The sequence below is a fragment of the Biomphalaria glabrata genome, chromosome 17 (assembly GCF_947242115.1).
Source record: "Biomphalaria glabrata chromosome 17, xgBioGlab47.1, whole genome shotgun sequence".
Lineage (NCBI taxonomy): Eukaryota > Metazoa > Mollusca > Gastropoda > Planorbidae > Biomphalaria > Biomphalaria glabrata.
The window spans coordinates 6255490-6502851 of NC_074727.1; the positions used below are offsets into that span (position 1 = coordinate 6255490).

The 247362-nt window shown below is 37.9% G+C and overlaps 11 protein-coding genes and 1 non-coding gene across 17 annotated transcripts; 10 read left to right on the plus strand and 2 right to left on the minus strand.

Annotated features, from left to right (window-relative positions):
• Positions 1-38490: 38490 nt before the first annotated feature.
• Positions 38491-79026, plus strand: LOC106080222 (G-protein coupled receptor GRL101-like). The gene is made up of 28 exons (XM_056016198.1): positions 38491-38515; positions 40380-40538; positions 42389-42496; positions 45397-45513; positions 47203-47325; positions 48482-48589; positions 48858-48971; positions 49083-49238; positions 50752-50883; positions 51402-51518; positions 52628-52747; positions 53523-53648; positions 54751-54870; positions 55735-55852; positions 57681-57755; positions 58111-58182; positions 58506-58577; positions 60147-60218; positions 60392-60463; positions 61415-61486; positions 62408-62479; positions 64210-64408; positions 64533-64707; positions 65506-65678; positions 66663-66838; positions 67770-67902; positions 71573-71741; positions 73379-79026. Exons 1-28 carry the CDS (start codon positions 38491-38493, stop codon positions 73486-73488), a joined length of 3285 nt encoding a protein of 1094 aa, XP_055872173.1. The 3' UTR covers positions 73489-79026.
• A 4358-nt stretch (positions 79027-83384) lies between these two features.
• LOC106067460 (uncharacterized) lies at positions 83385-96364 on the plus strand. The gene is made up of 7 exons (XM_056016288.1): positions 83385-83508; positions 86673-86745; positions 88554-88639; positions 89501-89684; positions 92057-92129; positions 94192-94392; positions 95823-96364. The coding sequence occupies exons 2-7, from the start codon at positions 86695-86697 to the stop codon at positions 96305-96307; spliced, it is 1080 nt and encodes a 359-aa protein (XP_055872263.1). The 5' UTR covers positions 83385-83508; positions 86673-86694; the 3' UTR covers positions 96308-96364.
• A 3883-nt stretch (positions 96365-100247) lies between these two features.
• LOC106067461 (uncharacterized) lies at positions 100248-111481 on the plus strand. The gene is made up of 6 exons (XM_056014908.1): positions 100248-100418; positions 102157-102242; positions 103988-104171; positions 105748-105817; positions 107588-107788; positions 110520-111481. Exons 1-6 carry the CDS (start codon positions 100368-100370, stop codon positions 111152-111154), a joined length of 1227 nt encoding a protein of 408 aa, XP_055870883.1. The 5' UTR covers positions 100248-100367; the 3' UTR covers positions 111155-111481.
• A 2230-nt stretch (positions 111482-113711) lies between these two features.
• LOC106069056 (uncharacterized) lies at positions 113712-174367 on the plus strand. Of its 2 annotated transcripts, none has more exons than XM_056015127.1 (3): positions 113712-113840; positions 169408-169636; positions 170636-174367. In XM_056015127.1, exons 2-3 carry the CDS (start codon positions 169485-169487, stop codon positions 172860-172862), a joined length of 2379 nt encoding a protein of 792 aa, XP_055871102.1. In that variant the 5' UTR covers positions 113712-113840; positions 169408-169484; the 3' UTR covers positions 172863-174367. The 2 variants fall into 2 exon arrangements, with proteins under 2 accessions (XP_055871102.1, XP_013084083.2); XM_013228629.2 differs by lacking the exon at positions 113712-113840 and adding an exon at positions 157901-158195.
• LOC106069059 (uncharacterized) lies at positions 119322-147246 on the plus strand. Of its 4 annotated transcripts, XM_056015130.1 has the most exons (4): positions 119322-119450; positions 121928-122253; positions 139811-140058; positions 141098-147246. In XM_056015130.1, the coding sequence occupies exons 3-4, from the start codon at positions 139916-139918 to the stop codon at positions 143148-143150; spliced, it is 2196 nt and encodes a 731-aa protein (XP_055871105.1). In that variant the 5' UTR covers positions 119322-119450; positions 121928-122253; positions 139811-139915; the 3' UTR covers positions 143151-147246. The 4 variants fall into 4 exon arrangements, with proteins under 4 accessions (XP_055871105.1, XP_055871106.1, XP_055871103.1 ...); XM_056015131.1 differs by lacking the exons at positions 119322-119450; positions 121928-122253 and adding an exon at positions 132918-133056; XM_056015128.1 differs by lacking the exons at positions 119322-119450; positions 121928-122253 and adding an exon at positions 132919-133186.
• Positions 122215-134166, plus strand: LOC129923730 (high mobility group nucleosome-binding domain-containing protein 5-like). The gene is made up of 3 exons (XM_056016199.1): positions 122215-122253; positions 127795-128550; positions 134146-134166. Exons 1-3 carry the CDS (start codon positions 122215-122217, stop codon positions 134164-134166), a joined length of 816 nt encoding a protein of 271 aa, XP_055872174.1.
• An 11459-nt stretch (positions 174368-185826) lies between the features above and the next one.
• LOC106076064 (uncharacterized) lies at positions 185827-198471 on the plus strand. 2 transcript variants are annotated; one of them, XM_056015773.1, is made up of 3 exons: positions 185827-186227; positions 191371-191765; positions 192997-198471. In XM_056015773.1, exons 2-3 carry the CDS (start codon positions 191623-191625, stop codon positions 194939-194941), a joined length of 2088 nt encoding a protein of 695 aa, XP_055871748.1. In that variant the 5' UTR covers positions 185827-186227; positions 191371-191622; the 3' UTR covers positions 194942-198471. The 2 variants fall into 2 exon arrangements, with proteins under 2 accessions (XP_055871748.1, XP_055871749.1); XM_056015774.1 differs by having other exon boundaries at positions 185827-186011.
• Positions 198472-206411: 7940 nt separating this feature from the next.
• Positions 206412-212347, plus strand: LOC129923592 (uncharacterized). Its single transcript, XM_056015211.1, has 2 exons — positions 206412-206762; positions 210476-212347. The coding sequence occupies exon 2, from the start codon at positions 210591-210593 to the stop codon at positions 211797-211799; it is 1209 nt and encodes a 402-aa protein (XP_055871186.1). The 5' UTR covers positions 206412-206762; positions 210476-210590; the 3' UTR covers positions 211800-212347.
• Positions 212348-217174: 4827 nt separating this feature from the next.
• Positions 217175-220718, plus strand: LOC129923732 (leucine-rich repeat-containing protein let-4-like). Its single transcript, XM_056016201.1, has 2 exons — positions 217175-218396; positions 220660-220718. The coding sequence occupies exons 1-2, from the start codon at positions 217175-217177 to the stop codon at positions 220716-220718; spliced, it is 1281 nt and encodes a 426-aa protein (XP_055872176.1).
• Positions 220719-221132: 414 nt separating this feature from the next.
• LOC106076843 (slit homolog 2 protein-like) lies at positions 221133-226457 on the plus strand. The gene is made up of 3 exons (XM_056015210.1): positions 221133-221253; positions 222105-224725; positions 225273-226457. The coding sequence occupies exons 2-3, from the start codon at positions 222145-222147 to the stop codon at positions 225584-225586; spliced, it is 2895 nt and encodes a 964-aa protein (XP_055871185.1). The 5' UTR covers positions 221133-221253; positions 222105-222144; the 3' UTR covers positions 225587-226457.
• Positions 226458-229058: 2601 nt separating this feature from the next.
• Positions 229059-233100, minus strand: LOC106076842 (uncharacterized). Its single transcript, XM_056015212.1, has 2 exons — positions 233092-233100; positions 229059-231455 (listed from the first exon to the last, which is right to left on the minus strand). The coding sequence occupies exon 2, from the start codon at positions 231428-231430 to the stop codon at positions 230891-230893; it is 540 nt and encodes a 179-aa protein (XP_055871187.1). The 5' UTR covers positions 231431-231455; positions 233092-233100; the 3' UTR covers positions 229059-230890.
• Positions 233101-234873: 1773 nt separating this feature from the next.
• Trnag-gcc (transfer RNA glycine (anticodon GCC)) lies at positions 234874-234944 on the minus strand. The gene has a single exon. It is a non-coding gene; the product is annotated as a tRNA-Gly (tRNA).
• Positions 234945-247362: the final 12418 nt, after the last annotated feature.

A 247362-nucleotide genomic window follows, 5' to 3' on the forward strand; every position in this document is an offset into this window, starting at 1 on the left:
GGGGTGAAGAACCCCATGTCCAGGCCTGGTGGTTGGATAAAAGCCTTTCTAACCATCAACGGGATAATGGCGCCTCCGGCGCCGATTCCCTACTGGACTTCATCGTAGGTGACCTACTTTGTCTGATGTCCATGTGTTTATTTAAAAAAACAATCTCAGTTTTAAAGTTGGTGTCTAGTGTTTTGAATGATATTAGCAACGCATATAAAATCGAATGTTCAATACACTTATTTAGGGTTCTATCTAACTAGATGTTTACTGTTTTCTATTTTAGTTTCCAATAACAAAACAAATAGGTTCCCTCTAAATTTTCTTTTAATCTTTGAATAAATGTTCTCATACAGGAATTTACAGTGTGGCTGATGAAGATAATTTTCAAAAAAAAAAAATTATCGTGAAAGAAAAAACTTTTACTAATTTACATTTATTTTTAAATAAAAAAAACATTCAATAAATAATAGACTCCTTCTTTCTAAAAAGAATGGATGCGCCCTTGACTCAGTAGTGTTGATATCTTCCTCTTGATTCGGACAAGAATATGTTAAGACCAAACAGGTCGATTCTGAAATGGCCGACTTCTCCTCACTTCCGGTATGTAAATGTTTCAGTCTTATGGCTTTCTGATAAGGAAGAGATTTCTCTTTTTTTTTTTTTTTTATCTGTCCAAGGTCGTCTTAACCTTTTACTTTGTGCCTGGTCATGCCAGCACGCACAGTCTGTCTCCATGCTATCCAATCTTTCACAACATCCGTCTCAGGTACATCTTCATTTATTTTCTGCTTTTTGTCTACGTACAAGTAACTAAATCTAGGTCCCAAAATGGCTTTAGGAAAGCAAGGAAATGGACACTCAACTGATTGGCCTAATTGATGACTTTTCAAAGGAAATACAGAGAAAATGGATAACATTTTATCAAACTTTTCTAAAAAGCTTAACACCGTAGCTTGCTTTAAAAATTAAATCTTTTGGCGTCCCTGTTCTGTTGGGTGGGAAAGTGGTTAAGCGCTTGGTTTTTAACTTGGGGTCCTGGGTTCGAATCTCGGTGAAGACTGGGATTTATAATTTCGGGACTTTTAGTACTAACTTTTGTTGGGGAAAGCAGTTGTGGTTGGTCGTTATGCTGGACACATGACGCCATGCTCGTAAACTGCAAAACCAACGACTTAGAAGATTCTATGCCTCTAATTAACATGCACAACTTTATTGATACGCGTAGGACGTAATTACTTCTCATTTGAAGAAACGTCTGTAATTTATAAGATACAATGTCTCTTTAGTTGTAATCCATGGAAATAAGATAAACTTCTAAGTATACATTTTACTATACATACTACTAATACTAGCAGGGGCGTAGCTAGGAATTTCGCATCGTTTGGGGATCGGGGGGGGGGGGCTTGATCTCTTTGGATGCCCCTGCATTTTGAATAGCATTAACTTTTTTGGTAAAATAACTCATTTGAGGTTGAGCTTAAATAAGGACACGAGGGGGGGTGGATTTTAAAATTCTCCCTCCTTCTCCCTCCACCCTAGATACGCCACTGAATACCAGAGTCATATACTTCAACACTGACCGTACATTAATCAACTTAAGCAAACGAAACAAAACAAAAAAACAAGCAATGGAAAAGAGTACTTTTTATCTAAGAGGAAATAACAGCTTATTACTGCTGTTTATTACAAAGTTTAACTTATTTTCTGCTGTATAAAACACAATTAATTAATAAGCACTAAATGATTAACTAATTGGTTAATTTTTTGATTGATTCGTGTATTGCTATCGACTATGAAGAATTATGCCAAAATTTCAACTTGATCCGAGAATGGGAAGTAAAAAGTGTGAAAACGTAATAAAGGGTCTAAATCCATAAATATATATATATAGGGCCTATATCCACTCCTCTCACCAAGTAGCATTTATTCCCCTTATTTTGAAATCAAACATAGTAATTAATCATTAACAATTAATTAACTGTTTATTTGTTCTATTGATTTATGTCTTGTCAGGCTGAATAAATAATTGTACAAAGTTTAAACTTGATCGTAGAATGGGAAATGGGAGAAAAAAACATGTTCCAACTTTTTACCAGACAGACAGACAGAGTGAGTTGATAAAAGCTTTGGGAAAAGAATGCTTTAATCATCAGTTAATGACAGAGGTAAAACGCATTGTTGCTCTCTGTGCAAAGACCGCATCACAAATGAGGAAACTCGAAAGAGGGTCACAACGGCTTTTTGGGCCTTAGGATGACCACTTTGTAAAAACGCAAACTAAAGCTTTATGGCCATATCACAAGGTCCACAAGGCTCGCAAAGACCTTCCTTCAGGGGAACAGTTCCTGGGGGGGGGGGGGGGGGGGGGGAAAAAGCAGAGAAAGCGATAGCAAGTCAACAAAAAAGAATAGACGGGTCTGCAATTAAAAAAGATGGTAGCCAAAGCAGAAGACGATGAGGAATGAAGGAAAACTGTCAACAGATCATCTGTGGCGCCCCAAATATCCCACAGACTAACGGATGGGTGAAGGTGAAGGAGTTTTATGTCTGTCATGTGTCTAAGTTTCATGATGTTAGTGTGTGTGTGTGTTGTGTGTGCGTGTGTGTGCGCGCGCTAGGTGACATTTAACTTCACTGTGTGTTTATTTTTTCTTTGTCTTTCTCTTGAATAAAAAGAAATCGGAGGGGCACTTTTTTTTTTATTTCCAGTAATCTTTCTGTAATCTCTCTAGACGCATTTCATATTTCTTTTTATTATCAGTTTTTAAAGCTCTAATTTCAGAACCAGCCAGAGATGCTTTTGTAATCCAGGTAGAATATTGTTGTCAAGGCAGCGTAATGTACAGGATAATAATTTTTTTACAAAGCTCATATCAACTCATTCTGTTTGTCTGTCTGCCTGTCTGTCTGGTAAAAAGTTTGTACACGTTATTTCTCACACACCCATTCTTTAATTAAGTTGAAACTTTGCACAATTTATTTAATTGGCGTAGACCAGTTTTGTTTCACAAAATCTACATACAGTAGTTCAAGAAACACCTATTCAGGCTTCGCCTGTTCCTTGCAACAGTTATGGAAACACTGGCGCGTAAGACAGTAAAGGAATCAATAAAAATTGTAACAAATTAATGAATTAATTAATGGTTATTAATTATTTTGTTTGATACCAACATAGGAAATTAATCCTTCAGTAATCACAGATACCACAAAATAAGTGGCGTTTCTTCCGTTAAATAATTGTAAACGCTATTTCTCCCACACCCATTCTTCGATCAAGTTAAAACTTTAAACAATAATTTATTCTACCTAACAAAATAGGTATCAATTAAAAAATTATTCAATCAGACAATTATTTATTGGTAATTAATTATTTTGTTTGTTATCGAGAAAGGGAAATAACTTCTACGTAATTGACATATATGGAGACGAGGTGGCTGAGCTTGGCTTCCGAACCGGGGACCGGGGTTCGAATCCTGGTGAAGACTGGGATTTTTAATTTCGGGATCTTCGGGCGCCTCTGAGTCCACCCAGCTCTTCTGGGTACCTGACATTAGTTAGGGAAAAGTAAAGGCGGTTGGTCGTTGTGCTGGCCACATGACACTCTTGTTAACCGTAGGTCACAGAAACAGATGACCTTTATATCATCTGCCTTATAGACCACAAGGTCTGAAAGGGCAACTTTACTTTACTTTATATTTTATATAGTTGTATGTCATGAGTTTTGACTCTTAGATAAGTTTTTATTTTAAAAAAAAAGGATTTTATATATATATATATATGTATGTGTATGTATGTATGTGTATGTATGTATGTGTATGTATGTATGTATGTATGTATGTGTATGTATGTATGTATGTATGTATGTGTATGTATGTATGTATGTGTATGTATGTATGTATGTAAAGTTTATATTAATTTCCTCCTCCTGTCGTGCAGGATTCTTTAACACATATCTCTAGTCTTGGTCTTTGTTGAACATTGTCTGTGAGCCATGGCTAGCACTGAGACTAGAACTGCTACCCGAGGAACTGGACTGGTTGAACAACTTGTACTTTTAAACTGACCTTCCGGTCTTTCAGACGGATTATTTTTCATTCCACTACCAAAGATCGTTTCTTTGTTGCAGTTGGGTTGTTGTATTTGTTGGTTGTTTGGGTCATGTTTGTGTGTTGTTTTTTTTATATTTAGCATTATGTATAGCAGAAATGTTTGTTTGTTTTTCTTTTTATACACGAGTATTACTTCATTAAAGGTACAGAGAGTCATCACGAGATTCATCGCACTTTTTCTTTTTTTTTAATCTAGAACATGTTAGTGGTAGTTTTACGAAATGTCCTCGACCCACTATGATAACAGATTCTCCCTTTCTTATTTATCGTTCTCTCTCTATCTCTCTTTCTCTCTCTCTCTCTTGCTTCTTTCCCTTCTTTCTGTCTCTTCTTTTTTTCTCTATTTTCCTTTCTCTCTCTCTCTCTCTCTTCTTTCTCTCTCTCTCTTCTTTTTCTCAATTCTTTTTCTCTTTCTCTTTCTTTTTCTCTCTCTCTCTTCTTTCTCTCTCTTTCTTTTTCTCTTATTTCTCTTAGTTCTTTCTCTCATCTTTTCTCTCTTTTCTTTCTCTCTTTTCTTTCTCTCTCTCTCTCTCTCGTCTTTCTCTCTTTTTTTTCTCTCTTTTTTTCTCTTTCTCTTCTTTCTCTCTCTTATTTTTATCTCTTCTTTTTCTCTCTTTTCTCTATCTTCTTCCCCCCCCCCCCTCTCTCAGTTACGCACAAAATTAAGGTGTATTGTCAAAATGTCTTAGGGTTAAGTTGTTTATCTGTGTGTTGTGTAGGACCAGGTCTAACGTACAGTAATAACATAATATTTTTATCAGCAAATAACTTCTGCTGAAGGAATTAAACTAGAACTTAAACTCGTGGTTCTCGGTAAGCTTTCAAACTCTCTAACCTCTTAGCCACACATTCTAAATTTAACAATAATTTTATCCTTCTTATCCGGCTACCTGGCAGCGTAGTTTACGCTTTGGACTGCTTTCACGATGGTCCCCAGTTCAAATCCTGCCCATTGTCATCCCCCTGTCGCTCTGCAGGACTTTAGCGCCGCAACGAAATACTCTTCCGGTCCAGATGGCACGTCAATACCTTCAAAGTCTCATTGTCCTCAAGTGCAGCCCATGAGTCCAGCTCAAGTGAGGTCACCGTTAGAGACCGCACACATGGATGCATGGATATTAGATATGGAGAACTCGAAAACAAAAAAAAAGGCGTACGTGTTTACGTGTTTTGTAAATAACGTTGGCCAAGTGTGGACAAGTGTTTTTATAAACAATTTCTGTTCAGTTAACACATTTATCGCGCCGTCAGCTTCCCGCTTCTGGTGCGTATTGTTGGGCTTTAGAGGAGTAAGTTTTTTTTTCCCCCCACTAGCTGGCCAAAGTCCCTTCAGACGTTTTGGCTGGCTGAGTGGTTAGGAGGGATCTAATTACCATATAGATTGTGGCCTGTTTCTCCTTTCTTTTCTCTCTCTCTCTCTATCTGTATCTCTCTCTCTCTCTCTCTATCTGTTTCTCTTATTTTCTCTCTGCACTCTTTTACATTTCATATCTTTGTTTTTCTTTTACTTGCTTTGTTCTCTCTCTCTCTCTCTTTCTCTCTGTCTCTCTCTGTGTATGTCTGTCTCTCTTTCCGACCTCACTCTCTCTCTATATATGTCTGTCTGTCTTTCTTTTCCTCTCTTTCGCTCTCTCTCTCTCTCTTTCTCTCTGTCTCTTTCTGTATATGTCTGTCTCTCTTTCCGACCTCACTCTCTCTCTATATATGTCTGTCTTTCTTTTCCTCTCTTTCTCTCTCTCTCTCTCTCTCTCTCAGTCTATAGATAACACACTCCCTCATATACTTCGTATATTTTATTGCATAGCCAGTTTTTCATAAGACTCCAGGGTCAAGAAAGATAACTCTGTTGTCTTGACTTTCTCTAAACACAGGAATATGTTAGAGAGTTACTTCCCTTGGAGACGTAAGCTTTGTATTATGCAAATGGGAACGAAAAAGAATGATGCGGATAAGACCTTTTTTTCTCTCTGAAAAAAAAAGCGTAATAGTAATTATCTATGATAGATAGTCTAAGTGGGTTCCTCATTAGTTTTAAAGGTTGGAATACTATCCCACAAGCACAAATGTGTAGCCCCAAGGACTAGGTTGAACGCTATATCAGACAATGTCAACATCTTTGTTTTATGAGCTTTGTTCTGGAGGCGAATACCGGCAGGGCTCGGCGATATAGACTACTCACTTTGAATTACGACCCCAATTTGTCATTGTGGACATGGCAATTATAATTTCGTACCTGTAAACAAAACAAAAAATTGGAAATAACATGCATATCAAGTCCAATGAGAGAGCAAGTCGTGCTAACTTTGGTTGAGGTTAAGGTCACCCGACTGCAGACGTGCATAAGTCACCGCAGTTCATGCTATGCCCTCTGGCAGATGCATGAATGTCTCTAGAACAGTGATGCCCAAACTTCGGCCCGCGGGCCATATCCGGCCCGCGACATGTTTCCATCCGGCCCGCCGAAAAATCGGAACAAAGTGTAGAAAAAAGGTAAGGTTGACATTTTTTTTCCCAACATTAGGATTGGAACTTTGATTTCATTCCACTCTAATGTTTTCTAATATTCATATATGATTTTTTTCTCTAAAGAACACACAGTTTAGTTTTGTTTTGGCGACAAAAGTTGGCAGTGATTTTTGGTTCTTCGACAATGTCGCTGCTGGCCGTATCCTAGAAACCTTGTGTGTGCAACACAGGGCATCATTACTGCATCCTTTTGGTTCGCGTTCTTTTTGGTATCACTGCGAGTGGTACCATTTGATATTTGTGCGTTAATAATAATAATAATAATGGGAAGAATGGGAAGAAAAAACACTCCACGGAAAATTTCCGGCTTCATTACATGGGGACAACATCGACAAGGCTGCTCCCTTAACATGGCTCAAAGCAGGTCATCTCTATCCTGAAACAGAAGGCTTTGTTACAGCCATACAGGACAGAGTAATCAGAACAAAAAATTACGAGAAGCATATCCTGAAACTCAATGTTGTCGACAAATGCCGAAAATGTGGAAATGTGGGCGAGTCGATTGAACACATTATGGCAGGATGTCCAGCCCTATCAGAATCAGCCTACCTAGGTCGCCATAACCAAGTTGCAAAGTTAATACACCAACACTTGGCTTTGACGTACAAATTGATCGGTAAGGAAACTCCCCCTTATTATAAATACTCTCCGCAAGAGGTTCTCGAGTCTACTGAACATCTGCTGTACTGGGATAGGCCTATTCTGACCGACAAAACGGTAGATTTCAATCGCCCGGATCTGCTGTTGATCGATAAAAAAGAAAAAAACCGCTACCATTATCGATATCGCCGTACCACTGTCTCATAATTTAAGAAAAACTGAGATAGAAAAACAAAGAAAATATGGGAACCTGGGCTTGGAGATTAAGCGTCTATGGAAATTGTCCAAAATAACAATATACACCATTGTTGTATCAACCGAGGGGATAATAACAGCTGACCTCACAGACACTTTCAAGGCCCTTAACATTCCTAGGAACATCTTCGTTGCCCGTCAGAGGGCGGTGCTGCTGCAGACTTGCCACATCACCAGAAAATTCCTCAGTGGAAACTGTTAAAGGGACTACGATGAATTTTGTTTCTCTTTAGCGAAACTCGACCCTGGCAGCGCCAGAGAATGACTACTCGTTCATTTCTAACATAATAATAATCTTTATTGTCCGTACGGAAATTTGTCTTACAATTTGTGCATTACACCAAACAAAAAACATTATAACTATAAGAAACCAAAGTGTACATTCACACCAGACTCACTCATAATTTACATGTGACAAAGTTTATACCAGATTGTTCTTATTTAATGATTTGATTGCCAGGGGAACAAAAGAGTGTTTGTGCTTGTTTGTCTTTGCTATCGGTGTCTTGTATCTCTTTTGTGATGGTAAAATCACAAAATCCTGACACAAAGGGTGATTCTTTATTTCGAGGATCTTGTTAGCTTTTTTATAGATGTTTGTCTCAAACAACTGCCCAAATAATGAAATGGGAGCAAACATGGGTTTAAGGATAATAAGAAAAAATTTAAAGCACTTCATTGAGTAGGTGCACATATACTTTTTCAATGATAAAAAAAAAGTTATGGTTAGGGTTACGTAACCGCTTTAAGGGTGTAAGCAGAGCCATGTGTTTGTAATAAACTATTTAAACTGGTTTATTCTCAGTTTTATATTTTCTTCTTTTTATTGTTGTGGCCCGCGACACGATTGTTGGAAATTAAAATGGCCCGCAGACCGAATAAGGTTGGACATCAATGCTCTAGAATGAAGATCAAACCTGACCGTACGAACAACAGAGGACGATCTCCCAAATTGAGCCCGCATACCTCTAAATTGAGATGTACAAGTTTAGAGACGGTTATAATGGAAGTGGATGGTAAATAGCGCACAACTTTTTCAGAAGTTAAATTTGATGACGCAATATATATATAAACAGAAAAAGGACGGAATGAAATGAGAAAGTAATCAGTTAGGCCCCGATCATCTCTTTCCAATTCTCTCCCTTGGCTCTAGTCATTTGTGAAACGCAAAGCTTTTTTTTTTTTTTTTTTCTTTATCAAGTTTTTCTGGATTATTTCCCCTACTGAGTTCAGGCCGGGTCGGTTATCCCGGGGAATGGTGGGATTTGTTCATCAAAATCGGATGTATTAAGCAAAGAGGCCAGGGCAATGATTAGTGTGGCCGGTTCTAGGACTAGTCTTCATAACGTTCTCAGGAAAACATTGGAAGACTTATGAACCTGAAGTCACATGACTTGTGGGTATAGCAAACCTATTGGGAGCCATGAAACGGTGTTTATGTTGGTCTACTGAAGGGGGCAAGAAATACAGAAAAATGGAATTTAAATTAATAAAGAAATATTATAAGCTTTAAAGGTAATAGCAAGACTACGATTTGGGGGGGGGGGGGGAAAGAAGGCACCAATCGTTGCAATGTGTCACTAAGTATTTAGTGAAATGATAAAAACGCTAACATATTAAATGCTTTCTTTATTCCAGAACTCAATAATGTTTCCCCACACTGCGTTCCGCGGAGCCCTAGTGTTCCACGAGGTCTGAGGGGGTGTTCCACGAGGCCTGAGTAGGTGTTCCACGAGACCTCAGGGGGTGTTCCACGAGGCCTGAGTGGGTGTTCCACGAGGCCTGAGTGGGCGTTCCACGAGACCTCAGGGGGTGTTCCACGAGGTCTGAGGGGGTGTTCCATGAGGCCTGAGTGGGCGTTCCACGAGACCTCAGGGGGTGTTCCACGAGGTCTGAGGGGGTGTTCCACGAGGCCTGAGTGGGCGTTCCACGAGACCTCAGGGGGTGTTCCACGAGGCCTGAGTGGGTGTTCCATGAGGCCTGAGTGGGTGTTCCACGAGGCCTGAGTGGGTGTTCCACGAGGCCTGAGTGGGTGTTCCACGAGGCCTGAGTGGGTGTTCCACGAGGCCTGAGTGGGCGTTCCACGAGACCTCAGGGGGTGTTCCACGAGGCCTGAGTGGGTGTTCCACGAGGCCTGAGTGGGCGTTCCACGAGACCTCAGGGGGTGTTCCACGAGGCCTGAGTGGGCGTTCCACGAGACCTCAGGGGGTGTTCCACGAGGCCTGAGTGGGTGTTCTATGAGGCCTGAGTGGGTGTTCCACGAGGCCTGAGTGGGTGTTCCACGAGGTCTGAGTGGGTGTTCCACGAGGTCTGAGTGGGTGTTCCACGAACTACTGGACTAATTAAATAGTAGGCCACCACGGGAATTATCCTCTCTAAAAAATAAGCAAAGTGTTCCGCTAAATACTCCGTTTGTGCGAAGTGTTCCGTTAAAGAAAAAAGTTTGAGAAACCCTGACATAATTAATCCAAGTCTTTGTTGTTTTATCATGATATTAATGCCGCCATTTTTAGATAAGATAAGATAAGATAAGATAATTTTTAATGGTCCAATCAAATGGAAATTCAGTTTGACTACAATTGACCAGCTACTGTAACAATAACAATATAGATGCAAATACGAAGAGCATTCACACACGAAACACATACACACTCACGCTTTATGAATTAGACTTTTATGAACTTCTCGATGACGACAGATGACCTTATAACACTCTGACCGAAAGAGGGATGAAGGAGTTTTTTAAAATATTTAGATCTAGAACCTAACACGAAATAAACAAAACAAATACATTTTATTTTGTAGGCGACAAATTTCTCTTCGTAAACTAGAGTAGCGTAACAATGGCCCTCATTCACCAATCGTAAACAAACAACATTTAGTCACGTGATCATATTGATAAAACAACGAAAAAAAAACTGTCACGTGACAGCCATCGTGTATTAAAAATTAGATCATAAATTATATAGAAGAGCTAGAGCACCACGTGGCTAAATGTTGTTTGTTTACGATTGGTGAATGAGGGCCATTTCTAATGAAAGTAATATGCCGAGATGTTTGCTATGCGTTGACTGGCGTTACGATGGTCTCTGAACTCTGACCTGTAACTTCGATACCTGTGGGCAGTGGAGACCGATAGCTCGTTGCCACGTCACAAGTCTGTACGACGTGACAACGAGCTATTGGTGTAAACTGCCCACAGGTTGCGACGTTTCAGGTCAGTGTTCAGGCCTTCTATGACAGTTGGTCTTGGCCTTGCCCAGTGTCCGCCTCTCCAGGAGGAAGGGTTAAGTATGTCATAAGTCATAATCTGGTGAAACGTTTGAAACAAAACGCACGATTTGTTGACATACTTCCGGTCAGCTTTGATAAAGGTTAGTTCACACAGAGACGTCAACCTTCTACCAAGTCTGTCTTGAATATAAAATCCATGCCCCCCCCCCCCAAAGTTATGACGAATGGAATAAAAAGAGATGAATATCTCATCTGGTAGGGTTTAAGGATTTAGGTACCAGGAAAATGGGAACTGGTAGATTTGACCTGGGAGCTTTGACTCGGGGGATATCTTATAACTATCTTGAAGTATCTTCAGACCGTGTAATAACAATGGCAGAAGAAGACTTAGTTCACAAAAGCAGCAGACGATTTATTGTACGCATACATTGAACTCATTGGGCTATCTATTTTGCTTGCATTACTAGAATACGAAACTCTTTGGCTGCCTGGTCGTGCGGTTTGCGCGCTGGACTGTCGTTCGGATTTATCGACGGTCGATTGTTCAGACCCTGCCCGCTCCCTTCCCCCGTCGTCCTGCGGGAGGTTTGGACTAGGAAGTAAACTATCTTCAACTCTGAAGGAACATCCGAACTATGTAAAACATTTTACAAACAAGTTTGCGAACAAACCTCGTCATCTAAAAGTTTCTTTTCCATGTAACATAAGAACAGAACTATTTAACGTCTGGGTCAAGACACTAATTCTACAGTATTAAGACAACAAAGGCAATTTCTCAGACTTTTGTTATCGATTAGTAGTACTATTACTGTTGGTTTCTACTTTTAATAGGATAATTGATTTTTATTTCATTGTGTTTTATTAACATTGTCCACAATTTGAAGACTTCCTTGGAAAGGGGAGAAGATAGTAAGAGGATAATTAGAAGGTTTCCGGTGTATGATAATAGTTTAACTCCTATCCAATTATTTTTACTATATTTATTTATCTAACTTATTTTTTCGGATATCATAAATATTTATTGTTTCTAGAGGCTTTAAGCATAAATGTAACTTGTCAGCCTTAGACCAAAGACTAGGGGGCGCGGTGGTCGAATGATTAAGCGCTTGGCTTCCGAACCTGAGGTCCTGGGTTCGAATTCCGGTGAAGACTGGGATTTTGAATTTCGGGATTTTTAGGGCGCCCCTGAGTCCACCCAACTCTAAAGTAAAGGCGGTTTGTCGTTGTGCTGGCCACATAACACCCTGCTCGTTAACCGTTGGCCAAAGAAACTGATGACCATCATCATCAGCCCCATAGATCGCAAGGTCTGAAGGGGACACTTTACTATTAAGACCAAAGACTGTTTAGATTATATGAAATAATTAAAGATTAAAAGGAAATCACAAACGCATGTACAGTGACATTCCCATTTATTGTATTGTGGAGACAAGTTGTGACGGGCCTGATAGACCCGCATCGCGGGACGGATATGGCCCGCGGGCCGTATCTTGGGCATCAAAAACTAATGCTCCCTTTCTCCAATATGACCCGTGAAACACAAACACACCAGAACAATAAGTGTAAAAAGTGATCATTGAAACCAAATGTAACTCACTCTTAAAAAAAGATACGTTTTTCTTTCACTTTTCTCTTTTGCTTTTTTCCCCTTTTTTTTTTTTCAACTGTCACCTTACTATTTATATCCATAACTACGACAGACTTCTTCGTGGTTACATACGATTCCACTCAGCTCATACAAACCAAATCATCTATCCGCCTTGTGTTACCCATGGTACATCAGAACACCCACACACACACAGTCCATAACAAGTTAACACGCTCACACACACACACACACAAAATGAAAGCAAAGTTACCCCACTATCAAAACATCTATGTTCAATGCTGAAATGATAAAGAATTAATCATAGATCGCGTTTTTTAGTTTCCTAAGAACTTCTTTATTTTAAAAAAATCACGACATTAACTACAAACAAAAATACAATCTTATAGATGAGTCTGGCCATCCCACTTTCCCAGTACCCAGAACGCGAACAAGGCAAAGAGAATGCACCATAAAGTACTCGCTTCGGTTTCCTAATTTCTATGGATGTTGATTCCACGACAAAAGACGATATTAAAACATTTTGTGGGGGAAATCGATTCTTTGAGTTGCTTTTACCACCAAGTACTCTAGAAGTAATGGGAGTCTGGGGGGGGGGGGGGGGGAGAAGAAGATTGGGGCAACAAGATCGAAAGAATGAGTTTTTCTTGTTGAATGTAGTCCCTTACCCGTGCATTGTGTCCTCGGGGGAATGGGGAGAAATCTTCTTAAACTTGCAACCTGTGCTTTTGTGCGCTTTGGGCTGCTGTTTGTTTTTTTTCGCTGGTAAAGTTGATACAAGAGAGAATTAAAAGTGGATTGAGTGGTAGGCCCCGGCTTGACATGATGCATTTAGATTTTAGACGAATACTTTTTGTCTTAGTTTTAAAGTCGAAACCTGAGGTGATTGTTGTTCTATTTGTATGTGTTGTTGTAGTCTGAGATGTTTTTGTAGTCTGAGATGTTGTTGTAGTCCGATGTGCTTTTGTAGTCTGAAATGTTGTCGCAGTCTGAGATGTTGTTGTAGTCTGATGTGTTTTTGCAGTCTAAGACGCTCTCGTTGTCTGATAAGTAGTCTGACATCTCTAGTCTTAGATAAATGATAAACATCTGTAGGAAGATTTTTATTCAGAATTGTTTCCCCTATTTGGTTTCCCAAGAATGACGTCACAGCCTCAATGTGGGGGAAACAATATCCGAAATAGGCGAATAATGGATTGGAAGAGCTACATGAGATGCTTTTGTGTTATTACAATTGTGTGTGTTGACAAAGTCGGAAACCATTAAGTAAGTGAACCAGTGGGAAGGGGACAGAGATTAATTTTTTTAAGACGGTAACCCTCAACAGTCTAAATAACTTTGTTAACACCTGCTGGAAAGATATGCATATAGCTCCTCCTTCGTGATCGAAGATGAGCATATTTCTCATATCCTATTTACTCGATGATGACTGTAAAGCCGGCCGCATACGTGGCATGGGTAGGCTTGGTCAGTTGCAGATAAGCCTGCTTCTTCTCTCAGCTTTTTTGTTGGTTTGGCGCTCTTTCACCCTGGACAGTCTTCTGGCTTCAAATCTCGAGACTCCGAGACTCACAGCTTCAAGCAATGCTGTGCAATCGAGAGCTAGTGCATCCTAGCCGTGAATGTCGATATCGCATTCCTTGAAGCAGCTCCTAAAAGTGTCTTTATAGCGCTTGTATTGACCTTCCTGGGAGCGATTTCCTGCACACAACTCCCCGTACAGAAATCGTTTGGGAAGTCGATTGTCTGGCATGCGGACTACACGTCCCGCCCATCGAAGTTGGGACCTTTGCACTGTCGCATTGATACTGTTCATGTTGGACAGCTTTAAGATTTCTGTGTCTGGTATGTGGTCGGACCAACGCTGGAAAGATAATACATTAGTGACACAAAGACATCGACTAAATAGACTAATTTTAAAAAAGCATCCTTTATCACTTGAACGCGGCTACCATCTCTTGTATTTTTTAAAATGATAAATGCCTTTCCAAAACACACACAATTCTTATACACCGCCTTCACCTATTGGACCACAGTTAAACCAGGCCTGGACGAATGGGAAGTCTCATCTCCATTAAGGCTAGAACAGAAAGATTGTAAAACTCCTTTATTTTACTTTCAGTCAGAGTGTTGCCATGTCTCATCACAGAGAAATGCACAGAAGCCCAATTCATCAGGCGGGTGGAGTGCGCGTTTTTTGTTTGTTTGTTGCTTACGTGTGTGTGTGTTTGTATTGTTTATTCTTGCAACTACATTGTTCTACTTGTAATGCTTAGTAGCTGAGATGGACAATGGAAGTCAAACTGAATGTCCATTGGTTATGACCAATAAAATAAGCATATCTTATCTTCTACTGTATATAAAAAAGGCGGTTGGTAGAGGCGTAGTAAGCAAAAAGTGCGTCTAGGGCAAAATTCTTTATTGGCGCCATTATAACTTGTACATAATAACAGGACTTTCGCGATTTTTTTATTTTCCAGGGCCTCATTGAAATCTCCTAAAATTACATAAAATATACGAAAAAGTCATGGAAATCTCCTGAAATTATTAAAATTTCTTGAAAGTTCAAAAAAATCTCCGAAAAATAGACAAAATTTTGCCAATCGTACTCGCGATTTTTTTTAAAAAAGGCATTGTCAGCTTTCATTTAATAAAAATTGATTGCAAATACAAATGTTTTTTCTAATACAAAATCTTAATGTTGACTTTATGCTTATCCCTACCCAGACTGGGCCCCGCGCAATTCCTTACGCATAGGGCCCCGCAATGGTTAGGGCCGGCCGGCCCTGGTGGCGCCCCCCTGAAAGTGGCGCCCGGGCAATCGTGCCCCCCTTCTTGCCCCCTTCTCGCTACGCCTCTGGGAGTGGGGTAATCATAGATTGAGAGTAAGAAAATATACGTACTATTATCTCCCTTCCCTCCCCCTCCAAAAAAAAATGGTCTCAACAAGAATTAAAAAGAAATGTTCGTTGTTGTATTTTTTAAAAGCTAATACAAAAAGTCAGTGACCAGTGAGTCGATCACCTCTTCAGTTTATTCTCCCACCAATTATTTCTTTACTCGTCTGTTGCGGTCAAACGAGTTAGGCTACATTTGGTGAATCCCTTGGCAGTCTGGCCCTTTTATTTATGCGAGTTAATTTATCTTTCATCACCAACTGCAATGGATGATGCCCCAGGACTTGAAACACAGTGATACTCACTAGCTGTACAGCAGGAAAACAGAAGTAAAAGGTAGACAACTGGAGGATTGCATGTTCACTGCTCTTGGCTCGGTTGCAAGAGTTTCTGAGAGATAACGAAATGGTCACTCGTCTTTCCACTTTCTTAATTTTAGTAAGATAGTATTGATCTTCATCTGTTCATCAACATGTAGAATATACAGAAAGATTCGATGAATAGAACCTGATCACTCTATTCATGTACTGGTAGCCTTTCTAAAAATCTTGAATCCAAGAGAACTCATTGTGGCAGTGCGATTTTAACTTGGGCATGTACCGAGACTGTTTTTGTGTGGTTGCGTAATACAGGGTTTTGATCGCACGACAAAACAAAAACAAAAATACGGATGAGTTTTTCACGTCTCGTTTGCAGACGTCAAAACAAAGGGAACTCATCGTGGCCGTGCGATTTTAACTGGGGCATCTACTGAGACTGTTTTTTGTGTGTGTGTGATTGCGTAATACAGGGTTTTGATCGCACGACAAAACAAAAACAAAATACGGATGAGTTTTTCACGTCTCGTTTGCAGACGACAAACCAAAGGAAAAAAAAGACAGAAGACGTTTGATGTAGAAAGCTATTAACATTTGTTTGTGTTTTAAAGAAATTAAACTTTTTTTGTGTTTAATCACACTTCTACCAGGGATGTTTATAAAAGACAAGTGAGACCTTATTGTCAGACGAACCTTTAGGACCATAGTTTGACAGACACTTTCCCTAAGAAAGCTAAAAAAAATTTAAGAGATCAAAAACACCATCTGGGTCGGGATTTTCTGATTTTACCGCCATACAAATGATACAGACACAGAAACTAACTAAAAACTAATTTGTTTCCATAGAGATCAAATCGTTAAATACAAATATGATACATTTAACTCTCTGACTGAATCTCGTGTAAATGTATAATGTTAGTTATAATGTATTTTTGGTATCATGCACAAACTGTAAGACGAAATTCCTTATGAATAACTATTATTATTATTATCATGATTATAAATGCAACATTTATGAAAAATTACAGAATATATAAAAGAAAACATGTACATTTGTATAACCAATTTACTAACAAAAATCCAAATTTAATAATACATGTTTAATTAGTTTCTTTAGTCATATTACTACCAGATTGTTTATTAACAATCAATGATATTGCTTCCTTTGAAAGTATAATCCGAATAAACCACAACGACTAAAGATAAAAAGTATCTAATTTATATCCTTGAAAAAATGAAAGCAAAGAAAATACGTCCGCTCATCATTCTATGGGTTAATGAATACATGACACTGAGACCTCAGAGTGTTATGGTTAACAGCACATGAGCTAACTCAGTAATGCTTACACAGGAGCACCCCAAGGGGCCATGACATCGCCATTGTGGTACATTCTAGATACCAATGATCTTCCAGCAGGTAGTCCTTTTTGTTCCTTAACAAAGTTTAAAGATGACGTGTCTGAATCTAGGAAAATACTGTTATGACAATTTTCTAATACTGAATGTACAAAAAAAATAAAAAATTATGTCTTCCTTTGGTTTTAATTTCACCGGCATAATAATACAAACTTAATAAGTATTTATTTTACCCAATGATGTAAAATGCTTGTTGTTTTTTTCAGTTGTTGTTTTTTTAACCGTACTTTGTGTTTGGCCAATAGTCTTGTCGGTCAGGTCTTGACCACATTCTATTTTTAACTCTTTGTCTGATGGAACTGTGTCACTACTCTGTTGTTAACCCTTTGTTCAGCCTGACAGAGTGGTGGCAGCGGAGAAATGAATAGAATGCCATAATGAGGCATAATGGAGAGAAGAAAACAAACTCATCCATGGATTGCAAAACAAAAGTACGTCTAGGGCCGGGGTCGGCAACCTGCGGCTCGCGAGCCACATGCGGCTCTTTGGATGTGAAGCTGCGGCTCTTTAGTTAGATAAGCAAATATTATTTTTTTTATAGAAACATTTTTAAAAATATTTCTGAATCGTTTAATGAAGATTAGGTACCTATTAGATCTCTCAGCCACTTGTACTCGCTGTTCACCACACCCCTCCGCCATTACACTCGTCGTCACTGTTGTCAGCCCGTCGGAAGCTCTCGGCGGAAGCTCTCGAATAACGCCGTGGTCGAATGTTTCTATGTAGGTTTTAATTCTCTTTGACGCAAAACGAATTGGCATCTTTACCACGTGCTTTGACTATGACGTAGGCCTATAGATTGTTGTTTCAAGTCAATGAGTTAGAAGCTACAAGTAACGCTAATCTGGCACGGTTTGCGGCACCACTAGAAATTGCACAAAAAGGCAAACCAATTTAGAGATGGTGAGTATGTCAAAGACTGCTTCCTACGTGCATCCGAAGAACTGTTTCGTGATTTCAAAAACATACCAGAAATCTTTAAAAAATAAATAAAAGATTTGCCACTGTCCGCTTAAACAGTACAATACAGAATAGCTAAAATGTCTTCAAATGTAACATATTTGGAAGATATTCTACTTTCTTCTGTCTTATCACTTGCTATAGATGAGTCTTGCGACATAAAGACATGGCACAAGTTGACAATTTGGTCAGGTATATGTCTTCCGAAGGTCCAAAAGAAGATTTTCTTGGATTGTTACCGCTCTCGGGACAAACTAGAAGGGAAGATAGAGCAAATGCCGTGCAAAAATACCTTGAAGAAATTAAGATGGATTTAAATAAAATCGTTTAAATAGCAACTGATGGAGCCAGAAGTATGACAGGAAAAAATAAAAGGGCAACTTGGATTTGTCGGAGCGAAATAAACCACGAAATTCTTACGTTCTCTCTGACTACTACACCAAGAAGCGCTTTGTGTCCAAACATTTCCTGCCAAAATAGTTGAGGTCATGAATTTGGTAATCAAGATTGTTAACAGCATTTTGTTAAAAGCACTTTGCCATCGTGAGTTTAAAGAATTCGTAAAAATAATGGAGACTCAGTATTCCGACCTCCTTCTTCCCAATAAAAAGCTATGACTTTCCAAAGGTCAGGCGATTAACGTTTTGCTTTGTGCTTGAAGGAAATAAATACATTCCTAAATGAAAAAGCCATTAATCACCCTGAATTAAAGAACGACAAATAGTTGCAAAAATGTTACTTTATGGTTGATATAACAGAGAAATTAAGTGAGCTGAATTTAAAACTGCAAGGAAAGGAAAACTCATTCTCTGTTTTTGTAGAAGAATTGGTTTGTTTCGAAGAAAAATTAATTATTTTTGCAGAGAAATTCAGAGCGGTACGTTACTTCATTTTCAATGTCTAAATCAGTATCGCCATAAAATCAGTTCAACGTTTGACAAGAATTTCTTCAGCAGTTATAAAAAAAAACAGATGAATTTGTTGACAGATTTGAGCAGTTCAAAACCAACAAAACCATTCTAGCATTTATAGTAAATCTAACACACATAATACCGAAATCCAAATTGAGACATTAGGAATTGATTCTAGATCTCTAGAAATGCAAATGATCGATTTAAAAAGTAAAGCTTCGTAAGGTGGAAAATTTCCAGAGTTAAGTTGGAAGTGTTGGAGGTCCAGAAATGTAAGTACGTAACACAAGAAAAGTGGACAGTTTTAAAAAGCAATGCCGCGAGTTGATTCGGCGCAAGAAATAATCTTCCAGATTGTTACAGTGAGGTGAAGAAGTTGACATTTGGAGTGCTGACTTTCTTTGGATCGGCATATTCGTAAGAGCAATTGTTCTCTTGCATGAATATAATTAAAAGTCAAGTAAGAAGCCAACTAACAAATGAAAATGTAGAATCGTGCTTGAAACTAAAAATAAGTTACGAGCCAAATGTATCCAAACTTTCTAAAACCATGGAAGTTAGTTACCGAAATAAAAAAAAATAATTATATACTAATGCCATAAATATATTATCTAATTTTCTGTGAAAAACACTACTTATATAGGAATTTGTTTTTTTTTTTCATTAAAAAAAATTAATTGTGTGAGTACTATATATAATTGGCAAGAAAAAACTTTGTGGCTCTTTAACAACTTTGAAATTTTGTAAATTGTTATTTTTGGCTCTTCAGACTCAAAAGGTTGCCGACCCCTGGTCTAGGGTGAACCTAATTATTTTAACAGTTCTTCTTATCAGCTTACAAACTCTTAAAGGGTGGGTGGAAATGGTTGTCAAAAAAACGGCTCTAACGATTTATTTTTAGAAATTAGAGAGTTTACGTATATGTTAAGGAAATAAAAAGTGCTAGCTGATTGGCCACACATTGAAAACTCTGGTTTGACAGTTATACTTTTTTTTTTAATATTATCTTCTTAAAATGACCACGATCCGGATTCCTCCAGGCGTCTCAGTACTCAGTCTTTCCAACTGTCTTGCCCACTTCCAAATCTTGCCTAACTTGACAAACGAATGAAAAAGTTTAAGTTTTGGCATAGTCTCATCTCTTTATGCCTGTGGATACGTTTTGGGGCCTGGACCACGAACCAGCTTCCTCCAGGCGTCTCTGTTCTGAGAGAGTCTCACCTACTGTCTTACCCAGTGACGTAGCATCCATGGCGCGAAGGGGTTCAATGAACCCGGGATCACGACCTTTAGGAATCCACAGCCTGAGGCGAACCAACCATGGCGCTAAGGGGTTCATTGAGCATGGGCCCTTGCAAAATATTAATTGCTGCTTTGTAAAAGCCGATTTAAACAATTGAATCTAAAAGAGGTACACACTATTTGCATCGGAAGTCTTTTGGTAAATATACCTATACCTGAGCTGTATGCCATGTGCCAGACTTCTCGATTGATTTAAATGTCTTATTGGAGAAAGGGAGGGACACCAAGATATTCTTGAACCCGGGCCCACGGAAACCTTGCCAAGCCACTGGTCTTGCCATTTGCTTCCAAATCTTAGTGACACTTGAATCTATTGTCTCCAACATTCTTTTCCTCTCTTCCAACTTCTTGGTAGTGTGGATTTAAACATGCTTGCGCTTGTAATGAACATATATCATTCAATCGCATCTTAATAATAGTTTTCAAGGAACGTCTGTAATTTATAAGATAATATATTTATGAATTCTGACATGGCCGTCATCTAATAATGATTCAATGAAAAACAAAGTGCAACGCCCTTGGTAAGGGAGAGAAGAGGGCAATGATCCAGTTATCAAGACGTACTTTGAAAGGAATTAGAAAACAAATGAACTTTAAAATTATAACTTGTTTCGTTTCACAACTTAATTATAAGGCAAACATTTTAAACAATCCCAAAGTTATTGCGGCTTCCCACCGAGGCATTGAAGAAATGACTGGAACTTGTCTGATTCAATATTCTCGAGGCATTGAAGAAATGACTGGAACGTATCTGATTCAATATTCTCGTTGCTTTTTGTTTTTATTTAGATGTTTCATTGTTACAGCCACGACGTACTTTTATTTATCAAACTCATTCTGTGGGTCACAAAACACAGCCAGCTTGTCTTTATTGGGTTAAAAATTTTTTTTATTGAATTGTTTGTTTTGTTATCTGTAAGAAGATTTCCTCCACAGTATGTCTTCGGTGTAAGTGTGAGTAGAGGGGTGGTTGTTATGGAGGTGAAGCCCAAGTAATGCATCATCAACAACAGTGTGTACCTTTTTTAAAAAAAAACAACTGTAATTCAAATTAATTTTCTGGTGAGGTAAATATATTTAAGTAAATATTAAAATAAATATTTAATGCTGTCTGAATGCTTATAAGAATAGAAGGGTTCAGTAGATGCAAGAGGTTCAGAGTTGATGTAAGAGGTTCACTGTCGATGTAAGAGGCTCAATGTGAATGTAAGAGGCTTAGTGTAGACAGGGGCGTAGCTAGGAATTCGCCATCATTTGGGGGTCCGGGGGGGGGGGCTTGACCTTTTTGGGCCCCTGCATTTTGAGTAATATTTAATATTTAAAGTAAAAACCACTAATTTGCCCCCCCCCCTCATGTGGGGATCCCCTCCTCCCCCCACCCTAGCTACGCCACTGACTGTAGATGTAAGAGGGTAGCCTAGACCCCTAGCCAAATACCAGCGTTCAAGATATAGGTAGCCTAGACCCCAAGCCAAATTTAAATTAACTTTGTTATTATACCATTGAAAGTTCTGATGCAACGGCTACTTTTTTTCTTTTCTGAAAGCGAAAAATCTAATTTTTAAAATCAATTATGCAAGTAAACTTCTCATAAAAATATACCATTTTTACCACTATTCACTATTAATAGTAACTAACACGGGAGTCTTTTTAGTAAGGGATGAAAACATATTTACCATATTTCTAACACATTTATGCAAACGGTTTAAGATTTTTTGTTCCCACAGAAGATCTGTTAACCTTATATATCCATCGTCTCTGTCATTTGCCTTTGATAGAATTTCATTCTGATATTTTTTTCTAAAAATATTGAAACCTGCCTTTTTACCTGGCTGGGTGGACCACTTCGGGGGCCGATTTTGAGTTTGTATTTCCACACCAACTGTCTTTGTAACCTTGTTTATTGTACGTTTTTGCTACTGCCATAAATTTATTACCTATTAATAGATATTTCCGCCAATGCTAACATTGAGTGCAACAATGTCAAATCAAGTTCTACATTTATACATAAAGTGCTAATAATCCAGCGACTTTTTGTTGAAGAAAAAAATTAGGGTTAAAGAAGGAAGCGAATGTCTTAGCTTGTCATAGTGCTGAGAACAGTTGGACATCCCCAAATGTCCACTCTCTATACACTGAAGCCATCAGCGAACCTAAAGAGGAGAGTGTATTTACTTTAGACCGACTATTAATTCAGACTGCAAACTTTTTTTTCCCCCTCCGAGATTTGAACGCTGTTCTGTCCTCGTGAAAAAACAAAATAAAAAGATGAAAAAAAAATGTGAAAGAGAGAAAGTTCTAGACGTGGCTGGGAGGGAAGGTCTGAGAGTTGAGGATAAATAAAGAGGTTGGTCAATTAGTGATTCGCTTCAAATGTTACTCACCTAAACGGATTATTGAGATGGAAAGAAAACAATGGAGTAGAAATTAAGATGGAGAGAGAAGGGGGAGAGAGAGGATGAGAAAAAGAGGAAGAGAAAGAAAAATTAAACATTTTCTTTAATGATGTGACCTGAAAACTAGGAATTTTGTTCATATTTATTTTTAAATTATCTTATCTTATATAATACAGACGTTACTTCAAAAAAGATGATGATTACGCCCACGCGTCATGCATCTAGTTATTCATGTTAACCAATTACCTAAATTCTGCCAAGTCACTGGTTTTCCTGGCTGGCTCATGCAAGCCATTCCATGCTCTAATAGCACTAGGGAAGAAGGAGCATTTGTACACATTTGTCCTAGCATATGGAACGAGAGATGTGCCCTTATCTTTGTGTCTTTCTGAGTATTCCATAAAATGTAATTTTGTATTTGAAGATTATGGTACAGTATTTTTTGTATAATAGCTACTTTACTTTTGAGTCTTGTTTTCATAAGGCTTACTAAATTTAGTGAATTTACTAAAGGTGTTACTCTAGTTAAATGTGAATATTCGTTTGTTATTAATCTCACTGCTCTATTTTTTGTCTGCTCAAGTTTCTTAATGTTTTCTTGAGTTGAGCGGTTCCAAACAGAAGATGCATATAATAATCTATTATTATATTCTATTTATTATATATTGTTGCTATTTGCCCACTTCAGAAGGACTAAGGTTCATCTCTTGGAGCCCTTTCTCCAGTGACTGTAGAACCCTATTGGAGAGAGACATTCCGGTCCAGATACAGTGCAGGTAAAGGTGGCAGTGGAAATAGCACTGCTTTACTTAGGCATTGACTCGGGTCTCTCTCAAACAGAACTGTGTTCTCACAGGTTGTTTTTCTATTTTTACTGTTTGGCGTCCAAACAGTTTTTTTTTTCAAACTTAGAGCTCGAAGAGCCTTCGGCTCAGCTCTTGGACGATCAACAAGGTAAAGGTGGCATTTGCTTTGGTGGTAAATGAACCTCGCTATTGCCTTTTCCTCGCCCATAGCTTTCTTATCATCTGTCTCTACATAATGCAGTCTGGAGCTACGTCTTTCCAGCAGCCAGCATTGACGTCCACTGCTTTGAGGTCCCGTATGATCACATTCACATGCTGGTGGAGACTTTTAACGTTTCTTGTGCCCATTATAATCATCCATAAAGGATGACTTTTGGGATAGACTCATCCTCCATCCTGCGGACCAATAAACGGTTAAATACAGCGGCTTTTTTTTTAGTGTGCAGAACTATCTGATGCAAACTGCTCAAATGGTGTCCGACTCTTGGTTTTTTCTTTCAGTTTGCATGGACATACTCTGCGCTCGCGAACACTGGCACGCTTGCCGGAATTTTTAACATTTAGGTTCACACACACACAAAAATAAACGCGCCCACGCACAAGTCGACAATCTGCAAGCTAAAGCTTCTTTTATTTTCTCATTCTCAAACATTTGCTGACCAGGACATGTCCGGCACCAGGGCGGGCGAATGAATCGGTAAAATATAAACTTGACCGGAAGTGGACAGGTCAACAGATCGAATGAGTTGACAGTGGAACAGCGAAGACATCTCGCTTGGCAAAGAAACGTGGACTGGACATTTGAACACACAGAGAGAAGGGAGAGAGAGAGAGAGAGAGTTCAACAGTGAGATGGAGAGATCAGGAGAAATGAGGAGAAAGTGAGAGTCATTATGAGAGATGGAGAGAAAGAGACCGATATATATGAAAAGAACGTGGACGAAATGCAGTAAAAGAAGTGGAGAGAAAGAGAGCGAGAGACTCTAAGAATGATGGAAGGAGAGTGAGAGATCCTAGGAGTGATGGAAAGAGAGAGACCCTAAGAGTGATGGAATGAGAGTGAGAGCGAGAAAGAGCGTATCGAGATAGAAAGAGAGAAAAGAGTAGGAAACATACAGTAAATGACCAAGAGTGTATGTGAAGAAAGAACGGCAAAGGCAGGTCGAGAGAGTTAAACTAATTGGGCAGAAAGAAAAAGGAAAGAAAAAAGAGATAGAAAAAAAAGAGAGCGATTTAGAGAGATAAAAAGAGAGAAACAGAGAAAGTGAGGAAGAAATAAGAGAAAGCAAGAGACATGAATTTCAAACAAAATATAATTAAAATCTCTCTTCTGCTTTGAACGAAGTCTCAGCCTCGGCCTCGGCCTATGACAAGTTAATAGAATCACTCGCTCTTTTGTATATCCCCTTCAGATGAGGCGCTGCTCTGGCCGGAAGATATATATACTTCTCTGTAAAGTGTCTGTCCGGGGAAGCTCCTCGCCCCGTGGCGCCAGGAGTTTACTTATGCTGGGGTGGGGTGGGGAGGGGAAATGGGAGGGGGATAGTGGAATCTTGGGGGCTGAGAAAGAGATCGATTTTATTGGTCCAATTTAAAACCGGAGATGGCGAAGATATTTTTTTTTTCATTTCGCCCCTTCCCTTTTCTCTGGCAGTTTCCAGTTATGGTAGTCTTGACCATTCTGACGGGCACATATGGGGGCTGATTGGTGGGGAGGGGAGGGAGGACAATTCTCTAGGTCAAAGGAGATGAAATTCTGTTTCCTCCCTTGAGGTTTGGAGTTACGTCACATTTGAAGGCATGAAATTGCGTCTCTGTGCCTGTCTATATGCCTGTCAACTGACTCTTAGTTCAACGTATACGCAAATAGAAAAAAAAAAAGGGGGGGGAGGTCATTAACTTTGCTTCAGTCTCTTTTAAAGTTTTGATCTTTATTATTTGTATTATAATATTAAAACTGAAAGCTTACAGCAGTGTACTTATATTGTAACATCAAGTTACACAGGACCTGTTCCATAGCCTTAAACCTGACCTGCAACAGCGCTTCACACAAGACCTGTTCCATAGCGTCAAACTTGACTTGCTACATCGCCAAACACAGGACCTGTCGCATAGCCTCCAACCTGACTTGCTACATCACCAAACACAGGACCTGTCGCATAGCCTCCAACCTGACTTGCTACATCACCAAACACAGGACCTGTTGCATAAAAAAATGACTTGTTACAGTGCTTCACACAGGACCTTTTGCATAGCCTTAAAACCTAACTTTCTATGCTGCCTCACATTGGATACCATAGCCCCAGAACCAACCTTCTGAGTTGTTCAAGCCGTTTGATTTGTCAAAAGAGCTGAGCCGAAGGCTCTTCGAGCTCTAGGCATGTAAGCCTGCGTGAACAACTGTTCTGTCTGGAAGTCATCCAAGTCAATGCCTATGTAAAGCATTGCTATTTCCGATGTATCTGGCACTCCAGGCGCATGGACTAGAATGCATGGCCAAAGGCCGAGTACACCCGGAACCTCCGCCATTTTCCTATGTTGTACCAAGCTAACCGTGCAGGACTCGCCATTAGTTTAACATTCCCTTGAGGAACGGCGCATGGATTTATCGACAGGGACGTGGAAGCTCTCTTTCAACTCCGCACCGTGTAATGGGAAAACTCTCGCATTCCCTTGGACAATCCCACGCCAGTTTTGTTTTGCTATTCATTTAGCCTAATCCCTTCCTTAAATGATCGTTTCCACCCTAGTGCCACGTTGAGGCATAATAGCGTACCCGGGGGTTGTTCAAGCCTGACTTGTCCATGGTTTTAACCAGCTCCATTTAACTTTCGATTGCCCAACATAATACTATCATCGTCTCTCTGGGACAGTTCTGACTTCCCGCCATAAACAAGTCAAGGCCTTTTCGTTTCTTATGCACAATCAACGTGAATGAAAACATGCCTCCATTTTTCTATTCCTGCTAGAAGATCGCACTTTCGTCTGAGAAAACAACAACAATTAAAAAACGCAAAGCTTTAATTATTTTATTTTGACAAAGGAATTTCATAAGAATCTTTCTATTCATTATTTAGTTAACGTTACATAAATTTTTTTTTGTACATCTAACACCATAGTTTAATTACTTAATTTTTTGCCTATATTTAATTTTCTCTATATCTCTAACTATAAAGCAAAAGATGCATACAATATTATTAATTATACACACCTTATTAATAATAAGGCACACCAATCATTCACAAAAAAAATAGCAGTAGGGATCATCTCGGTGCACGTTGAAGGCAATAAATAAATGTGCAAAGTTTCAACTTGATCCGAAAATGGGAGAAATAACATGTACAAAATGTGTACCAGACAGACGGAGTGAGTTGATATAAGCTCTGTTAAGAAAAAAAAAAAGGGTGTTTATACACACTAGAGACATCCATCTTTGTCGAAGATTATCCTTTAGAATAACATCCAGGGATCGCGCAGACAAGGTCGCCAGAAGCAAAAATCCTGTTGACAACTTGAAGGAGCGGACAGGCCGTGATCTCGATACTCTACAGCTGGTGGTTCAATTGAGATAACGCAAACACACTCACACATACACACACAGACACACACACACACACAAATGTTTGTTTGGCTATCTGTCTCAATATGTATCCTGGCGATGTTTGTTTCCGAATTGTCTTTTTAAACTCTCAAATAATCAACTTTGAAGGACAACTAACAGTTAGAAGATAATTTTCTTTTCCAAAATTAGGAGATAATAAGAAATAAAAAAAAAAGTGTTTGTTGCTAATTATTTAAAGTTCAATAGTCTAGATTCACTTTAGTATTATATTCTAGGGTGTGGCTGGCCCTGGGGGGGGGGGGGGGGGGGGGAAGCCAGAAGAGGTTATAATTGAATGTTGTGTATCTGACGCTTTCACTGACAACATGGAAACGTCATCACAACCAGCCGTATCTAATGAGTTTTTAATATAATTTGAAAAACATTATCCCCCCCCCCCAAAAAAAAAAAAATTCTGAATTCCCCAACGATTAAAAAAAAATTAACTTCTTAGACAAAAAACTATAGAAAAAGGTTTATTGATGCTAAAAAAAATGTATACCAAAGGGAGACAAGAAGTCAATCACTCTACCTACTTTTATATTAAACTAATTAATTATTTCCCTTTTCGAGGTCGTCAGAGTAAACAGCTGTCAATCAAACCAAGGCGGAGTTAATGCCTCGAAATAAACTCTCTGAACGTAGCTTAAAATGGAAATAAGATTTTAGGGGAAAAGGGAGGTAGTAGCTAAAGCAAAACTATGAACTGTCAATATTAATTTATCTTCTCCTTGGCTAAGTTGTTAGATTGTCTGAATACTGAAAACTTTACACAACCCAGTCTTGACTTTGTAAAATATTGACATTAACCAAAGAAGTCATTTTTGATAGCTCTAAGGCGATTAATTTGTAATGTGAAATAGAGAGTATACTGTTGTATACATATGGAGAACTCGCGATGGGCAAAAGAATAATAACCGATCGACCTCACCTCTGAATGCCTCTGATACGTGTATGTAACTAGGGCCGGCCTTAGATAATTGGAGACCCAATGCGACATGAATCTGGTGGCCTATATATATCTAGCTTGCTTAATTCCCAACGATTCAGAAAAAAAGACTTCTGTGACTGTAAACTTTAGAAAAATGTTTATCGGTGCTAAAAAAAAAAATACAACAAGGGGAGACAATAAATCAATCAGTTTCACTACTTTTATATTAAAGTTTATTAAACCCATTAATACAATATAATCAGCAGGGGCGAACTGGCTATATGAGTTGGGGTGCAGAAGTAAAAGTGTCGCTTGGAAAGACACGGTTCATGCAAGAGGATACGCTTTAAAGATATCTTGAAGAGCAGCTTTCTTTGGCTTTCTCTTGTCAAAGCCCACCACAGTGCCTTTGTTCTCTTGCTGTCCGAACTAGGTCAATTTTCTTCCAAACACTCACAGTGATTACTGTAGTCCTGAGTTCACGGTTTCAGACATTCCTGCAAGTGAGCTCTCAGCATAACTAGGCTGTCTTACACAAGCGTTGTAGACTAATTATAGTTCTGATTGCCGTGGTCGCTTTGACATTTTTTTTTTCAGACTCGCTTAACTCCTTCTCTCCTGACTGACGATACCAGCGTTGATTCCACCAGAATGTGGTAAATAATTACGGAGAGAAAGAGTTAAAGAGGTTTTGGCATGACTGAAAAAGCTTAGAGAGTTTTGATGTGGATCATGTACTCCACCTTCCGTCTTCTTCATGCTCTGGCTATAATTCAAAAAGCAGAAATGGAAAAGTGGTTTGAGTGCTGGGACAAGTCCCAAAAAGCTCGTGGAATCTGGGAGCGCATGAAGCGCCCTGACCGCACTTTCCAGTGGATGCTGCTGTCCAGGCCTGAGCAAGTTGTTATAACACTGTGCAGTACAGGCCACTATCCTGTAGGTTCATATTTCTCACGGCTAGGGCCAAATTCTGACTCATGGTACCCCCGCTGCGGAGAAGAGGAAACCGTGTCTCATATTCTTTTTTAAATAAATTTGACTGCCCTAGACTTGCTGATCTCGGTCTCGACAGGTCTGGGAAAACCAAAAATTCTCGACCTGTATGGTGACCAGTGGCGTAGCAAGGCATTCGTGGGCCTGGGTTCAAGAACATCTTGGTGGGCACCCTTCTCCCATAATAAGACGAATGTAGTTTGTGATAAAACATTTGAGTAATCTGAATGTATTGGCACATTTACCAAAAGACCTTTCAATACAAGCAGTTCATACATATTGAATATACATGAAAAGCAGCACCAGGGATCAAGTTTTTAAGTGAGAGAAAGTAATGAATTAAACGCGACGAAGATAAGAGACTGCGCCGACCGGGGTCCGAACCAGTGACCCAGGAAACGACAACCCCGCCTGCCCAAATCACACTGCAAAGCGAACGTAACCTCTAGACCAGGTGTTCTCAACCTGTGGACCGCGACCCCTTGGGGGTCGAAGGACTAATTGTCAGGGGTCGCCTAAGACCCCAGGATCGGGGGATGAAATGACCAGGGGATGAAGTGACCGGGGATGAAGTGACCGGGGAGGAAATGACCAGGGGATGAAATGACCGGGGATGAAGTGACCGGGGATGAAATGACCGGTCACCGGAAAAAACACCAACTGAAGCCACATTGCTCTGTATCATAGACATTTTAAAATAATTTTTGATCAATCGAAATTTGGAAAATGACCGCTATCAGGAACAAACTGATAGAGAGAGTGAGAAATGACAAGTATGCTGTGAAAATGTTTAGAAAATCTGATAAAATGTAGTTGTCTATGGGAAAAAATCCCATGTAGTTGTCTAAAAAAAAATAAACAGCGACATTTCGTACTGAACACAGACTTGAAATGTCGTTATGAAAGACTTATTTTAAGGATTGCATCTCTGAACAATATCCTATAGAAATATCATCTGGTTCAGGTGAAACTAGAATCATGTTCACATCACCCAACTCTTTGCCGCTTGCACTTGAAATGATAACTACGAAACTGGGCTCCAACAACTAAAACAATTTGACAATGTTTTTATGACCATGAAATATGTCGTGTAATTGAGAAACAATGTCATCCATAGTTCGGTAAAGTACGTTGAGTTGAAAAGTCTTCTCTTGAAGTTTCACTTCTTAGTAGGCTCAAGGAATTGCCTTTTAACTTTCCGAAATCGTGTAGAGCGAACACAAAACACACACAAAAACTGTATTTAGACCCAGCAGCCTCTATTTGTACACTCCATAATTAAGAGTCATTCTCCAATGATTTACCTCATTCTAGATCTTCAGTTGACTTTCAGCTTGATGTAGATCTTGCTGCTCACTTTCCAACAGTTTTGACACAAAGTTGATCGCGCTTACACTTTAGTACTGGACAATAAGCAGAACAATATTACCGAATGTTTCTTAGCGTTTCTGTAAGTGCTGCAGCTCGTTAATTAATAACCATAACAAAAGAGTCAGTTCAATCCTTAATTTTTTTTATTTTTTTTTATTCTACAGCAATGTGTACGGTATTTCATTTTTTTTTTCAGTTGAAGATTACATTGCCAAAAACACATAAGGCAACAACAATTGAGGTTAGCATTGTTCAGAGATAGTTGTTTTTTTTTTTTCAAATGATACTTTCAATTACCATAAGGTATAGTACAGACGCGTTGACACATCCACGTTGACAAGTTAAGGTTATTGAGAAGTTGAGCTGTATATGGTTTATGATTATTTTGAATATGCCATCCAATTAAAATGACTTTATTAAAATTTTATTTTAAAGACAGAAAAAAAAAAAACAAATTGAGCTTTGACAAAAATGAATAATTAGCAGCTGTGTCAAAATTTTTATTCGCGACCATCAGGACTATCATTATCGATTAATGTTTTAAAACGAGTATAAAGTTTAGGACATTTCGAGGTAGCTTATTAGATTCTATGTTTTTAATAGGCTCTTACACAAGTGTTATTATTCTGTTCTGTTCACTTCGGTGTCCTATATCACTGTGGGCACCAACTGGTCATGAGTAATGGGCCCAAGCGAAATGAACTCCGTTGCGCCATTGATGCTACGCTAAAGGCTGTGGGCCTCCTAATGGTCGTGGGCCCGGTTCATTGAACCCCTTCGCGCCATGGTGTGACAGGTGGGGAAATGTGACGTGTGTTTGGCACGTTTTATGTCTAGGGGATGATTATTTTTGAAAGCAATCACACCCCCACGTATCAGCATATGAATCGGGAGCAGACACGCAACGAGACAAAGCAATGAAAGATAGATACAAAAGTTAAAATAAAGGAAATTTATTTACATAAATATACATATAATAATAAAAAGGGGGAGGGTTTGCATCTATCTCTAGTATATTCTATGTTTAATCATCACTCTTGCACATAATAAGAGAGTATGTCACTTTGTCCTCTGACTTAGCTGGTTGTCCTGTTGATGTCGCAGCTGGCTGGGTCCTGGCTTGAGGTTCTGCAGCTGGAGGTGGCGCTCTAGCGGATAGAGGGACGCCGGCGATATAGCTCTTGTGGAGTCTCAGTCCCAAGTTCTAGTATCTGTAGTGGGCACAGTATGGCGGGTGGCCGGATACCGTGGGCACAAGGTTACTGCGGGCAGAGCTGATCTGCCGTGGGCAGTGTGAGTAACAGGATATGTCCAGTGAGTTGCAGAGGGTTGGCGTAGCTATGACGTCTCGCACAGATCTGACTCTATAGGGACGTCGCGCCTAATAGCTTGACAGGTGGGCTGTCGAATAGGCGGGCAATGCCGATAGCGCCAAGTAGTAGAGTTGGGTAGATCTCAGTAGGCAAATGCAGCGCTGAATAGCACCAAGCACAAATGCAGTAGTTGAGTGGCGTCGAGTAGACACTGAACAGCAAATAGCAAATAAATAGGCAGTGGGTGATTCTCGATAGCAACCACAGTGCTGAATAGCACTAAGCACCTAAATAGGCAGGTAAGTGATCCGATAAATAAATAGGCAGGTCAGTGAGCGAGTGCAGTGCTGAATAGCACTAAGCACAAAGATAGTAGGTGATCCTTGATATCAAACAAATAGGCAGGTAAATAGGCAGACACCTGAGGGAGGCACCAGGTATTCCTCTAGGAGGGAGAATAAATGATATAGTCCAGACTCGATCGACAGCGATAGAGGAGTGAAAGGGTCTGGCTTGATTTGAATCTACTTATATATGCCTGGGAAATGTGGGCGGACACAGGAAACGTCCTAGGCTAAGAATTAGCTTACACGTGGGTGAAGTCCGACAAGCGTCACACCTTGGAGTATCACGCGGTATGTTGACCCGGGTAATCTCTTAGATCAAAGAGAGACGTGAGAGAAGGGGGGGGGGAAGGATTAGCTTGCATTCAAACCAAGGCGGTGTCAACCGCGACCGTCAGTCAGACATCCGGCGGATAAGACAAAGGAGATAGTGTGATTATCTTTCCCCGATCAAGGGCAGATAAATGAAAGGACGCGCCTTAGCTATCTCCAATGTGGTCAACTAAGTCTAGCCTGGAGAGGAAAAGGTGGTGCGGGTGAATGATTCAGGGGTAGGATGGAGAAATAATTAAAATAAAATAAATAAATAATGAAAAATAATAATTAATGCTGTGATAATTTAGAGTGACTCTGACAGCGAGTTTTTGACTTGTCACACATGGATGCTGTGTCACTGATGGTGATATGCATGCACTATGCAAAACAGCAGGGTTTCTGTCCAGGGCTTTTGCAAGAGAGGATTTGAGCCTCTCAGGCCCTCACTCAAATGGAGTTTGATGATGATTGTGATCTTCCAGGGGAGTTAAACGCGATGACAATTACAGCCGAAAAGAAGATGCCGAAGAGGGTCTTTGTTTTATCCCGCTTTTGAGGAAGAATGGCTTAGAGGTAGAATCGTCGTACTGTGACTTGCATAACTTCATGGACAGCTGTCACTAGTTTCCGTAGCTGATTTGGACTACCCATTTTCTCTAGTTGGGCAAACAAGGTGAAAAACCTTAGTCCAGGGGTTCTCAACCAATGGGTCGATTGACGATTTGATAGGGGTCGCCAAAGACTATTGAAAAAATGGATTGTTTTTGTCTATTCTTCTATTTCTGTGTGTTTATGCGGGGGGAGGGTGGGGGGGGGGGTAGCGGCAGAGTGGGGGATTGTAAAAAGGGGTCGCCGAGCATAAAAGGTTGAGAACCGCTGCCTTAGTCTAATCGATGAAAGCTAGGAAGGGGGAGGCTGTTTATGCTCTTTGCTCCTCTCCTGTAGCTATCGCAAAGAGAACATCATATCTGTTTTAGATCTGCCTCCCTAAAAGAGACAAAGACACTCAGAATTAATTCGTTGTGACAAGATGTGTAGCCGTTTTAGTAGTGCTTAAAAAACTTCAAAAAATTCCTGAAAAAAATACAAATATATTGTTACGATTCTCTCTCCTATTCATCAGGCCTTCTGTAAACACTGCTAAACACAACACAACACATCAACACATCAAGAACTTGACAACAAGGCTCCGAATAATCTGGTACTTTAATAATGAGTGAATAAGTAGATAACAGCCAATACTAGACAATTGGCATCAAACACATCAACACATTGAAAAAATGGATTGTTTTTGTCTATTCTTCTATTGCTGTGTGTGTATGCTGGTGGGGGGGGGGGGGGTCGCGGCAGAGTGGGGGATTGTAAAAAGGGGTCGCCGAGCATAAAAGGTTGAGAACCGCACCGTACAAAACTCTACTGTCTCTCTTTCTGGACTTGTACATCAACACATGAGGACTCAACCAGGACCGACTTCATGGCCGACTAACAGTCCCGGTCTCGACGCTCTCCGGTCTTGAACTGCCGCTTTCCTACACACTGTCCCACTTGTACACGCAGGCTTTCCATCACATGACCATAACATTGGTCATATTTGCGTGTAATCGTGTATTCGTAGTACTGTCCCTTGTCCATGGCCCCGCTGACCTGAGTGATTCACGTGTGTGTCAGCTGGGCCTATAGTCAAGCCTTTTGCGCCGCCAATAGGGTCATAACAATATTATTATTTTATTATTAAAATACTTCGCCAATCAATGTTCCCGTACTATGTATACTGGATAAACTATAAGGCTTGCTATTTCCTCCATGTGTTCAAATATCCAATAGGGATTGCCCACGCCAAGTCTAGCTTTGTTTAAATAGACGTATGTCCAATGATTGAGACTCGGTGTTCAATCCGATTGTCCTCCGTGTCAAGTGTGGCTCCCTGGTCTAACGAGTAGAAGTCTTGCCACTAGCGCCTTACACTTAAAGAGGATTAGGTAGAACAAGTGAAGAAAGAGAGAGATGGAAAGTGATTTCAACAGCGACTTCTGACACCTTTTGTTAAGAAGATTTCTAAGCAGATTTCAAGCTTGCGTGATGAAAAAAAGTCTGGCGCCCCAGTAAGATTGCGTGAATTTTTAAAAAGTCAAGGACACCTTTAATCAATATATTTTAAAGACAAAGAATGTAGGGATGCAAATGTCTTTGCAGATAAAACTCTTTTAACCGATTTTTTTTACAAAGCTTATATTATTTATTGAACATTGCAAAACATTGAAGTAGCAAACAATGTCATTAAATGTCTGTCAATACAATAACACACAATAAGTTTTCTGCATTTTACAAAACCAATTATATAATTCGCGAATCAATTTCGCAAAATTCAAAGGAAAATATTTTTATCACGATAACCATTGTAAAATTGTTTGCCCTCAATATCAAGGAACACAACCAGGAATATTTCGTTATGTAACACAGTGAACTCCCTTGCCATTTAAAGGTTAGAGAATAAATAAACCGCACGTTTTCAAATAAAATTTTGCAACCTGCGACCCGCGGGCCTCATGTGGTTTTTTTAAAATTCATTCGTGAAGAAATAATTGGGTCTGGGGATGTGCAGTCAACATCTATAAAACTCAGGTTATCTTTGTTTTTAATTGAGTCTTTTAAAAATCTCAGAATGTTTCTTTACAGAAAAAAAAAAAAATAAACAAAACAAAATAAAAACACACGAAAAAATATTGTGTATTAATTTCCTAAAATCAATTAGTACATAATAACATATTAAATAACAATTGTAACGATATTTATATTTAAGTGCTACATGTAACGATGCCTTAATGTTACGATGAGATTGTGCTGATCAGACAATGCGTTTCTGATGTTCTAATTTAGTGTAGATTTCTTCTTTTTAAACAATTACAGAACACTCAAGCAATATTGTGATGCCGAGGATTCAAATGTAAACTACAAATTCAAAACAACTGAGCTCTTTAACAATAAATACCCTTTACCTTTACCTATCCCTTAGTCTGTTGGACCGTTTGGGCACCAGGCAAGACTTGTCGACCGTCTTTCTCCATTCCTCTCTTTTTTTTGCCTTGTTTAGAACCTCTCTCAATGGCAGGCCTGTCCATTCTTTAATGTTGTCCTCCCATCGCTTTTTCTGTCTGCCTCTTCTTCTTTTCCTGACACTGTTCCCTGAAGTAAGGTCTTTGCGAGCCCCGTAGATCTTGTAATGTGGCCAAAGGTTTTAAGCTTTCGTCTTTTCACAATAGTTAGCAGGTCGTCATGGGCTCCGATCGCTACAGTAACCCTGTCTCTGATTTCTTGGTTTGTGATGCGGTCTTTGAATGTGATGCCTAGGATCCTTCTGTAAATACTAAGCTTTAGTTCTGGAACTACCAATGACTCTAATACTGTACACACTGAACAATACAGTTTAATGAGACAAATGTACTGTCGTCGTTCCAGCTCCCAACTGAATATCTCCGTCCTCTCAATACTTGTTACCATCTACGTCTTTCTATATTTGAAAACAATCAATCTCGAGCCTTTTATGGTCTGGAATTAACTTGCCGCCGTGATGCAAATGGACTTGCACGCTTCTGTTCCGTGAAACTAGTCAACAACATAATCATCACCTTGCGCTGCAGACGCTGCAGAAATCTAAAAATAAATATATTTCAACAGCTGCTTTATGCTACGTGACAACAATTGTGACAAGAGGGACAATAAGGGTAGCTACTTTTTTTTCAATAAGAGTTAGTCCCCATTAGTACTTGATTTAAGTCCCTGTTAACTGTTTACAGTAGCCACTCTCTCTTGAGTCCTTGAGCTGACCAGTGTAATTTGAACCAAGTCTCCACAATGTTCAACTAATACTTGTGTAGTTGTGCTCTAACTGTATTACTCAAGAAGAGTGTGCCACTGTTATGGGAAGAGTGTTTCGATAATGAGCTAAGTAGACTTTATTTATTTGTTATTAATAAGTTGGTTTTTGTAATAGTATAGTCTACTTAGTCTCTTATCCTCCCCTAGATATATTTTTGTAAAAGACATCTTTTGTTTTGATACGAGACAGTAGTGTTTCTCATGAATGATGTCATTTAATTGTCATGACATGTATTATATTATTGTAAACCATCGTTTTGGGTTTTTGAGATGAGACACTCTTGTGCCTCTGTGATGCTGGTTCTTTGAACTGAACCTGTCCTACTATTTTGATTTGTTTCATTATTTCATTTTCTTTTGATAGCCTTTATTTCCGTTTTTATTTTACATGATCTATTTCCTTTTGTTTCTAAATAAACTCTTTTTTTGTTGTTGCAACTGAAGTCTTAGTATTATTTACTTATCTGTCTCAGTAATGATGTATATCTAGTGGCTATAGTTAATAGCCCAGATAATATATTTTGGGACCACAGAGTACCACTGGACTAACTTGCCAGTACAGCAGAGGTCTCACTCTATTTCTTTTTTAATGTTCAACAACATCACACTGGGCTCTGTTAGAGATTTTCTTAATAAAGTTTATTCTTCCCTTATCTTATCTTATAAATTACAGACGTTACTTAAAAGAAATTACGTCCCACTCGTATTCACATCTCCTTACTCTTTATTTACAGTTTCATTTTAAATTTGATTCTACATTTCTAACAAACAAATATACAAAAATCCTTTAAAAAAAAAAAAAAACTATATCTATAAATAATGTACACGTTTTTTCCTTTATTCGATATCAAACAAAATAATTAATTACCAATAATAAATGACTAATTGAGTATTTTTGTTTATTATGTTTCATGTTTTGTTAGGTACAATAAATAATTATTATAAATATTGTTATAACCCTGCCATGCCCACCGAATGTTATAACCCTGCCATGCCCACCGAATGTTATAACCCTGCCATGCGCACCGCCATCCATGCTTGTGCAGAAGGTGCGCACTGTTTTAGAGACTAGACTGAAAGGGATGTCAACATTAGGAAGAAAAGAACAAGTTCCGCCCAAGTCAGCAGCCGATATGAAGAGACTGTGCTAAAGGCAGATGTTGTTTTATGTACTTGTGATGTCCTGTAAATAAACATGGTTGCCTCGTTGAGTTGCCTCCCTTAAGTTATTACAATATCAACTTGATCTAGAATGCGTGAGATAGATATAGCGTAAAAATATTTTAAGAGGTCTAAACTCAACCAATTTAGCCATATCTGTGAATACTTAACTATTAGTTTCCCTTGTTGGTACCAAACTAATAGTTAATTACCAGTAATTCTGTTTTTTTTTTAAATTGATTCATGTTTTGTGTATGTCAATGAATAATTGTGCGAAGTTTGAACTTAATTTTTTTCAAAATCCACTAATGGTGCAATGTTATTGTAATTCTATTATTATAATTATAACTGCCATGCACACAGCCATCTAGGCTAGTGCATAAAGTGCGCACTTCTAGAAACCAGACTAGGAAGGATGTTTACATTAGGAAGAAAAACTATTTCCGCCCAAATCTAGAGCCGAAGTGAAGAGACTATGCTAAAGGAAGATGTTGTTATTATGTATTTGTGATGTCCTGTGAATAAACATCCTTGTCTTGTTGAGTCGTCTCACTTAAGTTATTACAATATATAGATATGGCATACCAAACCTTTTAGAATTGAAACTATAATGTTGGCCCTAAAAAGGGCCGTTAAAAAAACAAAAAAATAAATATATCAGCAAAAAAAAAAGGCGAAGGGTGCTTTAAAAAAAACACGATGCGCCCCTGAATTTATGTGGAGGCAGTTTCCTTATTTTTTGCGACGACTCTTCGCTTCTTTCCCTTTATTGGACTGTCTTGATCTTCTGCTGCCTTCTTCTTCTTTGGCCGCTCGGCCTCGTTTTTTCGGCTCGGGGTTTCGGCGTTTCTCTCCAGGTAGTATGAAGCGAAGCCCTTGTTTGGCGCGTACAATTTGGTCGTCATTGATGGCCTTCTGCATGGCCAGTTTGACCTCTTTCTCCAGAACTTTGGCGTCCATGTCCTCGTACATGGGATCGGCCCCCAGGTAATTTTTGACCATGCTGAAGGTGACTCCTTGGGGTTCTCGAAGGTCCCGAATGGCTCTGAGAACGTCCTTCACGGTGATCCTTACGCGATCATCCGCCCCCGACTTGCACTGCGCGCAGTCGCACGCGTCGGTTTCATAATCGTCTGCTGCAGTGGAGCGAGAGTTGGAGTCTTTCGGGTCATAGTCGCTTTCAGCTTCAGTGTCCGACATGATCCTGTTGCGTCGTCAAACATAGGACGGCCTTGACCTTTGATGTTAAGCAGGTCGAAATGTATCAGCGTGTCTTGATCGAAGGTTTACTAATGCGAGAACCTCCGAGAAAGCAGCTTACGACTCTCAGTCGATTTAGAATAACACATTTAATAATAACGCCAATGCGTTTGACAAATAAGGTTAAAGTTCAATATTTAATGGTGGATGCTCATGTGGTGACCTACATATTTTACCAAATATCACTCAGACAAAGTCTTTGACCACCAGGGGTCTTAAGTTTTGATTTCATCTTAATCGTCTGCGCCTTTCTTCGGCGATAACTTTTCTCGTTCCATATGCTAGGACAAATTTTTACAAATGCTCCTTATTCCCTAGTGCTATTATAGCATGGAATGGGTTGCCTGAGGCAGCCAGGAAAACCAATGACTTGGAAGAATTTAAGTCATTGTTTTCTTTCTAAGTAACATCTGTATTTTATAAGATAAGTCACATGTGTGTCCCACTCTTTGCAAGAGTTCTCCTACTGTTCTGACCAACCAGTTAGTGAGAGTTGTCTCCAACAATATCAATTGATTTATTTAAATGCAATTAGCGATTGATTTAAACAGTGCAAGTAAAGTAGCCTTTTCAGATTTTCCTATCTATAGGCCAGATGATGTAAAGACGATCTGGCCCACAGTAAACGAGGGTGTCATGAGGCCAGCACAACAACCAACTGCTTTAGTTTCCCCAACTAATGTCAGGTACCCATTAGAGTTGGGTAGACTCAGATCGACCTTACAACCCCTTCGGTTCGGAAGCCAAGCGCTTTACCAATGAGACCATAATGAAAAAAAAAAGATGGATAGGATTTTTGTTTTTCAATTATTTTTTTTAACGTGTTCAACAAAACTGTGTGTGTGTGTGTTGGGGGATGGGGCGGGGCTAACCATCATCATCCATTCCAGTGGCGCTACAGCCCATGGAGGCCCCTAGGCTGCACCTCTCTCCTTTCTAATCTATCCTGTGCTTTACGTGCCCTTGCCCAGCTGTTGTAGATCCATTTCCAGGCCAGGTATAGGTCGTTTTCCGTTGTGATCAGGTCTGTCCACTATATTTTTTTTAGCTTTCGTAACAATTATCTTTTATATGACTGCTTGTTAGCCCTGCGCATAACCGTCTGGGGTGGGGGGGGGGGGGCTAACCAGCTGATATTTTAATTAGATAACACTTATGTGAGGAAGAGAGTTTCGAATGTTTACCAAAAATTGATTTTAATATAGTTGTTCTAGTCATGTGTGCTACTCTCGGTACTCGTATGATTAGGACTAGACTGAGTTACTTTTAATGTATTTGAAACATGTGTCTTTTTAAGAATAACTTGTGAAGATTCTCGTTTTGTATCCATGATGTAAGTGTTGCTTCACATTGCAAGATGATGGTAGGATTTTATAGCTAGACGTTGAAGTCCCTGCTCTGTCATTCAAGCTCCATGTTGTGTTTGATAGTTCCTTTCAGAATTGAAGAGATTTTTACAGCCAAGCCCAAAACCACTGGCATGGTTTTAACTCGGAACCATCGTAATAAAAATCTGGAACACATACTTCACGACCAGACAGACATCCATAGTTCGCAATATACTTTCGCGAAATAGTTAAATATATTTTTGTTCGGGGGGGGGGAGGTATTGTCCTATTGTATAGTAGGCCTATAGTGAACAAACTATCACCAAAACTTCTAGCACCAAAATGGTACACACACAAAAAAAAGCTATCGCCAAAACGTCGGGTTTTCGTGTAGCTCAACGAAATCTGTCCGAGCGAAATCTATGATTCAAATTTCCTTTTCTTATTTAATGCCAGGTCGTCTCAATCAAGTGACTAAGCGGTTTATGTTCGTCATTGTACTTAAGACTTTTGTAAGTGAAAACAGCAAGTCATTTCTTGATATCTTTTTTTGTCTCCAGGTGCCCAGGTGGAAGAGACGACCACACGAATCACTGCCTGCGATCATCCAAGCGTGTTCCACTGCGATGAGCACAATATTCAGTGTATACCATTGCCTCTCAAGTGTGACGGTTTTATAGACTGCAACAGCAAACTGGATGAGGCTGTGGTGACCTGTGGTAAGATTCACTTTGTCTCCTTGTACGTTCATTGCACGCGACACTGTAATGGACTGTGCTCTGAACGGATACTTCATTCTCCTTACAAGGTTCTTTGATTTATGTTTAGGTTTGTAGTCTTGTGGATGTATAGGTCTCATTATGGTTAATTATTATAGCAGACCTTTGATAAAGCCGAAGACGCCCATATCCCATTGATCATTAGAAAGGCTTTTATTCAACGAACAGGGCTTGGATCGTTAGCTCTTCACCACAAGTCCTGTCTGAGGGGCCGAGGGCTCACAGTTGTAACTGCCATGGACCTAGTATGGGAGCCGTACAGCGTATACAGCGCAACGCGCCTGACACGTTCCGTACAGGGACCGCCACTTCAGCCTCGGGTTTCTGATGTCGGCCCCCTTTGTGGAACGGTGTGGCGGACTTTTTGAACTGGGTTGCTGGCTTTTGTTCCACCCCCACCCCGAGTGAGATTTAAAAAAAAAAAACTCAACCAGGGTATCCTGCCGGGCCTTGTTCGGTTCCCACTCTTAGCCTATCTAGTTCCACTACTAGACGTTTCCACGGAGGCGCCACGCTGAGGCGACTGGGGGCTGAGACCTCCGTTATAACCCACCAGAAATGGCAGAGCGATACAAAGCTTAGATACGCTGGAGAAAAACCAGCATTCAAGTCTTCAAGGTGTCCGGCTATTTCGAGAAGCTACCTGAGATCTTTGGGAGAAGTTTGACCACACAACTCCCTCAACCATCGAGACTGAATGGACCTCATTCATTACGAACATGATAACCATTGATAAAACTGTCACATGATAACCATTGTTAATGGAAATTAGATCGAGAAGCACGTGGTGCAATATTTGTTTGTTTCCAATTGGTGAATGAGGTCTATTAGTTATACGTGTGCCACACCTGACGCATAGACCTCTAGTTGTTCCTTCTCATTCACATCGCTCTTCAAGATTCTTTTATTATTATTATTATTATTATTTATTTATTTGCTTTTTACCTTGCGAGTTGAACGAGATTTATTTCATCATTTACCTTTTTTTACATATGTTTATAACAATTGAATATACTGGATGACGTAACACAATGCACTGACATGTTGTGAACCCATTGTCACGGGCGAGCAGGGGCGTAGCTAGGATATTTCCATCATTTGGGGGCCCCTGCATTTTGCATAATATTTAATTTTTAATGTAAAAAAACACACATATTTAATTCCCCCCCCCCCCTTCTACCAACACCCTAGCTACGCCACTGTGGACTAGTTATTAATTTGTAAATTAAGTTTTGATTTAATGTTATTCATGCCATTGTCACAAATTTGTCACATTTGTGTGGTAATAATATAGTATTTGTGTAGTTATACTAAAGCATTTGTGTGGTTATACTATTGTATTTATGTGGTTATTCTTTAATATTTGTGTGGTTATTGTATAGTATTTGTGTGGTTATACTATAATGCAAATGTGTGTCCCTCTGCCATCGTGAGAGCTCTCCAGCTGTGCTTTTTACATGCCATCTGCTGCCACCCACTTTCTTTAATACCATTGAGGGCAAAATGGCGCCTGGCCGAAAGAAAAGCGCTTGTAGAAGACAGCTGCAGAAGACTAAAGAAAACTATAAAAAAAATTAACAAAAAAAACAACAACAAAGGAACACGTCTTTTTATGTACTTTCCTACCCATTCATCTGCGCCATGTTCTTTTTGGTCTTCCTCTAAGTTTTGTTCCCTAGGGGAGTTCTAAATTGGGACTTGTCTAGCTCTATTGTTGGCATCTTTTCTCAGGCTGTACCAAAAGGTGTTTTTTTAAATATAAATATCTTTTTTTCTTGTACTGTATGAAGGTTGCGCAGCCAGCCAGTTTCAATGTAACTCCACCACCTGCATCTCTAAATCTTTAAGATGTGACAGGAAAAATGATTGTGATAACGGCTCGGATGAAGAGAATTGCAGTAAGTAGACTTATTCTGTATACCTATACTATAGAGAGAGGGACTTATACTGTATACATATACTATAGAGAGAAGGCTAGCGGCCTTGGATAAATATGGATAAATGGATAACAGGGGAAGGGGGTGGCAGGGCATTCTAAACCTTGAGGCAATTTAGAAGTGGTTCTCAAAAAGATAAAGAAATATGTGTGTAGGGGGATAAAAACAAGAAGAAATAATATGTCAATAAACAAGTCCTTTTAACTGCCTTTTATTGTGAAGCATTCAAACATAACATATTTACAAGGCTAACATTACCTACAGATAACCAACTCCACTAGATGACTTCCTTCTGCATATCTACAACACACTCGTCACTTCCCTTAAGTCCCCTAACTCTCCGATACCCAACACTTGACCGTGTGTCACGGCTGACCACACACAGTAACCGTGTCACAACATACTACTATTTAAGATTTTTAATATTTCCTAAATATTGCCAGACTGAGGGCCAAAACTATAATCAGATCCACCCTCCTAAGAGATATGCTATTCGCGGATTATGCAGCGGTAGATGCACACTCACAAGAGGAACTTCAGTCACTAATGTCCCGCTTCTCTCAGGCCTATAAAGAATATGGCTTGACTATTAGCACGAAGAAAACAAATGTTATGGGAACACCTGCTACAGCACCACCCTCCATCCTCATAGACAACAAGCTGGATGCCGTAAATGAATTCTACTATCTGGGATCTACAACTCAAGATGACCTGTCTCTAGAAGAGGAGATAAAGAAAAAAACGCATTGGGAAGGCTGCCTCGACCTTCGCTAGACTCAGGTCAAGAGTTTGGGAAAACCAGAAGCTCACTACAGTGACCAAAATGGAAGTCTACAAGGCATGCGTTATGAGTACGCTACTGTGTGGCAGTGAATCATGGACCACCTACGCAAAGCAAGAAAGAAAACTAAACTCATTCCATTTGCGATGTCTCCGTAGAATCTTGAAAATCACATGGAAAGAAAGAGTGTGCAATACTGTGATCCTTGCGCGAACAGATATTCCCAGCATCTTTACAGTCCTAAGACAACGCCGCTTACGCTGGCTTGGACATGTTCACCGTATGAAGGACAATCGCATACCAAAAGACATACTCTACGGACAACTCGCGACTGGCTCAAGAAAAACTGGTCGCCCCTACCTCCGTTACATGGATGTAATAAAAAGGGACCTCAAATCTGTGAACATCAATACTGACCCTTGGGAAGACATAGCTCTAGACCGCACCAGATGGAGAGAGACAGTGACCAAGAAATCTATAAACAGCGAAAGAACATGGGCCTCAGCTCTGGAAGACAAACGTACAATGCGAAAAATGGCCAGCTCCTCTACCACCGAAGCGAAAGCCACCTTAACCTGCGATATTTGTGGACGGGAGTGTCTCTACAAAATAGGGCTCCACAGCCAAATGAAAAAGTGTGTGAGATAAACCATAGTCGTGTACGACTGAAGGAGGCCAACCAATATATATATATATAAAGAGAGAGATAGAGACAGACAGACAGAGAAACAGACAGACAGACAGATAGATAGATAGATAGATAGATAGATAGATAGATAGATAGATAGATAGATAGATAGATAGAACGCGGTATTTCTACCAGAGTTCAATTTTAGAGTTTTGGCATAAAGATGCGATTCTACCTTTTCACGCAAGGCTTCGAATCAATTTAGCCACTACCAAACATATTTAATTATTACACAAATCGGTTGTAATTATCATTATTAAGCCAATACACATCCCACTGTGATATCATGGCTGTGAAGTCTTATGTTACATTCCTGTTTTACGGGATTGGAAAAGATTACAACTTAAAACTGGTCAATAAAATTTCATGGGATATTTCATTCTCCTTTAAGATATGCCTAAAACTATTAGACCACTTACTATTTTAATACCAAAGTAGAATAAAAAAAAAAAAAAAAAACCAAGGGAGGTAAATAAAAAAATAATTAGACCTATATTCCTTCCTATTCTTATTACCCCCCTTCCTGTAAAAAAAAAAGTTGTATGTGGTGAACTTAAGCACGCGGGTCTCGCTAAAACATTTTATTCTGTTTATGTTTGTTAGCATTTTCTGTTGCAAATAAATACCTTTATTTTATCTCTTTCTTCCTTTCTCTCTTTCTCTTTCTCTCTTTTTTCTCTCTCTTTCTCTCTTTTTTCTCTCTCTTTCTCTCTCTTTTTCTTTGCCTGTCCCCCTCTTTCTCTTAAGAGTAAAAAATAAATAGAGTATGAGATTATGTCAGAAAGAAAGGCAGAAATTTTATGAAAAACACAAATTAAGAAAGAGAGAGAGAGAGAGAGAGAGAAAGAAAGAAAGAATTAGTCAATGAGCGTATAAAAGGCTTATAAAAGATAGATTCGGCTGAAGTCTCCTGACCACGATACAGATTTACAAAAAATTTTCCTCAACAGAACATTCCGAGTATTTAGCGGAAAACTTTGGTTATTTTTTTAGAAAAGTAAACTCACGTAGTGGCCTACTAGTTAATTATTTCAGTACTTTGTGGAACACCTATTTGAGCCTGGCGAACACAGTTTGGGAAACACTGCCATAATGCATAATGAAAAAAATGACGCATAAAAAATTCATTAGGTTAAAGGTTGAAAATGACGTCATAGATCCTCTATTTCTTTAATTGTTTGACATACTTACAGAACAGAAATACTGTTATAACAATATAAATATCAAATCTATCTTTATAAAATTAAAACAGGTGCAACTCTGTGGTAGTCCTTTAATACAAAGCTTATATCAACTCACTCTGTCTGGTTAAAAAAGTTTTAACACGATATTTCTCCGCTTTGTTTTTTATTATAATAATTTTTAAGTTTTTTCTTGTGTTCCCCTCTTCAGAGGCCTACGTGTGTCCGATGAGTCATATCAAGTGTAACAACCATTTCTGTTACCCTCGAGACAAGCAGTGTGACTTCATCGATGACTGCGGGGACAACTCGGATGAACTCAACTGCAGTAAGTATCTCCTGATTACCAATGTTTACGTTTTTCACAGATTTTCTTCTGCTCGAATCGCAAAGGAACAAATAATAAAAGCTAGAAGAACCAAGCAGTCCTTGTGATGATAAACGTGCCTGAATAAGAACCCTCTCCACAAAAGGAAAGCTGGATAGTTCCCCTTTTCATACCTTGCGATCTATAGGGCAGATGATGTTAAGCTCATCTGAGATGAACTCCAATTGGTGACAAGGCAGGGAGACCTAGGTCTCCCGTAGTTCTCTACACGGCGTAGTGCCTCATAGCTTCCATACAAATTAAGTGTACCACTGGATACGTCTCGCGAAGCTGCAGACACTCTTGCAAGACGTGCACCACCGTCTCTTCTGATTCCCCGCAGTGTCAGCAACGACCATCAAAGTTTGGTTGGATCTGTTTCTTTGGCCAACGGTTAACGAGCAGGGTGTCATATGGCCAGCACAACGACCAACCGCCTTTACTCTCCCCAAATTAAGTCAGGTACCCATTAAGAGTTGGGTGCACTCAGGGGCGCCCTAAAAATCCCGAAATTCAAAATCCCAGTCTTCACAGAGATTCGAACCCAGGACCTTAGGTTCGGAAGCCAAGCGCTTAAACACAAAGCTGGATAAATCTATTGATAAGTTACACACTAAAAGTTAATCAAAGTGTTCTGTTCTTTGTTTACACTTTGATTTCTAAGATTAGTTAATGTTATTTAGAAAAAAAAAATTCAATAAGAGAGAAAAAATGTGATATTAAGAAATGTGGTGGTGATGTAATGGAAGCTTAAGAAAACCTAAGAAAATGTAAAGAGAAAGATAGGTGGAGATTTGGAAATAAATCTATTAAATATACAATAAAAAGTACGTCGTATTGAAAGGTGTTACTTACTTACTTAGGCCTACTTAATTATTTACTTTCTTAGATCCTTCCGCGCCGTTTGGCGTATTGGGCGGCAAGCTGTCTCCACAAAGATCTGTCACTGGCAATGTCTGAAACCTCTTTCCACATGATGTCCATTGCTCTCGGGTTCTCTATTAAAGTGTGGCGCCAAGTTAAACGAGGACGTCCCTGTTTGCGTTCTACTCGTAATGGCCGTCATGTTATAACATTGTTCAAGCTTGTTTTACCTTTACCTATCCATTAGTCTGTTGGACCGTTGGGGCACCAGGCAAGACTTGTCGACCGTCTTTCTCCATTCCTCCTTTTTTTTTGCCTTGTTTAGAACCTCTCTCAATGGCAGGCCCGTCCATTCTTTATTGTTGTCCTCCCATCGCTTTTTCTGTCTGCTTCTTCTTCTTTTCCTGGCACTGTTCCCTGAAGGAAGGTTTTTGCGAGCCATGTAGATCTTGTAATGTGGCCAAAGGTTTTAAGCTTTCGTCTTTTTACAATAGTTAGCAGGTCCGAGCGCTGCAGTAATCCTGTCTTTGATTTCTTGGTTTGTGATGCGGTCTTTGAATGTGATACCTAGGATCCTTCTGTAGCATCTCAATTCCATTGCTAGGATCTTCCTCTCTAGCTCAGGCTTGTTAGCATATTTTTTTAGAATCCATTTTCATGTAGAATATGATGTTAATCTTATTAGATTTGTACGAAAAATCGCGAAATATTCTTTCAGTTTAGTATCAGACTGACTCAAGGGAGAGTTTTCACAGACCTAACACATTTTCTTTTCTCTCTTCTCAGACAGAATTGAATGTAATCCAACACAGTTCACCTGCAACAACTCCCAGTGTGTAGAGACCGCCAATATCTGCGATGGTGTTTTTGACTGTGTTGACCACAGTGATGAGAGTGAACATCTCTGCAGTAAGTACTTGTAGAATTACATGGTAGGATAGATGCCGAATTTTCAAACTATAGGCAGCCGCGTAGGTACATGTTTTTAAACTAAGAATGTTATTCGCTTTATGACATTAAAAAAGGGGAAGGGGAGGGGGCAAGGTCGTACAAAAAGTGGGTTGTGTGGATGTGTGGATTAATGGCAGAGGCTGCCTGGCTACCTATCAGGGGCGGACTGGCTATATTGGCATTCGGGCAAACGCCCGGTGGGCCGGTACCTAAATGGGCCGGTAGAACCACAATAATCATCTTCTTTTTTTAAAATCACGTCTGTTTTATAAGATAAGGGCCGCATAGATGTCACTGCGGCACGTATTAAATTGTGGAAGGTTTTCTAGTATTCTCTAACAAAAGAGGCCCTCTGGGTGAAGTATTTATAGTCACTGTATGCATGTGTACAGCTATCGATACATTATCAAAGTTGACAGAATGATTTTGAGGACATTTTGACCTAGAATTGGATGTCTATCACATAATACACAATTTATGGGCCGGACGAAATAGAGATGCCCGGGCCGATTTTGACACCCAGTCCGATCCTGCTACCTATTAAGGAAGAGGTGCTATCTAAGTTGTAGTTGCCCAAAAGACAAACCGGAAACCTACTTCCCCTTTCCCCTCCCCTGACATGTATTGGTCCAACATGTATTGGTCCAACAAAGTTGCAGCAGACACTGCATGACATTAAATTGAACAAATAACATTGAACAAAAGAGTGTCGATGTCGCAATGCATTGTTCTCATCTCTACATCGATTACTGTTGCCATAATATTGTTCGTTCGGTTCGTTGGTTCTATTGTTTATTGTGTTCGTTAGTTGGTTCTATTGTTTATTCGGTACGTTGGTTCTATTGTTTGTTATGCCGTTGTTTCTATTGTTCATTGTGTTCGTTAGTACTAAAAATTCTATTGTTATTTCTGTTGATTTTTCTATTGTTTTTGGGGGGGGGGGGCAAATGAGTGTCGGGGGAGGGAATTTATTAAAAATAAATATTACGCAAAATGCAGGGGCCCCCAAAGAGGACCAACCTCCGGGCCCCCAAACGATGGAAAATTCCTAGGTACGCCCCTTTTGTTATTTCTGTTGGTTGTTTCTATTGTTTATTTGTCTGTATTGTTTCAGCACCAGACAAATACTACAAATGCAGCACAGGGTTCTACACCAAGAAGGAGTATGTCTGTGATGGTCAGTTTGAGGACTGTCGTCTTACCCATGACGACGAGATCAATTGTAAGTTTGTTTTGTTTCGTGGTTATTAGATTCTAAAAAATGTAAAAAAAAACAAAAACAAAACATTAAATTAAATGTAATTTGCCATCCTCCTTTTTTTTTCTTTAAGTTGAATTACTTTGTCTTAGACTTAGAATTAGTCTTAGCCTTATAATTAGTCTTAGCCTTAGACTCATTAGACTTACGCCCTACCTAAACAAAATTTTTACTTGCATTGCAAATAGTACATTATGATGTATCTGCATATATATATGTATTACTCATGCAGGTGGAGGATGTGGCAGTGATCAGTTTCAGTGCCCTAATAACAGATGTATCAAGAAGAGCAATGTCTGTGATGGCCATTGCGATTGTCTGGACTGTGCCGACGAGGACAACTGTGGTGAGTTAATCGGCTATGACTGTCACTTGATTCACGAGAACGGTAACATGTCAGTATCATTGTAATATCAGGGCAATATCATAATCACTTATCTTGTGCTTATCCCATCAGAACCGAACACTTTCGGCTGCCCTAGAGATACCAGGTTCATATGTCTCAACGCCGCCATGAGTCCAGTTGGCATCCGGTGTATCAGCAGAGAATATCTTTGTGACTTGAAGAACGACTGCTTAGATTCGCCAAGTGGACAGGATGAAAAATTTTGCAGTGAGTAGGCCTTCAGTTGTTATGCCAGATCTCTAAATTTGGCTTTATACAAACCCCTCTTTCATTTTCAGAATAATTTAGCTTTAGGAAAACCTCATTGATTTTCTAAATAAAAGCTGTGTCAAATTGTCAATGTTCTAACAACCATATTTCAAAATATTTGTTTGCAATTCAAATTTAAGCGTATAGGCCGTTTGGCTAATCCAAATAGTGTAACATTTATATCTAGAACCTATTGGTTGAACAAATAATGTGAAGAATCAGTCAATGTAAAAGTTGTTTTAGAAGCAACAATAACAAGCTATAGAAAAAAGAATGCTTTTTAAAAATAACGCATATATAAGGGAAAGAACCACTAATTGCTGCCATTTATTATCTGAAAATTAGGCCTACAGAGTTTAGCTTCCTTTCTGCTATATCAAACAAAGTTAGTACTCAATGATTAACTAATTGGTTATTTTTGTATTGATTCGCATATTGCCATCAACTATGAATAATTATGCAAAATTTCAACTTCATCCGAGAATGGGAAGTGGGAGAAAAAACGTGTCAAAATGTAGTAAGGGGATTAAATTCATGTATACATCCAGTAACATTGATTCCCCTTATTTTCATATCAAACGAAATAATTAATCACCAACAATCAATTAACTAATTTTGGTTGACTTTTAAAATCGATTCATAATACGTCTTATCAGAGTTAATGAAAAATTGCGCAACGTTTTAACTTGATTCCAGAATGGGAATCGGGAGAAAAAACATGTTTAAACTTTTTTTTACCAGACAAACAAAGTGAGTTGATATATGCTTTTTATAAAAAAAAAAATGACCACCAAAAATTGTTTAGGACTTCTCATTGCTGAGTACAGCATCCTTTTCCTTATTTTATATATAACATCGGCATTCCATAACAACATAATTAGTCCTAGGAGTATTATTATGTTAACGTAGTCCTACATTCTTTTTCTTTGTTTTCATGTTGGATGTTCGGATCAGTAGCCTAATCCTATATCTGAGATGAACTGCCAAGTGGTTTTCAGATCCGCTAGTTCTTGTACACTTGTAGGCCTACATGTCATACAAGATAATTATAAACTGATAAGTCAATTGTTCTTTTTTTTATTTTATTTCTTACTGGCTGATTCAGGCAACCTTTTCCATCCTCTCAGTTTACTAGGAAGGAAAGAAAAATATATAGAACAACTCATATTCTTTTGTGAGACTGCAGGTGTAAAATGTCACTCATTTACTTTCATTCAATGACTTCCTTTATTACTTTCCAGGATCATATAAAGACTTAGCCTAATAAGGCTCCATATAAGCCCTAATCTATTTGAGATTTGGCGCCCCTTGTAAACAACATAAGACAATTTTTGTTTTGCTCTTTATCATCAAAATGATTTAGAATATCACTGGAATCATTTTTGAGCTTATGTTGCCTGCATATAAATCCAGCACTTTATTTCCATGTATTATATGCGTTGGCTTAACAACAACGCCAATCAATTCGCAGATAATGGCTCCAGCATTTGTCCCAAAACACACCCACTCTACTGCTCACGAAAGATGCGCTGTCTGGAGGAGTCCAAAAGGTGCAACCACTACCCAGACTGTTATGATGGAGAAGACGAGCTAAATTGTCCTGGTAAGAGCATTTTTTAAATATTTGTTTGTTGTTGTTGAATAACATTCATGTTTTCGCAAAAATCTTGACTTATTTTGTACGAAGTATTGAGATTATTCACAGATAAACGTTTTATTGTTGTTGTTTTTTTTGTCTCAACTTTTTTTTTGTCTCCAGTGGTTAACCCACCACCCCCTTTGCCTCACTGCTAACTGTAGTTTGCTGTGTTACACATCTCTTTGTAATGTGCAGTCTGCAGATAAGCCTAGATCTATACAACAGATCGTCCATCGAATTAGACCTAGATCTAGATCTATTATCTTGATCTGCCAATGTGCCCGAATTTTTTCCTCATAATGTTTTTTTTTTTTATATTCTTTTCGTTCGTATCCTTCAATTTCAATGCTGTTTATGTGATCTTCTTTCGTAAACTTTTATGACACTGAATTAAGATTTGTATAAATATAGGCTATAGGCCCCATTTCTATAAAAGTAAGATAAAAGAAATCAATTATTGTTTTTTTTTTGTGGGTCTTCAGCACCGACTGGTTGCAAGGAAGGGATGTTTATGTGTGAAGATGGCGGATGTATTCCTCAATCCAAGAGATGTAATGCGGTCCACGATTGTGTTGACTGGTCTGATGAACTAAACTGTGGTAAGTATAGACTACACTAAGACTGCATGGTAACATCTTTGCACGGGTGGCCTTAGCAGTATGCTGGGCCATGAAAGAATGCAGGCCTAGATCTAGACTCAAGCTTTTATCAATCACTCTAAGACAACCACACGTTCTTCAAATTCAGTGTTTCAAATTAGTTCAATGTTGCCTGGTAGTTAAGTGTGGCATGCTCAATTCTCAGGGTTTGAATCCCTACCTGCTGGGCTGGCCTTAGGAGGCCTTAGGTGAAGTGAATTTGGTGGAACAACTTTAAAAAAATTATGCAATTTATTTAAAACCTAGTTACCAGTGTACTCCAGCAATAACATTGGGCACCAGTTTTCTTCTCCAACCTGTCTCTAGGTGGGCTGTTGGTGACAAAAGAATCTCCATTTCACTGGACCCACTAAGGTGCCTGGGTCTTCAGTAGTAGCCCCTGTTTACCACTGCAAAGGCTGCATATGATCTTTGTTATACAGGTCAAGGCAGATATGATAGTTGAATATTTCTGCAGCTTAATCATGGGCTGGGTGGGTAGGAGCTATTATAGGGTCCAATAAAAATGTAGTGTGCTCCACACAATCTTTTAGGTTTTAAATTAGTCTGGGCACACTATAAAGATTCAACAACATTACTCCATGAAAAAAAAAAGTTCTCATATTGCTTTTGTATTTCTGATAGATCATTTGTTATGGCTGAGAGTGAGTAGTTTAATAGAGCTGGCTTCTAAACTGAGAGGTATTAAATTTGAAATCTTATGAAGTCAGGGATTTTCAATTCAGGTTTATATAGAACACCGCTGAGTCTATCCAGCTGACTTGAAAGGATGGCTGTCTGGTTGTGGTCTGTCATTCAGTCATCTTGATGGTCCTGGGCTACCATCTCGTTGTCCTGCAGGTGATTTGGACTAGGATGTAAATTTTTTTCAACCCTGAAGTAACATGTAAAACATAAATTTTACAGACATTCTACAAGGCACTTGATCAATCGCTGGTCACATGGCTCTCACTTTAGCTTAAGTCACAGATATCCCATGAATAAGAAGCTCTTGAATGTAAAAGTTACTTTTTTTTACTCAACTGATTCTAAGTTTTGTTTATTCACAGAACACTTCTCCTGCCCTCCTGGCAAGCGTAGCTGCTCTGCTGGACATTGTGTACCTGAAAACTTCTGGTGTGACTTTTATAGAGATTGTCCAGATGGCAGTGATGAAAAGAGTTGTCCCGGTTGGTTATGAATTTTTGTTTTCCTAAACCTATTTTGTATCAACATAAAAAATTATTTAAACTGCAGTATAGAGAAACACAAATTATTGTATTCTGCTTTGAAGGCTAATAAATAATTATGTTTTACTCCTGGTTTTAAATTCTGCTTTAATAATCTCAAATAATGATTGTGATGGTAAGCTTGCTGCCATTTAGATTAGTGGTCACTAAAATTCAGAAAGTCGGGTACGGGGTACTAGTAACAAGTACCTGAATTCTCTGAAGAAATGTTACTAAGCTTAAGCCATTCTCTATTAAAGATACATACAAACATTAAAGATATATACAAACCTTAAAGATGCATAAAAACATTAAAGATACATACAAACACTAGTAAAACAATTTTAAAAAAAATAATCTTAATATTCTAGTGGAAATTTGATTTAGAAATTTATATTTTACATAACAAAATATTTTAACAATTCATATGTAGTGTAGGCTCTATATTTATACAATGTCACTCATATGTTTAGCATCCTACATATGGAGTTTGCATCAGTCAGATTGCCTTTATACTTTATTCAATAATTTAGTTCCCAAACAGGGAAAAAAAATATTCATTTCTGTATTTGCGAAGGGTAAACTTTTTAAACAAGAGAAAAGATTTTATGATTTATTCCGCATGTTTAGGATGTAAAATTAATATGAACATTGAGCACTCATATTAATATAGAGAAATATTTTTTCTTGAGTTTTTTTTTCTTAATTAATATCAGCACTTTTTTCTCCTCTTTAGCCCCAAGGCCATGCAAGGAGTATGAGTTTCAGTGTAAAAGTGGTCAATGTATTAACTCCACTTACATCTGCTATAGAAGCTCTAACAGACATGGATGTGCTGATAACTCTCATCTTATCAACTGCTGTAAGGAATATGATTTTGGGCTTTGGCCAGTATTTCATTGTCATTTTAGAAGTCAGATTTTTTTTTTTTAATTTTAAACTTTATGATTAGATATTTATTTCATAGTGAAATAAAGTTTATCTAGCGGAATTTTTCTTAGAAGATGAGAAAATTAATTGTCCTGTACTCATTTTATATAATTATTATTATGTTACATTATTATATATTATTTATTAATTGGAACCAGTGAAATCTGCCCATGTGGAGTATCACCAGAGAATGCCAACCACGTCCTCCAAAACTGCTCTCTTTACCAAGAGGCTCGTATAAGACATTGGCCCCAAATCACCCCAATAGAAAGAAAACTTTATGGAGAGCTCCCTGATTTGGAAACCACTGCGCAGTTCATCTCATGTATTGGTCTAGTCATCTGAACACTCCAACATAACAATGAGAATGAAGAAGAAGAAGAAATATATTATTTATTAATATCTTAAGACCAAATCACTCTCAAAGTCCCTGCAAATCAACTTTGGTGTTTGCAGTTTGAGTCAGAGCTACTGGTTAAGGTTTGGAGAGGCAATAGAGGCAGTCTCTATAGAGACTGACTAATGATACTTTTACCACAGTTACAAGGTGGTCACATTTTAATGTGTTAGTACCAGACACGAGGCAAGATACAAAAAAATTTATATCAACAGATTCAGATCTAATACCGAAATCTTATATCATTTTAGTTTTACTTCATAAAAAATTTATATCAACAGGTTCTAATCTAATATCAAAATCCTGCATCATTTTAGTTTTACTTCATAAAAAATTCAATTCATATCAACAGGTTGTGATCTAATATCGAAATCTTGCATCATTTTAGTTTTACCCTTAAAAAATGTTTATCAACAGATTTTGATCTAATACTGAAATTTTGCATCTGTTTGGTTTTACTCACAAAGGCTTACATTAAGGGGACTCCTTTTACACAATGCTACTACTTTCTCAAGCTTTGGTGTTGATGTATTTACTTAGTAAATAGTGAAGATCTCTTTTAATTTACATACAGTTTCTCAATACATATATATATAATGATTTATATCTTCAAATATTGTCCATTTTTTTATTTTAGCTAACTACACCTGCTCAGATGACAAATTCAAGTGTCGTAGCAGCTACTGTATCAATCAGAGTCAAGTCTGTGACAACAAGGTAGACTGCATACACACAGCATGGGATGAAAAGCATTGCTGTAAGTTCTGTCTCACTTTTCTCTTGAGGCAGTTATAGATTATCATTGTGTTGTTCAATGTTCCTTTTTGGCCATCATTGTGTGGTTCAATGTTCCTTTTTGGCCATCATTGTGTGGTTCAATGTTCCTTTTTGGCCATCATTGTGTGGTTCAATGTTCCTTGAGTAGTTGGCCATCATTAAGATGATAATAGATTATCCAAAATACATCTACCATACACATTCAGGGCCATTACTTCATTAAGAGATGATCACTAATACTTTACCCCATCATACATCTTGTAATATCCTGTCTACCATAATTAACATATCTATCCCGACCGGCAGCCTGTATCTATTTCTATAAATATTAACTATATCTTATAACCTCACAAGATCTATGTGACAGTTCCTTTCAATGTTCCTTGAGAGGCCAGGATTGTGTGTTTCAACATATTCCTATTCATGGTCCTCATTGTTTGGTTTATGTTCCTCAAATTATTGAACATTTGGAGATTAAAGGTATCTGGGAGGTTTCTGTGCTAGGCTTTTGGCAAACACAACTCATCACAAATCAGGATGGGAAATGTAGACCCCTTGATTGATAGCATTTTTGAAGAATAGCCAAATATCTTACATTTTCATTGTTTATCCAATGTTTGGTCCATTGCTTGCTCTTGTGTAGTCTAATGTATATTTTAGATATCTATGGTCTATAATGGTTCTATTTTTTTAAGACACTCAACCAAATATCCCACATTATTGTTTTATTTCATTGTTTATCAGTGTTTGGTCCTTTCTTTGCCTTTGTGTGGTCTTATGTACATCTTATATATCTATTTTCTTTAATGTTTCTAGTTATTATTTTCTACTATTAATATTTCAGATTACTCTTGTCCATTTTCGTCCAAACTTTGTATCTGCCATGGAAACAGCATGTTCTGTAATGAGAGCGGCTTGACTGATGTTCCTTCGTTGCTGATCACTGAGGACCTGACCAAGTTGTATGTGAATGTAGGCCTTTGTTGCCATGCCTGAATCTTTGTTGCGTCTGTAGAATGATGAGCTTTGTTTCGTTGTGTTGTTTTATATATTTATCAAGTTCCTTCAGAAATGAAGACTATTAAGTGGTAGGCTAGTCCAAACCTCTGCAGGGGTTGGCTGAGGGCAAGACTTGAGCTCAGAACCTTCAAGATGACAGTTTGAAGTGAATACCATATAACTATGCAGATGAAAAAAAAATGTTTGCTGTGACAGCATTCACTGCAACATTGTAAGGTGGGCGGGGAGATCAGGCATGAGCTTTTTTTAGAAAACAAAAAAAAATTTAGACGGAAGAATAGTTGCCAACACAGACCTTTACAGAAACTTATTTGCATATTCCTCAATGGTAGCATACAGGTGACCTGATAGGCTGAAGACAAAACTAGAATATCCTATTAAATTGAACTTTTATGTGTGCATACATTTTGTTTTGTGTTACTAAGTTTTGTATGCACCTTCAGAAATGAAGTTTATTAAGTCCTGGGTCAAAACCTGCTGCGGGATGGCAGCGGGTATGGTTTGAACTATGGACCATGGTAACAACAGTCAAAATGCATACCATATGACCATCTTTCCATTTAAACAAGAGTCTACCTCATCATAACACTATTGGTCATCTCAAGACTACACTATCACTCTAAAATATCATTTATTTCAAGTCTTCATAGAGACCCTACTCTGACACAATAGTTTTAAAGTAATGTGGTTTTTTTTTTTCATTATTTATTATTGTTTTATATTTTAAAAGTGACAAAAAAAGTCAAAAGTATTTATTGCATTATTTCGTAACACAAAATATCAGCATTACTTTTATATTAAGACAAAGCTATGACCATCGTAGTCCTACTGAATTTCCATTTGATTGGATCAATAAAATTGTCTTATCTTATAATGTTGAAAGAGGAAATGTGTCTCATATTCTTTTACACAAGCCTATATTTACTGATTCCCATCTCTTATAAGTCTGGGAAGTCACAAGTTCTTATCTTATCTTATATAATACAGACATTACTTCAAAAAAGAAGATGATTATGTCCTACGCGTCATGCATTTAGTCATGCATATTAACCAATGACTTAAATTCTGCCAAGTCACTGGTTTTCCTGGCTAGCTCAGGCAACCCATTCCATGCTCTAATAGCACTAGGGAAGAAGGAGTATTTGTACAAATTTGTCCTAGCATATGGGACGAGGAATGTGCCTTTATCTTTGTGTCTTTCAGAGTATTTTATTAAATTTTGTTTTTGTATTTGAAGATTATGGTTCAGTGTTTTATGTATAATTGCTACTTTACTTTTGAGTCTTCTGTCCTGAAGGCTTTCTAAATTTAGTGATTTTACTAAAGGTGTTACTCTAGTCAAATGTGAATATTCGATTGTTATGAATCTCACTGCTCTATTTTGTGTCTGTTTCAGTTTCTTAATGTTTTCTTGAGTTGAGGGGTCCCAAACGGAGGATGCATATTCTATTATTGGTCTAACCAAGGTTAAATAACATTTTAGTTTTATGTTCTTATTTGATTTATAGAAAATTCTTTTAATAAATCCTTGACAAGTTCTTGACATGTATTACGCTTAACAGATGGGTTTCTGTCCAGCTCTTTTGCAAGAGAGGATTTGAGCCTCTCAAGCCCTCACTCAGAGTTTTATGATGAACTATCTGCAATTTATTTGCTTAAACTTCCTTAATCAACAGAAAAATTGTTATATATATATATATGTATGTGTGTGTTTTTTTTTTTAACAAATCAAGACTTTGTTGTTTTTATACATTTGTTTTCTATTTTCAGAAATTTCTCCATTAATCATATCAACTTAACCAATGCAACATTCTCACCTGTGTATTTTGACAGAGTGACCTCTTTGTAAGTCTATTAGATTTTTACAAAAAAAGATTAATAGAATTGTAACAAAACTTAAATATTTCAAACAAACAATTTTACAAAATAGAATTCTTTAAACCAGTGTTTCTCAATTGGAACAGAACACTTCGCACATTCTGAGTATTTAGCTCAACACTTTCCTTATATATTTAGAGAGATTCATTCACATGGTAGCCTACTCATTAATTATTCGAGTAGTTTATAGAACAACTCACAAACCCCACACAATTTGGGAAATACTGCTTGAAACTGAAACTTGTGTTCGTTATTTTAGTCCCACCATTAATTGCACCATTTTTTTTGTTTTACGATACTGTGTTCATTTCTTATCCTTTAGAGATCTAAGCTTCAATTCCATCAGTGAGATACCTGACAAGTGTTTTCAAACAATGTGGAGACTGACTTATTTGTAAGATCATTTTATTTCATAAATAAATGAAAAAGTAAATATATTACAATGTATTTTATTCACCACTATAATTATGTAATCAGTGTGTAAAGAGGTACATAAGTAAGAAATAAATCTGAATCTATTCATGAGTAGATTAACTCATTTTATAAACCAAATTGTCAATGATGGGATTTTAATTTGTGGGGCCCAACTCTTTTTAGGGGAAATAAAATATCTTGTATCATTTTAGACTTCCATGAAATCTTTTTTTTTTTTGTTTAGTAAGTAGAAAAAACAGACTGTATAGTTTGTAACTTTGTTTTCTTTATTGTTTCTTTTAGAAACCTTGCGGGTAATAATTTGACGGAACTGAGGAATGGAAGTCTTTTTGGTCTAACTGAACTTGTACAGCTGTAAGTCTTGAAACATAAATACTTGAAGTTGTTGACTGTAAATCCAAATCTTTCTTTAAAAATTCCTTGTCAGTCAGTGACCAAGTGCAGTAATGTAATGTACTATAAAGTACTAATTTAATAATCTAAGCAAAACAGGGAGAAAGTAAAAATAAATTAGAGCAACACTAAGATTTACTTGTAAATTATTTACTATGTTAAAACACTATAGTTTAAACTTTCAACAAAAAAATATAACTTACAAAGCTTAGATAGTATTTGAAGTATTTTTACAAATTATAAAAAAGACTCACCTTCTTTTTGATATATAGCTTCTACCTATACAAGCAACAGTCAATATTGGTAATCATTAAAAATCTATAATGGAACTTGAAGATGATTTTACATAATAGGGATAAGTGGTGTGAATAATTTTGCATCACAAAGGGATTCAAATCTTGATGAGGATTAGGAATTTCTAGTTAAAGATTTATATTTGCCAAGTGCCTATAGGAAGCATAAAACTCTTCTTCTAGATACTTTCTCTGTCAAGTCTTCACAAAAATTTTGATAATAATGCATTGAGCATGCTAAAGTTGTATGGAGACCAAAACCCATTGAGTATGATAAAGTGGCATAGAGAAGCGCTTTACTAAAAATAAAAAATATTAGTAGGCCTATATGTAAAATATAAAGTTCTTGCAGACCATGATGTCTATAGGGGAGATGATATAAGGTCATCTGTTTCTGTAGCCCACAGTTAACGAGGGTGTCATGGGACAAGCACCTTTACCTCCTTTACTTTTCCCCAACTAATGTCAGGTACCCATTAGAGCTGAGTGGACTCAGAGCGCCCTTAAGATCCCAAAATTATAAAAGGCCATTCTTCACCTAGATTCAAGCCTGGAAGCCTCGGTTCGGAAGTCAAGGGCTTTACCACTCAGCCACCACGCCTCCTACTATTAATATACTCTTCTTGTTAAAGTAACTTATGTTTTAGGTATTTATCTACTTAGGGACAAACACAAAAGGGAAAGTCAGACAAATAAGATAAGATAAGATAATTTTATTGATCCAATCAAATGGAAATTCAGTTTGACTACAATTGAAAACCTCTGCGTAACTACTGTACAATAACAATATAGATGCAAATGCGAACAACATTCACACACGAAACACATACACACTTAAAAACTAGCGCTTTATGAATTAGACTTCTATGTACTTCTTGAAGACGGCAGATGCCCTAGTAACACTCACCAAAAGTGGGATGAAGGAGTTTTTAAATCTTTCTGTTTTAGTCCTAATGGAAAGGAGATGACCACTTTGTTCAGATCTTATGTAACAGTGGTTTATTGGGTCTATTTGGTACAGGAAAATAAGTAAATTACTTTAAAATAGTTATAAATAGTATAACAACAGATAGACTATGATTGATACCATAAAAATATACTATACATTTTGGGAAAGTAAATGTATATAAATATATGCATATAATCCTTAAAAGATGATAAGATAATAAGGTGATACATTATTTTTTTGTTCTTATATTGTTGATGATATGATCACCACTGTTTTTGTTTGTTCTAGACATTTGAATGGAAATAAAATTGAGCACATTGATGATGATGCCTTTATTGGACAGACCAGACTGAAGACTTTGTAAGTCCTCCTAAGCTCAGTCTATTTTGTTATTTCAAGTTGAAGCTAAAAGAAGAAAATGTATTGATGCGATTAAATATTTAGCGTGCACAAAATGTGTTTAAAGCTCTCTTTCAAATCTTTCAAAGCAATCCAATTTATTTTTTTTAATGCTCTACAAATTGTTCTTACAGAGACTTGGGAAGTCAAAGGCTGACTCATCTGTACAAGAATATGTTCAAAGGCCTAAGAGAGGTTACAGTCCTGTGAGTCTCATTAAGATGTTTATCTTTTGGTTAATTTTGACAAACTCTTTAATTTAAAACAAATGCTAGCGACAGAATCAGCAAAAGTATTTTCCAATAAAAGCCTAAACTTATTTCTGTGTTGAAAATATGTAACTGTACCTCTTATTTTTTATTATACTATTATAAAATTATTTTTTTTATAACTTTATAATGAAGATTTTAATATGTTTGAAAGCCTATTAAAAATTGTTAGCAACACAAAATGTAATGACCAGCGTGACCAAAAACACTTTGAGAAATCAATATCTTATTGAACTATATTTTTTAAAAAGCTTAAAAAATTAAAATCTTATTCTATAATCAAATTAAATTCTTAATACTGATTCCTCTATAAATGTTTTTTTTTTTGGAAAACTAATATGATTAAGGTGTGATTCTTGTGAAAAAAACATATTTGATTAGTTTTAAATGCATATTTTTGTTTTCAAAATTGTGCTAGTGACTTTGAAACTCTTTTATTTGCATAGTCTCATAGATCTTTATAAAATGATATATTAGTTATTAGGTAGGTACCTTCTTTAATCCTAGAAAATCGTAGTGTAGTTTCCACCAAAGAAATCATTGTAAAAAATACACTTAACACTTAAGTGTCTAATTTCTGTACAACTTTGAAAGATTTAATCACATAGTATGTTAATGTCTTAGTTTGCAAAGAAAATCCGGGAATTAATATATTAATAATGTTCATTAACAACTTGTTTTAAAAAGTTAATTGTAGATTCTAACTCTCTAACAATACCTATATAGGTAGTGTAATGACAAAAGTGGATATTATTTATGTTAAATATAATTTTTTTTTAAACAGAACCAGAAGTATTCTCTTGTATTTTCCATAATCTTATAAATGTATATATATATATATATATATATATCTGTTTAAATGTGTATATAAATCTGTTTTACATTTAGCAATCTAACCAGAAATAGAATCAGATCTATTGAGAATGGCGCTTTCAATTCTCTGATGAACATTCATACAATGTAAGTAGTTTCATGTCAACTGGCTTAAACTATATTTTGTTATATACATTTTCCTTTCCAATGTATTCATCCCTAAAATGATCTACTTTTCCTGCAAGTAACTTTTACTCACCAAACCATTTTTTTTCCCCCATAGATTTGTGGGATGCTATGTGTGTCCTTTATAACACCTCCTTTCATCCACATTTCTTTGTCTGTGTTTTTATCTGGCCATGGTTGGACCTCTTCAATTCTTCAATACATGTGTAACATCCCCCCCCCTTTTTTTTGTTATTTTTTAAAGCAAAAAATCCTTATGACAATCCTTAACAAAGCCAAATAAAACTTCACAAATGAGTGGCCCAACCTAGGAGGAAGTTGTCAGTGGTTCTCAAAACCTTTTGATCGGGTCACCCATGGTGAAGAACATATATATATATATATCTGCCCCTTGTACTTTCTTCTCTAATGGATACAGCTAAACATCTACTTCTTTGCCTTACGTTGAAGCAGCATTATGGGAATGCAAAACTCCTCTTGGAAAAAAATGAACTTTTTGTTGAAGTTATAAATGATCACAATGATTTGATGTATTTCCTTCATGCTTATAGCATGCTCAGTGTGCTATGGTCTAATCTCTCTTTTGTAGACAAGTATTTGAGTTGAGTGGGGCATGTATCTGGAAGAAGATTTCCATGCTGCCTTTAGGCACTCAGCAAACATAATTCTAAGTCTGGATTTGAACTCAATCCCCCATGTTAGGTGGCCAAGCCTTAGCCAAGCGGTTTTGGCCTCTAAGCTACATGTCATTCATAGGAGCTTATATAGTGAGAAAAAATATTATTGTTTTATATTTGGTCTCTTAAGTATGATACAAATTTTTATGAAGCTCTTAAATGCAAATCAAATTTCACTTTTTTTGTCTAATTCCTTTTTCCCCAGTGACCTGACACATAACATGATCCGTGATATTGGAGAGAAAGTCTTTATGGGACTACCCACTCTTGCAAAAATGTATGTAACTCTAAAGTAAATAAGATATGATAAGAGAGATAAGATAATTTTATTGATCCAATCAAATGGTAATTCAGTTTGACTACAATTGACAACCTCAGCGTAACTGCTTTACAAAAATAATATGGATGAAAAATTGGAATAACATTCACTCACAAAACACATACACATTCACAACCAGCACTTTATGAGTTTGACTTCCATGTACTTCTCGATGACGACAGCTGATCTTGTAACACTCTGATTGAAAATAGGATAAAGGAGGTTTTAAATCTTTCTGTTTTAGTCCTAATGGAAAGGAGATGACCACTTTGTTCAGATCTTATGTAACAGTGGTTTAATGTTGATTAGACTGCTGATAGTTGCTGTGTAGAAAAGTTTGATTATTGTTTTGCCTATGTTAAATTTTCTTAGCTTTCTGAGATGTTGAATTTTCTTGTATATGTTTTGACAGCGTTCATTCCATTTTAGTTTGTTGTTGATAGTTGTAAATCAATAAATATATTGTTTTATTAGGATTCACAGCTCTAAAAATGTCCTTTTTTAAAATAACTATTGAAATTTAAAATATTCAGTCAGGATAATTGCTGTTCATGTTGTATGTGCTTTGGACTTGGACTGTCATCTTAATGGTCCTGGGTTCGAACCCTGCCCATTGTCATTCTCCACTGTCCTGCAGGCGTCTGGGTTGGGATGTAATAATCCTCAATTCTGAAGGAACTTCTGAAACATTGAAGAAAAAAGAAATAGAAACTTGTTTGTAAATCTTCATACATTTCAATCTGTACATTTCATCATCAAACTCCTTTTGAAGTGAGGGTGTGAGAGGCTCAATTCTTCTCTTGCAAAAGCCCTGCTGTTTTGCATACTACATACATGCCACCATCTGTACATTTAAAAGTCTTCATATTGACTATTTTCATTATCAGAGTTTTTGTTTATTTGTCAAAATTACTCTGCTGTGGAGTTATAATCCATCAACCGCTAACCATTTGGAAGAGCTGTAGCTGAGTGGTAATGCGCTTGGCATCTGAGCCGGGAGTCCTGGGTTTAAATCCTGGAATTTTTAATTTTGGGATCTTTAGGTGCCTTTGAGTCCACCCATCTCTAATGGGTGCATGACATTAGTTGGAGAAAGGTAAAGGGCATTGGTCATTGTGCTGGCTACATGACACCCTCTGTAACCGTAGGCCACAGAAAAAGATGACCTTTACAATATCTGCCATATAGACCACAAGTACTGAAAAAGTAACTTTACTTACTAACCATTTGAATCTTTTCAGAATTAATTTTAAAATTTCAAGATATTTACTATTTTGCAAGCAATAGCTTTTATGAGTTTCTAACAAAACATTTGGTGTAAAATAAATGCATTTTCTTAATATTGGACATAGTAATCTTCAAAATTAAGGAAATGTTCACCATTTCACATAGTTTCACAGATCAAGTGAAATTAATCTTAGCTTTTAAAATACTTTGCCATGGCTGGAGAACTTGCTTATTTGACATGATTAATATTGAAATGCATTCTTAACCAGGCTTTAAAAAAAATAATTTTTTTTGCTTCCTGTATACGCCATATTTTTAAAGGCATAAACATAAACTTTTTTTACAAATTGGTAGAAAAAGATTTTTTGAATGAATTCTTTTACTTACCCTAAGTTAAAAAATATAGATTATGTTTTCACATTGGATTAAAGTTTTGTTTTGTTGATTTTTTTTGTGTCTAGAGAAACTGACAGTTTCACCTTCTGTTGTATAGCCCCAGAGGGCGTGGACTGTTCCCCCAAACAGGATGAGTTCTCCTCATGTGAGGACTTGATGTCTAATCATGTTCTGAGAATAAGCATTTGGGTGCTGGGTTCCGTTGCTATTATTGGAAACTTCGTAGTTATCATTTGGAGAATGCGGGATTTTAGGGGCGGAAAGGTAAGTCATTAAAAGTGCATGTTTTTTTAAATATCACTTTTCATTTGAAATTATTTCATCTCTTAAGTTTTCATTCATTAAGTAAGATTTTTTTTATTATTAATAATTATTATTTTATTTCCAGGTTCATTCCTTCCTTATCACCAACCTGGCCATTGGAGACTTCCTCATGGGGCTTTACATGCTAATTATAGCTGTGGCTGATACCCTGTACAGAGGGGTCTATGTGACGTATGCAGATGTCTGGAAACAAAGTGGTTTCTGTCAGTTTGCCGGCTTTGTTTCCACTTTCTCTAGTGGTGAGTTTCAAACTCTTGACAGTGTTACTGGTTGTGTAAGTGTCTCAGCATGATGTAGATCCAGAGTTTACAATAGGCATGGGTTTCTTGTTTTTAGAAGAGAAAGTAAATGGTCTTGGTCTGTATTTGGAGAGGACATTGTGCAAACTTTTAAACACCTTGGCACTGTCGTAGATGATACATGAAATTTTACATCAAAGATGTCAATAATGTGAATAAAAGTCAATGAACTTTTTCTATCTTTTCTGGATTTCAAAAATAAACAAAAACTTACAATTGATATGGAATACTTAGCAACTTTCATTAGTTTATGATGTGCATTTAGTAAAACTGACATCTTTACCTATAGCTCTTGGAACCCATGACATGGCAATGGAAAGAATCAACTGACCAGTTTTCGGTTGAAACTTAATTTGATACACACACATACACACACACAAAATTGAAAATAAAAATGATGTACCACCTATGTTAAGATTTCTATTTTAGCTTGGTGCTAGTAATAGTGAAATGTGTTTTATGTATTTTAAATGTCCACTCAAACTTCTCTTCTAAACATCTTGGCATTTATTGAAAGTCAATAATAAATTATAGCACTTCAAACAAATTTATAGTCATGATTATTTTTTTAAAATCAAACTCCTGCCTAGAGAAGATCTAGAACATTTAAATTGGGCAAGGGATATTTAAAAAAAAAAACTATTTGTGAATGAATCACTTCTACCCCTTCATTCCCCCCCATACACCAATAGATGCGGAAATACGTTCTGACAATGTTTTGTTTATTTTCTTACCCAGAGTTATCAGTACTGACACTGACCACTATAACACTAGATCGTCTAGTCTGTATTCTGTTCCCTTTGCGGAGAGCCAGACTTGGTCTGAAGCAGGCAAGCGTTGTGATGAGCTTTATGTGGTTCCTGGTCTTTGTGTTGGCTGCTCTCCCACTGCTAGGGTTTGGCTACTTCGAGGTAAGGAGCAAATCAGATCGTTTTTAAAAAAGGAATCAGAATGACGATTATTTTTTCATTTAGTCTTCTGCTTCTCTATAAATTACTGATGTGCTATTAAAGAGTCATAATCAATTGTTCATTGTTTTGTTAGTAGTTTTTTTTTTTATGTTTATTCAATATTATTTAATGTAAATCTATTTGTAATGTAATTGTGGAATTTGTGGCCAAGAAGTTCAACGAGGTTTGACACCCGACTTGTTTACTGAGCACATAAAGGCAACACAGAAAAGTTTCTCCCAGATACCCCTCCCCCCATTGGTCCACAAATAAGGTTGGAGCATGCTATTAGCATGAAAGTTGTGCTATATAAAAGCTATTTAAAAAATATATATATATATATTGTTATAACCTTGCCATGCACGTGCTATCCAAGATAGTGCAGAAGGTGCTCACTATTAGACACTAGGCTAGGAAAGATGTTGACATTAGGGAAGAAAGGAACGATTTCTGCCCAAGTCTAGAGCCGAGATGAAGATGCTGTGCTCAAGGCAGATGTCCTATGTGTTTTTCATGTCTCGGTGTAAATAAACACCATATACCTTGTTGAGTTGTCTCCCTTAAGTTATTACAATATATATTTACAAATGTACATGCTATAACCCACCATTTGTTCTTCTTTTGTTTGATTCTAATATCTTCTTCTTACTGTATGCTCAGTTGTGGGCTGATTCTTCCTAATAGATTAGAGAATAATTATAAAAATGGAAACTACAGATATATCAGCCAACTTCAAAAAGATGAGAGGTTTAATAAATGAGACTCACATTGAAAGACCATCTGAGATAATCTCTTAGTCCATATTCCTGCTAAACAATCACATGATCTACTCACTCAATACAAAGGAGCCATTAATTATCCTTATGGGTGAAGTTCATTTTAAAAATAAGATTTAATTTATAAAGAAAACATTTCAGTTGCATGTTTTTTTTTATTTCTTTTCAGAATTTCTACGGCCGCTCTGGGGTGTGCCTGGCTCTCCATGTAACACCAGACAAGCGCTCAGGGTGGGAGTATTCTGTTGGTGTTTTCATTGTCTTAAATTTTGTATCATTCCTTCTGATTGCCTCCTCATATCTCTGGATGTTCTCTGTAGCCAAGAAAACTCGCAGTGCAGTTAGGTAGGTGACTTTTACTAGTCTTATAGCTAATAAGAAAATGGAATTTTTTTTTCATTATACTAGTTATGTAGGATGCAATAAGCTTAAGCTTTTTTTTTTTTTTTTTTTTTTTTTTTTTATATATTTTACTGAATCTTAAAGGTCTAAGTAACAGTGTTGTAAGATTTGGATTTCATAAATTAATAAATGAGTACTTGCTGTTAACCCTTAAAGTGCTGAGCTGTTTTACAATGAATGGAATTACAAATCTGATGTTTAGAGGCTTAACTATCACACTCATTTTAAGGGTTAAGCCAAAAAATCTTAGAAGCAATTTTTACAATGAATGGAATTACAATTCTGATGTTTAGAGGCTAAACTATCACACGCGTTTAAGGGTTAAGCCAAAAAATCTTAGAGGCAATCCTTTGTGGAGACCAGATTTTTAGTTGAGGAGTCAGATATTTAGTAGCCCCATTTAGGTGTTTATGATAGCAGTGCAGTTGTATATAGAGCTTTCCATATAACATTCAATAATTCTGTTGGACATAGAAACCAGAAAACTAAACTTAAGCTGATCTAAATACCTTGATGTTTTGGAATAAAATGAATCTTGTTTTGATTATTACTGATGTGTCTGGATTTCTTTGTGGCTCTCACTTATTTCTTTACCATGTAAAGTTTTTGTCCAAGTCAGGTATCACGGTATGTTATTGCACAATTTGCCAGATTTGTCTTTTATAAAAGTAGTTATTGCTTTTTCATGACCAGCGAATCCAAAGAGTCATTCATTTTGAAAGTATTATTATGTTGAATCCCAGATGAACTAACAATAAACATGCTTGTTATAATCAGTACGTATATATGTATAACTTCTGGTAGTGCAGTGATATTAAATCCTATCTTTTACTGTTTATACTTTAATTCATTTCATTTTTATTTCTGTCTCCAGATGTGCTGAAAGTAAAACAGACTCTGCCATGGCCAAACGTATGACACTGATTGTCATGACTGACTTCTGCTGTTGGGTGCCCATCATTGTCTTGGGGTTTATTTCCTTGGCTGGCACTAGAGCAGATGACCAGGTGATGATCCCTTTATTCAGAGCCAATTAGAAAAGCTACTTTTAGGTCCAGTTTCTGTGAAACACATTTGTATCTCAGCTTACTCCTAGTGGAAACATTGTCTTCTTGACACCTTCAAGTGGTCCTATTCAGCTCATAAGTTAGTGCTGGGTTTTCTTGTGTGCACTCTTTTATGTCCCTTTCTTTCACTTTCTAGACAATTGGGGAAGGAAATAAGCAATAGAAAAAAAGAATACTTTTAAAACCAAAGCTTATCTAAAGGAAAGAACTGCTAATTACTGCCATTTACAATCAATTAATTAGTAATAATAATAATAATAATTTTATTTATAAAGCGCTGTTAACAAACAAAATGTAGGCTCAAGGCGCTGTAACAACATTACAAACATAAACACAATTGCTAGAATAACAGTTAATCTAAAAAAGTTTTAAACAAGTAGGTCTTAATGTTCTTCTTAAAAGTGGTATAGCATGTTGTCTGTCTGAGATCAATGGGGAGTGAGTTCCAAACCTTTGGTCCGTGAACTGAAAAAGCACGCAGACCGTAGCTTTTGAGGGAGAAACGTGGCACTACTAAAAGCGTTGAGTCCATTGAGCGCAGGGTTCTCTGGGGGACATATGGAGTAATCAGTTCGCTAAGGTACAAGGGCATCTCATTGTTATATATACACTGATGACAAAGTGTGGCGACCTTGTAATCGATTCTCGCTTTCACGGGAAGCCAATGGAGCATGCGCAAGAGCGTAGTAGCAGAATCTTGTCTAGTTTTTTTAATGACTATTCGAGCGGCGTTGTTCTGTATACGTTGCAGCTTGGCTATTTTGTCATCAGGTATACCTGCTAGCACGGCGTTGCAGTAGTCAAGGCGGGAGAGTATGAATGCCACAGCTAGCGTTTTTGTTGACTCCGTTGTTAAATATGGTCGGATCTGGCCTAATCTGCGCAGCTGCAGATAAAGACCTTTGCAGAGCTGATTTATGTGTGGGTCGAAAGATAGTGTTGAGTCGAAGAAAACTCCAAGATTCCGCACTACATGGACAAAAGGAACATGGCAGTTCGTGATAAAGAGAGAATCTGTGCTTTCAACTTTTGAGACATTGTTCCTAGTGCCAATCTTAATTATTTCTGTCTTGTCTTCGTTCATCTTGAGTTTATTTTCAACCATCCAATCGCTCACCCTTGCAACGGTACTACTGATTTTCTCTGCCAGATGCGACACCTCTGAGGGTACTGATGAATCGTATAACTGTGAGTCATCGGCAAAGAAATGGTATAAGATGTCGGTTGGCCGTATGACACCGCTGAGTGGATATGTGTACATAGTGAACAGTACTGGGCCTAGAACTGATCCTTGGGGTACTCCGTACTTCAAAAGTAAGCTTGTTGATTCCGTCCCGCTAACAACGACACTTTGGGTGCGTTCCGTCAGGTAGGATCCAAGCCACTTTAGGACGACTCCTGCTAAACCAAAAGTTGCAGAGAATCTGGTCATCATAATTTCATGGTCTAGCGTATCAAAGGCTGCGGACAAGTCCAGCATAGAAAGAATTGATATGTGGCCTTTGTCGGAATAGTGAAGTAAGTCGTTTAGTACCCTGACCACTGCTGTCTCTGTGCTACGGCACTTCCTATATGCAGATTGAAATTCTTCCAAGAGACAGTACTGTTCAAGATGAGAAAGAATTTGCACTAACACGATGCGCTCCAGAAGCTTTGACAGGAAGGGAAGATTTGAAACCGGGCGATAGTTTTTTAGACATTCCGGGTCAAGACTGGATTTCTTTAATAAGGGCCTGACAAGTGCATGCTTAAATTGCTGTGGTACAATGCCTGAAGTCAGTGAAGAGTTCACAATGTTGGTAATTGTAGGTACAAGCTCATCTAAACATTCAAGGAGCAAGGAGGTTGGAATGGGATCAAGGTCACATGACTTATTTGGCATCTTCAAAATAGTACTTTTGACATAATCTTCAGATACACGCTGAAACTCGCAAAAAGGAGTATTTTGAAAAATTGGAGAGTGGTCAAGCTGTGATGAGAGGGATGGCATGTCATTTCTAATCTGCTCAATCTTCCCAATGAAGAATCTATTGAAGGAATCAGGAAGTTCAGATAATGGGATAGATGACGGCAAACGTTCGTTATTTGATCCCCCTAACATTTCAGCGGTGATCCTGAATAGCTCCTTTGAAGAATCAGAATTTTCGATTTTTTGTCGAATATGACTAGCTTTTGCGTCTCTAATCATACGGTTAACCTTGTTTTTTTCTCGTATGTATATTTGTCGATGTATCGTCAGACCTGTCTTAGTACTTAATGATTAACTAAGTGGTAAATTTTTGGATTGATCTGTGTATTGTTTTCAACTATGAATAATTATGCAAAATTTCAACTTGATCCGAGAATGGGAAGTTGGAGAAAATACATGTCAAGACATAACAGTGATCCATATATACATACACATCTCGCATTAAATAGCATTTATTTCCCTTATTTTGATATTATCCAAATAATTAATCACTAATAATTAATAAACTAATTGGTTAATTTTTTTATGATTTGTCAGGCTAATGAATATTTTTGCAAAGTTTTAACTTGATCTGAGAATGTGAAATTGGAGAAAAATCATGTTCAAACTTTTTACTAGAGATAGACAGACAGAGTTATATATAAGCTTTGTAAAAAGGTTGGGGGTGATAAGCTGCTAGGAAAGGGGAGAGGACCAGTGGTTTGAATAGAATAAAGGATGAAGTAGGAGCTATGAGAGTGTAATGTAAAAGCGCTAATGATGTTAGACAGAAAAAGGGTAGATGAAATCAATGGCTGGACTTTTTTAGGGACTTCTTTCTGTTTGGCTCACCACATGAGAATAAAAGGTCTCTCTACTTTGTGTTGTTGATATTCTCATTAAACTGGGTCACTCCAGCCATGTCTGTCAATCCAAAACATGAATATAAAATCTATAATTCTTTTATCTCCACTCAGCGTCACTTGGCGAGCAAGCCCCATGTTATGTATAGAATGCCAACATAACAGCCTAGGTTTTTTAAGATACTTACTTACTTACTTAATCCTGTGTACTCCCAGGGTAGTATAGGGCTGCAACTACACCTCTCCGCTGAAATCGGTTCTGATCAGCTTTCTTCATCTGTCTCCCATGTCATTCCAGTACCCTCAGCTTCACTGATGACTGACCTCTTTCAGGTTTGCTTGGGTCTGCTCACTTTCCTCTTTCCTTGTGGGCTCCAGTCAAGTGCCTGCCTTGCAACATTGGTAGCTGGATTTTGCAGGGTGTGTCCTACCCAGCTCCATTTTCGTTTTGTGATGTCTTGGGCTATGGGCTTTTGTCTAGTTCTCTCCCACAAATCGATAGTAGTTATCTTTTCTGGCCACCTAATTCCTGATATCCGGTGTAGGCATCTGTTAACAAAAGTCTGGAGCTTTTCCATATTTGTTTTAGTGACTTTCCAAGTTTCTGAACCGTATAGAAGGACAGACTAAACGTTTGTATTATAGATTCGTATTTTGTTATGTAGAGATAGTGCCTTTTTAAGATAACAAATATTAAAATTACTCAAGCATTACTTTTACAATCATTTAAACTCTTTTAATTTGGAATATATCTTGTATTTTAATCACATGTATTTTAATCACCTAATGTGTTTGGCAGGTCTACGCCTGGATTGCAGTATTTGTACTTCCTCTGAACTCTGCCATGAATCCAGTTATCTACACCTTGTCCACAGCGCCCTTCCTGGGCAACCTGAGGAAACGTGCCAATAGATTTCGGAAGTCTTTCATCCACTCCTTCACAACAGATACCAAACACAGTTATGTAGGTTAGTCATTCTAAGCCTGTCAAAGTAAGAAATCTATGTTAGTCATTCTAAGTCTGTCAATATCAGCAATCTGTAGGTTAGTCATTCTAAGCCTGTCAAAGTAAGCAATCTATATGTTAGTCATTCTAAGCCTGTCAACAGAAGCAATTTGTAGGTTTTCATTGAAAGTAAGTCTGTAGGTTAGTCATTCTAAGCCTGTCAAAGTAAGAAATCTATGTTAGTCATTCTAAGCCTGTCAAAGTAAGAAATCTATGTTAGTCATTCTAAGCCTGTCAAAGTAAGAAATCTATGTTAGTCATTCTAAGCCTGTCAAAGTAAGAAATCTATGTTAGTCATTCTAAGCCTGTCAAAGTAAGAAATCTATGTTAGTCATTCTAAGCCTGTCAAAGTAAGCAATTTGTAGGTTAGTCATTCTAAGCCTGTCAAAGTAAGCAATCTATATGTTAGTCATTCTAAGCCTGTCAAAGTAAGCAATCTATATGTTAGTCATTCTAAGCCTGTCAAAGTAAGCAATCTGTAGGTTAATCATTCTAAGCCTGTCAAAGTAAGCAATCTGTAGGTTAGTCATTCTAAGCCTGTCAAAGTAAGAAATCTATGTTAGTCATTCTAAGCCTGTCAAAGTAAGCAATTTGTAGGTTAGTCATTCTAAGCCTGTCAAAGTAAGCAATCTATATGTTAGTCATTCTAAGCCTGTCAACAGAAGCAATCTGTAGGTTAGTCATTCTAAGCCAATCAAAGTAAGTAGAGCAACGTGTTAGTTAGCCATTCAAAGCATAGTTTTAAAAACAGTTAATTTTTTCCATACTCAATGTTCTAATGTCTATTCTATTTTACAATCATCTCTGTGTTGTGCTCATAGTAGGTACAAATAAATGCTAATGAAATAGGCTATAGGCATATTATATGCAAACACATAAACCAATTATTTTTTTCAATGATTAAAAGGGACTTAATGCATAGTGTTAGTGTACTACCATCCAATAATACACATACTCTGGTCTGTCATCTCTATAGTCACAGGTTCAAACAGTGCACACTAACATCCTCCGCTATCCTGTGGGAAGTTTGAACTAGGATATAATCAATTTTAATTTTGAGACATTCAAAACACAACACAATTTGATGTCTATGATTTTTATTATGTTTAAATAAAATATTTTCATAGGTAAAAGAGCTAGTTAAAGGATTCCTAAATCATGTCCTAGTTATTACAATCAAACAGTGCATACTGTATACACTTACTATTAGAATGCATTTGAAAAACAAGCTGGAAAATCCAACAGCTACATGAACTCTAGGAAATCCACAACTACTAAAGATTAGAAAAGAAGTTGTCAAAGATCCAATTTACCCTCATATACCAATTTACCCTCATATAAAAAAAGTATTTTAATTACAATGATAATCTCATTTTGATTAATGCTAAGTAACTGAAGTCAATGTGCTTTAAATTAAGAGCTTGTAATGTTTTGATGTTAGAGTCTGACTGACCCAGAGCTGTACAAGAGTAAACTACTTTCATACCAGTTGGCTTTCTTTTACTTGTTTGTTTTGTTTTTATCTTCGTTCAATAGTTTTTAGTATTTAATAAAAATTAATCTGCTTAATTTGTCATTATTTTGAATTTTTCATAACAGATGATGGCACGACTCACTCATATTGTGAGAAAAAATCATCCTATCGACAGTTAGAGCTCAAACGTCTGCGGAGCTTGAACAATTCACCGCCAATGTACTATGATTCCTGAATGCAGGCCCCTGAATGAGCATAGAAAATGTAAAAAAAAAAAAATAATTGAAGTGACCTCTAGAATGGAGGCTCAGCATTAAAAACCAAACGTGTACGCCAAGATGAACTGAATTTAGCTGTGCTGAACTTTGTTGTCACATTTTCAACTTTATTTTTTCCCTTTCTTGAAGGAAATATAATTTGAATTGGAATGTTTGAGACTTCCACTTAATTGCTTTTTGGAATCCATGCCATTGATTTTCCTTCATGTTGTGGGTATAGTAATAGACCAATATTGGTTAATATGAATGGGCAATACATGTAGGCCTTGAGATGAGGACTAAGCTAATATATCTGGAGCTAGACGATTGGTAATATATGTATGCCCTTAGGTAATTAATTTATGTCTTTAGGTAAAACATGTAGGACTTAGATATCTATAAAACATCTACAAATATTGTTATCAACTGGGCTGGTAGCCACCAATCTTTAATTCCACAGTTTTGGTGACCTCCATTTTGTTTACAATTAGATTTGTACACCAATATATTTGTAACTCTAATTTGTTTGAAGAGCCAAATCTAAATTGATTTTTTTTTTCTAAATAACAATTTTCTAATTTGTGACTTGATTTTGGACTATTTTTTGTATAAATTACATAGTTTAAGATTTTTTTATTATATTTTTTTTTACATTTTCTAGTTTACTCTTTTTTTTTTCCTTTTTGTATCTTTTGTTAAGAAAGTAAAATTTTAAAACAAATTAATTGGTAACAGTTGTTTAAACTTGTCTAAATCAAAATATCAACTTTACATAATGGATATACATAGGCAATACACTTTATTCTTTTTTAATTGCTTTTTGTACAGTGCTTCTTTCATTCAACAGAATGCTATGGTCCAATCTCTTTGTGAACGTGTGGGGCTGGGGTATTTGGGAGAAAGTTTTGATGCTGCTTTTAGACTTCAAGGTAACACAACTCAGTTTGAATCAGGATTCAAACTCCTTAATTTTCTTGCTACTTAGCCTCACATCCCAATTCATCAACTTGTGAGTTCATTAGATATTTAATCGGGTCTAGGCCCACATTCTTTGTACTGCAGTACTATTATTTGTTTGTACTGAACCTCAAACAGTTTGTCCTTGTCGACAATTAGTTGATCCACAAAGGGATGTAAGGAGAATGTATAATGTATTGAGCTGACACATTTTTTAATATAGATCAAATACGCATCAAACCAAGATGTTGAGATGGGAACAGTTTTGTTGTTGTTGATTAATTGTGCTTTGGTTTATCATTCAGTCGCAAACTGCTCAACGGACTGTCTTCAATGTATGTACTTTTTGTGTACTGACTAGCATTCTGCTGCCCTGATGAATCCTCTGTTTCTTCTTTCCATCTCCTTATCTTTCTCTCTGTCATTCACTTCTCTCTCTCTTTCCTTGGTTATCCATTCTAGAATAATTACTGAGTTGTAAACCACAAAATTGTTTCAGAAAACTGACATAATTACTAGAATTAAATAATCCTCTTAGTGTTTGAATAGCGAAACTTTACTTGACACAGCGGACTTTCTCATTAATTCTTATCAGAGTAAAGTTACCCTGCATCTGTGATGTGTAAGGCAATAAATACTCTCTAGCCCCCAATTTTCTCAATATGTTTTACTTTCTCAATAAACAAGTTTACCCCTAACCTACAAAGTCATTCAACAAAAATACACTGCAGGTCGCCTTTAGATATGTATTACTTACTTAGGGCCTCCCTCACCATTCAGCGCATTGGGCGGAAAGCTGTCTTCAGATATATATTAGTTAACATCTTAAACTTTAGTATTTTGCTGACATAATCTTTGCTGCTCTAGATAGTGTTTTATAAAGTCATAAAAAGCTAATCTCCAACATAAGGGAAGGTTGAATGATTCTCATCACATTCTTTGGCTCTTAATGCTGCAGAACCAATTGCTCAGTTATCCCACCGCTTTGTGGGGTACATACTAAACCAAAATTTTGTGATATTATACCTACCAGAGTTTCCATGGTGTTCATTGTATATACTATATACAACTGACGATCATAACAAGTAAGAATGCTTTTAAATATGTTTTTGAAATATATGAATGTGTGTTTTGAAAGAACGGAAATATTTGTTAGTAAAAATTTCCTGATTTTTTTGTTCATTCTGTTGTATTTTTTTACCAAATGTTGAATTCTATCCATTTCATGAGTGGCATGTTCAGCTGTGGTTTAAGATTCTGAACAAAGTAGCTCTACCTTCCTTTATCAAATAGTAAAATTGATTTTTGTCATAATATTCAGTGACCTGGAAGTCTCAGAAGTAATCTGATTTGTTGTTTTGTCTAGATGATAAATAGTTTATGAATTTTACAGCATCTGCCTTATAGGTGGCAAGGTCTGAAAGGGGAACTTTACTTTTTTTACTTATAATAATATAATTCTTGAAAACATGACTATTTGACTCTTTTTAACTTCCTTGGTATAGATTATATTATATTATATTATCTTTCAATTACCTTTATCTTATGTACATTAAAACCTATATCTTATGTACATTGGCTTCAACATTTGTATTCTTATTGCTTATGTATAGCAGGTCTTCCTTGCTCCTCCAGCATGCTCTGTGAGTTTTGGTCCAATCTTTTTTCTAGATATGTGGGTAGAGAGCTATCTTGGAGGAGGTTTCCATGCTGCCTTTAGTTCATCAAACACAGCTCGAGTCAAATTCAAAATTACTAGTGTAGTTCTGGATTCTAACTTAGCCCCTCTCAGTGAGAAAGCCAAACAAATTCTGCCACACATCCCACACAGTGGCGTAGCAAGGGATTTAGGGTCCAGGGGGTTTGGTCTCTTTAGGGGGCCCCTGCATTTTGACATTTGACATCATGACATGTGATAATGTATTTAATAAATGTATGTCTAATGTGTGGAATACATGCAACATTGTCACTAATTTACATAACAACTTAAACAGTATTGGCACTGGGTTAATATTTAAGGTAAAAAAAAAATGTTGACACTCCTATGGGGTTCTGGGGGGATCTTCAAATTTGGAACACCCCCACCCTAGCCACGCCACTGATCCCACACTTTGGTTTACTCGAACAAACTTCAGAGCACCAGCCATCAGTATAATGTTTCATAATGTATTTGTCCCCTGTTCCAAGTCTTCAATTTGGTATGTAGATCTAAAACAAGGCCCATGTTTGTATTTGATTTTTAAGAATGAAACGGAACTGATGTAAGCTGATTACTTCTTACTTGTTATGTAAATATATTTATACTGATATATGCCTTTAGGATTCTACTGTATTACCCTGTGTGCGGATGTCATTTTTCAATGTCTGAATGAAAATTTATTTAAGAAGAACACATATGTCAATAAATGAATCCATTATGTATTTTTTTGCATATTCACATGTGTACTATACTTGTTGATATGAACCATGTCATTGAATTTCTTACATCAAGTCTCCTGTAACATGTTAATGTGGTTTACTGTCTCTTTGAATTAATTTTTTTCTAATATCCTTCGAAGATTTCAACTTTCACACAGCAGTTAACTTTGTTAGAAATTCTACCATTGTGTTCACATCCTCTGTAAACATGAGCTCATTGTACACCTGAAATTGACTTTCTGATATGTTTGTTTAAGGTCATTATAGAGATGTACAACTAGCAAGAAAAAAACAAACAAAAAAAAAACACTAATCTAAGAGGGAAAACTCTGCTCTTACAACTATATCATTCAAAAATGTAGAATTTATTTCCCTTTGTTGTTATCAAATTAAAATAATAAATTACAGATAATTACTTGACTAATTGTTTTATACTTTAATTCAAAAATGTTTCGTTAAGTACAAGAAATAACTCTGTAAGATTTCATTATGATCCGTGAATGAGTGCGGGAAAAAGTGTATTCAATTGTATAAGGAACAAAATATTTAACCACACCTGTAAATACTGAAGGATTAGTTTCCCTTTGTTGGTATCAAACAAAATAATTAATTACCAGTAATTAATTGACTGGTTGGTTAAATGTTTAAATTGATTTAAATATTGTCTATGCCAATCAATAATTGTGCAGTTTCGATTTATTCAGAAAATGGGTGAAATAATATGTTGAAACCTTTTAACAGACAGAGTGAGTTGACTTTAGCTTTGTAAAAGCTAGAACTTATTTGTGTCAATGTTTCATGGGGCACCCTCTCACTAATATCAGATAATAGACCTTCTATAAAGTAGTAGTTCTACTGTTAAAAGCAGAGATACGTCTGACCTATGATCCAATGAAGTGTAACTATTCCTTGGTGTTCCAACTCTGCCCTGTGTCTAAATCAGTTACTGGAACAAAACGAAGCAAAGTGAACGATTTTGTAATTATGAAAATATCTGATTGTGTGATGTATGATGCTATGATTGTGTGATGTATAGTGTAATGTATTGTGTGATGTATGATGCTATGATTGTGTGATGTATAGTGTAATGTATTGTGTGACGTATGATGCTATGATTGTGTGATGTATAGTGCAATGTATTGTGTGATGTATGATGCTATGATTGTGTGATGTATAGTGTAATGTATTGTGTGATGGATGCTATGATTGTGTGATGTATAGTGTAATGTATAGTGTGATGTGTGCTATGATTGTGTGATGTATTGCGTAATGTATTGTGTGATGTGTGCTATGATTATGTGATGTATAGTGCAATGTATTGTGTGATAGTGTGATGTATGCTATGATTGTGTGATGTATAATGTAATGTATTGTGTAATAGTGTGATGTATGCTATGACTGTGTGATGTATAATGTAATGTATTGTGTGTTGTGTGCTATTTTTGTGTGATGTGTGCTATGATTGTATGATGTATTGTGTAATGTATTGTGTGATAGTGTGATGTATGTTATGATTGTGTGATGTATTGGGTGACAGTGCTATTGTTCATGTATCACATGACTGTTTGATTATGAAATGCTGTAATAGTTTCATAATGTAATACCCACATATCTGGGTGTTGTTGGCTTTTTTTTTTAATATATTTTTTTTTATTTTCAATGTTTTATTAATAAAATTGATAAAATACATTTTGTATTTAAATTCCAGCTTTGTTTAAATTAATCCCTAGTCTCTTCTTACCTTTTGTCCCACCTTCTTTAGTTAAAAAAAATGATTTAGCTGATGATAGAAAGAAAGAAATACTCAAGACAAATTACAAATATCTTAAAGGTAAATTTTACTGCCTGCGGACAAGAGTCTCACCACGCAAACACCGTCAAACATCTATAAGGATATGCGATTCCCTAAAAGTTCTCAATCTTGTCCACCTAGCCTAACTTATTAAGCCTAATCAGTGGTCAGGTTACAGTCATGGCCACTAGTTAATTTTTTAGAATGATATGTTTATATTCCATCATATAAAAACTCAGTTTCAGAAATGTATGCCACAGGTTCCAATCGTGCCAATTTGTTTTGTTTTTAAATAAATTTACTGCATGATTTCATCTCATGTCATAAAAATAAAAGTCTCCAGCTTTCAGGATTGATTTCAGGATTGATTGTATACCTTGACATGATTGTGTGCTTGCATCGCCGTCTTTGTCTGTTTAGCTTGTCATGTTTGATGGCATACCCTGTCACTATAATGTCTTCATGCTTTGCCATGATTGATTGTGTATATGTCATTATTGATTGCATACCATATCAGCTAAATACTCCTTGCTTGTAATGACTATCTAAACCCTACTCTGACTTCTTAACGAAGGTAAGTTATCACAGGTACACGCAAGTGGGCCAGTGTAACGCCCGTCTTGTTAGGGTTAAACTCCGATCAGATAGAATACTTGAAAACCTGACTCTATAAATCATAACCCTCGTTCTTCTTCTTTCTTATGCTAATATACCCAACTTAATATAAAATATGTCTTATCTTATATAATACAGACGTTACTTCAAAAAAGAAGATGATTACATCCTACGCGTCATGGATTTGGGTCACAGCTAGGGCTGCGTAGCCATAGGAAATACTGCATTCCTCATTAGTCTTCGATGTCGAAGGCAATCCTTATTATTATTACTTAAGGAAGGCAACTCAACGAGACAGGTCTTTTTTTACAGGTCATTAAAAACACAGATCATTGACTTAGGCAGAACTCCCTTGTTCCTACCATGTCAACATCCTTCTAAGTCTAGTCTCTAACAGTGCACAGGTTAGAGCGCACCGAATGCACTAATTTGGATGGCGGTGTGCAATTCAGGGTTATAATAACACGCTTCTAACATCAAGAGATAGGCGTCAAGGAGACATGATGATAACAAATAGTATTGCTTAGGAGGTGAGACGGACATAAGAAGCTCTTGTCTCGAGGGCTCGTACACTAAATAATTCCATAAAGGATAATCTCCCTCCCCCCGCCCCAGTTTGTTGAACTATAAGAACAGTGCAGGGAGACAAGAAGTTCTTCCCGATGGGCCAGTGAAGCGATGCAGTCATGACATCTTCAACATCGTCTGCTTCCACGTGATTTGCAATAAGCGACCTGGTAGATTGAAAAGCTTTAGAACAAGTCAAATGTTTATTTTCAAAAAAAATATATGACTGATGACTTGAAATTTATCAAGAAAAGTATTTAAAATTAATTAAACAAGAAAATATACTTTTTAAAAATACTTAAAAAAAAAAAACAAGCTTATATTATAATTACATTTATGATAGATCTAGACTAGCAATAAAAAAAAGAATTTTTATAATTAAAAAAATTAAAAAGGGGTAACGAGCTTAATTCGATCCTATGTCTCAAGCCTTCTCTAACTTCTCATGCCAACACGTTAACCACTCTGCTAATGGACAGCTTATGACCATTTAAGATTGTATAGTTCTCTATTGTTTCTACAGTCTCGTCCTATTTTTCAGGTTTGTGTTCACTAAGACTCTGACGACGACCTATAAATTCAGCCTCTACCAAGTCAGTTAATTATAACTTCTTTCCCTTGTTGGTGATACCAAACACAATAATATATTACCGATGGAAATTAACTAATTGGCACGCTAATTGGTTATTCTTTTTATTGATTCTTATGTTGTCAGATAAAAGAAATAATTGTGCTAAATCTCAGTTTGGTCTGAGATTGGGTGTGGGAGAAATAACGTGTACAAACTTTTTACCAGACAGACAGATTGAGTTGATATAAAAAAAAAAAAAAAAAAAAACTTTTGCGCTATCCAATAAAAGAAACTTACAAACTGGCTCTATTTAGGGATTGCATCGGAAGGTAGTGCTGGTTAATGTCTTAGAGGTTGAATCACTGATATCTCGGTTCTGGAATCCAAACCCTAGTTCCATCTTTGCCAACAAGACGAAATGAACCTATTTGTAAAATAGGTGTTGAAGTTGATGTTTGTTATAACAAAAGTTTTGGTGTGATCGCTTATTAGTCATGTTGGGACTGTGCCAGCCTAATTCTCTATCATAGTATTATCTCCCCTTAGCTACCAGTGCCGCTGTATTAACAGAATGAATTAATCGAATCGATTGATTCAGCTGCAAAGTTTCAACTTGATCCGAGACTAGGAAGTGGAAGAAATGACGTGAACAAGATTTCTACCAGACCGACAAAGTTGATAGAAGCTTTGTTATAATGACAAGCGTAGGTAATAGTAGGTATCATTGTATTGACAAGGAGTCTTCTTCTTCTTATATAATACAGACGTTACTTCAAAAAAGAAGATGATTATACGTCCTACGCGTCATGCATTAAGTCATGCATGTTAACCAGTGACAAAAATTCTGCCAAGTAACTGGTGTCGTGAATCTACACTTCTGAATTTCGCTACTTACAAACTTTTCATACTTTGAAATCAATTTTTTTTTTCTGAACTAGGCCTACTACTTTTTGGTAGCTGATACATTGAATCTTGTCGAGTTATTTCTGGGCAATATTGTCATCCATAAAGTCTCCTGACATTGGTCATGTTTCTCTTTGCTATCAACCTTTTACTGTCATCAAACTAGATCAGAAATAAACAATGATGCTAAATATCAAATTGAAATTCGCTTGTTATTCTTACTGTTTCCTATCGACAAGAATAGCATTGTTTGAGAATGTATTTTTTACAAATATATACAGCTTTAATGATTCTATCAGAAACACACATATTCACTCCACGGTAGTTATCGACCGCTCTTGCTGGATTGTCCGAATAAGATTTTTTAAAAATTCAAAAATCTTTGGGTCGGTAGCCTCACGCATACATACTGTATAGATTCACATGACACGTTGAAATGGAATGTTCACTAGGGATAGGCTTTTTTAAAAATGTTATATTGTTTCGGGCGTGGTGGCTGATATATAGCGCTTGGCTTCCCAAAACGAGGGGTCTCGGTTCGAATCCCGGTGAAGACTGGATTTTAAATTTCTGGATTTTTAAAACATCCTAGAGTCCACTCAACTCTAAAAGGAGCTAAAAGTAGTTGGGAAAAGGGCGGTTGGTCGTTGTGTTAACCACATGACAGTGTGACACCCATGATAACCGTCGGAGATACACATGCCCCCCCCATGGATCGCAAGGCTGGAATGGAGTCACTATTTCTTGAGCTCAGCATCACCAAAAAACGCTTTTCCTCATTTTAGTTTAGTTTTCCACTTGTAACAGGATGAAACAGGGTGGAGGACACGCACTAACCATGAGTTATATCAATTATATGAAGACCCACCAATAGTGAACGAAATAAAAAAGAACAGACTACGTTGGGCAGGTCACCTTGAAAGAATGTCAGACAACAGAGGGGCGAAAATCGTATACAGGCAAAAACCAAAAGGCAGGCGACCCAAAGGCAGACCCCGAATGCGATGGATAGATGACGTGGAAGCAGAAGCTTGGGGTTAGGGTGTGGAGACGAAAGGCCCAGGAGAGATCTGAATGGAAGGATGTGTTAAAGCAGGCCAGAGCCCTCCATGGGCTGTAGCGCCACTGGGATGGATGGATGGATTTTCACTTGTAACAGCTTAAAGAGCTTGCAAAAAAAAGTTAAAGAAAAACAAAATCAAGACACATACTTTTTGACTTGAAACTAATGTTTAAAAATGTAACAAAAATGTCCTCAAGTTTTAAATCTTGTTTGACCTGAAGTTGATATTCGAAGCCCCAAAATTTATGAGCTTGATTTGAAGAAGTAAATGTCAACTCGGACTTAGGATCCTTTCATTGCACGTCAGCGACATCTCCGAAAACAAAGACATTGATTCAGTCGTTCTGATCAAACGCTATTAGTCCAACGCTACATAGACATTAGTGTAATCAAAGGCGAACGTTTAGGCATTGATTAATAATATAGCGCTACCGAGGCAGGGGCGTTTCGAATCATAAGAGTAACGATTGCAAAACACTGTGGCCACTTTTGGCTAGCAAAATCCTAAGCTGTTTATCTTATCTTATTTTTTTTTTAAAGAGGAGGTAATTAGTTTCTACATTTATCCATGTGCTAATCTAGTCTTGTGTGTTAATTAGAGACTTCTTCTTCTTCTTCTTCTAGCCAGCTTTATTGCTGCTGAGCTGTGAGCTCTTTTGCAGACTGTGCCAAGGAAAAAAAAAGTGTGGTAGGGGCACATCAGCCTAAATAACGCAACCCATCTAGGAGAAGGAAAACTCTTGACTCCAAACCTCCACTTTGTGGCGATACTCCCCCGTGTGGGTATCGGGGCTTGGAAATGACCAAGAGAAATAAATAACCCCACTGCCTTTCCTTTTGCATTTCACTAAGTGAATAATAGTGGACCTCCCCCCCCCCCCCTCCTTCTAGGTGCTTTTTGACGGAGGTCTGGATTGCACTACACCAGACGGAGGTCCTTGTCTCACTACACTCTAATACTAATTAGAGACTTAAAATCTAAGTCGAACCCTAACCTAAACAAGAGACCACGCCTTTGACGTTAAAGTTCGTGCTATTCCCTTATAAAGCATAGTCGTTCGTTCTATAACTGAGCATCTTTGGACCTGGTCTGTTCGCTTCAGCTTGTAAGGGTGAGTTGTTTGTTTGTCTCCCTTGATTTATTTTTAGGTTGTTCTTATCCACTAGATGGTAAATACTTTAGTCTCATCCTAGACTTCTTAAGTTAAGAGCTGCTAGGACGTAATCATCTTCTTTTTTGAATTAACGTCTGTATTATATAAGATAAGATAAGATAATCTGTACATCACTTCTAATCTGTACATCACTTCTAACCTGTACATCACTTCTAACCTGTACATCACTTCTAACCTGTACATCACTTCTAACCTGTACATCACTTCTAATCTGTACATCACTTCTTATCTGTACATCACTTCTAACCTGTACATCACTTCTAACCTGTACATCACTTCTAATCTGTACATAACTTCTAACCTGTACATCACTTCTAACCTGTACATCACTTCTAACCTGTACATCACTTCTAACCTGTACATCACTTCTAACCTGTACATCACTTCTAACCTGTACATCACTTCTAATCTGTACATCACTTCTTATCTGTACATCACTTCTAACCTGTACATCACTTCTAACCTGTACATCACTTCTAATCTGTACATAACTTCTAACCTGTACATCACTTCTAACCTGTACATCACTTCTAACCTGTACATCACTTCTAACCTGTACAAAGGTTAGTATGTTCTATGTCATGACGTCCCTTGTTACTGTCGAAAGTGTTTCTTTTAGCGAGCTCCGTGTCTGGCACACATTTTGCACACGTCCTTTCTCCCACTTCCTCATCTCCAATCAAGTGGAAACTTTGCACAATTGTATTCATTGTTGATAACAACACACGAATCAGCCCCAAACAAATGTAACAACTATTGGATCAATAAGTCGTAAGAAACTAATTTTGTTTTATATAGAAACCATGCCAGCTAAGCGTTGTGCAGAGAAATGGCTGAAAAATTAGAAACTAACAAAAGATAATCATAAAACCTTCGATTTGTGTAAGTCTTTATAGACCTTGAGGCTCGAGATCTCGAGTTGAAATTCAGAGTCTGTAACTTTTTTTTTTTTTTTTTTTACAATTTATTGTTTTTGACAAGACAGCACGGTAACCTTCTCCCTTATACCCACTCGCCCCCCCCCCGCACATACCCCAGGCCAATAGCCAACTGAGTATGCTATAGGCATGAAAGTTTGACTAAAGAAAAACAATTATGACCATCTATGGCGGAGTGCGAGCCCGTGACAAAAATTACAAAAGGAATGAAATCATAGCGCACTAAAAGCATGAAAGTTGTGCTAAACTTTACAAAAATATTTTCAACTCATTCATTTTTAGTCTATATCTGTTAAAAATTAATTACACGATTGTTTCAAAATAATCGAGACAATTTCACTAAATATAAGACTTGTTTCGTTTTTATTATCATTCAATTTTACTTTTCTTTTCTTTCCTTTGTTTAAATTCCACACGCATGCGCACCATTCCACATTCACACCACGCTTCATACTTATGTCACCGACAAGCTTTCAACAGTTGACCAAGTTGTACGCTCATAGAACAAAGCGTAAATCTAAAAGTAGGACTCGGAAAACAAAATAATTAAAATTTAATCTATTATTTTTAACCATGAACCATAGCAGACTCAATGTTTTTACCGATATATTTTGTCCAAAAAGTTGTAATAAATCGAAATATTTTTATATTCCTATAAATAAAATACAGAACATTTTGCGTTTCCTCTCCACATTTAGAATTACTTTGCAATACAAATATAAAAATATAAATTGCATACAAAGTAAATAATTTATTTTTTTTTGGTCGTGAGGTATGCGCTCTGGACTGTCATTCGGACATCGCGATGGTCCCTGGTTAATACCCTGCTGCTGCAATCCCCTGTCGTCCTTTGAGAGGTTTGGACTAGGAAGTAAATTATCTTCAACTCTGAACAAACATCGAAATATTTTTTAAAATTTAGAAATGCTTAATTTTCTTTAGGTTTTATTTTTAACATAATGTAAAAATATGAAACAAAATTCAATATATTTGAAGATTAAGTTTTCAACTTTGTTTAATATCGTTTAAAAAATTAATTAAAGTGAACATAATCAAACAAAAGGCAGCGAAAAAACAACAATGACACAATAATTGAAGAAGTCACCACGGAACGCTTTGATGACTGATCTACGCAATTGAATCTGTCACAGGTCAAAAACTTGCTGACACAGCCACTCAAGTTTATCACATCATTAATTATTATTTATTTATTTTATCTCAATTATTGCGTACTTATAGGCCCGATTTCACCACTAAACCCCACCTTTTCCTCGTCTCGCTAAACTGAGTCCACCACCTTGGCGACAATAAGGCCAAGACTTGTCGCTTATCTCCCCTTTGACCCGGGGAAAGATAAACAATCCTAACACGGGCGATGGTCATTAACGCCTGCTCCTCTTAGCGTCCACGGACGGCTCGTGCAGACGCTCGAGGGCACCGTGAGAGCTGCATGTGGGGCGGTGGTTCGACTCTCTGGCAATCCCGAAAGTGTGGAGCTGAGTGGACCCTGAGCTGGAAGCAATGCTCGTAACATTGAAGCGGAAAGAGTCGGAAATGGATCCACGGCCCCAGCGGACGAGGTCATTTTCACCGATTCGATCTCTGCCCTCGATGCCCTTGAAGGGCAGCATGCAGGCGTCGTGAAGGTAGAAGCGTTCCTCGCGGTGGTGGCCGGTACCCAAATGGGCTGGTAGGGCCATCGAAATCTAAATTGGACTTAAGACATTATAAATGAGTGGTAATTAATAAATAGTAATTAGTATCGAAAAGGGGAAATAAATGTTATAGTATTGAGATATAGGGTTGTAAATATAGAGTTCTTCCCTTTAGATTAGCTCTTTTTAAAGAAGAATTTTTTCATATTTGCTTGTTTTACTATACTTGTTTAAAATACATTTTTTTTCACGTTACTGTACATTACATTTATGATAATTTATATATTTATATTGCGTATATATTTATGTTGTGTATATATTTATATTGTGTATATATTTATGTTGTGTATATATTGATGACATAATTTATTAAAATGAGGGAAAGCATCTTTTTGAATTATCTTTATAAACTTTTCTGTGAAAATGAGTGGTTGATGCTAGCATCTGTTCTGGCCAGGTGCTAGGGCTGGCTGCCTTTAATAAAAGTTCACCTTTGACCTCTTTTCAGACTTCACGCAGCTTGAACAATTATGTCCCTAAAACGCCTCCTCCTGTCGCTAGTGGCGGTCATTATTATTTCGGTAAGTATATTATACGATACTCACAAATATACCTTGATATTTTTATACAAGTTGTTTTGTTTTTAAAACACGATCAGAAGCGGCCTTGACCGTGTTTATACTAAAGAAGTAAAACAAAGTCATTATGCAGGGGCGTAGCTAGCAATTTTCCATCGTTTGGGGGCCCGGGGGGGCTTGACTACTTGGGGGCCCCTGCATTTTGCGTAATATTTCATTTTTAATGTAAAAAGCACTCATTTAGGGGGCCCGGGGGGATTTTCAAATTCTCCCCCATCCTCCCCCCACCCTAGCTTCGCCACTGTCTTTATGGGTTCCTTCAGTCCAGAAGCGACTATGGGTCATCTCATGGAGATGAAATAAATGCCTGGGCATTAGTTGTGGTCGGAACGATGTCGCCCACTCATGAAGCGGAGAGGCAAGTGCCAATACAGTTTGGGGTCAGCGGCGTCGCAGGCTCTAAGTGCTGTAAACTGCCTTATCGTCACAGGCTGCTGATTTTTTCTCAAGGTTGACTCCTGAAGTCTTTCCCGAGATTGGTATAACTGCAAGGCAGCAGAGGTTTGAATTCAGAGTTTTCCTTCTCCTAGTTGGGTAGCCAAGGGCTAATGAGTCCCTCCTGCCCCAAACTTAATAGTTTGGGCGCCAGTTACTCGCCTTCGCCCCTTCTCCTGTTAGTGAAAACAGTTCCGCCGGACTCAATATCTGAGCCACACGTGATGGCCAGCAGTTGCCATGACAAATGAAGTAAAAAATAACATGTTTAAAATGTAAGGCCAATGTTGATAATGGCGAGGGTACAAACAGTTCCTGCGTCCCCTGCAACGCTATAAGAAATATTAATACGGTGTGGATGTGTATACACAGCATGCAGACTCCATACGCTTGCCTTTCTTTATTATAATTAAATTGTCAATAAATAATCAGACAACTAAAGTATGAAATGGCCCGAAATATATATTCCATTTAGCTGCGCTGAAACTTTCCAACTAAACAGATTATACTAATTTTTTGGTGTAATTTTATGGGTAGACAATATATATATTAAAATCCATTTGATGTTTGCATGTATTGTAAATCTTAAATTAAGACACAAGCAGGCTCCATTGAGGACTCGAACCTGTACTTCTGTTAGACAGTGTTGCCAATGCGGAGGTTGTGGTTGCTGTTGAGTCCTCTGAGGACGTTAGACTATGTTGCACCACATTTTCTTCACCACCTTCTCTCGATAACAGATGTAATGTAGCCACAGCGATTACAAGCCACATGTTATTCTTATTAGTAAACTTATATCAAATCACTCTGTCTGTCTCTCTTTCTGTCAGGGACAGTTTTTGGTACCCGTTATATCTACTCGGGTCTAGTTGAAACTTAACACAATTGTTTGTGGTAGCTAGCAAAAACATGAATCAATTTTTAAAACATTAATCGGTTAGTTAATTAATTATTGGTAAAATATTTTTTTTGGTTTGGTATCAAAAAGGGAAATAGATGCTACTAATTGATAGATGCGGCTGTAAATGTGGAATTATTCCCCATTTTCACGTTTTGTACACGTTTCCTCCCACTTCCCATTCTCAGATCAAGTTGAAGCTTACATAATTATTCATAGTCGATAGCGGTACATGAATCGATTTAAAAAAAAACAAAAAAACAATTGGTGATAGTTAATGATCTTTGCAGTATTGAGATTTGTGGGAAGTAATTTTTAAATCCTTTAGATCAGCTTCGTTTTTTTTTAAAGATTTTTTTTTTCTTTATTTTGGCTTGCTTATCAATTCAAATATTGTATTAATGGATGACTACTCAAGGTGTCAGAAGTGTCCGCAAATTGTCCAAACGGACGATGTGGAAGTCAAGGCACAATCTGCCCCACTGACAACTCACTGTTTTGCTCGTAAGTTTACTATCTTTAATATTTGATGTATTAAAAAATGTATAATTTAAAGATACATTCTGTAAACATCTTGTATTTCAGTATGTGTAGTGAGAATACACTTATATGAAATGTGTGTACATATTTCGGAATACACGTTTATTTTGTTTAAAAACAGGATTTCGAGCTACGCTTAAAATTTTGATATTTTATTTGACCATTTGAGATTATCTTATCTAAGATTTTATCTTATAACTTACAGACGTTACTTCGAAAGAGAAGATAATTACGTCCTACGCGTATCCATGTTTCAATCTAGTCATGCTTGTTAATCAGTGACTTGAAATCTGCCAAGTCGTTGGTTTCTTGGCTGATTCAGGCTGCCCATTCCATTCTCTAGTAGCATTAGGGAGTACGAACCTCTTCTAGCATATGGAATAAGAAATGTGTCTTAATCTCTGTGTCTCTCTGAATATTTTTATTAGATTATACATAGGCGTAGATGTGAAAAAGAATTAGGGTTAGGTCTCAGGAGTTACGTCTTCAACTTACAAAAAAAAAAAAAAACAACATTGTACCATAAGGAAAATATGTGAATGCTCAGATGTTTATAAAAACTGTGATACTGTTTGCCTCTTCATTTCTTTTACTTTAGACCTGAGCTTCTCAAACTTTGGAACTCTAAGAGAACTCATTGTTGTTTTTTGGTTGAATAACATTTTTAAGGAATGTGCTTCCGGTTGGTTAGAATGGAGAAAATGTATGTCTACCTGCTTGGCCTTGTCGAACTATCTACTCTATGTCGTTCTTGGGATGAAAGTGTGAGACTCGCAGAAGTGGATTTGATTTTATTATGTCATTCACCATTTTGACTTTTGTCAGACTCTGTAGCGACCCACGTCTGTGCACCTTCAGTGAAGAGCGTGCCCGCATTGATCTGTTAGGGAACTTCCTGTTCAGTCAGTTCTTTTACCAGGTTCAAAACTCACCCCTGAAGGGAGCCAACGTCACTGTAGTTGCTGAGACTTCTAGGAGAAATGGGCGAATATTTGTCTCCGGTCTTCAGGTTTGTATTCAGTGAGGGACAAAAGTCGTTAGTTTATAGCAAATAGTTGGTTAGCTTATTTGATAGCTACTAATAGTATAGTATCTTGTATCTGAATTGTATTGACTGTATATATATATATCTATTGTTTCGATTTTGAGTTTAAAAAGAGTTCAAAAATTATATATACATAGCGTTATTTTATTGCAATTTAGTAGTGTTGAACTATGGCACCTCCGGATCTGCATGTCAAATGATTTGGAAAAGATAGAACACAAGTCTGTCTTTTCATACAACATCGTGACATTACATGTTAAATGTTTTCAATTGTGTTTACATCTATATTCTCTGTTCAATATTAATTGTGTTATGTACTGTAAATGTTATGTTTGACGAGTATTAATATTACACACAGGACAGGTCACTTAGCTGTAGAAACGTGTGTCGCGAATGCCGTAGAATGCTGGGTTCGTGTGTCCACTTAGCACATGACAGACATGAGTAATATATATAAAAAAATTGAGTCTATCTTCAACAGACAAATATGATGTTTATTTAATAATTATTTAATAATAATGTACTGCAACTTCTTAGTCGTTCCATCAAGATATTAAATATGAAACATATTTACATCCACATAACAGCGGTATAAACCATAAAAGTCAATTAGAATAAAACTTCACTACTAAAGTACGTCCGCACCACAGCGGTTGACAATTAACTTCAATAGCTTGTATCCAACTCTAAGTGTAGAAAAATAACTATTAGCCATACGTGTACAGTCACTACGGACTTTTAAGTTACTACTTTCAACTCTACTCAAGTTACTACCGTCTCCAACGGACTAAAAATCACAACTGTCCTCGACTGACCAATAAGATACTACTGAACTAAAAGTACTACTGAACTAAAAGTTAATTTAGTCATTCTTGCTTCCACCTTCTACATCAGATGATGGACGTGTCTTTCACCCTCATGACCCGAGGTGAACATAAAACAGGCAATGTCAACCGAGATTGAGACATGTACATTCTATGTCATTCCAGTTTATTTATTTATTTACCTGGTGTTTATGTAACTTGTATTTATATACATGGTGTGTATGTAATTTGTATTTATATGCCTGGTGTCTATGTAACTTGTATTTATATGCCTGGTGTCTATGTAACTTGTATTTATATGCCTGGTGTCTATGTAACTTGTATTTATATACATGGTGTGTATGTAATTTGTATTTATATGCCTGGTGTCTATGTAACTTGTATTTATATACATGGTGTGTATGTAATTTGTATTTATATGCCTGGTGTTTATGTAACTTGTATTTATATACATGGTGTGTATGTAATTTGTATTTATATGCCTGGTGTCTATGTAACTTGTATTTATATGCCTGGTGTCTATGTAACTTGTATTTATATGCCTGGTGATTATGTAACTTGTATTTATATGCCTGGTGTCTATGTAACTTGTATTTATATACCTGGTGTCTATGTAGCTTGTATTTATATGCCTGGTGTCTATGTAACTTGTATTTATATGCCTGGTGTCTATGTAACTTGTATTTATATGCCTGGTGTCTATGTAACTTGTATTTATATACCTGGTGTCTATGTAACTTGTATTTATATGCCTGGTGTCTATGTAACTTGTATTTATATGCCTGGTGTCTATGTAACTTGTATTTATATGCCTGGTGTCTATGTAACTTGTATTTATATACCTGGTGTCTATGTAACTTCTATTTATATAGCTGGTGTCTATGTAATTTCTATTTATATACCTTGTGTCTATGTAACTTGTATTTTCATAACTTGTGTCTCTATACCTTGTGACTAAGTAACTTTTGACTAAGTAACTTGTGACTAAGTAACTAGTGCCTAAGTAACTTGTGACTAAGTAACTTGTGCCTAAGTAACTTGTGCCTAAGTAAATTGTGCCTAAGTAACTTGTGACTAAGTAACTTGTGCCTAAGTAAATTGTGACTAAGTAACTTGTGCCTAAGTAACTTGTGCCTAAGAAACTTGTGCCTAAGTAACTTGTGCCTAAGTAACTTGTGCCTAAGTAACTTGTGCCTAAGTAACTTGTGCCTAAGTAAATTGTGCCGAAGTAACTTGTGCCTAAGTAAATTGTGACTAAGTAACTTGTGACTAAGTAACTTGTGCCTAAGAAACTTGTGCCTAAGTAACTTGTGACTAAGTACCTTGTGCCTAAGTACCTTGTGCCTAAGTAACTTGTGCCTAAATACCTTGTGCCTAATAAACTTGTTACTAAATACCTTGTGCCTAAGTTACTTGTGACTAAGGAACTTGTGACTAAGTACCTTGTGCCTAGGTAACTTGTGCCTAAGTAACTTGTGCCTAAGTAACTTGTGTCTTTCTAACCTGTTTCAGCTTCGTATCATCCTCTACTGTGAGAATGAATTTTCCTACGTTTTCCTGAATCTGGCAACACAAGTCATTGATGGTAGGTAGCTTTTTGTGTCGTAGTGAAGTATAATCTGGCGACACGTCATTGATGGTAGGTAGCTTTTTGTGTCTAAGTGAAGTATAATCTAGCGACACGTCATTGATGGTAGGTTGCTTTTTGTGTCTAAGTGTAGTTTAATCTGGCGACACAAGTTATTGATGGTAGATAGCTTTGTGTGTCTTAGTGAAGCATAATCTGGCGACACAAGTCATTGATGGTAGGTAGCTTTTTGTGTTGTAGTGATACATAATCTGGCGACACAAGTCATTGATGGTAGGTAGCTTTTTGTGTCGTAGTGAAACATAATCTGGCGACAAAAGTCATTGATGGTAGGTAGCTTTTTGTGTCGTAGTGAAACATAATCTGGCGACAAAAGTCATTGATGGTAGGTAGCTTTTTGTGTCGTAGTGAAGCATAATCTGGCGACAAAAGTCATTGATGGTAGGTAGCTTTTTGTGTCGTAGTGAAGCATAATCTGGCGACAAAAGTCATTGATGGTAGGTAGCTTTTTGTGTCGTAGTGAAGCATAATCTGGCGACAAAAGTCATTGATGGTAGGTAGCTTTTTGTGTCGTAGTGAAACATAATCTGGCGACACAAGTCATTGATGGTAGGTAGCTTTTTGTGTCATAGTGAAGTATAATCTGGCGACAAAAGTAATTGATGGTAGGCAGCTTTTTGTATCGTAGTGAAGCATAATCTGGCGACAAAAGTCATTGATGGTAGGTAGCTTTTTGTGTCGCAGTGAAGTATAATATGGCGACACAATTCATTGATGGTAGGTAGCTTTTTGTGTCGTAGTGAAGTATAATCTGGCGACACAAGTCATTGATGGTAGGTAGCTTTTTGTGTCGTAGTGAAGTATAATCTGGCGACACAAGTCATTGATGGTAGGTAGCTTTTTGTGTCGTAGTGAAGTATAATCTGGCGACACAAGTCATTGATGGTAGGTAGCTTTTTGTGTCGTAGTGAAGTATAATCTGGCGACACAAGTCATTGATGGTAGGTAGCTTTTTGTGTCGTAGTGAAGTATAATCTGGCGACACAAGTCATTGATGGTAGGTAGCTTTTTGTGTCGTAGTGAAGTATAATCTGGCGACACAAGTCATTGATGGTAGGTAGCTTTTTGTGTCATAGTGAAGCATTATCTAGCGACACAAGTCATTGATGGTAGGTAGCTTTTTGTGTCGTAGTGAAGCATAATCTGCTCATTGTTTACACTTAGTTTTGTGAGACCTCGTCTACTATAGAAATCAAAGGAAGTGAGATAGAAAAAGAAGAGAAAGCGATATAATGAAATATGATAGCGGTATAATTAAACCGTTTAAAAAAACTTGATAAAATTAACAAGAAAGATTGGTAGAAATTTAGAAAAAAAAAGATGCAAAAAAAGAAAAAACAATATCAGGACGCCATATTGTCAGATTTCGCTACTGGAGAGGAGCTTTAACAATGTGTTTCTACGTACAGATTAGCAAAAGCAAATTATTGAAATTGTTTCGCTTATCATTGCTACCGTGTTCTGTACACAGAATACACCACAAAACTTGTTTTTTAATGTTTTTATTTTTTTATTTTATTTCTGGGTTTAGCTCCGTGAACGAAAATTTCACTGTGTCATAACTGTATTTCTATGTATTATGTATAGGAGATTTTTATACAAAATGTTATCCACGGTTACCTCCTCTTTGCATTTTTATAATTATTTGACGCAACAGGACTAAATCTAAAAGCACATACACAAATTAAACATGTATTTATCAAGACTTTCGTCTTCTGTACACAGGATACAACGAATGATCCAAAGCTTGTCGATCTATGAGAAAACCTCCAGAATTGTCTTATTATTTCAGAGACATATTTAAGATTATATATCAGTCTAGAAAAATCTTTGTCTTTTGTCCGTCAGATTTACATTGATTAGTTTGGTTCATTATTTTTATAATTATATTTACAATAATTTGTTTTCAAATGATTTAGTTTAAAAAATATCTGCGAGAATAACGCAAAGTGGGTACTCTGAATAAAAGGATCCACTCGTTTGTCTTTCTTTTCTCCAGGTCAAGTTGTGCTATCTGTCAGTGACCTGCTCGGACAGACGTCTGACTTCATCTATAACAACACTCCCATAGTTCTTAAGAAGCTGGCCAGCTGTTGTATCCTGAGCCTGGTCACCACCCCTGACTATTTCTACGTTATTAACATTGAGTGTTTTGACATAAAGATAGGCATCAGGCCTGTTGAGTCTGGCTTGGCTCCATGTGAGTTGGCTTGTTATACGATGCACTAATATGTGGGCAATGATATAAAACTCCTGGATTCCTGAGAGGGTCTGATAATATTTACCGGTACTGATTTTATTTGAGGCTATCATAAAAAGTCTTCTATACCTCCTCTCATCCCCCCCCCCTCCCAATCCTAGGTTCAAAACAAAAATAGATCCAGACTGATCTAAGGCTGATAACTTGCATGGGGTAGTAGTAGAGAAAGAATAATAGGTTGTTTTTTGTTTTGTTTGTTTGGGGGGGGGGGGCGAGGGGCTTTGGAAAAAAAAAAAAGGGGGGGGGGAGTGAGGAGCTAATAGCCTTGGGCATTTTGAAGGTGAAGAAGTTCCATACATCACCAATGATATAAGATCTGCATTCCAATTGTCTCGAGTTCAAATCTCGACTCGAACTGACTAAACAAGAATCAATTAAAAACAAAAATAAAACAAACTAAATAGTCAATTAACTATTAGTACTACGTATTTGTGTTTGGTATTGAACAAGGGAAAGTAACCGCGCTTGACAAATGTGGTGGTATAAGCTGAATTAGTCCCCCTGACGAGGCTTAATCCATGCGTTATAGAAAGCCTGAACACTCACCTGCAAACGTCACAAGCTGTGGGCAGTTTAGACCAAAAGCTCTTTGCCACGTCACAGGGGCAAACTGCCCACAGGTCAGTGTTCGGACCTTCTCGCTTGAGACCTTGAATTTCTTTATTTATGCATTTAAAAAACGATTACGGTAACATGTACAAGGATATCATTTCCTTTTCTAACTGGTCCAAACAAGTGATAGGATCGTGCGAATTTAGAAAGCAAAAAGCATGTGATTGTGCAAAACCAAAACAATTGGTAACAATATTTCTAGTCGCATAGGTTTATAATCGTTAGTCTTTATCTCGCTTGAGCATGAAGGAAGGGTCCCAGAATTTCAGATGCCACACACAACAGTAGTAGAAAGAAGAGTGAAAGTACAACGGCGCCTGGTGATTACAGATGCCCCTAACTGTGACTGCAGCTGTGTATCAAGGATTGGCCTCCTTAGTCACACAAGAAGTTACAAAGGGAAAAAGATAGTCTCTAGAGACGCAATAATGTCACAGTCTAGATCAGCGGTTTAAGCTCGGCGACCCCTTTTTACAATCCCCACTCTGCGGGCGACCCCCACCCACAAAGCAATAGAAGAATAGACAAAAACAATCCATATTTTCGATTGTCTTAGGCGACCCCTGGCAAATCGTCAATCGACCCCTAAAGGGGTCTCTACCCACAGGTTGAGAACCCCTGCTAGATCCATTACAACTTTAATTACATGACAGACTGATCCAAACTATTTGATACCACTACATTTTAATATAAACTTTTAAAATATTTGTTTTTCTTGAATATATTTCCGATTAGACATGTTTGTTATCTTCTTGCAGGTATTTTTGTTGAAGTTGGTAATCCCTCATTAGTTCAGTTTCCTCCTTTCAATGACTGGCCCTCGCAGCTCTGCCTGACCAACGAGTTCGGCATCGCCGACTTGACACAGTCCTGCAAACTGGAATCCCACACAGATGCTCTAAACTTCCTGGCCTTGACCGGGGTGACCGATCTCAACGCCAACATCACGCACCAGCCACAAAACGTGGTACAGCTTGGAGAGCTGGTGAACGAATGTCCCATAGAGTCGCTGGAAACGTTCCTGGGTTACCTCGCTTTCGTCCAGGACCACAACCTGGTCAACTGCATCTCTGGGGAGGGCAACGAAGAGGCACTGATAAACCTGGCTATCGCTATCGCCGAGATCTTCTGCAACGGAGACCAGGACAAGTGCTCCGTCGTTAACGGCATCCTGGAAAATGATTGCAGCTCCGTTAGTGACACCATTTTGCACACCTTCTATAGTGAGCAGTGTAGCTTTTAATTGAAAGATCATAGGCCTGCGACCTGTATTAGAATAAAGCAAATCTTTAAATTCAAACATGTTATTTTCTTTATTGTGTGTGTGCTATTGCTAGTTTTAATATTTATTTTAGCTTGACATGGGTAAAAAAAAGGCAAGAAGGTTCCACACTCCACACGGTTGTTATTACCGGAAGTGGTAATGGATAAAACTCTCCACTACCTTTAAAAATGATTCCAATATGCCATGCGTCACAAAAAGGCTGTGTCAGCCAGTCCAGCCCCTGGTCTTTACGTCTGGCTCAGATATTAAGTCACTGAAAGGAGAAAGGAGCGTAAATGTGGACTAAACCTGTTACCATAGGGCAGGAGTGGCTCGTTAGCCTTGGCTGGCTACTCTCATTGGGGAAAGAAAAAAAAAAGAATCTCAACTCCCGCTGCATTGCGGTGATACCCAAATATGGGAAAGGCTTCGGGTGTTGACTATCAGGTAATACCAGGAGCTACTGTACAGTCAATTAGGTCAGGCTCACTCTGAACCATATCTTCAGAACAAAAAGCCCATCGAATACTTCAATGTTAATGAAAAAAACTAATAGTAACAACGCCAGCCCGGCTTACAACTACAACACAAACACGCCGGGAACACTTTTGTCCCGAACACATCTAGTTTTGTGATTGGTAATGTAAAAATGGGAAGGGATAAGTATTTGAAATAGTTGCCTAAAAGCAGGTGTCTAGTAAGTTGTTAAAACAAAATGAATGACTGGCATAGTTCACTACCTAATAGGATTTTTCTTTCATTCCAATGTTTAATCGCATAAAATCATGTTTTAATTTGTCCGTGTTTCAACAAACTACAGTAGTACACTATATTTCAGTGGCCTCTGGAAAGGGAAAAGATGATATTAGTTTTGTTTGGTCTCTCCATCTGTCGGTCCCGTTTAGATCACAAAAATATTTCAGATATTGCAAATCCGATATCATGATATTTCAGATATTGCAATGACGGTGCAACGACTAATTTTCTGTTTTCTGAAAGCGAACCGTTTTATTCTTAAAATTAATTATGCAATCAGTTTTTTTCATTTAAAAAAAAATATACTTTAAAAAAAAAAAACTTCACTTAAGGCAAGTCTAAATAATAGTTCACAGACTTCTCCATTGGCAATTCTGGCTTCATAAATAGATTCGGGACCAGATTTCAGGGAGGGCAGGAGGGGCTTCAGCCCCGGGGACCTCCACAAGAAAGGAGCCTCCACAAAAGAGATAAAAATATTTCTGAATTTCGACGGGTCAGAAGCTTTTACTTTTTTTTTTCTAACTTTTCCTTTCGCATTTTTCACAGCTGTTGTGAGTAAGAATTATTCGCGTCTAGCATCCTTGGATTAAGTAAATCCAGCTCCGGATTTATGGCAGTGCGTCTACCCAGGGCCTTACCCTCCAAAAAACTAAAAAATATACCCTCTCCTAAACTAAAATATGCATATTAAAAAAAAATTTAAAAGGAAAGTGAGATTAAATAAAAAAGATCTCGATTGCTATCTTCTAAAATGCGTTTAGATATAAGTGGATCTATATTATAGAGTTTCAAAAAACTCTACATTTTACATGTAGATGCACGTTTGGAGACGTGGCGTTGATATTGTGTGACGTGTATTACTATTACACACATGAGGGACTGGTCACTCCTACTGTGTCGCGAATGGGTATAATGCTGGGTTCGTGCTTCCTGGAGTACTCTTGACACGTCACAAACATAGATACTACAGATTGAGTTAAGTCCGTTTCAGCAGACAAAATATAAAGTTTATTTGCTAACAATAATAATAATACTGCACTCCTTGTTACTTACACAAGTCTATAATAAACAATCCTATCCGCATGACAGCTGTATCAAATATATCCAATACGTTAAACTCTCCAGAGCAGATTACAAATAACGTCCGCATCTCAGCGGGTAACACTGTACAGAATAACTACTAGAAATACATGTCTCAAAAGGACCACTGGCATCAACTGCCCAAATGTTACCACCTAACTGAAACTACTAATCGACTTTCTAAGTCGCTGCTGTCCGTCCCGGACCAAAAATACTACTTGACTGCCCGGTCCAAAGGATACCAATTGACTGACTTGACTGAACTCAAAGTCAACTTTGTTCATTCTACTTCCTGTTTTCTACCTCAGGAATTCCACGTGTCTTTTAACCTCTTAACATGACGTGAACATCAGGCAATGTCAACTGAGACTGTGAAAGTACATAGGTTAGGGTTGAAAAAAAACAAAACAACTCACTTCCTTTAACTACTTTACAAAACAACGCCTTGATCCAACTTTCTAAAACATTTTCAATTCATTTTTTGTAGTGTTAAAAAATCTCTATGTCCATTCTAGAGTAGTATATAAAAGAAAAAAAAAAGTTTAAATACGCCACTATTCTCTTGCGCACGCTCCATTGTCTTCCTGTTAAAGCGAGAATCAACTACAAGAGTTGGCCACACTTCTATATAAGTATATATAATAAAGAAATGCCCTTGTACCTTAGCGAACTGATCACTCCATGTGTTTTTCAGAGAGCCCTGCGCTCAATGGACGCTTCTTGTGGTGGCACGTTTCTCCCTCAAAAGCTACGGTCTGCGGGCTTTTTCCGTGCACGGATCAAAGGTTTGGAACTCACTCCCCATTGACCTCAGACAGACAACATGCTGCACTACATTCAAGAAGAACATTAAGACCTACCTGTTGAAAACGTTTTAGATTAGTTTGTCATTTTAGTTCTCGTGTTTATGTTTGTAATGTTATCACATCGCCTTCAGACTCCATTTTGTTTGTTAATAAAATTATTATTATTATTATTACGTCTAGAGATTAGAGGATGTCAGGGTTTTTCTATTAGCATTTCTTTTACTTGGCTCATTATTATTATTATTATTATAGCTTTTATATAGCGCTACTTTCATGCTTATAGCATGCTCAGAGCGCTTTTGGTCCAATCTCATTTGTGGACCAGTGGGGGGGGAGGGGGTATCTAGGAGTTGGTTTTCCGTGCTGCTTTTAGGCGCTCAGTAAACACAACTCTGCCCGAGTCGAACCTCGAGCCCCCTTCTAGGTAGCCAAGCCAAGCCAAGTTCAAACGCACTTGGCCTCTCGACCACGCTTCCCACCATTACACATTACGCTCGTAGGGGTTTACACAATTACTCAATTCCAATTAATTAATACTTGCTACTTGCTACTCTCTCTCTCTCTCTCACTCTCTCTCTCTCTCTCTCTCTCTCTCTCCCCTTGGGTCACAGTGGAGACCGTAGTGTATGTTAAATATCCCACCCACATCCGATAGGCTGTGGACGCTACAAATAAAAACATAAAGTTATCTGTATTAAAGTACGACACTTTGTAACAAATCGAATAAACCTATTTTCACTGCATTTTATATTAGCTTTGTAATGGAACATGGCGCTAGATCAGTGATACACAAACTATGGCCCGCGGGCCACGGGTCAAATCCGGCTAGTATAATATATATTATAAATATTCCTATACCTTATGACATGTTAAATAATAGACTTGAAGTAGGCTTGATATCTTGTTGCAAAGATTTTTTTTATGACCGAATAAGTCGATAGCACAAAGAAAGTGACATCAGTTAAATTCAATGTAACAGCGATGTACTTGCACAGGAATCAATACACAGAAAATAGTCACAGGGGCGTTTTTTGTAAAGAAATCCAAGGGTTAAATTTTCGATTCTTTTGAATCTAGCTGTATTAATATATTTAATATTACCATAGCTTCTTAACTTATAACAAGTTTATTCGAGCCTTCATACTTTCTTTAACATTCACTGCGCTAAAAGAATGTTTACCGTAGATATTAACTATTGTTTTAAAAAGAAACGCCCCTGTTTTATTACAATCCATATGCTGTAAAACTTCTTATTATTAGAAGTCAACATGAACACTGTCTCTCTCTTTGCTTCCTGTGCCGCAATATACAGCTTAATAAAAACATCTATAATTTTGTTTTATAGATTTTAAATTCATGTAATAATATTTTGAAAAAGAAATATCTAAAGAACAATGGATTTACTGTTGACCTCTGTTGCCATGGTATTGCTCGTTTTTATACAGGTAAGTGGACGTTTTAATATTCATTCTACAGCTATACCTTCTTACCTCCCTTCAGCTTTTCTATATTTGTTTTAAAACAAAGTCATTTTCTGACTGCCAGGATGCGGGGGGCGCGGTGGATGAGTGGTTAAGTGCTAGGCTTCTGAACCTGGGGTCCTGGGCTCGAATCTCGGTGAAGACTGGGATTTTGAATTTTTTGAGTTTTTAGGGTGCCCCTGAGTTGACCAAACTCTGATGGGTACCTGACTTAAGTTAGGGAAAAGTAAAAGCGGTTGGTCTGAGAGGTCAGTTGTTATTATCCCCTCGGTTGATATAACAATGGAGTATATTGTTGTTTTAGATAATTTCCAAAAACGCTTAATCTCTAAGCCAAGGTTCCCATATTTTCGTTATTTATATTATTATATTATTTATTATTATTATTATTATTTTCAAAGTGTTTGTACGGCGGACAACTGCTTTGCCTGCATCACAAGTGGCAAAATCTGAATGTCACATCTGGGTCTGTGTGGTCATGTGAAATACTGCACTCATCATATAGCTTCGAGATCGAAATTAATGACTTAAATGTATTTCTACAATTCCTCTTGTCAGCTTACTAATTCATGGGTGGACGGACACTGTCCAGAAACGGATCTCGAAATCGGCTCTAACGATTTTCCTAGAAATTAATCAATTTATCTTTTGGGAAAAATTACTATGTAAATGGTGACACAGAAAAAACTCTGATACTAAGAACCCCGACCACCGAGGCGACAGTTCAGAGTGAAATACCACCCAGCCATCAAAGATGCTAAAGACATAAATGATGAATTATTATGTTTAACTTTTTCTCGTTTATCTGTTTTATTATTAACTTCTATTTCTTTGAGATCTATCTTTCTTGTCTCAATAAAAAAAAAGGCGTAGCCAGTATTGCAATTTGTAGCCAGTAATTCACAGTGTAGTAATGTGTAATCAGCAATTAAAATGTAGCCAGTATTTCAAAACGTAGCCAGTATTTCGATGTGCAGCCAGTAATTCAGAATGTAGCCAGTATTTTTAATGTGTAGCCAGTATTTCCAAATGTAGCCAGTATTTCACAGTGTAGTAATGTGTAATCAGTAATTAAAATGTAGCCAGTATTTCAAAACGTAGCCAGTATTTCGATGTGCAGCCAGTAATTCAAAATGTAGCCAGTATTTTTTAATGTGTAGCCAGTATTTCCAAATGTAGCCAGTATTTCACAGTGTAGTAATGTGTAATCAGTAATTAAAATGTAGCCAGTATTTCAAAACGTAGCCAGTATTTCGATGTGTAGCCAGTATTTCCAAATGTAGCCAGTAATTTTTAATGTGTAGCCAGTATTTCCAAATGTAGCCAGTAATTCACAGTGTAGTAATGTGTAATCAGCAATTAAAATGTAGCCAGTATTTCAAAACGTAGCCAGTATTTCGATGTGCAGCCAGTAATTCAGAATGTAGCCAGTATTTTTAATGTGTAGCCAGTATTTCCAAATGTAGCCAGTATTTCACAGTGTAGTAATGTGTAATCAGCAATTAAAATGTAGCCAGTATTTCAAAACGTAGCCAGTATTTCGATGTGCAGCCAGTAATTCAAAATGTAGCCAGTATTTTTAATAATAGCCAGTATTTCCAAATGTAGCCAGTATTTCCATGTGTAGCCAGTATTTCGATGTGTAGCCAATACTTCAGTGCAGCCTCATAACATTGTGTCCACTTGTTCCTACATTCCACAGCTACCACAAGTCACTGCCAGATGCTCTAATGGAAGATGTGGCAGCCCAGACACTTTCTGTCCCACTGACAGTTCTTCCTACTGCTCGTAAGCCTGGATAACTTTAAGACAGGACCGACGAATCATATACAAATGAGAGAGAGAGAGAGAGAGAGGGAGAGAGAAATAATGGCTGTAGATTCTAGCAGTTGAAACTGTTAAGTTGGTTTAAAATGTTTAAGGCTTAGGGGGAAAAAATCTGGGGAGAGAAACAAAAGTTGAGAAATATTAATTAGAAAATAATGAATATCTCTTTGTACTTTGTAATCATGTGAAGCGTCAATCACGAGCTACCTATTTATTCAAATTTCAAAAACATATTTTGGTTTACATAATATACCTATAAAATATATGAAAATAACGGTAATGAGGTGGTATAATGAACATCGTTACAGTGGGAAGCGTGGTCGAGAGGCCAAGTGCGCTTCAACTTGGCTTGGCTTGGCTACCTATAATTAGATACGTTACTTCCAAGATATGATAATTATTTCCTAAGCAATCATACATCTATAAACATTAATCAGTGACTTAAACTCAGCTAATTAAATTCACAAGTACTCTCTCTCTCTCTCTCTCTCTCTCTCTCTCTCTCTCTCTCTCTCTCTCTCTGTCTCTCTCTCTTCACAGATAACGATTTGTTAATATTAATAAGTACCCTTATACTAAATCTTAAGCAGAGCAGAGAACTCCACGCACTAAAATTAGAAACCGGCTCTTCATTACTAAGCTCAACCCCTTTACAAATAAAGCCCAGAGAGTCATGAGACTTGCAATTATACTTTTAAACGTAGTTATCGGTCTTTGACCACCTGCAGTTCTCCATGTCTCGATGTAGAGTACAGACAACCTTCCTCCGCAAAGCGTTTATTTTATCGACCAGGCATAATACATAGATTCAGCTTGAGAAGAGATCTAGATCTAGTAATGATAAAATGAAATGATCTCTAAACAAAATCTAACTTCATACAAAAAATACACGACTCTCGCCTTGTCCCCTTTGCAACGTTTACCCACGTGACTTATATTAATATGAGAGACCAGCTCGTGGTTTCATCATCAGAAACATCCATTCTACTTTTCTTCAGGGTTACCTTAGAAACACACACACACATTCACTCCTAGGAAGACGAACTGCAACATTTGCTGTAGAATTTATTTTTCAAATGATTGTACGGTGTGTACCAGAAACCAATTTAAAGTTTCCGCTCTATTTCAGTTTCTTATCTTATAAATTACAGACGTTACTATCACATATAAAATGGTCTCGTCATGTGCGTGTCCCTGCGTTTATTTAGTCATACTGCCATGGATGTTAACCAGAGACTTTAACTTTTCTAAGCTGTTGGCTACGTTGTTCACTCCAGAGTCGGCTTCCTTAGTCACAGCAGATTCTGACACGTGCAAAGAGAAACAAGACTGTTTGCCGTAATGCCGAGCAAAAAATAATAATCTCTTAAACGCAGTGTTTCCCAAGTGGGTACGCGTACCCCGCATTGTTTTTTTTTTTAAATACCCATTTATTATGTTCTGTTAATAAATTAAAGTGCGGCGGGGCGGGGGGGGGGCGAGGGTACTCAGCATTACAAAAATTATAAAAGGGGTACACATAGGTCGAAAATCCTACAGAAATTGCAACTGCAAAGATCAATGAAGTTATCTTATTTGAACGTATCGTAATAGTTGTTGTGTTTTAAGATACAAAATATACTACTGATAACTATCTGTTTCTCCAACCCAGCGGCTTAACTAAATTTAATAATATACATATTACATATTGTTTTTGGCTTCTGTAGACTTTGCAGCGACCCAAGGCTGTGCACCTTCAGTGAAGAAAAGAGTCACGTGGATCTGCTCGGGACCTTCACCTTCAGTCACTTCCTGTATGAAGATCAAAGTTCGCCCTCCAAGAACACAACAGTCGTTGTCGTAGCCCAGACTGCCAGGAAGAACGGACGCATTTTCATTTCTGGACTACAGGTAGCGACGAATTGTCTCTTAACCCTTAAAGTGCTGAGCTTTTTTTGACAAGAGTGCATACAGAATGGAATTACAATTCTAGTGTTTAGAGGCTAAACTACCATACGCTTCTAAAGGGTTAATGGGGAGGGAAGCGCTTAGGTCCTGAACTGGATGTGAACTTGTTGATTTTTCTTTTGAGAAATAGTTGTAAGATCATCTAATACATTGTTTCTCAAACTAGAGTCCGCGCATCCCCAGGCGTCAGGAAGATGAAAATTGTATAATATTAAAATCAAAAGAAGTTCCCGTTTTAATGCTTGGTAGAACGTGGAGATGAAATGAATCTCATCACAAATACAAGAAACCGACTCAAAATTTGTACTTAAAAAATCTCATGAACCTTATCCAGGTCAAATTTTTGTTTAAATTTTATTTTAAACAAAGTTTAAATCTCAATAAACACTCCTACAACCAGATGTTAGTTTTAAATATATTTTTTTTTTTGCTTATGTAATATTTAGCTTTTTTATTAAGGGGGTGCCTGGGCAAGTTTTGACCATATAAAGGGGTCAGAACGATGTCGTCCACGAAATAGTGTCCACACTGTCCACTCAGCAGACGTGATGAACGGAACGTCTGTAATCAAGAGGCGTCGCAGGTTTTAGGGAGGTATGGAAGGATTTGAAGAGACCTACGAAATCGGATGAAAGGTGGCAGAGAGATAGAAAAGAACAGGTTACGATTGCTAGGTTCAGAAAAGGGCACTGTCCAGTTGGAGCATACTTTGCCAAGTTTAAGGCGAACTTCGACTCGCGTTGTCGACACTGCCAGCTGGACGAAGAAACCATTAACCGAGACTACACCCTAAAAATGACCCTTTGAGTGATAAGCATGGTGATTTGGCTTTGTACGGAGACAGGGCAACTCTACAAAGAACTGCCGCCTTCCTTGTTCGGGTTGTCAGAGAATAGTGTTCTCAACTAGGTGCCTCGGGACAATGAGACTTACACGGTTTTGCCAGAGCGTACCAGTGAGTGCTGCAAGCTGGCTATGAGTTACCTTTTCCTGATTCTTTCTGAGGGGTTGATTCCCGAAGTCTTTCCCTAGTTTGAGCATAGCCGTAAGGAAGCGGAGGTTTGGGTTCTTCACTTTCTTTCTCCTAGGTGAGTTAGGGGTACGTTGACGGGCCCCTCCTACGCGAGCAAGTGAATAAAAAACAGTTTTAGGTCATAATTTTTGTATTGTAATGCGCAGTGTGTTAACGTTTTTATTGCCGAATTCGCAATGACTGTATAAAACACAAACCTCCTGCAGGACGACTGGGGATGGCAGCGTGAAGTAACCTTCGTGACCACCCAGTGACAGTCCAGCGGGCATACCACATGACCAGGCAGCAATTGTATGGAGAGAGGTGAACTTCTGTGTGGGCGACAACGCATCAATACCCAGACTATCGCTTAGAAGGCGGTCAATGTATATTTGAGTCTATTGATACTTAATATATATATTGAAAAACATCTAAGTTTCCATTGATGAATAGAATTGTATGATTTCGGCTAACATTTTTCTGTATTCATTTATTTCTATTTGACAGTTGAAAATTGCAATGAATTGTGATATATCCCTAAATATTAACCTCAAACTGGAGTCCAGTTCAAAGAGAGGTAAGTCAGAGATGAATGGTCTCAAGTCTATCCCTCTGGGAAACCAAGTAAATGCTTTAAGATCGACTAACACAACACTGTAACTCCAAGCGTTGCATTTCTGGAAGTAGACATTACATTGGTCAAATTATTTCAAGGAAGAATCTTGTAAAATAGATGTTGTGCGGTTATAAATTTGTGCAACATTTAATTGTATTGAGAACTCCCCACTTAATCCAATTATTGGATGTTAGTTGAGGAATAGCCTGATTTCCAAATAAACTCTTTGTGCTATTAAAAAAAAAAAGCGATCCGATTATTCCTATAAATACATTTTACCCACAGCATAAATGTGCTGGGTCGAACATCTATCCCGCATGTGGGACTACCGCATGAAAACTTAATAGACCCCACCGAACAACGGCTTTGTCTGCAATAGGTGTCGGTAAATATGTAGGTCGCAGCTTGGTTTGCGTGTTAATGTGAAATCTTGTATTTTTTTTTTACTTCGGAATGGAAGACAATTTTTTTTTATTCTTTCATTCATGCGTTTATGTCGCTTATTTTTCTTCTTTTTTTTTTAAATCCTTAGGAGTCTTTCGCTACGAATTTAGAAATTCTATATATCTTTTAAGTTCTGTTTATTTGTGTGCATTTAAATGGTCTTCTTAATTATTGTGGATATTTTTTTTTATGATTCTTTGCTTTTTTTTTTTGTTAACATGTACTTTAAAAGTTTATGTAAATACTACCGATGGGATTAAGGACAAAATCCAAACATCTCGTAATGAGAGGGCAGCGACATAATAATCAACACCCATACCCCTGAAATAATTTACACACGACTCTAACAGAACTCTGTACATTTGTGATACAGAGAAAGTGTCGTGAAATAGTTTACCTCAAAATGACTCTAAGAGACTCAAGGGCCACCTTGATGATGCTGGAGTAGCCCTCTTGCATCCTAAGGAGACCTTTGAAAGAGCTCCCGTAAGAGGAATGACCTGTTCTCTCATCAACCTAGTTTTAAATTATTTTTTTTTTGATACATGAAACACACAGGATAGCTGTATCAAACCCTCTATTGACTTGCCTTGCCTAGTAACTAATTAGTGTATAGTATATTCCAGGTATTTCGAAGTCAATTTCCTGTAAGATTGTTCAAGTCACTGTGTAACCTTTGTGAACTCGCTTACGCTGAAGATTATTGCTGTTTAAGCACTAATACTGAGTCTACTTATCATGCACTTCATATATAGGATTTGGTTCTATTGTGTAAAATTAAATAGTATTATATGTATAAAATATTAATTGACGAGACAGAATGGAGGCTTAGGAATAAATCAGAGACTTTCTCTTCTTACTACCACCATCATGTTCCATTATGTCCCTTTAGCTATAAATTTAATATGTCAGTTGCCGATTACCTAAAAAGAGACATAAACTAATTGATACAATTACACTTTATAATTAATCTTTTTTTATGAATGTATCTGCAAGCGATTTGATAAGAAATGTAATTTCTTGACCATTGTTTCGAAAATGTCTACAGATTATTAGATATAAAATGACTGGAAATTTCTTGAAAAAAAAATACTTTGCTTCTAATACTATTTAGTACAATGTTTATAAATGTACTACGTCAGTTTCGTATATATTGTGCGATTATCAATACATAGACATTATGATGATTTTGTCTAAATGGAAATGTTGTGTCTGTTATTATGAATATAGAAACTAAAAAATGCAATTAATTAATTTGTGTTTTTCTTCTTTTTTTTGTGATTTCAGGGCTAGAGATGTTAGCTAATTTCAGCAATAATGTTTTATATTTCAACAATACTAATAGTCAAGAGAGAGTACTCCTGCAACCAATTGAAAGTTGTTGTAACATCAGCTTGATCGTCTCCCCTGAGAGTTACTTCATTATCGACATTGAATGTTTTCAAATACAAATCGGTTTACGACCAGTTGAAACCGGCCTGGCCCCATGTAAGTTGGTGGGTGTGTGTGACGTCAATGTTTAGACAGGATATTCATTGTGTTACAGTGATGTCCAAACTACACCCCGCTGCCCATACACGACCCAAAACGCATTGCTGCCCGATTCCTCGACACATTTCCCCCATTTTACATTATAAAACACCAGAGGATCGGCTTTATTAGAATCAACAATTATTCGAGGCGATGCGATTAAAGTGTTGTTTCTCGGTCGATGGTTTGTAGCTCCAGACATCCATTACAACCACACCAATGAAGGCGTTCTTCATTTATAAAATAGAATTTTATATAAACTTGAACAAACTTCTTTATAAACAAACTTAAATTTTACTTTCTTTTATAAATATCTATTTATATAACTTATAAGTATTTATAGAGAAACAAGTCAAATGTTAATTAAAACATGAACAAAAAATGCTTTATTAAAAAAAAAAAAGACAATAACTTCTTTATACAGATTTTTGAGCGATTTATTTTTTTTAATAACTAATGAATGTTAAATTTAAAAAACAAACAAAAAAAAATACACTAGTCCAAAACTCAAAACCACATTTACTGTCCAATTTGTAGGAAAATTGTTAGAACCGTTATCGAGATCCGTGTCCAGATTTTACCCAGAAGTTTCTCGAAGGTACAAGTTGAAAACAGGTTTTTCAATAATAGCAAGGTATAACTCATTACAAAATAAAACGTTCTTTCTGTCTCATGTCCCCCAATAGAAAGAAAACTATATGGAGAGCTCCCTGATTTGGAACCAATGCGCAGTTCATCTCATGTATTGGTTTAGTCATATGAACGCTCCAACATAACAATGAGAACGGAGAAGAAGAAGAAGAATGTCTCATGTCTCTCGAAAAACTTCCATCTCAACTCTTCCCCCCCCCCCCGCCCTCACGTGACTTGTATTAACATCACGTATGACAGACCAAGCTCGTGGATTCATTGGAAACTCAAAAACAAAACAAAAAACACCCGCTCTCCTTTCCTCTTCCTTACCATGGAATCACGCACATATACCGTGACACTGGTTTTGGAAATGTACACACCCCTATTGTTCCCGTTCGTTGACTTATAGCGCCAAACCGCTGATAGACAACTAAACCATTGTAGGCGTAATATATCTTAACTAATAAAACTTCAAATAACTTGAATAACTCCCTATGTGAACAAACTAAATATAACATTTTAAAATATAATATAGACAGAATCAACATGTGATCAAATGAAATAAATGCAGTAGACTTAAGTCATTATTAATAATTTCTTTTAACAAAATCGAACTCACTATAATAACACAACCTTTCAGTCTCACGTTCTGGGGTCGTCTCTTAACAACTAACACCAAAGGACGACAACGCCACCTATGTTGCATCATTCACAATCAATCGCTAACATCTTCCCACCGTCACCATAGAAACACACACACACACGCACACACTCCATCAAGCCCAATGACTGAAATCTAAGGTTGACTATCGCTGCTTTAAGACATAATCTACTTTAGTTGGACACACAGCCTGACTTAAACAAGAAAACAGCTTTCAAATTGGTCATTTTCATAGTAAAAGTTAAAAATTTAGATGTCAGAAGGTCACGATTACGTTCTGTACGCAATGAAATTTAGTAAGATAGAAAAAGAAGAGCAAACAATATGAAGAAATTCGGTTGCGATGTAATGAAACCAAAATACAAATGAAAGAAAAAAAAAGATAGAAAAAGAAGAGCAAACAATATGAAGAAATTCGGTTGCGATGTAATGAAACCAAAATACAAAAGAAAGAAAGAAAAAAAAAGATAGAAAAAGAAGAGCAAACAATATGAAGAAATTCGGTTGCGATGTAATGAAACCAAAATACAAAAGAAAGAAAGAAAAAAAAAGATAGAAAAAGAAGAGCAAACAATATGAAGAAATTCGGTTGTGATGTAATGAAACCAAAACACAAAAGTAAGGAAAAAAAAGGCGGCGAGATGTTTGAATAGAATTGGACAAAATAAACATTGTCAATGACGCCATATTGGAAGATTTAAATGTGCAGCTTAATTATAAACAAAAAATGTATGAGCTACAAAAGAAAAATCTTAGAAATTAGATTCTACACGTACCGAGCAATGCTTAACTAATTATATAGTTAAATAAAATACTAATTAATAAAATCTTATTGTGTACAGCAAATACACCTAACATGCAAAATATAACAATACTTTAAAAAAAAAAGAATATTTCAACATTTGTAACGAAATCTCTCCGTAATGTAGAAGTTATTTCCCTTCTTCGATCTCAAACAAAATAATCTATTCTCAATAATTAGTTATTATATGATTAATTATTTAATTTATTCATGCTTTGTTAGTTATCTAAACGGACGAGACCCCCACATATTTAGCCACATTTGTGAATACTGAAGGTGTTAATTTTCCTTGTTCATATCAAACAAAATAATTACCAGCCATTAATTGACTACTTGCTTAATTTTTTGATTGATTTATGTATTGTTTTCGTCAATGAATAATTTTGCGAAAGTTTTAACTTGATACGAGTATGGGTCTGGAAGAAATAACGTGTTCCGAATGTTTAACATACAGACAGAGTGAATTGATATAGGCTTTGTTTAAAAAAAACTAACTTTCTATTTATGGATTCGTGTCCATGTATAAAATGTTATAATATCACTGTATCACTAGATAAATATCAAACTATTTACCTATGTATTTAATTGTTCAGGTATCTATGTGGAAGTCAGAGACCCATCTGGTTTGAGTTTTCCGACATGGGAAGAGCTCCCTTCTCAACTCTGTCTGACTCCAGGTTTCAGCATCACTGAGCTGAGAAACTTGACAGGCATCAACTCATCAACGTACGCGCTTAACTTCTTAGCTCTGAGCGGACAGCTGCCCTCAGGTGTGACACTCAAGCCCTTGAACTTCGACCAGCTGGGTCTGTTGGTGAAGGAATGTCCGGACGAGTTTCGAGAAGCGAACATGCGATATCTCTCTGTCTTACGTGACCACCTCCTGGTCAGCTGCTTGTCTGGAAATGACGATGAAGAAGGATTGGTCAGTTTGGCTAGCACACTTACTGAGATCGTTTGCAAAGGGAATCAAAGCGAGTGTCCTGTCGTTAAGGGCATCCTCGATAATAAATGCGGTTCTGTCCGGACGTCCGTTTTGCACGACTTCTATACAAAGTTTTGTTCGAACATAAGCTTCAATGTCACGAGCGCGACTCAAGCTGTTTTAGCTCAGGCAGCTTTAGCTCAGGCAGCTGTAGACCAAACAGCTGCGACTCAAGCAGCCATAGCCGGGGAAATTTTAGCACACGTAGCTGTATCCCAGGCATTAGTATCTGAAGCTGTGTAAGACGCTACATTTCAATTACACTCAGAAAAATAAACAGAACCTTTCAAGACCAGCATTTCAAACTATATCAGTTTTAATGGCGGTAATGAAAATATTTTGACCTTTTATCTGTTATGTTTAATATATCTACAAAATACTGAAATTCTATTTAGAGGTCCTGATGAAATGTGTGTACATGTTGCGTAAGGTATCACTCTCTATACGTGAAATATCTTATACATCTATGATTATATAAACACTAATGGCAGGTCTTTTCTTCTAGGCGCCTTGGTATTCTTTAAATTTTAAGTTTATTTAAAATTTAAAACAATAAACACTAATATGTTAATTAACACACATTCATATAGTTCAATCATTTTAACATGACTGTATGTAGTTTGCATCAAGGTTTCAGAACTAAATAACTGATGTTTTTTAAACAGAAATCTTGACATATTTTTCCTCGAATAATTTTTTAAACAAAATTGCACTGAATATTATGAGTCTATAATCTATAATAATAACTTTAGTCTCCTAACTAATCTAGTCGACCTTTGTGCTCTTAGGAACCTTAAGAAGGGGGAGCCAATCAATATATAAAGAAAACAGAAAACAAGGGTCCGATATCGGAGTTACCACAGAGTATTAACAAAGTACGGTATAATTTGAACTATTTATGTAAACATCATCAAAGATGATGAATACAGATCTAATTTATCCTTAAAAATATATATTACAAAATAAGTATTTATGTCGATACATAAAAACTTCTAAAGATTCTTTGTAAGTATGAACTCTCTTAACTCCCTCTCTTCCTTTCTCTCTCTTCTCTCTTGCTCTCCCTCTCTCTATCTCTCTCTCTTAGCTTAAATGCACTTATTGAGGTGTATATATTCCAGTCAGAAGGTCCACCACCTTGCGAATAAGTACAGGCCTGGCCTTAGATAATTAGAGACCCTAGGCCCTAGGGGAAGTAAATTTCTTGCCCTCCCCCCCCCCCCCCCAAATAAAAAAATTGAAAAGAGAAAAAAAAAATAATCAGCGAACAAATGAAATATATTTAAAACCTAGTGTACTCTAACAGTGTATACAGCTCAATAATTGCACTAAGCTGGCGAGAGAGTGTAAGAGAGAAAATGGCGGGGGTCCAGGTGTATGACCAACATAACATTTCGTCCCAGAACCGGACACAACAGAATGAGACAACATATCTTACTGAAGCTAAAAATAGCGGCTAGTGAAATCGGCCCTTGTGGAGCATCACCAATGAATGCCGACCATGTCTTTCAAAGCTGAATTCGCTATTGAGCGGTCCAAACAAGACACTGGCCCCAAAACCAACTATAGAACAAAAAACTATATGGAGAGCTGCCAGATCGGGAAATCATTGCGCTGTGCATTGCAGGTATAGAACTATTTGCCTGAGCCCCTCCAACATAAATAAATAAGTAAAACAAAAAAAAATTAAGATTTTCACAAAGCTTATATCAACTCTGTCTGTCTGGCCAAAAGTTTGTGCACGTTATTACTCCAACACATAATCTCGGATCAAGCTGAAATTTTGCACAATTGTTTCTTTTGCCTGACAACACACCAATGAATTTTTAAAAAACCCAGTTAGTTAATTAAATATTGGTAATTAATTATTTTGTTTGGTGCCCAACAAGGGAAAGAAATTGTACTTGACTTGAGGTATAAGTTGAATTAGTCCCCTTTATTGGTCGCCGCTTTAAAGCTTGAAACTTAACTCTTTCCCTCCGTAATTTTTTTCCACGTTCCGATGAAATTATTCATTTTGTTCATTTGAGTTTCACTCCCCAGTTATGATTTAACTTCAATAACTTTTTTGTTTGTAATCAGGATATGTTATAGTAGGTCTATAATTATAGAAGAATGCCTGCTCTTTTTATGTAACAGACATTAAAGTTTATAAAAAACAAAAATTAATTTAATTTCTTGGGGTCAAAACAACGTTTTGTATTGTCAGTTAGAAGTGAAAGAGTTAGGATAGATACCGGTAACTATAAAATCTTCTATTTTCATAAGCACCTCAATAGCACAGTGGTTAGTGTGTCGGCTTTAGGAGGCGTATTAAGAAAGCTAAAAGCATGAAAAAGCACTCAATAAAAACAATTGTAAAAATATTTCTAATCACAGAGATCTATTATTGGTAGTCTAAATCTTTTTAAAAATTTTAATTAATATGACTGATCAGAAAGAATTGATACAGCTACGCTTAGTATAAGCTTTGTTTTTAAAATAGTCTTTTTTAAAATAATTTTCTTGTTCTATGTTGTCACTATTAAGGTTAACATTCAATATCAATTATTTCTCATAAATTTACTGATTAGAAACGGATTTTTTTTTTCGAGAAAACGGCCATCGGGTCTGTTTCAGTCGTAGAACGACTGTGGTTCATCTCGAACATGCGAGATAAAAGCCTGGGCATTGCTTATGGTCGGAACGATGTCGCCCGCCCACACAGCAGTTCCCCCCTCTCCAAGCAGCTGATGTGACCAAAGTACGGAATTAGACCAGCCAGAAGAGGAAGGGAAAAACGATCTCCCATAAGTCAGTGGGGCCATTCCGGACTCATGAGTCGCGTGCCGCAACATAGCATCGAATCTAATGGAAGAAACGAGGTTTTGTGATTTCATTATGTACTTTTAGCAGACGTTTCCAGAGGTAGAATAGCACAACGTGACGGGTAGGTATAATCTACTGCTTCATAATTTCTGACATAAGTAGTCTGTCAAGTAGTGTCAAGTTTATGTTTTTAATTCAGAAAGAGTTTCACCTATTTTGAATATTAGATTTGATTTTCCATTAGTCTCATTTTTGTAAACCAAGCAACAGCGAGTCTGCACACGCGTAGTTATAGATTCTAAAGATTAAGCATGAGTGCACTCATCGAGTCTCATTCAGTCGTAGAACGACTATGGTTCATCTCGAACATGCGAGATAAAAAGCCTGGGCATTGCTTATGGTCGGAACGATGTCGCCCACACAGCAATTCCCCCCTCTCCACGTAGCTGATGGGACCAAACGAACGGAATATCCGATACAGTTTGGGATCAGTAGCGCCGCAGGATCTGCCAGGCTGCTGCACAGTGTGCCACAATCTGCCTAAGGGTCACCAGCTCCTGATTTCTCCTCAGGGTTGTCTCCCGAAGCCCTTCCAGTGTTTGGGTATAGCCGCAAAGTAGAGGAGATTTGGATTCAGAGTTTTCCTTCTCCTAGGTGGGTAGCCAACCAAGGCTAACGGCTCCCCCCCCTCTGCCCGAAGCTTACTGTTTTAGGCGCCAGTAGCTCGCCTTTGCCCCTTCCCCTGACGGTGGTCACAGTTACCACTGGGTGCACCATACTTTCCATATCTAGCAATTGTTGTTGTGGGAACGGTATGGAAATTATTTTTAAAATCCTAAATTAACACATCTATCCTATCTTATATAAAACAGACGTTACTTCAAAAAAGAAGATGATTACGTCCTACGCGTCATGCATTCAGTCATGCATATTAACCAATGGCTTAAATTCTGCCAAGTCACTGGTTTTCCTGGCTAGCTCAGACCAGGAATAATAATAGCATCTGTGTTATTGTTTTTTTCCCCACAATAGTTAATTAAGTAGATAATCTCTTATAAGCTTAACTAGAGTTATCCTACTTGATGTCATGGAACACGGCCAGAACCAAGGGGGGATAACCTACAATGGTAAAAATAAGGGGGAAAAACTGTGACGCTATTTGCTGGAATTACCTCTTGTGAATAGAAACAACGGACAATTCCTTTCTAGGTCTACCTAATAGGCTGATAAGTTTCGCGTTGACTCTATAAGAAGCTGCCAAGTTGAAATGGCTTGTTTAAATAATATGAGCTGGTTGGATGAAGGAATATAATTTTGTAACTTTTTTTTACTGCATATGTGAAGTTATTCTTATTGAATGTATGCACTGAGGTGTTCTCAATTTCTATGACTGGATATGTCGTGCTTCATTCATGTGAAAGTCAAGTTAAATAAAACGAGGACACAGAGACGGTTGGATTTATTACATGAGAGATATTGCATGGAAGTCAAATAGACCACTTGACATCGGAACTCTTTTACAATTGGAAAGCAAAGTTGTTTATTTACCGTAGTCAACAAACCAATTAAATGAGAATCAACGTTTCAAAGCACCATAGTCGTAATAACAAAGTAATTAGTATTTAAATCAGTGTTTCTCAAACTGTGGGGTACACAGTCTTCTTTTTTTTAAGGACAAAAAAAAATAATATTTTATTTGCCTTGTGTAGTAACAAAGTGCCCCATTCAGATCTTGCGATCCAGGAGGCAATTGATGTAGAGGTCATCGGGCTCTGTGGCCGATTGTTAACGAGGGTGCCATGAGGCCAGTACAACGACCAGACGGCTTTAGTTTGTCCAAACGAATGTCAGGCACCCATTACAGCTGGGTGGACTCAGGGGCGTCCTGTGGGCAGTTTAGACCAATAGCGCAATGCCACGTCACAGGCCGTGACGTCAGACCCGTGACGTGGCAAACGAAAATGGCAAACATTGGAGACCAACAGCTCGTTGCCACGTCATACAGAACTGTGACGTGGCAACGAGCTATTGGTGGCCACTGCCAACAAGTTGTGACGTTGCAGGTCAGCGCTCAGTCCCCCTATAAAGATGTGTCTGTCTTTAGCCTGCAGCTTGGTGCCTAGCTGATCTTACGGTGATCAAAGGGACATGCTCTACTGCCTTCCCTACCTGTTACAAGCCCGCCAAACTGCTTCTTATTATTACGCGTGACGCGTAGGACGTAATCATTTTATTTTTTGAAGTAACGTCTGTATTATATAAGATAAGATAAGAAAACTTTGACCGGCACTCTTCAAATCAGAACTGGTGCAGTGTAGAGGAAGAATTAATGTCTGAACGTCGGAATACAAAACAAACTCTTGACTGTTGCGGGCGGGGAGAGAGGGGGGAACATAAAGGAAAATTTGGTGATCTATATATATATATATATATATTAAAGCTATGATACAAAGTACAATGTAATCAATAAAAGCAACAAAGTCTTTCGCTGTAGGGGGAAGTAAACTACCAAAGTTCAAAGGTAATCCTGTGGCTAAAAATACTTTGGAATGAGATTTCAAAAACAGCAAGGGAAAAAAGTGTACTAATCGACATTGTTCCGGATTTGCTTAATTAAACATAAGTGGGTGTGTACGTTGTTGCTTTTTAATCTCTCTACTTCCACTCGCCTATATAATCAAAGTTGAACTTTGCTGTGCTGGCTTGAGCTTACAGCCTCGTTTTAAGTTGTCTAGAATATGATTTTCAAAATCTCGCTGTACTCTCTAAATAAAATCGCCAACAACTGATCCCCCCCCCCTTACACATTTTGTATCCTGCAGTGCCATTGGGTAGATACGGATGGAAGAGGGGAGGGGGTGGTGGACACGCACGGTGCACCAAACATGGTCAGTAAGGTCTGTGGGCATGTGCCCAGTAAAGGAAGAGGCATTACAATAATTATGGAAACATGGACGATGGGAAACAAGATGGCGTCTCTCCTAGATCAGGTACTCTGCTGTAGAGAGTAACGTTTTGTTTCGTTAGAATAACGCAAAACTTTTCATTTAGTTTGCTTTCATTCTATGCTGTGCTGTGCTGAGATTTTTAAGAAAAAAGAGGGGGAAATCTATTAGATAGAAAATAAAATAGTCAAGAATTCCAGCACGATCGAAACGCACACCCATACAAGAATCGTGCTACATCTACACACACACTCAGAACACTATATTTATAAATGCTTACTCCCAGGGCTGTATTTGGGGAGGAGCCGACACAACAGACATTTTTTTTTAAAATCCAATTTTGATTTTATTCCTGGATTGAGATTTCAGCCAATCATCAACGTGCTTACGTCAAACAAATCTCGTGAAGTTCTATTCGTGTTTACGTCAAACAAATCTCGTGAAGTTCTATTCGTGTTTACGTCAAACAAATCTCGTGAAGTTCTATTCGTGTTTACGTCAAACAAATCTCGTGAAGTTCTATTCGTGTTTACGTCAAACAAATCTCGTGAAGTTCTATTCGTGTTTACGTCAAACAAATCTGGTGAAGTTCCATTCGTGTTTACGTCAAACAAATCTCGTGAAGTTCTATTCGTGTTTACGTCAAACAAATCTCGTGAAGTTCCATTCGTGTTTACGTCAAACAAATCTCGTGAAGTTCTATTCGTGTTTACGTCAAACAAATCTCGTGAAGTTCTATTCGTGTTTACGTCAAACAAATCTGGTCAAGTTCTATTCGTGTTTACGTCAAACAAATCTCGTGAAGTTCTATTCGTGTTTACGTCAAACAAATTTCGTGAAGTTCTATTCGTGTTCATGCGGTGATCGAGTTTTAGTCAATTTTATTTGACTTTAACAAATTGTTGAGATAATTTTATTTGACTTTAACAAATTGTTGAGATAATTTTATTTGTTGGCAATAGACTTTTGAAAGACGGAGACAATTGTTTGAAATCGGATAATAATCGGGGGGCTTCCATTCCCTCTTTGCACCAGGGCCTCTATTCCTCTAAATCCGGCCCTACTTTCTTGTAAACACTGATGCATGATATACCAAATTTATACATCGCAGTTATAATATATGACTCAAAAAAAAAAAGATTTACTGCTGCAGGGGTAAACGACTGTATAGAAAATACGAAAAGAAATGCCTCGATAAAGAACAACATCGGATAGATGTTAAGACTATTTTGTGTTAATTGTTTTTTTTTGTTTTTGTAGCTGATGAAGGCCTCGTGGCCCAAACATCCTTTGTTTTACTTGGTCCGGCAGGGCTACATATATGCATGTTTTTCGTATATTTATAATATAAGCACACATAAATACTGTTACGAATCTCACTATCCAGGCTCTCTGCAAACTGCACCATACACCACCAACTTAAAGAACTTGACAAGTCATGGCTCCAAAATAACGTAAAGGTTTAATGTCCATAAATAACAGCCAATACTGTACAATTGGCAGCACGTAGAACAGTACAAATAGCTCTGCGATAACAAATATCTCTCCGATAACACCGTTCCGCCGTATCAAGTCTTGCACTGGCCTCTCCGTCTCGTTCCGGGCTTGCACTGGGTTCAACAGTTCGGGACTGACTTCACGCACTTGGGCTCGTTGTGTCGGACTCGATCACAGACCAAGATCAAGACGCCGTTCGTCTCAACTGTACTTGACAGTACTCCGCACTGAACCGTCGTAATGCTCCGTACAGAACCACACCGTTGAACTGTGCTGTAGTCGACCGTGTTCTGAACTCCTGTCGTGAACCCGCTTTCTCAACCGTCTTGACTGCGTCGCCTCCGCTCTTATATAGGGTCCCTACTGGCCTTCTCGAACCGGACAGAACGCCGCTCGACGTTTCTAGGTGGTCAGATGACTACAACTCTCGTGACGCTCCTGAGCTCTTGTTCACGACGGCGATCTTTCCCGAACTGTCCTGTTGACACTCGACTCGGCTGACCGTCGTAGCTCGTCACGGTTGACCGCTCGTCTAGCGCTGGCCTGGGGCGATTTGCGTCGGCTGACTACACACACACCACTACCCCTCTCTGTGCCACCACCAGGTTTATAACAATACGTTCTTAGAAACACATAGAGACAGTCATACATATAGCCAAACATATACTTAAACACTACGCATACATACACACATACATAAATACATATATAAATAGTATACATACCTACATACATACACACATACATACATGCATACAAAGTAAAAGTGTGTCAGCTGATTGACAAACCCTGGTCCACGGCCTGTCTACTTTAAACGTCTTCCGGCGAGGCCACGTTTCCCGTGTAGAAAGACCAGGTATCCTAGCCTACAGCGTTTGACGGTCGGAAAAGGAAGAGGGAGGGGAGGGGGGGGGAAGTTGTGCAGGTAGTCCCCCGTGTCAACATGTCCAGTTTCTGTTTTAAGTTTCGGTGTGGCAAATGGGTACGTATCCCTCAAGTCATCACTAGCCTCTTTCCTGTCTCCTCCTTCGTATACCCTGACACGTCGAATTTTAAAGGTGTATCGATGGGGTAACCCCGTTGCTATTTATAGCAGCCTCTTTTAAATGTATGTGGGTAGGTTGTTTTTTTTTCCCCCGCTCTTCCAAGGTCCATGTAATAAGGGGGGAAAACTCCGAATGATAAGACTCGTCTTTAAGAACTATTTTTTCTTGATAGTTGATGAAAGGGGGATAACTATTGTAAAGTTATACTCTCCCGACACTTGTGTTCAAAGTAAATAAATTATGGTATGTTTTTATTTTTCGTATCACTAAGCATATGGCTATGTGTTAGTGTATTTGATAAACGTATGATACGGTGTATGCAATTATTGTATTGTAATAGATTTTGTAGTACGCTACTGGTCAAATCGCTACTTTATGTATTACTTAAATGTAGTGGATATGGCTTTCTTATTTTTTTTAAACTAACATAAGAGGGCAATTTAATCTTCGTCCCACGCGTTCTATTTATGATAAACTACTAACGAATCGGACTTAAGGCTTACCATTTTATTTTGATTGTTAAACTTCCGTAGTCTTTCTAAGACAGCGGTTCTCAACCTTTTATGCTCGGCGACCCCTTTTTACAATACCCAACTTAGCCGCGACCCCCCCCCCCTCCCCTCCCGCACACGCACAGCAATTGAAGAATAGACAATAACAATCCATTTTTTTCAATGGTCTTTGGCGAATCCTGGCAAATCGTCAATCGACCCCCAAGGGGGTCGCGATCCACAGGTTGAGAACCCCTGTTCTAAGATTTCTTTTTCCCTTATTGGTACTTATAAAGTTTTCAATGATCTGGATTGCATTCTATACATGCTATTATTATATTGCAATAGATTCGTTGTTCTCGGCGCAGCGATAGGGCTACTACTAATTAGTACGGAAGATGATATAAAAACATTCAATTATATTCTAATTGTTGAATTTGTGTAGCCCTCTCATTAGAAAGTGCATACATCTTAGAAAGTTTATGGCGGGACTAGTTTCAATACTTTGTGTACTATGTTCTGATCTCTCCTAGTGGTGTGTTGCTGTTATGAGGGGATGTTTTGGAGGTCCGAGGTTCGTGCCCTGGTGAAGGGGGGGGGGGTCATGACTTTCCTTTATCTCACTATACTTGATTCACTATTTTGGCTGCCCGAGTCGTGTGGTATGCGCTTTAGACTGTCGTCTCGATCGAGACCATCGGTTATAGAAGGCCTGAACACTGACCTGCAACGTCACAACTTGTGGGCAGTTTAGACCAAATAGCTCGTTGTCACGTCGTACAGACCTGTGACCAGGGGCGGGCTGGCTATAAGGGCATTCGGGTAGGCCGGTACCCAAATGGGCTGATAGAGTCAACGAAACTACCGCATGGATGCCACTATGAGACTGTAGGTTGAATCCTTTTAGGGCCGAAACACTAAGCGATTAAAAAGCAACATTAGGCCTATGTTTCATTTTAAGATATAGAGTTCACTGTATGCATGTGTACAGTTATAGATACATTATCAAACTTAACATAATGATTTTGAGGTTAGTTTGGTATAATTAGATGCCCATCGTATGATATACAATTTATGGGCTGGGTTTACAGAAATGGCAGGGCCGATATTGAGACCCAGATCGCCCCCGCCTGAGACGTGGCAGCAAGCTATTGGTCTAAACTGCCCCATAGGTTGTGACGTTGCATGTCAGTGTACAGGCCTTCTATAACAATTGGTCTCGCCTCGATAGTCCTGGGTTCGAACTCCCGCCCGCGACCATCCTCTACCTTACATCAGGAGGTTTATAGGCCAAGAAGTAACAATATTCATATCAGGAGTAACTTATGGTTCAAAGATCAAATCCATTTTCTCTCCTTACAAGTACTGTACCTTTAGGCGCTAATATGACCCTTTCATTCATTTTTTCATCACTTAGCTTCACGCTTATATCTATCTCACTATATCGATCACTATCTCACTATATCGATTAGAGTCAAGGTTCACACTTATATCTATCTCACTATATCGATCACTATATCGATTAGAGTCAAGCTTCCAGAACGGTTTGAGAAGGGGCACATGATAATCTTCTTTTCTGAACGCACAATATATTGCTAAGATCTAATAACTACTTCTTTCAAAGACCGTCTGCTTTTACCAGGTCGTTAGCTTCTGGTTACATATTGCTGATCGACAACTAAGCCGTTGTATGCGTAATATATCTGAACTAAAAAAACTTTTAAAAACTTGAATAACTTCTTTGTGAGCAATACTAAATATAACTTTATTTTTTTATATTGAAAAGAATCAAGTTAATATGAGATCAAATAAATGTAGTAGACCTTAGTAATAATATTTCTTAGCAAAGTCTAACTACAATAACACAACCTTTCAGTCTCACGTTCTGGAGTCGTCTCCTATAAGTAAGACCAAATGACGAAAATGCCACCTATGTTGCTTCATTCACAACCAGCCGCTAACCTCTTCCCACCGTTACCATAGAAACACACACACTCCGTAACACCGTCACAGATTGTTTATGGAAGAACACAGATGCATTCGAAGTGGGGCTACTTGATAGTTTCCGCTGTTGACACCGACACACCGAAACACGAAAGAGCGAGAGAAAAAAAAAGGTCAAAGCACGTGATCAAGCAGAAGAGGAACTCGCAGTTTGTGCGCGTGTGTGTGTGTACCTTTGCAATGCTAATATATGTTGTAGTTTGTTTGTTTTTTGTATGCACGTAGTAGGTACGAGTGTGTAGCTCCAACGTACAAGATTGTGTAGGCCTAGCTTGTTAACATTGTTAGGCCAGCATGGAAGACTCTGTCTGGCCTAGCCTACCCTCTGTCTGGCCTAGCTTAATGAACTCTGTTGGCCCAGCATGCAAGACTCTGTGTGGCCTAGCTTAATGAACTCTGTTGGCCCAGCATTACATATTTCTGATACTTAAGCGTAACGGAGTGTGTTAAGGATTTAATTGTGTTGGATTTCTTTGGAAACTTTTATCTACAAATGTGTGATTCTAGAAGGAATGTACGAAGACAGCAAAGCCAAGGCCCATCACTCCGAGGTAAGGTGATACTCTTGAATAATTTCTAGTTTTCTGTTGTTTTTTTCTGTTAATAAAATTTGTAAAAATACAATTTTAAATGTAAGTCTATGTCTATATGTAAAGGCTATAGGTCTAGTAGTTCTATATCTTCTTATCGTATAGAATACAGACGTTACTTCAAAAAAGAAGATGATTACGTCCTACGCGTCATGCATTTAGTCATGCATATTAACCAATGACTTAAATGTTTCTTAAAAATTATATTATTAAATTATCGTTCGTCTAGATCGCTGCCTGGTCGTTTGGTTTGCACTTCCGTGTGTGTTATTACTTACACGAGTTTGAATCCTGCCTGCTATCATCTCCTGCAGTCCTGCAAAGGGGAAAAAGGGGGGGGGGGGGACAGTTTGTGCTAGGATGTAATATTTATTTCCGGAGAAGGGAGAATCGTCTGCAAGGTGTAAAAATAGAATAGAAGCAGATCTAGATCTATATTATTACTACATATCTATACAATATGTCAAAGTCTACATTAAGTGCAGTTGTGGGGTAACGTATATTGGGATTTGGGGGAAGCAGGACGCATTATAAATAGTATAAATACCAAGATACTTCTACCGTCGGCTTAACAAAATGAGTGTAAATGATGATTTACTAATGTAGAGTTGCTGTTAATTATTTACTAATATAGATTTGCTGTTAGTGATTTACTAATGTAAATTAGCTGTCGATGATTTACTAATATAGATTTGCTGTTATTGATCTACCAATATAGATTTGCTGTTATTGATCTACTAATATAGATTTGCTGTCAATGATTTACTAATGTAAATTTGCATGTTTTTAAATTTAAATTCCTCCTGATGATGTCTCACTCCCCCCCCCCCCCAACTATTTTGTTCTCCCCAATCATAATTTTTTTTACAAATGTTAATTAGTTGGAAGGACACTACAGGTTTTAACGCTTCATCTCAATCGCCATTGGGCTTTGAACCAGATTTGTAGTTTTAATCAGGGCCGGATCTACGACAATGCATGCCTGTGCAGACACCTCTGGACCTTATCTTATCTTATATAATACAGACGTTACTTCAAAAAAAGAAGATGATTACGTCATACGCGTCATGCATTTAGTCATGCATATTAACCAATGACTTAAATTCTGCCAAGTCACTGGTTTTCCTGGCTAGCTCAGGCAACCCATTCCATGCTCTAATAGAGCTAGGGAAGAAGGAGTATTTGTACAAATTTGTCCTAGCATATGGGACGAGGAATGTGCCTTTATCTTTGTGTCTTTCAGAGTATTTTATTAGATTTTGTTTTTGTATTTGAAGATTATGGTTCAGTGTTTTATGTATAATTGCTACTTTACTTTTGAGTCTTCTGTCCTGAAGGCTTTCTAAATTTAGAGATTTACTCAAGTCAAATGTATATATTCGTTTGTTATGAATCTCACTGCTCTATTTTGTGTCTGTTCCAGTTTCTTAATGTTTTCTGGAGTTGATGGGTCCCAAACAGAGGATTCATGTTCTATTATTGGCCTAATCAAGTTTAAATAACATTTTAGTTTAGTTTAATCCTTAGGTGAAGGCGGACAAAAATATATAATTCATAAGAAACTATACATATTAATAAGAAGATAAGGAAATGAGAGGGAATTTAGTATTTTTACAAGTACTTGCAAAGGCCAATAGCGCTTTTGGTGGCCTCAAACTGAGAGTATGGGATAGAAAGTAAGTAAAAAAAAAAATCAATGTTTCTAAAGCAGTGGTTCTCACCTCTCTGAGACCCGGGTTCTGTGTCGAAGTTTTGATTTATATTGTAGAGCGGATAATGTGAAGTCCACCTGCCATTTTCTCCCCGATAAATTGGTTACATTATCATTGTTATAATCAACACTGAGGAAAACAGAGTTAAAGATTACCGAGTTGATAAGTTTTTGTTTTTTTTAATTCTACGTAATTGTTCTGACCAACTAGAGATTTTTCAATTATTAACACCAAAACGTTCGAAATCAAATAGAAATATATAAAAATATTCAAGACTCATAACAGGTTCTACTGTATGTGTATAAGTGGTGCATTTACCGAATTAATTGAATATTATAAATCTAGAGTTGTTATTGTTGTTTTTTTTAAAATTGTTTTATTACTATTTTAAACAACTGTTAGTGATGTCTTCAAGAAGTGTGACCATTATAACAAATGTTGTTTGGTGTTTCCGTAGCTATTGGTTGTTGTTTTTTTACATGGTAGTGTTGCTGGCCCTCACGAGATGTCATTACGATACGTTCTTGACGTACTCAACTCAACAAGACGCCGAGGTCCTGTTCACGGAACATCAGAATGTTTTGTCACGGTGAACCCATTTTACAAATCTTCCTCGCCCTGATGTCCTACTCGCCCAGGGCCCCTCGCATCGTTAATAAGGTTCTATTCACATTGGGAATTCTGATATTGAGAATTTACGTAAAGCAGTGATGCCCAAAATACGGCCCGCGGGCTAGATCCGGCCCGCGACGTGGTTCCATCCGGCCCGCCGAAATGTCGGCACTAAGTGTAGAAGATTCCGCCCCCCCCCCCCCAACCAACGTCTTTTTTTCCAAAAAAAAAAAAAAAAAAAAGTTGAAAAATGTATCCTAACCGTTATGGTCTCTGAATGTAGAATCTACCAGGAGAAGGGAAGGTATCGTTAATTTTGTGGAACTTGATAACAAGCCAACATATATGTTTTAGAAAGTGTGGCTATTTAAAAAAAACAAAAACAATAACATACAAACGAATTCTAAAACAAATATGGCGGCATTCTCGGTTTGAGCCGCGAATAAAAGATTGTTAAACTACGCCTAGAGATTGAAAGACTGATAGGAATATTTACACACACACAAAAAGAAGACAAGAAAATGAGTCAATTGTAACTACAATGTTGCTCATATGATATACTAGCCTGACATTACCCGTGGCCTGCGGATGTTTACTAATCTAGTGGATTGGATTTAGATGTATGTTAAAGTTAGCTAATGATCCTTTCAAGTTTTTTCTCTTTCGCTACGAAAATAAAATTAGGTTTGCGAAAATGGGTTTACCCGAAGCCGATACATTCATATCTATTAAAAACGAAAAGAGCGATAGCTTTGTTAAATGAATGGGATTATAAAGTGAACAATTAAACGAAACAATTTTTAGTACGCGATTCATGAATGAATATAGATCTAGGCCTATCTCAACTCGGCTTCGCAGCTTTCGTAAACGAATGTAGTCTCCTAAAAATGCTTTAGAAAACCAAATTTGAATGTTTATTTGATCAAAATATGAAATGAATGGACTATAATTAGTATGTTCATGTGTTAAAGTATAAAACTATCTGTGCGAAGAGAAGTTTTATCATCTTAGAGTTGAATTTAAGTTTTATATCTAGGGATGGGATTATAAAGTAAACAATTAAACGAATTAATTTTTAGTACGCGATTCATTACGGTATTGTCTTAAAATTAGATCTAGGTCTAAATCCTTTCGATCTTTTCTCATGTCAACATTGTAGACATGGCCTAGATCCATAAAATACTATAGTTGTAATAGAGTCGGACAACTTTATTTTTTTTGAGGGTCTTAAGTTTGTTTTAGGGCTACAATACATACACTACGGTCTAAGTTAGTACCCAAGGAACATTCGTGCCTAGTTTTATCAAGATTGGTCAAGCGGTTTTGATGTCTATAAGTAACATACATACATACATACATACATACACCTCACATTCTACTTTATAATATAGATTAAGTAGAGAAATGTAGCCATTATCTGACGTGTAAAAAAAAAAAAAGATAAATTTAAAATATCTCATTAATTAATGAAATAATGGATCCACGGGTTTCTAATTCAAATAGTTTCGTGTCAATTTTATTTCGTCTTTGTACCTCTTCGTTCATGCTGCCCGCAGGTCAATTTAGGTTGGGCATCACTGACGTAAAGCAGTATTCTTTACACACTAGTAAATGTAAACTCAATCAAAACAAGAACGGAGCGGTACAAAAACGCATTCGTGGGACCCAATCGCAACAGTAATCCTGTTTCTAATCCGCTATAAAAAAGAGAAAAAGTTTTCCCTTTCAGACCCTGCGATTAGTAGTGCTGATGTACTTTCCCCAACTAATGTCAGGTACTCATGGGTGGGCTTAAAGGCGCCCAAAGATCCCGAAATTAAAAATCCCAGTATTCACCAGGGTTCGAACCGGGAGCCCGGTTCGGAAGCCAAGCACTTTACCGCTCGGCCACCGCGCCTCTCTAATCCACTATAAGCGCACACAATGTAATTGCTCTTGGCGAGACCATTCGCTACAGAAGCTACCTGTGTCGTCGTAACCTGGGGGCTGTGGAGTTCAATAGCTCGTCGCTTCGTCGTACAGGCCTTTGACGTGGAAACACGCTATTTGGTCTAAAGTGCCCACAGGTTGTGACCTTGCAGGTCAGTGTTCAGGCATATAACGAATGGTCTAGCTCTAGGTATAGGCTCCACACGTCATACTGTATGGTCCTATCAAGTCTGATTTACATCCTTTTAAAAGTGACAAGATTCTCTCGTAAACAAAAAAGTTGGCTACAGATGTTGGACAACTTGGTATCAGAGATTACTTATTTTACATATATGAGGGTTATCCCTCTATGGCAGACTGTCTAAAAATGTCTGGAACAGACGTGGTATCACCACAAACACAAAGCTAGGGGTCTATAGAGCCGTCATCCTCCCTACATTGCTCTATGCCTCAGAAACATGGACAGTGTACAGTAAACATGCAAAGAAACTGAACCACTTCCACATGACATGTCTGAGAAAAATACTAAATGTCAAATGGCGGGACAAAATACCAGATACTGAAGTCCTTCGAAGAGCGTGTCTGCAAAGCATCCACACAATTCTGATGCAGTCCCAGCTGCGATGGGCAGGACACGTATGCAGAATGGAAGACCACTGCATCCCTAAACGACTCTTGTATGGCCATCTAAGCGAAGGAAAGCGCTCGCAAGGTGGTCAAAGAAAGCGCTTCAGGGACACCCTTAAAGCTTCTCTGAAGGCGTTCATAAAACCCCAGTGCAAAGCCCTCAGCCCCCTGGATGACAAAGTGGTCATCATCGAACCTCGATGGACGAACTATACCAGAAGAGCTGGAAATTCGTCTATAACTTGAATAAATAATTCAATCATTATTGAATGTGTTGATACTACAACCATTATTGAATGTGTTGATACTACAACCATTATTGAATCTGTTGATACTACAATCATTATTGAATCGGTTCATACTACCATCATTATTGAATCTGTTGATACTACCATCATTATTGAATCTGTTGATACTACAATCAATTTGGAAATATTAAGAGCGTTATTAAAACTTTCATACTGTTCAATTTTTAGAATCGCATTCCAGTTCAAAGTTCTCAGTAGCTTTTTTGATAAATCATTAGTCATGCCGCGGTCATAAAAATAATAACGTAGTTGTTGTTTTTCTCTAATTATTGCACGCTACATATACGGAGTGCGTTTTCACTTTTACAAGTCAGTACTTTGCCTGGCAAAAAGGAGGAACTCTTCAGTACTGTAAAGCAGCTTATAGTTCAAATGGATCATCCAAAGGCGGTACAGTGGAGGGAACGCGAAGAAAGGCTCACCCAGAGGAGGACAAAAAAAAGGCTCACCCAGAGGAGGACAAAAAAAAGGCTCACCCAGAGGAGGACAAAAAAAAGGCTCACCCAGAGGAGGACAAAAAAAAGGCTCACCCAGAGGAGGACAAAAAAAAGGCTCACCCAGAGGAGGACAAAAAAAAGGCTCACCCAGAGGAGGACAAAAAAAAGGCTCACCCAGAGGAAGACACAAAAAAAGGCTCACCCAGAGGAGGACAAAAAAAAGGCTCACCCAGAGGAAGACACAAAAAAAGGCTCACCCAGAGGAGGACAAAAAAAAGGCTCACCCAGAGGAAGACACAAAAAAAGGCTCACCCAGATGAGGACAAAAAAAAGGCTCACCCAGAGGAGGACAAAAAAAAGGCTCACCCAGAGGAGGACAAAAAAAAGGCTCACCCAGAGGAGGACAAAAAAAAGGCTCACCCAGAGGAGGACAAAAAAAAGGCTCACCCAGAGGAGGACAAAAAAAAGGCTCACCCAGAGGAAAACACAAAAAAAGGCTCACCCAGAGGAGGACAAAAAAAAGGCTCACCCAGAGGAGGACAAAAAAAAGGCTCACCCAGAGGAAAACACAAAAAAAAGGCTCACCCAGAGGAGGACAAAAAAAAGGCTCACCCAGAGGAGGACAAAAAAAAGGCTCACCCAGAGGAGGACACAAAAAAAAAAGGAGACAAAGCCTGACAAAGGAGGACAATAGAAAGAAAAGACAAATTTATACACTTCTGCTTTTTAGCGAGTCCTTGAACAGTCTTTCCCCCCCCCCCCCTATGCCTACCTTGCATTGATCAGCCATTACGATTGGTCAACTTACCATTATGCACCGGGATACAATCAAAAGTAACAGTTCATGTGGAGTTCTGAGCAAAGTTGTTTTTTCTTTGTTCCGTCTTCCTTGTCACGAGTCGAGTCTGTGACCTATTTCGACCAGTTTCTAGAAGCTCGAGGTCAAGCCAGTGCTGTCTAGCGTAAACAAGTTAATTTTAGGTATCCAATCAAAGAAAGGGGTTAAGGAAAAAAAAATAGCACACGTCAGCTTCTAGAAGGTCAAAGTTACTAAAATAATTATCTGAGAAGTTTCCATGATTCTAGAACATCCGATTTAAAAAAGTATAAATTAGGGGAAAGTCAGTTAGACGGGATCCTCGCATAGCAGTGGTTCTTGTAAAGCGATGGTCCTCGCTTAGTCCTCGTTTAGTAATGGTTTGATAGAGTTATACGTTTTGTGATATTAGCGGGTCCATCAATTAAAGTTTTATTAGTTGAAGTAATATTATTAGTTGAAGTTGAATGTTATAGGCCTACTACTAAGTGAAGTTTCATGTATCTTCAAGTTTTATTTATGAAGTATCAAGTCAAGTTGTTATTGAATTGAAAAATTAATTTGATGTGAAAGTTGAAGAAGTTTTATTGAAGAAGTTTGAAAGAAAATACAGAGAGATGTTTCTTTCTTCATTTCATATGAATTTATCAACTTATTAATACAATCCTCGGCCTGTTCGTCACATTCCTAAATCTCCTTCTTCCCTAGCGCTATTAGGGCATGGGATGGGTTGCCTGAGCTAGCCAGGAAAACCAGTGACTTGGCAGAGTTTAGGTCATTGCTTAATATGCATGACTGAATGCATGACGCGTAGGACGAAATCATCTTCTTGTTAGAAGTAACGTCTGTATCATATAAGATAAGATAAGACTTAAACACACCTGTAAAAACAATCGCTTTCTTCAAAAACTTGTCCTCTCTCCGCTTGCTATTTATAACCACGTCTGCTTGTTTGAAGCAGAAGATACAAAAACTTAAATTCGATTAATACAGGGCCGGATTTTTAGTAATTGGAGGCCCCCGAGGCAGAATTTTTGTTTACAAAAAAATAAAAATATTCAATCTGCATATTTTAGTAACAATAAATGTAAATTTTTTAGTGTTTACGCAGTGTATTAAATCCGGAGTATATTAGGAGAATACGAGCACACTAGAAGCGGACACTTTACAACCACGGCAGTGTTGCCAACTGTAAGATTTCATGGGATGTAGTTGAACAAACGAACAAGAACGTTTTTTGAAAAACCGGTCAAGTTGCTGACTTGTCGAAATATCGATTTTAGCGGCCCCCGAAAGGAGAATAGACGCTGTTAGTTTTGTTTGGTCTGTCTGTCCGTCCGTCCCGTTTAGAAAAAATATTGAAAATTTGACATCATTATATTTTAGACCTTTAAAAGTTCTGATGCAACGGCTACTTTTTTTTCTTTTCTGAAAGCGAAAAGTTTAATTTTTTAAATCAACTATGCATCAAGCATTTTTTGGATAAAAATACACCATTTTGACAACTATTCACTAATAATAGTAACAAACACGGGAGACTATTTAGTAAGGGAGATAACTATTTACCATATATTTTTTACACATTTATGGAAATGGTTTTAGATTTTGTGTCAAAAAATATTTTATTTTTACAAAATTGTGTTACGAAGTTATGTAATCTAAGTGCTACTAACTACCAATATTTACAAAAAAAAAAAATTCTAGGTGTATATTATTAAATTAAGCCATTTTAACTTATTATTAAAGGGTTCCTTGAATTCTCCTAAAAATAAAAAAATATAAGAAAAAGTCATGAAAATCTGAAATTGTTAAAATTCACAGAAAACTGATGCAAATCTCCTTAAAACAGACGAAATCGTCATTTAGGGGTGTCATTCAATATGGAAACGCCAATCCTACTCGCTATTTTAAAAAAACGGCATTGTCAGCTTTTATTTAATAAAAATGTAATAATAGGCCGAATTCTAACCAAAACAAGAATTTCAAATACTTAATTTACTTTAATAGTCACTGGCATACAAAATATAGATCTAAATCTATCTCGACCTCTTAGAAAAAAATAATAAAAGCGATATTTTGCTTGTCGATTTTTAATCTTATAGGCGAATCTGAATGTTTATCGGCTTTTTGTTGGAAAACCTCTATCTACTGTAGATGTCTCGTAAAGTTAATTGTTGACAGTGGTTTTGTACTTAGTAAACTATAAATAAAATGCAAAGACGAATTTATTTTCTAATACAAAATCTTAATTTTCACTTATTATCCTTATCACAACCCAAATTAGGCCCCGCGCAATCCGTGTCGAATAGGGCCCCGCAATTTGTAGGACCGGCCCTGCCCGGGTTCATACCCTGCCTGCCCCCCCCCCCCTTTTCCCGTCATACTGCTGGAAGGTTGAGTTAGGATGTAGAATGTCTTCAACTCTTGTAAGAAACATTCGAAACATTTAAAACATTTTACAAACAAACATTCTGACATGGTCGAAATTAACAAGTACAACATATAAGAGTCAAACAGAGCTGTGGCAACGTCCCTTGAAAACCACATCGCCAGAGTCATGATCTTCGACATAGTGATGCAAGAGCTCTTTTCAATACTGACACAACTGTCGAAAGCCAGTTTAGAACTTTTTTTTTTGCGCCCATTCACCAAGCAGTTGTTAATGGATTTAAAGTGTAGCACCACCACCACCCATGCACCCCAAATTCTATCCATGCCACCTTTAACGAAATGTAATAAGAATCCTCCTCCTCATTTCTTCGCCTCCCCCCCCCCCCCCAGCCCATGCACGCACTATCTTACTATGTTTTTTTTTCTATCATTGAAAAAAAAAAGTAGACCAGACACCCGACAAAAACTGAAATATCAAAATACCGGTTATGGCTCATCCATTTATGACGTCTACACGACTTTTGTTGATTTCCTCCTTGCAGTCCCCTTACCCCCCCCCCCCTTTTCCCCGTTTGTCTAAGTGCGGCGGCTTGATGCTTTCTGTTCTCTCCCCTTCCCGTGAACAGCTACAGTTCTCTCTCTCTCTCTCTCTCTCTCTCTTTATTTTATCTCTCTCTTTATTTCTCTCTTTCTATCTCGCTCTCTCTCTTTATCTTATCTCTCTCTCTTTATTTTATATCTCTCTTTATTTTATCTCTCTTTATTTTATCTCTCTCTTTATTTCTCTCTTTTTATCTCGCTCTCTCTCTTTATCATCTCTCTCTCTCTCTTTATTTTATCTCTCTCTTATTTCTCTCTTTTTCTCTCTCACATACACTCTTTATTTTAAAAAATTCAATAAAGCGGCTTTATGCTTTCTGTTCTCTCCCCTTCCTGTTAACAACTACAGTTCTCTCTCTCTCTCTCTCTTTCTCTCTCTTTCTCTCTCTCTTACACACTCTTTTCTTAAAAAATCGATTGCTCAAAAAAAAAAACAACAACACAAAATATTAGTAGTTGATTTATTTCTGCTCCTGTTGTCAGTGATACAGTTCTTTTCTTTTTCTTTCCATCTCAGCTTTATGTAGATATTAATCTAAGCGTTTAAAGTCGAATCTAGGTCAGTGCTTAGTACTTGCTTTTTCAAGTACAAAAAAAATAAATAATTACACTGTTCTCTCGACCATCAAGGATTCGTGAGACAGAAACAGGGACACAACATTTACTTCTTCAGATCTGACCTCTTGGAAAACCTTTTCTCTGAAGCCATATCACTTCACAGCACCTAGTGCTAGAAACATCCAAACCTTATCGGACTTCATCTTAGTACAAAGACATTTGTTGATGATTTTACTTTAAGTTTTTTTTTTATATGTTTATTTAAAGTGTTACTCTCTTTAAAAAATCATAACCACACTGAGACTTTAAAATGTCTATTCAATAGCTAGTAAAGAATTCATATTCTTCTATCGATAAAAAGCTTATAAGGAGGTTCTTGGTTAATCTGATATCGACCGAGAGTCATTATGTTTCCACCCCTTTGTCTAATAGAAAAAAAAAAGTTAAAGTTTACCTGTGAAAATATTTACCTATAAAACTGTACACAATGCCATCTCTACTATTAAGTAAACTTACGGATCTATCCACACAGACGACAGCAAGCATAAGGGGGAAAAAAAACTAACGCGTATCGTGTGGACGTAATAAGTGGATGATCCCATACGAAACGGAAAGTCAGTTGTGCCCCCTTTAAAATTTATGAATGAAACCGAAACTGGCTATTGGCGGGCACGCTCGGTTTACACATTCTTGGCTATTCTCACGCCGAGTTAGATCTATGTGTGTATCCTTGGTGTACTTTTGCCTCTGGTGTGTAGACAGTGTAGTTAAAGGTTGGTAATAGATGTACCTGAATTCATGAAATATGTAAACAAATTCATGCGCGCACTTTCCTGTTTGAGATTATGATCCTACATCTTACTGCAGACGACATCACCTACTCGGCATGAGAAGCTAATCTAGGTTAGTGATCGAATTTTATGTAAAAATATTCGCGCACTATTAGACTGTATTGTCTTAATTGTGTTTCCAAATTAAAAAGCTGTGTTCCCGTACCGGGACACACACAGTCTAGAAGACAAAGTCTCTTAAGGTATTTATTTTTAAGAATGATAAGACACAATATACAATTTTATTCTTATTTATCGCCTTTAGAAAACCAAAGTATCATGTTTCTTTTCTTTTGTAAAATGTAAATTTTGCCTTTCAGACCTTTATGTCTAGATCTATGTTGCAGACGATATAAAGCTCACATATGGTCCACGTTAACTAGGGTGTCTTGTGGCCAGCACGACGACCAACCGCCCTTTTTCCCCAGCGATTGTCTTATTAGAGAAAGGAATCGAATAGTCTCTTGGACGTCCTTAAAAAATCCCGAAGCTCAATATCCTAGTCTTCATAGAGATTTGAACTCTTAAACCCTCGGTCTAGATTAAAAACAAGTAGATCTAATATGGAGGGAAAAAAAAGAAACAAAATAATGCATTCCTACTTTTTGAAGCGGGGGATGTTCTAGGATTTGTCTTCCTATTCGTTTCATGTACTGCTTCTTAAACGCGCAATCATGCATCTATAATCTAGATCTAGTCTAGTATTTTACATTTGTATATTTTAAACAAGGTTACGAAGACAGTTTGTGTGGGAACACAAAGCTTCAAAACCCCAAAGTTGTCCACCCAGGCAGGTAAAAGGGTAGGTTTCAATATTTTCAGAAAGAATATAAGCATGAAATTCTATCAAATGACAGAGAAGAATGGAGAAAGAAGGTTGACAGATCTTGTGTGTTGCCCCAACAGACCAAGGGATAGGTGAAAATGAAGAAGTGCGATGTGAACCTGGTCTAACCGATCTCATATAATAATTATCTACTTGATCTAATTGTTATGTAAGGGTCAATTTTTTATTCAATGTCTCTTATTCAGTGCCTCAAGAACAAACTGTAATAATAAATGGCTCCAAATCAACACCGATAACAGTAAACTCAGGTGTACCTCAAGGAACAGTCTTAGGTCCACTACTATTTTTAATTTAGATTTACCAAATTGCATTACTTCAGAAACAAAAGTCAGATTATTTGCAGACGATTGCATAATATATAGAACAATAAAAACAACACAAGACAGAAATTCTACAAAGAGAATTAGATGAATTACACAAATAGGAATCAAATTGGAGCATGTCTTTCCACACAGAAAAAATGTCACTTATTAAGAGTAACAAAAAAACTAAAACAAATTAATTCCACTTATCTTATTCATGGTAAACCAGTAACACACACTAAAAACGCAAAATACCTAGGTGTTATAATAAATGAAAAACTGTCATTGAATCCACATATTGATGAAACTATTTTAAAAAACAAACAAAGCATTAGGATTTATTAAAAGAAATTTCTATAAATCAATTAAGAACATGAAACTAAAATGTTATTTAAACTTGGTTAGGCAATTATAGAATATGCATCCTCTGTTTGGGAACCCTCAACTCAAGAAAACATTTAAAAAATGGAACAGACACAAAATAGAGCAGTGAGATTCATAACAAACGAATATTCACATTTGACTAGAGTAACACCTTTAGTAAATTCACTAAATTTAAAAAGCCTTCAGGATAGAAGACTTAAAAGTAAGGTAGCAATTATAAATAAAACACTGAACCATAATCTTCAAATACAAAAACAAAATTTAATAAAATACTCTGAAAGACACAAAGATAAAGGCACATTCCCCGTTCCATATGCTAGGACAAATTTGTACAAAAGCTCCTTCTTCCCTAGCGCTATTAGAGCATGGAATGGGTTGCCTGAGCTAGCCAGGGAAACCAGTGACTTAGCGGAGTTTAGGTCATTGGTTAAGATGCATGACGCGTAGGACGTAATCACCTTTCTTTTTGAAGTAACGTCTGTATCATATAAGATAAGATAAGTGGTCCCCAAATCAGGGAGCTCTCCGTGTATTTTTCTTTCTCTGGGAGTGTTTTGGGGCCAGTGTCTTGTACGGGCCTCTTGGTAAAGAGAGCAGTTTTGGAGGACATGGTCGGCATTCTCTGATGACTCTCCACATGGGCAGATTTCACGGTTCCGATTTCGAGCTTCCGGCGCATATGTTGTCACATTCTGTTGTGTCCGGTCCAGAGCCGAAATCCTTATGCTCGGTCTACGAATAATATATTTTTTTGGCAAATTTCGAAACATTTTCATTTGTAACAAGAAAAACTAAAAAAAACCTTTTTACTTTATACAACTTTTAGAGCGATTGTATAGAACATAACCACAAATGGATGTTCAATTAAAAAACACATTTGGGTTAGGGTTTTGTAGCCAAATTTAAATTTTCCTTTTTTTTGTTTTACTTTGAAAAATTATAACCGCCAAACTATTATTTTTCCTGTGTGACCAACGAGCTTGTAATTCTATTCCCAACGATATACAGCAACTATCGAATTTCTAGAAAAATCGTTAGAGCCGTTTTTCGAGATCCGTTTCCGAGATTTTCCCACCCAGAAGATTCCAGGTTTCGTGAAGGTATAAGTTATTGAAAAGAACATAAGTCAAATTTAATTTAAGATGATTAAATAATTGCGTCAAATTTAATTTTTAAATGATTAAATAATTGCGTCAAATTTTTATGATCAAATCAAAGTTTTACTATGTGGCCAATGAGCCAATATTTAAAGATAGATAGGCCTATAATTGTACATACATATGTGTTTTGTTTTAGTTGTTATTTTTAATAGTTTCCACATATACTAATGGAGAATAAATTATTCACATTTTTCTGCTTATTTATCTGACATTTATGTGTTTTACAACTGGTAGAACTATTTTCCTTATATCTGTTAATTGAGTAGAAATATAAAAGGTTAAACATAGAAGTAAAACCTACAAAAATAATGCATATGTGCTTGTTATCGGGGATTTCATACTTTACTGTAAAACTAACATAATAATCATTAGGGTTAGGGTGTACCAAACAGAACGTGATAATAAGCTATGCATAGACTTGTATATACTATATCTAGACTGGACATAGATATTTTTTAACACTACTAAAATGTCGTGAAACTTTTTTAGAAAGTTGGATCAAGGCGTTGTTTTGTAAAGTAGTTCAAAGAAGTAGAGTTTTTTTTTTCAATCCTAACCTATGTAACATAATTTAATTTTTAGATCTGGATCTAGTAATTGAATATCAAAAATAAGAGTACTCTAGTCTCATAATTATTATTTTGCAATTTTTAGATAAATAATCTAGAAAGATCAAGGTAATCAATCTATTTAAATGTACATAAGATGATTTAAATCAACATGAATTATTTCCATCTAGGGTTTTTTGAAACATTATCTCAATGGAAATAAACAGGAAATGGCTTTGTTTCATATATTTGCGTGAATATCCGAGAAATGATTTTGCATTATTTCTAAACTTTGAAAACTAAAGATCATTACTTTTTTAAGACAGAAAAGATTGATTGGGGTGACTCCCCTTAGAGCCTGAAAAAGAGTTTACGTACATAAAAATGTATATAGGTCTATGAATCGATCAATCGCGAATAAGAATGTATTTCCGGTTTCCATTCTAGATATAATATATAAGTCTATGAGGCTATGTTTTTAAAATAGCGCAACAGAATCAAATTTTTTAAGCTGTCCGTTTATGGCAAAAAAAAAATAATAATAATAATTTCAGTATGTTTATAGCAATAGAATTTATTCTATGACTTAAAACTTATTTATAAACAAATGGGCAACTAATTAGTGAACATAAAGAAAGCCCTAGAGGAGATTCAGTGAAAATAATAAATTTGCCATGCATGGAGATATTGTTGAAATTAAAGCTCAATAATTTGTTTTCTTAAAGTAAAGTTTAATTTAGCGCCTTTAACTATAGTTTAGTTTAGGGGAAAACCTCCAGTAGAGCAACTGTAGACTGTGTATACACCATACAAGGTTATAGCGTATGAGGTTATAGCGTATGAGGTTATAGCTTATGTGTGTCTTAACCTCTGCTGTCAGGCTATAATTGTGTTAACCGAAAACATAACCCATTCCCATCAAGCATTGACATTCCTCTTTGATTCGTAACATTCCCCTCACCCCCCCCCCCCCCAAAAAAAAAAAAAAAATTGCAAAAGGTTTGTATAGTCTTTTTTTTTAACACTCGGTGCAGGACTAGACAGTGATTTTATGACGCATTGAAAATGTTCTTCGTTCCAATAGTACCTATTGTTGTCTCATGATTTGGGGTGTGTGTGTGTGTGCGCGCGTGTGTGTGTTTGTCCCGTTCTAAGTATTTAACATTTTAACATTATGTTTTTATGTCTATTGCTCAAATCGACTAGTTGCAAGATGGCTGTCTGGTGATGTGCATTGCAGGAAGGCTGTCTGGTGATGTGCATTGCAGGATGGCTGTCTGGTGGATGTGGATTGCAGGATGGCTGTCTGGTGATGTGCATTGCAGGATGGCTGTCTGGTGATGTGCATTGCAGGATGGCTGTCTGGTGATGTGCTGTGCAAGATGGCTGTCTGGTGATGTGCATTATAGGATGGCTGTCTGGTGATGTGCATTGCAGGATGGCTGTCTGGTGATGTGCATTGCAGGATGGCTGTCTGGTGATGTGCTGTGCAAGATGGCTGTCTGGTGATGTGCATTATAGGATGGCTGTCTGGTGATGTGCATTGCAGGATGGCTGTCTGGTGATGTGCATTGCAGGATGGCTGTCTGGTGATGTGCATTGCAGGATGGCTGTCTGGTGATGTGCATTGCAAGATGGCTGTCTGGTGATGTGCATTATAGGATGGCTGTCTGGTGATGTGCATTGCAGGATGGCTGTCTGGTGATGTGCATTGCAGGATGGCTGTCTGGTGATGTGCATTGCAGGATGGCTGTCTGGTGATGTGCATTACAGGAAGGCTGTCTGGTGATGCACAGTGCCCTCTGAATTTTAAATAACAAGTTTTTCGTTTATTCAAGTTCTCTAGACCGTCGTTGGTTCCGGATTCGAACCATGCCCGATGCGATCACTCGCCGTTCTGCATGAGGCTTGACTTACAATGAAATGATCTAAAACTCTGAAGGAGTACCCCTTCAGTTGTAGTCGTCTTGTCTACCTGCATTATAATACCTCCATCCAAACACAGTTTTTAATGAGACACCCATTCCCCAACAATACACTTTTTGACTCTTGAATATTCAGTGGAACAAACAGCATTACAACAATACCTCTATTCGCAACTTTGTCCATTCTTTACATATTTTTTTTTATTTATTTTCTTATTTTTTTTTAATTAATAAATTTATTTATTTATTTGTAATGCAAACAAAGCTGTTTAATGCGCCTTAAGCTTTGATTAACTCTCTGGTGGAACCTTTTTGTGACGTCTTTGAAATCATCTCACTGCCACCTGGTTGGAAGAATGTAAGAGAGGGGACAAGAACGGGAGGGAGGGGCGTCAGCCATGTTTCCCGGCTTAGAGACATTAAATATTTGTTTCGTAGTCAAAAAAAGTTAAAGAAAACAAAGCCAAAAAAATAAAGGTAAACTGCATTAGATCTGTTAGTTTCCTGCAGTAAAAACCTCCAGCTAATTTCGACAACTCATGTTCATCAACCGTTTTGGAACAAAAATGAATTGCCGTTCCTGTCTTCAGAACAAAAATAATGGATAGTGAGCGCAATGCTTCCTCTTATATTTTCTGTTAAGGATTGAGGGGGTCGGGGGAAATGAGTTAGTTTAATTCTAACTCGGAATTTGAAGTTCGAGGTTACACCGCAAAACAGTATTTTTTTAAAGGTCTTAGAGGGGAAGTGGGGGTTGTTGGTTTTTTTTTTTTTAAACATAGAAAAAAAATGAAATGGTTTCGACTAGTCACAGCTACTGAAGATCAATCTAGATCTAGACTTTTTTCTTAGAAAACAAAGTAAAAAAAGAGGTGTAGGCGTGCGGATGTATGTACTGTGCTAATATTCTTCTTCCTCTAACCAGCTTGTTAGTGCTGAGCTCTAAGCTTAAAGTGATGTGTACTTCAATGAATACTTAAAAAATGTGTGGTTATAACGTCATCTAGTTACTTCTCTTTGGATTGGATTCATTGATCGCTTAATATAGTAGCTTCGTTTCACATATATTGGTTTCTTTTTTTTTTTCTTTTATTTCAGCTCATTTTATATTTCCTTTTGGAGTTTCAGCAATGTCTTAGTGTTTAGCTGTTGCTTTAATATTATTTACTTGTGTTGCATTGTTATCTCTGAATTGTTTGGGTTTCTTTTTTTAGGAAAAGTATTATTTTCTATTAATAATCTGTTAGAATCGATAAAAATTCGTGTTTTGGAGCATTGTATTTTATATTCAGTCATAACTTATAGATGTATTCCCGAAATGATGTAGAAAGATTTTAACTTCAATAAGGTGGGCCTAGAATGGTGTGCGCTTTCATTAATGTACAAAAGATGTGTACAGGGATTGGCGCTTTAATTAATGTACAAAGATGTGTTCATTAATTGATGTAAAAAGATGTTGTTTTTAATTAATGTTTATCTCATTTATTTTTTTCAAGAATAACTTTTTGTTTTTGTTCTGTTTCTTCCCTAGAGAACGTCTTATCTCTCATGGCAGGCGAGAGTCACGTGTCATGAAAGCGTCTTCAGCGGTTGTCTTGGCAACGAAACATGGCACAACTAGGCCCTTGTGCTAAATATGGAAACATGCGTTGACCTACTGCTGCTCATCTTAGGTTGCTTTCTTATGCCGTTGTGTCGGTGTGACCACATTCCATTTTGTCCAGTCGTTTTAGAGGGCCAGCCATTCTCATGGTCTTGCAATGTACCCAGTGATACCAAGTAAGTTTTTTAAAACAAGAAAAACGTAATAGATGTTATTGTTTTTTTTTTAAAAAAAAAGCTTATGCAAAGTGTATTTGTATTTACTAGCTTGGATCAGTCATGTCATTAAATTTGTAATAAATCTAGACCAACAACAATAAATCTGTGCGATTAATAATATTTTTTACTAATTGTTTTTGTTTAGCACTTGTTCGTGCTTTTCGCTTTCTCGCTACGCTATGATCCTAGCACTGAAAATTTGTGGCCAGTCCGCCCCTGGGGGGCTACACATACAATTATGTTGTTGTTGTTTTTTTTTAAGTTCTTTTGTTATGTGAAGGGAGATTTCTGGGTGGATTTTACCGTCATAGTTTTTTAAAAAAGCATCACACACACACACACGCAAAGGCGGAAAACGACAGGGAATTTGAATCCGTGGCTCACGTCTTCTCGGGCCGACGTGCTAACCACTTTGCCAGTGAGGTACTTATGACTTGAAAAATATTGTTTTTTTTTTTTTAAATTTGGAACTGCGACCTACAAAGAGGACTAATTCAGCTTATACCACCACTTCAGTCAAGTACATTTTCTTTCCCTTGTTCGAGATACCAAACAAAATAATTTTGTATCAATAGTTAATTAACTAATTGTTTTTTTTTTTCTTGTGTTGTCATATGAAAGAAATGACTGTGGCAAATTTCAACTTGATCTGAGATTGATTGTTGGAGAAATAACGTGTACAAACTTTTTAACAGACAGAATGAGATGATATAAGCTTTGTTTATTCAGTTTGTGAAACACAACTTATTAGTCCACGCCATTTTCCTCTACTTACAAGCGATTCCTCCATATTCCTACAATGTACCGCCACTAATCGTGCAAGGGTCGCCACATCAACGTGCGAAACATGTGAGGAACAGTGTGGCGGATTAAACGAGTTAATGAGCTTTTTTTTTTTTTTTACATCTTATGTCTTTCCTCTAGAAAGTGCTATGAAATCCCACTGGGGATTATGTTTCTACTCTCTTTCATTCGTTTATTCTTCTTTCTTCTTCAGGTTCGTCATCTGGAATCTAAATTCTTCAGGCCAAGTGAAAGCGATCAGCCGATGTAGTGTGGTCGCGAACAGAGATTGTGAGACAGATCTGTACGGATGGGCGATACAAAATCAATTCCACGACGGGTCCTATACCAGCACCATCTCCCTTAACCGAACCACTCTGGATCATCGAGACAGCCAGCTTACCTGCAGTTCCTGGGACGCCTCCAGCGATCGAACTTCGCTACTAGAAAGCTGCAAGATGGCCGTGCACATAAAGGGCGATACCGAAAATTGTACCGTCTCTCTCCGACCGGATGATGGCATCGATCTCAGCTGCATCAGCACCAATGTCTACCCGGGAGTAGTGTGTCAGTACATTGAACGCGTCAACTCCAGTTTTAACAGATTAGGCCTGATGACGAGGAAAACCAGAAAGATTGTCGACCTCTCCAGGCATCTCTACGAAGACGTATGCAGCCTTGTGGTATACCATACGAGACCAGGTGTCTATTTGTATGACTTTGCTTTTCAACCGGATTTCCCCACTTGTATCAATTGTGTTTACAAGGTTCACAGCACAAGTGGTCCGTTCTCCGTACAGCTTAAACCTGTCGTCACTGTCAACCAGTCCAAGGCTACTCTGTGCCACAGTAAGTCTCAGGTGAAATTCACGTGTCAGGTCACCTGGATGGAGACAGCCCCTAAATTTAGTCTGTTTCTAAACAATGAAGAACTTAAGGGGTTGACTTTGGAGAAGGTTAAATACGGGAATGACTCCAATTCGTATTCAACCTTCTCGGCAAGCGTCAGTTTTGAAGTCACCAAAGAGCTCCACAGGTCTCTCATGCTCTGTAATGTGTCTTACCTGAACCAGAATGACACTGTGCCGGTTGAAAAAAGGAATGTGTCTCTCTCCGACACCAAGTACCTTGTTCTGACTTGGCCCCCGCCTACGCCACCGAGTTTCTCTCGGGGGGATTTCAAGCTAAGCAAGAGTTTAGACATTAAAAAGGGCGACAACGCCACGATTGTTTGCTCCGCACAAGGCGGGGAGCCCCTTGTGGAGTCCATTAGTGTTGTCTGTAAGCACGGGGAAGTCATCTTCCTCACTAATACTACCAGCCCCAATAAGGTCTCGGTGACAATCTACGGAAATAGCACCTTCAATAACAGCAAGTGCATATGCACTGCACACCACCAGCTGCAGCACTGCTATAGCTCCGTCACTGAAATTCAAATAACAGTTATTCCCCTTGGCATCAGGACTATTGATTTAAAGGGGAAACTTGAAGACAAGATATATTATATTGTCGCCAGCATAGTGTTTTTGGTTATGCTTCCAATAGTCATTTTCTTTATCTGTAAAGTTTGCAGACTTAAAGACTCTGAATACTATGGTAATTTTTACAGCAATTCTTTTCGAGACAGGTTTCGTGCTTCCTTACGGCGTAGGGCTCCGCCCGCACCACCGCTCCCTCCGCCCCGAATCCCTCCCAGGCCGGATCTGATACTTTCTTCTCCCCCGGTGGCTGACAGCTCCACCGTACACAACTCTAGTTCGAGTTCTGAAGTCTGGGTAAATGACCCAAGTCTTGAGGTGGCTGAAGATGGGCGCGTGTTGTTCAAGAATGTTCGCAAGTCAAAAAAGACACCAAAGACTCATTCTAATTCGGCAGACGATTCTGGCTACATACCTATGTATCCTAGTAAAAACCCTAAGGCAGATCGAAATGTTGAAACTTCGTCCACGTCCGGAGCGACATCCTGTTCGACATCTTCGTCAAACTCCGGAACGAACGATACAGAATCTCGACTGCTTCTTCCAGGAGCGCGCAAACAGTCCTCATCTAAACCTACGCTGAATAGGGCGCCCTCAAGTGAGGACAGCCCCAACTTGGTCTCGCTTGGGTTTCATCCTCCTACACCTCGCCCGTGTACGGCCAAGCGGCTTAAGCGAAACCACTACGTGGAGTGTCCCGCTGAATGGGCTGACAAGAGGTTGACCGGTCTGTTTGAATACACCAGCTCATCCTCGGAGGACGGAAGTACTGACGTCACAGACGTATAACAGGAAATGAGGTTTTCTGCTAAAAACTTGCTCCTTCAATTCTCATACGAAATTTAAAAAAAATGGAAGAGAACTTTGTGCAGAAGTCGTACTATTTATAGCTGGCTATAACACGTGACTGTGCACATTTGGACGCCTATGTCATAATCCTTAGATGCATTTAGTATGTAATACATAAATAATCTGTAAAATATTTTTTTTTCTTATGCATACAATCAGCTTTATGCACGGCTCGTTTTGAATATGAGGTTAGAGTGCCTCGTTTTAAACTTGAGGCTAGAGTGCCTCGTTTTGAACATGAGGTTACAGTGCCTCGTTTTGAACATCAGGCTAGAGTGCCTTGTTTTGAACATGAGGCTAGAGTGCCTCGTTTTGAACATGGGATCACAGTGCGCTACACATATATGAGTATAAAATCTAGTCGCTTGCTTTTTACGATAAAACAACTTTCAGAAATTTGACTATTTCCTTCTTCTGCAAGAAATGAAAAGCATTTCTTCCCGTTGACAAGGCAAAATTTTGTTTAACGCTTATCAAGTTAGGATGTTAGCTAACATGTTATGTACGAATGAATTCCTTGTTCCATATGCTAGGACAAATTTGTACTAACACTCCTTCTTCCCCAATGCTTAACGAGCATGGAACGGGTTGCCTGAGTCAGCTAGGAATATCAATGACTTGGCAGAGTTTAAGTCATTGATTAACATGCATGACTAGATTGACCTAGGAACACGCGTAGGACGTTATCAACGTCTGTATTTTATAAGATAAGATAATACAGTAGTGCCAGTGGGCTTCCATGGGCTAAATACGGTCCTAGCTTTATTTGTTACAGCTATTTCAAGGATCCCCACAATTTTGTTTACCTGCCCACTGGAAAAAGGTTTTATAAACCACATATTCATTAGTTCTGCTTCATTTTGTTTAAAGTAAGAAAGTTTAAAGTAAGAATGTCCTGCACAAAACAATTAGGTTAAGATGTAATAATAATAGTAATAGCTTTTATATTGTGCTATTTTCATGCTTATAGCATGCCCAGAACGCAATGGTCTAATCTCATTTGTGGACCAGTGGGGCGAGGGGGTATCTGGGAGAAGGTGCTGCCTTTGGTGTCGAGTGTCGGTCCTCGAGCCCCCTTCATAGGTAGCCAAGCCAAGCGTGTTTAGCCCCTCTGCCACGTTTCCCACTGATACATTGAACATTTTCATACCCAGAATCAAATTCATGAATAACAAGCTTTTTGGTGCTTACGGTGTACAAAGTAAAAGCATTTTTCATAAGCCATGATAACTTGTGTGCACTTATGAGCACTACAGAATCAAGTTTTCTGAGCACTTCCTGTTGTACTTTAATTTTAGTTCTCAGCATTGAAGTTGAATCTAGCGTCCTTGACATTGTTAGGTTTATCATGAACATCTCTCCATTTAATGTAGTAGATAATCTCGAAACCAAATAGATTTGAATAGCAGAAACTTGTGACGTGATAGGAAGTGACGTAAACAGTTGTCCGTAAAGAAGACATAAATTTGGCGCTAAATGCATGGCGTATTGCCCCTTCTGAGAAAGTTGTTTGATACAAGAGCCCTTTACTACATATTAGAAGTAGATGATTAAATTCAAAGTTAAACGCATTGATACTAAATCATCATACAACTACTAGTATTTGTTTATGCTTCCTTTATTTGTTATCAAATGCAAGACATTTTTGTTTATTGCTTCTTTCAGTTATGTTACTGATTTTTTTATTCATATTTATGAAATCGATTTGAGATCTATATCTAAAAGTATTTATTGACCACTAAACATAACATCTATATTTCCACATTAGCTACATCGTAATTAAAGAAATATTTACTATAACTCTTAATGCTGATGCTATGTAGGATGCAGAGCAGAAAATAAGCTTAAGCAGATACTACTGTGACCAAGTCGATGGTTTTAGTGTATATTTTAAGGGGTGGTCAGGAATGAGGTCATTTGGCGTCTCATAAGCATGCTACAATGGTTCAAATAATAGAGATGCCTTGAAATGCTCGAGTTCGGGGCTTCCGCATAATTAATTCATGATTAATGTATACACAATTATTAATAGATTCTCTGAAACTTTTTTTTTTTTTGGGGTACATTAATTGTCGTAGAACAAAAAATGTTGAGACAATAGATAAAATCTTCTGTGCCTTTCGGCGCCTGGGGCGTCAAGTTGTCACCACAGTACAGTACACAGAGATTGGTCATCAGCCCGCCTTCAGACTTTCCCCATCGAGTGTCCATTATTTGATTAGGATCTTCAATGAAGATGTTGTGCGGGGGGGGGGGGCGGCCATGTTTTCGTCTCCCTCGTTTTGGGCTTCCAAGTTTCTGCTGTCTTTTGGGAAATATGTCTCATCGCGTGTTAGGACGCGTCCTGAAGGACATGCAGGACGTTGCTGTAATGCATAAGAGAGCCTAAATAACTTGTCCTAGTGTTAAGACGTTTTACTGCTGATCTTTTACTAAGAACCTTTTTTTTAGAAATATGTAATGTCGCGAAATATGTTGACACTATTGTACTATCTATAATCTATTTGTAAGATGTTGATTCTCTTGCAGTTTGTATACAAATAAACTACTTGATGTTGAGAAAGACAGTAAAATGATAGATATAATTTTTTTTTTATTGACCAACTTTCCCTCAATTTTCTAGTTCCACTCGGTCGTTGGACGTGACTCCAGTCGTTGGACGTGACTCAGTCGTTGGACGTGACTCAGGCTTTGGACGTGACTCAGTCGTTGGACGTGACTCAGGCATTGGACGTGACTCAGGCGTTGGACGTGACTCAGTCGTTGGACGTGACTCAGGCATTGGACGTGACTTAGGCGTTGGACGTGGCTCAGTCGTTGGACGTGTCTCAGGCGTTGGACGTGACTCAGGCGTTGGACGTGACTCAGTCGTTGGACGTGACTCAGGCGTTGGACGTGACTCAGGCTTTGGACGTGACTCAGTCGTTGGACGTGACTCAGGCATTGGACGTGACTCAGGCGTTGGACGTGGCTCAGTCGTTGGACGTGACTCAGGCGTTGGACGTGACTCAGTCGTTGGACGTGACTCAGGCGTTGGACGTGACTCGGTCGTTGGACGTGACACAGTCATTGGACGTGACTCAGTCGATGCCTTTTAAATTCTGATAAATATCAGCTTTCACTATAGCTGGCCTCGCATAAGAGGCTCTTTGCTCAGGAGAAATCTACAGTGTTTATTGTTATGATTGCTTCGTGGTACACTGCTAAACCATAGAAGCGCCAGTTACAGTACTTCAACATTATCATCCCCAAAATCTTTCCAGCGCCTTTACTTTAAGAATGAAATGCAAAACTGATGATAACTATTGTCCCATTGTTTCATAAGTGCAGGTGTATGTTTTGTATTGCGATTGTTATAATTCTAGTTCGCTCTTTCAATTAGTCCTAAATAATTGTCATAATTTTTCATGTGCTGTGTATAGAATTCTATCATGCTCTGTGTCACTGACACAGCAAGGACAAAGGGGCTTAATCTACCTCTTAGCTAATGACATCATAGGGGGAGGGGAGTTATGTATTCATGTGGTTTAGAATAAATTTGTGTAAATAGAACTAAGAGTTGATTAAGTCCCTTTGTTCTGTTTTTACTCTTGTATATTGTCTTGGATGGACCTAAATGAATAATATCGGGCTGGTTCCTGATGTTCACTTACCCTCTCCGCTTACCTCCCCTCCCTTAAAGTCCTGATTTTTTTGGCGCAAGGTTGACTACAAAACGGGGACACAGAGCTTTGTGTTAATACTTCAACATCACTGTATTGAGAACTAATTTAACAACAGAGCCGGACTTAAGTAATAGGAGGCCCTATGCAAAGAGAATATGGAGGCCCTAGGCGAAAGGAATAGGGTGGCCCAAAATGAAAGGAAGAAAAAAAAAATTCTTCTAGCTAAGATCTAAACATTCGTAAATAAACATTGAATCATGGTAGAGAGTTAGATCTACACTAGTAGATCCATAGAGTTTTGCTATGTTTGGGATTTGATCCATGTTTCACTCTTTCTTCTCTAAAAAAAAAAAAAACATTGTTTTTGAGTCCTGTGCGAGGCCCCCACCAATCGGAGGCCCTAGGCAGCTGCCCAGTTTGCCTATACCTAAGGCCGGCCCTGTTAACGATAAGAGAGATATGTCATTATTTCCCCCCCCCCCTTTATTTAAACAAGTCGCCTTCTTTAATGCATTATATATCCTACACATTTCCTTTCCCCAAATCAATCTGTGGGAGTTGTGGTTGGCGCTCTGGTTTCTCTATCTCATATACTAAAGGCACGTACGCTATTTTGATTTCTTTTTCAATTTGATTGCTATGTAAGATGTGTAATTAGACTGTGATCGTATCATTGTGTAATAAGAACCCAATGTGTAATTATGTAATAAGACTTGGCTATGTTGAATTGCATTGTTTTGATGTCTTGAACTATATAAATATAAATCTTGTAATATATAGATATGAAAAATATAAAGTTGACATTTAACAAAGAACACAAACAATGATTTTATTTGTTTTGTAACCCAAGCCTGCATTAATTTTTTATACGTACGTGGATCTGTTTCTCAGCCTGTATCACTAGCTCGGTGGCTGAGCGGTAAAGAGCGGGACCGGGGTTCGAATCCTGGTGAAGACTGGGATTTTTAATTTCGGGCGCCTCTGAGTCCACCCAGCTCTAATGGGTGCCTGACATTAGTTATGGAAAAGTGAAGGTGGTTGGTCGTTGTGCTGGCCACATGACACCCTAACACTAGCTCTGAGCCTGTATCACTAGTTCTCAGCCTGTATCACTAGTTCTCAGCCTGTATATCTAGTTCTCAGCCTGTATCACTAGTTCTCAGCCTGTATCACTAGTTCTCAGCCTGTATCACTAGTTCTTAGCCTGTATCACTATCTCTCAGCCTGTATCACTAGCTCTCAGCCTGTATCACTAGTTCTCTGCCTGTATCACTAGTTCTCAGCCTGTATCACTAGTTCTCAGCCTGTATCACTAGCTCTCAGCCTGTATCACTACTTCTCAGCCTGTATCACTAGCTCTCTGCCTGTATCACTAGCTCTCATCCTGTATCACTAGTTCTCTGCCTGTATCACTAGTTCTCTGCCTGTATCACTAGCTCTCATCCTGTATCACTAGCTCTCTGCCTGTATCACTACTTCTCAGCCTGTATCACTAGTTCTCTGCCTGTATCACTACTTCTCAGCCTGTATCACTAGTTCTCTGCCTGTATCACTACTTCTCAGCCTGTATCACTAGTTCTCTGCCTCTCATCCTGTATCACTAGTTATCTGCCTGTATCACTACTTCTCTGCCTGTATCACTAGTTCTCAGCCTGTATCATTATTTCTCTGCCTGTATCACTAGTTCTCAGCCTGTATCACTAGCTCTAAGCCTGTATCACTAGCTCTCAGCCTGTATCACTAGCTCTCAGCCTGTATCACTAGTTCTCTGCCTGTATCACTAGCTCTCAGCCTGTATCACTAGTTCTCTGCCTGTATCACTAGCTCTCTGCCTGTATCACTAGCTCTCATCCTGTATCACTAGTTCTCTGCCTGTATCACTACTTCTCAGCCTGTATCACTAGTTCTCTGCATGTATCACTAGCTCTCTGCCTGTATCACTAGCTCTCAGCCTGTATCACTAGTTCTCTGCCTGTATCACTAGTTCTCAGCCTGTATCACTAGCTCTCAGCCTGTATCACTAGTTCTCTGCCTGTATCACTACTTCTCATCCTGTATCACTAGTTCTCTGCCTGTATCACTAGTTCTCTGCCTGTATCACTAGCTCTCTGCCTGTATCACTAGTTCTCGGCCTGTATCACTACTTCTCAGCCTGTATCACTAGCTCTCTGCCTGTATCACTAGCTCTCAGCCTGTATCACTAGCTCTCAGCCTGTATCACTAGCTCTCAGCCTGTATCACTAGCTCTCAACCTGTATCACTAGCTCTCTGCCTGTATCACTAGCTCTCTGCCTGTATCACTAGCTCTCAGCCTGTATCACTAGCTCTCAGCCTGTATCACTAGCTCTCAGCCTGTATCACTAGCTCTCAGCCTGTATCACTAGCTTCAGGCACGACATGGCCTAAATTGTGCCGATGTGCCTCAAATCAACAAATCAATCGTATCACTAGCTCTCTGCCTGTATCACTAGCTCTGAGCCTGTATCACTAGCTCTCGGCCTGTATCACTAGCTCTCAACCTGTACCACTAGCTCTCAACCTGTATCACTAGCTCTCAGCCTGTATCACTAGCTCTCTGCCTGTATCACTAGTTCTCAGCCTGTATCACTAGCTCTCAGCCTGTATCACTACTTCTCAGCCTCTATCACTATCTCTCAGCCTGTATCACTAGCTCTCAGCCTGTATCACTAGCTCTCTGCCTGTATCACTAGCTCTCAGCCTGTATCACTAGCTCTCAGCCTGTATCACTAGCTCTTGGACTGTATCACTAGCTCTCAGCCTGTATCACTAGCTCTCAGCCTGTATCACTAGCTCTCAACCTGTACCACTAGTGATTGACTCACTCTTCTCAGTAATAATTAGGTGCACTCATCGGAACGCTGGCTCTTTACCAATCTCTCTCTTTTTGTCTCTCTCTCTCTCTCTCTCTCCCTTTTCTCACTCTCATCTTCCTGCCCCATCATCCTCTTTCGAGACTACTTTCTTTCTCTTTCTCCATATATGTCTCTGTATGGGGGGGGGGGGCTATGAAGCATTACGCCAGACGGCCCAGTTTCTTGCCAGAGCACAATTCTCTCAAGTGCTAGGATACTGACACTATCAAAGCACTACACACCAGCCAATCAACCAACCACAGCTAACCAACCAACAATCATCCAACAAAACAACCAGCCTACCAACCATCCATTCAACCACAACCAACCAAACACATCTAACCAGCCAAACATTTAACAAAACAATTATCCATCTAGCCAACCCACATACCAACCAACCACAACCACCCAAACATCACCAACCATCCGTCAATCCAAACAACCACAACCACCCTATCAAACAACCACAACCAACATATCAGCCAACCACCCACCCATACAGCCAACCAACAAGAACCAGCTAACCACCCAACCACAACCAATCATAAAAAATATCCATCTAGCCAACCAACCACAACCAACATATCAACCAACCAGCCAACCACCCATTCATAAAGCCAACCAACAAGAACCAACTATCCATCCAACCACAACCAATCATAAAAAAAAATATCCATCTAGCCAACCAACCACAACCAACATAGAATAGCCAACCATCACATCCATCCAACCTACCAACCACAACTAACCAGCCAACCATTTAACAAAACAATTATCCATCTAGCCAACCAACATATCAGCCAACCCTCACCATCCATCAAACCAAATAAAGCAAACATAACAACCAACCATTCAGACAACCACTACCAACATATTAAGCAACCTACCAACCATCACCAACAAGCTAACCATTACCAACTATCAATGTATCCAGTCAATCAACAACCAACCAACCACAACTACACAGCCATCACCAATCATCCATCCAACCATTCACAACCAACCTACCAAACAACCACAACCAACATATCAACCAACCAGCCAACCACCCATCCATACAGCTAACCACAACCAACCTACCAACAATCACAACCATCCAACCCAACTAACCACAGCCATCCATCATACCAACCAGCCAGCCAACCTCATGCAACCATCAAATAAGTTAAAGAACCAACTAACCATCCATCCCATATCAAGATTTTAGTAATAGTTTCTAGTAATAGTAATAGTTTCTATAGTTAACTATATCATTTTGTTTAGCACATATGCAGTTGCTTTTTGTAAGCAAAATGTGACCAAAAAAAATCTTAAAATACTAAAAGTTGGCAACACCATTGTAAATCACAAAAAACAAAACAAAATGGCAGAGCAGAGCACAGATCATATTGAAGTCGCTAAGGTACTTATTGATGTATAGTCAAAATATAAAGGTTACTTTTTACAACCAAATTGATTAAAAACACTATTTACATCTATTAAATAAATTACATTTTATTTTCGCTAATTATCGGCATTTTGTGAGCTCGGAACGCTAATCTACAGGATTACTTTTTTTTGTAGAAAAAATAGTTGCCGGTACTCAGTGATGGATTGCCTAACTTTTAACTACTAATATATCTATATTATAAAGTAGAATGTGAGGTGTATGTATGTATGTATGTTACTTATAGACATCAAAACCGCTTGACCAATCTTGATAAAACTAGGCAGGAATGTTCCTTTGGTACTAACTTAGACCGTAGTGTATGTATTGTAGCCCTAAAACAAACTTAAGACCCTCAAAAAAAAAAAAAAAAAGTTGTCCGACTCTATTACAGCTATAGTATTTTATGGATCTAGGCCATGATTAACAATGTTGACATGAGAAAAGATCGAAAGGATTTAGACCTAGATCTAATTTTAAGAAATAGAGATAGTTTTTTACTTTGACACATGAAAATACAAAAGAAGATCCATTGACTTCATTATATAATAAAATTAACCTTCAATTTTGTGTTTCAAAAGCATTTTTTACATAAATTAGTTCCTGATATCTGTGACTACAGATTTCCTGGCGAACATTCTTTCATTTGACATTACCAAATGGTTACACATTAACACATCTCTCTACTGAGTCTATTCCTAGGCCTAGGTCTAAAACTCTTATTGAACTCTAAGATGATAAAACTTCTTCTCGCAAAGATAGTTTTATGCTTTAACACATAAACATACTAATTATTGTCCATTCATTTGATATTTTAATCAAATTAACATTCAAGTTTGTTTTTCTAAAGCATTTTTAATACATTCGTTCGCTGTTCGCTAAAGCTGCGTAGCCGTGTTGAGATAGGCCTATATTCATTCATGAAAAAAGGTCACGCATGCGCAGCACAGAATGAACTCTATAAAAGCCAATTTTTAACTCTAGATTAGTGTAGATTTAGATCTATGTCTACCTCAAGATCTACTTTATACTTTAACACATGAACATACGAAATTAAGTCTATTCATCTCAAATTTTAATCAAATATATGTAGGCCTACAAGCAAATGTTTTAATTTGGAAAAATGGATTTAAGCCTATTAGCTATTTTTATTTGATAGCGAAAAGGCCTTGGCTATGTTTTATCACGCTCACATCTGCAATATTTTAAGTTTCAATATCACTGCCTGGTATGGCAATCTGAGCATTAAAAATAAAAATAAACTTACTAGAATCCTAAATGCTGCTGGCAAAATCATTGGCAAAAAACAAACCCCATTTTGGCAGTTGTTTGAGACAAACATCTATAAAAAAGCTAACAAGATCCTCGAAATAAAGAATCACCCTTTGTGTCAGGATTTTGTGATTTTACCATCACAAAAGAGATACAAGACACCGATAGCAAAGACAAACAGACACAAATACTCTTTTGTTCCCCTGGCAATCAAATCATTAAATAAGAACTGGTCTGGTGAGAATGTACACTTTGGTTTCTTATAGTTATAATGTTTTTTGTTTGATGTAATGCACAAATTGTAAGACAAATTTCCTTACGGATAATAAAGATTATTATTATTATTATTATTATTATTATTATTATTATTATTATTATTCACACTATTTTTACATTGACACATTCGCTTTATTCATTACATTATTATTTCGTTTAATTGTGACTATATCGACAGTAATGCGCAAATATATGCCCGCGGGTCGCGGGTAACATATGTCTAGTTAATAATAAACGTTAAAATACAAGAAAAGTAATATTTTTTACCAACATTGAAAAGGTGCCGGTACGCTGTACCGGTGCGTACCATCACAAAAAAAAAAGCCCGCGTCTAAAAGCATGCTATATTTAAGAAAACAGAAATGGAGCTATCGCCAATTTAATCACACTTTCCTGTGAAAAAAGAAATTGTAAGCATTTTTTAGTTTTAATATTTTTGAGTTCGTGGAGAGTAAGGCCCTTGGTAGACGCACTGTCGTAAGCCTTGAGCTGTATTTACTTATTCCGAACATGCTACAAGAACATGCTACAAGAACATGCTACAAGAACGTGCTACAAGAACGTGCTACAAGAACATGCTACAAGAACGTGCTACAAGAACGTGCTACAAGAACATTCTACAAGAACATGTCACAAGAACATGCTACAAGAACGTGCTACAAGAACATGCTACAAGAACGTGCTACAAGAACATGCTACAAGAACATGCTACAAGAACGTGCTACAAGAACGTGCTACAAGAACGTGCTACAAGAACGTGCTACAAGAACATGCTACAAGAACATGCTACAAGAACGTGCTACAAGAACGTGCTACAAGAACATGCTACAAGAACATGCTACAAGAACGTGCTACAAGAACATGCTACAAGAACGTGCTACAAGAACGTGCTACAAGAACATGCTACAAGAGTACACTTTTTAGTTTTTCACTGAGAGCATTCCAATGTTAAATAAAACAACAAAGTTTCTGACTCTTCAAACAAAAAAAAACTGATACATTTTTCTTTCTTTTATTTGTGAAAGCCAAATTTTGTTGGGGTATAAGGTATAATTGATGAACTTTATATGTGTATGGTAGTGTCTTTTTTTAAAAAGGGCAAAGTCTTTTTTTTTTGGAAAGCATTGCGCAATATTAGAATCATTAGATCTGCTCAGAAATATATTACTCTGACTTCTGAATAGTAGATCTTCTCTTTTTAACACGCTCTCAAATGAGGTACATGTCTATATAACACTCTGTCAACAATTTGTGTCTAAACAGTTCGCTTTTCCAACAGAAGAACACCTCGCCATCTATCGGGCAAAGTCATCTGTTTCTTTGGTCCCGGAGGAAATTCCAGCTACCCGTCGCCTCAGCGTGGCCCTCCGGTGGAAACGTCCAGGGGTGGAACAGGATAGGTAAAGAACGAGTAGCGAACCAGGCCTTCTAGCAGGTCTCCCTGGGTGAGCTTTTGTTTTTTTTTTTTATCTCACTCGGGGTGGGGATGGAACAAGTGACCCTCGCACGGAACAGTGGCGGTTAAATTATAGGAATATGAGACAAGCTCCCCGCAGTTAGCACTGTCCTTGATCACTTATAGCGGGTGAGGAAGCTCGGAGACGGTGCGCTGTGTATGGGGCACGGCCCGGTCTGGCCCAGTCAATCGATATGGCCGTCTACCGCTGGGTGCCCTCAGACAGGACATGGGATGAAGAATCCCAATGTCCAGGCCTGGTGGTTGGATAAAAGCCTTTCTAACTACCAACGGGATGAACGGCGCCTATCGGCGCCAATTCCCTACTGGACTTCATTGAAGGTTTCATTGGTCAACGGTCAAAGAGCAGGGTGTCATGTGACCAGCACAATGAAAATTACGATTTAAAGAGAGAGTGTGTTATACTGAAATGCTTTCTCGAATGGGTCTTCCCAGCATCTATGCAAGCCATAGACAACGCAGCCAGCGCTGGCTTGGTCATGTCCGCCGGATGGAGGACGAAAGCATCCCAAACGTCCTCTTTTTTGAGGACAATTCATGATGGGCACAAGAAAAACTGGCCAACTCGTTCTCCGATATCTCTTTAAATTTTTATTTTTTAAAATTTTGCTTGTTTTATTTATTTATTTATGCAATCCTCAATGCAGTAATTTTGAGTAATAACCTATGTATGGCCGGTCACGCATTAAAAAAAATAATAAAAATTGTGATGTAGATCCTATTTTATTTTTTTGGTTAGCCTTTTATGGATCTCAAACCTGTCTCAAAACCTTCAGAGTATGAGATTCATCTTAAAGTAGATAATTAAGCTATTTATAAGGGTGTGTACTCACGCGGAAGTTGAGGTGATTAATACACACTGTGAGTCATGACCTTGGCCGAGATTGTCCTTCCGACATGTCGTATACCGAGGACGCTGGAAAGTTTGCCAATTTAAAAAAAAACTTGGATAGAAAATTTTATTTGGTGAAAAGTCTAACCGCCTGATACGCATGATACGCATGATACGCTCATGCGGATGGCGTATTATCGAGAAAAAGAAAATGCTAGTCTAGCGAAGAGATGAGCGACCTGCGGGCCATATCGAGGCCAGTCATAATAGTAGGTCAAGTGGCGTAGCTATGATGGGAGATGGGGAAAGAATTAGAAAATTCCAACAGGGCCCTCGCTTGAAGAGGATCCCCAAATGAATGTTTGAATTAATTTTTTTTTTTACATTTAATATTAAATATTATCTCGTGTCATGGTGTAGAATGTCAAAATGTAGGAGCCACTAAAGAGGCCAAGCCCGCCGGGCCCCCAGATGCCTTGCTACGCCACTAAATAGGTCTCAACACTGATTACTACGACGTTGCAGCCTGTGCACAGTTAAGACCAATAGCTGGTTGCCACGTCACAGGTCTGATGTCACGTCACAGGTCTGACGTCACGTCACAGGTCTGACGTCAGGTCGCAGGTCTGATGTCACGTCACAGGTCTGACGTCACGTCACAGGTCTGACGTCAGGTCGCAGGTCTGACGTCACGTCACAGGTCTGACGTCAGGTCGCTGGTCTGACGTCACGTCGCAGGTCAGTGTGGAGACCATAACGATTGGTTTCGGCCATATCTCCGTCGCGTGACGTTGCGCTGTCCGCTCCATCGATGACCACATGGACATAATAAATACACACAAGTTCGGTTCCAATAGACTCGACCTTTTTCTTTTTTTTGTTGTGACGCGACCTCTGACACGTTTGACGAAAACTTCTTTGACCCCGGGTCAGAAATGGCAAGGCATCACTGGTCTATCGTATGCTCACATCACCCTGATCTGCATGACTAAGGATCAATAAGGATCAGTGCTGGATCTTCATATAGGCAACATAAGTTATAGCTTAGAGCCCCCACCTGTTTGCCCCCCCCCCCCCAATAAAAAATAGTTCCAGAGATACTTTCATTCATTTTGAAGAAAGAGCAAAGAAAAAAATTGTATTGTGCTGATGACAAGGGGCCCCATATCTCAAATAGCTTAGGGCCACGTCAAGTCAAAATCCAGTCCTAATAAGAATAATACACGCAAAAACTCACACATTTATACGCGCTAAACATATGAACACGATATCTCTAAGACTATAATAGAAGTGCACTACTCGGATTCTTTAAAATAACAAATGGGTTATACAAGAAAAAGAAGCACATTTCTATAGAATTTTAAAACATTGCTTAAAATTTATTTTTTTTTGATACAGAGAGATAATTGTCAGTGTACCAAAACACTTGGGCGCTATTTCTTATATTCCTTTGAAGTTTACTGGTAACTTATGTACGATTTAGCAGGCGAGACCTATCTCCTTGTCGCGATGGTCCTGCTTAACCCCCAGCTTTGAGTAAAGGGGGTTAGGGAAGAATCGGAAGCCCTCCTGGCCTTAACGGAAAGGGAGGGGGGGGGAAGAACTAACGAACAGGACAGAGTTGTAGTCATAAATGTCCACTCGGCAAACTGACTGCGTCGGCCGGGGCTGAATTCATGCAGGCCGCATCACCTTGTCCGGCCAAAGGATCGGTAGTTGTTGTGAGTGGGTGGCCCTCGGCCTAGAGTGTCCCAAAGCACATTGGAGGATGTGGAACCTTTGAGAAGAGGACGTTGTTTTTTTGAAAAGTTTTACCCATCTTGTATAAGTAATTAGTTGTTAATTTAAACGGAACTCTAAAATCCAGCATACGTGGGAATCCTAGTACAGTGAATGAATTCTAGAAATCATTTTGAACTAAAAAAAAAGGAGAGGGGGCATTTATTTGAATAACCCTCCACCTATTTATCCGTATTCTCCGATGATAACAATGGTTATTGGATAAAATATTTAATGCATAAAAAAGACACAAGGATGTACCATCTTTAACCCTTAAAGTGCTGAGGTGTTTTTCACTGAGTGCATCCAAAATGTATTTATAACTCTGATGTTTAGATGATATATCGTTATTGATTATTATATAATTATAATATTTTTGGGGTGTATATGTACATGAATATTTAAGTATGACGTGAACAAATTAAAATAATAAATTTGCATTCATTTGACTTGAATGACTCTATCAAGTCGAGATGAAACACAAAACAGTATTTAAACAAATGCTTCATACCCCCCCCCTTTTTTTTTCTCACTGTATGTGTACTAATAATTATTCATACACTTATTTATAAATCCTTAAATCATTTCTGGATCTGCCAGTGGACTCTTATTTCTACAATTAAATAGTCATGATCTGTTCAAGATTTTACGGAAAAACTATTAATATTTCGCCTTCGGGTAGGTTAAAACTGAATTTCTTTGTTCCATAATTCAATATTTCAATTACAATAGTCATGATTTAAAATTTTACGGTAAGACTTTTAAATATTTCACTTTCGGGTAGGTTGGAACTGAATTTCTTTGTCCCATAATTCAATATTTCAATTACAATAGTCATGATTTAAAAATTTTACGGTAAGACTTTTAAATATCTCGCTTTCGGGTAAGTTGGAACTGAATTTCCTCTTCCCATAAATCAATTCTGCGCCTTTTTTCGTGCTTTAGTCAAAGTTCAAGGGTTTCCTTTTCTCTATAAATAGATATAAACAGGGATTCCCCGAGATTTCGTCACACAGCGAAACAAGGGCTGCAAACTTTGACACGGCCGGGTGATATTAAAAAAAAAAAAATGTAGGTCAACTCCCTGCCTATTAGTGCCTATCTCTTCAACAAAATAGTGTGTACGCGTTACACAGCATTTAAAAAAAAAAACCACTGGAAATGACACACAATGGACCGTTTCTAAGAAAAAGAGTTAGAGCAGTGTGTACACGTTAGTTCTAAGAGCCCATTAGTCGGCTTCAATGTGCGATTAAATCAATAACATAATTCACAAATATTGTTTAATTAGCATGTAGTCTATGCCCATTAAAGATTTGTAAATAATACAAATCTAGAAAGATCTAGTTTCTAAATAGACACTGCCATTAAGAATCAGAATCAGAGTAAGTACATCTTATTTTTTTTCTATGTATTTCGTAGATCTACATTGCATCCATCAAGCGTAGTGGTAGTGTATAATTTTAGCTTTGCAAAGTGTATAAATATAACAATGGTAGATCTATAGTTTTATGTGTGTGTAATTTTAGCTTTTCAAAATGTATACGTTGTTACCTGTGTGTTAATTCAGCCGAGATGCAGGTAAATATGATACGTTTACAGCTGGGATTCGGGTAGATATGATAGGCTTACAGCTGAGATGCTTGTAATTTTGATATGTTTACAGCTGGGATTCGGGTAGATATGGTAGGCTTACAGCTGAGATGCTTGTAATTTTGATACGTTTACAGCTGGGATTCGGGTAGATATGGTAGGCTTACAGCTGAGATGCTTGTAATTTTGATACGTTTACAGCTGGGATTCGGGTAGATATGGTAGGCTTACAGCTGAGATGCTTGTAATTTTGATACGTTTACAGCTGGGATTCGGGTAGATATGATAGGCTTACAGCTGAGATGCTTGTAATTTTGATACGTTTATAGCTGGGATTCGGGTAGATATGGTAGGCTTACAGCTGAGATGCTTGTAATTTTGATACGTTTACAGCTGGGATTCGGGTAGATGTGGTAGGCTTACAGCTGAGATGCTTGTAATTTTGATACGTTTACAGCTGGGATTCGGGTAGATATGGTAGGCTTACAGCTGAGATGCTTGTAATTTTGATACGCTTACAGCTGGGATGCGGATAGGTACCAGGTATAATACATTTACAGTTGAGGTTTGTGTAAATATGATACATTTGTGTACATATTAAATATGATACATGTGTGTAAATATGATACATGTGTGTAAATATGATACTTATGTAGTTATATTATGAGAATATAGAGTCTATAACTTTTTCTTGTTGGTGTTGCTACGAGAATGTGTATGAATGCAGCACTTAACAAGATTACATGGGTTACAAAGGCGGCCCCCCATCGAATTTACCAATGGACCATATATTTTCAAGCCACAGTTTTTTTTGTGTTTTTTTTTTTTATCTTTGAAAGCAGTGTTACCAAAGTGGGGTACGCGTACCCTCAGGGGTACCTGAAGAGTTTGAAGAGATACGCGTTGCACATGGTTAACCATGCTGATTTTTTTTTAATACCCGTTTAGTTTATTAATTAGAATTTTTAAATTTTAAAGTTTTAAATCCTTTTTATTATTTGTTTCTAGTTTTTACAAACTCAAATACGTCGCTATTGTACATCTTAAACAAATTTCTACAAAGATCAGGAAATGGATATGGATGTTACAACTTCCGTCGACACGCCCACTTTTTCAATGTAAAACCATAGACTTGTATATTATATTATAATTACATCTTGATAGGAGACCTGACACAAATTCCAATCCACAATTGATCGATTCACAGACCTATATATAAAGATTTTTATGTACGTAACTCTTTTTACAAGCTCTAATGGAAGTCGCCCCAATCAATCTTATCTGTCTTTAGTTTTCAATTGCTAAACCATTTCTCGGATTTCCTTTAGGATGGGCCATTAATCACATAACTATACATTCACGCTAATATATGAAACAAAGCCATTTCCTGTTAGTTTTCATTAAGATAACGTTTAAAAAATCCTAGATCAAAATAATTAATGTCTGTTGATTTTAATCATTTTATGTACATTTAAATAGATTGGTTATCTAGATCTTTCTATGTATCTAAAAATTGCAAAATAATAATTATTGAGATGAGAGTACTCTTACTTTTGATGTTCATTATTATATGTAACATAGGTTAGGGTTGAAAAAACAACAACTTTACATCTTATAACTACTTTACAAAACAACGCCTTGTTTCAACTTATGAAAATATTTTCACATTTTTTGTAGTGTTAAAAAATCTCCATGTCCAGTCTAAACATAGTATATATAAGTCTATAGTTAGAGTACAAACTATGTTTCATTTTTTTTAGAGTGTATTCCATGTGTTTCTGAAGCGTGCAAAAACATTGAAAAACTAAAATTCACTCGGTGTTACAAAAATTCTAGAAGTGGTACGCATAAGTCAAAAGCTTGTCAAACCCTGGTTTAAACTAATAACATTTTAAAACTGATTGGGCACTGAAATAATTTTTTTTTCCGCTTAAAAATGTAAGATATCACAGCCTTTATAAACTATAAGAGTAAGATTATCCATTTTGGCGGGGAAAGGTGATTGTCGGTGGGGGCGGGGGGGTGGGGCTGATAACTTAAAAGCGTTTAAGTTACATATATTTCTTTAGTTCTTTCCACACTCGCCCAACCCCAAGCACAACTTTTTTTTTTTACAAAATAAAAAAAAAAACAAAAAAACTTTGATATAAAAGGTAGTGGCAAAGATCGAACTAGAAGGTATGAGAGGTGAGGGGGGTGAGAGGTTTACCCTCAGAGGCAGAATTAGTAGGGATGGGGGGGGGGGAAGTTCACCCTCAGAGGCAGAAGTAGAAATAGAACCATTGAAAGAAAGAGAAAAAAACAGATGTTATGTTGTTATAAAAGTAAAGAGAAAAAAAAATTCTGAAGTGAACGTCTTTGATTATAAAAGACGTATATATCTTGTCACCTATTATTTGCTGTAATGGACAACATATTGCTGACTAGCAGTACTAAAGCCCTAGTCTACCGGACCTGTGTGTTGAGCACCTTGCTGTACGGAAGTGAAACATGGTCAACCTACTCATGGCAGGAAAAAAAAGCTGAATGTCTTCCACCTCCGATGCCTAAGGCGGATCTTTAAAATAAGGTGGTAAGATAAGATAACCAATGAGGAAGTGCTACAAAGAGCAGGGTGCCAGGACATCCGCTCTGTTATCAGCAGCAGACGCCTTGGCTGGCTTGGCCACGTTCGTAGAATGCCAGTAGGTCGACTTCCACAGGACATCCTGTATGGCAATCTAATAGAAGGCAGGAGAGCCGCTGGTCGCCCACTTTTACGTTATACGGATGTATGCAAACGCGACATGAAGCTCTTCAAAATCGACACTGGCAACTGGAAAGAGGTGGCAGTGGACAGATCCACATGGAGAGAGAGTATAAAGGAAGGGTCACGAATTGCAGATGTCATACACAACAGAAGCAGAAAGAAGGGTGAAAATGCAACGGCGCCTGGTGATTATATATGCCCAACCTGCGATCGCAGCTGTGTATCAAGGATTGGACTCTTTAGTCACGCAAGAAGTTGCAAAGGGAAAAGATCGTCTCTCGAGACGTACGTAAAATGCCACAGATTTGCTGTAAATGTTTTAATATTAAATCACGTAAGTGTGTGTGTGTGTTAGCAAAAAACATTTTGCTTTCAAAACGTAATATCATCAAATCTACTATCTCTATCTAGACCTTGTATTCCTTTCAATATTTTGTAGTGGCTTAGGCCCTGAAGTTTTATCATACAACGGAATTAGATTCCCTCGATTGGAAATGGATTCTTTTAACCCAAGTGCTATGGCTCATTGCTTGCTAGTCCTTCAGTTTGGTTGTTGTGATGCAAGTGTGTGTGTGTGTTGGGGGTGTAAAAATGAGATGATACTGTCAAAATGTCCACCTTCACATAGACAATATCTTTTTTTGGCACTGTCTAAATGTTCTCAATGACATGGACATTATCTCTTTGACAATGTCTAAATCTAGTCCTTGTGTTAAATCTCCTCATGACACTACGTCAAACATTTTTTTTTAACTAATTTCTTAAAACAAGCATAAAATTTATTTGACCAATTATTTTAGAAGTAATTCGTTGCTCAACCTTGCTTCACAAATACTTAATTGGCCTTTGATATTTTTTACAAAGAATTTTGAATGGTTGCGATAAAAAAATGATCTAGACCTTATTATGATCTTGTAATAGATCTAGATTTATAGGTTAGTAAGCAGAAACCTTTAATTTGGTAGTCTAGTTCTTAGTGCCCAAAGGAAGTTTCTGTGGTGTTACGCATGTTCTATTTTGAGTCAGGATGTTTTGTTTTTTGTTTGACATGTTTCGGATGTTCCTTCAGAGTTGAAGATAGTTTACTTCCTAGTCCAAACCTCCCACAGGACGACGGGGGATGGGAGCGGGCAGGATTTGAACCCTCGACCATCGATAAATCTGACAGTCCAGCGCGCAAACCGCACGACCAGGCAGACATCCAGGAACTATAGATTATTGAACAAATGGGACTAAACCTGAGAATTGTTTTAATGGTCGTGTTGAAACATGATACAAATTTAGCAAGAGGTAGAAAGTCATTAAAGAGAATATCATGACTTCGTCCAAAACCAGGAAGTCACTAGCAGGTAGTAGTGATAACATGATTATAATATATGGCGGAAATTCGTCCGGGGGATAAACTTTACCTAATAAACCCTCCTTTTTTCAGGACAATGGTTTTGCTTGCGTCAGGATCATTCAGATGTGGTCAAATATGCAGGACGCAACTGAATTGGCGTGGTCATTGTGTTCATCTGCTGTTTAGGAGACATTGTCGTTATATCGCTCTGTTAAAAGCACTACTACCTCTAACAGTCGTAGTGCATTCTCTGGAACCTAGCTCTACCCAGCATTCTAAAGACCAAATAGCCTAAACGTGCTCGTGGTTAATCTATATGTTCAATGTTAAAAGCTTACTACCTTTGATAGCCTTGTTGCATTCTCTGGGTTTTAAGTCTTACCCAGCATAATGGGATCTTCCCATTCAGATTCATTTGAATGTAACTTTGTTTAATCTAAAAAGAATAAATCCATTTTATGCCCAGACTGCACTATGAACTCTTTATCAAGGGGAAATAAGCATTGTATTCTTTGGCAATTTATGCTATGAAATTCCTTCATCTGAAATTAAATATCTTATTCAATCTTTTGAATCTTTTATTCACAGTCCTGGCGATTGCGTGTTTGTTTTTAACTCTTGTTATTTTTTGATAGTTGGATATTTAAAAAAAAAAATATTTAAAAATTTTAATGGCCGTAAATTCTCCTGAGAGATACCTGTTGCAGAAAATTTACAACCACCTAAATTTGAAAAGGGTGTTTGATGCATCGATACACACACACACACCGAGGGATAACGAAACAAATACATTGAGCTTTTACACACGCACACACACACACACCAAAGAGCCTTTACCTGTCAGGAATCAGGATCCTGCAATAAATATGAAGGATGAAGTGAAGAGAATTGACATTATAGATTGGAACTAACAAGCTACTATGAAAAGAAAACAGAATAACAAACAAAAAAATGTACACACACACAGACCTCCCCACACTTTTGATCAACATACACGCACACATGCACACTTTTTATTTTCTGGCTCTACTCGCTTCTCGTATTAGTTGACCAAAAACTAAACAGTGCATTGGACGTCTCAGGACGTAATGAAAGTACTAATAATGACGTCTCAGGACGTAATGAAAGTACTAATAATGACGTCTCAGGACGTAATGAAAGTACTAATAATGACGTCTCAGGACGTAATGAAAGTACTAATAATGACGCCTCAGGACGTAATGAAAGTACTAATAATGACGTCTCAGGACACAATAAAGTACTTATCATGACGTCTCATGACGCAATGAAAGTACTAATCATGATGTCTCAGACACAATAAAGTACTTATCATGACGTCTCAGGGCGCAATGAAAGTACTAATCATGACGTCTCAGACACAATAAAGTACTTATCATGACGTCTCAGGGCGCAATGAAAGTACTAATCATGACGTCTCAGGACACAATAAAGTACTTATCATGACGTCTCATGACGCAATGAAAGTACTAATCATGACGTCTCAGGACACAATAAAGTACTTATCATGACGTCTCAGGGCGCAATGAAAGTACTAATCATGACTTCTCAGGGCGCAATGAAAGTACTAATCATGACGTCTCAGGACGCAATTGAAAAATATTGATCATGACGTCTCAGGACGCAATGAACGTACTAATCATGACTCCTCGGTATGCAATGAAAGAACTAATCGTGACGTCTCAGTACTATAAAGGACATAATAAAAGTACTTATCATGACTCCTCATGACTAGTGAATGTATTATCATGACTTCTCAAGACTTAAACAAAAAAAACAAACTACTAATCATGACGTCCTATGACTTAACGAGAGTACTAATCAGGGCGTAATGAAAGTACTAATTATGACGCCTCGGGACTTGGTGAATATATTAATCATGATGTCTCAGGACGTACTGATGACGTCCCAGGACGTAGAGAAAGTGTTGATTATGACTTCTTTGGACGTAGTGAAAGTACTAATCACGATTAATCATGACGAAACAGCGTGGTAATGCTTTTTGAAGAAAAAAAAAACATTAAAAAAAAAACAACAAAGAAGCTAAATATTACAATTTGGAAAATAAGTATCTACATTTTTTTTTATTTCATCTTCTTTATGTCCAGGATTTATTTTTTTTATTTGGATCGGAAATGAGAAATTGTTTCAGTTATACGAATACCCAACTCTGTCTTAGTCGTATTGGTAAATTTAAAGGCACATTCCTCATCCCATATGCTAGGACAAATCTGTACAAATACTCCTTCTTCCCTAGCGCTATTAGAGCATGCAATGGGTTGCCTGAGCTAGCCAGGAAAACCAGTGACTTGGCAGAATTTAAGTCAATGGTTAACATACATGATTAGATGCATGACGGGTAGGACTTAATCATCTTTTTTTTTTGAAGTAACGTCTGTAGTATATAAGATAAGATAAGATAAGATAAGATAAGAAGAATAAGTACAATTCCCATGTTCCAGTAATAAAAAAAAAATCTTAAACTTTGACGGCTCTATATTTGCTACACGGCATACAATGTGTCTAGAAAAGAGTCCAAAAATTAGGTTATAGGGAAAATCAAATGTCTAAAACAAAAAAATCATCCTCGTGTCTCAATGACTAAGTATGTAATACAAAGTATCAACTTCCATTGAAGTGTGTTTCTAATCTCAGGAAGTCACATGGGGAAATCTATTGTCTCTTTGTATTTGTCATCTTTGTCTCTTTGTATTAGTCATCTGTGTGTCTTTTCTGTAAGCCGTTTTAGCCTTGTGTTGTCTAACTTTACAAATCACCGCAACTAATCGTCGGAAGAGGGGCCTCGCAAGTATCCAATAAATGGGTGCCCCCGCAATTAGTATGGCCGGCCTTGCTGTTGTGATTTAGATGAACAGTGCTTCATAGAGCGAGGTTGATTTCATCTTGATATCATTACGTGTTATCACTAACTCAGTGTCTTGGAAGTGCTCACATCCGCATTGGCTCATGGCTCACTTACCCCCAAAGAAAGAACGAAATAAAGAACCTTGTCCTGTTACGAAGCTAATTTCAACATCTTCGGTCCAATCTGATAACTTGAGAAGTTTTGAACAGGCTGCCGTATTGTCCACGGCCGTTGAACTACCGTATTTTTTGCGCATATATCCCGCATAGGTGTATACCCCGTACACGCGTATACCCCGCACAAATTACGAAATAAGTATTTAAAAATCGTACAACCCGCACTCTTATATACCCCGCATGTACAAAGCATGACTCGCTCTAAACTTGTCACAATTGATTACTGGTATGATAAAGATTCTCTGACGCATCGGTATTATTTTTTTAAAGGTTTATAATCAGATATTCATAAAACTTTCCAACGTACACAACCACACAGCCAAAAGGTATCAAGAGATTCAAGACCCTCCAATCTACCCATCATTTACGTTATTCTTTCTTTATGAGTAAAATTAATTTAGTAAACCCGATCCTTTGTATACCCCGCACAGATGCCATCCGCCGAGGGGAAACTTGTATAACCCGCGGGTTATATGCCTTGCAATACGGTGTTTGAGAATTGAGAATGGCGTTATAGTACATGCCCGATTAATTTCGCACCATGAAATGATGCTGTCATGGTGCGTACAGTATTAAATTTAACAGGATTACATCTGCATATCAATGGTGATGGTCAACATTCCAGCGTCCGACAACGGCCACAGCGCCGGACAACACATTCTTTGGGGCAAACACCGGTCCAGCTAGTGGCGTAGCAACCGAAGCACGAATGGGTTCGATGCACCTGGGCCAGGACCAATAAGGGCCCACAAACTGTAAGAAATTGAATGAATTGCATACTTACATAACTTAAAAACCATTGTAGATTTTTTTACTATTAAATTATTTTTCTGGTACGTTCTTTTATAAAGGGAAATAACCAAATAAACGTTTTCACTATGATCAGACAGCTATTAAAGAAAAGTAACTCTGAAAATGTCCTTTAAGCATTTAAGCACTTTCATACACCCAGCGCTGATTCTAGGTGTAAATTATTAAATTAAAACCATTATTTTTAACAGGGTTCCCGCGGCCTCCTGATTTCCAAGGAGCTTCTGAAAATCTCCTGAAAATGCAAAATATGCGAAAAAAATCATGAAGATCTCCGGAAATTATTAAAATCTCCTGAAACCCCCCCCCCCCCCCCCCCGTGATTTTGAACGTGATTTTGTGCTTAGTAAAGAATGAATAAAATGCAAAGACGAATTGATTTTCTAATACAAAATCCTTATTTTCAATAATTATCCATATCCCTACACAGATTGGACCCGCGCAATCCATTTCATTTGGAATAATTAACTATTAGGCCACCACATGAATTAATCTCTCTCTGAAAAAAAAAAACTGATCCGCTAAATATTCAGAATGTAAGAGAAGTGTGCCCTTAAGGACACAGGTTTGGGAATCCCTGGTTAATGCCCATGAGGGAGAAACGGCGCTTGATTTGATCTTTATAGCGCTTCTGAAGTTCTTTTACGGCGCCTGTCTTTAAGCTTGCCGAAAAAGATTCGCCTTTTGCTCGTGGTCATCCCCCATACATGATAAGTGTCCGAACCAGCGAAACGGTCGAATAGTAAGATTCGCGTATTCGCCTGCAAAACAAAATTAGCACATTACGTAAACCGTTTGCAATTTTCGGCTCTTGGAGCTGTTCTGTCTGGCATTTCAAAAAACGACTGGCCTCAGAGGTTCGGTTCCAAGAAATCGATTATTATTTTTTCGGTGATGCCGCCCCTGACATGGCCTTTGACAATGCCAGTGACAAGGCCGAAAAAATAGTTGTGCATTACTAAAGTAGCAATAGCAACAACACTCAAGATAATTGGCAGAAGAGTACAATACGAACTTTTTATTAAGAAGTTAACCTCGAAACCAAATACTTGCGTATACCACAGAAACTGATGACGCGATAGCACACGGAAGTGACGTGAGGGTTGCTATTAGATTGTCTTGGGCGCTAGATTGACGACGACGAAACTTTTGTCTCCTTTGAACGTTTATTATTATTTTATTTTATTTATTTATTTTTGGACAGAGACGTCTTGTAGATTCTTTAACGTACATTAAATAAGTATCTTTTACTGCTCTGGCCTCTACGGCATTAACGATGGCGCACCTCAAATGTACCCCCCACGCCATTCCAAATGTCACCCCTCCCCATTTCATTCTGTCAATGGAGATGGTAAAGATACTTCATCGTCGTCTGGCTAGCAGGAGAAGTAATTGGGTACGCGACGTTTTGGCGCAGAAATTTCCGATAATAGTTTATTAAAAACATTTTTTTATAATAAACATTATATTTTTCACTATTCTATTTTATAGCATGTTCATTTTCCCTCCCCCCTCAAAAAAAAAAAGTAATAAAAATCATTTTGACTGTCATAAATGCATATTTCGAACTATAGATGGCTGCCAGGTCACGTGTTATGTGCTCGGTACATGTCTCAATAGTCCCGGTTCGAACTCTGCCCACCACAATACCACAAAACCCACACACACACATACTGTACTACTAGTGACAGAGCAATAATTATAGAAAAAACCTTAAAATCTCTGATGTAATGAACACACAATTAAAAACAATTTTTCTTTACATAAAGCATGTTTCAACACACCGTCTGTCTGTCCGTCCGTCCCGTTTAGATCTCAGAAACTAGAAGAGAAATTGAAAATTGGACAGCAAGATATTTTAGATCATAGACACACCAACAGTATGCAGCATGGTAGGTAAACGTCAAAGCGCTTGGCTTCGGAACCGAGAGGGTTTGAGTCCCGGTGAAGACTGGGATTTCAAACTTTTTTTTTGGACCCACCCCTGAGTCTGACCAACTCTCATGGGTTCAAGACATACGTTGGAAACGTAAAGGCGTTGGATGGGTCGTTGTGCTGGCCACATGACACCCTCGTAAACCATCGACCACACAAACAGATGAGCTTTACTTGTGGTATAGATCGGAAGGTATACTTTAACCTTGTTATTATTACCTAAACAGTTTTATTTGTCAAAATTTTCACTTTAAATTCATTATTCTTTGCTATGATCTGTTTTAATTTTACATCGTCCAAAAAAAAAAACCTTGGTGGCCGAGTGATAATGTGTTTAGCTTCCGAAACTAGGGGGTCATGAATTAGATTCTTGACGAAGATGGGAACTTTTTGGAGTTTTAAAACGCCCCTGTGTCCACCTAACTTTTTTTTATGACTTGAGGGAAAAGGCTGTGGGTCGTTTTACTGGCCACTTGATATGCTCATTAACCATCGGTCAAAGAAAACGAAAGGGAACCATAACATTTAACTAAAGTTTATATTCACTCACTCCGTCTGTCTGTCTGTCTGGGTAGATTCGTCTACACATTTTTTTCGCCCACTTCCCATTCTCGGATCAAGCTTAAATTTTGCACAATTGAACATTTATTATCGATGACAATCACATAAATCAATTTAAAAAAAAACTAATCAATCAGGAGTTTTTTATTATATAGAAAAGAGTAGATAAATCTTGCAATATCGAGATATATTGCAGCGATTGAACGGTGATCTCCCGTAACTTAATATAAGTTGTTAATTAATAAATTTTTTTTAACTTGTTTGTTCACTTTAATGGACCTCATTCACCAAATCGTAAACAAACAACATTTAGCCACGTGATTCTCTATATCTTAAGGCTGTCACGTGATACTTTTTTTTTTCATTGTTTTATCAATATTATCACGTGGCTAAATGTTGTTTTGTTTACGATTTGGTGAATGAGGTCCATTCTGAAAATGAAGGACAGATACAATTCTAAGTCCTAATTTGTTATTATATTTGCTTGTTATGTTTCTGTCTGTTCCAGTCTGTTGATGACTTAAAGAACTATCTTTTAACTTCACAGCCTCTTACAAGACACTTGAATGGGGTTCAAGATACCGTTCACGTAGACTGGAGGTGGTCTGAAAGGCAAGGGAAGCAATGTTATGTCCAATCGCTATCGTCTGCAGTGTCTTGCTGTTGTCTCTCGATCATGTCCGGAGTGAGGAATTATGCCCCCCGGCCTTGGAAGGTTCACAATATAACCTGTCCTGTACCGGGTCGGCGCTGGGATATAGACTTAATGCACATAGGTAACTATAGCTTTCTAACTAGCAATATTTAAAAATTAATATAAAAAACAAAAGCTTATGCAAGGGGAAAAATTACTGACACATCCCTTTATACTGCAATGTTTAACTCCTTTTTTTCAATATAAAACAAAATTAATCAATTGCCACTAATAAATGAACTAATTGGTTATTTTTTTTTTTTATGTATTCGTGTATTGTCTTTGAGAATAAATAATTATACAAAGTTTCAACTAGATCCGAGAATAAATAGTGGGAGAAATAATGTGTACAAGATTTGAACCAGACACACAGAGTAAGTTGGAAAAAGCTTTGTACCTAGATGTCTTCTGTCGTGTCTCAGTTTCATGGCTTCTACGATCTTCCTCTCTAGTTCGGCAGTTCATGGTTCGCACTCGAGCAAGAATGTCGCCATGAGCAAGGCACACATCAGTTCGAGATTTATGCTGAGAGCTATATTTTTTGTCTTTCAAATCGTTCTTGAAATTCGCAAGCACTGCTTTAGACTGTGCAATTAAGGTCAGTCATAGGTATGCATAAAATCTTGAGGCTCCTTACCCTCGGTGCCCTGGCTGGTCACCCACTTTCCATACATCTAAACCCAAGCATGGTGGCTTAGTAGCTGAGAGGTAAACGCTTGGAATATGAACGGGGAGTCCCGAGTTTGCATCTTGATGATGACTGAGATTTTGAATTTCGGGATTTATTTTTAGAACGCCCCTGACCCCAACCAGCTCTAATGGGTACCTGAATTTAGTTAGGGAAAGTAAAGGCAGTTGGTCGTTGTGCGAGCCCCATGACAAACTCCTAATCAGCCCGCCATGAAACAGATGATCTTTGCATCATCTGCCCTAAAGGTCTGAGAAAGGTACATTACCTATTAAACCCACTCCCGTTTGTATTTGTTGTATTTCTGGTGTTATCTCGTGTTATATTTCCTGGCAATAAAAAACATTTTTATTGGGAGCATATAACATTTTCTTTTATTTATTTTCGTTTCAGTTTTATTTATTGGATTGAAAAAAACTCTTCAGGCGGAGGAGATAGAGAAATCACGTTGTGCTCATTGAGAGAGGCATGTGATAACAATTACAGAAGCGAGTTCTCTGTTACCAACAGGATTTCGGGACAGTCGTTCACCAGTCTGCTCACGTTCCACAAAGTCACAGACAAACATCGCAACAAGACCCTGGTCTGCAAACTGTTTACCTCTAACACAACTGTTCGGTCTTGCAAGATGGCGGTGTTTCAACCTGGGACTAATACCGGTTGCACCGCAAATTTGAACAACGACGGGAAAATTAATTTGCGTTGTTTCAGCCACGATGTGTACCCTGGCATTTCCTGCCAGTACTCTGAATATATTAACTCTTTGCCTTCCAGGCTCAACCAAACAATGTCCAAAAGCAGTCAAAAAATGAACGGTAAGAACCTGTATTTCAGTGAATGTGAGACGAGCTTGTTCCCTTTGGTAAAGGGAAACTATGAATACCGCTTCCTCGTTGTGCCTGATTATCAGATACAAGGACTATGGAATTTTACCAGCAAGAATTCTGTAAAAGTCGCAAAGTCTCCGAAAGTCGACATTGATCAAGTTGAGACGTCCCTCTGTCCCGGCGTTTCTTCTGTTCGTGTCGTTTGCTCTGTAGACGATTGGTTCGGCACCAAACCATTATTCCGATTTAGCCTTCTCGGCAAAACCCTAAACAGCGAAGAGACGTCTCAAAATGGTTACAAATACAAAATGACCTACGATGTTCCAATCAAGGAAGGTAATTTCAAAGCTCTGATGAACTGCACCGTAGGCTATAACGACAGCGGCGGTGCGTTCCGATGGATCTGGGACACGAAACATTTGAATTTTTATTACCCTCCCAAGCCACCGGTCTTCACCAATACCGCACTGCCCACATTAAGCCAAATTCTGGACATTACTCAAGGTCAGAATATGACGATTGAGTGCCAGGCTTTGGATGGCTTTCCGAAAGTCTCGTTCATAAATGTCACCTGCATGAGCAAAGGGAGAGTAATCTACACGAATGTCACAAACTCTAATCGTCTGCCCGTCGTCGTTTACGGAAACGACACTTACAACGGCGCCTTTTGCGTATGCCAAGCGAAGCACAAAACGGATTGCTACAACGGAACAGGGGGGATAATCTTTCGTGTTCGCCAGCTTGGGCAGAAGCGTGACGGACACAGCAGCGACACCTGGAATAAAATGACGCCAGTCTACTACATCATCATCGCCGTCCTGATTTTGATCTTCCTTCCCATCATCCTAGGGACCTGTGTATTCATCCGCAAACATGGCGCTAAGCTGTACGATTACTACTACGGGCTGTACAGACGTCACACGCCTGTCAACGGTAACAGAGGCTCCACGAGGCTGACACCGCGAGCTGCTCCTCCGCTCCCCCCACCTCGTGTCCCTCCACGACCCAGCGGGTATTTGTTACCCAATAATGACGAAGCTGGGAGTCATCCAGTTGACGTACGGAGTCGGACGCCTTCGAATGAGGAAGGGTGGATGAAGGATAACGACCCCGTCTACTTACAAAGCCCCGAGGTGCCGCCCAGGGCGCAACAGAAGAGATTGAAAAGGCGAAAGAGAAGGAGAAAAGTCCACGCCACACCGTCAGATACTTCCGCTGACTATCTAATTCCATTTCCTCGTCGTTTGGAAGCTACAGTAAGTGATCCGACTGAGGCTGACAAATCTTTAACACAAGCCAACAACAGTGATTATTTATCTATGAATTGTATGAATGAAAATTTCGGTGAAGCCTCGTTGGGATTTGCTCCGTTGGCGCCTCTGCCCATGAATAACACAAAGAGGCACCCAAGCGAGAATACGGAAATTGAAAACACTGGTACCAACAGTGTGACGTGTGAAGCAGGGTATATTAAGCTGGATGGGAAAGGCAAGAAACGCAGGAAGACTGGACAGGAAGCGTCTGCCGGGGCGGCTGGTGGCGTCTGCGAAGACCTCGGCCAACAGGCGTCAGAGTCAGTGTGGGTAGACACAAGTATGAGCGATGTAGAGTTGGATTTCAACGGTGAGTCAGATGGCAGTGACCAATCGGGTTCCAGGAAAGATTTCCTTCTGCCTCAAGATGGTGGGTACGTTTCTTCCGAGCCAAACAATAACAGGGTTTTAGGGCCGTCGTCTCTTATGCTCAGAGCTGTCAGAGAACAAAATGTTTATGTAGAAAGCTCCATTTATTAACTATTTATTCCATATTAAGATTCAGAACTCACCCATTTCTAAAAGCCATACTTTTGTGTCGCTTATTTCAGCGGGTATAAGGCTATCTATAGCCATATGCAAACCATAGCGGAATAGCACTCGACTAATATAAATTATTTCATGAAAACGATTTTTTTGTTCAATCCTTAGTCTAAATACTAGCTTCGGTTTGATTGATTAGGAATGGTAAATGCTAAAAGCCCAGCAACCATGGACCTTACAAACCAAGTTTGTATGTGAGAGTATCTGCTGAAATGAAATTCAAACCACGGTTTTAGTCCACTCGAAAATCAAGCTGTAACCACGATGAACAAGAAGGAATCCTCAAAAATCGGAATATTTGAAATTTTATTGTGACATTTTGTTTTAGAACATCAATTGCATCCCGCACAAACACTTAGTTGTAATGATCGACATCTTGATGCAATGTGACATACTATTCATATTCTGTTGTACCATGAATAAGTTGAATTGTTATTGCTATGTAAGACAGGCTTGCTCAGGAGTTGATACCTCTATAATTTATTGGTATATTTCTATATGTTCTTATGAAAGTAGTGGATACTTAGCGGGCGATGACAGTGGATGCGCAAGGAGTTATCAGTATTGTAGTGTGATTCGTTTTGTCGTTGGGGGTGTTTTTGGGGAGATTTTAATACTAACAAATGTTGGCCTCGTTCAGCCATAGAACGTTCAGCCATAGAACGTTCAGCCATAGAACGACTACCGGCTCGTAGAGCAAGGAGATGAATGCCTGGGCAGTAGCTATGTTCGGAACGATGTCACCCACACATTTCAGGACGGCTGCCTGGTCGTGCTGTTTGCGCGCTGGACCGTCGTTCAGATGTATCGATGGTCCCGGGTTCAAACCCTGCCCGCTCCCATCCCCCGTCGTCCTGTGGGAGGTTTGGACTAGGCAGCAATTATCTTCAACTCTGGAGGAACATCCGAAACATGTAAGGCATTTTACAAACATTAGTCCCCCCCCCCCCCAATGTTTCCAAAGGAAAGACAGGTACCCGATACAATTTGGGATCTGGGATCGATAGCGTCGCAGGTTCTGCCAGGGTGTAGCGCTGTGTGCTTCAAGCTGCCTGGCAGGGGATCACGCGCTCATGATTTTTTTTTCTTCAGGGTTGACTTCCGCTAAAAGTGTATCACAGTAATCTTCTCTTTGTTTACACTCTAATTTGTAAGAGAAAAAGTAATGAAAAAAAAAGGTGTCCTTAAAAATCCAAACATTCAAAATCACATTCAGCATCGAAATTCAAACCCGAGACCTATTGGCACTGAGGCCAAGCGCCTTGCCACGCAGCCACCACTCCCCATAGATTGAGCCACATGTATGAAAATCTCCAATTTGTTTCGTTTTTTGTTTCCGATGATGTTTCCGATGATGTTTCCGGTGATGTTTCCGGTGATGTTTCCGGTCATGTGATATCTTTTATTTTTTGAACTAATTTATATTAAATTTTTCAAATGAATTCCTCTTTGGTTTTGTTGTTGTTTTTACAGCACTTTGTTGTACATGTTTTTTCTCCCATTCTGAAATCAAGTTGAAAGTTTGCACAATTATTCTTAGTTCCTGAAAAATTTTTAAAAAAATTGACCAAGTAGTCAATTAATTAGTGATATTTAATTATTTTTTATACCGAAAAGGGGAATAAATCTTACAGTATTGAGATATATGTATGTAATTGTGTAGTTCTTCTCCTTAGATAAAGCTTCGGTTTCACCTTCACATATACTTTAGTTTGATCTGTGGACCGTCTTTCTCCATTCCTCTCTGTCTTTTGCCTGGTCTAGAATCCCTTTGAGCGTCAGACCCGTCCATTATTTGATGCTGTTTTCGCATCGCTTTCTCTCCCAGCCTCTTCTTCTTTGTCTCGGTGACCTGAAGGATGATCTTTACGAGCCCTACATTTTTAGCATGTTTTTTGACAGCGCTTAGGAGGTCAAGTAAGGTATCTTGAAATGGGAGGGTAATGTACATTTCCAGCCCTTGTGTCACGGGCCTAGTTACCTCAGACAAAAAAATTGTTAAGTTAAAGGAAATAGACACTCCCCCCCCCCCCCCGAGAAGTTTCGAGGGGGCGGATATGGCCGTAGGTTTGGCCTTGGCTTTCTAACTAGCTTTTTCCATACAAATTATCCTTGGTATGGATTGTGTGAAATACTCTTGTTTATGATCTATATTCCTTTGAACACGAGTTCGACATTTTCAATATACATCTCACCACACACACACGCACCATACCAAATACGTCATTGCAGTCACTTTTAGTTGGCTTATCGTTGTTCTCATTATCCAATTCATCTTTTGTCCTTTTTATCATTCCACAATCCTCATAAGAATCAAACCTCAGACCCAAGGTTGTGAAGTCTTTGGAACCCCACACATACTACCAGTAGTCGTACTATACGATTTCCTTACTGAGATTTATCCCTACACTGTCTTCCCCCTACACTGCAGGCCTCGTTATCTTTAGTATTTTTAACGTTACAGAGTCAATCAGTTGTTCGGAGATGGCAAACACAATGATAAACCAAATGGACTTGTTCTTCCTTGGTAGATCGATCAGTCGTATTACTTGACAAGTTATAACTTCTATCGTCACAATGAACTTCCAAGTTCGATGCTCGCGCTGTAAAAATAGATCCTGAATACTTTTTCTCTAGTTGCCATACCTCACAATATTGGCATAGATTTAATATAAAATACACACTATCATTAATATTTTCACATTTATTTATAGTGTGGCCAGAAAACAAATGCAGTATTTGGAAGCCTTGTTGAAATGCTAGCAAGTAAAAATGAGACTGTACACCGACAGATAATCTGGATGGGGGAGGGGAAAGAAATGCTATTGGACGAAGATCGTAGACTTTCTCGACGCTTCCTCCGTAGAGGCGGAACATGCTAAGTAATTATTGTTCCAATTAAAACGACAAGGGCATTAACCTAAACATTTTAAACGATTTTTTAAATACCGGTATTAATCTCATGCATACATAGAAAAACACTAAAGATTCTATTTTAAACAAGGTTATAAAGAGAGTTTGTGTGGAAACACAAACTCCAAATCGGCCCCCGAAGTGGTCCACCCAGGCAGGTAGAAAGGCAGGTTTCAATATCTAGGAAAATCGTTAGAGCCATTTTCGAGGTCCAAGTTCAACCCACCCAGAAGATTTTAGGTCCCACGAAATTACGAGTGGAATAAAGGCATTGTAAATAAAAGCATGATTTCTAGAGTTTCTTTTCCAATCAATCCTAAGTGGCGAAAAGGAATGACTTTTAAAGTTTGGTTAGGATAAAATGGAAAATGCAAGATTTTTTAAAAGACCCAAAGATTTTCAGCCATTAGTTTTCTCTAGTGTTTATGTGTTTTCCCTCGTGATTACTTATTGGTTGTTTTTTTGTATGTTTCCTCTTGTGTCATTTTGATGAGCTTATTGAAACGAGCTTATTGTTTTTGTCAGCAAACAATTTAGTTTTGAGATTATACTCTCTTCTTTGTAATCCATTGTAGCCTTTGACCTTTATTATAATACAGCCTTGACCCCCCCCCTTTCCTTTACTTAAAACAGATAGCTCACTCCACTAACAGGGACAATATTCTCGTGAGGGTGTAGTAAAAATGACACAGCTGTCTCATAGTCACGGACTAAGTAAATGTTTAGTGACTATTTCCTTACAAGGGATTCCTTTGATCTGTATTTTTTACTACTTTCCTGGGCTCCTCATTTTAGGACAAACATGAAGTGTAGCCTCCCTTAGCCAGCTGGGTTCTGGAGGAGCGCTGCGGTCTCCAGAAATGTGTTCTGAGAGAGATAGAAAAATGTAATGAAAAACCTCATAAATATAATTATAGCGCATATTTACGAGACTATTTTTTACTTCACATTTACGTTTACATTATGATTAAGTTCCAGCAGGTTCCCTGGTCAACCAGAAAGGGGTCTGGGGGACCTCTAACGGATTTTCTGTGTTCTGAATATCAAGAAATTTGTTCTCCTGACCATGGGCGTAGCCAGGATTTTTTTTCGGGGGGGGTTTGGGGGGGTGAATTTTTTTCCCCTCCCCCCCGCGAAAAAAAAATTATATGTATTTATGTGTGTGTGTGTGTGTGTGTGTACATAATCTTTATTACATTCTGACCCTTCATTCTTTCGGAAGACGTTTATTGTGCCCTAGAATAGGTTCTTCCATGAGTTAGTGAAAAAATTGTAGATTCCCCTACATTACTGGCAAAGGGGTATGGGGGGGCGCTAGGAGCTCACCCAGCGCGGGGCGAAGCCCCGCCGCCAAGCACTATTTCTGATATTGAAAACCAACAAAATGCATATTCTGAGGTATCTACAGTGCATTTTCCTGCTATTAAAAAGTTCTATTTCAAAAACCTAATGTGCTATTCTTACTGACTTAGACCCTCCCTCGTCGTTCGGCGCATTTGCCATCAAGCTGTTTCCATAAAATTGTGGACTCCCCGCCATTACTAGCAAGGGGGTCTGGGGGAGTGCCAGGAGCTCCCCAGCGCGGGGCGAAGCCCCGCCGCCAAGCACTATTTCTGGTATTGAAAGCCAACAAAATGCATATTCTGAGGTATCTACAGTCCATTTTCCTGCTATTAAAAAAGTTTTATTTCAAAAACCTAATGTGCTATTCGTACTGACTTAGACCCTCCCACGCCGTTCGGAGCATTTGACGTCAAGCAGTTTCCATAAAAATTTGTCACTGGTAATGTCTGAAGCCTCTTCCCACTTACGATGAGGACCTCTATGAATGAGTGGCGTCAAGTTGTACTAGGATATCATTGCAACTCTTCTTATGCGTAATTCATTTTGTCGGAGAACATGTCCCGCAAACCTCATGCGTCGTTCTCTCACAATCTTACTAAGGGGTCGACTCCCAGTTCGGTATAGGATTTCCTTGATTTAGATCCGATCTCTATAACTGACTCCTAAAATCTGTCTTAGCCATCTTTGTAGAGCTATATTTAGTGTTTTTCGATTTCGGTAGATGACTATTCACTGCAGTTTATTAATGGAGCCCTGCCACTGGTAAAAATGTGTAACCTCTCTTGAATACGCTCTTGGAATTAAGTGACTGTAGTTTGCTTTAGATTTTATATCGAAAAGAGAAGTTTTATCGTCAAAATCTTCTGTTGGGGGTTTTCCACCTCAAAATGCTCTGTAGGTGGATCTTAGACTCAAAACCATCTGGAGGGGTTTTAAACTTTAAAAAAAAAAGCCATCTGTAGAAGAAACTCAAAACCCCCGATTGGCTTGGCTACGCTCAAATAATTTTAGTGTGTAATTTGCTTTTTTTTTTATATTGAAGATGTATTTTTAGCACCAAACCCCTCTGAATGGGAGTTTAAACTCAAAACCCCATAAACTACACTCATAACATTTTTAGTGTATAATTTGCTTTTTTTTTTATTATTAAAGAGGTATTTTTTACCTTCAAACCCCACTGAAGTAGGGTTTAAACTCAAAACTGAGTCAAAACCCATTTAGCTACGCTCATAACATTTTGAGTGCGTAATTAGATTTTTTTATATTAAAGAGGGGGTTTATCGTAAATTTTAGACGGGGTTTTAAAATCAAAATTTTCCTTAACTGTGCTCTTGGAATTAGGGGATTTTCGTTTGCATTTTTTTTGTTTTGTTTTATAGAAGAGGGGGAGTTAACTGCAAAAACCCCAGGTAGGGGGTTTAAAACTCAAAACCCCTGGTAGGGGGTTTTAAACTCAAAAGCCCTAGTAGGGGTTTTTAAACTCGAACCGCTCTGGTAGGGGTTTTAAACTCGAACCCCCCTGGTAGGGGTTTTTAAACTCGAACCCCCCTGGTAGGGGGTTTTAAGCTCAAAACCCCTTTGGTTGTGCTGGGGCAAGTGATGGTTTAGCATTAAAATCTCACCTAAAATAAACAAAATCTAAGCAAAAAATCAGTCACTAAATTCCGACTCCCCCCCCCCAAGGGGGGATTTCATTTCGGGGGGGGTTTGAACCCCAAGAACCCCCCCCTGGCTACGCCCATGCTCCTGACGTATACAGCGTCTGTCTTTTCTAGTAATATATATATATATATATATGGCTCCTTCTGTCTTGGAAGACAATGGATGGATGCGCACAAATGAGTCACTGGCTTAGGTTTCGTCTTGTGACGGTATGCAAAATGTTTATGTACGAATCTGTTTATTGAACTCGTTTAACTCTCTCTCTACTAATTGACGAAACCGACGTTGATTCGCATTACATTAATTTTTGGTTTCATAAACTTCAATTAAATTTGTGTACAAACAGTATACAATCCTATTTAATTCTAAACCAAATATAACATTTTCTAATGACAACCCCAAAAGTTATTAAAGTTGAATCATAACAGGAAAGTGAAATACCAATGAGCACAATGAATCATTTCATTGGAACGTGGAAAATAATTGCGGAGAGAAAGAGTTAAGAAATAGCTCAGTCGAGTGCGGGGAATCTCCGATGAGCCGTCTCAAGACGTAACTCAAACTTAATGTTAAGATGATTATAGTTTGAAAAAAAAAATGTTTACGGTCAAACCTTAGTTTTCAACGTGTGGCTAATCGGTAGTAATTTTTTCCCCCAAATCTATACATAAAATCTCAAAGTTCTAGGAAAATCGTTAAAGCCGTTTTCGAAATATCCGTCCGTCCAATGTCCAGATTCCACCCATTTTCTGAACCCATAAAAAGTTTGCAGCTAAAGGATACAGTCCCGCGTTTGGGTATTCTATTTTTAGAATGCCATCAGTAGCCTGAGTTTTGTCTTGAGCTCGCTAGTACTGGCGATGGTGAAATTAAAATGTGTAAATCTCTTGTAGTTTTTGAGATCTAAACGCGAGAAATGGACGGAAGAACAGCTCAAAAGGAATAGTATCTTTTCCCTGTTGGGACACTACCAACACTCAGTGACACAGAAAAGATGTCGGAGCGTCTTAGAGAATGTTAAGTATCTCAACGATTGAATGTGAGACTTTGCCCTTGGCATGACAAATAGATGATCGAGTTGTCTTCCCATTACATATGATCTAATATGCAATGTCACCATATGTCTAAAGTCATCAATTTGTACTGTGTGTTTCTTTTCATTTTATAGTATGTTTGAAAGACGGAAGCTAGTTCTACAAATTGATTGGATGTTAATATGGTTTTCAAAAAATACATATAAATATAGAGATAGATCTATTTATATATCCTATTCGTATCCGTATGACTATTAAAAGAGTTGAGCCGAAGGCTCTTCGAACTCTAGGAGTGTAAGCCTGCTTGAACATAACCGTTCTGTCTGGAAGAGGTCCAAGCCAGTGTCTATGTAAAACATTGCTATTTCCGATATACATCCGGTACTCCGGTCGCATGGACTAGAATGCATGGTCGAAGGCCGAGCACACCGGGAACCCCCGCCATTTTCCTACGCTGTAGCAAGCTAACAGTGCAGGACTCGCCATTCGTGTAACGGTCCCTTGAAGAACGGCGCATGTATTATCGATATTGATAATCACTGCCTAGATTAAGGTGATGTTCTATAACAGCCAGGTCTGCAAGCTAGATTCTGAGAATCACTGCCTAGTTTAAGATGATGCTCTATACTCTATAACAGGGGTGGGCAACCTTTTTGTATCGAGGGCCGCATTAACAAAATTTTGGGAATGGGGGGCCGCATATATGTATATACATATATATATATATATCTTATCTTATCTTATATAATACAGACGTTACTTCAAAAAAGAAGATGATTACGTCCTACGCGTCATGCATTTAGTCAGGCATATTAACCAATGACTTAAATTCTGCCAAGTCACTGGTTTTCCTGGCTAGCTCAGGCAACCCATTCCATGCTCTAATAGCACTAGGAAAGAAGGAGTATTTGTACAAATTTGTCCTAGCATATGGGACGAGGAATGTGCCTTTATCTTTGTGTCTTTCAGAGTATTTTATTAAATTTTGTTTTTGTATTTGAAGATTATGGTTCAGTGTTTTATGTATTATTGCTACTTTACTTTTGAGCCTTCTGTCCTGAAGGCTTTCTAAATTTAGTGATTTTACTAAAGGTGTTACTCTAGTCAAATGTGAATATTCGTTTGTTATGAATCGCACTGCTCTATTTTGTGTCTGTTCTAGTTTCTTAATGTTTTCTTGAGTTGAGGGGTCCCAAACAGAGGATGCATATTCTATTATTGGCCTAACCAAGGTTAAATAACATTTTAGTTTTATGTTCTTATTTGATTTATAGAAATTTCTTTTAATAAATCCTAATGCTTTGTTTGATTTTTTTGTAGTTTCATCAATATGTGGATTCCATGACAGTTTTTCATTTATTATATATATATATATATGTGTTTATTATTTATTATATATATATATATATGTGTGTGTGTGTGTGTGTGTGTGTGTGTGTGTGTATGTATACTTACAACTTAGAAAAATACGCCAGTTAACTGTATAATGTCTTTTAATTCATATTTATACTGTATCATACATTCACTTTTCCTTTTTTTCACATTCCCAATTGAGGAATTACTAGAGTTAGCAATTTCTGAAACCAATTTAACAATTTTTTTTTAATTTGCTATTGTCTTTTCATATTACATTTCACCACAAATGTACAGTTGTACTTAATGTGAGGAATTTAACTATTTACACTCGTGCGTAATGTTCCTGAATTGTGGAACTAGCTTTCTAGTTTTTATACTTGTGACTGCTGTCAAATTATAGTCATTCACCATCGACCTGTGATTACACTTGTTTATTTTCCACAAGAAAAATACTTGTTCACATATGTATGTGTACCAAAAGAATGTAAAAAAAATAGCTGCAAAATTTTTTTAAAGTGTGGAAATACAGCTTCTTGCACCCATTAAGCTACCGTGGAGGTACTGACTTAAACTTCTCTCACAGGTTATAATTTGCATGGCGTTATGTTCTCTGGAGCTGAATCAGCTTCTGCACTAAATGGTGAGCTGATGGTATTGAAAACTGGTTCTTGACGTCTTAAAATTTGCCTTCATAAATTTCATAATCCAAATAAGTCTGGTAATGTTAACCATTTCACTAGAAATATTTTCACCTTTCAACAAAGGAAAATGACAAAATCTATTTTCCCCTGCTGGCCTGGAGAAATTGGAAAGCCTTGTTTGAAAAATTTAACATGCATTACATAAGCAAGCAGCCCATTGCAATAGCTACCATGAAAAACATAAAATATCTTCCACTCTTCATTAGAAATATAAGTTTCAAAGTCACAGTCAATATCTTTCTAAGAATATGGACATTTCTACTTTGAGAATTTATATTCTTCTCATTACCTTGCCCATGCTAAGCCAGCGGATGCATCGGAATATTTAGTTCATATATCTACAAGTACTTTTCTATACTGCCTGTGGTTATGACCGTAAGCCTGATGTTTTTATTAAATTCTTTCTTTCGCATAATGTGATGAGAATTCATGCAGCTTTGTGCAAACTTTTCTGTTTAGAGTTTATGGTTGGGATATTCTTTAAAAAAAAAAGTTTTTCTCAGTCATAGATCGAGCTCCATCAGTTGTTACACTTGCCATCTTGTTCCCATCATACCCAACATTCAACACAGTTCTTCAAAGCATTGAAGAAATACTGGCCTGAGATTGTGTCTTTGACTTTATATAATGAGAGAGTTTCGATAATGTGTAGGGAAATTTAGAATTATTTTTAATAGATTAGCATTTTTATATGTATATACTGTGGGTACACATGATTTCTGTATGTATTCGCGGGCCTCATAAAACACTTCAGCGGGTCGCATGTGGCCCGCGTGTCGTAATTTGCCCACCCCTGCTCTATAACAACCAGGTCTGCTAGCCAGATATTAAGAATCACTGCCTAGTTTAAGATGATGCTCTATAACAACCAGGTCTGCTAGCCAGATATTGAGAATCACTGCTTAGTTTAAGATGATGCTCTATAACAACCAGGTCTGCGAGCCAGATATTGAGAATCACTGCTTAGTTTAAGATGATGCTCTATAACAACCAGGTCTGCTAGCCAGATATTGAGAATCACTGCTATGTAAACATTATAATCCATTCGGTAAGAGGTGAGACATGTTTCGACCCACATTCACTTGGCCCAGTCAAATCTAACTGTCATCATCATCTCCTAATTGTGATACTTCAATTGATAATAAAAAAAAAGTGTCTTGATATCTAAAGTGATTCACCACATTCACAACACAGATATTTCATACATTAGCCGAACACTGTGTAGTGCTAGCGAGGATGCAGTGGTCGTAGATACACATGTTCTTAGAGCAGTTATGCCCGAAATACGGCCCGCGGACCAGATCTGGACTTCGACGTGGTTCGCCGCATATCCCATTAGTTAATGCAAGCACCAGATCCACAGGTTTCTAAACAAAATTGTTTCAGGTCCATTTCACGTCGCTTCTGGCCAAGTGGCCGCGAGACGAGTGTCGGAAATTAAAATGGCCCGCAGGTCGAATCACGTTGTGCACCCTAAACAAAAAGGTTGTCACACTCTTCAAGTTGAGGTTTGCAAGAAGAGATTTCTAATCAGAACCACTCTTACTATCAATTCTCTTTCCTTTTTTCTAAGTAAATCTAACACAACGGTTTAAAGTCCGCTGTAAATGTGCCAGTTTTTTTTTTTCTTTACTGCTAAATTGATATACTAGAAAAAGAAATGTAACGAAAAGAGAAAGGATTAGAGAAAAGAACTTGAAGAAGGAAGAATTACATAGAACAAGAAAAGAGGAAAGAGAGAGATAGAGGGAAATAAAAGAAGAATAAGAGAAACATGATACAAAAAAAAGAGAGAGAATACGACAATAAGAGAGAGAGGGAGAAAAAAGAGTTGGGAGAGAAAGAGAAGAGTAAGAAAGAAATGAGCGAGAGAAAGAGAGATGGTGATGTTGTAGGAACAACAAAAAAAAACCCAGATAAGACAGAGGGGCTCGAGGGGGCCTTCCTTCAGGGAACAGTACCAGGAAAGAAGAAGGAGACAGGGAAAAGGAGGGGGGAAGATAAGAGAAAAGAATGGACGGGAATGCCTTTGAAAAGCGTTCTAACTTCTATCCAAGGCAAAAGACAGAGAGAGGAGTCGAGAAAGACGTACGACAAATCTTGTGTGGTGCCCCAGCAGACTAAGGGATAGAGGAAGGTGAAGATAGGAGAACGGGTGTAGAGAAAGAGTGTAGAGAAAGAGTGTGGAGAAAGAGTATGGAGAAAGAGTGTGGAGAAAGAGTATGGAGAAAGAGTGTGGAGAAAGAGTATGGAGAAAGAGTGTGGAGAAAGAGTGTGGAGAAAGAGTATGGAGAAAGAGTGTGGAGAAAGAGTGTGGAGAAAGAGTGTGGAGAAAGAGTATGGAGAAAGAGTATGGAGAAAGAGTATGGAGAAAGAGTGTGGAGAAAGAGTGTGGAGAAAGAGTGTGGAGAAAGAGTATGGAGAAAGAGTGTGGAGAAAGAGTGTGGAGAAAGAGTATGGAGAAAGAGTGTGGAGAAAGAGTGTGGAGAAAGAGTATGGAGAAAGAGTATGGAGAAAGAGTATGGAGAAAGAGTGTGGAGAAAGAGTATGGAGAAAGAGTATGGAGAAAGAGTGTGGAGAAAGAGTATGGAGAAAGAGTGTGGAGAAAGAGTGTGGAGAAAGAGTATGGAGAAAGAGTGTGGAGAAAGAGTGTAGAGAAAGAGTATGGAGAAAGAGTGTGGAGAAAGAGTGTGGAGAAAGAGTGTGGAGAAAGAGTGTGGAGAAAGAGTATGGAGAAAGAGTGTGGAGAAAGAGTGTGGAGAAAGAGTGTAGAGAAAGAGTGTGGAGAAAGAGTGTGGAGAAAGAGTGTGGAGAAAGAGTGTGGAGAAAGAGTGTGGAGAAAGAGTGAAGAGAAAGAGTGTGGAGAAAGAGTGTGGAGAAAGATTGTGGAGAAAGAGTGTGGAGAAAGAGTGTGGAGAAAGAGTGTAGAGAAAGAGTGTGGAGAAAGAGTGTAGAGAAAGAGTGTGGAGAAAGAGTGTAGAGAAAGAGTGTGGAGAAAGAGTGTGGAGAAAGAGTGGGGAGAAAGAGTGTGGAGAAAGAGTGTAGAGAAAGAGTGTGGAGAAACAGTGTAGAGAAAGAGTCTAGAGAAAGTGTGGAGAAAGTGTGGAGAAAGTGTGGAGAAAAAGTGTAGAGAAAGAGTGTGGAGAAAAATTGTGGAGAAAAAGTGTAGAGAAAGTGTGGAGAAAGAGTGTGGAGAAAGAGTGTGGAGAAAGAGTGTAGAGAAAGAGTGTGGAGAAAAAGTGTAGAGAAAGAGTGTAGAGAAAGAATGTGGAGAAAAAGTGTAGAGAAAGAGTGTAGAGAAAGAGTGTGGAGAAAAAGTGTAGAGAAAGAGTGTGGAGAAAAAGTGTGGAGAAAAAGTGTAGAGAAAGAGTGTGGAGAAAAATTGTGGAGAAAAAGTGTAGAGAAAGTGTGGAGAAAGAGTGTGGAGAAAGAGTGTGGAGAAAGAGTGTGGAGAAAGAGTGTGGAGAAAGAGTGTAGAGAAAGTGTGGAGAAAGAGTGTGGAGAAAGAGTGTGGAGAAAGAGTGTGGAGAAAGAGTGTGGAGAAAGAGTGTGGAGAAAAAGTGTAGAGAAAGTGTGGAGAAAGAGTGTGGAGAAAGAGTGTGGAGAAAGAGTGTGGAGAAAGAGTGTGGAGAAAAAGTGTAGAGAAAGTGTGGAGAAAGAGTGTGGAGAAAGAGTGTGGAAAAAGAGTGTGGAGAAAGAGTCTACAGAAAGTGTGGAGAAGCAGTGTGGAGAAAGAGTGTGGAGAAAGTGTGATGATGTTGACAAGTAAGAAGAGGACAGAAAATGAACAGTTCAAGTCTTTCAATATCTCATGTACTCCTTAGTTCTAGCCATCAAGCCAGAGGGAAAAAAAAACAACAACTTAAAACTAGGTCAAAGAACCTAGCCATGAGTAATCCCTGTCGTCCTTCATAGAAGCAAGTTATATTTTATTTTCCTGGTAAAACGTAATTATTGAAAAAAAACGTTTTCGTGGAGTTTCAATGTGCTCTGAATGCTAAACAAAATGGCCTCGATGTGTAGGGATAGCAGGAGATAGACAAACGACACAATGGGATAAATCTAGAATCTAGTGGGTGGGTGTTTATTTTTTTGGTGTGTGTGTTTTTTTGGTACTTTTGTGACGTCGAGAACTTTTATTTGTGGTAAATGTAAATTGTGAAGTGATATCAACGAATGTATTCAATGGTGTTGATAAAAAGGACATCATTTATTCGTTCATTTAGTAGGACTGTCGGATAAGATTTGTTTACAGTATCTATGGTTACTAGGCAGAGATTGTATACATTGAAGTAAGTCTGTGATCTTTTTTTTTAAAGTTTACATTTACATATTTAAATAAACATACTCATATGATGCGAATTGCAAACGCGCATTCACAATAAATAGTCTTTTAAAGATCGAGCCACATACAAACATGTAAACAAACACACATAGAAAAAAACACAAACACGCTTGCATGTAAATATATCTCTCTCACACACACGAACACATACACACACAGGAATAAGTCTTTCAGTGACATGGTAATGAACGCAACCAAAATTAGACCATATACGAATGGACCACATGGCGCGTTACATTGTAAATAGTTTTAATGATGCAATCATAATTGGTCCTAGGTTGGCCTTTTGTACATTTAAAAAAAAAAAAAAACTGAACAGTGAAATCAGAACATGTACGAGGGACTGATGGTGTGGACGTAGAGTATACAACAGCTTGGGGTTCGGGCGTGGAGAGGAAATGCCCATGAGAAATCTGACTAGAGGGATGTGTTGAAGCAGGCCAGAGCCGTCTATGGGCTGTAGCCAGTGGCGTGCCTAGGAATTAGCCATCATTTTGGGGGCTCCGGGGACTTGACTTCTTTGTGGGCCTCTGCATTTTGCGTAATATTTAATGTAAAAAAACCACTCATTTGGGCCCCCCCCCTCAAGTAGGGCCCTGGGGGGGATTTTATAATTCTCCCCCTCCCTCCACCCTAGCTTCGCCTCTGGCTGTGGCGCCACTAGGATGGATAGATAGCAGTGTAATAGTCCTGTCAGCCCAACGCTTATTTCCGAAATATTGCAATAGCCTTAACAGAAGACCAGGCTTCAATTCTTTCGACACACTATTCGATTAAGAAACAACACAAGGCAGATATTTCTTATGAACATATAGATTTCTCGGCAGTGTGAACACATTTGGTTGAATTATTTATGAAGAGTAACTTATCGTATGTTATACTAAAGTTATAGGCTAGTATCGCATACAGTATTGTAGTAGAGTTTCTCTTATTTACATTACGCTATTTTGAAGGCAGGTACTAATGGATGCTCATCATAGGACACGGATTCTATATTCTATGGCAGTGCTTCCCAAACTGTGTTACGCGGAACTCTAGTGTTCCGTGAGGCCTGAACAGGTGTTCCACGAACTTCTGGAATAATGAACTAGTAGGCCACCACGTGAATTAGTCTTTCAAAAAATAAAATAAGCAAAGTGTTCCGCTAAATACTCATAATGTGCGAAGTGTTCCGTTTCGAAAAAGTTTGGGAAACACTGTTCTATGGTACGGTCAGGACCAATTTTGACACCCATTCTGCCTCTGGCCAGAAGTATGTCTTGCTGTTTGCAAGATAACCAATCGCCTTTAGTCTTTGCTACAAAAACTGTATTACTAACCACGTAACCATGTAAGTACCAACATACAAACTCTAGTATTTAAAAATATATTGGATCTTCCTCTCTGGCAAACACAAACATCATTGGCTCACTTCTCCTATTGAACGAGTTTCATTATAAACATATAACCTTTCAGTACATATTGAACATTGGCTTTAGTAAACAGATGTTATATTGAGAATTGGTTCTATTGAAAAGAGAAAGGATTGGTCAATATTTCACATATTTCACTAACACTATCTGATTACGACTATCTTTGACACTACGACTATCTATGTTTAGTTCGTCCATCGAGCTTCGACGATGACCACTTTTGTCATCCGGGGGGGGGGGGGGGGGGGGAGGGCTTTGCACTGGGGTTTTGTGCTCCCTCGTGAGACCTATGTGAGCCCGGAATGTTGGGTTGCACACTGGGCAGGTTATTCCAGATGCTTTTTTCTTTCTCTGACGCTTTTATTCTGCCAGAGCTATCTATGAAATTACAGCAATCTATCAAAACTATGACTATCTATTGCACAATGACTATCTATGAGACAACGAAGATCTGTCAGACTACAACTCTCAAACTACGACTATCTTTCAGACTCAGTTACTAGTTTATCAGTTTTTCTCCTATTATTTTTTTTTTAGTTTAGTCATGTACGAGGCCACCACCAAGTGGGGGCCCTAGCGGTTGCCTAATTTGCCTATGTTTAAGGCCGGCCCTACTGTATTTAACCAATACATGACTGTAGGTCCGAAACATATAACTATATTATGTATATATTTAATGTTTAAGATCCGAAACTGCACATCGGAGTTTTCCGTCGTCTCATGAAACAGAAACTAAGACTTGGATATTTGTCGTGCATTGAAGCAAATAGATCACTGGTTCTCAACTGGTTTCAGAAACAAAAGGTAGCTGTGATGGTGTCAGAGACACCTGATTGGATTTTATGATAAAAATCAATATCGTAAATGTATAATTATCACCAAAATTCAAACAGCTATGTACTTTCTGAACAACCAAATTGGAGAAAGTTTTAGGACATCCATAGGAGTGCGGAAAGGATGCATTTTACTCTTCAGCTTTTTTAAAACGTATTTCTGAAGCATATTATGATGACAACTCTGCAAATGAGCGGCATACTTCCGCTCCCAAATTCGCAGATGATATGGGAAAAATTGCAGACCAGATACAAGATCCTATTTTAAACTTGGAAATCAGTGCGGGAAAAAGCAAACTACTAGCTTGTGATGGAGATAGTACAAGATGCTGCATACAGTTGAATGGCCAAACATTAGAAGAAGTTGACTCATTTAAATATCTAAGGTCAAGCATAACAAAAGACGGAGGATCAATCAAAGAGATAAGAACCTGCTTGAGCTTGGCATCCGCTGCCATGTGCAAACAATGGGAAATTTGGAAGAGCAACATCAGCTTTCAAGTAAAATTAATATTCGCTAGTGGTCTCTGTGCTCCCATACGGCTGTGAAAGTTGGTCACTGAACGCTGAGGCTGAAAAAAGAATTCAAGCCTTTGAGAGCAAATGCTACAGTCAAATGCTGGGTATCAAATTCGACGACAACAAGACAAATGACTTAGTACTGATACACGTGAATATTCCGGCTGAAACTTCTCAATACTGTGAAGAGACGAAAGCTGTACAAATGTTTGTAAAATGTTTGACATGTTTCGGATGTTCCTTCAGAGTTGAAGATAATTAACTTCCTAATCCAAACCTTCCGCAGGACGACGGGGGGTGGGAGCGGGCAGGGTTTGAACCTGGGACCATCGATAAATCTGAACGACAGTCCACCGCGCAAACCGCACGACCAGGCAAAGTTGAGCTGGCTTGGTCTCATTGTAAGACGTGACTCACTATCAAAAGTTATCCTTCAAGGAGCATGCATGACTAGATTGACACATGAAATGTGTAGGACGCAATTATCTTCTTATTTGGAGAAATGTCCGTAGTATAAGATAAGATAATATAATTTTATTGATCCAATCAAATTCAGTTTGACTACAATTGACAACATCAGCGTAACTACTGTACAATAACAGTATAGATGAAAATTTCGAACAACATTCACACACGAAACACATACACATTCACAACCAGCGCTTTATGAATTGGACTTCTATGTACTTCTCGATGACGACAGCTGATCTTGTAACACTCTGACCGAAAGTGGGATAAAGAAGTTTTTTAAATCTTTCTGTTTTAGTCCTAATGGAAAGGAGACGACCACTTCGTTCAGATCTTATGTGACTGTGGTTTAATGGGTGAAGGTTGTCTTTAAGAATCGAGAGTGTTTTGGAAAGGCATCTTTCATGAAAAAGCTCTTCAAGAGATGGTAGCTGTATTCGAGTGATATACGATGCTTTATTAATTAGTCTATTTAGTCTAAGTCTTTTGTGCCAGTGAAGTATTACCATACCAGCAGGTGACAGCAAAGTTAATATATAAGATAAGATAAAATAAGATAAGATAAGATAAGATAAAACCAGAGATGAATTTGAGAACCCTCTGATGATGAAACGGAAACCAAACTTCGTGACCTGTATGAAACTTGACGTGTGGGGTACGTGCGTGTGAGGGAGTGTGGGGGTGTGAGGGGTGTTCACTACCGATAAAAGAGGGGCGTGGGTACAATAAAGACATAATAGGAGGGAAATACAAAGAGCTGGTTCCAGACGTGATAGAGTATTTCTATTTCTAAATGCGGATGTAGATATCTCTTTTAGAGAGACAGTCTCGCCCGCTGACGTCACTTGCGAAAGTAGCGCCTGACTGATTCTTAGAGTAGCCAGCTTTTATTTACCACTATTATATCGCGTCACTCCTTCTGTTTGTCTGGTCAGAATCTTGTACACGTTATTTCTCCCACTTCCCATTCTCGGATCAGGTTTGCAGAATTATTCATTGTCGAACAAGAGAAGATATAAAAAAAAAAACAATTACTTAATCAATTAGTCGTAGTTAATTTACTTTGTTTTATATATAAAATACACCAAGCTAAGGGCAGATAAGCTTTGTGTAGAGAATTAAGTTGTTAGCTAACAATTTTTAAATAACAATAACACCTTCTAATTTTATAAGTACTTGAATAGCTCAGTGGCTAACTAGTAGGCATTCCATCCGGGAGCTAGAGTTCGAATTCAGAATTGAGATTTTTTTTTTAAATCGCGTTTGAAACGGCAGCACGGAAACCTGGTCCACAAAAGTGTTTTGACCATAAAACGCTGAGCATGCTATTAGCGTGAAAGTTGCGCTTAACATTTTTTTATTGTTACTCTAGATTCTAGATCTAGATCTATTAACATTATAAAACGTTGTTCTTTTTTTTTTATTTTACTTGTTTATTTAAAAAAAAAAAATTTTTTACAAAGCTTATAACAGGCTACATCTCACTCTGTCTGTCTGTCTGTCTGTCTGTCTGTCCGGTGTTGAACCTCGAGCCCTCTTCATAGATAAACATGCCAAACTAAAATCAAGAGCACTTAGCTTCTCGACCACGCTTCCCAGACTACACAAGAATCAATCAGAAAATTGACCTATTAGTATAATAATTTAATTTTTTTTTATTTAGAAAAAAGGGGAAATAGACCTTGCAATATTGAAAGATATGGCACCAATTTACTCAATTTAAACTTTGTGGGGTTTTTTTTTTTTTAGTTTTTTGTTTTTTTTTGCTTTTGCTTGTTTTAGTGTTTTTCAGATCTTTGTATTATCTGGTCGTTCCTGATTACAGTTTTTCTTTAAATATTTCTTATTTATTTCTCAGATATCGCTCTGGTCATTTACTGCAGGCCACCACAATGTTTGAGAGTCATCGAAAACAGGCCTGCTGTATACATAAAATGTCTGGTGTAGACATATACCTTGTAGTATGAATGATGATGAATCAACATGAGTCTAAATAAAAGAAAAGCAGAAAGCATTTTTGTTCTAGTTAGTTTCCTAATGACGGCATAAGGCAATCTAGATCTATATAAATCAAGGGAGTCAAGAGTTATAGAACTGACAGGATGTAAACATGGGGAGTCACATGATGTGTTTAGTGGTTTTCGTGTTTGGCCTCTTTAGCTGTAAATGTGGTTCCGGAGATCGGTTGTGTCCCTTGGATTCCCGCGACGGCCTTGTCTCTGTCATCTGTGCAGGGAAAGTTCACTCTAGAAGGTTTGTTCATTTTAGTATATATATATATATATACAATACATTGTTCAAGATATACTTGTGATTAAGATTTTTGCAATAAATTTTAGATTTTAAAACCATGTCAAGAACATTAAATTTAAAAGATTCCTGTTGCATGGTGGTGTGGTATGCGCTCTGGACTGTCTCTCCGATGGTCCAGGGTTCGAACCCTGCCCTCCGCTCTCGCCTGTCGTTCTACGGGAATGTATCCATTTGTAGCTCAAGTTTGACTTTAATGTACTTGGCAACGTTGAATTTAGATTTACGGCCCTTGATTTTAATTTATAGTGAAACGCCCAAATCCAATTTATACATTTATATTTACCATTCTTTGTGTATCGAATAAAATGATGTTATTTTTTCTATTATTATTTATTATGTAATGCTCATTAAATATCGTTCAGTCATATCGGGACTGGGAAATCCTGTTGCATGAGAGCTACAGTTTGATGGAATTTTCCATTTTATTTCACATTTTTATGTTTAACAGAGTCCTGCCTCGTTACATTGGAAGCATGATAGACTGATATATGGATTTTGACTTTGAATAGAGTGTATGATATGTCCGGCATATAAGAAGAGGTTTGGGGCGCGGTGGTTGAGTGGTTAAGCGCTTGGCTTTTGAACCTGAGGTCCTGGGTTCGAACCTCGGTGAAGACTGGAATTGGGAATTTCTGTATTTGGAGGGTGCCCCTTTAGAAAGTTAAAAGCATAAAATAGCGCTTTAAAAAATAGATTAAAAATATTATTAATCGCAGAGATTGTTGTTGTTGGTCTAGATCTATTACTGAATACTAAACCAAAGGAAGAGAACAATTTTTTTATTTTTTTTTTATGGAAATGTTTTGTTTTTTTCTTGAGGATTGGAACTAGAGATTGGAACTTTACAGAACATTTAGATCAATTAGATAATTATTCTATGACATCAGTTAGGCCAGGTTAACACACATCTAACTTCACCTTTACTTTTACCTATGCCTTGGTCAGCTGGACCTTTGGGGCACCACCCAACTTTCTTTCTCCATTCTTCTATGTCATTTGCCTTTGATAGAATTTCATTCTGATATTCTTTCTGAAAATACTTAGACCTGTTTTTTTTTAATTGCGTGGGTGGACCACTTCGGGGGCCGATTTTGAGTTTGTGTTCCCACATAAACTCTCTTTGTCCCCTTGTTTAATTTTTTAATATGTTTTCTTGTTTTGTATTTCACAGTTCTTCTTTCCTAAACTGGACCATCCAAACAGTTGACCAAAGTGAAGAGCGAACGGGGCACATTGTTTGTAACATTAAAACTCAATGGTGTTACTTTGATGGCTCTAAAGATGTGCAGGCCACGCTAAGCGACTTTGATGGCTCTAAAGATGTGCAGGCCACGCTAAGCGACTTTGATGGCTACAAAGATGTGCAGGCCACGCTAAGCGTTGAGGGTGAAACCTTCCTGAGCGTTTTGACATTTAAGCGCTTGCCACTCGACCAGGAGGCGACTCGCACAACTTGCATCTTTTGGGACAAAGTTGAGACCAGCGCCAAGAGCAAAGTTGCTCTCTGTGCCGCCAAGGTCGCAGAGAGCACAAATGTCCCTCGTTGTACTGACCTGTTGTCGCGGGTCAGCGGCTTGGAGCTTCGTTGCAAGGGGCATGGGTCTTATTGTTTGGCGCTGGAAGGAATCGATCCAGTTCTGATCAGCCCTAAGAAAACCGGAGATGAAGCTAGTACATTGTGGAGCCCCAGCCCCACGACATTCTGGACCCACAGCGGCGCTTCCTTGACGTCATTATCCACTTTATTGAACTCTGTCTGCAGGAGATCTAAGGAATCGCCCGCGCAAGGAAGAACAAGATACCCCGGTACCGTTTTGTCTTGGCAGGATAGAGTGGCCGAGCTCAAAACGAGACGCTTGCTTAGAAGATCCTTGAGAAGTGTTAATAATTCATGCAAGCCCGTCTTCATGTTAAGAAATACAACGTACAATGCAACGAACAATACAACGATCGATTGTTATGAATTTCCGAATTTGAAAAACGACGATACTCTAACCTGCCAGGTTAAGGGGACCGATGTCAATGTGACATGCTACAGCGTCCTTAAGAATGAGACAAAGTGGGGGATATACTCCTCCCCATTTCTTGTCAAAAATGTCTACGCCGATTATCGAGCATTCTGTCTATGTTTTAACGTCCAAGATCCCGAATGCGGTAATGCCACTTTGAGTTTAAACCAATCCTGTACACCCGCGTACACGAAGTATGACGTCATGGTAACATTGTACTACGTCGTTGCTGGCGTATTGTCTGTCGTCTGCTTTATTTTTGTCTCCAGCACGTGCATCTACGTCTGCAGAAATGGCTCCGTGCTTTACTCGTACTACTACTTCGATGTTTACAGGAGAATCAAGAGGGAGCTCCGGGAAAGACCCCAACAAAAAGGGGCTCCACCCATTCCTCCTCCACGCCTTCCTCCCCGAGGATCCAGGGTACGCGGACGTTTGGAGGAGACCAGATTCGACGATAACCGTGGACTTCCGGAGGCTAGAGAACTGTGTTCCCGTGAAATGTCCGTGGCTAGAGTGGACAATGTTCGTGGACGCTCCGAAGTCAGAATGGGCAATGTTCGTGGACGCTCCGAAGTCAGAGTGGACAATGTTCGTGGACGCTCCGAAGTCAGAGTGGACAATGTTCGTGGACGCTCCGAAGTCAGAGTGGACAATGTTCGTGGACGCTCTGAAGTCAGAATGGACAATGTTCGTGGACGCTCCGAAGTCAGAGTGGACGATGCACGAGTATGCCTGCTGGCGAGAGATGTCCCCGCAAGAATCGAATACAACCCATCAACTGGATCATCTTTTGGTTGGACGCAGGACGATGTTTTTGAAACAGGCTTTGAACAGCGGGAGCCGAACGATACCGACAGGCTCAACACTTCTGCGCGTTGTCGTAGTGATGAAGACGGCTATCTTATTCCAAGTGCGGTTTCCTCGATGGATCAGTGGACTGCGGTCGACAGCAAGTACCTGAACGAATGCGAATGCAGAGCTCCGCCTCCGCTTCCTTGCAGAAGACCTACCAAAGGCCAGGAGCTGGTCCTTGTTACAAAGACTAATTTCGACTCTGATACTTCTGGGGTTTCGATGTCTATTTTGAAAGATACTGAAGACTAGTAAAAATAAAAAATAGGAGATTTGTGACAGAAAAAGTGGGGGAGGATTTCAATCTAAGTGTAACTTCTAGAAAAAAGTATACTGAAAAATAACAGTTGGTTGCTGTCCTATCTATGGTGCTGTCACATCTCTAGTGTTGTCACATCTCTAGTGTTGTCACATCACTGGTGTTGTCACATCTCTGGTGTTGTCACATCTCTGGTGCTGTCACATCTCTGATGCTGTCACATCTCTGGTGCTGTCACATCTCTGGTACTGTCACATCTCTGGTGCTGTCACATCTCTAGTGTTGTTACATCTCTGGTGCTGTCACATCTCTAGTGTTGTGTCATCTCTGTTGCTGTCACATCACTAGTGTTGTTACATCTCTGGTGCTGTCACATCACTGGTGCTGTCAAATCACTGGTGTTGTCACATCTCTGGTGCTGTCACATCACTGGTGCTGTCACATCTCTGGTGCTGTCACATCTCTGGTTGTCGTCACATATCTGTCACATATTTCTACAAATCTCTTCGCTGAGTTCTAGGAGCTAAAAAGTGGAATAGTTTGTCAGGGATGTCACGATGTGAGACACTAAAAGAACGTGAAATATATTATACCGTTCTCGTGTGTCCCACCACTAGTATGAGACTTTTATTTTCACTACAGTAAAAAAAAACGTTAAAAAAAAGGTTGCAATGCATTTGAATATAAAATATGAATTGATTTTTTAAAATTAAATACCACAATGACATAACTCACAAACTTAGTCATTGAGTAGTACTGTACAGTATACAATGTACTCCAAAATATTCCGATCCGCTCCTTTGTACAAGTTTCAAGACCCCTGGGAGGACTTCGATGAACACCTACAAGTTTGGGATACAGTAGCCCAAGCAATTTATTTTCGTTGTCTTTTATTTTCAATGTAGAAGTAATTATTGTTTTAATATGTTCGTTAATACAGTGTGCGGAGGCGCGGTGGCTGAGCGGTAAAGCGCTTGTTTTCCGAACCGAGGTCCTGGGTTCGAATACTGGTGAAGACCTGGATTTTTTATTTCGGGATCTTTGGGTACCTCTGTGCCCACCCAGCTCTAAAGGTACCTGACATTAGTTGGGGAAAGCAAAGACGGTTGGTCGTTGTGCTGGCCACATGACACCCTCGTTAAACGTGGACCACAGTAACAGATGACCTTTACATCATCTGCCCTATAGACCACAAGGTTTGAAAGGGGAACTTTTAATACAGTGTATGAAAGTAACTTGATGTAACAAGTGTGTTATATAATGTATTGCCTGATCATGGGGTTTGCGGTCGTTTCGTTTGTCCCGGGTTCAAACCCTGCCCGCTTCCAGCTCTCCGTCGTCCTGCGGGAGGTTTGGGCTAGGAAGTAGGTTATGGGTTAGGGTTAGGGTTAGGGTTAGGGTTAGGACATTTTTAGAAACGCAACTGGTATTAAAGATAAACTTCACGCAAGTAGTCACAATTGTAGGTTGGTACCCCTTTCAGACCTTGCGATCTATAGGGGCAGATGATGTAAAGGTCAAGTTTTTCTATTGTCGACGGTTACGCTAAACGACAGCTAAACAACCAACCGCCCTAACTGACCCGAGATTATAAGGTTTCCTTTTAGAGTATTTTTGACTAAGTGGCGTCCAAAGATAAATCCCGAACTTAAATTTTCCATTCTTCGAAAGGATTCGAACTTGAGACGTTTCATTTAGGAAGCCAAGAGCTTTACGAGTCGAAACGAAGCCCCTACAGTAGTTGCAAGAAACTGTTTTAATCCGTCCAGTTGATTTGTTGTCCTTTAAGTTGTATTTGTTTCGTTTATTTTATTTCCTGTAATATATTACCTATTCCTATTTTTTTTATATTTGGCATCTTCAACTCTTATTCCGAAGAGTCGATGGAACGACCTTTGGGTTGTGAACGGGACCTGTTTTAATTGCATAATATAAGGAGGGTGCCAAGGAGGTTAAGTCCTTCTTGCTCATCCCGTAGCACCAAAACGCTAATCAAAGTGACCCATATTTCATAAGCTATTTTAGAGAATGGGAGATAATGGAGGTAAACAATATGTAGACCTCTATGTTTGAACTAGGGAGTTGCCGCTGTATGTTATACAAATTCATATCTATGAATCATAACCATGATTAGTTTAATAAATCTTGATTTGTATTGTACCTCTTGCTGGTACGGTATTTCTGGGCAGACTACAGTCAGATCTCACAGATGCCATTTAGTGGTTTTCTAGGTTTGTCATGAAAGGGCGACAACTTTCAAGCCGTGTATGAAACTATTATACACAATAAGAGTAATTAGATTTAATATTTTTATTTAGTAATTATATTAAAGATGGATATTAAAAATGCATAATACAATTCTAAAATTTCTTGAGGTTAATTATTATTTAAAGCATTTTTAATTGAAAAAAATATTAAAGCTCAAAAGTAACTATTGAAACATAAACATTGCATATAAATAATTTGATTACCAGAATTTCTGTAGTTGAGAATATTGACGTCTTTCATAATGTAGTTATACTACACTTTCATAAATGATTGTTTGTGTCTTTGGTGGTACTCTCATACCTTAATCTTACGATAAGATTATTATACCCTTGACCTAGTAACTCACCATAAGTGCACACGTCGGCACATATCAGACATTTACCACGAGTCTCTCACACAACTGCTATTGATTCATTTGTTATAATGTTACTGGAACTGATTACTGCTACATGCGCCTATATATATATATATATATATATATATATATATATATATATATATATATATATATATATATATATATATATATATATATATATATATATATATATATATTTAATATATATATATAACGACCTTGTCATTTGTATATTTACTTAACCATGTTCCGAAAAAAAAAAAAACAGTTATGTAAAAACATAGTAAGAAGTTGGAGAATATATAAAATAATGGTTCTGTGTACATTTTAAAAGACCACTCAAAACTTGTAACTTAATGGTTTGAGACCATAGTACTCACCATTGTGTGACAAATCTTATACCGTATCACAACTTTTGATTGTTACAGGAATTATGGAATAACAAAACGAATCAAATCTTTAGCTCACGCACGAAGTATAATCAAAATCACAATTCAGAAAAAATTAGTACAGTCTACCTTAGGACAGGCTACCTTGGTACAGTCTACCTTAGTGCGGGCAACCTTAGTACAGGCTACCTTAGTGCAGGCTACCTTAATGCAGGCTACCTTAGTACAGGCTACCTTAGTACAAGCTACTGAGCTGACACATATATATGTTACGGTGTGTATGTTTTGAGTTGTCTTACATTCACTTTAATGGTGCCGTGCACAAATTGTGACACACACTTCCTTAAGGAGAAAAACGTTTGTTATAATTACTATTATTATTTGTATTACGTTTTGACATGAGGAATTAATGATATTCTTGTTTCATTGAAGCACTGTACCGCTTCGTATTTTGACCAAACGAATGTTATGCATAATGTGAATAAATGATTTGTTTGCGTTACAGAAAGAGTTTCTTTATAATGTCTTTTTGGCTGTAATTAAAAAAAAATTAAAATGAAATTCTCACTAACTCCTTACACTCTCTACATGTAGAAGTGGAAAGAAACAAAATAGTGAAAAAGTCGTAAGTCTGGATATTCCCGGAGGTCTCAGCAATGTTGGTAATGAGTTGCGCTAATAACTAAAATATCGTTGTTTTTGTTGTTGTTTTTGTTGTTGTTTGTTGTTGTTTGTTGTTGTTTTTTTTTGTTGTTGTTGTTTTTGTTGTTGTTTTTTTGTTTTTGTTGTTGTTTTTGTTGTTGTTTTTTTTTTGTTGTTGTTGTTGTTTTTGTTGTTGTTTTTTTGTTGTTGTTGTTGTTTTTGTTGTTGTTTTTTTTTTGTTGTTGTTGTTGTTTTTGTTGTTGTTTTTTTGTTGTTGTTGTTGTTGTTTTTGTTGTTGTTTTTTTTTGTTGTTGTTGTTGTTTTTGTTGTTGTTTTTTTGTTGTTGTTTGTTGTTGTTGTTGTTGTTTTTGTTGATTCCTGAACCCATGAAGAGTTTGCAAGGAGGAATTGTACAAATGAACATAACTTTTAATCAATAACATTTGCAGACATTTCAACTTCAATGTAGATGTATGCAGAACTCAAGTTAAGTCCTATGTTCAATAATGTCAACCAAAATACAAATCACTTTCCAAACTACACGTCTTTCTGGCAATCGTCTCCTCTATTTCAAATTTAAACATCGATGGACTTCCTCGTGGTTACATCAGAATCCATTCAGCCAATAAAAGAAGCAGTTCCCCTTTCAGACCTTGCGATCTATAGGGCAGATGATGTAAAGGTCATCTGTTTCTGTGGCCAATGGTTAACGTGGATGTTATGTGGCCAGCACAACTACCAACGGCCTTTTTCCCTATTAATGTCGGGTGCCCAATTAGAGCTGGGAGGCGCCCAATGATCACGAATTAAACATTCCAGTCTTCACCAAGATTTGAAACCTGGACCCTCCGGTTCGGAAGCCTTGCATTTTACCACTCGGTCACCCCACCTCCTATTTAACCAATACAAACAATTTGCTATAATTTTACTCATGGTTACATTTGAATTCCTATCAAACACACACCCACTCCGTAAGAAAAGGTAGGAGCAAACCAAACTTTTTTTTGGTCCGGGATGTTACTTGCAAAAGTCTGAGAAACACCGTCTTATGAAAGGGGGATAGCCGCCAGGGGCGGACTGGGTATCGAAATCGGCCCGGGCATTACCAAATAAACCGGCCCACAAATGGCATGTTTTATATTTTCGGTGTGGCGGGGGGGGGGGGGTTAGACCCCCTCCGCAATTTATATATATATTAGTGTGTGTATATGTAATTAATCTTCATTTTTTCTACCCTAGAATACTCTCTTCCTATAAGTAGTGAAAGACAGTACACACCGCCAAGGGACAGCTAGGGAGTCTGGGGGAGCGCTGTAATCTCCCCCACTTCGCCCCGGACCCATGCATTATTTCCGTAATTTTAAGCTTTAAAAATGCATATTTTGAGGTATCTACAGTGCAATTAGCCTGCTACTCTTCCGCTAAAAAAATATATAACTAAATCTTCTATTCACTGGTAGAAAATGGTAAAATGCATTAGTTTTGTATTGGAAGAGGGGGAGGGAGACCACAAAACCCCTTTTGGCTACGCTCATGAAATTTGGTGACTGTAGTTTGCTTAAGTTGGCTGCACTGGGAAAGTAAGTAAAGTTTCCCTTTCAGACAATGAGATCTGAGGCCAGTGATGATTTGAAGACCCTCCCCTCTCGGCTACGCCCATGTGTTTTATCAAAGGTGTAAGCCTAATTCTATTCAAAATATATAAAGTTTGATAACGCATCGAAAGCTGAATGTATGCTTTCGTTGGCTTACATAATGTATTCTGAAAACTATAAACACTACAATAGCAGCCTTAATTAGTTTCAAACTTTTTGGTATTACTTATAGATTACAGACGTTTCTTCAAAAAATATAAAATAATTAGGTCCTACGCATTTGAAGTGTCAATCTAGTCATGCATGTTGATCTGTGACTTAAAATATGCTAAATCATTGGTTTTCCTGGCTGACTTTAAAGTGGTATCACCACAAATACAAAGCTAGGGGTCTATCGAGCCGTCATCCTCCCTACATTGCTCTATGCCTCAGAAACATGGACAGTGTACAGAAAACATGCAAAGAAACCGAACCACTTCCACATGACATGTCTGAGAAAAATACTGAATGTCAAATGGCAAGACAAAATACCAGATACTGAAGTCCTTCGAAGAGCGGGGGTGCAAAGCATCCACACAATCCTGATGCAGTCCCAGCTGCGATGGGCAGGTCACATCTACAGAATGGAAGACCACCGCATCCCTAAACGACTCTTGTATGGCCATCTAAGCAAAGGAAAGCGCTCGCATTGTGATCAAAGAAAGCGATTCAGGGATACCCTCAAGGCTTCTCTGAAGGCGTTCAGCATAGACCCAGCCACCTGGGAGACAGAGGCACATGACAGAGCATCATGACGACGCGCTGTGAAAACTGGCGCACAGGTTGCTGAGGAAAAGAGAACAAAGCTGGCAGAAGAAAAACGCCAGAGAAGAAAAGCAAGGCCCACGACACTAGCTCCAGCTGGAATAACCTGCCTAGTGTGCGGCCGAACATTCCGGGCTCACATAGGTCTCAGCAGCCACACGAGGAGATTTAAAACCCCAGTGCAAAGCCCTCAGCTCCTTGGATGACAAAGTGGTCATAATCGAACTACGATGGACGAACTATATATATATATATATATATATATATATATAAAGATAAGAGAAAGCAGAAATGTTAGAGAGGTACTTCTAAATATGAAAAGCTCTTGCTTCGTCCTAGTACATTCTCAAAAACGCAATTTGTATATGAATATATTATTTAAAAAATAGATCTAAGTGATTCATTAAATATCGGATATGACAGCGCTATATAAATTATTGTAATAATTTTCATTATTAATGACTTCAAACTAAGCATATGTTTGCAATTAATCATAATTGGTATAAAATTGATTTAGATCTAGATTTATGTTTTAATTAAATAAATTTTTTTTTGTCAGCCTTAAGAGTAGTAAACAACTAATAAACAAGAAACTTACTTTTTCTTTTCAAATCGCAGAAAGTAGAACTTTATACCCATATTCAGCTATGAATAAGATGGGTGGTTTGCAATTTCGCGGCTGTGTGAATGTGTTAGAGTTAACTTCTATTAGTTTTGTTAAAGAGCTAATTGTCTCCCATTTTGCCGCGTTATATCAATGTTTTCTCCCATCCCTCTTTTTCATTAATTTTCAACGGAACCACCAAAAAAACGGGTGAGGGAAGGAGCAAACAAAAAAAAAAAAATAGGAGTGCCATCAAAGGCCCATGCCGACCAGCAAGATGATCAGGCCAAACAGTCTCGGAGACATCAAAGTAGTGTTGAAGGCCATGCCGCTCGTGCATAGCAGAAAGTACGGTCTAACGTTTTACAAATGATAATACGTACAGTGTATAGTGTAATTCTTAAAATTATATTCTTGTTGAATTTCAAACAAAATTAATTGTAATAATAATTAAAAACAACAACAACAACAAGAAAACGTGTTCGGGCCTTTGTGTCTTGTTGCTGTCACTTTTTTTTAAAGTTGCCTGCATTGAATTTTTTTTTCTTTGGTCGCGACCAGACTGGCCCATTTGGTACCGGCCCACCGGGCATTAGCCCGTTTGCCCATATAGCCAGTCCGCCCCTGATAGCCGCTATTGGTTTTGTGTGGTCTGTCTGTTCGTCCGTCCTTCCGTCCGTCCGTCCCGTTTAGATCTCGTAAACTAGAAAAAATATTGAAAATCCGACATCATGATATTTTAGACCTTTCAAAAATCTGATACAACAGCTATGTTTTATTCTTTTTTGAAAGCGAAATGTTTATTTTTAAAATCAACTATACAAGCAGTTAAAAACACACACACACACACACCATTTTTACAACTATTCACTATCAATAGTAAAATAACACGGGAGACAAGAGAAACATTTTACAACCGGGGGTTTGAATAAGAGATTAGCACTTTACAAAAACAATTCTAGTGATGAGATAATCATTCCATAACATCAGTTAGACCAGGTTTACGTTTAGCTTAAACTTCAATTATCCTTTAGTCTGTTGGACCTTTGGGACGCCACACAAGATCTGTCAACCATCTTTCTCCATTCCTCTCTTTCATTTTCCTTTAGATAGAATTTGACTTACAGGCCTGTCCATTCCTTGGTGTTGTCTTCCCATCTCTGTCTTCCTCTTCTTCTTCCTCCTTGTACAGTTCCCTGAAGGAATGTCTTTTCGTGCCCCAAGGATCTTAAGATGTGGCCATAGAGTTAAAGTTAACGTTTTTTACAGTGGTTAACAGGTCATCAAGGGGTTCAATAGCCGTATTCATCTTGTTTCTAAGCTCTTCATTCGTGATACGGTCTTTGTAAGTAGGACCTAGGATTTAACTTTATCTTCATAATTCGGACGTAGGACGTAATCATCTTCATTTTTTTAATTAACGTCTGTATTTTATATTTTATAACTATCAGTTCATTGAATGCATATGAATATTATTAATGTAATAATAATAACATTTCTAAATCTCCGTATCCTGTGGCATCATGTCGTTAGTCGAACATTGGCAACAATTTCGACACGCATAGATCTCTTCTTTTTGTATCGACGGAGAAAGAAAGGGTTGTAGTTGTTGATAGTTTGTAGTTCATACTTTCTGATATTCTTTCTGAAAATATTGAAACCTGCCTTTTTACCTGCCTGAGCGGACCACTTCGGGGGCCGATTTTGAGTTTTGTGTCTCCACACAAACTTTCTTTGTAATCATGTTCTACTTTATGTGTTTGGTATCAATTAAAGAATAAACGAGGAGAAAGTAAAAACCAAAGTTACAAATCTGTACCAAAAGTGAAACTAATTAGGTCATATATATATATATATATATGTGTTTTCACGCATGAACGAATCTGCAATGTGAATCACTACCTCACCTTTCGCCTTCCCGCCCGCGACTTTTTTTTTACACATTATTTATTGTTCATGTTTTAATATGTGGACTAAATAATGTATTTTTCATTAACTGTTTTTATATATCGAATCTTTCATGGTTATAGCATGCTTTAATTATAGACCAGTCTAGGGGGGGGTGAGAGGGGGGGATCTGGGAGAAGGTCCTCCGTGCTGCTTTTCGGTGCTCAGTAAACACAACTAAATAAATTAAAATTAGGGCCTTTATATAGCGCTACCTTCATGCGTATAGCATGCTCAGAGCGCTTTGGTCCAATCTCATTTGTGGACCTTGTTAGGAGTGGGCATCTGGTTTTCCGTGCTGCCTTAAGGCTCTCAGTAAACACAACTCTGCTCGAGTCGGTATTCGAACATGAGCCGCCTTGTTAGGTGGCCGAGCGGTTTTGGCCTCTCAGCCACACAGCCCACTAAGGTCTATGGTATGTTTGCATAATCTTATTGATTTATAAAGAAGGTGATTTTTGAAAGTTAAATACTATTCGCTGAGCATGAAATAGATCTAATTACGGTGGCTGATCGGTAAAGCACTTGGCTTCCTAACCGGGGCCCGGGATTCGAATCCTGGTGAAGACTGGGATTTTTTATTTCGGGATCTTCGGGCACCTTTGAGTCCACCCAGCTCTAACGGGTACCTGACATTAGTTAGGGAAAAGTAAAGGCGGTTGGTCGTTGTGCTGGTTACATGACACCCTCGTTAACCGTAGGCCACAGAAACAGATGACCTTTACATCATCTGCCCTATAGACCACAAGGTTTGAAAGGGGAACTTGACTTTTTTTTTTTTTTTTACTATATAAGTGAACTTGTTTGTTAAGGGCGAATGTGTTTCATTGAACCTTGACCTTTTTATCAGAGCATATAGAACCAATGAATTGAATGTACTTCAAATTTATTAAAAGCATGTCAGACAAGTCTTCGTGAATTTCATAAGCAATATTTTTTTTTTAATATTGTAACACACTGATTGTAAGTTTTAAGTAAAACCAGGAACGATAATCGTGATACTGAAACAAAAAAAAACTACCGGAAACTGTCCTGAGTCATCCACCTTTTAGATTTTCCCCAAACTATTTTCCCATTTAAAAAATGAAACTAATTTTTTTTTTAAATTTATTCCTCTGTTGGAAAAAAAAAACAGAATAGAAACTTGAAGAGATCATATAAGTGTTATTTATAAGCTTCCTTAAATGCAGACTCAATATAACAATCTAACAATAACCTGCGTAGTTAATAAATCCTCAAAGGTGCTGTCATTGTGAAGCCGTGATATGCGTTTGTAGCAGCAAGTAGGGTTTTAATATTTATTTATATATATATATATATATATATATATATATATATATATATATATATATATATATATATATATATATATATATATATATATGTTATTGTAAACATTGTCAACAATAATATATTAATAGATCGCTGCTGCAAACGATATAATAAAAAAAAAGGTTTGTCCTACATGAAGAGCTTAGAGCCTAGAAATGTTTATCTTCTCAATTTTATAGCTCATCAACTCTAACTGATTGTTCTCTGTATACCAGATACACCGAAATAGCGGCCATATTTAGAGTTATCGTCCTTGGAAGAAACTCCAACAGGCGTATGTTGTTCGACTTTCTTGGAGATCATGGGGCGCCAGGTTCCCATCACGCAACAAAATTAAGCGCAACGACTCTGGAAGTCCAATTCTGGTCTAATAGAAATATGCGATTAGGCAATGATCTGATAACATCTGGATTGGTAATTGAGTCGAGAGCCGGTAAGAGCAGATACGATTGAACAGACATGATGAAAGAACAGACATGATGTAAGAACTAATATGATGTAAAAACAGACTTGATGTAAGAACAGACATGAGGTAAGAACAGACATGATGTAAGAACAAACATGATGTAAGAACAGACATGATGTAAGAACAGACACGATGTAAGAACAGACATGATGTAAGAACAGACATGATGTAAGAATAGACATGATGTAAGAACAGACATGATGTAAGAACAGACATGATGTAAGAACAGACACGATGAAAGAACAAACATGATGTAAGAACAGACATGATGTAAGAACAGACATGATGTAAGAACAGACATGATGTAAGAACAGACATGATGTAAGAACAAACATGATGTAAGAACAGACATGATGTAAGAACAGACATGATGTAAGAACAGACATGATGTAAGAACAGACATGATGTAAGAACAGACATGATGTAAGAACAGATATGATGTAAGAACAGACATGATGTAAGAACAGACATGATGTAAGAACAAACATGATGTAAGAACAGACATGATGTAAGAACAAACATGATGAAAGAACAGACATGATGTAAGAACAGACATGATGTAAGAACAAACATGAATGAAGAACAGATAGGATGTAAGAACATACATGATGTAAGAACAAACATGAATGAAGAACAGATAGGATGTAAGAACATACATGATGTAAGAACAAACATGAATGAAGAATAGATATGATGTAAGAACATGAACATACATGATGTAAGAACAAACATGATGTAAGTAATGTAAGCAACTAGCAAACAGCCTTAGCTACTCTTCCCTGGCCTCAACGTGACACGTGACAACGCCCAAAAGAGGCAATAGATAAAATGGAATCATCGTCTCCTGTGAGACACCTAATTATAAGTGTCGCGTGTATTGCACAGAATAAAGGCTTGCTAAACCCAGTCGAACTACAATCTAATTCAACTCCACCACATGTGGGACATTTTGAGTTACTTTATTTTATTCCTAGTCAAGCCAACACGTAATGGGGCGTCTGAATCAATTAGCATTCTGGCCAATTAGGCCTACAAGTAATCTAGCCTGGAAAACCAACATTTATTGTGGCTTATTGTGCCCCTTTAAGTACCCAAGCAACGCACCAATCATATTTCAATACAGCAAAGAATAGGTAAAAAGAGTTATCGCTCTTAACGTCTGCTGTTATCGTATGGAAATTCCACTCTGATCAATCATTTTTCGCTACAATTTCTAGAAAAAAAAATTGTTGTTTTTTTTCAGTAAAGAGCTACTCTTTGGAAAAAATAAAAACACCACGAGGTCAGCACAACTTTGTGACGTACCCAAGTCTACATTTCTACAGCAGATAGTCGTGAAATGTGACATTTAGCTATGCCACTGGGTTATCATGCTACATAAAGACTGTATCTCTTTCATAAAAACAAAGGTATGTTGTATATTTCAGTTTATTTACGTGATCAACTAACTACAATTTTTAGCATTAACTCTTTCTCTCCGCAATTATTTTTCCACGTTTTGAAGGAATTCTTTATTTTGCGCATTATTATTTCACTACCTTGTTATAATTGGGCTTCAATAGCTTTGTTGTTTGTTATCAGAAAATGTTTTTATTTGGTCTAGAATTAAAGGGGAATGCCTGCTCTTTTTATATAATTCAAAGTCAAGTTTTAAACAATTAAACATTAATTTGATTTAATGAAGTCAAAATCAACGATGGTATCGTCGATTAGGAGATAAAGAGTTAAAATGTCCACTCTTTTTTTGTTGTTGTTGTTAGCCAACCGGCAAAGTAGGAAATGACATGCCCAAAGGCTCTGGGTATGCCACACAGGCGTGTATGTAGTCAAACAGACTTAAACATAGTCACAAAGATCTTGACGTAGTCGCACAGACTTCGAGGTAGTCACACAGACTTCAATGTAATAGACACACAGTCTTATGTTTAAGACACACAGTCTATGTTTAAGACACACGCGTAAAAATTAAATGAATCTAAAAAAAAAAAAAAAAAAAAAAAAAAAAAAAATTTGTAGAAGAAAATGATATTTTTGGTCTTTGATTAATACAAGATTTTTTTTAAAAAAATCAGCTCTTCATTGCAATGAATATGTAGAAAATCAAATAATTGGACCATTTTAGTTTCGTTTCTATTTTGTTGAAGAAACGAACAAAAGGGATTTTCAAACAATGAGCACTATCTGGAGCAGGCGTTCTCAACCGGTGGTTCGCGCGACCCCTTTGGGGATCGATTGACGATTAGCCAGGGGTCGCCTAAGACCATCGAAAATATGGATTGTTATTGTCTACTCTTCTATTGCTGTATGTGTGTGTTTGGAGGGGGGGGGGTCGCGAAGAGTAGGGGAATTTCAAAAGGGGTCGCCGAGCATAAAAGGTTGAGAACCGCTGATCTGGAGCAAGAATATTATGAATTACTTTGTACTTTTGTTACTTGGACTTTTTTTTTGCCTGAAGTAGTCAATTTTCGGAATGACTTGACAAAGTAGGAAATAGTGAAGTCAACTAATAATAAAATTCAAATTATGTTGACTGTTGACTTTATTCGGCTTCATGTCGAAGATAAAAGTTTTTTTTCCTCAGGAATATTTTTTTTTTTAATCAGTAGATTACATTGCCAAAAACAAAAAAAAGACAAAACCGTAAGCTCCTTGTTTTCACAACGATTAAGGTTAACATTGTTCAGACATTGTTCAAACTTGTCTATTGTCTTCTGTTGTAGACACATGTAACGTACAAGTCTGTCTTACATGCCAAACGAACATTGAAATTCTTTTGAAAGTAGCTGTCTTTAGTTTCTACGGAAGCCCAAAAATGTCGATAAACATTATGCTAAATGTTTTTGTTGGTGCGATTACCAGCTGAGAGATCATTATATAAATGTTTTTATGCCCAACAATGTATACTTAAAACTGGGAAAAATCAACGCAAAAAAAATGTTCCTCAGTCATCATCACCTTGTGTATAAGTCAAAGTCATATGTTCTGAGCCATTGTATACAGGCTGATTTACTAATAAAGAGGAAGAAATTGAATATAAAAATGTGTTTGGTTACCCATTGGATTTAACTCTTTCCGTAGTTATTTTTCCACGTTTTGAAGGAATTCTTCATTTAACTCATGACCATCTCACAACCCCTGTTATGATTGGGCTTCAATAGCTTTGTTGTTTGTTATCAGAAAATATTGTATTTGGTATAGAATTAAAGGGAAATGTATGCTGTTTTTATATAATTCAAAGTCAAGTTTAAAAATTTAAACATTAATTAAATTTAATGAGATCAAAATCAACGATGGTATCGTCGATTAGGAGAGAAAGAGTTAAAAGAGAGGTTGTTTGGTGTTACAGCCATCCCTAGCAACAATGACCAGGTAATTAAAGGAAATTACAGAATTCAATATGATAAATATTCATCCACTCCTGACATTGATGCTGGAGATGGTGTGTTAGTTCTTAAACCACGGAGAGACAATATACTTTCTGTATTTTGGCAGGGTCCATTCAAAGTTGTCAACAAAATATTTTATTTGTCATAAAAAAAAATCAGAGAAAAAAAAATGACAGTATGAGGATCGAACCCACGACAGATGCTGTCTAGAACTTTCTTTTTTTTTTAATTTTCGAATATCTCCATAATATCTATAAATAAAAAGATCCCCATAATCTGTGGACGTCCTCTTGTGTCTTTTTCTGTGCCTGGTCCTGTGGTATGCGCTATGGTCTGTAGTCTCGATAGTGTCAGGTTCGAACGCAGCCCACCGCCAAGCATAACATCCTGAAGGAGGTTTGGGCTAGGATATAATAATCTTTAATTCTAAACGAACATCCGAAACAAGTCAAACAATTTTAAAAAAAATAATTTTTTTTTTGTTCAGCACTCTTCCGCACCACAAGTGCCCGCACACACAAACTCACACACATAATGGTTTGAGAGCACACTTATTCATTCAAGGTCCATGAATTACTGTTATGCCCAGATGAAGCGGTAAAGTGGTTAAGCGCTTGGCTTCCGAACCGGATGGTCCCAGGTTCGAATCCTGGTCAAGACTGGTATTTTTAATATCGGGATCTTAAGATCGCCTCTGAGTCCACCCAGCTCTGATGGGCTCCTAACATTAGTTGGGGAAAAGTAAAGGTGGTTAGTCATTGTGCTGGCCACATGACACTCTCGTTAACCATTGGCCACAGAAACATGACCTTTACGTCATCTGCCCTATAGACCACAAGGTCTGAAAAAAAGGAACTTAAATTTTTTTCTACTTCCAGTGCTGCCCAAACTACGACCCGTCGCTACCATCATCTACATCGCCGTACCACTATCCCCGTAATATAAGGAAAACTGAAAAATGAATAAACTATGGGAATCTATGCTCAGAGATTAAGCAATTATGGAAGTTGGCTAAAAAAAAAATAAACATTGTTATATCAACCGAGGGGATAATGACAACTGACCTCACACCTCCAAGGCCCTTAACATCCCTATGTAGATTTTTGTTGCCTGTCAGAGGGCGGTACTGCTAGAGACCTGCCAAATTACCATAAAATTAATTAGTGCACACTGTTGAAGCGACGACATGGATTTTGTTTTTCTTTAACGAAGCTCTGCCCTGGCAGTGCCCGGGAATGAATATAAGTTCGTTTTTCACATAATAGTAATAATAATAATAATAATAACAAATTTTTTGTTCAACGCAAGTCAATGAAGCAAGGGAGAGAATCACAGTTTGACTTTAATACACATCTGTTATTATTGATACTAAGTAATCTCCCTTGTTTGTTTCGTACTGACCGAGAATCAATTTTTAATTTAATCAATCCGTTTGTTATGGATACAAAGCAATCCCTCTTTATACATATATAAAATCTCAAGAGTTATCGCTAGAGGGCGGCTAAGAATAATTTGGCTCCACCCACCATTAACCGTACATTTGGTGTGAGCCCATCAAGAATACTAGATATGTTAGCGCGCCAAGATATACAACTGTTTATAAATGCCCCTAAATTGTTGTTTTGCTTAAGGCTCACCCTCCCCCCCCCCCCCGAATACCCACTCTCCCTCAAGGGCCGGTTTTAAGCTTGTACGCTAGGCTCTAAATACTAATACTGTTCAATTTTCATTTGCAGGTCTATGTGCTGGGAAGTACATTGAAGGAAAAGGATTGATTTAAGTTTTAAAAAAATATATATCTCTAGTTCACGCTGCCAGATATCCTTATTTTATCAATCCCCTGATGGAGGGATGGATTTGCCCACTACGTCATCGTGTCCGCCCAATGATCGGCAGCCTCCCTGGACCTGGATCTTCCTGGCTTTGTTTCTACTGCTACTCCTGGCCTGGTTTTGTTATATAATTAAACGCCTCTGTTGGAGAGTTCCTTCTGACAAGGATCACATCGACGACACGTATGAAGATATTGACGGGGCTGATTACACTAATGTATCCTTGGTAACAATGCCAACTACAGGTACCAGGACTGCGTCCAACCAGCTCCCTCTTCTGGAACCATCTCGACAACTTCATTATATCAATATGCCCAACTTTCACATTGGGGCTTTCTCGGAAATCCAGTGCCCTGTTAATGGCATAAGTAAATCTCCTAATGATTCCCCGATAGTTCACAGCAACGCCACTGAACGGGGCTGCATTTATGTTAATGATCTCAAGCTGAAGCGTCACCTCAAAAAAAGAAAATTTTTTCGATCCAACGCTTTTCGAAAAACATCTCAGCACTATTATAGCAATATCAAAGATGTAACATTTAGATTTAAGAAAGATCCGCCTATGAAATATTTGCGAACATTAAACAGCGTCTCAAAGCAACTTTGTCCAACAAAGGATGAAGCATCAACTTCTCAATCTTCTCAGGTCAAACTGGAGGTTCCAGACTCAAACCAACTTTGTCCAACACAGGATGAAGCATCAACTTCTCAATCTTCACAAGGCAAACTGAAGGTTCCAGACCCAAACCAACTTTGTCCAACACAGGATGAAGCATCAACTTCTCAATCTTCACAAGGCAAACTGAAGGTTCCAGACCCAAACCAACTTTGTCCAACACAGGATGAAGCATCAACTTCTCAATCTTCACAAGGCAAACTGAAGGTTCCAGACCCAAACCATCTTTCTCCAACAGGGGATACCGAGACATTGCCTGAAGGCATCAATAGTCAATGTGCAGATTTACCAGAGGCCAATGTTCGTTCCTGCAAAAATGTTCACAGCTGCAATGCTGCTTCGAAATGTGAAACCCCGCTTTTAGAGACATCTACAACGAGCAGATCGAGGCCCAAACCAATGCACTATTTTAAACGCAGAACAAAGCCGAGTGACTGTAAAGTAAAAGATGGCGCCCAAAGACGTTTCCTTTTCACTTCCTACACTCTTCATGTTGTTGGACGGTTTAGTCACGTGTTCAATATGGTGGACTTACCGTACATTGAGGATTAAATGTAGGTGCTGTGTTACAACTTCGTTCAGATGTTACAACTTCATTCATTTAGATGTGTTACAGCGTCAGTCAGCTATGTTACAGCTTCATTCAGATGTTACAACTTCATTCATTTAGATGTGTTACAACGTCAGTCAGCTATGTTACAACTCCATTCAGATGTTACAACTTCAGTTATTTATATGTGTTACAACTTCAGTCATATATGCTACAACTCCATTCAGATGTTACAACTTCATTCATTTAGATGTGTTACAACTTTAATTAGATATGCTACAGCTCCATTCAGATGTTACAACTTCATTCATATAGATGTGTTACAACTTTAATTAGATATGCTGAAGCCCCATTCAGATGTTACAACTTCATTAGTATAGATGTGTTACAGCTTCAGTTAGATATGCTACAGCATTTTGTTGTAACTTCTTTGAATGATTTAGATGTATCCTCTAATCAACTGACATCAGTTCCAACAGCAGCCATGAAGCGATGCAACAAACAACCAACACAACTTTCACTGGCCCACAACCAAATTTCAAGTCTTTCTAACTCTGACATCAAAGATTTCACAATAGAAACTTTAGATCTTAGTCACAATCATAGACTATATATATATATATATACAGGACTGCCAACTCTAAGAGTAACTAAACATAAGTTTCGTTCAACTCTAAAATGTGAGACGAGGTACTTCCAGTACAAACGTATTTTTTGACATTCACGATGTTTGAATGATAATGCCAGCTTGGATAAAATATATTTTTTTCTCTTTTCATCACATTCGATAATTTCTTTTTACATTGTATACTATTAATATGAGTTAAATAAGCGTTTAATGAAAGAGTCAATACAGTTTTGAGAGTGTCATTTATTACTTAGGTAGCCTATAGGCCTATAATGGGTGATAGAAGTTAAGTCTGTGAGTGAGTCAGTCTAAAAAAAAAAATAACAATAGTGAGTCCCTGAGCCTACACACTGACATCTTTACCAACTTTTATTTACATCTAGATTCTATACCTATTTTTTTAAATTTATTTGTAGTTTTTTTTTTTAAGATAGCATGCAGTATGCATTGTATATATATATCCTGTATATATATATTCTACGGTCACAATCAAATCAGTTAGTATCCAAGAGACTTGTTTCAAAATGTTAAAATATCTCATATAAATTTCAGCGGCAATCCTATAGCAAAGAATAGGAACACCACAATTGATGACCTTAGCAACACTAGACTAGTGTCTCTGCCCAGGACAACAGAGACCTGGTTGACCACTAAATCAACAAAAGTCAACCTCAACAACACTGACTGGCCATGTGACTGTGACACACTTTGGTTGTCCGAACTCTTGACCATCCAATTAAACGTAGTCTCACCAACGTGTGGAGTCAACACTCAAATACTCTGGCCAGCTCTTGTCCACAGCAGTTCATCAGATGAGAGACGCATCTACAACATCGACTTCAAACAAAAAGAAAAAAAAAGACGGTCTAGAATTGTCTTTAGAGTGAAAATGGAATGCATGCGCTGAGTTAAAGTTTGACATTGCTTGTTTCTGGTATCATTTTAAAAAAAGGGATCGGGGGGGGGGGGGGGGAGGAGACTAGTTTTGTATTCTACATCATTATTTGTTATTCTCAAACTATCCTTCATATTCATTATAAATGAGCAGATACCCATACCCGGAACGCTTTTTTTTTATCCTGTAATAAAACTGCCCGTGGATGAAATCTCCAACACAATTTCTTTTCTAGTCATGAAATGCTAAAAGATCTTTTTTTCTTTCCTCGTTAAATCGAACGCGGCCCCCACAAACACTTCTCAGGCCTCTCATTTGTAGAGCCTTCTCGTAAGCATGCCACCCCCCCCCCCCCACCTACACTATTTTTAAATGAAACTCCTCTCCCCAAACACACTCTTTGGACCTTTTCTCTTCTAATAAAACGGCTGTGACCTAACACAGACACAAACAATCAATCCAAATACTTTTTAGGCCCTTGAATACCCAGGCCTACAACCCTAAGGTATTTATGGCTAGTTTGTTCTTTCCCCAATGTATTTTTCGTTGATAATTCGAAGAAGATGCTTAATTAATTTATTTTGTTAATCTGTGTTATCTTTGAACTATTTTGTAAGATGTAAATTTTAAAAAATATATTCTACTTGTGTCAGTCTAGATCCATATGAAAGTGTTTGTAATATTGTGCCTAGGAGTAAAACTGTGGGCTGAGAGTTGTTTTATCAGAGTTACAATCACATATAAACTGTATATTACATTAAATCACTGCCTATTTTAATTACACCCAGATTATTAAATACAAAACTGGCCAAGCTTGGACTGGAGCGAAGTATACTAGCTCAATGGACTCAACGCTTTTAGTGGTGCCACGTTTCTCCCTCAAAATCTACGGTCTGCGGGCTTTTTCAGTGCACGGACCAAAGGTTTGGAACTCACTCCCCATTGATCTCAGACAGACAACATGCTATACCACTTTTAAGAAGAACACTAAGATCTACTTGTTTAAAACTTTTTTAGATTAGTTTATAATCACTATTCGTATTCGTAATGTTACTACAGCGCCTTGAGCCTACAATTTGTTTGTTAACAGCGCTTTATAAATAAAATTATTATTATTATTATTATTATTATTATTTTAATTGTATAACAGAAGAGTAGCACTGAAAGTTAAGAACTTTTGCATAGACACAGGGAAGAAGTTTACCAAGAGAAAACCACATGCTTCAGAGACGAGTTTGAGAAATAGAAAATTAAATAATAGAGAATTGATTTTGAAGCTAATGTATGAGTTTTCTGTTGTATCTTTTTTAGTGGAAGGAGAATTTTTTGAAGGGAAAAAAAATACATGAAAATAAGAACTGAATTCATAACAAAATACCAACTTTACCATGTGAAACAATAATCTAGTATTCACTAGAGCAGGGGGTTCTCAACCTATGGGTCGCGACCCGCTTGGAGGTCGAGTGAGGATTTGCCAGGGGTCGCATAACACCATCGAAAATATGGATTGTTATTGTCTACTCTTCTATTGCCGTATATGTGTGTGTGGAGGGGGGGGTCGCGGCAGAGTGGGGGATTGTAAAAAGGGGTGGCCGAGCATAAAAGGTTGAGAACCGCTGCACTAGAGAGACAGGAGACGCAGAAACTAAAATGCAAATTGAAATAACAAGATCTTTTTTAATTACATTTCATTGTTCTTACTCATTTTGGTAATTTTAATCATATATAGAAAGGTAAAAATGTACCTACAACTTATAGTAATAAAGGAAAAAGGCCATGAACATATTATATGATACGATTAAACGGACAATCGATTATTTGGGCCACAGCCCTAAATACTGCAGCTGTTTGTGGATCATGCTGTGTTGGTGGCATCTCTGTTTGTAACACCAAGATGATCTCGTCCGGATGTATTCCAGATAATCGAATATATATGTACCATGGGCGTAGCCAGGATTTTTTTCGGGGGGGGGGGTGGATTTTTTTTGCTCTTGGAATTAGGGGATTTTTGTTTGCATTTTTTTGTTTTGTTTTATAGAAGAGGGGGAGTTAACTGCGAAAACCCCAGGTAGGGGGTTTAAAACTCAAAACCCCTGGTAGGGGGGGTTTAAACTCAAAACCTCTGGTAGGGGTTTTTAAACTCGAACCCCTCTGGTAGGGGTTTTAAACTCGAACCCCCTTGGTAGGGGTTTTTAAACTCGAACCCCCCCTAGTAGGGGGTTTTAAACTCAAAACCTCCTGGTAGTGGGTTTTAAACTCAAAACCCCTTTGGTTGTGCTGGAGCAAGTGATGGTTTAGTATTAAAATCTCACCTAAAATAAACAAAATCAAAGCAAAAAATCAGGATTTCGGGGGGGGGGGGTTTCCCCCTGGCTACGCCCATGATCTGTACATATGTGTAAACAATTGACAAAAATGCCAACTCAAAAATTAATGTAATGCTTCAACAATTTTGGTGTTGTAAAAAAAAGAAAATTGAGGCGCGGGAAAACGGAAGGGGGGGGGGGGAGATGTCAGGCAAAGATGAATGGGAAAAGGGGGGTACCGTAGTGTTAGTGCCCATCGCGTATTAAATAAAAGTGTGCTGGTTGTTGATCCCGTTATGTTGGAGGGTGCCTGACATGTAAGTAAGTTTGTTTTCGATCTGCAGATGGGTGTTTTTTTGCCATTGCCTGACATCTCCGCCCCCTTTCCGTTTTCCCGCGCTTTTACACCAGCGTAGCTCATTTCTTTTCTGCCTCGATAGAGAACAACATCGGACAGATAAGTTTTAACTTAAGACTATTTTGTGTTAATTGTTTTTTTTTTTTTTTTTGTTTGTTTTTTGTTTTGTAGCGGATGAAGGCCTTGTGGCCCAAACGTCCTTTGTTTTATTGGTCCAGTAGGGTTACATATATGCATGTTTTTTCGTATTTTCTATACAGTCGTTTACCCCTGCAGCTGTAAATCTTTGTTTTTAGAAGAATGTTAGCATTCATTTACTTAGGGTCTGATTAGAAAAGTGACCAAGTCGTTGGAATGAAGTAAAAAAAAAATAAAGACAGTGAACAGAGTATGAACGCGAACTTGTTCTAACTGATAAAAATACATATCAAATATAAGCTGTCTATGATTTGGGGGGGGGGGGGGGTGGACATGAAGATAAAAATTAATGAATCAAATAATTAAATATTAAAGTGAAAAAAAAATGTAAGAGATAATATTGAACAAAAATAAGTTCAATTCATCGTTCAAATCTCGAAATGAGCTAATAAATGGTAAACACATTCTGGACAACACAGGATTAGCCAGTGCAGGTTTTGGGTAATAGGGATAGAGTTTGTTTTGCCGAGAACCATATCATCAAAATATTGCCTAAAATCTCGCCAACTATTTTAAATTATACTTTGTTTTCCTCTAAGGCACGGGTTCTCAACCTGTGGATCGCGACCCCCTTGGGGGTCGATTGACAATTTGCCAGGGGTCACCTAAGACCATTGAAAATATGGATTGCTTTTGTCTATTCTTCTTTTGCTGTGTGTGTGGGGAGGAGGGGGGTCGCGGCCGAGTAGGGGATTCTAAAAAGGGGTCGCCGAGCTTAAAAGGTTGAGAACCGCTGCTCTAAGGCGAAAAAAAAAACGAACAAAGACTGCAAGGCCAGAAGATAACATTGGAATTTTGTTTTTTTCGAAAGAATGATCAATACATGCAAGAGGAAGCTAAATCGAACCGTTTCACTGGCTGTTATGTCAACAAACAAAAAAAAGACCAAACTAAAGTTGCTTTACTTTTTTAAAATCGACATTCTACTTTTGTTAATATTCCATTTGTGTGATTAGTTGTAACACACTAACACAATAAGAAAGTGTTGCAAGATGATGGAGTGGAATATGTTTCAAATCTTTCTGCTTGTTCTGTTATGTGTCACTGTGTCTGTCATTGGGCAATGTTCTGTGTCTACTCAATGTTCAGTGTGTGATCCAGGAGGTCGTGCTGTGTGTGGATCTATATGTCCTAAAGATGTGGCACTGCCAGCTAATATTGTTTACCTAAGAGTGGACAATGGAACGTGTGATGCATGGGCAAGACAAGGTACGCTAAGACCGGAATACTTCGGAACTTATAATGACCTGAAAGTTTTAAATTTAACCCAGGCTCATGTGGACAGATTTCAGCCAGTGGCCATGTTTACTTCAATGCCAAATCTTATAGAACTTTATCTGTCACACAACCTAATTAGAAGTTTTTCTCCAACTGCATGGACTGGACTATCGTCACTAGAACATTTGGATTTAAGTCACAATACTATAGTGGGCTTGGTTGCTCAGTCATTTTCAAAACTGATCAATCTGAAACAATTAGATCTTTCAAATAACAAAATCACAATGCAGATACCAGACACAGCGTTTGCTGGACTTGTACAACTGAAGACTTTATCCAACAATCCCATTTCAAATATTGGATCAAACGTTTTCCAACCTTTGGTTAATGTAGAAACAATACAAATGAACAATTTAACTTTAACAAACATTTCAAATGGACTTTTGAGTAATTTAAAATCATTGAGAACTGTGGACATTTCCGATAACAGTATATCTTCAGTGGCGAATGATTTCTTGACTGGAACAACTTTAGATTTACTAGATCTATCTAATAATGTGTTGACATCTATTCCATCTGACGCTTTCAAAAACTCTGCCACACCACCCAGAATACTGAACCTGGCTTACAATAAAATAACCCAGATCTCAAGTACAGATTTAAAAGGTATTACAGCTAACAGATTAGATCTAAGTGGCAATCCAATAACTACAGTCGCTGGTGACGCCTTTGATGGAGCTTCCATCTCCTACATAGATCTGAGCAACACAGGTTTGACATCATTACCTAACTCTACAGAGGCGTGGCTCAAAGGAAGTACATCAACGATAAATGTACATAACAGCAACTGGCAATGTGATTGCAACACAGTTTGGTTGGTCGAACTATTGATCAGTCATTCAAATATTGTCTCACCAACTTGTGGAGCCAACTCTCAATATCCTGGTCAGCTCTTGTCCAGTGCAGCAATTCAGATAAGAGATGTTTGTAAATCAGGTAAAAAAAAAAGCACCTTATATGTAGAATCAAAAATACAATTATAATTATATACAAATATTTTATAAATATATATAAATATTTTATAAATATCAATAGAATGATATTAGTAAGAACAGACATTGTTAGGAATAAATAATTGAACATTTTGGCATTATATTTAGGATGAGATGTCCAAAATATGATAAAGTTGGTATAGAAACCAAGTTTGCACTTTATATTTAAGTAACGGTGTACTTAATGGGAATGAGTAACGGGGAAAAGTCTAACAGCCTTTAAAAGTAAAAGGCACCGATAAATACTGTTCTTTGCATCTTGTCTCCAGAGCTAGCAATGGAACTAGTGCTGAATATTCTTTATATAAGTTTAGTAAGAAGTAAGGACATATTTTAATAACAAGGTGTTCTTTACACAAGTCTGTAGTAATAACCTAACCCTAACCCTAACCCTAAGTACTAGAAACTTTTTAGAGTTGCACTTAACACGCCCAGACATTGCCTTTCAGTCAACAAAAGCGTGAACACAAAATATGTAGTTGCATTGTTTTGATATTCCAATAGAAAGACAAATGCATCCTTCTGTTAACTTACAGCCTCACTGTGTATTCTTGTTTAAATTAATAAGCTCGCAGTGACTTTGTTAGGTTTAAGACTAATCCTTTAGACACGGTACGCAGATGAGCGATCACACCGGCGCCCGTATGGTAGAAACTAGCTAGTAAACCCCCCGCTTTGCTATCACTAGCTAGTCTTGTAATGTGCGCCCTGATGAACATTGTTCACTTTTTTTTTCACTGGAACAATGATACCGGCATTCGATTGTATTAGAACCGATTCTTGTTTTGGCTTCTTCCATTTTGTCTACTCTGTTTGACTCACATGGTATGTATGGATAGATGTAACGTATTAAGGTAAGTGTATTGACATAAGGAATATAGTAGCAACTATACATAAAACACTGAACCATAATCTTCAAATACAAAAACAAAATTTAATAAAATACTCTGAAAGACTCAAAGATAAAGGCACATTCCTCGTCCCATATGCTAGGACAAATTTGTACAAAGGCTCCTTCTTCCCTAGTGCTATTAGAGCATGGAATGGGTTGCCTGAGCTAGCCAGGAAAACCAGTGACTTGGCAGAATTTAAGTCATTGGTTAATATGCATGACTGAATGCATGACGCGTAGGACGTAATCATCTTCTTTTTTGAAGTAACGTCTGTATTATATAAGATAAGATAAGAATGAAGTAGTTGATTGTATTTTTTCTAAGCAATTGTTCAACTCTCTGTTTCATTATATTTGGCTGCATCATCATGTTTTCGTGTTTTTGTTTTTACAAAGCTTATATCAACTCACACTGTCTGTCTGTCTGTCTGGCAAAAAGTTTGTGCATTTGATTTCTCCCACGCCCAATCTCGGTTCAAGCTGAAATTTTGCACAATTATTACTTTTGCCCGACAACACAATATTAAGTCAATTAACTATTGGTAATTAACTATTGTGGGAAGCGTGTTCGAGAGGGTAAGTACGCTTGAACTTGGCTTGGCTACCTATGAAGAGGGCTCGAGGTTCGACACCCGACTCGAGCAGAGTTGTGTTTACTGAGCGCCTAAAGGCAGCACGGAAAACCTTCACCCAGATACCCCCCACCCCCACCCCCCACCCCAACTAGTCCACAAATAAGATAGGAACGAAGCGCTCCGACCATGATCAAAGCATGAAAGTAGCCCTATACGAAGGCTATAATAATTATAATAATTGTTTAGTATCACGAACAAGGGAAAGATGTTGTAATTGACTGAAATGGTGGTATCAGCTGAATTACTCCCCCTATATAGGACGTCGTCTGAGTCTTAGTGAACACAAACCTGAAAAAATAGGATGAGACTATAGAAGCAATACATAACTCTACTATCTTCTGTGTTTATAAGTTATCCACTAGCAGAGTGGCTACGGTGTTGTCTTGAGAAGCCAGAGAGGGCTTGAGCCATGAGTTCAAATTCAGGCCGATTCCCCTCCTTTTTTTTAAATTTTCTAAATGTTTTTTTTTTAATTGTTAGTCTTGATATATTACATATTTAATAACATGACTGGTCCAAACTAATTGATGCAAGTACACTGAATTTAAGCTTTGCTGTTCAAAAAAAAGTTTTTTTTTTTTTTAAAATTTTCCTTTTCTGAAGTATAGAAACACAACTGGGCTAATGCCTAGTGAAATGACTAATGTGTTTACCCTTTTGTGGCTTGATTTGCACTATAGCATCAGGGGAAAACAATCTAGATCTAACATTGACGGATTGTATCACAGATACTGCTTAAAGGTTACTACCAAATTTATATAATGAATATTCTAAATTTCTTTAGAAGGAGTGATGAACTAGTGGCTTCCTAACCGGGGAGACTCGGGTTCGAATCTTGGAGAAGACTGGGATTTTTGGAATTTCGGTACTTTTAGACTCAACCTAACATTACCTGAAGACAGGTCAAAGCCTATTATATGGCACATTTTTAAATGGGTACTTTATTTCACTAAGGTCCTTAAATAAAAAAAAAATAAAAATTTAAAAGTTTTTAAGAAAAAAGAAAAATGCTGATAAGATCGACATAAAATGATAATAGAGACAAATAGAGACAATGTAAGGAGTTCTAAAGTAAATGCATCACGTGACACATAGCTCAAGTGGAAGACATCTCAAACAATAACAAGGAAATTTCAGTTGAACATCGAGCAAAAGTTTTTTTTTAAGCACTCTTGAGGAGAAGTCTTGTGTTTAAAAAGATAACATTGAAATGCGTTGAGAGCAGACGCAGAGTCAGTTGCCAGCGGAAGTTTAAATAACAAGGCTTCTAGAAGGTACGTTGATCAGTTCACATTTTTAATTTTTATTAATGAATAAATATGGTGTAGTAAACTGTTATCTAAACACATTTAGAGTTTCTAAGTTGAAATGATTTTTAAATGTATTGGGTAGATTTGGCAATGAATAGTAAAGGTACATGGATGTTATGATCAACAAAGTTATGTGTGTCTGTGTCATACATGGAATAAACATGGTTGTACATGTGTATGTATACAGGTGTGTATGTGTTTGCGTGTGCGCCAAGAATGAGAGAGACAGACTTTCGATATGCGTTGAAAGATTCTGATACATAAAAAATCAAAAGTGTATGAAATAAACTGTACTAGTTTATATATTGTTATGACACGATTAGGATTTAGTTGTTTGTTTCGGGAATAGGGTAAAGTTTTACTTAGCGACAAGTGACGTAAGGTTGGTTAAAAAACAAGAACGCTCTAAGTGACGCTACAAAGAAGACGCTTCGTGTAGAGCAGTAGAATAAATATACGGAGTTACGGACATAGCTGACATCGGACGATTCCCTTCGTGATTATTAAATATATTTGTAGACCAACATCAGCGTCGACTACATATCTTGATTGTTTCGGCCTTTCGCCGGTGTTACTGAAGTAGTTCGAGTTCAGTGTTACTTCCAGTCAGACGTAGATCTACACTAGTTATATTTCAAAGAACCAACGCCGCACGGAGACCTTAACAATATCAACAAAACTGACTAGGGCTTCTAGGAATGAAACAACAAATAACAAACAACTAGTACTACCTGTTAGAGTATATTTTTGTATTAGATCATTATGTACTAGCTTTTTGACTGATTTGTAAAAAATATCTTTCAAATATTCTAAAGGTCAACAAATATCTCTCTACTGAGGGGATACATCCACACGATGGCTACTTCATGGCCGCAGAGTCTCAGGAAGTACGTCTTTCAAGTGTATCTTCTATTGTGGTCTTCCTTAAATGTAACTGCCCAATGTCCATCAGGATGTAGTGAATGTGTGCCAGGAAGTACTGCAGTCTGTGAGTCAGTCTGTCCAAATAAGCTCAGTTTACCAACAGATATAACAACGTATGTCCAAACAGGAAATAGTACTTGTGATTCTTTTGGGAGACAATGGGCACTTAGAACTGAAAATTTTATCAATTACACCAAGCTGGAAAACATAAGTATTACCTATTCCAATGTGGCTGCCATACACCCAACACAGCCTCCGTTCAGGCATTTGACAAATTTCAGAGCTCTTTCATTAGCACACAATATTTTCAGGGGTTTCAGCAAAACTTTATTATTAGGACTGACCAAATTAGAAGAACTAGACTTAAGTTACAACTTGATAGGAGCGTTGTTAAATCAATCAATGGTGACATTAACATCATTACACACTTTGAACCTGGATCACAATCGCCTGAGTCAATTAAATAAAGAATCATTTCAAGGACTTGTAAGTCTCAAAACATTGATTCTGTCTAACAACCCTCTCATCTCATTGGATCCAGATTTATTTCAGCCACTGACTAATATTGAAAACATTTATTTGCATAATGTCAACATCCAAACTATACCATCCGGTTTATTAACTCATCTGACAGCTCTCAGAAACCTTGATCTTTCCAATAATTCTTTGTCCGCTATAAGTGATGACAGTTTTGATGGGACATCGTTGGATGATTTAGATCTATCCTCTAATCAACTGACATCAGTTCCAACAGCAGCCATGAAGCGATGCAACAAACAACCAACACAACTTTCACTGGCCCACAACCAAATTTCAAGTCTTTCTAACTCTGACATCAAAGATTTGACAATAGCAACTTTAGATCTTAGTCACAATCAAATCAATCAGATTCCAAGAGACTTGTTTCAAAATGTTAAAATAATAGATATAAATCTCAGCGGTAATCCAATAGATAAGATTGAAGACAACACACTTAATGGCCTCCAAATGTCCAGTCTTGACCTTAGCAACACTAGACTAGTGTCTCTGCCTAGGACAACAGAGACCTGGTTGTCCACTACATCGACCAAAGTCAACCTCAACAACACTAACTGGCAATGTGACTGTGACACTCTTTGGTTGGCCGAACTCTTGACCACTCACACAAACATAGTCTCACCGACATGTGGAGTCAGCACCAAGTATTCTGGTCAGCTCTTGTCCACTGCAGCAAATCAGATAAGAACAGACTGTATAACGACTACAACACAATCAACAACAACGATCAGTCATTGTCCAGCCAACTGTACACAGTGTGATCCTGGAGGCACTGCAGTATGTAGTACAATTTGTGTATCTGAAACCAATCTACCAAAAGACATAACAACATACATACAAACAGGAAGTGGTACATGTAATGGAGTAGGCAAATCTTGGATACTTCGAACAGAAAATTTTATCAATTACACAAAACTTGAAAATATCAGTCTGACAAACGCTAATGTGGCCAACTATCACCCAAGAGATCATCCTTTTGAACATTTAGGAAACATTTTAAAATCGTTGTCACTTGCTCATAACAGAATTTTAACGAATGGAAGAAATTTAGAAAATTTAACCAAGTTAGAAGAATTGGATCTAAGTTATAACAACATTTCGGGAATGTTAAACAATTCATTGTCAAATCTTAGTCTATTAAAAACTCTTAACTTTGAACACAATCAAATTAAACATTTATATAAGGAAACCTTCACTGGACTAGACAGCTTACAAACACTTGTATTGTCACACAATCCTCTAGAATCTATAGACAGAGACACATTTAAGCCGCTTACCAAAATTGAAACTGTGAAATTAGAAGATGTACAAATGAATGACATTGATCCAAATTGGTTCGCTCAACACAAGACATTGAGGAATATTGATCTTTCACACAATTTCCTCAAGTCAATTGATGAGAGAAATTTTCTGATGACGTTTTTAGAAGACCTGGACTTGTCTTACAATAATTTGACGTCAGTACCTACAGCAGCAATCAAACGATGTACTAAGCAACCAACAAGACTTTCATTAGCCCACAATCAAATTCCAAATATTTCCAACGCTGATATCGTTGACTTTACTGTGGAAACTTTAGATCTTAGTGACAATCAAATCAATCAGATTCCAAAGGATCTATTTCAAAATGTAAGAATAGAAAGTGTCAATCTAAGCGGTAATCCGATTGATAAAATAGAAGACGGCACATTTGATGGACTCCAGCTGTTGAACCTTGACCTTAGCAACACCAGACTCGTGTCTTTACCTAGATCAACAGAAAAGTCGTTGTCCACCACCTCCACCAGAATCAATCTCAACAACACTAACTGGCAATGTGACTGTGACACTCTTTGGTTGGCCGAACTCTTGGCTACTCAATTAAACATAGTCTCACCGACATGTGGAGTGAACACAATGTATTCTGGTCAGCTCTTGTCCACTGCAGCAGGTCAGTTGAGACTTGGCTGTAGACCAACATCGCCACCCAACACACGTAAGTACATAAACAAAGAAATAACTTTCAAATAGTTTTCATTCATCTATTTGTACGACAAGAATTTCAAAATAGTTTCAAAATGTGCACATTTCAAAAGTCCCATATTTCGTATTATCATCATTGTGTACAATTATAAAAGGCTTTGTTCATTAAAGATATGGAAACAATTGAATACATCAAAAACAACTTATTTTTTCATAGCACAAAAGAAATCAAATAAATATATTCTTAAAAAAAGCTACCACCTGGTACAATTTCAGTAGACGGGGGATAGAGGCTTAGTTTTCAATCCTTTTGTGCTTAATTTTCTATGTTGTTGTTTTTTTAAATCGTACTTTAATTGTTCTATCTACAAAGTAGTTTGATCTTAAAATTGGCTTTATAAATATATTTTCATTAGAACACAATGTATGCAAGATGTAGGTAAATTTAAGCATGGACTAAAATCATTATTATTTGTTGTTATCTTTTTTAATAGAATTTATCTCAATGTCATTTTTCTATATTTCTTACTATTTCGTGAGCCTCATTTTGTTTTGTGTAGCCACTATTACCACTCAGACAACGTCATCAGCGCCATCTACAACATCGAAGACGAGCCCACCCAAAGCGAACTGTGCTTGTGATACGAAAACGGCGTCGACCAAGGCGAGTGAAAGTACCACGGTCACCACAACGACTACCACAGCGGGAGACGTGACCACTACAACGTTCACCGTCACCACGTCCACCCAGCGAGCCATCACCACCACCGTAATTACCACAACCGCGCCAGCCTCAGCTCACACGCCGACCACCAGCGTGAGTACCAGCACGACATCAACGCTGGATCTCAGCCAGAAGAACTGCCACCCGTGACACAGCATTCAAACATGGCAAGACTCCGTCGTCACTACATCCGCACAACCAGAGCGATGGTATGTTACATTCTTAGACTGGGCACCTTTTTTTTTCTATTCTAATTTTTCCTTTAGCCTACACTTGAAATAATTTTATGTTAATAAAGTTAGCACTTGCGTCAAATTTTGGTATTCTGTATACTTCTATTTCTTATTTCGTTTTTTTTCCCTATGTTTAAGTTTTGCTTTTATTTTCTCGCTTCGTTGATAATTCGATGAAGGCAGTAGCTAAATAAATGTATATCTTGTACCTGTGTCTGCTTTTGTTTTATTGAAATACAAAATGTGTTCGCTATGGACTATGTCGTCTCTCGCTAGACATAAATAAAAGTAGATGTACAAAATAAGTTATACTTGTGTCGGTCTATATTCAGAGAAATATATATCAATGTGTTTTGTATCTTCGTGTGTGTGAGTAGGACTGACGTCTGGGACGTCTGTCTGAGTAACTGTGTATATCTTTGCGAGTTTTATGTACATATAAACGTTTTTTCTTATATAGGAATCTTTGAAAGATAAAAACATCTAGTACATGCATCTTTGAATTGTTAGCTGCTCAATGTTAAATCTAGCACATGCATCTTTGAATTGTTAGCTTCTAAATGTTAAATCTAGCACATGCATCTTTGAATTGTTAGCTTCTAAATGTTAAATCTAGCACATGCATCTTTGAATTGTTAGCTTCTAAATGTTAAATCTAGCACATGCATCTTTGAATTGTTAGCTTCTAAATGTTAAATCTAGCACATGCATCTTTGAATTGTTAGCTTCTAAATGTTAAATGACAGAGTTTTTGATGGCGAAACATACAATCGTCATATATATATATATATATATAAAAAACGTAGAGTTAAAACTAAACTGCCCTACAAAAAGATGACTGTCTCTACATTTCATTGATAAACAGGAAGAAATTTCTGCTTCTGGATACTGAGGCAGTACGATTAAAAAAAAAAGCAAGCAACATATTTGTTTAATTTAGTTTAAAAAACAAAACAAAGCTTATCTAAGCGAAGGAACTCTACACTTGCACCGATGTCTCTCAATAATGTAAAAGTCATATGATTTACCTTATTTGATATCAAACATAGTAATTATCAATAATTAATTGACTAAATGATTAATGTTTTCATCAATAATTAATTGACTAAATTTAATTTTTTTTTATTGATTCATGTCTTCACTATACCCAAAATTGACCAAAGTTTCAACTTGATTTGAGAATGGGTGTGGAGGAAATAACCTGTATAATTGTTTTTCCCTAGACAGACAGACAGACAGACAGAATGACTTGATATAAGATTTGTAATAAAGACCGGTTAAAAAAAATGGGCATGTCAAATGTCTTAACTACAGAATATACATTTTAATAATGTGCCACATTATTCTTAATGGAAAAAAAAAGTAATGACAGTTCTTTTTTTTTTTTGTAGTTCTTTACATTTCGGTATAAATGTATGTTATTTTCAATCCATCAGTTATCTCTCTGATCGTTGAAGAACCACAATAATTGTTTGAGATTTGGATGGTTTCATATGTTCTGAAATGTTTAAACTCCATAGATTTGGTTTTTCTGATGGTACAACCATAAACAAGCCTCCTGGTTTATAGCCAGTAATCCTCTATAACATTTGCTAAATGTGTATTCTCATTTTCTTAAAGGAAAAAATATGTTTAAAAAAAAATACTGAGATGATAAAACTGATATTAAAAATGAACTATGTTTTAAAAAAAATGTCAAAGTCACGCTACCAATCTGTATCGTGTGACACTGTGTTCTATTTGTACAACTGGGAGGCATATCTCGCCAAAACAACGTCACTTCAGCCACCAGAAATGTTTTTTAGCGGCCCCCGAAAGGGGAAAAGACGCTATTAGTTTTGTGCGAAATGTCTGTCCGTCTGTCCGTCCGTCCCGTTTAGATCTCGTAAACTAGAAAAGATATTGAAAATCCGACATCACAATATTTTAGACCATTCAAAGTTCTGATGCATCAGCTACTTTTTTTTTTCCTGAAAGCGAAAAATCTAATTTTAAAAATAAGTTATGCAAGCAGTTTTTTAAAGAGAAAAAGCTAATTAGTATGCATTATAAGTTAGACCTAATTTAAAACGAATAGTAATCTTATAAACTCCATTTTCTTGAATAATTGTAAGTGCAGCGGAATATATTAAAAATTCGAATAAAAGATTGAGCTTTTTCAAAACAATTACATTATTTATAAGACTTCAGTGAAACCAGGAGAGGCACGGTACAGCGCTTAGCTTCCGAACCGAGGGTCCCGGGTTCGAATCTTGGTGAAGACTGGGATTTTCAACTTAGGAATCCTTGGGCGCCTCTGAGTCTACCCAGCCCTAATAGGTACCTGACATTAGTTGGGGAAAAGTAAAGGTGATTGGTCGTTGTGCTGGCTACATGACACCCTCGTTAACCGTAGGCCACAAAAACAGATGAACTTTACATCATCTGCCCTATAGACCACAAGGTCTGAAAGGGGAACTAGTTAGGCCAGTTTCACTTGCACCTATCCTTTGATCTGCTGCACCGTTGGGGCACTACACAAGATCTGTCAACCTTCTTTCTCCATTCTTATCTCTCATTTGTCTTTGATATAATTTCATTTGGATGTTCTTTCTGAAAATATTGAAGCCTGCCTGGGTGGACCACTTCGGGGGCCGATTTTAAGTTTGTGTTTCCACACAAACTGTCTTTGTAACCTTGTTTTAAATTGTTTTGAGAAAAATCTGTGTTGTAAAAGATAACATTGAAGTGTGTTGGGCGCTGGAGTCAATACGCTGCGGAAGATTATAGACAAAACTTCTGGACGGTATGTTGATAGCTTCAAATTCATTGTTTTTATATAAATGGATAAATAAACTTATATCAAAAACATTTATAGGAATAAAAATTGATTTCCAAGTTAGATGGATGTAAAATTAAAATTGCGTTATGTTACTTTTTCAATTAGTTCAGAGGATAAATCAAAATCAGTGTGAAGTATATGACTTCTAATGTCATGTACCGTTTCCTATGGAAACAATAATCGAATACGATTTTCAAACAAAAGAAAAGAGAAAAGTTTTCTCTTGGTATTCTCTTGGTTTTCTCTTGGTATTCTCTTTGTTTTCTCTTGATATTCTCTTGGTATTCTCTTAGTTTTCTCTTGGTTTTCTCTTGGTATTCTCTTGGTTTTCTCTTGGTATTCTCTTGGTTTTCTCTTGGTATTCTCTTGGTTTTCTCTTGGTATTCTCTTGGTATTCTCTTGGTATTCTCTTGGTATTCTATAGGTTTTCTCTTGGTATTCTCTTGGTATTCGTTAATGTCCAGTTGGACGACTGCCCTCTTGTAGGATGGCCACAATGTACTTTGTTGTCTTCTGCCTAAAGGCAAATGTAACCAAGCTTAATAGTAAATACAGACTAATTCAAATACAAAAGTCAATATTGTTTTATTATACAAAATCTTTATAACTTACTATAAATATATATAATTTGCGATTCAAACATTGTAAAAAGTGTACAACCAAAAAATTAAAAATGTATTTGGCGGCAAGTCGATGGGCGAGCAACGAAGCCTGCATCTCTTCATCTTCCTTACCCTTCGCCCTCTCTCCTATATTACCCACAGCAAAGATTACACCTATGGAAAAGGGGAAAACGGGAAGGGGGGGGGGTTAGTTTAAAAAGCTCACAGACATTCATGACGTTACTACTTTGAGTATAGTAACGTCATTCCCCATCTATGGAGCTCAGGTTCGAATCCAATGTATATCCTGATGTCTGTACGCAGACTGATTTGCGGTTGAATAAGGTAAGGTTGTCCATTCTTCGTTTTATGTTTCTATGCTTATTGTTGACGAGGATGTCATGTGACCAACACAACTATCAAATGAACAAATTTCAAGAATCATTGAGTTGTCCAAAAGAGCTCTTAGCCAAGGTCGTAGATATCAGTTCCAGTGGTACAGCAGTGTTGTTAATACTTATCGCTATTGTTGTTGGTAGTTTTAAAGATTGTATATATTAGATGGTGTTATAAAAGCATAGAAAATAGATGTCAGGTTCTTTTCTTGCTTGGCTCATTACGGGTTAATCAATTACAATTAATACTAAATAATCTCCTACTCCAGATATCCATGAAAACAACAATAACTTTAATACCCGATATAGCACACAAAAATGACAGCAGCTCTCAGGAAATATTAATGCACAAACACCAGTCCAGGAAGCAACCGTCCAACCTTCCTGGACCGGGAACAAGACCTCACTGACTAACACACTCTCTCGCACACTCAAGGAAGACTAGAACATTTAGTTCATATCACGTGCAAGACTATTCACATTCATAGCCTGGGAGAACATAAACAAAGGGATATAACTATCATACCAAAATATCAACAAAGTAAAATACTCACTCTCGAATACCTGTCCCTGACAGTAGGTACGCGCTCTGAATTGTTTTATTCAATCATTTAAAAACTATGTTTACAGCGCGAATCGACTGATACACAAAGAAATGAAATGATTTTAAAATAAGAGTACCAAATGATGATGACTTTTTTTTTTTCCTGATAATCTAAAGCAGCATTTGATTGTGAGCTCTATTTGACGGAGTGGTTGAAGTTGTAGTCGATTGACCAATGTTATGGCTGATTGGTTAGTGTAACGTGAAGTAGACCGCTATGAAAGACTTTGGCGGTAACAGCTGTTTGAGATTGTCTAGCAGGACTGGCTCAAATAACATTTATTATGATCAACTTTGCTAAGATGAGGCACAATCACTTGAAAACATTCTTGTAAAAATAATACTTCCGGGCATAACAAATGCTTCCTTCCGGAACAACGAATACTTCCGGGACAACAAATACTTCCGGAGCAATAAATTATCGAAAACGTTGACTTCTGTAATAAATAACTAAAACGTAAAAAAGCCTGTCTTATGTTTACTGGAGAAGGAAAGAGTTAGAAAGTCCACTTGCTGCGTCACTGTAGGAAGTTATTGAATGGTCTAACACTGCAGATAATGAGGTCTTTACCGTCACACTTGGTATCAAATTAAAGCTTCTGCAATTTGTAACATGCCCTGATACTTCCATAACACAAAAACATCCTTTTTTTTTTTTAGGCTGCATTATAGTTATTTAAATAAAAATACACAGTTGCTGCCCTTGGAACTACAGTGTAAGAACTCATAGGCGAATGCAATTGTGAGCGTTTGCATTATTTTTAAATCTTGGGTCAAAGGTTAGCTTTTGAACTAGGGGTCAAGAGAGCACGTCGGAAATGACGTAGAGCATGACGCAGACCCAGACGACAAGGCTCGGGATGGCGGTGACGGCGAACCCCGGGGCCCGCTGCAGGTAGCTGCTCCTGTATCCGATGTAGTACATGAGGCGGCCCGCCACGAAGAACGCCACCAGGATGGGGATGTTTTTCATCTGGGGCTCGGTCAGGTAGGTGGCCAGGATGACCTGGCCCACAAAGCTGACCACGAACTGCTCCAGGGTGTTGCTCAGGTACCTGACGCTCAGGGCCACGTGGTGCTCCCCTCGCCCGTTGATGGGGTCGATGGCCGTGGTCTGAAAGCGGGTGAGCGAGACGTCGGCGATGCCTGCGATGACCGTCAGGCAGGAGAAGCTTTGTAGGCGGAGCGTGTAGACCAGCCTGTCAATCGTGTAAGGCAGGGGCGGCACCGGAATCGGGAAGGCGAAGTACAGAGCTATGTAAGCCACGCCAACCCCAGCAGCTGCCTTGTATATGCCTTTAGTAATAATCTGTCGTTCTATCGGCTGCGACCGAGGCATTCTAGTTGAACAGACGAACAGATTACTGTAACAAAGAAGTAAATTATAATAATTAATAATAGTATCGACCCGTGCTTAAAGGGACATAACCTAGTACCTGCTTTATGGAACTTATTAAGCGATAGGTTTTCTCTTAAAAATTAATGAATGTTAGATTTTTTTCAAATTTTCATTTACCCCGCCCCCTTCCCCCTTCTCCTCAGAAAGAACCCTGATTAAGCGAATGTATAGATCTAGTGTATCTTTTAATATTCCAATTATAAGCATTTAGATCTAGACTTAGAATGCGCAAATTCTAGCAAACACTAATTTATTTAACTCTTGAATCAATGCAACTAGTGCAGCAGAAAGTTACGAACGCAATGTTGGATCTATACCTAGATTTAATCTCCAGCCAAATTTACATTTATTTATTTTTTACTTTGAAAAATTATGACGGCCAAACTAGAGTTTTCCCCATGTGGCCAACGAGCTAGTAATTCTTTTTTCGGCGATATACATCTACTGTTAAATTTCTAGGAAAATCGTTAGAGATCAGCGTCCGCCCTCCATGAAGGAGTGACTTGAAAAGAGGCATTGTAAAAACATAAAGCTCATCAAGTAGTTTGATTAGGTGAACTTATCTCTTCGCAGGCGTGGGTGGACGAGGGGATAGGGTTTGAATCCTTTTGAATGGTTGAAGTGCCTTTACCAGGAAATAAGCAGAGATCACGATTGCCCACCAATTTCACCATTCATTTATTCCACCCCGATCTAAAAAGTCCCACATGTGCTGGCTACATAACGTTCTCGTTAACCTTTGACAAAACAACACGTGATCTTTCTTGAATTAGCTCCACTCACCGCTTGAGCTCAGCTAAAATATCATTTTTAGCCATATTTTCTATACAATATGTTATTAGAGATTACAAAATGGTTTTTTTTTTAATTTATTTATAGTAGGCCTAATCTATTACTTAGAAATTATGTTTTTAATTATTAATACATAATGTCACATAAAGTAGGTCAGTGACTTCATGTGTATTCGACTTGCGAAACTCTTGAAAAAAGAGGAACCTTTGCAATGATACATAAAACACTAAACCCTAACTTACAAATACAAAAAGCCTAACAAAAAAAAAAAACGATGATAAAAGTTTGTTCCTTATTCCCTTTGCTAAGACAAATTCATATGAGTTCGTTTTTCCCTAGTGCCATTATAGCATGAATGGGGGGACTGAAGCATATATTCACTGATGATAGTTATGTACAAAAACTAAAAATGTTTCAAGAGTCTGGTAGTGACATTGTATGTTTCGTTTGGCCTGGTATGAAGCTGTAGTAAAGTTTAAGTCCCTAATTAACATGCGCCACTAGGTTAACCTTTTTCTAGGTTTTAAGATCTACTTCATTAAATGACTGACGACACGCATCATGACTCATGAGCGCCACGACTCAACTTGAGAATCCCTGACACCTTCAATTTCGTTCACGTGAAATACATACATATGTAACAGACGTCTTACCTGACACATGTACACATTAATATGTAACAGACGTCTTACCTGACACATGTACACATTAATATGTAACAGACGTCTTACCTGACACATGTACACATTAATATGTAACAGACGTCTTACCTGACACATGTACACATTAATATGTAACAGACGTCTTACCTGAAACATGTACACATTAATATGTAACAGACGTCTTACCTGAAACATGTACACATTAATATGTAACAGACGTCTTACCTGACACATGTACACATTAATATGTAACAGACGTCTTACCTGACACATGTACACATTAATATGTAACAGACGTCTTACCTGACACATGTACACATTAATATGTAACAGACGTCTTACCTGACACATGTACACATTAATATGTAACAGACGTCTTACCTGACACATGTACACGCAGACTTTAACGACCAGGGGGCGCTCAAATCACACCGTTGTCATTGCTGACGCTTCAATACTGAGAGCCCCCTCCCCTGTCTGGATCTTGCACAAGCCAGCTCAGGAAACTCCTGGTGCCCTTTACGAACTGAGGTGGGAAGTATGTTATTGACAGTCGTCCAGAATGTCAACTCTGAAGGCGCATAGTAAATTTGAAAAGTAGATCTTCACTGGTGGGCAGCCAAACTTGATCTGCAATAATGCATTACACGTTAGATCATTCGATTTGAAATTAATATCACCAAACTATACGTGAACTGCAAATAAACACAACATCTATAGAACAAGTAAAGGCATATAAATATCTAGGCGTTATCATCAACAACAAGCTTTCATGGGAAGACCACCTTGGAACTCTGACAAAGAAAACAGCCCAGCGACTCTTTTTTCTATACAAACTCAACAGTTTTAAATTAAACAAGAAGATCCTTGAGACATTTTACACTCACAACATTACTACATTTAAAGGAACTTTTTGAACAAACGTGCCTAAGAAAAATCGAAAAAATCTTGGACGACAACGGCCACCCGCTCCATCAGAACTACGCCAGGTCGTCGCGAAGTGGGCGACTGCTGTCAATCAAAACAAGCGGTACAAAAACTCGTTCGTACCTCACTCGGTCAGACTCTATCACCGCCACTCATTGATCAGGGAACATGAAATGCACCAAGATACCTGTGTGTAGTCGCTGAATGAACTCTTTATGTTGTCTGTTGTATTTATGTGTATTTTTCTGTTGTGTTGTCTTTATATGAGAAACGATTCCTTGTAATCACAACAAATTTCCGTAAGGATCAATAAAGCATTCTTAGTCTTAGTCTTAGTCTTAAATAGTTTCATTGCATGTTGATGGATGCGCTAAGGTTAAAACTTTAATGTTGTATGTACCAATTCGGCCTACATGCCGTTTTGAAAAGAACAACTAAGTTCGGAGGAAAACTGAATCTAAATATTTCTAAGTATAAAGTTAATTAGCCTACTATTTATACTCTGTGTGTCTGTCTGGACAAAAGTTTGTACATGTTTTTATCTCCGACACCCAATCTCGGATCAAGCTGAAGTTTTTCACAATTATTATTTTTTTTTTACCTGACAACACAAAGATCAATTTTTAAAAAATAACCAATTAGTTATTTAATATTGGTAATATCTCAAACAAGGGAAAGAAATAGTAATTGACTGAAGTGGTAGTAAGTAGTCCCGTTTATAGACTGTCGTCTGAGGCTTACATAAAATTAATTACATAACTGATCCAAACTAATTGATACACTTAAGTTAAGCTTTGTTTTTTTTAAGTTTTTTTTTTATATTTTGCATATTAAAAATTTAGTACAATTTACGAATGTGCCCACTAGACGGGATGGTCAGTGTTTATTCGAAAGATAACCCAAAACTCGAGCTTGTAACATATTCTACGCCTACGGCTTTCCATAACTCCAACATAAATACAAAAAAAAATTACATGAGGAATGTCTAAAAAAAAAAAAATGTGCATCGACCGGGAATCGAACCCGGGTCACCCGCGTGGCAGGCGAGTATTCTACCACTAGACCACCGATGCCTACGTTTGGTACCGAGAATCAAGCATATCTACCAGCAAAGTTTTTTTTTTTTACTTCTAACTTTAGATATCTATTCTATGGATATTGATCTATATAATTTTGATTTTGAACAATGTTATTTACCATCTTAAACTTCTATATTATTATATTTGAAAGATTGTGGTCACTATTTTTTTCCATTACGCAGCAAAGCACAGATACGCAAAGGTAATTAAAAACTGTCTCTAATTGGAGCCCCAGGCTATGGACAGATCTTCCTTTTTCAACTGCCCTAATTCTCTCTCTCTCTCTCTCTCTCTCTCTCTCTCTCTTATCTTCTTATCTTATATAACACAGTTTATACAGACGTTACTTCAAAAAAGAAGATGATTACGTCCTACGCGTTATGCATTCAGTCATGCATATTAACCAATGACTTAAATTCTGCCAAGTCACTGGTTTTCCTGGCTAGCTCAGGCAACCCATTCCATACTCTAATAGCACTAAGGAAGAAGGAGTATTTGTACATATTTGTCCTAGCATATGGGACAAGGAATGTGCCTTTATCTTTGTGTCTTTCAGAGTATTTTATTCTCTCTCTCTCTCTCTCTCTTTCCTTTATTTTCACTCCTCGATATCCTTTTTGCTCGCATGCCAATAAACACACACACTATAGCTATAAGTAGTTAGGTATCTGTCTTCTCAATATCCATTCACAACCATTCCACATACGATTTCATACCGACTACAAACCAAAGTATAAAGCCCATGTCAATAAAACGGTCTGTCCAGTGGCGTAGCTAGGGTACTTGATGCCCTGTGCGGAAGCTCCTCATTATGCCCTCCAAAAAAAAGTTTTAAAACAGCGAAAAGTTTCTAATTTCGAAATAAAGTGTATTCATTATTTAAGCATTGCTGTTTCGCAAAGAATCGATTTTTACACACAAAAAAGATAATATAAGTGAATCTCACGTGCTTTCTCGTCGGCAAACTATCGATAATTTTATCCACTAGGTCTTGTTAAATAGACGAAATTGCCAAATTAGTGAGTTGTAAATTCATCATCATTGCTTGTAAGTATTTCTTCATCAAAGTAAAATCGGAAAAACTTCGCTTGCATGTAGCCACACTTACCACAGTAGTTAAAAAAAACCCTTGCGAATCAAGATGGCAATATTCGGAGACTGACACATTTTTTTATAATAAAAGCTCAATAGATTCTGTTTTGGAAGTTCGAAGACTTCTGGAGAAAACTGTGACAATTCCCTGAAGCCCCCAGACAAAAATTAATCTTTGTCTATGTCGCTGGGCGAACCATCGAGATTGAGTTCCATTTGAAGATTTTAAAAAGCGACTAAAATTCATATTTATCATGATGTATTTCCATCAGCAGCTCTTTCTTATGTGTTGATTGCCTAAATTTTAACTACTAAAAATTAATAATGTACGTTAAAAAAAAAAAGAAAAGTAATTTTTTTTTCAAAAAGGTGCCGGTACGCCGTACCGGTGCGTACCGTCACAAAAAAAAAGTCCTGCATATATATATATTAAATATATTAATATATATATATTGTAGATGTAGATTTAAAGCAATACAAAGGTACCGACAACTTAACAACTGACGTTAAAAGCTGAAGAGCTGAGGTATCATAAAAAAAAAAGGTTACAAAGACTCAAAATCGGCCCCCGGGCAGGTAAAAAGGCAGGTTAAAATATTTTCAGAAGGAATATCCGAATGAAATTCTATCAAAGGCAAATAACAGAGAAGAATGGAGAAAGAAGGTTTATAGATCTTGTGTGGTGCCCCAACGATCCAGCAGACCGAGGGATAGGTGAAAAAGAAAGTTAAATTAGATGTAAACCTGGCCTAACTGACTTCAAATAATGATTATCTTATTGATATAATTGTTTTGTATAGGGTCAATCTCTTATTGCAAGCCTCATTTTAAAAAAAAATATGCTTAGTTGGGTGTTTATTGTAAGGATACAGCTCTACGGTTGATGTGATAATATGAAAAACGACTTTTTAATTGTTTTAAAATTATGTTCCACTTATATACATAATAAATAGTAAATTTTTGTTGTTGTTGTTCTTTTTTTTTTTTTTCTTTTGTAAATGCAGTAATTAGTATGACATAACTTAAATAACATAGCAATACATTTGTAAAAAAAAATATTTTTTGACAAAAAATCTACAACCGTTTACATAAATGTGTTAAAATTATGGTGGGTAGTTATCTCCCTTGCTAAACAACCTCCAATATTGTTACTGTTAATAGTGAATAGTTGTAAAAAACGGTGTATTTGTATGAAAAAAATAATTGCATAGTTGATTTTAAAAATTAGAATTTTCACTTTAAGAAAAGAAAAAAGTAGCCGTTGCATCAGAACGTTATATCATGATGTCGGATTTTCAATATCTTTTCTAGTCTACGAGATCTAAACGGGACGGACGGACGGACAGATATTCCAAACAAAACTAATAGCGTCTTTTCCCCTTTCGTGGGCCGCTAAAAATGACAACATTGAACTAGGGACATACGTATTACGTAATCTTTTTTTTTTTCTTTGAAGTAATGTCTGCATTAGCTCCGTCAGTAAACCATAAACATATAGTTATAAAGGCCCATTATGTGTTTCTTCATTCATCCCAATAGGGAAGCAAAGCAGAGTCCCCATTGTGGGGTTAAAGACCGAGAACATTGCATCTGCGGGGGTAGAAGAGAACCTTTAAAGTCATGCCACTATCCACACACCGTTCCATGAGGAGCCGTTTTATGGCGGATACCGGCACGGCAGATGTGGTTCAGAGAAGGAACATGGGGTTTTCCCCCGTGTGATGGGTCTTGGGCCTCGCCTCTAATCCGAGCGTCTTGGGATACGAGCCATCGATAATAAGGATATAAATAACTGCATCTGCTAGGATCCCTCTCAGACAGGACAATAAGTTTAAACAGGTCGATGGAGGGATGCTTCCATGAGACTTAAGCTCCAAGAGACTTTAGCTCAACTCTTAAGACAAATTTCCATGAGCCTTAAGCCCCAAGAGTCCTTAGCTTAACTCTTAAGACAAGCATCCATGAGCCTCAAGCTCCAAGAGTCTTTCGCTCAACTCTTAAGACAAGCATCCATGAGCCTTAAGTTCCAAAAGTCTTTAGCTCAACTCTTAAGACAAGTTTCCATGAGCCTTAAGCTCCAAGAGTCTTTGGCTCAACTCTTAAGACAAGCTTCCATGAGCCTTAAGCTCCTAGAGTCTTTAGCACAACTCTTAAGATATTTACATTGTCAAATAAAAATCTCCATGTCGTGAAATGTCAAAACAGCAACGTAACATTTATATATTTTTATAAAGTTTAATTGTATACAAAGACATCTTATCTTATATTATACAGACGTTACTTAAAAAAAATGATTACGTCCTACGCGTCATGCGTCTAGTCATGCATGTTAACCATTAAATTCTGCCAAGTCATTGGTTTTCCTGGCTGGCTCAGGCAACCCATTCCATGCTCTAATACTAGCACTAGGGAAGAAGGAGCATTAGTACATTTGACATTATTAAAAGGCTACATGTTCTGAAAGTTAATCTTTATACATTCGACAGGGAGTGCGTACATTTTATGACACTTTGTTTATCAAAGAGATACTACAGCACAAGAGGCTACCTCAGTAGTGCGCGTGCCCCAGAGCGAGTGTCAATATGGGGCCCAGAATATTTGTTAGATTTGCTGATTGTAAGACAAAGTAATGAGAGTATGCGTGAGATTTACAACAAACGAATATTCGCGTTTGATTAGAGTAACAGCATTAGTCAAATCACTTCTTCCTTAGTGCTATTAGAGCATGGAATGGGTTGCCTGAGCTAGCCAGGAAAACCAGTGACTTGGCAGAATTTAAGTCATTGGTTAATATGCATGACTGAATGCATGACGCGTAGGACGTAATCGTCTTCTTTTTCGAAGTAACGTCTGTATTATATAAGATAAGAGACACTTCAGGACAAAAGACTAAGAAGCAGAGTGTCGATAATGCCTCGAACACTAAAACATAATTTACATTTAGAAAAACAAAACATAATTAAATAATTAGAAAGACACAAAGTAGGTTTCTTCTTTCCTATGCTAGGACAAATTCATGTAAGTAGGCTACTCCTTCTTCCCTAGTGCCATTAGAACATAAAATGGGTTGCCTGAATCAGACAGGGAAACCAATGATCTAGCAGAGTTTAAGTCTGTAATTAACATGCAAGACTAGATTGACTCGTGGACACGCGTAGGGCTTAATTATCTTTTTATGAAGGAACGTCTGTAACTTTTAAGAGAAGATTGTGTCTAAAGAAATGTTTTTCAAATTTTATCACCAAACCCGCCACTATAGAATCTTCATATAGCCGCCCTTTAGCCGCGTGATCTGGTGCGTTTGCCCCGCCGCCACCTCCAAAAGCCGCCTCTGCCAGCAGGCTCTTATGATATAGGCCTATTGTCTTTGCCTATACATATGATTCTTGCAGAAAAAGTAGAATGAAAAAAAAAGTGCAGTTTTTTTGTTTCACGGATTTGTAATCAAAATTGTGGATGTCAAAAAAAGTGTGATTGACTTTTAAGTTGGATTGGTTTGAACAAACAAACAAACAAATAAAGAGCCACAAAGTTTGCCCCAAACCAACACAGCGGAGAGATTAAATGGAGGTGGAAAAATCAACCTAACCTAAAAGAAACGCGTCTCGCGTTCTGTTTGTTCAACTTTTCTCAGCGCTACTGATAGAAGGTTCCTTAAGCGATCAAATACATTTGGTGACCTTTTGAGGGCAGTCGGACTGTTGCCAAGTTGGGCTGTAACAGATCTGTAAGGAAGGAGACCACTGGTAGAGGGCCACTACCTTTACTAGCCCGATATGACCCGCGGCCTGCAGGCCTTAGTTTGGGTGTTACTGATTTAGTGGATTGAACTTACATTTAGATCAAGTTTTATGTCAAACAAATGTTCTCTTAACATCTTTGTCATATTCTGCCACGAAAAAGAAAGTAATGTATGGAAATGGGTTTACCAGTTGAGCTGACATATTTAATATCTAATGTAGAATAGTGTGAACATGGGTTTACCTGATTTGTTAAAAAGTTTCGTTCTTTAATAAAAAATAAATTTAGCAATTTTATTTTTTTATTTTCAGGGCCCCTCCGGTTGTGGCTGGGACATTAAACATAAAATACGGTCTCCGCCATGATCTAAGAAACATTTTGTGCCAAGTTTCATCAAGATTGGTCAAACGGTTTGGATTTCTATGTGGGACATATATACATACATACTCCTTACATTCTACTTTATATATTAGATAACTGTCTTTGTAAGTTATTTATTTCGGTTCACAGTGATCGTAGACGAGAAAAAAACAATAATATGTATAATAATAATAAGAAGAAGAAGAGGAAGAAGAATGAATTTTGTTTCTCTCCAAAGTGGCAGTGCCAGAGAATGAATATTAGTTCGTTTTTCACTTAATAATAATAATAATAATAGTAATAATGATATACTGAGATAGGCCTATTTTGACTGTTAAGACTGTGAATTTCAATTGCCCAGATGTACTGTTCATCAACAACAACAAGAAAGAATAACCCTCAACCAACTTTAATATCGCTGTACCACTATCCCGTAATATCTGGATAAAAATGTGTAATGGAAAAGCAAAGAAAATATGAAAATCTAAGCTTGGAGATTGAGCAACTTTGGAAGCTAAAATAACAATATACCCTGATTTATTATCAACCGAGGGGATAATGTCAACTGACCCCGCAGACACATTCGAAGCTCTAAGCCCTGAGCACTCCTATGAGGAATCCTCATTACCTGTCAGAGGGCGGTACTGATGCAGACCTGCCACATCACCAGAAAATTCCTCAGTGGAAACTGTTAAGGGAACTACTATGAATTTCGTTTCTCTTTAAAACGGAGCTCAACTCTAGCAGTGCCACAGAATGAAAATTAATTTCCATAATAAAAAATAGTTCGGTCCTCACAGCACATCGTGTGTCCGTACAGAGAATCTAGGGCTCTAGGATCAGAAACTACGTGCATTAGTGACCAGGCCAGGTTCTCCAATTGTTCTTATTTAAATCAATGTCACGAAGCTTAGTGTGTAACACACACACACACACAAATACACATTAAGTTAATTTCTCAGAAATATTTGATCCAAAAACAAACAAAAGTACACAGCTGCATAGCACAGTTAGTCACAAGTGAACTGACTGGATCTAGATATAAAGAGTCCCAGAACAAAAGCTTAGTTGAGAACGATGTTCAATGAACTGTGACGGGAAGAAAGAAACCACGTACCTACATTTATATAGATCCCATTTTATGTTTTTCTTCAACGCCACTTGTTTACTTCGGCACCTGATGTAAGCTTAGTTTTTTTATTGGTTGCAGTGGCGTAGCGAGGGTGGGGGGTGGGAGGAGGAAGGGGGAGAATTTGAAAATTCGCCCGGGCCCCCACTACGGAGGGGCACCCAAACGAGTGTCTTTTACATTAAAAATTTAAATATTACGTAAAATGCAGGACCAACCAAAGAGGTCAAGCCTCCCGGGCCCCCAAATTATGGAAAATTCCTAGCTACGCCCCTGATTGGTTGATATTTACGAGTCCGCTACTCAAGACTGGCACATTTTCTCGAAAAATACAATCCAAGTATCAAATATCTAGGTCAGTTTCTTTCGGGGGGGGGGGAGGGAGGGAGGGGTATTAAAACGTTTTGGAAATAGTGTTGTTTTTTTTCGTAAGCACTGCCGTGTGCTTTCAGATGTTAGCGAAATAAATGCCAACCATTTGATAAACGTATTTTGATCCGCTTCACCCCCCCCCCCCCGCCCCATCAACATACCCAATGTATGTTAATGCTAATTAATACGAAAATATTTTTTAAAATGTTTAACTTCTTCATCTCTACAAATGTATAACTTTAAAAAATATATTTTGTTTAACACAGCTTTCGTGTTTATAGCACGCCCACTGGGCTAGGGTCCAATATTTCATGTTTACAGCACGCTCAGTGGGCTAGGGTCCAATATTTCATGTTTACAGCACGCTCAGTGGGCTAGGGTCCAATATTTCATGTTTATAGCACGCTCAGTGGGCTAGGGTCCAATATTTCATGTTTACAGCACGCTCAGTGGGCTAGGGTCCAATATTTCATGTTTACAGCACGCTCAGTGGGCTAGGGTTTAATATTTCATGTTTATAGCACGCTCAGTGGGCTAGGGTCCAATATTTCATGTTAACAGCACGCTCAGTGGGCTAGGGTCCAATATTTCATGTTTACAGCACGCTCAGTGGGCTAGGGTCCAATATTTCAAGCTTACAGCACGCTCAGTGGGCTAGGGTCCAACTTGACTCTAGTCGGGACTCGAACTGTTAGGTAGCCTAGAGTTGTTACATTTTTTTACATTCAGCCATACATTCCGCGAATTTAAATGAATAAGATTTCGTAACTAAACAAGTCGGTACATGAACCTAGCTCACATTGTACAAGTCGTCGAGGTTGAAAGACCAAATGAAGGGGTTTTGAGGTCAGACGCGGAAACCGATGTAATACTATTTTTTTTAGCTTCATAGTACTTGAAACAAAATACATACGAAATATTAGACATATATTCTTTGTAATTATGTAGTTGGTTGTATGTTTGACATGTTTCGGATGTTCCTTCAGAATTGAAGATATTTAAATTCTATCCCAAACCTCCCATCCAGAAGGCTGGGGGGGGGGGGGTTGTGGCGGGCACAGTTCCAACCCGGAGCAATCGAGGGCCCAAAGCATATACGACACGACAAAGCAGCCAGTTGTTAGGCTAAAGAACGTACATTTATCTCCCTTGGGAGATTTTCTTGACAAACTTGTCGCTTTTTTCAAATACGCAAACCTTGAAGGAAACTAGACATAATGCAGCTAGAAAAGGATCTTTACTCTTTACAACGATTTTATTCATTTTATTTTGGCCATAACAAACTATCATTCAGCCTTGACCCCTATACTAATTGTTTCTACTGTATAAATACATGTCAATTATTGTTTCCTTCCTGCAAGAGATCAATCGTTCGAACAGTAAGAACAGCGTCCGAAGACTTTATCGATATTTCCGAAGTCTATTAACTATTCCACTACATGAATGTGCATTTCTAGATCGGCCTGTTATGCAATTTTCCCGTACCTGTATTGAAAGTTAAAATCGATCGTTTTGACGCAAAGAAGTGTGTGGTAACTCTTTTACTACTATAGAGTTTAGAGGTGGAAAGGATATTACCAATACATTAATAGGGTTTGATCTCTATGTTTTTTAGCAATGAAAAAGTAACATAAAGCGCTGAAAAACTAAGACAATGTAGATCAAGCCCTTCTGTAACATATTTACGTCGTAATGATGGGCGATGTAGACAATAAGGTGAGAATTTAAACAGATAGGTCAAAGTTCGAATTTTGGTCTCAAAAAAAAGTTACTTCAGCGACTGGACCCCACGATGACCTACTAACTATTAAAAAAAAAACGCAATTAAAACTCTAGGCTATATCACAAGGTCTTCGGGGCTCGAAAAGGACCTTACCGCGGGGGACAGTACCAGGAAAAAGAAGAAGAAGCAGACAGTAATCGATGGCAAGACAACATAAAAGAATGGACCGGCCTGTCATTGAAAGAGGTTCTGTCCAAGGCAAAAGACAGAGAGGAATGGAGAAGGATCTTCGGCAAATTTTGTGTGCTGCCCCAACAGTCCAACAAACTAAGGAATAGGTAAAGGTGAAGGTGAATCCATGACCAGACACTTATTGGGTCACACCTATGTAGTTTATTTTTTTCGAGAAAGATGAGATGGCCTCTAATTATTATTTTTATCATTTGTTTTTATTTTAGAAAATAAATCACTTTACTTACTTTACACCAGGCCCGTTCCGTTTCCGGGATGTGCCAGGTTGTTTTTTTTTTTACCTCGATAGGCCACCTGGTTGAGGTACTCTCATGCTAAGCTGTGTTCTTCTCCCACTTAAATACCCGGGCAATACTTCTCGGGCCTCAACCAGGCGCCCAGGTGGAAGCGTTCGTTAGAAGATACCAATAGATTGGGATGCAAAGTAGAACCCACGTTGGGGTTTCACAAGAAACCTAGTTCGCGGCACTGGCGGGGGACAAAAGAGCGCCCCAATAGCCTAGTCCTAACACATAAACTGTTCCATATCAACGCCACAGTATTATTAACTATCACTAGCGAATACTGTATATGAATTTTTAACTACTCAATAAATCAGACTAAGACCGACTAATGTCAACATAATTGATACATAGCAGAGAATAAGAAAGAAAAAAGGGTGGGATTTGGCGATTAAACAGGGTCAGTGGCGTATCTAGGAATTAGTCATCATTTGGGGGCCCGGGCGGGGGGGGGGGGGGCTTGACCTGTCTGGGGGGGGGGGCTGCATTTTACGTAATATTTGATATTTAATGTTAAAAAAATTTCGAACACTCATTTGGGGATGGCAGGGGAATTTTCACCCCACCCTAGCTACGGCACTGAATTTGGTCGATCGTTCTCGTAAAGCAAAACAGTACCTGTTCTTCCCCCCCCCCCACACACACACATACACACAGTTACACACACACACTCAACCAAACTTAATTCTGTTTCTAGGATGACACTCTCGCCCCTTCTCTTTAAAAAACAAATCGCGCTCTGCAGCACGAGGCGTCGACTGACAGGGTACCTGGACTAATTCACCGCCAGCAAACCTCCGTCACCGTTACTAAAACACTTAATAGAGCCAAACATGCATGTCGTTGTCTGCGTCACTAACTGAAGGGAAGTAAGTCTAGTATGATGGAGTTATAGAACTTGGGTGGTCCTCCAATACTTAAGTAGCCCACTTCTGAGAACGGTCTAGGGTTTTCCCCCTGTAAAACAAAGTCAAGTGTTAATTAAAAAAAAACGTGTGCTGATTTGAGTACGGTGTGCTCAGTGGGAAGTGTGGCTGAGTGACATACACTCATAGGGCTCGAGATCAAATCACAATTTAAAAAAAAGTAAAGTTCCTTTTTCAGACCTTGTGGTCTATAGGGCAGATGATGTAAAGGTCATCTGTTTCTGTGGCCTACGGTTAACGCTGCTGTCATGTGGCCAGCACGACGACCAACCGCCTTTACTAATAGCAGGTACCCATTAGAGCTGGGTGGACTCAAAGGCGCCCAAAGATCCCGAAATTGAAAAACTCAGTCTTCACCAGGATCCAATTAGAGCTGGGTGGATTCAGAGGCGCCCGAAGATCCCGGAATTAAAAATCCCAGTCGAACCCCGGACTCCGGTTAGGAAGCCAAGCGCTGTACCGATCAACCACCGCGCCTCCTTGAAGCACAAAGTGGTCTGGAAATGGCTGGTTTTTTGTTTTTGTTTGTTTGCTGAGAGCCTCAATGCAGTACTGGTCCATTCCCTTTCTTTCTTGCCTACACAATAGAACTTGGACCACTGAGTAAGGAACATGCCAAGGGAACATGAACTAACGGAAGAAGAGATTTACAAAGCAATTAAAAAATAACACTGTAATTTCATCACTTTACAATCTCTTTCATAGTTGCTACAAACAAACGCCTTGAGCCTACATTTTGTTTGTTAACAGCGCTCTTTTAAAAAAAATAATTAATTAAATGCCGAAAAAAATTCATATTCTCATGAAGGAAATGCTGTCAGACTTTTAAAAAGTTACCAATTTACTTTTTTTTTCCCGCTTGGAATCGTATCCTATCTTATATACTACAGACGTTATTTCAAAAAAAGAAGATAATTACGTCAGACTTCAACTCTGCTAAGTCGTTGGTTTTCCTGTGGACACGCGTAGGACGTAATCATCTTCTTATCTGATGTAACGTCTGTACTACATAAGATAAGAGCTTTTACTTTGCTCTAAAATGTGTTGGAACTCTTGCATGTTGGAGATTGTAATTGTCTAGGACGGTGCTAACTGAATGAAGGTTCAGTTCCGGTGGAGCAGACAATTTTTCGGGTGACGTGTCGGAAATTTATATACGTTCTAAGGGTCGAAAATGTTTAGTAAGAGTTACGCTGAGGTTGTCAATCGTAGTCAAACCGAATTTCCATTTGATTGGATCAATAAAACTTATCTTATCTTATCTTATTAATTTTTGGGACTAACACTTACATGAGCGATTTTTCAATTAATTTTTTTCTAGTCTTAATGTAGGTTAGGCTGGAATGGGTTGATCAAGAAGTACAATTGAGTGTTTATGCGAGACCTGATTACTGACCTGCGACGTCGTAACCTGTGGGCAGTTCGGACCAATAGTTCGTTGTCACGTCACAGGACGTGACGTCAGACCTGACGCATTTCTAGGAAAATCGTTAGAACCGTTTTCGAGATCCGTATCCAGGTTTTTTCCCGCCCACCCAGAAGGTTGTTTCACGAATGTACAAGCTGAATAGAGGCATTGTAATTGTGAAAAACTGTGAACTCGAAATACAATCTACTAACTTAAGCTACTTTTAAACGTGAACTGGTGTTCAATCAAGTTTGGAAGCTTGGGTCCAGAAGTAGAAAAGGTGGGGCACGTTTTGGGGGCAAAAAATGTCTTTGTGCAACATGTTTCGTAGGGTGATATAGGTGGCTACCCACACAGATCATGGAGCGAGCTACACTCATACAGGTGATGCAGGTAGCTACAAGGTCATGAAGAGAGCTACACTCATTCAGTTGGTGGATGTTGCTACACTCGTATTGGTGATCGATGTGGCTACACTAATATAGATTATGGAGGTAGCTACACATATGAGCTATAGGAGTAACTACACATATGATAGAAGTAACTATACAGAAAAGTGGTGAAGACGCGACATGAAAGCAAGTATTTTAATTGTAGCTATTTTCAGACATTAACCATATTCTTTGATCAATATAATGTTTAGAAAACTAAATTAACTATATCGAATTATGTTCATTTTAAACCAAAATAACAAGTCTGTCAAATTAATCATCTCTAACAATACCACTTTTTTTTTTCTGGAAAAAGAAGATGAAGTAAGGGGGATAAATTTTAAAATCTGGTCTACGCAGTGTACTACTTATAAGCCCTTGTTCTGCACACAACACAGTACAAGCAGACTTACCTCCTGTACTCGACACACATCTATAATGATGATAACATCAAGATGTTAAAGCAGCTAATACACAGTAAGCAGCCAATCGTACATTATCAGCTTAATACGCAATAAGTAGTTCGATAACTTACTCGATCGAGACGATCCTGGCAATCGTCTGCTATGAATAAAGAATGGAAATTCCACTTGTTTACATTTGAGAAAAAAACAAAACGCTAACACTTTATCACATCAAAAATATGTCATAGACCTAGATCTCGATCTACATGTTTCACCAACACTGGAAACCATCC

Coding starts and splice junctions, on each gene's coding strand:
- LOC106080222 (XM_056016198.1), top strand. CDS start 38,491: ATGTATCAGCGTGTCTTGATCGAAG. Junction 61,487..62,407: donor CTGATGAACATTCATACAAT/GTAAGTAGTTTC, acceptor CTTTTTCCCCAG/TGACCTGACACATAACATGA. Junction 66,839..67,769: donor AAAACTCGCAGTGCAGTTAG/GTAGGTGACTTT, acceptor TTCTGTCTCCAG/ATGTGCTGAAAGTAAAACAG.
- LOC106067460 (XM_056016288.1), top strand. CDS start 86,695: ATGTCCCTAAAACGCCTCCTCCTGTCGCTAGTGGCGGTCATTATTATT. Junction 88,640..89,500: donor GACAACTCACTGTTTTGCTC/GTAAGTTTACTA, acceptor GACTTTTGTCAG/ACTCTGTAGCGACCCACGTC. Junction 94,393..95,822: donor TGAGTCTGGCTTGGCTCCAT/GTGAGTTGGCTT, acceptor ATCTTCTTGCAG/GTATTTTTGTTGAAGTTGGT.
- LOC106067461 (XM_056014908.1), top strand. CDS start 100,368: ATGGATTTACTGTTGACCTCTGTTGCCATGGTATTGCTCGTTTTTATA. Junction 100,419..102,156: donor TATTGCTCGTTTTTATACAG/GTAAGTGGACGT, acceptor TACATTCCACAG/CTACCACAAGTCACTGCCAG. Junction 104,172..105,747: donor TTTTCATTTCTGGACTACAG/GTAGCGACGAAT, acceptor TCTATTTGACAG/TTGAAAATTGCAATGAATTG.
- LOC129923730 (XM_056016199.1), top strand. CDS start 122,215: ATGTACGAAGACAGCAAAGCCAAGGCCCATCACTCCGAG. Junction 122,254..127,794: donor CCAAGGCCCATCACTCCGAG/GTAAGGTGATAC, acceptor TTTACAAGTCAG/TACTTTGCCTGGCAAAAAGG. Junction 128,551..134,145: donor CAGAGGAGGACAAAAAAAAG/GCTCACCCAGAG, acceptor TCTCTTATTCAG/TGCCTCAAGAACAAACTGTA.
- LOC106069059 (XM_056015130.1), top strand. CDS start 139,916: ATGGAAACATGCGTTGACCTACTGCTGCTCATCTTAGGTTGCTTTCTT. Junction 140,059..141,097: donor AATGTACCCAGTGATACCAA/GTAAGTTTTTTA, acceptor TTTCTTCTTCAG/GTTCGTCATCTGGAATCTAA.
- LOC106069056 (XM_056015127.1), top strand. CDS start 169,485: ATGTTATGTCCAATCGCTATCGTCTGCAGTGTCTTGCTGTTGTCTCTC. Junction 169,637..170,635: donor TATAGACTTAATGCACATAG/GTAACTATAGCT, acceptor TTTTCGTTTCAG/TTTTATTTATTGGATTGAAA.
- LOC106076064 (XM_056015773.1), top strand. CDS start 191,623: ATGGGGAGTCACATGATGTGTTTAGTGGTTTTCGTGTTTGGCCTCTTT. Junction 191,766..192,996: donor GGGAAAGTTCACTCTAGAAG/GTTTGTTCATTT, acceptor TGTATTTCACAG/TTCTTCTTTCCTAAACTGGA.
- LOC129923592 (XM_056015211.1), top strand. CDS start 210,591: ATGGATTTGCCCACTACGTCATCGTGTCCGCCCAATGATCGGCAGCCT.
- LOC129923732 (XM_056016201.1), top strand. CDS start 217,175: ATGATGGAGTGGAATATGTTTCAAATCTTTCTGCTTGTTCTGTTATGT. Junction 218,397..220,659: donor AAGAGATGTTTGTAAATCAG/GTAAAAAAAAAA, acceptor TTTGCACTATAG/CATCAGGGGAAAACAATCTA.
- LOC106076843 (XM_056015210.1), top strand. CDS start 222,145: ATGGCTACTTCATGGCCGCAGAGTCTCAGGAAGTACGTCTTTCAAGTG. Junction 224,726..225,272: donor AACATCGCCACCCAACACAC/GTAAGTACATAA, acceptor TGTTTTGTGTAG/CCACTATTACCACTCAGACA.
- LOC106076842 (XM_056015212.1), bottom strand. CDS start 231,430: ATGCCTCGGTCGCAGCCGATAGAACGACAGATTATTACTAAAGGCATA.